Raw genomic sequence first — 288,358 nt, 5'->3', positions numbered from 1 at the left:
CAGAAGAGCACAGTCCTAGGAACACCTAAAATGCTGCGCAGGACCCTTAAACTCCCAGGCCTCTGGTAGAAGACCCAAGCTTGAGGAAGATACACCACCACCACCATCCCCCACAGGGGGGTGGTGAGAGGGGGATTTTTTTTTTTTTACATTTCATATGTTTTTAGTGAGTAATTTCAGTGTGTCTGGTTGCTGTGAGCTCTTCAGATGTCTCTGATTGTCACTGATTTCAGACAAACCTGTGAGGCTGCCAGTTAGTTTACTCAAACACCGATGTTATTTTGATTTTGCTGTGGTTGAGTTTGTTTGGTTGAGTTCAACAAAGTAGAAATCCAGCAGCCAAAGAAGCAAAAGGGAGGTTGTTGGCTCTAATCCTGAGAGAACAGATACATCATTCCTGATAAGATGTGTTTGGTGCTAAAGTGGTTTAATTGGGATTAGAACCTGACCAACCAACAAAGTATAATTATGTATGATGCAGCGAAATGGGTCAGAACGATTTTGTAGCTAAAATGGTACATTAACAGTTAAGTTTTCTTTGTTTATATATTTTGGGAGGACAGATTTGTTCTAGCTGGACAAAGAGTGAGTGAAGTGAACCGGAGTAATTCTACTTTAACAATAAAGTGTCACTGAGCAAGACATTTAACTTCTCAGTAGCTCGTTGACCATTAGATGCAGATATGACAGCATAAATGCTCAGCAACAAGGTAAACAAAGGCAGAAAATACAGTTTCTTGTTTCTGTGAGACACATTTAGGGAAACCGGAATCTGTTCAGACATTAGCAGACTGAACAAAGTACCATATATATATATATGTATTGTATACAGTATGAATCCTCATTGCAGCTTATGTTTTCTCATAGGTGTATGATAGGAAAAAAGCAAAACTGGCTGGTAATATTGGCTTCAGCTGGCAGAGAATTGGAAAAATCATTCTTAGTGACATAGAGCAGCATGGAAAAATACTGGAGGTCAGGCATCTTGTCCTCTGGCCAGCTCTCAATTCTGAGCTGCTGGTTGAATGCAGGAAAACAACATCCAACTAGGAGGAAAGGTTTGCTGCAAAGTCAGATGTATAAGATTAGATTACTGATCTGTTTTTTCCGATTTCTCTATTTATCACAGTAAAAATAAACATAAGAGCAAGTATACTATAAATAGTAAACTTAAGTAAAGACCCTAAACATAACCTCTTTAATCCCACTCTTTTGAGTTGAAAAGTGCAATATAAATTAAATTGTCTCGCTTTGCTTTTCAAACAATTATTTATTCCTGGTAAATCCCCAAATTTGACATTTAAAAGTTTGCTCAGAGTTCTATTAACATTGAATGGATGAATAAATGACAAATCCATTCTCCACTCGTGTGTTTTTGTTGCAGAGAACTGTACCAACTACAAGCTCCAGTTTAAGAGGGTTTTCTCTGTTCCTGGGGACGTAGCTATGCTGAGTAGCACCTTGGTGTCTCCAGATGTCTTCAACTTCACCTCAGTGCCTTATAACATCACCTGGTATGAGTCAAAGACTGGCAGAGAGCTGAGCAACCAGCCTGGTCAAATCCTGGTGCGAGGGGAGACTCTGTGGTTGTTTAACGTGACACAGGATGACGACCGTGAATACATCACCATAGTGAGGTACGGTAGCATCAGATCAAATAGAAATAGCATTATAAGTTGGAACGTTAAATATAAATTGTGCCCTTATGTGTCACCTATTCTAAATAACATCTGGAGCCGGACATTGTAGCCGTTTTAGGATCTGAAAATGTCTTAGTTTGGTGACTCATAGTGGTAGTATCACAAAAGGCACTGTGGCAGGCAGCAGAGCATGTTGTCACTGCTATAATTAATTCAAGATTCAGGTGTGGAAAAAAAAAATCATAAGATTAAAAAAGATGTGAAGGAGTGATCACGCTATATCCTGAAGACAGATTAAAGTTTCTCTGTTTGTAATATAAAAAAAAAAGATTCAGGTGTGATAAATGGAAACTGGTGGTAAAATACAAACACTTGCTTAATAGCAGTGAGCCACAGAGTGATGGACTCACAGATATTAGATCTTTAGAGCTTGTGCCATGTGCAGTTTTCCTGAAGTCCTTAAATTTCTCTGCTGTTCTAAATACCATTATTGAGTGAAAGGTTTGACAAGGGTTTGTTGAAACCCTGAAAACCCTGAAAAGCTCCTGATTCAGCTGCCCATTGCTTGAATATGAACAGATTCTCTTCACTGTACAAAAAAAAAAAAAGCAAGAAAAAAAAGCAATTTTTCTCCTCTATGTTTGACAGGACTCCTACTCGGTGCTACAAGCAGACCATCAGGCTGGAGGTGAATCAGCCAGATGCTGGAAAGTGTGTGAGGCCGCACAAAGCTGATCAAACGCTTACGAATGGAGTGAATAGCAATCTGTTCTGCCCTCTGAAAGACGAAATCAAGAAACTGGACAGCTACAACATCACTTCCTCTATCAAGTGGTACAAAGTGAGTTACTGTATGAGAAAGTCTCATTGACTAGTGACATAATTTACACCAGATATTGAGTATTAGTGTCATGTCTTTACAGACATAATCTGGGAACAGCTGTCAGTTTGGCTTAAATATGGTTGGAATTGACACAAAATTGTAATTGTCCTGTACACCACGCAGCAGATCCAATCATGAAGGGTCTTCACTTAAGCTAAATGCTTAATTATGTGCAGTAAGTGTGAGATACAGTACTGGTGCAAATTAAAACTTATCACATATAGTCATTAAAAAAGGGAAAAAGTCATTAAATTAAATTACAGCTTCAAGTTACCTTAATTATTATAACTTTCAATTGTGCATCCTCCAGAAGACTGAAGGAAGTTTAAGCAGGGTCCTGTTTTCCTGTTCTTTGTTTGTTTGTAGAGTTGAACATGATCTGAATCAAGGGTTAAGGGTAGATGGTGTTGTACATTATACAGATTGTAAAGCCATTATGGGCTATGTAAATACAATGAACTTGCTCTCTGCAAGGAAATCCTGCTGTGGCCATGACATTGTTATGAATTTTACTTGCATCTACTGCCATTATTTTGATGTCATCTGTTCAGATGTGTATTATTTTCATAACATGATGTTCAGTAGTCAAATCTGGCCTTGAGGCCAGCTGTATATAAACTGAGATGTGGTACATGTATGTGAACATGCTAAAAATTCTGGTGAAAGTGTCGTCTAGTGTCAGATATAAGCTGTTTCTGAAATCACTCCTTATTTACTATATAGTGCACTATAATCACCTGACATTTTATTTGAGTGTATAAGAGTGTAAATGTATCCACCATATTTTGCCCTTAAAAATGCCACAAAGCGAAGAAAAAAGCAGCATCCATGACATGGACTATTTTCTGCTAACAATTCCACAATGTAATACGCCGCATTTTATAGAGGCGAATATTGACGTTATGCTACTCTACAGTTGTCAGTGAATCTGATGATGGAAAATGATGGTTGGTAAGTCCAAAATCTTGATTTGCTGCTCACTTTTGAGTAAACTATTGATTGTCAATAGTATAGGGAGATGTGAATAAGTGAACAAGGGAGTGATGTTTTGTCTGTGGAGCAACTCTACCAGTAAAAGTTTGAAGCACTCATTGGAGGTGTACTGTAGTACTGTAGTAAGTACTGTAATCTCTTCTTTTATGTTGCATGACTTCCTTTAGGCTTGCCTTACAGAGATGACGGTCTTTTCTTTGTCTGTTCAGCTTGGTGGTCGTCACTACTCATGATGAAAACCTAGTTCTTCTTTCAGCCAAATTAATTTGGGGATTATTAAAATAACAAATCTTGACAGTTGTCAATGGGAGGGAACATCTCAAGTCTCATCCTGAATTTATCAAACAGTCAGTCTACGGTTGGATTTGGCTCCTTTTCAGACAGAAAAACTCTGTTGCATAAAGGGATCTGGCAGGTTTTAATCTGCTCACCAAGTTACTAACAAGACTGTCTCTCATAGAAAGACTTTGTTAGTTATTGTTTTTTACAAATCGTCATAATATAAAACATGATTTACTTTTATATTTCCTTTTCTCTTCCAGGATTGTAACCTCATAGTAGATGGGGAGGACAATATTATCTACTTGGAAAAGACCAAACTGATGATTGAAGGGGTGATGCCCCACCACAAGGGCTTCTACACCTGCACTCTTACCTTCACGCTTGGGGGCGTCACAGGATCTGTGTCAGAGACCATTGACGCAAAGGTCAACGGTTAGTACTGAGATGAGTAATTGACTGATTGAGAGAGAGGGACTTCATGCTATTTGTCCGGAACATGATAAAATGATTACAACAGCATGTACTATATTTAATATGTGTTAATTTTTAAAATCACCAAATTCACAAGCAACCACTAGTGAGTAGTGCAAAGGTCATAGCAGCCTGACAAGAGAATACTTTAGAATGTAGCGCCACCAAATGGCAGTGGGGCTTACTGAGTTTTCACCAACCTAGCAACTCCTTGATATAGTTCCATGTACAGCACATTTGAATGATTAGACAACCTCAACCTCTGTTACCGTATGTATGAGCCACGCATGTATTTCATGTTGTCTTTCTTTTCAGAGGAGTATTGTTTGGTTCCAGAAGTGCGGGAACCAGCCAATAAAATCATCAAGGCAGAGATGGGTGAGCCTCTACCTGTAACATATTTTTGAGAAATGTTTTGCAATTTAACATGTGTATTGAGGAGATTGACATCAGCACTGTGTCAAAAATGCAGCCCCCTCATTCATTTCAGTTCTTTTGGGACCACTTTGATGGCACAACAGGGGTCCCAATGAAAAGGATTTCAGCGAAAAAATCATCTGCAAAAAAAAGTTTAACCTGGCTCAGTGTTTGCTGCAACACAATGCAATGTCATCTAACAATGCACTATGCACTGTACCAATTAAGTACAAGTGGCAAATTCAAGGTGGTACAATACTTTGCAATGTGAACTGTGGTATTCTACTCTTAACCTCGCTATCATCAAATCAGAGGATAAAATGATTATAGTTGTAAAGTTTTACATCAGAGTTGGAAAATCCTGTCTTGTATTATAAACCACTGTGAAGTCTTTTGACTCATGATAAGCTTTTACAATTATTGATGTATTATTCCAACCAGACTTGTACCTGTAAGATACTTTCACACACACACAGTGCCATTTTTGGTCTGAACTGGTCCGATGCCCTTAGCTGACATACATCATAGTCTGTTTAAGATATACGTCTGGAAAATATTTGGAAATTTTACATATTTATGTTTTTAAATATCTATATATTTGATAGATTAAGAGAAATTGTTTTATTTATTTATTTATTATGTTTTTTTGTGCATGTGTTTAGGGTCCAGTTTCGAGCGGAGGTGCTTGGTGTTTGTGCCGGGTAACAAGTGTCCCACGATTTTTATCTTTATCTTTTGGTTCGTCAGAGACGAATTAGTTTTCAGCACTGACCCCTCTGACCATTTCTACACATCAGAAACACGGTCAGCACACTTACTTTTCCTTTCATTTGTTTTGTTTTATCTACTGCTTTTTAGGTACAGTAAGGGAGAGATATATGGTGTTTGCGTGAGGGGGCAGGAAAACTCAGCTGACATATGGCCCAAACATATTGTCACAAAGTTGTTATTAGCAAAATTATATTCAGATTATACTAGCAAAAGATCTAAAATTATTGCTTGCACATCCAGCAGACAGAGCACAACATTATCATTCCATTGGAGTTTAAAATTAACGAAGTAAAAAGATCTGTAGATCTTGTGAAGTTTTTCATAATCAACTGAACTACATTTCATGTCAAAATTAATATATAATTATTGATTAATGCAGCTTTAATCCCATTCAAAATATATTGCGGACTGGAATCAATCAGAACTGGGTCAAGTAAGCATGTACAACTAAACCAAGACTAAAGAGTAGACAGAAATAGAATATTCAGTATAAAGAATAGAGACAGCTGCTCTATCCAGGCACAGACAGTGAAGCCCTACATTTTGTTGTATTAACTTTCTTTTTTCTCATCTCTCTGTCCTTAACAGTATGTGGAGTCAGGACAGTCCCATAAAAGGTGTGTGGTTGGAGCGGATGCTGATGTCTTCTAAGCTGACGGAGAAGGATTTCAACATCAACTATACCTGTCAAGCATACAGTGACCGGGAAAATCCTGTGGGATATTTTACTCTGTTACCAGCAGGTAAAAACAGAGTAAACCTCTCAAACTCCTGATTCCTCTTATTAATTTGTTCTTGTTATTTCTGAAGGCTGTCAGATATTTATAGTAGCCAGTTTACCGTAAAGGTTCTCTGTTCTAGGGCTCTAGCTTTCTGCACAGCCCTGTTTGGTTTTGACATTTTGAATTGTGTCTCAGCTGTGGATTTCACAATGGTTCTCTATGGGAAAATCTCCTTACAGACACATACTGTAGCAGCCACCTGAGAAATAAAGATATTGATGTTCCACTGGGAAATTTAGACATGGCTGAGATGTTACTTTATTTAAGACGACTTTTAATAATGATTAGGGCTGCGTCCAATAATTAATTATTTTAACTATATGTCAGTTATTTTCTTGATCAATTGATTAACCATTTGGTTTATTCAATGTCAGTTTGTTTTGTCCGGTGAAGCTGGAACCAGTGATTTTTTGCATTTTTGCTTAATAAAATACATAAATAATTAAACAATTATCGAAATTGTTACCAATACATTTTCTGGCAATCATACTTCACATCGTGTTTGTATGCATATATCCCCCCACCAAAAAATTAGATTTCTTTTTTTGCAATAATTTTTGAATACTGGTCAATTAATGTAAGGCCTAGTCCACATGGATATTTTTGAAAACAGGGTTTTTCCCTCCTTCATACTCTGGTCCACACAGGCACTTGTTTTTTTAAAAAAAAAATCTCTGTCCAAATTAAAATGCAGAAACACTGTCAAGAGCATGCCAAACCAACAGGTGGTGATATAACTCTAACCTGCAATGGTGCTTTCTGATGCCTCTGTTCCTCAATAGAGTAGCTGAACGTTTATGTGTAAACATATAAAAAGTCCTGTTAACAAGGTTAGAGCCAGCACTGTTTTGGCCACGTCCACCATTGCACGAAATGTCGCCTCGTATAAATAGAGGAGATAACGATAACGACATTCAAAGTCAAAATTTCTTTTTCCTGTCTAAATGTCAACACTGAAACAGAGTTCCTGAATGTCCTCACTCTGGAAGGAGAACAGGTCTGTTTTCAGTGACCTAAAATGCAGTTTGCATGCAGACGACAGGCCAAAACACATAGAAAAAGCTACGTTTTCAAAAATATCCATGTATGTGTGGACCTTCATTTCTGAAAGACAACCAGTAGAGGGTGCAGGTCAACACTTTTCATCCCCACTTAAAAGGCCTTTTTCACAGCTGACTTGTAATTGTAATAGTAGGAAAAGCAAAGGGGTTATGAGAAACATTAACAACGCACCTGAATGGCTACTAAATTGAATTCAGCCATCATTTATTTTATTATTTACACCTGTGCTTTTCTTACTGTAACAAAATTTCTTCCATCAAAAAGACTTAGGACACAAAAGACTAGGTGGCCACATTCAAAGCTGCAGGTCTTTTGATGCCTGCTGGATCGTGCACAATCATTACAAAAGAAACAGCTGATACTGAGTCCAATTCGATAACCATATTCAACTAAATGTTGATTAGATATGTATCTGACACAGTGAAATAACAGGTGGAGCCCACTAAATTTTACTTGAATTACTTGATCCAAATACTGGATGTTCTGCTACACAACTATTGAGCTGATTAGCTTTAATTATTACATGATATTAATGAAAGTTTAACTGGTAGGATAGGACTCCTGAAATTAGCGTGACGTGATCCGCTAGAGAGAAGACGTATCACTCTGTTGGAGTTGTGGGAACTACAGAATGCTTGATCAGAACTAGTTTGCACAACAAAGACGGAGTGAAAAGCTGACCATCATATAGGTGGGGGAGATGTGCTATTCTTTTAATACTGGGATAACTATGCACACTTTCAGACTTTCTCTCCCGGCAGGAATTCATAGTGTTGCACTGGATTGTTCACGTGAAAAGTAACAGAAATAATTGTGTAAACAATTTTAAAAAAAGGGCTTGAGAGAGAAGTTCCTAACCCTAACCCTTATTCTTTTCTCACTTCCGCATAACTGGCCAAAAATGTGGTGAAGTAGGTGAGAATGTCAAATTGTCGGTTTTAGAAAGGGTTGTTAACAGCACCCCTAATCTACAGAACAGTACAGTAATGAAACAGTAAAGAAAGGATTGACATTTGTAAATGTCTCTATTCTCAACACACATTCATGGTGGAGAAATCATATGTCCTGTATTTGTGATGTCCATCTCTACAGAGCCCGACCTCATACTTCCCATGGGATTGGTGTTTGGTGGTGTGACGGTTCTCTTTATCATCAGTGTCATCGTCTACTACCTTTTCAAGGTTGACATTGTGCTGTGGTTCAGGCGAGCATTTTCCATCTTCTATACGAATACAGGTAACATTACACTGCAGTTTTGTAATTAGTAATGTGCTCTTTTTTACATAAAGTATGCAATGTAATAATGCCAGCCCACACAAAAAATACTCAAACACTCCGAGATGGAAAAACCCACAGTGATGGTTTGACTTCTCATCACACACACATACAGTACCCCCACATACATCACAACTATCATACCAGAGCGCATGTGTCAATAGTGAGAGTGAACAAAGGAAACCACAGGGCCACCTCCACTGCTTCTGATCAAATGTCATCTTCTGAGTATGCAACAGAAGGACCTTGTAACAGCCATGACATTAGCTAGCTTTATGGCTAACTACAGAAATAATTTAGTAACAGTTAAACTGCAGCATGTGTTTTCCAGCAGCTGTCAGCACTAAAAATGCTAGGGCTGCTGGTCATTTACTCACTAGAACAGTCTTACTGACTGTTTCACAAATAAATGTGGCTTTACACCACTCAACTACTGTGCTGTATGAGAGGAGGTGACTGACCTCAGTGACTAGCTTAATGTAGAAAAAAACATGCTGACAGGACTGCTGTCAGACTTATTTGGGTCATACAAAAAAGAAGAAATGAGGGGGCATGGCTTAAAATCACTCAAGTAACATATTTCACATGTGAATGAGCACCTTATCATGAAGACATGTAACAGACCAACAAATGCTGATTATGTTCTTCTTACCACTGCTTACCGAGACATATCAGTATCTGAGGTTGAGAACCATTTTTTCTCACCTGAGCAAAAACACTAACCACTAAATATGCTTCTTTTTTCTGTGTCAGATTTGGATGGAAAGCTGTATGATGCCTACGTGGCATACCCACAGAACTGTCTGGATGGGTTCAACGAACAAGTGGAGACATTTGCCCTTCACACACTGCCTCAAGTGTTGGAAAAGGCCTGCGGTTACAAACTCTTCATAGCAGGCCGTGACTGTCTGCCTGGGCAGGGTAAGTCACCTACATGGCGGAGATAGCATTGTAGTATTGACTCAGATTTGGGGATGACAGATGTCCACTGTAGAAATGTGTTTTCAATGCAACTTTGCTCAGAAAAATCCTTCCTGGCTTTAAAGTTATAATGCCAAGTTGAAGCACCGTTTCTTAGGTTGTCACCACTAATATCATATTTTTAGTCACCCAATCATGCACCGTATAGTATTTGTCATGGCAGTGCTGATAAAAGGAGCCACATTTTGACTTATAGATACTTTGTAGGCAGCTATCTATGTTTCTTTGTTTAGTAACCCACCAATCAAACAATGGTTGGCCAATTGCTTTCATTTTCATTGGAAAACTGGTCTAAATCTGTGCTTCTCAACCTTTTTGGATTGTGGCCCCTCAAAACAATACAGTGTCTACCATTGAAAACACTGGTCTAAATCATAGTATTAGAGTTAGTTCACTAATATACCCTTTATGTACAGCAATGTTGGTACTCATCACATATCAAGCTCATGTTTATCTAATCAAACTCCACTACGTGTCTTAATCCTCTGTTTCCTCTCTGCAGCCATAGTTGACTCAGTGGATAACAACATACAAGCCAGCCGCCGCCTCCTCCTGCTCTACAATGCCTCTACTTTCACCGGCAAAAGCCCCACCAGCAGCGTTAGTAGCTATAATAAAAACATCTCCAAGAAAAGTGATGGTATCAATCATAACGAAAGCAGGACCAGTGACAATAGTAGCATGAGTTTTGATGGCAGTGATGAAGTCCACTCAGATATGAGGCAGCAGTTGGAGTGTGTGGCAGCAATGCACAGAGCGCTACTGGATGCATCTCTCAAGGTGAGAAAAAACACTTTCATGTGTATTCTTGACAGCAGATTAGAGGTAGAGCTGTCTTGGAGGAACAAACAATCTCAAAGATTCTCTCAGAGTAATGAATAATGTGAGAAGGGTTGCTCTTAATGACCAACCCACAGATAACTGCAACCAGCTCTGCAATCAGCTCTTTTAGCCCTTTTAGCTCATTGCTTAGGTTTTATGCGCATTTGCTGTATGGTTCATTCTCAGGGCTCTCATGAGCCCTATTTCCCACAGGAGGCAACTTTTTTTCAGAAACGAGCTCTGCTAAACCACTGGACACAACATACAAGGCACCAAATGCCAGAGAGGCAAAGTTATCAACTAGCTGGTGATAAAAGTGGACTATCTAGCAGCTAAAGAGATATTTCTCACAGGAGTTGGTAAAGACCAAACCAGAGCTAAAAGGAGAGTGAGTACTGGACTTGAATTCATGAGGTGAAGAGAAACAACTCCAAAATAATAGAAAATAATGCTTATGTTGCCCTGTGTCTTCCTGATATGTAAATAGGCAACAATTCACTCACAGGTTAGCAACAACTTAAGAGGGAGATAATATGTCACGGCTGTATGTCTGTCAGCTTGATGGAGTTCTGCAAATGAATGCAGGTTTAATGATTCACAAGGAAACATCAGACGTCAGAGTTTCCTCAGAACACTTACAGCATACAACTTGTTGTATACAACTATAATTGCTCCCATTTGCTTTTCAGGTGGTTCTAGTTGAGTTGGAAAAGGTCACCCCTGCTCAGCTGGCTCTCTTCCCAGAGTCAGTGCGTCACCTGAGGAAGAAGCAGGGGGCTGTGTGCTGGTGGAAGAACCAGAGGACGAGGCAAAGGTGGAAGACATGTATGAGGAGAGAAGATGAGGAGAAAGGCGGACAGGATGCAGAGTTATCGCCATCCCTCTCCCCTTCCTCTAGGTTTTGGAAGAAGATGAAGTATCATATGCCTGTGAGGGGCAAGAGGGTCGTGTACCCTGAGAAAACTGCCCTGCTGAACTTGTGATGGTGTTATTACATGTGTTTGTGAACTGCTGGACCAGAGGGAAGCTGGTTTCAGATGCAAATGTGTATAGAGGTGAATTCCCTATCACACAGAAAATACACACACACTGTTTTGTTAATATAAGTTGTGAGTCACGCTGTCAGAGTCAGGGTTACAGCATGGATGCATTTCTGCACATTTGTCCTTCGACTATCAATTCTTCTGTTTCAAGTAGCACATCTATGACAGCAAGTGGCTCATAACTGTACCATGCAGAGCATTCACTGAAGCACAAAGTAACTGATCTCAATAAGGAGCAAGATGTTTTGCTCAAATATGCCACAGCAGTACCTCACACCTGATGTACAGATCATCACAGTGCCTGGGATATACTGCTGTTAGCCTGCCTCTGTATGAACTGTCGACATTCCCTGGAAGGTGGAGGCTGCAGAACGTCATGGACGAAGGACTGATCAAACCAAATGATCATGTATGACTGTAAAATTAATTATGTATAACGAAAAGTGTAAATATATAGTTTAAAAAAAAATCTAGCACAATGACTCATAGCTAATGCAAACAACAAATCAATCAAATCCAGTAAACAACAAGAAAAAAGGGCTGGGGAGGTTAATCCACACAGTCCAAGTCAGCAAACTTTTAACAAGTGGAAACATGCACAGAAGTCTTATTTACACAAGACAGTCTTTCCTGTCTGTCAGGCTTCAGAAGAGTTGCTGAGAAGGGTGACCACATAGTGTTATACTTATCCAGAGAGTCATCAGTGTAAACAACTCTTTCAAGTTCAGAAATTTTCAATAGCGCAGTGAAAAGTGTAAATATGTAAAAGTCAAGCAGCAAAGTGTGAGCTTTATATCATGCTATCAAACCCCACACCTACATGCTTATAGGGTTTTATCCAGTGTTTCATATGCAAACGCCTCTGGATCAGGATTGACTCTCTACTGCCATGGGACACAAATTATCCACCACATACTGTATGTTGAGGATGTATGGTGAGGAAACTCTGGGTAACTAAAGCTTTGAAACAAGATTTATTGATGAATGTCTTTTATGGATGAGGGTCTTTGTATAAAAGATTAACAATTTTGTCAATAAATGGAACATTTCAAAAGGAAACAGATCTTCCATTTTGAAGTTGTTTGTCCTTCCTAACCTGCTCCTTTTTCATTACAAATACAGTGAAGCACCAGTGATTTTGCATGTTTTAGCCCGTAACCTACAAACTGTATATTGTTTACTTCTGTACACTGTGTAAATGAACTTTCAGAGACTTGTAATTTACTTGAGCTGGTAATTAATCACAGTTCACATTATTCTTATTTAAGTTACATAATTGTCATGTAGGAAAGCATTTGCAAACAGGGACTTATTTCATGTATGTTACAACACAAACAAGGGTGTGAGAATGAAAAGGAGGATACTGTAAATGTTTATTGCATTAAAACAGTTATTGTTTGGCACTTGTCTCTGAAATTTTGGTTGTTGGAGTGTATTTGAATGCACCTTCAGTTTACAAAGCACAACTTACTTTTCATGATGGTTTTAGCTTTTGAATACTCTTTATCTGGTCTTTCCAAGACACAAGTTAAATGTAACTTCAGATATGGAGAGAGAGGCAGTTTGATTAGATGGGGTAACTATTAAATAATCCATGATGCTCTTATTGGTTGGAGGGTTTCTTGGTACCAGTTCTCACATGTGAGGTCATCAGTAAAGATTTTCTGTTTGCAGGAAGGAAGCGCATATTAAAGAAGAAGTATCTTAAAAGTAAAAGAACACAAAATGTTGAAAAAAAAAATCTTTTTGGAATTTCTTAAATAAGTATGAACGAATAACTGACACACTCTTGAAGTAGTTCTGGCTTTCGGACAATATTGTCATGTGGAGTAGCAGGAATGGACCCAAATGCAGAGACTGAAATGCAAGACTGATGAAAACCTTTATTCTTGAGACTGGGCAGGCAAAACAGAAGCTGGCTGAGCATAGAGATGCAAACTCGATGGAACAGAACAGAACAATGATCCAACTAAGACTCAACTGAAAACCAGACCTTAGATACAAACTTAACTAGGAGCTGATAGGCTGGGAAGACACTGAGAGCAGGGCAGGGCTGACGAGACTGATATGGGGCAGGTGTGAAGGTGACAGCAGACTGGGGAAGAACACTGAGTCAAGGACAGGGCTAACGAGGACGAATGCAGGGCAGGTGTAGTAACAGAGTGACAGAAAACCAAAACCCAGAAAACACAATACTCTAAATCACAACCCAGCATAAATCAAACCATCACAGAATTACATAAACTTGAACACACACACTACAAGCTAACTACTAATGCAGTCCTCTAAACCCACCACTCAAACCGTAACAAGCAACATCATATGACCAGGATTTGACAACAGAAATGTAACACATGACACCCCGAAGAGCACAAAAACACAAAGAGTCCAAAAAACATACAAAGTCCAGGCAGGATGTGATAAACACACTATAGCTCTTACTTTCATATCTGAAGCAACTGAAGTCTGAAGGCCTAAATTTGAACTATTGAGCCGGCAATAAATCGTTGCAGTGCACCTACACTGCAAAGCAAGTGGTGCTTTTTTTCCGTTGAGTGGAAATTTTCATGCAGGCGTAAGTGGAACAGAATTGAGTGGTTTGAAAAGAGGAGGAGGGAAAACCCAGCAGTTCTTCAGAAGTTCAGTGCAGGTAATAAGCACTTGTCCTTAAGTCTTCCCACTCAGCCTGGTAAGTTCATCAAAATTACACATTACATATAATAACAGTTTTTAAATCCACTGGAATAAGTATATTGCTGCTATAATCCTTCTACCTACAGTGTGTCTGTATGTCTCAACGCTTCTTTGATATATTTCAAATGTTCAGCAGTTTTATTGTAGAGGGACTAAAAGTTTGTCTGTTATACAGAGATTTTCATCGGCTTCACTGTTCTTTGTGGGGTACCACTTTACATCAAGGCAAATTAAAGGATGTCTGAGGGCACTAAGCTAACAGAAAATTCATAGTATCTTGGCCAAAATTATTTCAGTACAATATTTTAACTCAGTAATTATATATGTATTGATTTGGGTTGCCAGTTTTAAGGCACACATTAAGGGAAGGATTCCCATAACTGAAGAGCACTCACAGGGGGAAAAAAACCCTTACTAGTATTAAAACAGTTTGTCACACCACAGAAAAATGTGTTATTAACCACCCAGCCACATTTGAATGATGAAAACAATTGCCAAGTATATAAAATTAGATTTCATAATCATGGAAAAATAAGCAGTATTCTCTGCTCTGAAACACTAAGGGTGAGTTGGCTGAAGGAGCTGAAACCACGTCCCCAACTGAACAGCCTCCGAGTTAATGCTCATACCAAACTCCCATATTAAAATACACAATTTAAAACAGGCCTTGTTTGTAGGTTTAATTCTAGTAACCCCTCTATGTCATTGAACCAGCATTTCAGGCCTGGCCAAAAAATCCTGAACATAGAAACAGTGGAAAACAGTTTAACGCTCTAACTCCACAATTCAGTATTACATAATTCACAGTCACATTTTCACATTTTCAGCAATTATTTTCTAACCCGTATAATGTGTTTAAAAAGAAATCTCTGATTTTCCTTTACATGGACTTTAATTTAAACAACAACAACTTCCTTTTCAACCCATTTCCAACACAAATAAACTTGTTAAATAAAATATATTTTGATTTGTTGCTGATTTATTGCAGCAGTGTATGTTTGATTTCAATATACTGACACTCTCTATTCTTGAACATTTTTGAAGTTTTTCCACTTGCTCTAAGAAATAAAGACATAAATGACTGAGATGGAAATTTATGCAGCGTTAAAACTTTGTCATGTCAGGTGTATTTTTTTTTATAAAGCCCAGAATCACACATTTGTCTCAGAGGGCTTTACAGTGCGCTCAACACTTTAACTGCTTCAGTTGAGAAAAATGTGACATAATAGAGCAACTGTGCTGCAACTCATTTAATCTCAGAAAGCAGCTTAAACTGAAAAATGTTACAGCTGTTTAAAGATTTATCTAGTCATTCATTTATTATAAGGTCACCATAGCAACACATTTCTACTAGTTGAAGTCTACAAGAGTCATATGTCAGTAAATGGCCCATTAAAATGTTTGTTGACACATGCTCATGTAATATTGTACCAAACATTTTCCCATTTTATGTATACTATAGAAACCTCATACTGTACATCACCATGTATATAAGCATTCAAACCCTCAACTCCTGTTGTGACAGTATCTTGATATGAGTGACGCAGTATTTTGCTTCCTGACAGGGCACCAGCCCCACTCCCCCTCAGCTTGGCAGGGAGGGCTCCTTCCACCAGAATCTCGGAGGTGATCTAATGATTCCTGTTGTAAAGCCATCGCACGCCGGTTTCTACACCTGCCAGTGCAGAGTGCTCATCAACAACCAGCAGTACAAAGTCAGCCGAGCCATCCTGCTCCGTGTGCAAGGCGGGTGATGTGTAATGTCACCACACTCAATATGTCTTATAAATTAACTATTTAAATCATATTCTATCACAGTTTGTTATTGAGAAACCTAATTATGACTACTCATATAAATAAGGGTGGGTCATTATTTGATAATATTGATTGATGAGGGACACTGCTGCACTGCTGATTGTCAGGTCTGCTCCCTTTAATGATAAAAATACAAATTTAACTGTATTTATATTTATATATTTAATGAAAGGTGAATATGAAAATAATCCATCAGTCATAAGACACCAAATAACAGTAATGATTTGGAGATGTCATTAGTTTGCGTTCTTACAATACCAGCATAAATTATAATCCAGCCCTGCCCTCTACTGGCCTAACAGGTGCATCACACAGCAGCAGCAGCAGCAGCAGCAGCAGCAGCAGCAGCAGCAGCAGCAGCAGCAGCAGCAGCAGCAGCAGCAGCAGCAGCAGCAGCAGCAGCAGCAGCAGCAGCAGCAGCAGCACTGTTCACAGTGAGTTGAACTCTCATTATAAATTTATTAAGACCATAACAATAACATGATGTCAGTGAATAGTGAATGTAATAAATATTATCTTTTGGGTTTACTTCTCTTTGCCAGCTAGTTATCATCTCATTATGTTAAAATAAAGCATTTCATTTCGTACCAAGATGGCAGCAATTTGAAAGCATTTTTTTTTTAACATTTCTACGAATCAAACTTCCATGCTGGAACAGTAAATTGATGCTCGTACCATCAGATTATTTATAATGTAAATTTTGAATCCAGATGTTCATATCTGTTAATTAAATGTGTTTTTCTTCGTGTCTCAGCTCCTACACTTAAGCCACCTGTGATTGTCTCACCACTGAACGGAACAATATTTGAAAGTCCGCATGGTAAGTGATGAGATGATGAATCTCAATGAATGGACTCTAAAACTTAAAATCAAAATGAACACAAACTAGATTGACAATATTGATTAAACAAAGTCTAATGTCCAAGTGCAATGTAATCTCATTTAGGTTCAGGACTGGAACTGTTTTGCATGGTGCTCACTGGATGTCAAACTGCAGATTCCACTGTGGTCACATGGTTGGTCAATGGCCAATCAGTGGAGTCATCGTACCTTGATGGACGGGCTCTGCAGGGGGCAAGGAGGCAATTGTTGTTGTGTTTGATGGATGCACTGAAACCTGAGGTCAAACCAAAAAACCTCAGTCTGGTTAAGTAATGAGAACTTAATCTAATCTTAAACTTAAATGTGTGAAGTAGTATGTTATCCTACAAAATGCACAATAACGCACTTTGTTGCCCTCCAGATGGCAAAAGTAGATGACTAATTGACTTAAGATTAGACTGAAAATTACTTTCAAATTGGAAAACAAATTGCCAAAGTGATTTTTCCAAGGATTTATTATTTTTCAAAAAATGGTTTCTGAGGTGTTGCTGCAGCTATTGCAAGACATATTTTTGTTTTACTTTATCAGTTATGGGTAAGCTGTACATTGCATTGTGGGACAATTATGTCTGTTAAGAGTACATTAGATTTTTTGTTCTTTAAAAAAGCATGCTTTATTTCCCATTCTTCCAGCTAAATATACTACAATAAATATTAAACAAAGATAATCAAAACACTGTTAAAACTGATTATTACATAAACATCTTGTGTAGTTTCACCCTTGATGTACATCTGATACAAGATAATACATTACCGCATCATCCACATCAGTAACAACATGTAAACAGGTGTCTGTCTCAATGTTTCCAGGCACACTAGGGTGTCTGAAGGGTGCCAGATTGAGTTAAGGCTGATTGTTGTAGCGATGACAGAAGAAGACATACAGACGGAGCTGAAATGTGTTGCTCAGAACGAAGGAGGGAGACGGGAAGTCATCACACAGCTTCAACTAGAGAGTGAGTTGTGTGTGCATGTACACACACACACACACACACACACACACACACACACACACACACACACACACATACATATATATATATATATATATATATATATATATATATATATATATATATATATATACACTTTTGTCACTGAACATATTGGAACCAAGGATGTAAATACTCCTTAAAACAGTATAGACACTCAGAAAAGCACAAAAATATTAACCAGTATGTTATATTTTTGGCCATCATTGGTGTCGGTTCTGATAACATTATACTCACTGAAAAAATTGCAGGGGAAGAAGCACACGTATTTCTTGTCCAATCTGACTTTGTTGAGCGATGTCACCATGTTCTTTGATCTCAGTAATTAACATAGTGAGAACAATGTTATCATAACTGATAGAACCAATGGCCAAACCCAAGAAAATAACATCAGTCTTGTAATACATTCATTTACCTCTGTCCATCTCTCCCCAGACTCCACGTTTACATGGGTGGTGGTAGCTACAGTGGCGGTGTCCTGCTTCCTGACTGTAGTTTCTGTCTTTCTCTATGTGCTCTTAAAACCTAAAAGGAAAAAGAAAACGGATTACTTCCTGGCTCTGCAAAACAGCACCTTCTAATTCTGCCAGTGTACACACTCATTCCACAAGGAAAAGACCCTCTTAAATGTATTTGCAGTTGCATCAATAGAGCGTTTTCCTGCAGCATTTGTCATGCAGTAGCATTAGCAGTGGTTGGTGTTCAACTCTTGCTACAGAGATTCAATGTAGAATTCAGTGTTTTTAAATCACTAGCTGCTCATGCTGTTACCCACTGTCCTCCATTTCCTTATCCATGAATGAGCATTACACAAGGAACTTTTGATTCATATTATTTGTACTAATGTGGTAATTACATTTGGTTTCTTTATACAGTTTCAATCATTGTAAGTTTCCTTTCATGAGATACAGATACTTTCAAGATACAGAAATATCCTACTTAAATCTAATATAGAATCACCAAACTGAGGCCGCTCACTGACACAGAAGTTGTAATATCTGGTCAAATTCAGTAAAGGCTTCAACAAAGGCTATACAAAACTTTCATGTCAAATCATTTCATTTCTTTGTTTTTGTTTGAGTGTTCCAAAATTCAAACACTCCATAAGAGAGTTATATATACAGTATGTATAGGTGCAATATATTTTTGTAGTTGAAAAGTGTTAAGACAATTTGATACATAACTGCTCTATTAAACGTATTTGACGATGTTGATGATCTGACTGCTCTGGCAATTCTAAAATCTAACAATACATCATTATATGTGGTTATTGCATATAAGACATTGTTCGGTAAACTAAGTAGAGCTAACAAATAATAGTTATAAGGGTAGAAAGTACAATCTTTTCCTCTGAAACACAGTGGAATAAATGTATATTGCCTTTAAAATGGAAATATTCAATAAAGTGCTGGAATATGTACTGTACCTAAGAGTGCCAGCTTCTTCAGTTACTGTATTTTGTTATTTCCTTGATTTATGTATTAGATTTCATCTTATCTAATACATTTTGGTATTATTGTTACTTTTAATGACATTTTGGCTTCATTTACAATATATTAATGTTTAGCTGTGATTATCATATGTTTTACATTTAATCTTCTATGAAATGATTAATAATTTTTATCTCTAGTTTCTTTTTCATACAGTAATTTCTGCATGAAGCACTGTGTGTTGTTACATTTGATTTGATGAAAAAATATTTTCAAAAAGGATAACGTTTCTTAAAACATGAACCCCCTTTTTGCAACGCTTTGAAAATAAGAAGCAATATGAATAAAACAAGGTAGGTGGATTTGCAGAATAGAGAATCTTTAAATACAATAAATCAGTGTGAAGAAGTTTATCCAGAGCATCAAGAAAGGTGATAGGAGGCAGACTCAATGACTTGTTTAATAACTAAAATAAAGGTGATTAATTCTGACCAGTGTAACCAAAACAACTGTCTCAAAAAATGAAATGAAAACAAACAAATCAAATTAATCTTAACAAGCTCAACTTAGGGAACTCAACTCAACAGTCGAAGGCAGGATCATGTGCACTTAGCTACACGGACATCCTCTTTTCTTTTTGCTCTTCCTCAAACCAACAACTCTCCCCTTAAATAGGCCCACCAATTTGTCTAGGCAGAACCATATTTCTCACAGGGGTGTTTCAGTCTCCCACACCTATAACAGGTAAACAATAATGTTACTTGTATCAGTTAACATTGTTTATACGAACACATCATCCACAGCATATAGTCTTCACCTTACGCCATACCATAAATCCCCCCTTACTTGGTCCAACCCATGACATCACTGGTGATGTCAGCGAGAGCTTGGGTGTCTCCCTCTTTTATCTCATGGGAAGCATGGTAGCTATGGTGAGTAATAAAGCAAGCTAATATATAACTCATATATAACTATGAAACTCAGGACTTAAATCAACAAACAATAAGTGAACTTAAATAATACTAGTCTGTCTTGATTAAACCAGAAAAGCAGATGTAGATATAACAAAACAATGCTAAATGCAAACAAAACCCGTGACATTATGTGAAAGCAATGTTACAAATAACAATGTTAAACTGGCTAAACAAACAAATGGCAAGTATGATATTTCTTGCGCTAAGATAAAACAGGCCTGTTTTTGGCTTTGTAGCAATTAATTTTTCAGAAATGAAAGGATGAGGGGCATGAGACTGGAATGTGTAATAACAATTTCTACTCCACAAACATAAGAACACTCCACTTTCTCAGGTGTGATTTCCAGAAAAGAAACGTCATCTTATATTTGGGCTACTATGGAACCAGTACAATATAAAATGAGGTCACTATAAACTCATTATTAGAACGAATCATTGCATAAGTACAAATACTGTATGTCCTCCGGCAAGCTCAATCCAATTATTACTCTGATCTGATTACTAACAATGGAAACAACCCTACATTTTCATTTAATACTATTGATAAGCTCACTAAAACAACCCCACCCACACTGTTTTCTGCTTCACAGCTGAGGTTTTTAACAGCTTTTTCGTTGAAAAGATTAAACTAATTAAGAAAGATATTACTGGTAAGGCTGTGTCCCTCTCCTCTGATCTCTCTTGCCCTCTTCATCTCTCTGTATAAAGCAAGGAATATCTGTCTGTCTGTATTTGTTTGTATGTATGTATGTATGCATGTATGTGTGTAAGTTTGTCCTTTGCATATCTTGAGAACTGTTCATCCAGTCTACTTCACACTTGGTGTGTGTATTGCTGGGGACACAAGGGAGTGCAGTGTTGAATTTGGTGCAATTTGGCAACACAACATGTTTTAACAAACTTGGAATAAACAAGAACAAGGGCTCTGCTACTGCATGTCATGGTCAGACCTGTACAACCCCCTGCCATGAGAGAGATGAGGGGACGACATCTCTCTTCATTTGATAACGTTAAAAGTTATACTTTGTATATGCTAATTACCAAACCATCAGCCACTTTTTACATTTTGATTCAGTTAATTTGAACACACTCTATCAAATCGCGTCAAACCAACTACATGTGGTCTGAATCCCATTCCTGGTAACCTCATAAAATGACTGCTCACTGCGGTAGGAAGCCCTCATCTCTACACCATCAATGAATGCATCAGTTCTGGCATCATTCCCACTGCTTTAAAAACAACCTTGATTACGCCCTTATTAAAAAGACCCACCTTGACCCACAAACTATAAACAATTGCAGACTGATTTCAAATCTCCCCTTTATGTCTTAACTGCTAGAAGAGTTTCAGTCTGGTTTCAGATTCAAACACTCTACCGAACAACCTATTAACTGCAACGGAATCTGATTTTACATCTGTCTTGCTGCTAAATTAAGTGCTGCCTTTGACACTGTGTACCACAACACCTTCTTAAAACGTCTTGAGAACTTTATTGGTCTCATGGGGCTGGCATTTCCTGGTTTCATTCATACCTGAAAAATAGAACACAAAGTGTTGCATACAATAATACTATATCTTTCTCCTTTAAGGTCAAATACGACATTCCACAGGGATCAGTTCTTAGTCCACATTTGCTGTATGTTTACTTGCTGCCCCTGAGTCGCAGTTTCAAAAAACACAACCTAATTTATTGCCGCTATGCTGATGACACACATCTATCCTTCTGTAACAGTCAAAAGCCCCTTTCACACATGCAGTCTATCCCTGAAATTTTCAGGAACATTTCCTGCATGGGGTCATGTGTGAATGGGAGCAGGGCCTAATATTCAGGGAAATCTGTACCGCCAATTTCCCACCTCAAGAACTAGTAACATTTCAGGGAAAATGCTGGTACAGCTGTGTTGTGAATGAAAGCAGTAACATTTCAGGGACAAGCACATAAAAGGTTACGTCCATCTGATGAAAGATGCTTTCACATGGAGCCAGCAAACCAATCACAAGACTTGATGTGTGGGTGACATACTGCGAGTTGGGCAGTGCTTGGTTTTGGCTCATTTGTTTTCAACACGGCGCTCGTGTCACAAACTTTCTCATATTACAGTTAAACAGTACACTAAAATATGTTTCTGGAGGCATTTGAGGCAAGAAATGGGCAATGCAGTAACATATTCTTCATTCATATTTGATCAGGACTACCTAGTTTGAAAGTTTGAGTGAGTGAGTTTCGTGAGGTTCGCCGTCTTCTTCTGTTGAGTTTTATGGCAGTTGGCATCCAAAAGTGTTGCATTACTGCCACCTGCTGGACTGTCCCCTGCTCATCTATTCCGGTGTTGCCATGGCATGTGTGAAAAGGTGCAAGACGGAAATGTTCCTGGATGCAGCTGCATGTGTGAATAGTGAAAATCACTAGCAGTTCCTAAAAGTATATCCCAGTAATTTACCAGTGACTATGTGTGAAAGAGGCTAATAATTCCTCCTGGCTTGTAAAACTAGAGAAATGCTTGTCAGAGGTCTGTCTCTGGAATGCACACAAGACTGAAATGTTGCTTCTTGGTCCAAGTAGACTCCAGGAATAGCAGTGGTGGAAGAAGTATTCAGATCAGATCCTTTACTCAAGTAAAAATACCAATACAGCAATGTAAAAATATTCCAAGTTAAAGTCTTGCATGAAAAAATCTACTTAAGTAAAAATACATAAGTAGTAGCAGCAAAATGTACTTAAAGTATTAAAGTAGAAGTACTTGCCTCATCTGATATATTATTATATACAGTATGACATCATTAGATTATTAATACTGATGCATCAATGTGTAAGCAGCATTTAACTTTTAATATGTTTATACTACTTTTGTACAGTTAGCTAGTTTAGTCCCGAGGTTCCCAACCTTCGGGTTGGGTCCCTCCAAAGGGTCACCAGATAAATCTGAGGGGTCGTGAGATGATTAATGGGAGAGGAAAGAAGAAAAAACAAAGTTCTGATACACAAATCTGTTTTCAGTTTTTGGAATTTTTGTCTAATCTTTGATTTTTGGTGAAATATTTGATCATTTGAACATTAATTGGAATTAAACCATGTGAGAAGTTTAAAGGGAAAAATCACTATGTGGTGCAGCTTATAGACATCTAAAACGTGACCACAACTACACACACTGCTCTTTTTAAGACATCAAAAGCCAAAAAAGTTGGAAATCTTTAACAATGTGTTGTATTTTAAAAAACTTGTTCTATCCATGGTATCAAATCTTCTTGTGAAAAGTAACTAAAGCTGTCATATAAACATTGTGGAGTAGAAAGTACAATATTTCCCTCTGAAATGTAGTGGAGTGGAAGTATAAAGTATCATTAAATGGAAATACTCAAGTAAAGTACGAATATCTCAAAATTGTACTGAAGTACAGTACTTGAGTAAATATACTGAGTTACTTTCCACCACTGAGGAATATTATTTGATCCCTGTTACCTTTGAGCCACACAGCAAGTACAAGAACTGCCTTCTATCACCTTTGTAACTTAGCCAAAATATGCCCCATTTTATCCAATTCAGATAATGAAATCCTTGTACATGCCTTTATAACCACCCGGAATTGACTACCGTAATGCACTTTTATCCGACTTACCTGTGACAGCAACAAAAGGTCTCCAATTGGTCTGCTAGAGTCCTCACAAGATCTAAGAAACTGGATCATAGAACACCTTTCCTGATGTTGTTGGCTACTAATTCAAACGAGAGCTGATGTCAAAAACCTCCTTTTTACTCCTTTTTACTCCTTTCAATGGTTTTGCTCCTTCGTGTATCTCCAGCCTTATTACTCTGTAAACTCCATCATGTCCTTTACATTCTCTTGATGCTGCTTACTTGACTGGTCCTTGATTTAACAAAAAATCTTTTGGTGGTTGAGCCTTTGCCCACCGAGCTCCCCTTCTTTAGAATAAACTACCACTGCACATTCAGGAGGCAAGCTGTGTTGAGACTTTCAAATCCAGGCTGAATACACATCTTTTCTCTGTATGCTATGGCCTCTCCTAATTTCACCAGCTGGGAAATCAAATCACTATTTTCCTCTTTGGCTCTGTTCCGGTTATATGATCTCTCTTTTTAAATTCCTTACCTCAATCCTGTATTATTATATATTATTACATTATTGCCTGTGTGCACATGTGTGTACCTTTACATGTGAAGTCATGTTTTGTTTTTTTGTTTTTTTAACTTATAAAATGTACAGAGACCTTTTGGTTGATATGCACTTTAAATAAACTGAAGTTGATTATTGGCTTAGTACAGATGTTGGGACTGGGCCAAACACATTCAGACTAAAGGGTAATTTGGAGTCTCAAATTTGAAGAGATATACCTGTTACCCATATATAACTTTTCTAGTTTAGCCCACAGTATATAAAAACAAGGTACGATAAAAAGCAGCACCACAAAGTGATTAGTAAATAAAATCATACACAGATAAAGAGGCACAATAAAGATCATTATAATTTATAAATTTAAACACATTTAGAAATAGCACAGGAATCATTTACATAAAAATGTTTCATGGTTAAAGAAGTTATAACTTACATTGGTATTCATTTTACAAGTCTATGGTAAAGGTGTACAAAGAATTTCTGACATTTTAAGAATATGATGGAGATTTTTTGCAGCTTATTTGCTGGTATTTTGATCTCAAGGTGCTTTACTGTGCAGCCACAAGAGGTCTCAACATGAGTGTTTTAAATGGAGCCTCCAGTGACACCATTATATAAACCAGAAGAATGGGCCATAGCTGTGCTCAGCAGATTGGAATGTATTAGTGCTGAAATGTGCCAAGATAGGATGAGACACAGAGCAGTTTGTATAAGCATGTTTCTCCCTGTGCCCTTTAAAAATGCTACAAAAGCTGTGTAGAAAAAATGTTTATGGTGTGAATCATCTGAACAGCAGGATTCATGTTGCTCTCCTCCCAGTTATTGCTCAACAGATTAGGACACATGCTGGCTCCATCCATGAAAAGATCCATGAAAAGGAAATTGCAACATGTGCTCAAGTCTCCACAGAAGAGGAAGCCAGAGCTGGGGGGGAAACCTTTGAGCTCAGATTTACATTTTTTTAAAGCAAGAAAGTGTTTTTACGAGATTTTCATGTGACCTGAGGGGGCTGTTGCCTATACGGAAGGAGTAGAATAACATTAGACGGGTGAGTTCTCTGTTTTGAACAATATTAACACAGAGCTGAGTTATAATACTACTCTGTATGATCAAATACCCTGACATCACTGTTACTGGCTGTGACACCCCTGCAGGCACACCTGCTCCACACATGTACTCTTCACAAGATCAATACTTAAGTGCTATGTCAACCAAGCTGATTTTGTTGGGACCAACACTGGTCACCAAACTCCAAAGCTATTTTGGCACACCTTTTTTTCTTTTTATTCACCCCAAACTCCACCTGACACATTTGTCAGGATTCCTGACAGGCAGATGAAGGGGGTTGTTCAAATACATAGGTGGAATACCATTTTATAGTACCTTAACAGTTTCAAACAATTTCTGAGCCACAACATTTTCTTCACTTAACTTTGTCAATATATTCTTAAGTGGAGCTGAAAAAGCTTGCTTATAGGACCCCCAAAGTCAGCATACAGAAATTTCTGCAAATTTTAAGGAAATCACAGTTGGATTTCTTTAAAAATGTAGGGAGTTCTGTATGTGAAAAACACAGTTACGTTTACATCCTTGAGTTGTAACAAAAGTGTTGAATTAGTTTCCTTCCTCGTTCAACATTTCTCAAGCCCATTTTTTGAATATTTTGAAACCTGCATCGTTTACATCCATGTTTGCTTGCAATGTCTTCTTCTTTCCTGTCTTTTCCAGGTGCATTGCTGTGTTTCTTAGTGAGTTACCTACATCAGTTGTCAATCAGTGGAAAAGAGTGAAATCTTTGTGTAAAGCACAAGATACAAACAAAACCAACACACGATCATTGCTCCATAGCACCACTAATGGTCAAAACCTCCACAGGTTTTGTTGAGGCTGTGCCTCAACAGCACCCCCAACCAACGGTCAAGCCTACTTATACATGATTAACCTATCCTCTCTTAGTTTTGGCTCCTATTTATCTCTCCCAGACCAGCCTAACTGTATGACATTCATTTCCCCTCCTATGTCCATCTTTAACATCCAAAATATATCTCTGCATTTTTTATAATCCTTTAATTGCTAATTGCTGTGACATGGTCTTTGCAAGTGAAATCTTTTTCATACTAGTCCTCCACAGATTGAGTTCAGTTTGAACACAGTTTCTCACACATGATGGTTCAGTATGGATCTTGATCTGTGATGGAAATTTCAATATCTTGAAGGTAATATATTTGCTTGTTAAAGGTGCTATATGTAAGAATTATGTAAGAATTTAGTTTAAAACATTAAAAAATTAACTAAAATTATCAAGAGAATGTGAATAAGTAATGAAATGAGACCTTCCCTGATTTTCTCAGTTGCCTATAACAGCCTGTAGACTGATTTCTATGTAGACTCAGGATGGTTTTGCTGGGAAAACCCAAGGGATGTGATGTTTATGCACGCTCCCTTGCCTCTCACTACAGCATCAACAGGGAGCAACACTAGCTAACGTTAGCTTAGAAATAGAGTCTGCTAACATCAATAAATGACTGGCAGCTGAGCTGGCTATAACATTACTGCAAAGCATGTGGTTTTAGCTGCTTGCGCTGAAGGAGTGTGAGCACGTGCTTGAGCAACAGGATGTGTCATTAATGCGAAGGAATTTCTGATTCTTACATATAGTACCTTTAATATAAAATGTAAATCAGTTAGGCACAATTAGTATGATTTTTAAAAAAATACTTATCTACTTATTACTTGGCCTACAACTTTTTAACTTGAATTAATTAGTAAACGAAGCATAATTTCTGTTACATAAAGAAACTCAGAATACCAGAGAGGTGAGTGTTAGTCTGTTGTACTGATGAATGCTATGTAAAGGAAAAGATGGTGCTGTGTGTGGAGGCCAAAGGCATTGGAAAATCATTTGTCGCTTCACTCTTATGAAAAAAAGTATTTGAAGTATCTGATGTTGATGTTCAGTGACATTTTGTATAACAGTTCCTCAAAGGCACAGAGTTTCAAACAAGGATTGAATAGGTATGGCTGTGGACCACGAAAACAAGCATTTTCACTGTGAAAAACACATTTGGATCAAATCGACTTGAAATTTTTTAAGCAGAAATGCTAAATATTCTTCTGGAGAATTTACTGTTTTCATTTGGTTCTCTATGATAGTGAACTGAACATATTTGGGTTTTGGAGTAAGTTAAGCCAATATGTCAGCTTGGGCTTTGGGAAATAGAATAATACAATTTTCTGACATTTTATAAACCAAACCATTGATTGAATAATTAAAAATAATTGGCAAATTCATCAATGATGAACAACTTTATTGTGAGACAGTTTTCCCCTTTCAATGCACCTTGGAAGTAGATGAAGTTGTGCCAGTAAACCCTAATCAAATCCATCAGTTAGCAAGGTAATCATTAGTCGATGTCCTATTTCTTACATAAAAATGATTAAATTCAAAACTTCTCAACTTTTAATGTTAGTCAGTATGAAAAAACACTTACTGTAAATCATCAACTATCCACACAGTCAAAAGACATAATTTAGCAAAACATTACAAGGTGTACACTGTATCTTAATGATGAAACAATGAAAATATCCTTTGTTATCATTGCTGCCCCAAAGTCATATGTAGACCACAAAGAAGTTTTGGGGGGGAAAAGAAGAAGAAAAACATCTTGTGGTTGATACCTTTTTGTCGTGCAAAACAGAAAAGAGAACAGAGCTCATTCCAGCAAGTCAAGATGTGTGTTCTAAATGCCATTTTGTGGCTGTGAATGTAATTCACGTTTTCTGCAGTGCATCCTGTTTGAGAAAGTGACATTTAATAAGGGATTATGGTCGATGGGAACTGACTCATAGTTGAATGGATGCCTGTGTCTCTTGGTGATTCCTCTATCAAGTGGGGAAACCCAGGTGTGGCTTTATACCTATGCAAGACCGTACTTTGCTTTTGCATTGGTTTTTGGAAGAATTGCCATTTGGTAAACATTTAAGTGATGGGAACCAAAGGCTGTCACTGGTAGATGTATACAACATATACATGCATAGATAATGCACCTTTATACTCGTTTAGTTTCTTTATTTCTTAAAATTATGAGAATTTTTAAAATAAGGATTTTTAATTCTTTCCCATTCAAAACTGAAAGCCCCATTTTCACATGCAGTAACTGACAGAACAATATACTCACAGCAGTTACGAACAGCATAGGACTGTAAATTTTCAGTCATATTCTATGAAAAGGCTTATTTTTCATGACATCATTACACGTTTCTATATCTATAGAAACATGTGGTAATATTTTGTATGAAACTGAAATTATAGCAACACCTCTGGTCATTTTTTGTCAAGTGTTTGGTCTAAACTTTGTGTTAAATTATCCTAGTGAAAGTACACTAAGTTATTTTGGCTGGGGTTTGGGAAATGTTTTCTGACGGTTTAACAGTAGGTTGACATGCACAGGAAGGTGAACAGAGAGTTGAGAGATGCAATCCAAACACACTCTTCCTTCTCTTTGTCTGTCTTTGTGATTACGTCCCATGGAGGTGGGACAGAGCTGTTGAGTAACTGGCTGTGCTGCATTGTAGAGACTTCATTCTGCATGCATGGGTCAGGGGTGAGGTTTCCTCTGTTAGCTCTGCTGTGTGGTGTAAACTCTCTCATCCTTCCTCCGTCTGTTCAGTGCCTCTGTGTCACTCTGAGGTGAGTCACGATATTCTGCTCAATTTTGCTCATCTGAGGACAGTCCCTACCCTTAGCAGTTAGTGACTGACGGCAAACACAAGTATCTTTTCAGATCAGCTACCTTCCTTGTTAGAAACTGAGGGATACTCAGGCTTTGAGGACCACACCGTTCTGGTTTGCGTTTACTGTATTAGAGAAGTGTGTTGTAATATTATAGGATCTACTATATCCAATAAAGATGATATCTTTTAAGATTTGTACTGTGTAGAAAGACAGATTGATGCTCCTTCTCTCCTAGTAAACGAATGGAAATGTACCTAAAATAAGTGGCATGGCGTCAATTAATAATAATAAAAACAAAAGAATCAGACAACAATCAACTACATCAAACATTTGGGGAAACCGTGCAGCTTTTCTTTCTGCGTGTGTTTTGACTGTCAGTGCTATGTAGATGTGTTCTCTACAATAGTGGTAGGGCATTTATGAATACATTTTTTCACATTCTGCATGTCAGAGCCAGGGACATGGAAGATAGGTGGTGAGGCACGTTATGCACCAGTAAATAGGTGACCACATTTTTCACCAAGACAGCACAGAATTTGAAACTAAGAGGTTAGCCACACTGTACATGTTAGGCTTTGATCCTTATGAGGTTTTTTGTTGACTAAATTCTTAACTGAGGTTGGGTTAGCTAGGCACGAGCATTAGAATTACTTGATTTTATTTACTGTTAACTGTGCATCTCCTGTTTACTTCTCCCACTTCACTTGCTGTGATGTAGTTTGTTGAATGCATATAATTTATCCAACAGGAAAATGTTTGTTTTTTTCACTTTCACAACTTTCACTACTGTTTCACAGACTTTTGAGTTGGAAATGCCTCACATTATACAATATGTTGTTCATGCATGCTGCTGCACCCACTTTTTCAGATCTAATTTAGTTGAGTTCATTTGTACATAAAAAACAGAGCTACAGTGGAAAATTGAAGTGCCTCATGGTAAAAAAGTTGTACTGATAAAGACATAAATGTCCATGTTGAAAAACTGACATAAAAATATTATAAATTAATATTATTTTTCATTTTCACCGAGATAAATCTTTTAACCAACATCAGTCCTAATCATAAGTACCAAATATCCATTAACCCTTTAAATGCCAGTTTGTTTACATAATGTCACTGTTATTTTATTATGAAAAAAAAACAAAAAAAAATGTATTATTTTCTGTATATACTGTATACTAAATGCAAGTCTAGGATATGTCGATGATTAGCAACAACACTGATACTTAAGATGTAGTGTACAAGGAAAAACAAACAAATAAAACCTCAAAAAAGGTTTGGGGCATTTTAATGCGACATGTGAGCTGCTGTTGAAGTGGAGAAAGAGAACAAGAACTGGTTGGTCTGACTCTGACAGGACGTGTCCTGTCTTGTTTTCATGTTTACCAGCAATGAGAAAGCAAATAACACAAATATGAATTTGGGTATGTATAAGACCACAGTGAATGTTCACAAACAGTGATGGATAGATCATCCACAAGCAGCCAAAACCTGTCCGTTAAGCCATTAGCAGAGTAGTTTTGTCGGTCGGCTCAGATTCAGTCGTCCCTCAGGCTGTTGACACTATAAGCGACAAAGCTACAAAACGGCCGTTCGTGGCCAGCTAGTGTTGGGCGTCAGTTTGTAGCTTCATGATACCGGCTTTCATTGAAAATGACTTGTAGCCTGTTACTTTGTTGCCAGTAGTCTGAACTCACTGTGTCTTTTGAGAACTGAGATGTTGCAGCATTTGTTTGAGCTGTTTTTTTGTGTCAAATCTTTTCATCGCTGCTCTGACGCTCACTTTTTTTGACCGCTTAGATCCTGCAAAACTCCCGAGTTGGAAAACGTGTTGTGTTACTATGACAACCTGCATCCATGAGTTTTCATTTCAGGTTTTTTCAGGTTGCATTTTAAACTCTTTTTTAATATAGTGATTTTCATATTTATTGCTTATTTATTCTGTTTTGATATGTTCAAAACTTACCATAAAGCTTAGTTAATGTAAATTTCAGTCATTGTTGTAAAAAAGTGGTGAAATATTATTAAAAACGCATTCATCCCGGGACACCCAATTTGCCCTAGTGGAAACAGGAAAATTGCATGTGTTTACCTCATAGGCCAAATATGAGTAAATGGTTCAATCTGGTGGAAAATAGTAAAAAATACAATTTTGAAGCCACTGCTCTAGATTGAAAGCCTGATATAATAGAATGCATGATTTTATGCTGCACTGGTTGTGGGATCAAATATGACTGTTTTAATGGGTTTAAATGGGTTTAAATGGGACATTTTTGTCCATAAAGATCTGAGTGTCTTTTTTTTGGCTACAGAGCTCATCATAGACTTATTATAGGAGACGACGCTGAACTTCCAAAATTCAAAAAAAAAAAGCACTAATTTTTCAAAATTTATGCCATATACATTAGCACAGCCAGAATGATTGAAAAATCGCAAAGTAAGAAGACAAAAATGTCCCTGTTGAGGAACAAGGTATCACTTCACACTCTGTGAAACTTCAAATTCAGTCATGTAAGTCATATTCTAACTCCCATTGTTTCCCCTTTATAGTGCAAAATGAATCATGTAGTTTAATTAACCTCCCACAGGCTAAATGTCTTCAGCATCTCCATCTATCTTTATTAACAATTACACTTTGCAGCACCCATGGAAGGATATTTCCATCATACTGTCTGGGGTTTCCTCCTTTCCTCCCTTAAGGGCTGAAATTCGTCTTTTATATTAGAATATTCTCATGTTGTTTTGTCCCTAAACCAGTCCTGCAGAGTGGTGTTTACTACTGTATTGCAGATTCTGGTGCCTGCTAATACTGTGTCTTTAATTTCAAAGATATTTTCTCAGACATGGTTAAAAATAAACTGGTTTAGAGGCGGGACATCAGAATCAGATGTAGTGTGTTTCTCTTAGGGCCAGCATGTTTCCTCTCAGCAAAGAAAATAATCCTAATCTAATGTTTAACAGAGTCAAGAGGTATTAACATAATAACTCTATGATGCAAAATATGCACACATAGATCAATATATACTTAAGTAGTTAGTATTAGTAGTACATAGTAGTAAGTCCTTGTTTGCATGTGATAAGCTATGTGCTATGTAATACATTATGAAGCGTTACTATAGTGTGACCGGTGAGCTCTCATACAAAGGCTTGTCTGTCATGTGAACAAGTTTTTGCTCGTGTTGCAGGTTGTATTGAGGATCTGAGTTTCAATTCTCCATCGTCATTTAGGATCACATCCTCTTCTCCTGCCAAAAAACTGATTTTTTTGCTTTGCTCAGCACTTCTCTGTCCTTCTATGATCATGAGAATGTAACACTGATGTGATCATGTCAGTGTTACAGTGCTTTTGAGAGAAAGAGCCTCAAGTTAGTTGAGTTCAAATCAAATTCAGGAGAGATAGAGTCTAATGGATCCAAAGGAGGAGACTGAATGAGAAGCACTGTACACATTTAAATAGGTTAAAATAATGCCTAGAAATGTTTAAAGGACGAACAGATCTGTAAATCTAATTCACCTGACTGGAGGAAATGAATAGACAATTCTGATAATCAGTCATTGGTCATTAATAATTTATCAAGTAGTACATAATATATACTTTTGTATTTGCTTATTCCAGCCCCTCCAATGTGAAGATTTGCTGCTTTTCACTTTTTCATACAATTTAGAGCTGAAGCAATAAATTCATTAGTTGGTCCAAAGAAAATTAATCTGAAACCTTTTTGATAATCAATTCAGTGTCACTTTTCAACCAAAAATGATAAACATGCTCTAATTTCAGCTTCTGAAATGTGAGGATTTGCTGATTTTCTTTGTGATGTATGATAGAAAAGAAAATATAGCACACTAAGCGAATGCAAACAGAAGTAAATGGACATGTTCCTTTCAGTCAGTTTGTTTTAGTGACATTGAACATTGCACAATTTGTTCAGTTAGTAGGGGCCATTTCCTTACAGTCTCATTTCTGCCATGTGAGCGTTTTCTACAACACTGCCTTGGATCTCAGTTTACGACATGTCACTTTGTCAAATGAATTCTCACAAAAAAGATCATACTGAAGATTATCTAATCTATCTAAAATCTGTAAGCAGTTATTGCTTTAAAAAAATCTCAGCAGCCTTGCTCCCTCCTGTCCATGCTCCCCCTGCCCCTCCCTGCACAGGATAAACACATTGGCAATGACTTTTATGTACTGTATGTACCTTTGCTGAGTAAAACCTGGTCTGTGTTACACATTTGAGGGATTTCTCAGTTGTACTCAACAGAGACACTCAGAAAAATACAACCTGCTTCTAGTCCACTGGATATTTTGGTAATCACAGGGTGTTACAGACATATTCTAAAATTAAACATTACCACTGTAAACACAGGTATCATGGAATTTGTCCTTGTTTACCACTTGTAGGGTTGGGTTCTGTTATGACCTAGCCAAATGAGAAAACAAGCTTGCTGTTGTTTGGTTCATGTACGCTGGTGTCTGTACTGTACTTTCCCATACACCTCTCTGTGATAGCAAGTGGACTGTCTTTTTGCCATACAGCAGAATGATGAGTGAAATAACTGTCATGTGAGTTTCAGTAGTTGGAATCTCATTGTAAACTTTATCATATCATATACATGTACATTTTTGAATCTTAGAAACTCAATACATCTGAATCGGGACCTCCAGTATTCTGGGCAGGAAATATGTCCTGTCAATCTGTGCAGTAGCTGAATTGCAAAGTTATCAACATATAATATACGGTTTGTTAGTCATCATTAGCTTTAACATTCAGTCAGAGGTGACTTACTGGTAGTTTGTCATTATAAGCAGTACACAATACAACTTGGATTAAATAACAGAGTTTTAGGGTTTTTTGTATAACATTAGGTACTTAAAATGTTGACACCTAAATAGATTTGATAAGGGATTCAGATCTGTGAATTTGATACTGCTATTAGACCCCACCCCTAACCCTTACTCTTTACTATTTCTATCCATTTGAGAGCTACTTCCTTGTAATAAAATTTGCACCACTTTGCATTAATAGTTTTGGTTCCTCTGAGGCTAGACTGTCTCATTCATAGAGGTGGCACATGATTGGCTTGGCCTTCAGTTTCTGTGTAGTTTTGGTGCAGCTTAGAAGTTGATAGAGGGGCGGCTGTGGCTCAGGAGGTAGAGCGGGTCGTCCACTAATCGGAAGATCGACGGTTCGATTTCTGGCTCCTCCAGTCCACATGCCCCTGTGTCCTTGGGCAAGACACTTAACCCCAAATTGCTCCTGATGTACTGGCTGTGCCATCAGTGTATGAATGTGTGTGAATGGTTAGCTTCCTCTGATGGGCAGGTTGGGACTGTGTATGGTAGCCCCTGTACCCATTCAGCGTATGAATGTATGTGAATGGGTGAATATGATTCGCAGTGTAAAAAGTGCTTTGAGTGGTCGGAAGACTAGAAAGGTGCTTTACAAGTACAGTCCATTTACCGTTTAGTCTTCTCTGTCATAACCTCATTTTTGCAATTAATCAATTTATCATTCGGTCTATAAAATGTCAGAAAATATTGAAAGATCACACAGTCAAAATTTCCTAAAACCCAATTTGACACCTTTAAATCTCCAAAACTCTCCAAAAAAAGATATTCAATTTAGACCAAAAGAGACCAAAAGAGACCAAAAGAGCAGCAAATTCTTACAGTAGAGAATCTGGAAGCAGAGAATGTTTGGCATCTTTGCTTGAAAAACTAATCGATCAATTGACTAATCGTCTGAGCTCAAAAACCAATGTCTCAAAAATAAATATGGTCATTTAAGGATGCTACAGTGCTACACAAATATATCTGCTGTGGATCCTCATATTCAAGTGTCAATGTCAGTGCTGGTAGCCTCAAGGTTGAGAAAGCAGATGTGGATATAAAAAGGCATGATAACAACACAAAATCTTGGCAGTAGCAGCCTTTTTCATTTAACAGTTTCCTGTCAGGAAGGCAGATTTCCATCAGCTGCTGTCTGCAGTTAAGCACAGAGAACCAGTTATACATCGGGATGAAGTAAAGATAAGAAGGTGTTGTAATATGACACATTAGATGTGACAGACAGCTAACAGATAGTGAATACATTGAAAGTATGGTGGCCTGTCATTCAGCCCTTGGTAAACAAAAGATTAAAAAAATACAACACTGTCTTAGTCACTGCTCATCCTGTTACACAGCAGAGCACTAACACCTCTAGACCTCTAGTAGTGAGGGAAAGCACTTGCAAGACGTTTTTCTCCTACATGTGATGCAATCAGTTCCGATCACTTCAGTCTCCAAAGTCTTACTCCCACATCTCTTCCCACGCTGTGGACATTTCTCCAGCTGGACATTTTCCTTTCAGTCAGTTTGTTTTAGTGACATTGAACATTGCACAATTTGTTCAGTTAGTAGGGACCATTTCCTAACAGTCTCATTTCTGCCATGTGAGCGTTTTCTACAACACTGCCTTGGATCTTGGTTTACGACATGTCACTTTGTCAAATGAATTCTCACAGAAAAGATCATACTGAAGATTATCTAATCTATCTAAAATCTGTAGAGCAGTTATTGCTTTAAAAAAATCTCAGCAGCCTTGCTCCCTCCTGTCCATGCTCCCCCCTATGCTCCTGAGGTTGATGGTTTTCTCTGTTTTATTCAATCTGACTTGAAATCTCTGGGTTTTGGCATGTTGGTCAACGAGAACAAGTAATTTGCAGACATCACTGACATAACATTTCATAGACTAAGCGACTAACTGATTGATCAAAAAATAATCGACAGAATGATCAACAGTGAAACAATTGTTAGATGCAGCTCAATACTGTATCTATGGCTATTGCACCCTCAGCTTCCTGTTGAGTGCATCTCACAAGGTTTCTCCCACTTTCCTTATGTACTAAAGATTTCTTAAGTATCAGGGAGCTTGGGCTCAGAATTTAACATATACAATGAAAATGCATAATTTGTTCTTGATAAAAAACATATTCATGCACACTAGATGCTGTGTTGTGGGAAAAAAATGTTGCATGTCTTACAAGACAGGAAGCTTTAGGGATCGTATGTCCTTTGATTGACTGCAAAGAAATTGCTGATCTGAAAGTTGTGAACAACAAAAGCTGACAGTGAGAGTCAAACCACAGCACATGCAGAACATCACATTTACTGCAGCCTACTCAACCAGTGCACAGTTTTGTTTCCATCTGTGGGTCTTCTTGTAGTGAGATGCTGCAGATTTGTGGTTAAAATAATTTCACTTTCCTCTTCCCACAGCAGTTCAACTCATTTTGTTGCTACTGTTTTTTCATAAAAGCTTCCTTTTGTCTTAGTATTGTCCTGACAACACACAAACTATCTGAGCCTTTTTACTTGCAAATTCAGTTGAATTCAATTCACTTTAATGACCACACAGCTGAGTTCTTGAAATTATTGTGAGATAAACATAATAAGATTCAATAAGGGATTCGAACGATTCAGATTCCATGAGTGGATTAAATCCTGGATTTGAATTTGATAAAATGCTATCGAACCTCATCCCTAATCATTCAAAATATAAAGTTGTGGGTTTAAAAAACATACTTGGCCACACAAAATTTTTGTTTGTAACAACGGATCCACCATAAGACCATGTAAAAGTGCAGCGGCAAAGCACCATTTTTTTTCATTTTACATACTATACCATACTATACTATACTATATATACTATCAACTGCTAGTGAAACACTAGCACTGCTGCTAAATGTACAGTAGAGGTCACCATGAGCTAGTTGTCATTGAGCTGATCTGTGAATGCATGAGGTGAAGGATGTGGTAGATTAGAATAGCTGCTATCTGTTGAAGACTCACCCATTTGATTGTGGTCTGACAACCAGCCCAAACATAAACAACAGCTTCATTCTCTTGAGGGTTTCTTACTTCTTGGTTTGTTATACTGTACATTATTGATGTCCCATTTTTCAACTTTGATTTTAGTAACAGTGTTTTTAAAAAAGGCCAACTTCAAGAGAATAAACTTACAGGTTTTCAGTGTTTCCTCCAGCTTATTTACTGAAAATATGTAAATCTTATCATGGAGTTACATCAAGGCTGACTGGTAGCTGATAATCAGTAAAAGACTTTTTGTCATCCTTTGTTTCTTATCACACACATTTCTAATTATCCCTGGGCCTATTTGAATCAGGTCTAACTGTTCATGGGTCCCTTTTGGATGTGTCTTTTTTAAATTTATGCACTTTGGGTTCAAGTAGGTTTCCACATGTTCATTTCAGATCTATTACTATTACTGGACAGCCAAATGGGTGAGGGACATGTTTGTTCTATGTGTCTTTAAGACATGAATAGTTTTATACTCATGTGTTTTGAGGCTGTAAGTTCCTTTGTAAATGGGATTCCTGGATTCAGATCTAATAGGGAAAACTTTAAGAGTTCTGTTTAACTGAGTCACACCAAAATACATCGGTGACTGTTTCCAGCTTTAGTCACATTCTTTAATTACAACCCACCCAGATGACTGGACATACAGTCAGATTAAGCTGGTATTCTGACTGTCTGATACTGGTGGGTTATAAACAACCAATAGTGACCAGATGGTGATGTCCACTGAACTCATCATGAAATTATAGTTTCTTCAGTTTCCTCGGCACAAATGAACAAAATGTGTTGCTTCCTATTAATCATTATATCAGCATTCATTCATCAACAGCAGTAATTGAAAAGCTTTCATGAAATGGATCTTGCTGTAGTGTTATCATTAAGCCATAGAGAACAAAAGAAAGATATTTATTACAATATAAAAAATTTTAAGCTTACTTTAATGCATCTAAACAGTTAAGGGGGGGAAGGGAGGGGGTTTCTACTTTTCTTTACTTACTGTATTCTTTAACAGACAGTTTCCAATTTAAATCTTTAATTAAAGAAATGTTCTTGTATGGCTGCTTGTGTTTAGACATCATTTAACATTTAAGATGTTTTTCTTCTTTTGTTGAATAAAAAGGGATTTAGGAAAAACTGACATAATTTCTACAATAGAAAAGGTTAAATGTTTGGTAAAACCACAGTGTTAATGTGATTGGTGTTTCCCGTCATACTGGAGCCACATCCAATTAAAAAAAAAGTGTGACTGGACTGAAGCCCAACAGTAACTTTACTTCAAAAATATATATTGATAGTATTTGTTCACTATAGTTCATATCATCACAAAAATCTATCAAATATGTAATCTATTGTAAGTACAGATTGTGGTTTTTAAAAACTGGGATTTTGCAAACTGCTTGCGTGACACAGACTGTGGTCTGGAGTACTGCAGCATCTATAGTAGTTGTATAAGTTGGAGACAATGAGGAAACCACTTTCCCTCAGGATTTGCAGTGCTCATTCACAGATTTACTGGCAAGGCTGAACAAGAAAACTGACTTGACGCTGAGCAGCGTTAACGAATGCTGGGCCTTGTTCCAGTATCAAAATATTATGCAGCATTTTGTCAGAGCATCTTTCACAAATGTATTACCAGAATGTTAGTCATCCATGACAGTGGGAGAGAGGTAGAGGGAGGCTGAGAGAGGGAGGGAAAAGCAGAGAGAGGTAAAATCAGACATACTTAACTTAAGAAACATTAAGACAGATAAAGTTTGGCTTAAAATATAAAGATTTTGGTGATTATTGTGTTTTAAAGCCTCTTGTGATCTGTCAGTGTCCGTGACAGAACTCCCAGTAAATTGTCAGCTGTTTGTCAGGACTTCAGGCTCTTGTATCTTTTTCTCCTGTAGCATTTTCACTCTGGCTTCTTGTATACATTCATTGCTAACTTTTATTTATATCTCTGTTTTTCAGCCATGGGCCTATGTTCTAAACTGGAAAGCCTCCTGTTTTTCCTTGAGCTTTACGGGATCTGTTCAGGATTTCTACAAGGTGAGCTTAGTCACACTGTTTTCTCAAAGAGCTACATGAATACTATAAGAGCTCTGAGACTGTTTAAAACAGATCTGTGCCACAATGTACAGGGAAATGAGATAGTGTTGCAGTGTTGCAATATCATTTTTACATTTTATCATATATTTATATATATATAAAGTATTACATTTCATATGTTTTTGCCAAGTTGTCAAGTCTAAGTTCAACAGCTGCCTCCAGTAGAATTCTGTTGCCCTCTTCTGGACACTGGTGTAATTAAAGTAACTTCAGTGTTTCTGGTTGCTGTGAGCTCTTCAGATGTCTCAGACTGATTTCAGACTGTTCTTGGACAAAAGAAAAACAGCAGCAACTGTGAGGCTGCCAGTTAGTTTACTCAAACACCAATGTTGTTATTTTGATTGTAATGTGGTTGAGTTTGTAGAAATCTAGCAGCCAAAGAGGCAAAAGGGAGGTTGCTGGCTCTAATCCTGAGAGAACAGATACATCATTCCTGATAAGATGTGTTTGGTGCTAAAGTGGTTTAATTGGGATTAGAACCTGACCAACCAACAAAGTATAATTATGTATGTTGCAGCAAAATGTGTCAGAAAGATTTTGTAGCTAAAATGGTACATTAACAGTTAAGTTTTCTTTGTTTATATATTTTGGGAGGACAGATTTGTTCTAGCTGGACAAAGAGTGAGTGAAGTGAACCGGAGTAATTCTACTTCAACAATGAAGTGTCACTGAGCAAGACATTTAACTTCTCAGTAGCTCGTTGACCATTAGATGCAGATATGACAGCATACATGCTCAGCAACAAGGTAAACAAAGGCAGAAAATACAGTTTCCTGTTTCTGTGAGACACATTTAGGGAAACTGGAATCTCTCAAAATATATAAACAAAGAAAACTTTACTGTTAATGTACCATTTTAGCTACAAAATCTTTCTGACCCACTTTGCTGCTTCACACATAGTTAAACTTTGTTGGTTGGTCAGGTTCTAATCCCAGTTAAACCACTTTAGCACCAAACACTCTGCATTTTATCAGGAATTATTTCTAAAGTAACTTTAGGTTAGGTAAAACACATTGAGTTGAAAAGTGCAATATAAATTAAATTGTCTTGCCTTGCTTTTCAAACAATTATTTATTCCTGGTAAATTCCCTAATTTGACATTGAAAAGTTTGCTCAGAGTTCTATTAACACTGAATGGATGAATAAATGACAAATCCATTCTCCACTCGTGTGTTTTTATTGCAGAGAACTGTACCAACTACAAGCTCCAGTTTGAGAGGGTTTTCTCTGTTCCCGGGGAGGTAGCTATGCTGAATAGCACCTTGGTGTCTCCAGATGTCTTCAACTTCACCTCAGTGCCTTATAACATCACCTGGTATGAGTCAAAGACTGGCAGAGAGCTGAGCAACCAGCCTGGTCAAATCCTGGTGCAAAGGGAGACTCTGTGGTTGCTTAACGTGACGCTGGACGACGACGGGGAATACATCACCATAGTGAGGTACGGTAGCATCAAATAAAATAGAAATAGCATTATAAGTTGGAACATTAAATATAAATTGTGCCCTTATGTGTCACCTATTCTAAATAACATCTGGAGCCGGACATTGTAGCTGTTTTAGGATCTGAAAATGTCTTAGTTTGGTGACTCATAGCGGTAGTATCACAAAAGGCACTGTGGCAGGCAGCAGACCATGTTGTCACTGCTATAATTAATTCAAGATTCAGGTGTGATAAAAGGAAACTGATGGTAAAATACAAACACTTGCTAAATAGCAGTGAGCCACAGAGCAATGGACTCACAGATATTAGATCTTTAGAGCTTGTGCCATGTGCAGTTTTCCTGAAGTCCTTAAATTTCTCTGCTGTTCTAAATACCATTATTGAGTGAAAGGTTTGACAAGGGTTTGTTGTCCTTAACCTGAGAAGCTCCTGATTCAGCTGCCCATTGCTTGAATATGAACAGATTCTCTTCACTGTACAAAAAAAAAGTAAGAAAAAAAGCAATTTTTCTCCTCTATGTTTGACAGGACTCCTACTCGGTGCTACAGGCAGACCACCAGGCTGGAGGTGAATCAGCCAGATGCTGGAGAGTGTGTGAGGCCGCACAAAGCTGGTCAAACGCTTATGGAGGGAATGGATGACAATCTGTCCTGCCCTCTGAAAGACTATATAAAGAAACTGGACAGCTACAACATCACTTCCTCTATCAAGTGGTACAAAGTGAGTTACTGTATGAGAAAGTCTCATTGACTAGTGACATAATTTACACCAGATATTGAGTATTAGTGTCATGTCTTTACAGACATAATCTGGGAACAGCTGTCAGTTTGGCTTAAATATGGTTGGAATTGACACAAAATTGTAATTGTCCTGTACACCACGCAGCAGATCCAATCATGAAGGGTCTTCACTTAGGCTAGATGCTTAATTATGTGCAGTAAGTGTGAGATACAGTACTGGTGCAAATTAAAAGTTATCACATATAGTGGGAAAAAGTCATTAAATTAAATTACAGCTTCAAGTTACCTTAATTATTATAACTTTCAATTGTGCATCCTCCAGAAGACTGAAGGAAGTTTAAGCAGGGTCCTGTTTTCCTGTTCTTTGTTTGTTTGTAGAGTTGAACATGATCTGAATCAAGGGTTAAGGGTAGATGGTGTTGTACATTATACAGATTGTAAAGCCATTATGGGCTATGTAAATACAATGAACTTGCTCTCTGCAAGAAAATCCTGCTGTGGCCATGGCATTGTTATGAATTTTACTTGCATCTACTGCCATTACTTCTATGTCATCTGTTCAGATGTGTATTATTTTCATAACATGATGTACAGTAGTCAAATCTGGCCTTGAGACCAGCTGTATATAAACTGAGATGTGGTACATGTATGTGAACATGCTAAAACTTCTGGTGAAAGTGTTGTCCAGTGTCAGATATAAGCTGTTTCTGAAATCACTCCTTATTTACTATATAGTGCACTATAATCACCTGACATTTTATTTGAGTGTATAAGAGTGTAAATGTATCCACCATATATTGCCCTCAAAAATACCACAAAGCAAAGAAAAAAGCAGCATCCATGACATGGACTACTTTCTGCTAACAATTCCACAATGTAATACGCCACATTTTATAGAGGCGAATATTGACGTTGTGCTACTCTACAGTTGTCAGTGAATCTGATGATGGAAAATGATGGTTAGTAAGTCCAAAATCTTGATTTGCTGCTCACTATTGAGTAAACTATTGATTGTCAATAGTATAGGGAGATGTGAATAAGTGAACAAGGGAGTGATGTTTTGTCTGTGGAGCAACTCTACCAGTAAAAGATTGAAGCACTCATTGGAGGTGTACTGTAGTACTGTAGTAAGTACTGTAATCTCTTCTTTTATGTTGCATGACTTCCTTTAGGCTTGCCTTACAGAGATGATGGTCTTTTCTTTGTCTGTTCAGCTTGGTGGTCATCACTACTCTCGATGAAAACCTAGTTCTTCTTTCTTCAGCCAAATTAATTTGCGGATGATTATTATAACAAATCTTGACAGTTGTTAATGGGAGGGAACATCTCAAGTCTCATCCTGAATTTATCAAACAGTCAGTCTACGGTTGGATTTGGCTTGTTTTCAGACAGAAAAACTCTGTTGCATAAAGGGATCTGGCAGGTTTTAATCTGCTCACCGAGTTACTAACAAGACTGTCTCTCATAGAAAGACTTTGTTAGTTGTTGTTTTTTACAAATCATCATAATATAAAGCCTGATTTACTTTTATATTTCCTTTTCTCTTCCAGGATTGTAACCTCATAGTAGATGGGGAGGACAATATTACCTACTGGAACAAGACCAAACTGATGATTAAAGGGGTGATGCCCCACCACAAGGGCTCCTACACCTGCATTCTTACCTTCACCCTTGGTGGCGTCACAAGATCTGTGTCAGAGACCATTGACGCTTGGGTCAAAGGTTAGAACTGAGATGAATAATTGACTGATTGAGAGAGAGGGACTTCATGCTATTTGTCCGGAACATGATAAAATGATTACAACAGCATGTACTATATTTAATATGTTTTAATTTTTAAAATCACCAAATTCACAAGCAACCACTAGTGAGTAGTGCAAAGGTCATAGCAGCCTGACAAGAGAATACTTTAGAATTTAGCGCCACCAAATGCCAGTGGGGCTTACTGAGTTTTCACCAACCTAGCAACTCCTTGATATGGTTCCATGTACAGCACATTTGAATGATTAGACAACCTCAACCTCTGTTACCATATGTATGAGCCACGCATGTATTTCATGTTGTCTTTCTTTTCAGAGGAGTATTGTTTGGTTCCGGAAGTGCGGGAACCAGCCAATAAAATCATCAAGGCAGAGATGGGTGAGCCTCTACCTGTAACATATTTTTTAGAAATGTTTTGCAATTTAACATGTGTATTGAGGAAATTGACATCAGCACTGTGTCAAAAATGCAGCCCCCTCATTCATTTCAGTTCTTTTGGGACCACTTTGATGGCACAACAGGGGTCCCAATGAAAAGGATTTCAGCAAAAAAATCATCTGCAAAAAAAAGTTTAACCTGGCTCAGTGTTTGCTGCAACACAATAAAATGTCATCTAACAATGCACTATGCACTGTACCAATTAAGTACAAGTGGCAAATTCAAGGTGGTACAATACTTTGCAATGTGAACTGTGGTATTCTACTCTTAACCTCGCTATCATCAAATCAGAGGATAAAATGATTGTAGTTGTACAGTTTTACATCAGAGTTGGAAAATCCTGTCTTGTATTATAAACCACTGTGAAATCTTTTGACTCATGATAAGCTTTTACAATTATTGATGTATTATTCCAACCAGACTTGTACCTGTAAGATACTTTCACACACACACAGTGCCATTTTTGGTCTGAACTGGTCTGAGGCCCTTAGCTGACATACATCATAGTCTGTTTAAGATATTTGGAAATGTTCCATTTTTATGTTTTTAAATATCTATATATTTGATAGATTAAGAGAAATTGTTTTATTTATTTATTATGTTTTTTTTTGTGCATGTGTTTAGGGTCCAGTTTCAAGCGGAGGTGCCTGGTGTTTGTGCCGGGTGGCGAGTGGCTCATGATTGATATCTTTTGGTTGGTCAGAAACAAAATCGTTTTCAGCACTGACCCCTCTGACCATTTCTACACATCAGAAACACGGTCAGCAAACTTACTTTTCCTTTCATTTGTTTTGTTTTATCTACTGCTTTTTAGGTACAATAAGTGAGAGATATATGGTGTTTGCATGAGGGGGCAGGAAAACTCAGCTGACATATGGCCCAAACATATTGTCACAAAGTTGTTTTTAGCAAAATTATATTCAGATTATACTAGCAAAAGATCTAAAATGATTGCTTGCACATCCAGCAGCACAACATTATCATTCCATTGGAGTTTAAAATTAACAAAGTAAAAAGATCTGTAGATCTTGTGAAGTTTTTCATAATCAACTGAACTACATTTCATGTAGTTCAGTGGATTACTGGGTCAAGTAAGCATGTACAACTAAACTAAGACTAAAGAGTAGACAGAAGTAGAATATTCAGTATAAAGAATAGAGACGGCTGCTCTATCCAGGCACAGACAGTGAAGCCCTACATTTTGTTGTATTAACTTTCTTTTTTCTCATCTCTCTGTCCTTAACAGTAGATGGAGTCAGGATAGTCCCAGAAAAGGTGTGTGGTTGGAGCGGATGCTGATGTTTTCTAAGCTGATGGAGAAGGATTTCAACATCAACTATACCTGTCGCGCATACAGTGACCGGGGAAATCCTGTGGGATATTTTACTCTGTTACCAGCAGGTAAAAACAGAGTAAACCTCTCAAACTCCTGATTCCTCTTATTAATTTGTTCTTGTTATTTCTGAAGGCTGTCAGATATTTCTAGTAGCCAGTTTACCGTAAAGGTCCTCTGTTCTAGGGCTCTAGCTTTCTGCACAGCCCTGTTTGGTTTTGACATTTTGAATTGTGTCTCAGCTGTGGATTTCACAATGGTTCTCTATGGGAAAATCTCCTTACAGACACATACTGTAGCAGCCACCTGAGAAATAAAGATATTGATGTTCCACTGGGAAATTTAGACATGGCTGAGATGTTACTTGATTTAAGACGACTTGTAATAATGATAAGGGCTGCGTCCAATTATTGATTATTTTAACTATATGTCAGTTATTTTCTTGATCAATTGATTAACCATTTGGTTTATTAAATGTCAGTTTATTTTGTCCAGTGAGGCTGGAACCAGTGATTTTTTGCATTTTTGCTTAATAAAATACATAAATAATTAAACAATTATCAAAATTGTTACCAATACATTTTCTGGCAATCATACTTCACATCGTGTTTGTATGCATATACCCCCCCCAAAAAAATTAGATTTCTTTTTTTGCAATAATTTTTGAATACTGGTCAATTAATATAAGGCCTAGTCCACAATGATATTTTTGAAAACAGGGTTTTTTCCTCCTTCATACTCAAAAAAAATCTGGTCCACACAGGCACTTGTTTTGTTTTTTGTTTTTTTTAAATCTCTGTCCAAATTAAAATGTAGAAACATTGTCAAGAGCATGCCAAACCAACAGGTGGTGATATAACTCTAACCTGCAATTGTGCTTTCTGATGCCTCTGTTCCTCAATAGTGTAGCTGTACATTTATGTGTAAACATATAAAAAGTCCCGTTAACAAGGTTAGAGCCAGCACTGTTTTGGCCATGTCCACCATTGCATGAAATGTCGCCTCATGTAAATAGAGGAGATAACGATGCACACTCTGACATTCCAAGTCAAAATTTCTGTTTTCCCTGTCTAAATTTTAACACTGAAACAGTTCCTGAATGTCCTCACTCTGGAAGGAGTTGTCCAACAGGTCTGTTTTCAGTGACCTAAAATGCAGTTTGCATGCGGACGACAGGCCAAAACACATAGAAAAAGCTACGTTTTCAAAAATATCCATGTATGTGTGGACTAGGCCTAAGATGGACCTTCATTTCTGAAAGACAACCAGTAGAGGGTGCAGGTCAACACTTTTCATCCCCACTTAAAAGGCCTTTTTCACAGCTGACTTGTAATTGTAATAGTAGGAAAAGCAAAGGGGTTATGAGAAACATTAACAACGCACCTGAATGGCTACTAAATTGAATTCAGCCATCATTTATTTTATTATTTACACCTGTGCTTTTCTTACTGTGACAAAATTTCTTCCGTCGAAAAGACTTAGGACACAAAAGACTAGGTGGCCACATTCAAAGCTGCAGGTCTTTTGATGCCTGCTGGATCGTGCACAATCATTACAAAAGAAACAGCTGATACTGAGTCCAATAATTGTGTAGACAAGTTTTAAAAGAGGGCTTGAGAGAGAAGTTCCTAACCCTAACCCTGGCTCTTTTCTCACTTCTGCATAACTGGCCAATCATGTGGTGAAGTAGGTGTGAATGTCAGATTGTCGGTTTTAGAAATTTACACAAATTGTTGTAAACAGCACCCCTAATCTGACATCAAAAAATGATGGGGGGAGGGGAGAGTTATTTTGGCCTTTCATCAAGTTACTGACAGAATTAACATTAATTAGTGACAGCCGATATGATCTGCCACCAGTGACGTTAACCGGTGAAAGCGACAGTCAATGCTGGCTAAAAATGAGAAGCTGCTACCTGAATGTTTTGTACACTACTTTTTGCTAATAAGAAAGAGAATTAGAGGCAGAGTACAGTGAATCTGTGTGTTTTGCCAAGCTCTGTGTCTATATAAGGAGCAAAATGCTCGCTTTGTAGACTGTTAGAGCAGCCCTGCAATACTGGCAATACCGAACAGTACAGTACAGTAATGAAACAGTAAAGAAAGGATTGACATTTGTAAATGTCTCTACTCTCAACACACATTCATGGTGGAGAAATCATATGTCCTGTATTTGTGATGTCCATCTCTACAGAGCCCGACCTCATACTTCCCATGGGATTGGTGTTTGGTGGTGTGACGGTTCTCTTTATCATCAGTGTCATCGTCTACTACCTTTTCAAGGTTGACATTGTGCTGTGGTTCAGATGAGCATTTCCCATATTCTATACCAATACAGGTAACATTACACTGCAGTTTTGTAATTAGTAATGTGCTCTTTTTTACATAAAGTATGCAATGTAATAATGCCAGCCCACACAAAAAATACTCAAACACTCCAATATAGAAAAACCCACAGTGATGGTTTGACTTCTCATCACACACACATACAGTACCCCCACATACATCACAACTATCATACCAGAGCGCATGTGTCAACAGTGAGCGCGAACAAAGGAAACCACAGGGCCACCTCCACTGCTTCTGATCAAATGTCATCTTCTGAGTATGCAACAGAAGGACCTTTTAACAGCCATGACATTAGCTAGCTTTGTGGCTAACTACAGAAATCATTTAGTAACAGTTAAAGTGCAGCATGTGTTTTCCAGCAGCTGTCAGCGCTAAAAATGCTAGGGCTGCTGTTCATTTACTCACTAGAACAGTCTTACTGACTGTTTCACAAATAAATGCGGCTTTACACCACTCAACTACTGTGCTGTATGAGAGGAGGTGACTGACCGCAGTGACTAGCTTACTGTAGAAACACAGGCTGACAGGACTGCTGTCAGACTTATTTGGGTCATACAAAAAAGAAGAAATGAGGGGGCATGGCTTTAGATCATTAAAGTAACATATTTCACATGTGAATGAGCACCTTATCATGAAGACATGTAACAGACCAACAAATGCTGATTATGTTCTTCTTACCACTGCTTACCGAGACATATCAGTATCAGAGGTTGAAAACCATTTTTTCTCACCTGAGCAAAAACACCAACCACTAAATAGCCTTTAGCATTACTTACAATGATGAAAGGTAAACCTAATGAGATTTGATAAGGGATTCAGAAGGATTCCGATTCAATAAATGGATTTGATACCAGATTTGAGTTTGATTTAATGCTATCGAACCCCACACCTACATGCTTATAGGGTTTTGTCCAGTGTTTCATATGCAAACGCCTCTGGATCAGGATTGACTCTCTACTGCCATGGGACGCAAATTATCCACCACATACTGGATGTTGAGGATGTATGGTGAGGAAACTCTGGGTAACTAAAGCTTTGAAACAAGATTTATTGATGAATGTCTTTTATGGATGAGGGTCTTTGTATAAAAGCTTGACAATTTTGTCAATAAATGGAACATTTCAAAAGGAAACAGATCTTCCATTTTGAAGTTGTTTGTCCTTCCTAACCTGCTCCTTTTTCATTACAAATACAGTGAAGCACCAGTGATTTTGCATGTTTTAGCTCATAACCTACAAACTGTGTATATTGTTTACTTCTGTACACTGTGTAAATGAGCTTTCAGAGACTTGTAATTTACTTGAGCTGGTAATTAATCACAGTTCACATTATTCTTATTTAAGTCACATAATTGTCATGTAGGAACACATTTGCAAACAGGGACTTATTTCATGTATGTTACAAAACAAACAAGGGCTTGAGAATGAAAAGGAGGATACTGTAAATGTTTATTGCATTAAAACAGTTATTGTTTGGCACTTGTCTCTGAAATTTTGGTTGTTGGAGTGTCTTTGAATGCACCTTCAGTTTACAAAGCACAACTTACTTTTCATGATGGTTTTAGCTTTTGAATACTCTTTATCTGGTCTTTCCAAGACACAACTTAAATGTAACTTCAGATATGGAGAGAGAGGCAGTTTGATTAGATGAGGTAACTATTAAATAATCCATGATGCTCTTATTGGTTGGAGGGTTTCTTGGTACCAGTTCTCACATGTGAGGTCATCAGTAAAAATTTTCTGTTTGCGGGAAGGAAGCGCATATTAAAGAAGAAGTATCTTAAAAGTAAAAGAACACAAAATGTTGAAAAAAAAATTCCTTTGGGAATTTCTTAAATAAGTATGAACGAAAAATTGACACACTCTTGAAGTAGTTCTGGCTTTCGGACAATATTGTCATGTGGAGTAGCAGGAATGGACCCAAATGCAGAGACTGAAATGCAAGACTGATGAAAACCTTTATTCTTGAGACTGGGCAGGCAAAACAGAAGCTGGCTGAGCATAGAGATACAAACTCGATGGAACAGAACAGAACAATGATCCAACTAAGACTCAACTGAAAACCAGACCTTAAATACAAACTTAACTAGGAGCTGATAGGCTGGGAAGACACTGAGAGCAGGGCAGGGCTGACAAGACTGATATAGGGCAGGTGTGAAGGTGACAGCAGACTGGGGAAGAACACTGAGTCAAGGACAGGGCTAACGAGGACGAATGCAGGGCAGGTGTAGTAACAGAGTGACAGAAAACCAAAACCCAGAAAACACAATACTCTGAATCACAACCCAGCATAAATCAAACCATCACAGAATTACATAAACTTGAATACACACACTACAAGCTAACTACTAATGCAGTCCTCTAAACCCACCACTCAAACCGTAACAAGCAAAATCATATGACCAGGATTTGACAACAGAAATGTAACACATGACACCCCGAAGAGCACAAAAACACAAAGAGTCCAAAAAACACACAAAGTCCAGGCAGGATGCGATAAATATACTATAGCTCTTACTTTCATATCTGAAGCAACTGAAGTCTGAAGGCCTAAATTTGAACTATTGAGCCGGCAATAAATCGTTGCAGTGCACCTACACTGCAAAGCATGTGGTGCTTTTTTTCTGTTGAGTGGAAATTTCATGCAGGCGTAAGTGGAACAGAATTGAGTGGTTTGAAAAGAGGAGGAGGGAAAACCCAGCAGTTCTTCAGAAGTTCAGTGCAGGTAATAAGCACTTGTCCTTAAGTCTTCCCACTCAGCCTGGTAAGTTCATCAAAATTACACATTACATATAATAACAGTTTTTAAATCCACTGGAATAAGTATATTGCTGCTATAATCCTTCTACCTACAGTGTGTCTGTATGTCTCAACGCTTCTTTGATATATTTCAAATGTTCAGCAGTTTTATTGTAGAGGGACTAAAAGTTTGTCTGTTATACAGAGATTTTCATCGGCTTCACTGTTCTTTGTGGGGTAACACTTTACATCAAGGCAAATTAAAGGATGTCTGAGGGCGCTAAGCTAACAGAAAATTCATAGTATCTTGGCCAAAATTATTTCAGTACAATATTTTAACTCAGTAATTATATATGTATTGATTTGGGTTTCCAGTTTTAAGGCACACATTAAGGGAAGGATTCCCGTAACTGAAGAGCACTCACAGGGGGAAAAAAACCCTTACTAGTATTAAAACAGTTTGTCACACCACAGAAAAATGTGTTATTAACCACCCAGCCACATTTGAATGATTAAAACAATTGCCAAGTATATAAAATTAGATTTCATAATCATGGAAAAATAAGCAGTATTCTCTGCTCTGAAACACTAAGGGTGAGTCTGCTGAAGGAGCTGAAACCACGTCCCCAACTGAACAGCCTCCGAGTTAATGCTCATACCAAACTCCCATATTAAAATACACAATTTAAAACAGGCCTTGTTTGTAGGTTTAATTCTAGTAACCAGCATTTCAGGCCTGGCCAAAAAATCCTGAACATAGAAACAGTGGAAAACAGTTTAACACTCTAACTCCACAATTCAGTATTACATAATTCACAGTCACATTTTCACATTTTCAGCAATTATTTTCTAACCCGTATAATGTGTTTAAAAAGAAATCCCTGATTTTCCTTTACATGGACTTTAATTTAGACAACAACAACTTCCTTTTCAACCCATTTCCAACACAAATAAACTTGTTAAATAAAATATATTTTGATTTGTTGCTGATTTATTGCAGCAGTGTATGTTTGATTTCAATATACTGACACTCTCTATTCTTGAACATTTTTGAAGTTTTTCCACTTGTTCTAAGAAATAAAGACACAAATGACTAAGATGGAAATTTATGCAGCGTTAAAACTTTGTCATGTCAGGTGTATTTTTTTTATAAAGCCCAGAATCACACATTTGTCTCAGAGGGCTTTACAGTGTGCTCAACACTTTAACTGCTTCAGTTGAGAAAAATGTGACATAATAGAGCAACTGTGCTGCAACTCATTTAATCTCAGAAAGCAGCTTAAACTGAAAAATGTTACAGCTGTTTAAAGTAAGATTTATCTATTCATTCATTTATTATAAGGTCACCATAGCAACACATTTCTACTAGTTGAAGTCTACAAGAGTCATATGTCAGTAAATGGCCCATTAAAATGTTTGTTGACACATGCTCATGTAATATTGTACCAAACATTTTCCCATTTTATGTATACTATAGAAACCTCATACTGTACATCACCATGTATATAAGCATTCAAACCCTCAATTCCTGTTGTGACAGTATCTTGATATGAGTGACGCAGTATTTTGCTTCCTGACAGGGCTCAGCCCCACTCCCCCTCAGCTTGGCAGGGAGGGCTCCTTCCACCAGAATCTCGGAGGTGATCTAATGATTCCTGTTGTAAAGCCATCGCACGCCGGTTTCTACACCTGCCAGTGCAGAGTGCTCATCAACAACCAGCAGTACAAAGTCAGCCGAGCCATCCTGCTCCGTGTGCAAGGTGGGTGATGTGTAATGTCACCACACTCAATATGTCTTTTAAATCAACTATTTAAATCATATTCTATCACAGTTTGTTATTGAGAAACCTAATTATGACTACTCATATAAATAAGGGTGGGTCATTATTTGATAATATTGATTGATGAGGGACACTGCTGCACTGCTGATTGTCAGGTCTGCTCCCTTTAATGATAAAAATACAAATATAACTGTATTTATATTTTATATATTTAATGAAAGGTGAATATGAAAATTATCCATCAGTCATAAGACACCAAATAACAGTAATGATTTGGAGATGTCATTAGTTTGTGTTCTTACAATACCAGCATAAATTATAATCCAGCCCTGCCCTCTACTGGCCTAACAGGTGCATCACACAGAGTTCGGTTAGGGACAGGGAACAGGAAGCTCAACCTCACACAAAACCCAAACACTCCATAAAAAGTATATGCAAATAATAACAATAATATAATAAGTCATCGTTACTATTGGTAAGATTATGTGTACATGCATGTTTCTGAATATACGTGTGAATTTCTGTCTGCCAGGTCCAGACCCAGCTCAAACTACAACTACCACTGTGCCTGACATCTCCATGACCTCTGAGCCAGGGTTGATCAGCAGCAGCAGCAGCAGCAGCAGCAGCAGCACTGTTCACAGTGAGTTGAACTCTCATTATAAATTTATTAAGACCATAACAATAACATGATGTCAGTGAATAGTGAATGTAATAAATATTATCTTTTGGGTTTACTTCTCTTTGCCAGCTAGTTATCATCTCATCATGCTAAAAATAAAGCATTTCATTTTGTACCAAGATGGCAGCAATTTGAAAACATTTTTTTTAACATTTCTACGAATCAAACTTCCATGCTGGAACAATAAATTGATGCTTGTACCATCAGATTATTTATAATGTAAATTTTGAATCTGTTATCTATCTGTTAATTAAATGTGTTTTTCTTCGTGTCTCAGCTCCTACACTTGAGCCACCTGTGATTGTCTCACCACTGAACGGAACAATATTTGAAAGTCCGCATGGTAAGTGATGAGATGATGAATCTCAATGAATGGACTCTAAAACTTAAAATCAAAATGAACACAAACTAGATTGACAATATTGATTAAACAAAGTCTAATGTCCAAGTGTAATGTATTCTCATTTAGGTTCAGGACTGGAACTGTTTTGCATGGTGCTCACTGGATGTCAAGCTGCAGATTCCACTGTGGTCACATGGTTGGCCAATGGCCAATCAGTGGAGTCATCGTACCTTGATGGACGGGCTCTGCAGGGGGCAAGGAGGTAATTGTTGTTGTGTTTGATGGATGCACTGAAACCTGAGGTCAAACCAAAAAACCTCAGTCTGGTTAGGATAATGAGAACTTAATCTAATCTTAAACTTAAATGTGTGAAGTAGTATGTTATCCTACAAAATGCACAATAACGCACTTTGTTGCCCTCCAGATGGCAAAAATAGATGACTAATTGACTTAAGATTAGACTGAAAATTACTTTCAAATTGGAAAACAAATTGCCAAAGTGATTTTTCCAAGGATTTATTATTTTTCAAAAAATGGTTTCTGAGGTGTCGCTGCAGCTATTGCAAGACATATTTTTGTTTTACTTTATCAGTTATGGGTAAGCTGTACATTGCATTGTGGGACAATTATGTCTGTTAAGAGTACATTAGATTTTTTGTTCTTTAAAAAAAGCATGCTTTATTTCCCATTCTTCCAGCTAAATATACTACAATAAATATTAAACAAAGATAATCAAAACACTGTTAAAACTGATTATTACATAAACATCTTGTGTAGTTTCACCCTTGATGTACATCTGATACAAGATAATACATTACCGCATCATCCACATCAGTAACAACATGTAAACAGGTGTCTGTCTCAATGTTTCCAGGCACACTAGGGTGTCTGAAGGGTGCCAGATTGAGTTAAGGCTGATTGTTGTAGCGATGACAGAAGAAGACATACAGACGGAGCTGAAATGTGTTACTCAGAACGAAGGAGGGAGACAGGAAGTCGTCACACAGCTTCAACTAGAGGGTGAGTTGTGTGTGCATGTACACACACACACACACACACACACACACACACACACACACACACACACACACACACACACATATATATATATTTTTGGCCATCATTGGTGTCAGTTATGATAACATTATACTCACTGAAAAAATTGCAGGGGAAGAAGCACACGTATTTCTTGTCCAATCTGACTTTGTTGAGCGATGTCACCATGTTCTTTGATCTCAGTAATTAACATAGTGAGAACAATGTTATCATAACTGATAGAACCAATGGCCAAACCCAAGAAAATAACATCAGTCTTGTAATACATTCATTTACCTCTGTCCATCTCTCCCCAGACTCCACGTTTACATGGGTGGTGGTAGCTACAGTGGCGGTGTCCTGCTTCCTGACTGTAGTTTCTGTCTTTCTCTATGTGCTCTTAAAACCTAAAAGGAAAAAGAAAATGGATTACTTCCTGGCTCTGCAAAACAGCACCTTCTAATTCTGCCAGTGTACACACTCATTCCACAAGGAAAAGACCCTCTTAAATGTATTTGCAGTTGCATCAATAGAGCGTTTTTCTGCAGCATTTGGTGTCATGCAGTAGCATTAGCAGTGGTTGGTGTTCAACTCTTGCTACAGAGATTCAATGTAGAATTCAGTGTTTTTAAATCAGTAGCTGCTCATGCTGTTACCCACTGTCCTCCATTTCCTTATCCATGAATGAGCATTACACAAGGAACTTTTGATTCATATTATTTGTACTAATGTGGTAATTACATTTGGTTTCTTTATACAGTTTCAATCATTGTAAGTTTCCTTTCATGAGATACAGATACTTTCAAGATACAGAAATATCCTACTTAAATCTAATATAGAATCACCAAACTGAGGCCGCTCACTGACACAGAAGTTGTAATATCTGGTCAAATTCAGTAAAGGCTTCAACAAAGGCTACATCTGCATATACTGTACATATATACAAAACTTTCATGTCAAATCATTTCATTTCTTTGTTTTTGTTTGAGTGTTCCAAAATTCAAACACTCCATAAGAGAGTTATATATACAGTATGTATAAGTGCAATATATTTTTGTAGTTGAAAAGTGTTAAGACAATTTGTTACATAACTGCTCTATCAAACGTATTTGACGATGTTGATGATCTGACTGCTCTGGCAATTCTAAAATCTAACAATACATCATTATATGTGGTTATTGCATATAAGAAATTGTTCGGTAAAGTAAGTAGAGCTAACAAATAATAGTTATTAGGGTAGAAAGTACAATCTTTTCCTCTGAAACACAGTGGAATAAATGTATATTGCCTTTAAAATGGAAATATTCAATAAATATGTACTGTACCTAAGAGTGCCAGCTTCTTCAGTTACTGTATTTTGTTATTTCCTTGATTTATGTATTAGATTTCATCTTATCTAATACATTTTGGTATTATTGTTACTTTTAATGACATTTTGGCTTCATTTACAATATATTAATGTTTAGCTGTGATTATCATATGTTTTACATTTAATCTTCTATGAAATGATTCATAATTTTTATCTCTAGTTTCTCTTTCATACAGTAATTTCTGCATGAAGCACTATGTGTTGTTACATTTGACTTGATGAAAAAATATTTTCAAAAAGGATAACGTTTCTTAAAACATGAACCCCCTTTTTGCAACGCTTTGAAAATAAGAAGCAATATGAATAAAACAAGGTAGGTGGATTTGCAGAATAGAGAATCTTTAAATACAATAAATCAGTGTGAAGAAGTTTATCCAGAGCATCAAGAAAGGTGATAGGAGGCAGACTCAATGACTTGTTTAATAACTAAAATAAAGGTGATTAATTCTGACCAGTGTAACCAAAACAACTGTTTCAAAAAATGAAATGAAAACAAACAAATCAAATTAATCTTAACTGGCTTAACTAAGGGAACTCAACTCAACAGTCGAAGGCAGGATCATGTGCACTTAGCTACACGGACATCCTCTTTTCTTTTTGCTCTTCCTCAAACCAACAACTCTCCCCTTAAATAGGCCCACCAATCTGTCTAGGCAGAACCATATTTCTCACAGGGGTGTTTCAGTCTCCCACACCTATAACAGGTAAACAATAATGTTACTTGTATCAGTTAACATTGTTTATACGAACACATCATCCACAGCATATAGTCTTCACCTTACGCCATACCATAAATCCCCCCTTACTTGGTCCAACCCATGACATCACTGGTGATGTCAGCGAGAGCTTGGGTGTCTCCCTCTTTTATCTCATGGGAAGCATGGTAGCTATGGTGAGTAATAAAGCAAGCTAATATATAACTCATATATAACTATGAAACTCAGGACTTAAATCAACAAACAATAAGTGAACTTAAATAATGCTAGTCTGTCTTGATTAAACCAGAAAAGCAGATGTAGATATAACAAAACAATGCTAAATGCAAACAAAACCCGTGACATTATGTGAAAGCAATGTTACAAATAACAATGTTAAACTGGCTAAACAAACAAATGGCAAGTATGATATTTCTTGCGCTAAGATAAAAGAGGCCTGTTTTCGGCTTTGTAGCAATTAATTTTTCAGAAATGAAAGGGTGAGGGGCATGAGACTGGAATGTGTAATAACAATTTCTACTCCACAAACATAAGAACACTCCACTTTCTCAGGTGTGATTTCCAGAAAAGAAACGTCATCTTATATTTGGGCTACTATGGAACCAGTACAATATAAAATGAGGTCACTATAAACTCATTATTAGAATGAATCATTGCATAAGTACAAATACTGTATGCCCTCCGGCAAGCTAAATCCAATTATTACTCTGATCTGATTACTAACAATGGAAACAACCCTACATTTTCATTTAATACTATTGATAAGCTCACTAAAACAACCCCACCCACACTGTTTTCTGCTTTACAGCTGAGGTTTTAACAGCTTTTTCGTTGAAAAGATTAAGCTAATCAGGAAAGATATTACTGGTAAGGCTGTGTCCCTCTCCTCTGATCTCTCTTGCCCTCTTCATCTCTCTGTATAAAGCAAGGAATATCTGTATGTCTGTATTTGTATGTATGTTTGCATGTATGTGTGTAAGTTTGTCCTTTGCATATCTTGAGAACTGTTCATCCAATCTACTTCACACTTGGTGTGTGTATTGCTGGGGACACAAGGGAGTGAAGTGTTGAATTTGGTGCAATTTGGCAACACAACATGTTTTAACAAACTTGGAATAAACAAGAACAAGGGCTCTGCTACTGCATGTCATGGTCAGATCTGTACAACCCCCTGCCATGAGAGAGATGAGGGGACGACATCTCTCTTCATTTGATAACGTTAAAAGTTATACTTTGTATATGCTAATTACCAAACCATCAGCCACTTTTTACATTTTGATTCAGTTAATTTGAACACACTCTATCAAATCGCGTCAAACCAACCACATGTGGTCTGAATCCCATTCCTGGTAACCTCATAAAATGACTGCTCACTGCGGTAGGAAGCCTTCTTCTCTACACCATCAATGAATGCATCAGTTCTGGCATCATTCCCACTGCTTTAAAAACAACCTTGATTATGCCCTTATTAAAAAGACCCACCTTGACCCACAAACTATAAACAATTGCAGACTGATTTCAAATCTCCCCTTTATGTCTTAACTGCTAGAAGAGTTGGTTGCTAGCCAACTCACTGCCCATCTATCCAGTAACAACCATCTTGACGAGTTTCAGTCTGGTTTCAGATTCAAACACTCTACCAAACAACCTATTAACTGCAACGGACTCTGATTTTACATCTGTCTTGCTGCTAAATTAAGTGCTGCCTTTGACACTGTGGACACAACACCTTCTTAAAACATCTTGAGAACCTTATTGGTCTCATGGGGCTGGCATTTCCTGTTTCCATTCATACCTGAAAAATAGAACACAAAGTGTTGCATACAATACTATATCTTTCTCCTTTAAGGTCAAATACGACATTCCACAGGGATCAGTTCTTAGTCCACATTTGCTGTATGTTTACTTGCTGCCCCTGAGTCGCATTTTCAAAAAACACAACCTAATTTATTGCTGCTATGCTGATGACACACATCTATCCTTCTGTAACAGTCAAAAGCCCCTTTCACACATGCAGTCTATCCCTGAAATTTTCAGGAACATTTCCTGCATGGGGTCATGTGTGAATGGGAGCAGGGCCTAATATTCAGGGAAATCTGCACCGCCAATTTCCCAACTCAAGACCTAGTAACATTTCAGGGAAAATGCTGGTACAGCTGTGTTGTGAATGAAAGCAGTAACATTTCAGGGACAAGCACATAAAAGGTTACGTCCATCTGATGAAAGACGCTTTCACATGGAGCCAGCAAACCAATCACAAGACTTGATGTGTGGGTGACGTACTGCGAGTTGGGCAGTGCTTGGTTTTGGCTCATTTGTTTTCAACACGGCGCTCGTGTCACAAACTTTCTCATATTACAGTTAAACAGTACACTAAAATATGTTTCTGGAAGCATTTGAGGCAAGAAATGGGCAATGCAGTAACATATTCTTCATTCATATTTGATCAGGACTGCCTAGTTTGAAAGTTTGATCTGAGTTTCGTGAGGTTCGCCGTCTTCTTCTGTTGAGTTTTATGGCAGTTGGCATCCAAAAGTGTTGCATTACTGCCACCTGCTGGACTGTCCCCTGCTCATCTATTCCGGTGTTGCAATGGCATGTGTGAAAAGGTGCAAGACGGAAATGTTCCTGGATGCAGCTGCATGTGTGAATAGTGAAAATCACTAGCAGTTCCTAAAAGTTTATCCCAGTAATTTACCAGTAACTATGTGTGAAAGAGGCTAATAATTCCTCCTGGCTTGTAAAACTAGAGAAATGCTTGTCAGAGGTCTGTCTCTGGAATGCACACAAGACTGAAATGTTGCTTCTTGGTCCAACTAGACTCGAGGAATAGCAGTGGTGGAAGAAGTATTCAGATCAGATCCTTTACTCAAGTAAAAATACCAATACAGCAATGTAAAAATATTCCAAGTAAAAGTCTTGCATGAAAAAATCTACTTAAGTAAAAATACATAAGTAGTAGCAGCAAAATGTACTTAAAGTATTAAAGTAGAAGTACGTGCCTCATCTGATATATTATTATATACAGTATGACATCATTAGATTATTAATACTGATGCATCAATGTGTAAGCAGCATTTCACTTTTAATATGTTTATACTACTTTTGTACAGTTAGCTAGTTTAGTCCCGAGGTTCCCAACCTTGGGGTTGGGTCCCTCCAAAGGGTCACCAGATAAATCTGAGGGGTCGTGAGATGATTAATGGGAGAGGAAAGAAGAAAAAACAAAGTTCTGATACACAAATCTGTTTTCAGTTTTTGGAATTTTTGTCTAATCTTTGATTTTTGGTGAAATATTTGATCATTTGAACATTTATTGAAATTAAACCATGTGAGAAGTTTAAAGGGAAAAATCACTATGTGGTGCAGCTTATAGACATCTAAAATGTGACCATGACTACACACACTGCTCTTTTTAGGACATCAAAAGCCAAAAAAGTTGGAAATCTTTAACAATGTGTTGTATTTTAAAAAACTTGTTCTATCCATGGTATCAAATCTTCTTGTGAAAAGTAACTAAAGCTGTCATATAAACATTGTGGAGTAGAAAGTAAAATATTTCCCTCTGAAATGTAGTGGAGTGGAAGTATAAAGTATCATTAAATGGAAATACTCAAGTAAAGTACGAATATCTCAAGTCCTCACAAGATCTAAGAAACTGGATCATAGAACACCTTTCCTGATGTTGTTGGCTACTAATTCAAACGAGAGCTGATGTCAAAAACCTCCTTTTTACTCCTTTTTACTCCTTTCAATGGTTTTGCTCCTTCGTGTATCTCCAGCCTTATTACTCTGTAAACTCCATCATGTCCTTTACATTCTCTTGATGCTGCTTACTTGACTGGTCCTTGATTTAACAAAAAATCTTTTGGTGGTTGAGCCTTTGCCCACTGAGCTCCCCTTCTTTAGAATAAACTACCACTGCACATTCAGGAGGCAAGCTGTGTTGAGACTTTCAAATCCAGGCTGAATACACATCTTTTCTCTGTATGCTATGGCCTCTCCTAATTTCACCAGCTGGGAAATCAAATCACTAACTGTTTTCCTCTTTGACTCTGTTCCGGTTGTATGATCTATCTTTTTAAATTCCTTACCTCAATCCTGTATTATTATATATTATTACATTATTACCTGTGTGCACATGTGTGTACCTTTACATGTGAAGTCATGTTTTGTTTTTTTGTTTTTTTTAACTTATAAAATGTACAGAGACTTTTTGGTTGATATGCACTTTAAATAAACTGAAGTTGATTATTGGCTTAGTACAGATGTTGGGACTGGGCCAAACACATTCAGACTAAAGGGTAATTTGGAGTCTCAAATTTGAAGAGATATAACTGTTACCCATATATAACTTTTCTAGTTTAGCCCACAGTATATAAAAACAAGGTATGATAAAAAGCAGCACCACAAAGTGATTAGTAAATAAAATCATACACAGATAAAGAGGCACAATAAAGATCATTATAATTTATAAATTTAAACACATTTAGAAATAGCACAGGAATCATTTACATAAAAATGTTTCATGGTTAAAGAAGTTATAACTTACATTGGTATTCATTTTACAAGTCTATGGTAAAGGTGTACAAAGAAATTCTGACATTTTAAGAATATGATGGAGATTTTTTGCAGCTTATTTGCTGGTATTTTGATCTCAAGGTGCTTTACTGTGCAGCCACAAGAGGTCTCAACATGGGTGTTTTAAATGGAGCCTCCAGTGACACCATTATATAAACCAGAAGAATGGGACATAGCTGTGCTCAGCAGATTGGAATGTATTAGTGCTGAAATGTGCCAAGACAGGATGAGACACAGAGCAGTTTGTATAAGCATGTTTCTCCCTGTGCCCTTTAAAAATGCTACAAAAGCTGTGTAGAAAAAATGTATATGGTGTGAATCATCTGAACAGCAGGATTCATTTTGCTCTCCTCCCAGTTATTGCTCAACAGATTAGGACACATGCTGGCTTTCAAAAGATCCATGAAAAGGAAATTGCAACATGTGCTCAAGTCTCCACAGAAGAGGAAGCCAGAGCTGGGGAGGAAACTTCTGAGCTCAGATTTACGTTTTTTTAAAGCAAGAAGATGTTTTTACGAGATTTTCATGTGACCTGAGGGGGCTGTTGCCTATACGGAAGGAGTAGAATAACATTAGACGGGTGAGTTCTCTGTTTTGAACAATATTAACACAGAGCTGAGTTATAATACTACTCTGTATGATCAAATACCCTGACATCACTGTTACTGGCTGTGACACCCCTGCAGGCACGCCTGCTCCACACATGTACTCTTCACAAGATCAATACTTAAGTGCTATGTCAACCAAGCTGAATTTTGTTGGGACCAACACTGGTCACCAAACTCCAAAGCTATTTTGGCACACCTTTTTTTCTTTTTATTCACCTCAAACTCCACCTGACACATTTGTCAGGATTCCTGACAGGCAGATGAAGGGGGTTGTTCAACTACATAGGTGGAATACCATTTTATAGTACCTTAACAGTTTCAAACAATTTCTGAGCCACAACATTTTCTTCACTTAACTTTGTCAATATATTCTTAAGTGGAGCTGAGAAAGCTTGCTTATAGGACCCCCAAAGTCAGCATACAGAAATTTCTGCAAATTTTAAGGAAATCACAGTTGGATTTCTTTAAAAATGTAGGGAGTTCTGTATGTGAAAAACACAGTTACGTTTACATCCTTGAGTTGTAACAAAAGTGTTGAATTAGTTTCCTTCCTCGTTCAACATTTCTCAAGCCCATTTTTTGAATATTTTGAAACCTGCATCGTTTACATCCAGGTTTGCTTGCAATGTCTTCTTCTTTCCTGTCTTTTCTTGGTGCATTGCTGTGTTTCTTAGTGAGTTACCTACATCAGTTGTCAATCAGTGGAAAAGAGTGAAATCTTTGTGTAAAGCACAAGATACAAACAAAACCAACACACGATCATTGCTCCATAGCACCACTAATGGCCAAAACCTCCACAGGTTTTGTTGAGGCTGTGCCTCAACAGCACCCCCAACCAACGGTCAAGCCTACTTATACATGATTAACCTATCCTCTCTTAGTTTTGGCTCCTATTTATCTCTCCCAGACCAGCCTAACTGTACGACATTCATTTCCCCTCCTATGTCCATCTTTAACATCCAAAATATATCTCTGCATTTTTTATAATCCTTTAATTGCTAATTGCTGTGACATGGTCTTTGCAAGTGAAATCTTTTTCATACTAGTCCTCCACAGATTGAGTTCAGTTTGAACACAGTTTCTCACACATGATGGTTCAGTATGGATCTTGATCTGTGATGGAAATTTCAATATCTTGAAGGTAATATATTTGCTTGTTAAAGGTGCTATATGTAAGAATTATGTAAGAATTTAGTTTAAAACATTAAAAAATTAACTAAAATTATCAAGAGAATGTGAATAAGTAATGAAATGAGACCTTCCCTGATTTTCTCAGTTGCCTATAACAGCCTGTAGACTGATTTCTATGTAGACTCAGGATGGTTTTGCTGGGAAAACCCAAGGGATGTGATGTTTATGCACGCTGCCTTGCCTCTCACTACAGCATCAACAGGGAGCAACACTAGCTAACGTTAGCTTAGAAATAGAGTCTGCTAACATCAATAAATGACTGGCAGCTGAGCTGGCTATAACATTACTGCAAAGCATGTGGTTTTAGCTGCTTGCGCTGAAGGAGTGTGAGCACGTGCTTGAGCAACAGGATGTGTCATTAATGCGAAGGAATTTCTGATTCTTACATATAGTACCTTTAATATAAAATGTAAATCAGTTAGGCACAATTAGTATGATTTTTAAAAAAATACTTATCTACTTATTACTTGGCCTACAACTTTTTAACTTGAATTAATTAGTAAACGAAGCATAATTTCTGTTACATATAGAAACTCAGAATACCAGAGAGGTGAGTGTTAGTCTGTTGTACTGATGAATGCTATGTAAAGGAAAAGATGGTGCTGTGTGTGGAGGCCAAAGGCATTGGAAAATCATTTGTCGCTTCACTCTTATGAAAAAAAGTATTTGAAGTATCTGATGTTGATGTTCAGTGACATTTTGTATAACAGTTCCTCAAAGGCACAGAATTTCAAACAAGGATTGAATAGGTATGGCTGTGGACCACGAAAACAAGCATTTTCACTGTGAAAAACACATTTGGATCAAATCGACTTGAATTTTTTAAGCAGAAATGCTAAATATTCTTCTGGAGAATTTACTGTTTTCATTTGGTTTTCTATGATAGTGAACTGAACATATTTGGGTTTTGGAGTAAGTTAAGCCAATATATCAGCTTGGGCTTTGGGAAATAGAATAATACAATTTTCTGACATTTTATAAACCAAACCATTGATTGAATACTTAAAAATAATTGGCAAATTCATCAATGACGAACAACTTTATTGTGAGACAGTTTTCCCCTTTCAATGCACCTTGGAAGTAGATGAAGTTGTGCCAGTAAACCCTAATCAAATCCATCAGTTGGCAAGGTAATCATTAGTCGATGCCCTATTTCTTACATAAAAATGATTAAATTCAAAACTTCTCAACTTTTAATGTTAGTCAGTATGAAAAAACACTTACTGTAAATCATCAACTATCCACACAGTTAAAAGACATAATTTAGCAAAACATTACAAGGTGTACACTGTATCTTAATGATGAAACAATGAAAATATCCTTTGTTATCATTGCTGCCCCAAAGTCATATGTAGACCACAAAGAAGTTTTGGGGGGGGAAAGAAGAAGAAAAACATCTTGTGGTTGATACCTTTTTGTCGTGCAAAACAGAAAAGAGAACAGAGCTCATTCCAGCAAGTCAAGATGTGTGTTCTAACTGCCATTTTGTGGCTGTGAATGTAGTTCACGTTTTCTGCAGTGCATCCCGTTATGAGAAAGTGACATTTAATAAGGGATTATGGTCGATGGGAACTGACTCATAGTTGAATGAATGCCTGTGTCTCTTGGTGATTCCTCTATCAAGTGGGGAAACCCAGGTGTGGCTTTATACCTATGCAAGACCGTACTTTGCTTTTGCATTGGTTTTTGGAAGAATTGCCATTTGGTAAACATTTAAGTGATGGGAACCAAAGCCTGTCACTGGTAGATGTATACAACATATACATGCATATATAATGCACCTTTATACTCGTTTAGTTTCTTTATTTCTTAAAATTATGAGAATTTTTAAAATAAGGAATTTTAATTCTTTACCATTCAAAACTGAAAGCCCCATTTTCACATGCAGTAACTGACAGAACAATATACTCACAGCAGTTACGAACAGCATAGGACTGTAAATTTTCAGTCATATTCTATGAAAAGGCTTATTTTTCATGACATCATTACACGTTTCTATATCTATAGAAACATGTGGTAATGTTTTGTATGAAACTGAAATTATAGCAACACCTCTGGTCATTTTTTGTCAAGTGTTTGGTCTAAACTTTGTGTTAAATTATCCTAGTGAAAGTACACAAATGTTTTCTGACGGTTTAACAGTAGGTTGACATGCACAGGAAGGTGAACAGAGAGTTGAGAGATGCAATCCAAACACACTCTTCCTTCTCTTTGTCTGTCTTTGTGATTACGTCCCATGGAGGTGGGACAGAGCTGTTGAGTAACTGGCTGTGCTGCATTGTAGAGACTTCATTCTGCATGCATGGGTCAGGGGTGAGGTTTCCTCTGTTAGCTCTGCTGTGTGGTGTAAACTCTCTCATCCTTCCTCCGTCTGTTCAGTGCCTCTGTGTCACTCTGAGGTGAGTCACGATATTCTGCTCAATTTTGCTTATCTGAGGACAGTCCCTACCCTTAGCAGTTAGTGACTGACGGCAAACACAAGTATCTTTTCAGATCAGCTACCTTCCTTGTTAGAAACTGAGGGATACTCAGGCTTTGAGGACCACACCGTTCTGGTTTGCGTTTACTGTATTAGAGAAGTGTGTTGTAATATTAGAGGATCTACTATATCCAATAAAGATGATATCTTTTAAGATTTGTACTGTGTAGAAAGACAGATTGATGCTCCTTCTCTCCTAGTAAACCAATGGAAATGTACCTAAAATAATGAGGCACGTTATGCACCAGTAAATAGGTGACCACATTTTTCACCAAGATAGCACAGAATTTGAAACTAAGAGGTTAGCCACACTGTACATGTTAGGCTTTGATCCTTATGAGGTTTTTTGTTGACTAAATTCTTAACTGAGGTTGGGTTAGCTAGGCACGAGCATTAGAATTACTTGATTTTATTTACTGTTAACTGTGCATCTCCTGTTTACTTCTCCTACTTCACTTGCTATGTTGTAGTTTGTTGAATGCATATAATTTATCCAACAGGAAAATGTTTGTTTTTTTCACTTTCACAACTTTCACTACTGTTTCACAGACTTTTGAGTTGGAAATGCCTCACATTATACAATATGTTGTTCATGCATGCTGCTGCTGCATGCTGTTATTTTTCATTTTCACTGAGTTAAATCTTTTAACCAACATCAGTCCTAATCATAAGTACCAAATATTCAGTAATCCTTTAAATGCCAGGTGGTTTACATAATGTCACTATTATTTTATTATGAAAAAAAAAACAAAAAAAATTTATTATTTTCTGTATATACTGTATACTAAATGCAAGTCTAGGATATGTCGATGATTAGCAACAACACTGATACTTAAGATGCAGTGTACAAGGAAAAACAAACAAATAAAACCTCAAAAAAGGTTTGGGGCATTTTAATGCGACATGTGAACTGCTGTTGAAGTGGAGAAAGAGAACAAGAACTGGTTGGTCTGACTCTGACAGGACGTGTCCTGTCTTGTTTTCATGTTTACCAGCAATGAGAAAGCAAATAACACAAATATGAATTTGGGAATGTATAAGACCACAGTGAATGTTCACAAACAGTGATGGATAGATCATCCACAAGCAGCCAAAACCTGTCCGTTAAGCCATTAGCAGAGTAGTTTTGTCGGTCGGCTCAGATTCAGTCGTCCCTCAGGCTGTTGACACTATAAGCGACAAAGCTACAAAACGGCCGTTCATGGCCAGCTAGTGTTGGGCGTCAGTTTGTAGCTTCATGATACCGGCTTCCATTGAAAATGACTTGTAGCCTGTTACTTTGTTGCCAGTAGTCTGAACAGTGTTTGTTGAGAACTGAGATGTTGCAGCATTTGTTGGAGCTGTTTTTTTGTGTCAAATCTTTTCATCGCTGCTCTGACGCTCACTTTTTTTGACCGCTTAGGTCCTGCAAAACTCCCGAGTTGGAAAACGTGTTGTGTTACTATGACAACCTGCATCCATGAGTTTTCATTTCAGGTTTTTTCAGGTTGCATTTTAACCTGTTTTTAATATAGTGATTTTCATATTTATTGTTTATTTATTCTGTTTTGATATGTTCAAAAACTTACCATAAAGCTTAGTTAATGTAAATTTCAGTCATTGTTATAAAAAAGTGGTGAAATATTATTAAAAACGCATTCATCCCGGGACACCCAATTTGCCCTAGTGGAAACAGGAAAATTGCATGTATTTACCTCATCGGGCAAATATGAGTAAATGGTTCAATCTGGTGGAAAATAGTAAAAAAATACAATTTTGAAGCCACTGCTCTAGATTGAAAGCCTGATATAATAGAATGCATGATTTTATGCTGCACTGGTTGTGGGATCAAAAATGACGTTTTTAATGGGTTTAAATGGGACATTTTTGTCCATAAAGATCTGAGTGTCTTTTTTGGCTACACAGCTCATCATAGACTTATTATAGGAGACGAGGCTGAACTTCCAAAATTCAAAAAGAAAAAGCACACCCTTGTCAAAATTTATGCCATATACATTAGCACAGCCAGAATGATTGAAAAATCGTAAAGTAAGAAGACAAAAATGTCCCTGTTGAGGAACAAGGGATCACTTCACACTCTGTGAAACTTCAAATTCAGTCATGTAAGTCATATTCTAACTCCCATTGTTTCCCCTTTATAGTGCAAAATGAATCATGTAGTTTAATTAACCTCCCACAGGCTAAATGTCTTCAGCATCTCCATCTATCTTTATTAACAATTACACTTTGCATTACCCATGGAAGGATATTTCCATCATACTGTCTGGGGTTTCCTCCTTTCCTCCCTTGAGGGCTGAAATTCGTCTTTTATATTAGAATATTCTCATGTTGTTTTGTCCCTAAACCAGTCCTGCAGAGTGGTGTTTACTACTGTATTGCAGATTTCTGGTGCCTGCTAATACTGTGTCTTTAATTTCAAAGATATTTTCTCAGACATGGTTAAAAATAAACTGGTTTAGAGGCGGGACATCAGAATCAGATGTAGTGTGTTTCTCTTAGGGCCAGCATGTTTCCTCTCAGCAAAGAAAATAATCCTAATCTAATGTTTAACAGAGTCAAGGGGTATTAACATAACAACTCTATGATGCAAAATATGCACACATAGATCAATATATACTTAAGTAGTTAGTATTAGTAGTACATAGTAGTAAGTCCTTGTTTGCACGTGATGAGCTATGTGCTATGTAATACATAATGAAGCGTTACTATAGTGTGACCGGTGAGCTCTCATACAAAGGCTTGTCTGTCATGTGAACAAGTTTTTGCTCGTGTTGCAGGTTGTATTGAGGATCTGAGTTTCAATTCTCCATGGTCATTTAGGATCACATCCTCTTCTCCTGCCAAAAAAATGATTTTTTTGCTTTGCTCAGCACTTCTCTGTCCTTCTATGATCATGAGAATGTAACACTGATGTGATCATGTCAGTGTTACAGTGCTTTTGAGAGAAAGAGCCTCAAGTTAGTTGAGTTCAAATCAAATTCAGGAGAGATAGAGTCTAATGGATCCAAAGGAGGAGACTGAATGAGAAGCACTGTACACATTTAAGTAGGTTAAAATAATGCCTAGAAATGTTTAAAGGACGAACAGATCTGTAAATCTAATTCACCTGACTGGAGGAAATGAATAGACAATTCTGATAATCAGTCATTGGTCATTAATAATTTATCAAGTAGTACATAATATGTACTTTTGTATTTGCTTATTCCAGCCCCTCCAATGTGAAGATTTGCTGCTTTTCACTTTTTCATACAATTTAGAGCTGAATTAATAAATTCATTAGTTGGTCCAAAGAAAATTAATCTGAAACCTTTTTGATAATTGATTCAGTGTCACTTTTCAACCAAAAATGATAAACATGCTCTAATTTCAGCTTCTGAAATGTGAGGATTTGCTGATTTTCTTTGTGATGCATGATAGAAAAGAAAATATCTTTGGGTTTTGGACTGTTTTTTGTAATTAGCTTTGGGCTCTTTTTGCATAATCTGAGGATGTCATCTTGGGCTCTTAGAACTTGTACTTGAAACAATTTTGACATATTGATCATATTGAGACAAAACAAATGATCAAATAAAAAATATTCAATTAATTTACGAGAAAAAAAATCACTTGTTGCAGCCCTAACTCAATTATTCACATAGATTTTAGGTTTTTACAAATTGCGTAGATAAAATTTCCTAAATGTTTTGTTGTGCTGGGGAGAAAATGAGACACAGAGGACCAGATGAAGTCTGGGCCATGTGTTCACTGTAATGTTTTCCTTCCAGCAGTTTAGAATCGGTCCACTGTTTAGTGACTCAGTGTGAACAGTTGAGAAGAACAGCAGGTGAAAGTACATTTTGCTGTAGCCATCTCACGTTTGTCATGTAAGTGAATCATGATGGAAATCTGAGTGTTTATGATGATTCATACCAGAATTGTATCTCGGTGGGCTGTGTGCAACGACTGTTCAAAACATGTATGACAGTACACACAATGACAGTAAAAGAGACAGTAAAATATACTTTATTCATATAATTAATTTTCGAGATTGCCAACATAACTAATTAACAAACATAACTCACAATAAAAACACAGACTCCATGTTGTTTATTAGATCATTATCTGCTCTGTACATTTTCATGTTGTCACAACCTTGGACCTTTGCTCACTCTATATTACTCTGTTTTGCAACCGCTGTCCCACAAACAGATGGACAAAGTTCAAGTGACTGAGCAGATTTGTAAGCCAGCACACTAAGCGAATGCAAACAGAAGTAAATGGACATGTTCCTTTCAGTCAGTTTGTTTTAGTGACATTGAACATTGCACAAATTTGTTCAGTTAGTAGGGGCCATTTCCTAACAGTCTCATTTCTGCCATGTGAGCGTTTTCTACAACACTGCCTTGGATCTCAGTTTACGACATGTCACTTTGTCAAATGAATTCTCACAGAAAAGATCATACTGAAGATTATCTAATCTATCTAAAATCTGTAGAGCAGTTATTGCTTTAAAAAAATCTCAGCAGCCTTGCTCCCTCCTGTCCATGCTCCCCCTGCCCCTCCCTGCACAGGACAAACACATTGGCAATGACTTTTATGTACTGTATGTACCTTTGCTGAGTAAAACCTGGTCTGTGTTACACATTTGAGGGATTTCTCAGTTGTACTCAACAGAGACACTCAGAAAAATACAACCTGCTTCTAGTCCACTGGATATTTTGGTAATCACAGGGTGTTACAGACATATTCTAAAATTAAACATTACCACTGTAAACACAGGTATCATGGAATTTGTCCTTGTTTACCACTTGTAGGGTTGGGTTCTGTTATGACCTAGCCAAATGAGAAAACAAGCTTGCTGTTGTTTGGTTCATGTACGCTGGTGTCTGTACTGTACTTTCCCATACACCTCTCTGTGATAGCAAGTGGACTGTCTTTTTGCCATACAGCAGAATGATGAGTGAAATAACTGTCATGTGAGTTTCAGTAGTTGGAATCTCATTGTAAACTTTATCATATCATATACATGTACATTTTTGAATCTTAGAAACTCAATACATCTGAATCGGGACCTCCAGTATTCTGGGCAGGAAATATGTCCTGTCAATCTGTGCAGTAGCTGAATTGCAAAGTTATCAACATATAATATACGGTTTGTTAGTCATCATTAGCTTTAACATTCAGTCAGAGGTGACTTACTGGTAGTTTGTCATTATAAGCAGTACACAATACAACTTGGATTAAATAACAGAGTTTTAGGGTTTTTTGTATAACATTAGGTACTTAAAATGTTGACACCTAAATAGATTTGATAAGGGATTCAGATCTGTGAATTTGATACTGCTATTAGACCCCACCCCTAACCCTTACTCTTTACTATTTCTATCCATTTGAGAGCTACTTCCTTGTAATAAAATTTGCACCACTTTGCATTAATAGTTTTGGTTCCTCTGAGGCTAGACTGTCTCATTCATAGAGGTGGCACATGATTGGCTTGGCCTTCAGTTTCTGTGTAGTTTTGGTGCAGCTTAGAAGTTGATAGAGGCTGCTAGTCCTAGGGGCGGCTGTGGCTCAGGAGGTAGAACGGGTCATCCACTAACCGGAAGATCGGCGGTTCGATTTCTGGCTCCTCCAGTCCACATGCCCCTGTGTCCTTGGGCAAGACACTTAACCCCAAATTGCTCCTGATGTACTGGCTGTGCCATCAGTGTATGAATGTGTGTGAATGGTTAGCTTCCTCTGATGGGCAGGTTGGGACCGTGTATGGTAGCCCCTGTACCCATTCAGCGCATGAATGTATGTGAATGGGTGAATGTGATTCGTAGTGTAAAAAGTGCTTTGAGTGGTCGGAAGACTAGAAAGGTGCTTTACAAGTACAGTCCATTTACCGTTTAGTCTTCTCTGTCATAACCTCATTTTTGCAATTAATCAATTTATCATTCGGTCTATAAAATGTCAGAAAATATTGAAAGATCACACAGTCAAAATTTCCTAAAACCCAATTTGACACCTTTAAATCTCCAAAACTCTCCAAAAAAAGATATTCAATTTAGACCAAAAGAGACCAAAAGAGACCAAAAGAGCAGCAAATTCTTACAGTAGAGAATCTGGAAGCAGAGAATGTTTGGCATCTTTGCTTGAAAAACTAATCGATCAACTGACTAATTGTCTGAGCTCAAAAACCAATGTCTCAAAAATAAATATGGTCATTTAAGGATGCTACAGTGCTACACAAATATATCTGCTGTGGATCCTCATATTCAAGTGTCAATGTCAGTGCTGGTAGCCTCAAGGTTAAGAAAGCAGATGTGGATATAAAAAGGCATGATAACAACACAAAATCTTGGCAGTAGCAGCCTTTTTCATTTAACAGTTTCCTGTCAGGAAGGCAGATTTCCATCAGCTGCTGTCTGCAGTTAAGCACAGAGAACCAGTTATACATCGGGATGAAGTAAAGATAAGAAGGTGTTGTAATATGACACATTAGATGTGACAGACAGCTAACAGATAGTGAATACATTGAAAGTATGGTGGCCTGTCATTCAACCCTTGGTAAACAAAAGATTAAAAAAATACAACACTGTCTTAGTCACTGCTCATCCTGTTACACAGCAGAGCACTAACACCTCCAGACTTCTAGTAGTGAGGGAAAGCACTTGCAAGACGTTTTTCTCCTACATGTGACGCAATCAGTTCAGTCTCCAAAGTCTTACTCCCACATCTCTTCCCACGCTCCTCTCTGCTTGGACTTGTCCCAGAGTTGAACTATGCTGTTAAACTGCTCCTCAAACTCTGGATCCTTCTTAACAACATCCAGACACTGTACTAAAAGATTGGTGTTCGTTTATCGATCTTAATGTATCTTGAAAAAACATTTTTTGATCAAAAGAGCACTTATCTAACAGCTTTTAAAGCTCCAACACACAACTTTTTGAACACATTTTTTAATAAGTTCAGATTCACTTTAATGCCGCTTTGTCATACACCCCTACAGATAAAAAAAATATCCACAACTGTTTCAAATGCTTTCTTTTTGTTCTTGTTATATTGCATTAATGCTGAATTGATTAGTCAATTAACAGAAAAATAATCTGCAAATATTTTGATCAATCAATTAATTGTGTTGTTTATCAATAAAATTGCTGGATATTTGCTGGTCCCACCCACTGTAATGACTGAGGTTGATGGTTTTCTGTTTTATTCAATCTGACTTGAAATCTCTGGGTTTTGGCATGTTGGTCAACGAGAACAAGTAATTTGCAGACATCACCGACATAACAGTTTATAGACTAAGCGACTAACTGATTGATCAAAAAATAATCGACAGAATGATCAACAGTGAAACATTTGTTAGATGCAGCTCAATACTGTATCTATGGCTATTGCACCCTCAGCTTCCTGTCGGGTGCATCTCACAAGGTTTCTCCCACTTTCCTTATGTACTAAAGATTTCTTAAGTATCAGGGAACTTGGGCTCAGAATTTAACATATACAATGAAAATACATAATTTGTTCTTGATAAAAAACATATTCATGCACACTAGATGCTGTGTTGTGGGAAAAAATTGTTGCATGTCTTACAAGACAGGAAGCTTTAGGGATCGTTTGTCCTTTGATTGACTGCAAAGAAATTGCTGATCTGAAAGTTGTGAACAACAAAAGCTGACAGTGAGAGTCAAACCACAGCACATGCAGAACATCACATTTACTGCAGCCTACTCAACCAGTGCACAGTTTTGTTTCCATCTGTGGGTCTTCTTGTAGTGAGATGCTGCAGATTTGTGGTTAAAATAATTTCACTTTCCTCTTCCCACAGCAGTTCAACTCATTTTGTTGCTACTGGTTTTTCATAAAAGCTTCCTTTTGTCTTAGTATTGTCCTGACAACACACAAACTATCTGAGCCTTTTTACTTGCAAATTCAGTTGAATTCAATTCACTTTAATGACCACACAGCTAAGTTCTTGAAATTGTTGTGAGATAAACATAAGATTCAATAAGGGATTCGATTCCATGAGTGGATTAAATCCTGGATTTGAATTTGATAAAATGCTATCGGACCTCATCCCTAATCATTCAAAATATAAAGTTGTGGGTTTAAAAAACATACTTGGCCACACAAAATGTGTTTGTAACAATGGATCCACCATAAGACCATGTAAAAGTGCAGTGGCAAAGCACCATTTTTATTCATTTTACATACTATACCATACTATACTATACTATATATACTATCAACTGCTAGTGAAACACTAGCACTGCTGCTAAATGTACAGTAGAGGTCACCATGAGCTAGTTGTCATTGAGCTGATCTGTGAATGCATGAGGTGAAGGATGTGGTAGATTAGAATAGCTGCTATCTGTTGAAGACTCACCCATTTGATTGTGGTCTGACAACCAGCCCAAACATAAACAACAGCTTCATTCTCTTGAGGGTTTCTTACTTCTTGGTTTATTATACTGTACGTTATTGATGTCCCATTTTTCAACTTTGATTTTAGTAACAGTGTTTTTAAAACAGGCCAACTTCAAGAGAATAAACTTACAGGTTTTCAGTGTTTCCTCCAGCTTATTTACTGAAAATATGTAAATCTTATCGTGGAGTTACATCAAGGCTGACTGGTAGCTGATAATCAGTAAAAGACTTTTTGTCATCCTTTGTTTCTTATCACACACATTTCTAATTATCCCTGGGCCTATTTGAATCAGGTCTAACTGTTCATGGGTCCCTTTTGGATGTGTCTTTTTTAAATTTATGCACTTTGGGTTCAAGTAGGTTTCCACATGTTCATTTCAGATCTATTACTATTACTGGACAGCCAAATGGGTGAGGGACATGTTTGTTCTATGTGTCTTTAAGACATGAATATTTTTATACTCATGTGTTTTGAGGCTGTAAGTTCCTTTGTAAATGGGATTCCTGGATTCAGATCTAATAGGGAAAACTTTAAGAGTTCTGTTTAACTGAGTCATACCAAAATACATCGGTGACTGTTTCCAGCTTTAGTCACATTCTTTAATTACAACCCACCCAGATGACTGGACATACAGTCAGATTAAGCTGGTATTCTGACTGTCTGATACTGGTGGGTTATAAACAACCAATAGTGACCAGATGGTGATGTCCACTGAACTCATCATGAAATTATACAGTTTCTTCAGTTTCTGTGGCACAAATGAACAAAATGTGTTGCTTCCTGTTAATTATTATATCATCATTCATTCATCAACAGCAGTAATTGAAAAGCTTTCATGAAATGGATCTTGCTGTAGTGTTATCATTAAGCCATAGAGAACAAAAGAAAGATATTTATTACAATATAAAAATGTTTAAGCTTACTTTAATGCATCTAAACAGTTAAGGGGGGGAAGGGAGGGGGTTTCTACTTTTCTTTACTTACTGTATTCTTTAACAGACAGTTTCCAATTTAAATCTTTAATTAAGGAAATGTTCTTGTATGGCTGCTTGTGTTTAGACATCATTTAACATTTAAAATGTTTTTCTTCTTTTGTTGAATAAAAAGGGATTTAGGAAAAACTGACATAATGTCTACAATAGAAAAGGTTAAATGTTTGGTAAAACCACAGTGTTAATGTGATTGGTGTTTCCCGTCATACTGGAGCCACATCCAATTAAAAAAAAAAGTGTGACTGGACTGAAGCCCAACAGTAACTTTACTTCAAAAATATATGTTGATAGTATTTGTTCACTATAGTTCGTATCATCACAAAAATCTATCAAATATGTAATCTATTGTAAGTACAGATTGTGGTTTTTAAAAACTGGGATTTTTGCAAACTGCTTGCGTGACACAGACTGTGGTCTGGAGTACTGCAGCATCTATAGTAGTTGTATAAGTTGGAGACAATGAGGAAACCACTTTCCCTCAGGATTTGCAGTGCTCATTCACAGATTTACTGGCAAGGCTGAACAAGAAAACTGACTTGACGCTGAGCAGCGTTAAGGAATGCTGGGCCTTGTTCCAGTATCAAAATATTACGCAGCATTTTGTCAGAGCTTCTTTCACAAATGTATTACCAGAATGTTGGTCATCCATAACAGTGGGAGAGAGGTAGAGGGAGGCTGAGAGAGCGAGGGAAAAGCAGAGAGAGGTAAAATCAGACATACTTAACTTAAGAAACATTAAGACAGATAAAGTTTGGCTTAAAATATAAAGATTTTGGTGATTATTGTGTTTTAAAGCCTCTTGTGATCTGTCAGTGTCACTGACAGAACTTCCAGTAAGTTGTCAGCTGTTTGTCAGGACTTCAGGCTCTTGTATCTTTTTCTCCTGTAGCATTTTCACTCTGGCTTCTTGTATACATTCATTGCTAACTTTTATTTATATCTCTGTTTTTCAGCCATGGGCCTATGTTCTAAACTGGAAAGCCTCCTGTTTTTCCTTGGGCTTTACGGGATCTGTTCAGGATTTCTACAAGGTGAGCTGAGTCACACTGTTTTCTCAAAGAGCTACATGAATACTATAAGAGCTCTGAGACTGTTTAAAACAGATCTGTGCCACAATGTACAGGGAAATGAGATAGTGTTGCAGTGTTGCAATATCATTTTTACATTTTATCATATATTTATATATATATAAAGTATTACATTTCATATGTTTTTGCCAAGTTGTCAAGTCTAAGTTCAACAGCTGCCTCCAGCCTGTACAGTAGAATTCTGTTGCCCTCTTCTGGACACTGGTGTAATTAGAGTAACTTCAGTGTTTCTGGTTGCTGTGAGCTCTTCAGATGTCTCACACTGATTTCAGACTGTTCTTGGACAAAAGAAAAACAGCAGCAACTGTGAGGCTGCCAGTTAGTTTACTCAAACACCAATGTTGTTATTTTGATTGTAATGTGGTTGAGTTTAAGTAATTCTACTTCAACAATGAAGTGTCACTGAGCAAGACATTTAACTTCTCAGTAGCTCGTTGACCATTAGATGCAGATATGACAGCATACATGCTCAGCAACAAGGTAAACAAAGGCAGAAAATACAGTTTCCTGTTTCTGCGAGACACATTTAGGGAATCCTGAATCTGTTCACACATTAGCAGACTGAACAAAGGTATCACTACTAAAAAGTACATGCCATATATATTATATACAGTATGAATCCTCATTGGAGCTTATGTTTTCTCATATGTGTATGACAGTAAAAAAGCAAAACTGGCTGGTAATATTGGCTTCAGCTGGCAAAATCAAAATCACTTCAGCTTGGAAAAATCCTTCTCAGTGACATAGAGCAGCATGGAAAAATACTGGAGGTCAGGCATTTTGTTCTCTGGCCAGCTCTCAATTCTGAGCTGCCGGTTGAATGCAGGAAAACAACATCCAACTAGGAGGAAGGGTTTGCTGCAAAATCAAATATATAGGATTAGATGACTGATCTGTTTTACCTATTTCTCTATTTATCAAAGTAAAAATAAATATAAGAGCAAATATACTGTAAATAAACATAGCACAAAAAGTAAGGAAATTTGTGTTTGGTAGATTATTTCTTTGTTGTAACAATGCTTCTTGGCAATAAATCTTATACCGTTGGAAAGCCTGTTTATTTCCATTTTAAATGGTGCCACATTTGTAAGGAACATGCATTTGTGGGATGAGCAGCAGAGCTGAGTATGTGGGTTGCACCCATGAAAAATATGCCAAATCTTCTCTGCCAATGCCAAACAGCTTATTCTGCCATTGACTCTTGTTTGGTGTTTGGTGGATTGGATGATTGAAGTTTGAGGAAACAGGACATATTGGCAATTCAACAATTTATTCATTTAACAAACAGGAGCCTCAGTAGCGTGTGGAAGAACCAGACACAGCCACAACAGCCTGGCACCTCCCCCTCATGGCATCCCATTCTTCAACCAGCATTTGTTGCAAGTCAGCCAACGTGGTTGTGTTGGTCACTCTGACACGAACAGCTCACCCAAGCTGATCCCACAAGTGTTCAATGGGGTTGAGGTCAGGACTCCTGGCAGGCCATTCCATCCTCTCCACTCCCAAATTCTGGAGGTAGTCTCTGATAAACCTCACTCTGTGGGGGCGAGCGTTGTCATCTTTGAGGACAGAGTTGGGTCCCAGACTGTGGAGATATGGGATTGCCACTGGTTGCAGAATCTCATCTCAATATCTCTCTGCATTGAGATTGCCTCCAATGATGACAAGCTTCGTTTTTCCAGTGAGGGAGATGCTGCCCCACACCATCACACTGCCTCCACCAAAAGATGTTACTCTATTAGTGCAGCAATCAGCATAGTGTTCTCTGCCTCCTCTCCACACTTTGACCCTATGATGGCAGAATCTGGACTCATCGCTGAACATAACGTTCCTCCACATGTTCAGGTTCCAGTGCATGTGTACCCAACACCAGCGCAAATGGGCCTGACGGTGAAGGGCATTCATGGCAGGCCTCTTGGCAGCCCTATGAGACCAGAGTTTGGCTGTGTGCAGTCTGTTCCGGAATTGTCTGGGCAGAGAGCCGTCGGCCATATGGTCCTGCAAACCTTGACTGCAAATCTGTAGAAAACAGCCTACAGTACCTAAGTGCTGACAGGGTGAGGAAACGGTCTTCTTGGGGTGTCGTCTTCTTAGGACGCCCAATTCACGGCCTGTCTCTGACATCCCCTGTTATATGGAACTTGGCCTTCACTTTGGAGATGGTACCAGGGCTCACTCCAAATAATGCTACAACTTGGTTTTGTGGAACACCAGCAAGTTGCCCTATCGCACGAGCCCTATCCAGAGTCAAGCATGGCATGCCGATTCTTGGATCAGACACCTACTGACCACTGTAGCAGGGCCCATGCTCACAGATGGGGGTACCAGAAGCTCAAAACAAGAGTCAATAGCAACAGCAAAGTAAGCTGTTTGGCATTGGCAGAGAAGATTTGGCATATTTTTCATGGGCGCAACCCACATACTCAGCTCTGCTGCTCATCCCACAAATGCATGTTCCTTACAAATGTGGCACCATTTAAAATGGAAATAAAGGGTTTCCACCTGTATAAGATTTTTTGCGAAGAAGCATTGTTACAACAAAGAAATAATCTACCAAACACAAATTTCCTTACTTTTTGTGCTATGTTTAGTAAGCTTAAGTAAAGACCCTAAACATAACCTCTTTAATCCCACTCTTTTACTTTAAGTTTCCTCTAAAGTAACTTCAGGTTAGGTAAAACACATTGAGTTGAAAAGTGCAATATAAATTAAATTGTCTTGCCTTGCTTTTCAAACAATTATTTATTCCTGGTAAATTCCCAAATTTGACTTTGAAAAGTTTGCTCAGAGTTCTATTAACACTGAATGGATGAATAAATGACAAATCCATTCTCCACTCGTGTGTTTTTGTTGCAGAGAACTGTACCAACTACAAGCTCCAGTTTGAGAGGGTTTTCTCTGTTCCCGGGGACGTAGCTATGCTGAATAGCACCTTGGTGTCTCCAGATGTCTTCAACTTCACCTCAGTGCCTTATAACATCACCTGGTATGAGTCAAAGACTGGCAGAGAGCTGAGCAACCAGCCTGGTCAAATCCTGGTGCAAAGGGAGACTCTGTGGTTGCTTAACGTGACGCTGGACGATGACGGGGAATACATCACCATAGTGAGGTACAGTAGCATCAAATAAAATAGAAATAGCATTATAAGTTGGAACGTTAAATATAAATTGTGCCCTTATGTGTCACCTATTCTAAATAACATCTGGAGCCGGACATTGTAGCTGTTTTAGGATCTGAAAATGTCTTAGTTTGGTGACTCATAGCGGTAGTATCACAAAAGGCACTGTGGCAGGCAGCAGACCATGTTGTCACTGCTATAATTAATTCAAGATTCAGGTGTGATAAAAGGAAACTGATGGTAAAATACAAACACTTGCTAAATAGCAGTGAGCCACAGAGCGATGGACTCACAGATATTAGATCTTTAGAGCTTGTGCCATGTGCAGTTTTCCTGAAGTCCTTAAATTTCTCTGCTGTTCTAAATACCATTATTGAGTGAAAGGTTTGACAAGGGTTTGTTGTCCTTAACCTGAGAAGCTCCTGATTCAGCTGCCCATTGCTTGAATATGAACAGATTCTCTTCACTGTACAAAAAAAAAGTAAGAAAAAAAGCAATTTTTCTCCTCTTTGTTTGACAGGACTCCTACTCGGTGCTACAGGCAGACCACCAGGCTGGAGGTGAATCAGCCAGATGCTGGAGAGTGTGTGAGGCCAAAAAAAGCTGGTCAAACGCTTATGGAGGGAGTGTATGACAATCTGCCCTGCCCTCTGAAAGACTATATAAAGAAACTGGACAGCTACAACATCACTTCCTCTATCAAGTGGTACAAAGTGAGTTACTGTATGAGAAAGTCTCATTGACTAGTGACATAATTTACACCAGATATTGAGTATTAGTGTCATGTCTTTACAGACATAATCTGGGAACAGCTGTCAGTTTGGCTTAAATATGGTTGGAATTGACACAAAATTGTAATTGTCCTGTACACCATGCAGCAGATCCAATCATGAAGGGTCTTCACTTAGGCTAGATGCTTAATTATGTGCAGTAAGTGTCAGATACAGTACTGGTGCAAATCAAAAGTTATCACATATAGTGGGAAAAAGTCATTAAATTAAATTACAGCTTCAAGTTACCTTAATTATTATAACTTTCAATTGTGCATCCTCCAGAAGACTGAAGGAAGTTTAAGCAGGGTCCTGTTTTCCTGTTCTTTGTTTGTTTGTAGAGTTGAACATGATCTGAATCAAGGGTTAAGGGTAGATGGTGTTGTACATTATACAGATTGTAAAGCCATTATGGGCTATGTAAATACAATGAACTTGCTCTCTGCAAGAAAATCCTGCTGTGGCCATGGCATTGTTATGAATTTTACTTGCATCTACTGCCATTATTTCTATGTCATCTGTTCAGATGTGTATTATTTTCATAACATGATGTACAGTAGTCAAATCTGGCCTTGAGACCAGCTGTATATAAACTGAGATGTGGTACATGTATGTGAACATGCTAAAAATTCTGGTGAAAGTGTCGTCTAGTGTCAGATATAAGCTGTTTCTGAAATCACTCCTTATTTACTATATAGTGCACTATAATCACCTGACATTTTATTTGAGTGTATAAGAGTGTAAATGTATCCACCATATATTTCCCTCAAAAATACCACAAAGCAAAGAAAAAAGCAGCATCCATGACATGGACTACTTTCTGCTAACAATTCCACAATGTAATACGCCACATTTTATAGAGGCGAATATTAACGTTGTGCTACTCTACAGTTATCAGTGAATCTGATGATGGAAAATGATGGTTAGTAAGTCCAAAATCTTGATTTGCTGCTCACTTTTGAGTAAACTATTGATTGTCAATAGTATAGGGAGATGTGAATAAGTGAACAAGGGAGTGATGTTTTGTCTGTGGAGCAACTCTACCAGTAAAAGATTGAAGCACTCATTGGATGTGTACTGTAGTACTGTAGTAAGTACTGTAATCTCTTCTTTTATGTTGCATGACTTCCTTTAGGCTTGCCTTACAGAGATGATGGTCTTTTCTTTGTCTGTTCAGCTTGGTGGTCGTCACTACTCATGATGAAAACCTAGTTCTTCTTTCAGCCAAATTAATTTGGGGATTATTAAAATAACAAATCTTGACAGTTGTCAATGGGAGGGAACATCTCAAGTCTCATCCTGAATTTATCAAACAGTCAGTCTACGGTTGGATTTGGCTCCTTTTCAGACAGAAAAACTCTGTTGCATAAAGGGATCTGGCAGGTTTTAATCTGCTCACCAGGTTACTAACAAGACTGTCTCTCATAGAAAGACTTTGTTAGTTATTGTTTTTTACAAATCGTCATAATATAAAACATGATTTACTTTTATATTTCCCTTTCTCTTCCAGGATTGTAACCTCATAGTAGATGGGGAGGACAATATTATCTACTTGGACAAGACCACACTGATGATTGAAGGGGTGATGCCCCACCACAACGGCTTCTACACCTGCACTCTTACCTTCACGCTTGGGGGCGTCACAGGATCTGTGTCAGAGACCATTGACGCTTGGGTCAAAGGTTAGAACTGAGATGAATAATTGAATGATTGAGAGAGGGGGACTTCATGCTATTTGTCCGGAACATGATAAAATGATTACAACAGCATGTACTATATTTAATATGTTTTAATTTTTAAAATCACCAAATTTACAAGCAACCACTAGTGAGTAGTGCAAAGTTCATAGCAGCCTGACAAGAGAATACTTTAGAATTTAGCGCCACCAAATGGCAGTGGGGCTTACTGAGTTTTCACCAACCTAGCAACTCCTTGATATGGTTCCATGTACAGCACATTTGAATGATTAGACAACCTCAACCTCTGTTACCGTATGTATGAGCCACGCATGTATTTCATGTTGTCTTTCTTTTCAGAGGAGTATTGTTTGGTTCCAGAAGTGCGGGAACCAGCCAATGAAATCATCAAGGCAGAGATGGGTGAGCCTCTACCTGTAACATATTTTTTAGAAATGTTTTGCAATTTAACATGTGTATTGAGGAGATTGACATCAGCACTGTGTCAAAAATGCAGCCCCCTCATTCATTTCAGTTCTTTTGGGACCACTTTGATGGCACAACAGGGGTCCCAATGAAAAGGATTTCAGCGAAAAAATCATCTGCAAAAAAAAGTTTAACCTGGCTCAGTGTTTGCTGCAACACAATGCAATGTCATCTAACAATGCACTATGCACTGTACCAATTAAGTACAAGTGGCAAATTCAAGGTGGTACAATACTTTGCAATGTGAACTGTGGTATTCTACTCTTAACCTCGCTATCATCAAATCAGAGGATAAAATGATTATAGTTGTAAAGTTTTACATCAGAGTTGGAAAATCCTGTCTTGTATTATAAACCACTGTGAAATCTTTTGACTCATGATAAGCTTTTACAATTATTGATGTATTATTCCAACCAGACTTGTACCTGTAAGATACTTTCACACACACACAGTGCCATTTTTGGTCTGGACTGGTCTGAGGCCCTTAGCTGACATACATCATAGTCTGTTTAAGATATACGTCTGGAAAATATTTGGAAATGTTACATTTTTATGTTTTTAAATATCTATATATTTGATAGATTAAGAGAAATTGTTTTATTTATTTATTATGTTTTTTTTTGTGCATGTGTTTAGGGTCCAGTTTCAAGCGGAGGTGCTTGGTGTTTGTGCCGGGTGGCGGGTGGCCCATGATTGATATCGTTTGGTTGGTCAGAAACAAAATCGTTTTCAGCACTAACTCCTCTGACCATTTCTACACATCAGAAACACGGTCAGCACACTTACTTTTCCTTTCATTTGTTTTGTTTTATCTACTGCTTTTTAGGTACAATAAGTGAGAGATATATGGTGTTTGCATGAGGGGGCAGGAAAAGTCAGCTGACATATGGCCCAAACATATTGTCACAAAGTTGTTTTTAGCAAAATTATATTCAGATTATACTAGCAAAAGATCTAAAATTATTGATTAATGCAGCTTTAATCCCATTCAAAATATCTTGCAGACTGGAATCAATCAGAACTGGGTCAAGTAAGCATGTACAACTAAACCAAGACTAAAGAGTAGACAGAAGTAGAATATTCAGTATAAAGAATAGAGACAGCTGCTCTATCCAGGCACAGACAGTGAAGCCCTACATTTTGTTGTATTAACTTTCTTTTTTCTCATCTCTCTGTCCTTAACAGTATGTGGAGTCAGGACAGTCCCATAAAAGGTGTGTGGTTGGAGCGGATGCTGATGTTTTCTAAGCTGACGGAGAAGGATTTCAACATCAACTATACCTGTCGCGCATACAGCGGGCGGGGAAATCCTGTGGGATATTTTACTCTGTTACCAGCAGGTAAAAACAGAGTAAACCTCTCAAACTCCTGATTCCTCTTATTAATTTGTTCTTGTTATTTCTGAAGGCTGTCAGATATTTCTAGTAGCCAGTTTACCGTAAACGTTCTCTGTTCTAGGGCTCTAGCTTTCTGCACAGCCCTGTTTGGTTTTGACATTTTGAATTGTGTCTCAGCTGTGGATTTCACAATGGTTCTCTATGGGAGAATCTCCTTACAGACACATACTGTAGCAGCCACCTGAGAAATAAAGATATTGATGTTCCACTGGGAAATTTAGACATGGCTGAGATGTTACTTGATTTAAGACGACTTTTAATAATGATTAGGGCTGCGTCCAATAATTGATTATTTTAACTATATGTCAGTTATTTTCTTGATCAATTGATTAACCATTTGGTTTATTAAATGTCAGTTTGATTTGTCCAGTGAGGCTGGAACCAGTGATTTTTTGCATTTTTGCTTAATAAAATACATAAATAATTAAACAATTATCAAAATTGTTACCAATACATTTGGTATCTGGCAATCATACTTCACATCGTGTTTGTATGCATATATCCCCCCACCAAAAAATTAGATTTCTTTTTTTGCAATAATTTTTGAATACTGGTCAATTAATATAAGGCCTAGTCCACATGGATATTTTTGAAAACAGGGTTTTTCCCTCCTTCATACTCAAAAAAAAAATCTGGTCCACACAGGCACTTGCTTTTTTTAAAAAAAATCTCTGTCCAAATTAAAATGCAGAAACACTGTCAAGAGCATGCCAAACCAACAGGTGGTGATATAACTCTAACCTGCAATGGTGCTTTCTGATGCCTCTGTTCCTCAATAGAGTAGCTGTACATTTATGTGTAAACATATAAAAAGTCCTGTTAGCAAGGTTAGAGCCAGCACTGTTTTGGCCACGTCCATCATTGCACAAAATGTCGCCTTATGTAAATAGAGGAGATAACGATGCACACTCTGACATTCCAAGTCAAAATTTCTGTTTTCCCTGTCTAAATGTCAACACTGAAACAGAGTTCCTGAATGTCCTCACTCTGGAAGGAGTTGTCCAACAGGTCTGTTTTCAGTGACCTAAAATGCAGTTTGCATGCGGACGACAGGCCAAAACACATAGAAAAAGCTACGTTTTCAAAAATATCCATGTGTGTGTGGACTAGGCCTAAGATGGACCTTCATTTCTGAAAGACAACCAGTAGAGGGTGCAGGTCAACACTTATCATCCCCACTTAAAAGGCCTTTTTCACAGCTGACTTGTAATTGTAATAGTAGGAAAAGCAAAGGGGTTATGAGAAACATTAACAATGCACCTGAATGGCTACTAAATTGAATTCAGCCATCATTTATTTTATTATTTACACCTGTGCTTTTCTTACTGTGACAAAATTTCTTCCGTCGAAAAGACTTAGGACACAAAAGACTAGGTGGCCACATTCAAAGCTGCAGGTCTTTTGATGCCTGCTGGATCGTGCGCAATCATTACAAAAGAAACAGCTGATACTGAGTCCAATAATTGTGTAGACAATTTTTAAAAGAGGGCTTGAGAGAGAAGTTCCTAACCCTAACCCTGGCTCTTTTCTCACTTCTGCATAACTGGCCAATCATGTGGTGAAGTAGGTGTGAATGTCAGGTTTTAGAAATTTACACAAATTGTTGTAAACAGCACCCCTAATCTGACATCAAAAAATGATGGGGGGAGGGGAGAGTTATTTTGGCCTTTCATCAAGTTACTGACAGAATTAACATTAATTAGTGACAGCTGATATGATCTGCCACCAGTGACGTTAACCGGTGAAAGCGACAGTCAATGCTGGCTAAAAATGAGAAGCTGCTACCTGAATGTTTTGTACACTACTTTTTGCTAATAAGAATGAATTAGAGGCAGAGTACAGTGAATCTGTGTGTTTTGCCAAGCTCTGTGTCTATATAAGGAGCAAAATGCTCGCTTTGTAGACTGTTAGAGCAGCCCTGCAATACTGGCAATACCGAACAGTACAGTACAGTAATGAAACAGTAAAGAAAGGATTGACATTTGTAAATGTCTCTACTCTCAACACACATTCATGGTGGAGAAATCATATGTCCTGTATTTGTGATGTCCATCTCTACAGAGCCCGACCTCATACTTCCCATGGGATTGGTGTTTGGTGGTGTGACGGTTCTCTTTATCATCAGTGTCATCGTCTACTACCTTTTCAAGGTTGACATTGTGCTGTGGTTCAGACGAGCATTTCCCATCTTCTATACCAATACAGGTAACATTACACTGCAGTTTTGTAATTAGTAACGTGCTCTTTTTTACATAAAGTATGCAATGTAATAATGCCAGCCCACGCAAAAAATATGCAAACACTCCAATATAGAAAACCCCACAGTGATGGTTTGACTTCTCATCACACACACATACAGTACCCCCACATACATCACAACTATCATACAAGAGTGCATGTGTCAAGAGTGAGAGCGAACAAAGGAAACCACAGGGCCACCTCCACTGCTTCTGATCAAATGTCATCTTCTGAGTATGCAACAGAAGGACCTTGTAACAGCCGTGACATTAGCTAGCTTTGTGGCTAACTACACAAATACTTTAGTAACAGTTAAACTGCAGCATGTGTTTTCCAGCAGCTGTCAGCACTAAAAATGCTAGGGCTGCTGTTCATTTACTCACTAGAACAGTCTTACTGACTGTTTCACAAATAAATGTGGCTTTACACCACTCAACTACTGTGCTGTATGAGAGGAGGTGACTGACCGCAGTGACTAGCTTACTGTAGAAACACAGGCTGACAGGACTGCTGTCAGACTTATTTGGGTCATGCAAAAAAGAAGAAATGAGGGGGAATGGCTTAAGATCACTCAAGTAACATATTTCACATGTGAATGAGCACCTTATCATGAAGACATGTAACAGACCAACAAATGCTGATTATGTTCTTCTTACCACTGCTTACCGAGACATATCAGTATCTGAGGTTGAAAACCATTTTTTCCTCACCTGAGCAAAAACACTAACCACTAAATATGCTTCTTTTTTCTGTGTCAGATTTGGATGGAAAGCTGTATGATGCCTACGTGGCATACCCACAGAACTGTCTGGATGGGTTCAACGAACAAGTGGAGACATTTGCCCTTCACACACTGCCTCAAGTGTTGGAAAAGGCCTGCGGTTACAAACTCTTCATAGCAGGCCGTGACTGTCTGCCTGGGCAGGGTAAGTCACCTACATGGCGGAGATAGCATTGTAGTATTGACTCAGATTTGGAGATGACAGGTGTCCACTGTAGAAATGTGTTTTCAATGCAACTTTGCTCAGAAAAATCCTTCCTGGCTTTAAAGTTATAATGCCAAGTTGAAGCACCGTTTCTTAGGTTGTCACTACTAATATCATATTTTTAGTCACCCAATCATGCACCGTATAGTATTTGTCATGGCAGTGCTGATAAAAGGAGCCACATTTTGACTTATAGATACTTTGTAGGCAGCTATCTACGTTTCTTTGTTTAGTAACCCACCAATCAAACAATGGTTGGCCAATTGCTTTCATTTTCATTGGAAAACTGGTCTAAATCTGTGCTTCTCAACCTTTTTGGATTGTGGCCCCTCAAAACAATACAGTGTCTACCATTGAAAACACTGGTCTAAATCATAGTATTAGAGTTAGTTCACTAATATACCCTTTATGTACAGCAATGTTGGTACTCATCACATATCAAGCTCATGTTTATCTAATCAAACTCCACTACGTGTCTTAATCCTCTGTTTCCTCTCTGCAGCCATAGTTGACTCAGTGGATAACAACATACAAGCCAGCCGCCGCATCCTCCTGCTCTACAACGCCTCTACTTTCACCGGCAAAAGTCACACCAGCAGCGTTAGTAGCTATAATAACAACAACATCTCCAAGAATAGTGATGGTATCAATAATAATGAAAGCAAGACCAGTGACAACAATAGCATGAGTTTTGATGGCAGTGATGGAGTCTACTCAGATATGAGGCAACAGTTGGAGTGTGTGGCAGCAATGCACAGAGCGCTACTGGATGCATCTCTCAAGGTGAGAAAAAACACTTTCATGTGTATTCTTGACAGCAGATTAGAGGTAGAGCTGTCTTGGAAGAACAAACAATCTCAAAGATTCTCTCAGAGTAATGAATAATGTGAGAAGGGTTGCTCTTAATGACCAACCCACAGATAACTACAACCAGCTCTGCAATCAGCTCTTTTAGCCCTTTTAGCTCATTGCTTAGGTTTTATGCGCATTTGCTGTATGGTTCAGTCTCAGGGCTCTCATGAGCCCTATTTCCCACAGAAGGCAACTTTTTTTCAGAAACGAGCTCTGCTAAACCACTGGACACAACATACAAGGCACCAAATGCCAGAGAGGCAAAGTTATCAACTAGCTGGTGATAATAGTGGACTATCTAGCAGCTAAAGAGATATTTCTCTCAGGAGTTGGTAAAGACCAAGCCAGAGCTAAAAGGAGAGTGAGTACTGGACTTGCATTCATGAGGTGAAGAGAAACAACTCCAAAATAATAGAAAATAATGCTTATGTTGCCCTGTGTCTTCCTGATATGTAAATAGGCAACAATTCACTCACAGGTTAGCAACAACTTAAGAGGGAGATAATATGTCACGGCTGTATGTCTGTCAGCTTGATGGAGTTCTGCAAATGAATGCAGGTTTAATGATTCACAAGGAAACATCAGACGTCAGAGTTTCCTCAGAACACTTACAGCATACAACTTGTTGTATACAACTATAATTGCTCCCATGTGCTTTTCAGGTGGTTCTAGTTGAGTTGGAAAAGGTCACCCCTGCTCAGCTGGCTCTCTTCCCAGAGTCAGTGCGTCACCTGAGGAAGAAGCAGGGGGCTTTGTGCTGGTGGAAGAACCAGAGGACGAGGCAAAGGTGGAAGACATGTATGAGGAGAGAAGATGAGGAGAAAGGCGGACAGGATGCAGAGTTATCGCCATCCCTCTCCCCTTCCTCTAGGTTTTGGAAGAAGATGAAGTATCATATGCCTGTGAGGGGCAAGAGGGTCGTGTACCCTGAGAAAACTGCCCTGCTGAACTTGTGATGGTGTTATTACATGTGTTTGTGAACTGCTGGACCAGAGGGAAGCTGGTTTCAGATGCAAATGTGTATAGAGGTGAATTCCCTGTCACACAGAAAATACACACACACTGTTTTGTTAATATAAGTTGTGAGTCACGCTGTCAGAGTCAGGGTTACAGCATGGATGCATTTCTGCACATTTGTCCTTCGACTATCAATTCTTCTGTTTCAAGTAGCACATCTATGACAGCAAGTGGCTCATAACTGTACCATGCAGAGCATTCACTGAAGCACAAAGTAACTGATCTCAATAAGGAACAAGATGTTTTATTCAAATATGCCACAGCAGTACCTCACACCTGATGTACAGATCATCACAGTGCCTGGGATATACTGCTGTTAGCCTGCCTCTGTATGAACTGTCGACATTCCCTGGGAGGTGGAGGCTGCAGAACGACATGGACGAAGGACTGATCAAACCAAATGATCATGTATGACTGTAAAATGTACATATGTATGATGAAAAGTGTAAATATATAGTTTTTTTAAAAAAAAATTCTAACACAATGACTCATAGCTAATACAGACAACAAATCAATCAAATCCAGTAAACAACAAGAAAAAAGGGCTGGGGAGGTTAATCCACACAGTTCAAGTCAGCAAACTTTTAACAAGTGGAAACTTGCACAGAAGTCTTATTTACACAAGACAGTCTTTCCTGTCTGTCAGGCTTCAGAAGAGTTGCTGAGAAGGGTGACCACATAGTGTTATACTTATCCAGAGAGTCATCAGTGTAAACAACTCTTTCAAGTTCAGAAATTTTCAATAGTGCAGTGAAAAGTGTAAATATGTAAAAGTCAAGCAGCAAAGTGTGAGCTTTATATCATTTGTACTATTGTTCATTTATTGTTAATGAACAACAGGTAAATAACTGTAAAGAGCAGCTGCCAAGGGAGGGAAATGTTTTTAACAACAGGTCATTCTACATCTTTTAGTTGTAGTAATTTCAGCCTTTAGCATTACTTACAATGTTGAAAGGTAGACCTAATGAGATTTGATAAGGAATTCAGAAGGATTCCGATTCAATAAATGGATTTGATACCAGATTTGAGTTTGATTTAATGCTATCAAACCCCACACCTACATGCTTATAGGGTTTTATCCAGTGTTTCATATGCAAACGCCTCTGGTTCAGGATTGACTCTCTACTGCCATGGGACACAAATTATCCACCACATACTGGATGTTGAGGATGTAGGGTGAGGAAACTCTGGGTAACTAAAGCTTTGAAACAAGATTTATTGATGAATGTCTTTTATGGATGAGGGTCTTTGTATAAAAGATTGACAATTTTGTCAATAAATGGAACATTTCAAAAGGAAACAGATCTTCCATTTTGAAGTTGTTTGTCCTTCCTAACCTGCTCCTTTTTCATTACATATACAGTGAAGCACCAGTGATTTTGCATGTTTTAGCCCATAACCTACAAACTGTGTATATTGTTTACTTCTGTACACTGTGTAAATGAGCTTTCAGAGACTTGTAAGTTACTTGAGCTGGTAATTAATCACAGTTCACATTATTCTTATTTAAGTTACATAATTGTCATGTAGGAACACATTTGCAAACAGGGACTTATTTCATGTATGTTACAAAACAAACAAGGGCGTGAGAATGAAAAGGAGGATACTGTAAATGTTTATTGCATTAAAACAGTTAGTTTGGCACTTGTCTCTGAAATTTTGGTTGTTGGAGTGTCTTTGAATGCACCTTTAGTTTACAAAGCACAACTTACTTTTCATGATGGTTTTAGCTTTTGAATACTCTTTATCTGGTCTTTCCAAGACACAAGTTAAATGTAACTTCAGATATGGAGAGAGAGGCAGTTTGATTAGATGAGGTAACTGTTAAATAATCCATGATGCTCTTATTGGTTGGAGGGTTTCTTGGTACCAGTTCTCACATGTGAGGTCATCAGTAAAGATTTTCTGTTTTTGAGAGGGAAGCGCATATTAAAGAAGAAGTATCTTAAAAGTAAAAGAACACAAAATGTTGACATAAAATTTATTTTGGAATTTCTTAAATAAGTATGAACGAATAACTGACACACTCTTGAAGTAGTTCTGGCTTTGGGACAATATACTATAGCTGTTACATTCATATCTGAAGCAACTGAGGTCTGATGGCCTACATTTGAATCAAAGCTCCACTGAACCGCTGCAGCACACAAACACTGCAAAGCAAGAGGTGTTTTTTTCTGTTGAGTGGAAATTTGACGCAGACGTTTGTGGAGCAGAATTGAGTGGTTTGAAAAGAGGAGGAGGGAAAACCCAGCTGCTCTTCAGAAGTTCAGCACAGGTAATAAGAACTTCTCCTTAAGTCTTCACACTCAGCCTGGTAAGTTCATCAAAATTACATATTACATATAATATACACAGTGTTCCTTAAACCTTTTGGTACTCCATACTGAATTTATAACCAACAGTTTTTAAATCCACTGGAATAAGTATATTGCTGCTATAATCCTTCTACCTACAGTGTGTCTGTATGTCTCAACGCCTCTTTGATATATTTCAAATGTTCAGCAGTTTTATTGTAGAGGGACTAAGAGTTTGTCTGTTATACAGAGATTTTCATCGGCTTCACTGTTCTTTGTGGGGTACCACTTTACATCAAGGCAAATTAAAGGATGTCTGAGGGCACTAAGCTAACAGAAAATTCATAGTATCTTGGCCAAAATTATTTCAGTACAATATTTTAACTCAGTAATTATATATGTATTGATTTGGGTTGCCAGTTTTAAGGCACACATTAAGGGAAGGATTCCCATAACTGAAGAGCACTCACAGGAGGAAAAAAAACTCTTACTAGTATTAAAACAGTCCAAGCAGTGACAAAATCAAAAGTTTATTCATTAAAAAATAGCCACCAAGTCTGTAATTATAAATGTTAATAAAAGCTTTGCAGCCCAGATAGTTTGCAGCAATGGGATTTTTTAGGTCAATGTGGGCTTATGAGGGTCACAAAATAGCAACCTGGTAAATATTTATATTTGTGCAAAAAGATCAGGGACTTTCTTTGGAATTTTATCTGATTTAATGATACATTACAATTGTTTATTTGTATAATTGTTTATTTTTATATTTGAGTAAGTATTTTTTTAATAGCACATCATATGTATTTTTATAAAAAGGGACAAATGTTGCAAATTAACTTAACTATAAATACTTTGATATGTTACATTAGTCAGTCCTTCTTCTTGACATCATGAGAAGTATTGATCTATTATTTAACCATTACCCATAATTACCGTTTTTGGTATGTGATTTGCAATTCATTGGTGCCAAAAAACAAAATAAAAAGAAAAAACAAAAAAAACCTAACTGTTTTGGATACTGGTGTTGATGCAAATTAATTCTTACATGCTAGTGATTTATTATAAAAGAAGCACAGCAACTCTATTGTAATTTTCTCCAAGATACAACATAAATATTTGAGTGAAATTCAGTCATATTAAAAGGATACCAACCACAAATTGAAAAGAATACTGAATACGAAAATAATGAATGACAAACTCAGCTGAATCAGTTTCATTATGAAAAAGGTGGATTGAGAGAGCTTCAGATAATGACAGACAGACAAAGAGCTTCTCTGAATTAACAGCAGTCAGTGGAACTTCCTGGGACTTTACTGGGAGTGTTTCTGCCCTGTCTTCCTTGTCACAGTTGTGTAAATCTTTCACTTCCCTTTATTGGAAGCTGAATCTTGTCAGGAAATGTGTCAAGAAACTCAGTGTGGCTGAGAGCATGAGCCATGTCTGAGAGATGACACAGAACTTAAATGAAATGTAACCTGTCCAGTTCCATAGACGAGAGACCATGGAAGTGGCAGGTTGGGTCTGTTCTCTGGCTGCACTGCTGTCTCTGATGTTCACGGTGACACACAGTGAGTATTGATCATCACAATACTTCTAAGTGCTGTACAGACTGAAAAAAAGATACTGCTGTTTGAAATTCTAAAACCAGACTGTGGCTGCTTTACAGGAAATCTATAACACAAAGCTGTTGTCAAATGCTGAATGCTGTTTTGATGATTTGCTGACGCTTAGCTTTGAACATTTTCACTTTCAGTATTCTTCCAGTCACAGAACTAACATGAAGAAAAGAGATATTAAGTTTTATGACAGGGACATACAGTATTTATACCACATTTGTTAAATATTAAACTGAAAGTTGCGATGCACTGCTTCTCATGTTTATAAGCTGTAGAACAGGCACTTGAGAAACGTGTTTGTTAAAGGACAGGTTCACAATTTTTCAGGAGCCAAATGAACAGTGAAACATTTTTTTCTTGCTGTAATCATTCCTCCTGATCATACTGACCATTAGATGATCCCTTCATAATACACTTACAATATAAGTGATGGGGGAAAAAATCCACAGTCCTCCTTCTGTGCAAAAATGTATTTAAAAGTTTATCTGAAGCTAATATGAAGCTTCAGTCGCTCAAATGAGTCAAATCAAGTAAATATCTTTCAAGGTTACAGTCTTTTTAGTGCCAAAATTCAGGGGGTGCAAACGCTCATATTCTGTTTTTATTTTGGATGCGGTTCTCAGTTGGCAAAATAACCAGATTTCCTCTGATTCTAATGAATCTCTTATTGAACCTTTTTATCACATAGTTCTGAATCAGGACCTTCAGTATTTGGAATACAATAACTGGTGAAGTACAGTAGGTTTGGCTGGTTGTTAACTGTATGTGTCAGCTATATTTAATTAACATTTCATATATTATGCTGCTCATCTTATTTTCAGGTTGTAGCTACAGGCTGTGAACATGAATTAGGCTGTCACTAAAGACTGTAGTGTTATTGTCTTCCCATCCAAGGAAAGGTTATTAGACATCTTGGAGTTGTAGTTATTTTAGCCTTTAGATACTTGCACATTTTGAAAAGTAAATCTAATACAATTCAATTAGGGCTTTGAAAGGATTCAGGTTCAATAATTGGATTGGATACCAGATTTGAATTTAGTAAAATGCTACCACACCCCATCCCTTTGATTGCCAACTTATGATGCCAGTTTTGAGACTACTTATTTCGTTGTATTTTTTATCTATTGGTCAGTGGGACAAAATATATTTATGACTTGTCTAAATAGAATAAAGCTAAACAAAACTCTTCTCTCTCCAGTGTACCTTCTGTATGTCGGTACCTTTGAAAATCTGACAGAGGAAGGCTGCAGTTTGATATAAATGCACTGCGTTCTTCCAAATGACAAAAGCTTCGGTTTGTTTACTGAGGGAAGTTAAAGATTCTAATAAATAATATATAAAAATATTAAATATCCACAAAAGATAAACTATAATCCTTGCTGTTGTGTTGTTACTTTATCATTGGCCTCTACAGGCTGTTATGTTTGCTTGCTCCACCTCCCGCTTGTTACACTTTGAAAAGTTGATATTAGATTTTCTTTATGAAATGTCCAACTAAGACCTTGCTGTCATCTGAGGGCTGCACTGTCACTGTTGTCCATGGCTCTTTCTGCATCTTATGCATTATCATGTATACGTATACGTGGAAAGTCTCTGACAGAGTGACAGCTAAGCAGTAGTAGACCACATGTGGGTTCATATCCTCTGATCACATTGCCTTCAGTCAATTAACACAATGACAATAGCATAATATGAACATATAGACAGTTGCCAATAATAGTGTGAAGCAGTTCTCATGCACTATGTCTATCTCATGACAGACATTTATTTTTGTGAGGGGCTTACTGTAAAACATGCTCACAAACCTATGAGCAGATGCAAAAGTTTGCAAAGTCAGTGGGTTTTTTCACTCTGCCTCCTCTACTGATTAAATAGGTCAAAGAAGGCAAATATTTTTTCTCACACTTTTGTGATTGAGTCTCCAGGAAGTCCCTTGTCTGAAAGACGTCAGAACTGAGTTAAAAAGGAAATTGTTCACTCAGTATGAAGTATCCTCCAGCTTTGTGCAGGAGAATGAAACTACAGAAATCAATGAAAGACAAGATTTTTTTACTCTTGACAAGAACTACTTAACTGCAGCTTGGTTTTCTTTCAGTGAGCACTCTAATTACTGCCCTCTACTTATAAGCACATTTTATAATTAGACATTTTCAAAAGTCTCATTGTTGAAGCATTCAAGGACGCACTATTTCCATGGCAAATGAGTCAGTTAAGCAAACATGTTGTCCTGAAAAGGATAGTGTGAACTTGATATTTTGCAATTGAGTTATTTTTTCACAGTTGACACCTCTGCATCGTACAACAATAATGTCACACTGACCAAATAGAGAGGTGACAGGCAGTTCAAATTGGGCTTACTGAAGGAATAATACATCAGTCATTTCAGAGGGAAATATTGTACTTTATACTCCACTACATTTATTTGACAGCTTTAGTTACTTTTCAGATGAAGATTTGACAAAACGGAGAATATAACAAGTTTTTAAAATCCAACACACTGTTAAAGATGAAACCAGTGGTTTCCAACCTTTTTGGCTTTTGACGTCTTACAAAAAGCAGTGTGTAGTCGGAGTCACATTTCACATGTCTATGAGTTGTAACAGCTCCACCAAATAGTGATTTTTCCCGTTAAACTTCTCACATGCTTTCATTTAATATTTCACCAAAAATCAAAGATTAGAAAAAAAGTCCAAAAACTGAAAACAGATTTGTGTATCAGAACTTTGTTTTTTCTTCTTTCCTCTCCCACTAATCATCTCACGACCCCTCAGATTTATCTGGTGACCCTTTGGAGGGGCCTGACCCCTAGGTTGGGAACCACTGGACTAAACTAGCTAACTGTATATAAAGTAGTTGAAACTAGCTCCACCTCCAGCAGCTACAACAGTAACATGCTGCTCTAACACTGATGCTTCACTATTAATAATATAATGATGTCATATATAATAATATATCAGTCAGAGGGACCAAACTACTACTTTTACTGCAATACTTGAACTACATCAAGCTAATAATACTTATGTATTTTTACTTAAGTAGGACTTTTACTTGTAATGGAGTATTTTTACATTGCTGTATTGGTACTTTTATTTAAGTGAAGGATATGAATACTTCTTCTTCCACTGCACCCGGTATTCTCTCATGTAGAAATGTCATGTCCGAATAGTGTCATATAAGCACTGCATGATCCCTCTTACATAATTTACTGTAACTTTGCCTATAATGGATTTACATCATATGTGACTGTCATTGGCAAACAGGGTGCATCCTCATTGCTTGAAGAACAACTGGACAGGACATACAGGAGTTGATATTCCAGGAAAATACACTATACTCTGACGAACCAAACTGTTCCTGTAATATCAAAATATCAAGATGTGTTTCTGTATAATATTATTTAAAGCCCCTATTAGTATAATTTTCATGTGATTATACTGTGTCTTTTACAGTAGTCCGATTGCATAAATTCCTGTTTTTAGAAATCATCTGACAATCCTTGGGAAATGTTTGTGTCAGCAGGCAGCTGCTTTCAGTGATTGTACAGTACATTGCCTGCCAAGCACCAAGCAGTTTAAAGACAAAGTTAAAAAAAAAAGTATTATTATTATTATTATTGTTGTTATTTAAAGATTTATCTTTAAAAAAATGTACAATAAAATAAAAGCACACACATACAGAGAAACACACAAACTGCTTCCCTAATGTCAAGAACTGGATATAAGACATCATCCGCAAATTACGAACACAATGGCTTGTGGCCTGACACATAGTGGAGACCTAATTATCATTTTATGTAAAAATCATGCTGTTTGCCAACAATCCACCTTAATATCAAATGCCAGATGGCAGCATCACACAGAGGTGAAGCTCCACTTATAAGCACCTGCATGTCAATACAAGTTTTAATCAGGAAAAATCAATAGACACACAGCAACTTGTACTCACACATACTGGCACCTGCAAGTCTTTCTCTTTATACACCCAAACTTCATGTAGTGAACAAAGAAAGTACTACAACAATATGTATTGGAAACAGAAAGGAAAGGAAAATGTCAGGGGATGACAAAGAAAAATGACACACAGAAATATCAAAAGGTACTGCATACCATATATCTGTTGTTAATAACATGTTGCATGGACCATATTCAAACAATGGTTATTTTCCTCTGACGTCACGCTCAGGGTGGAAAGCTGTCAAGTAAAGCCTGTGAGAGAATGGTGAGATGGTCACTTGAACTTCATATTTTATATATGTAAAACTGAAGTGATAAGTGTTACATGGACCCACAGTTGCAGTTTTACTTCTTTTTGATACCACAGTTGTAGTTTTACTTCTTTTTGGGACCATAGTCGTAGTTTTCACAGACAGCAGCTCCTCCATCCGGACTGCTGGTAGTGCAACGCCACGGACATACTTTTAGCTTAGCCTGTTAGCACCTGCTATCGGTGATGTTACTGAGAGAAATCATAGGAGAAATACCATAGACTGTATAAAAATATGGACGTAGTTACCATGACGTCACCTGTTGGTTTCTGAAGAGCAGTTTTGAAGCTCAAAGTGGGCGGCTCAGGCTGTCACCATGGCAGTGCCTGACTCCACCTAATTCCCGGCCAATCAAAAATGGGCAAAGAGGCGGGCCGAATGACTGAAACAAGCCACCTAGCGGCTGGCGGACCTGTCACTCAAAGCAGCCATGTCCTTCATTATGCATAACTTTACGGCTTAATAAAATTTAAACGGGCGAGTTATAAAAAATTCACCCTGGTACAGTTGTCATGAAAGGGGAAATTAGCTATAGAGACCTAAACCGGTTTTTGTACCAGGCTTTAACAGTTTTATTTCTGCTATAAAGTTGGGCATTTTAACATGGAGGTCTATGGGGATTGACTCGCTTTTGGAGCCAGCCTCAAGTGGCTATTCAAGGAACTGCAGTTTTGGGCACTTCCGCATAGGCATCATTTTACAGCCCCAGAGGTTGCCGCTTGAGAAATACGCAAAACAGCTCGTAAACCAATTAAAGCTATAATATGTAATTATTTCGCATTAAAATGTCTAAAACCAACTTGACCTATGTTATATATTTTGTTGAGTTGTGTACTTATATTATCCCAAATGTTTCCTACAATTTTCAAACCCAGAGAAATCTGTAATTTTAATAAAAGTAATGGACCGTTTCATTTGGTCGCCTGTCAATGGCGTCATACCCCTCTACCAAAGAGTATAGTGCACAAGATGCACACGTCGGCGCTGTATTTGTGCGCTACAATGGCGTCTACCAAAGAGTAACTTACACACCTACAAGATAATACATCGGCGTTGTGGTTGTTCCACAGAAACTAGAAACTGCTAGAAGTCGACTTTTATTCGGTTTTGAGCCACATTTTCGTGATACATTTTTGTCGTTTTTTTACTATATCTTTTAGCCAGAAGAAGGATTTTAGTAATTGGACGTCTGGATCTTAAGTTATCAGAGAAATAAACTGGGCAAACGTTAGCAGCAGCTCGGCCCCTCTAGGAAGCCCGGTGCTAGCCAAATATCGTCGGAGAAACATTGATTTTTAGGTGAAAATGCTTTAACTAGTATTTTAACGATTTCAATCTGCGTGTTCGCTTGATTTTCGAGAGGAGGAGAGCTCTGTGGGTAATTCGGCTCCCGGGAGAAACCTGCCGAACGTCTGGATCTGAAGTTATGAGAGAAATAGTCCGAACAAGTGTTAGCAGCAGCTCAGCTAACATCCTGTACCGGGCGTCCGGTGCTCGCCAACTATCGTCAGAGAAAGATTTTTTTTGTTTTAGGTTAAACTGCTTTATTCAGTGTTTTTACCTGTAATCGCCGGGTCCGTTTCTTTTGGAGAGGAGGATACCTCTGCGGGTAATTCGGCTTCCGGTAAAAAACATCCCGAACGATGAACACTGGAGTAATTCTATCCTGGTGAAACTGGTTGTTTCACGAAGACAACAACTCCCATGATCCATTGCTACTTCACACCGCCATCACACTCCGTCCTTTGTTATTGTTTTGATTGAGAGACCCCTAGCGGCTGAAATTACATATTGTGCGTTTAAATCTGCATCTATGGTAAGTCTCAAGCATGGATGTATTATAAGAGCTCTTATTATACATCCATGGTCTCAAGTCTCTTATTTTATGTCTCCTCGCTCCTCGCCTGAATCGGAAGTTGTTCCTGATGCGCCATTTTGACGTGTGTAAGTGTATCGTTCCCAAGTTTTATGTTTATTTATATATTAATCATATAGTTAAAAATCTGTTAATTGTCAGTCTGATCAACAAAAGAACCATAACCAACTTTCTTCATCTATTCTATTATTCTATTATTTCCTCTATTAAACTGTTTCTTGCTGACAGACTCTTCCTGACTTTAACTTTATCCATAATAACAGTTAAACACATTTATATTTTACATCATTTATCGTCATTTCCATTCTGTCACATGTGAGGCTGATAATTCCTGGGCGTCGATTTTGATATGAGTTAAATCATTTCCATTTGCCCTGAAACATTTAGCCAAATACATATTTTCCAGTGTTCAGAAGACACCCTGATCATATTCTGGGTTATTGAATGATCAGGGTTATCAAAAAATACAGATGGAAATGATCAATAAATAGTATAAACGCATTCTGCCAGTAGAAATGGTTTCTACAGCTGTTAAAGCCGACTGATAGCTGATCCAGCTGTGATCGGCTGTCACCGTCATCAGAAACGGACGTCGCTTCACATGACGCTTCAGAGGAGAGGACGTCTCATGTCTCTTAAAACAAATTTCCTCGTTTCCTCTCTCCTCGCGTGGTTTCCTTGCGTCTCTTCTTGCATCCACGGTGGGAAGGACTAAGACGCAAGGAAAAGATGCAAGTGAGGGAAACGTGGATGCAATTTAAGAGACCTGGGATGTACCCTCTTATTCTGCTCGGAGGAGCGAGGAGCGAGGAGGGATCTTTGAGGAGCGAGAAAACAGAGCAGACTTCCCGGAAGTGTTTTATCAGCCGACACGCCCCCATATTGGATATCAGTTATTTATAGGACGCAGCAGCTGATCAGACTGAGTTTCATGCCGAAGCGGAGACAGATTACAGGTTAAATTTAAGTGTATCACTCCCAAGTTTTATGCTTTAGGCTACTTGTTTTCTGATTCATCATATAGTTAAAACTCTGTTAATTGTCGGTCTGATCAACAAAATAACCATCAACAACTTTCTTCATTTATTAGAAAGATTTTTCTTTTCATCCTGTTATTTCCTCCATTAAACTGTTTCTTGCTGACAGACAGACTCTTCCTGACTTTATCAGGCTTTATCCATAATAACAGTTAAACACATTTATATTTTACTCCATTTATCGTTATTTCCATTCAGTCACATGTGAGGCTGAAAATTCCTGAGCGTCGGATTTGATATGAGTTACATAATTTCCATTTTCCCTGAAACATTTAGCCAAATACACATTTTCCAGTGTTCAGAGGACACCTTGATCATATTATGGGTTATTAAATAATGAATTCACTATCAGGATTATCAAAAAATACAGATGCAAATAATCAATAAATAGTATAAAAGCATTCTGCGAGTAGAAATGGTTCCTGTGCCTCTGAGCAGGACACAGTATAAATGTAGAATGCAGGTTTTTATTTAGGTGTTTGTTAAACAAGTAACAGGCTGCAGAGAGAAAACAGCTGCTCTAGCGGTGATAACTGTGAACCTTAATTAGTGTCAGCACAGTGCACATGTGTGCGGTGCAGACACAAACTCCATCAAGAGTCTCTACAGCTCTTAAAGCCGACTGACAGCTGATCCAGCTGTGATCATCCAGCTGTGACATTCTTATTATATCATATATATTATTACGTTGTGATTTGAATTAAAAGTAAATATATACGTTGCCATGAACACTTATGTTCATCTGTCAGAGATCATTAAATACAGCGGTAGGCTGTAACAAAACAAAGGACAGGTGATGCAGCTCTGCCGCATGTTAGTTTACGAGGATGTCTCGTTTTGTTAAATGCCTGTTGCCTCGACTCCTCTCACCTCGTGTCTCTTCCTCGCCTCCTCCGCTCGTATCTCAGGTGGGAGGGACTAAGACGCGAGGAAAGGAATCGAGGATGTACAAACTGAGAAATGAGAAGAGGGGAGAGTCAGACTGAAGATGGAAATGGAGTGTAACGAGTTGACAGTATCAACTCCAGAATTGCAGTCAACTGTGCAACTTTACTCCCACTGCCTGCATGTACATCCTCCAAAAATGTTGTCAAAATACGTCTTCACTCCTCCATTATTTTATTATTGTAGTTGTCTATTTCAAAATTTGCTTCTTTTTCAATTCTAAAGCCAGTTTGGTTTCCATCAACCTTGTTTTTAACTAATAGTCGTGCATCAATAGTTTATGTTAAGTAGCCCGCCTACTGAAATCCGTCTCATGCTCTGTTCAAGCAAGACAGTAAATACAAGTATCCAAGCTGGAAGATCCATATGGACAACAAGCTTTGATTACAAATATCTAAATTTCTGATGGTAATGATAATGCCCACTGTCAACAAAATCCAGTATTAACACAAATAAATTGATGTAGCTATATAAAGGAGCTAACTACTGTATATCATACTGTATGAGACTGTAACTAACCACTACAAAAATTAGCTATGATCAGCAATTTAAAAAAGCTAATTCAAGCTGTAGCTCCCTTTATCTTTTTTGTTGGTGTTTTTATATTTTTCACTGGTCTACTGGTTTATTCAAGCTGTGACATTGCAGCTTGGATAATGCTCAAAGTTTTAACCCTATCTGCCCGAGATGTAATGCAGCAGTGTCACTATGCGGAGGTGAGAGTAAAAGCATGAGGGCGTAGAGCACATACCATATAAAGAACACTAAGAAGGCTAAAGCATATAGAGTACACCTCTACAGAAAAGGATAAACATGATTTTTGTTATTTTTTGTAAACTACACATTGCCATCTGCCCCTCCCTACCATAGACCCATTTGTCTCTTTTAGGGGGGGACAGGGGATCTTTAGGGGGAGATAGCAGGCCAACAGTATATGCCACATAGAAGTGGTGTACATCATCTGAAAGCTGGGGACCTGAAGATTGATTGAGATGCAGCTCAGCACTGCTTCAAGTTTTTCTGGTCATAAATCTGTAATAAACATTGTGTTTTGGTTAGGTGCCTATTCAAATTATGCCAGTTTTTCCATTACCAAAATCTGGAATGTAATTTAGCCCCCTTCCTGACAAGCTAGCACGACATGGTTACGTGACATGGTACCATCAGATGCCTTAGGTCGTCTAGTTACATATAACATCAGAATCTTCCCTTTAGCTTTAAAACTGAGCCTGCTACAGCCTCTGAAAGACAGTAATGTTGGCCAAAGATGCTGGTGTCCTTGTGGAGTGTAAGAGGTTAAGCTCTTTGCATAAATCATCAGTGGCACTTTCTTTTGAATTATTGTTTCCAGGGTTGGCTAGGAAATGAGGTCTGTGGTGTAGGCTACATCATTTTACAGTTAAAAATGACTGAGTGTGGCATCAAACAGACATTTCACTCCACAGCCTTTTTTAATGTGTTGTTTCATGAGTGTTGGCATTAAGTCAATCAGTTTTGAGTTTGGCTGCAGTTTTCCTGCCTTTGATGTACTAGCTGTAATCTAATCTTTTAAATTCATGAATCTCCCCACATTTGTTCTGTACCTGATGATTCATTTTCAAACTTTTTTGTTAAAACGGATTATTCTCCCCAAAACTGGATATATATTTTGTTGCTGTATCTAGTTGCGCACTTAAACTTGAATTTGGACCATCTCTCTCGCATCATCATTGCTTGTGATCTGTATGGCAGTGGTGCGGCTCTGTGGTCAGAGCTAAACTGGGCAGCTTCGTTTTTTTAGAAGGTATTTTCTAAACCTTGCCTTGGCCTGAGAGCTGGTGATTACTGATATTAGTAAATGTCTACAATTTTTCTAAGTTTGATCTTTGTCAAAATAGACACAATCACAAAAAGTGATGCTGATTTGATGCTCATTTGTGCCAGAGCACACTTCTGGCTTTGTGTTTCTTACTCTTCTCCATCTACTTGAGAAATGTTATGTCTACTGTTCATACATGTGTACCGGTGTGTGAATGTGAAGTTTTCACCCCTGGCATTGCAGGATAAATGACTGGTATCCCTCTCTACTGTCACATCCAGGCCACAGGGAGAAGATAGATACATTCCGTGTGAGTGCTGGCCATCTCTTTCTGCTGAAGTGCCTCATTGGTGCTGCTCACACCAACGTGACCTGGAGTAGAGGGGGGAAGCACAACCAGAGCCTGCCTGCTGGAGTGGAAGTCAGGGACGGGTTACTGTGGTTTCTGCCTTTGCAGATGTCTCATAATGGAACCTACAACTGTGAGATAAGGTATAAAAACACCTGTATGACTTAGTAGGTTTGACTGCAAATGATCCTGACCCTTAAAGACTGCATGAGAGCACAAAGCTGCTGTGTGAAGTACTCTAACGTCTTAAAACCATTATTGAATTCACTTTGACACATCTATTTGGAAGAGCAGTCAGACAGGTGGTAATAGGGCTGATGGGAAATGTAGTGTTTAAAGCAAAATTTAAAAAACAACCAAAATTGACCAAACAAAAATAGAAATGAGATACAAGCCCAGTACCAATGCCCACCTTTACCGACACACAGACACAGCTCAAAGCTGCTGTGAAATCAATATGTGCTTGAGAGCTCTCATGTGGACTTTTTTTTTCTCAGTTTTTATTAAGCAATACAAAAATACAAAGAACAATTCACAGAACAAAAAAAGGGAACAAAAATGATACAGTAAAGAAATCAGAAAAATATGAGCATTTAAATTAAAAAATATATATGAAGAAGAAAAGGAGCAGGAGCAAGGCAAAGACAATAAGATAATCAAGATTATCAAGAGCAATAATAAAATATTGGGGGAAAAAAATCAACTGACAGTTTAGTCTAAATTTGCCAAAGTACAGTCAAGCCCCATACAGGTCATGTGTTACTGCAGCTCAGGCTGGCCTTTCCTGCCAATGTCTCAATGTTAATCTCCTCTGTAGGACGGAAGATAAATTATTGAGAATGGAGTTAGGGGTGTCAGTGTCGAGTGGAGAGTGTCCTGATCCAGCTGATACGAAACCCATCACCCAGGGAGTCAGCAGAGGTGTTTCTTGTCAACAGAACGAGATCATCAGACTGAATAAGACACAGAACATACGATGGCTGAAGGTATAAACACTTCCTGATATTTATGTGCTCTTTTTACTGCATTTATGTGTCTTATTGTGTGTCTAAAAGCATATGAATGGCAAAAGCAGAAATTATATAAGCCTCAGATTTTTTTATAGGCTATAACTTAATTCTGCTTGAAAACACATAACTATTTTGAGGTTTCTGCAATATTTCCAGTACATTCTGGCTTGATAAATGCAACACCGCCCCTTATTGTTAGGAACATGTGGACGTGTGCCAACATTGAAGGTTACAAAACATCTGCCCTATCTGTTGAGGATGTTTACATTGGTTGCCATAGTTTTGCTGTTGTTGTAGTTTTTCATCTGAGTCAGGAAGGAACCCACATTGAGTTGAAAAACCAAAGGGCACAGTCCCAAACCACTCTCTATTCATGCAGCATACTGTACATAGCAGCAGGAAACCCGCATCAGTTGATATTCACATTTTTACGGAAAGTCTGTCTGCATGACTCACAGTCCAAGTGTATTTGTAGGGCACAATTTCAAACAAAAGCAATAAAACACTTAAAAAGATAAATAAAAGAAAATAAAATCGAAACAAAAAGGAATATAAACTAATCATAAAAGAGAGATAATATGTGTATTCTTTTTTTTTATATTGTCAACAAATCCTATGAAAAGATGAAACCCAATGAGTTGATCCCACCAACACGTATTGTCTGTGCAGCCAAAGCCTGCTATATTATACCTCAACTGTTGTCCCAAAACTATTCAAAAAACATCAGTGAGTCACGCATGCACAGACTTGCTGCTGTAAATACGCACCGCAGTACCAAATGTGTATCAACCCACAGCTCAAAATAACCCTCACCAAATTCCTCTGTGTGAATAAGGGTTGCTATAAACAGTGCATTTACATGCACTTGAGTAACCAGGTTACAATCATCTTTCTCCAGAAAGCTGATTTCTTAACTGTAAACGAGAAACCTGGTTTCTGTAATCTGGAAAGAGGATTAGAGACAGCTGGTTTCCCCTGGTAAATTTCTCCTGGAGAATGCAGATTACTCTGCCATGTACACATGTAGCCAGGTTTCTAATCGACTTGCAGCTGGATGAGAAATCTGGTTTCTGATCTTCTGCACGTATGTGCAGATTTACAGAAACCAGGTTACTACAGTGCATGTAAACATGTTCTTCTATTATTCATATAACAGGGCTGCCAAGTTTTGACTTCGGCTTGGAATGAGATTTATGAACCAAAACCTTTTTCATAAGACTTTTTCTTTTTGCTAATTTGTGTTTTTTGGGTAGCGTTTTTGATATACACTCCAGATATTAAACATATTTTTCTTCAAAACATAGGATAAGAAAGATCTGTGCTCCTCACCATGGGCTCCTGGTTATGTTTTAAAATGGGGGTGCAAACTTGGAAAGACACATAAAGTTGTAATTTAAAACAAATTTTGTGCATTTCTACACCACCTTAACTCTTGGATTAAGTAAAAAAACAGACACCTGCACTAGTCTAGATTAGTTTGATCGAGGGTGCTATGAAAACCAAGAATGCATCAAGAACAGTATATAATTGGGTGGATCAGGACAGGAAATGATTATTAGAAGAATGGCTATTTCATATTTGAATTTGTATTTATAAAAATATTATGTAGCCTTAAGTGGTAGCAGGTTGCAGTCTACCAGGTCATCTTCAAGGTCAAACAAGAACAAACAATTTATATAAATGAAATAGTCTTACAACAAATCACAATATAATATGGATAATTAAACCTGGTTAAACAATGTTAAACCTTAGAGTTGCTATTCTCAGTACTCACAAAGCCATCTTCAAAGTCTAACAATTGCAACAAAGTACAAACAATTTGGATGAATGAAACTGCCTCATAACTAACCTACGAAACCTATTATTGGGATAAAGTTTCAGAGTGACAGAGACACAAGTGTGCCTGTAACCATAGTAACTCACTCTCACTCCTGCCTGCGTGCACACTGTGCGAGAGGAGAGGGAGAGACGCTGTGCTGCTGATGACTGAGATTACTCTGAGCAGCATGCATGGGAATAAAGTACAATACATATACGGTATAATAGATTTGTGCATATTTGTCACTTCCCCTCCAATGGTCTGACTAACTCGCTGCGGCACAGTGCTGCTGATGCACTGTGCTGCTCTGTCTTCTCTGTGTGTACGCTGTCAGTGTCCTCTTTTCACGGCAACGTTATCAGTTATGAATTTATTTTTCACTATGTGAGAAAATGGATGTGTGGCTTGAGAGCATGTGAAAAGTGTCAGTTGCATGAGTCTCATGGTCAGTGTGTCAGCCCTGCATATAACCTGGTTTCTGGTTACTTAGGTGCATGTAAACACAGTGATTGAAAGTTTTTGGGTGTGGTCAGAGATGTGCTTTGTTGCACCTGTAACCACACCCAGCACTAATATCAAGGGGTCCTGAAGTACACCTGGACATCACTGCAGACAGATGAGAAGTTAAACCTCTGTAGGTCAGCACAAACAAGATGTTCAGAGAGTATTCAATTACTCTTTAAGGATTTACATCTACAGTAGGAACAAATGATGCTTTGGCTCAATGCCACAGACAGGGATGGGAAGTCGGAAAGTATTGAGAGTTGGATTAATGCATCATTTTGGTCTTTTCATGGAATTTGTTGACAATAAGAAAAATATTGCATATTGCCAGCCTTAGTCTTAAAGTAAAGCAACTATACAACACAGTGTTCCATGTGACTTCCAACAACTGAAAACAATGCTTTTCACTGCCAAGTTTGAGTTCAAGTTTTCGTAATTGCTATTGACACAGATTAGCAGGACGCTCAGTAAGAGCACTGATTGATATTGTTTTATTATCAATTATAATTATATTAGCACAGTATGGCAGGAAAAGAGCATGAACTCTTGTAGTTATAGTTTGACATTTTGAGAATTAATACAATTCTTGCCAAAACTTAGATGAGAAGAAGAAATAGTCCTTTAACTTATCATGAGCGTATCCTGGTTTTACTTGAATTTTTAAACCAATTTAACATGAGTTGTCTAATGAAATTATTATGTCTAATTTTAAAAAATGTTTTGTTCTTCTTATTTTCTTCTTTTCCCTATTTTATATTATTCTGCTACTTTTTCTTACTTATTGTCATCAATAATTACAGTCTGTGCTTCTCTGTGTAGGACTGCCAGCCTGTGAAACGACAAGGGGAGCCCATCTCTGTGGAAGTGGACGGCACCATGAGGCTGCCTAGGGCCTCAGAGAGGGATTCTGGGAAATACACCTGCCTGGTAGATGTCGACTTGGACGGCAGGAGCTACACCTCCGCACGCAGCATCCAGTTGAATATTGACAACGGTATGTACTGTAGGTCACTTGAGCCTGAAGTGTCATTAGGTTTACTGCATGATTGAGAATTATTTGTTATTTCAGTATATTTTTTCATTTACTTCTACTTATAAAAGATAAAGACAAAACTACTTATGGTGGTAATTATTTATATTTTCTGAAATTATCTGAAATAAATGCATTGGATTACAAAATTTATTATTTTAGGATTATTTTATAAGATAAGTTGCAAGAGGTAAGAGCAGCGGGGAAAGTGAATGACCAACACTCACTCCCACTAATATTACTGCTAAGGGGCTTGTTATCAAGGCATTTGCTTCTCCAATGGCTCCGTTGTGGGAGTTAAGTCAAGCAACCTTGTAAAAAAAAAAAAATGTTTTTTTTTCTCTGTTTTATCTATGAGTCAGTGCATTCTCTCAGCTAATTTACCGACATTTAAGTTTCATCTTCAGTTTATCTGGCTTTTCCTGTTAGCACAGTTTCAGTATGTATCGTACTGTATTGTGTTGTATCTTTTCTACTACAATGATATTGTGTCTTCGTGCCAACAGATCCAAGAGTTTCGGCATACCCTGAGGTGGTGTACCCTCAGGAGACAGTGAACATGGTTGAAGTGGGCAAGTAATACACTGTTTTAAATCATAACCACTGCCATAGTGACACACACACACATATCATCTACTACAAATGTGACTGTTTTAAATGTTACTAATGTGCCACATTGCCTTGGGTACCTTAAATTTTACCACTGTTTGATAATTTGAAGTTGAGAAAATAGAATACTGATATATATTAATGTCTTTTTTTAACATAAATTTGACATGACAGTTGTTAAGTTTTACATCAAATCATATTTTAAAATGACAATCTTTTTCATTTGTGATCTATTGATTGATTTCTGATTTTGTTACTGTTGATATGAAGGTCAGTATTGCGTTAACTGATCAAAATAAAGTTAAAGATTTTTTCACCTGACAGTGACAATTTTATCAAAACACCAGGATGTGTACAGTGACAGCTAGTTTGTTTATAAATTTTACTGATGATCAGGTGCGAGAGTGGACCTGAAATGTGTGGCCTACATAGGCGTCACTAAGGAAGATGACGCCTCCGTATACTGGACTGTTGACGGGGACTTCACTGAGGACCATGAGGAGCTTGATGTGTCCCAGGAATAGTGAGTTTCTGCTTCTTGCCGTTCTGTTTCAGCCTCTATATGGACATGGAGGGGGTTTGGAACTGAATAAGATAAACACAGAAGCACTTCTTGGAAAAAGGATTTGAAGTCTGAAGTTGCCTCATTGCAATACAACACTGCAGTGCACTGCATCAGGCTGAGAGTCGATAAAGACATCTAGCATGTGATCTTTGAGTTAAAAAACCAAGACAACTTACAGAACCGCATAGAGCCTGAATAGTCTGTGCACAGATTGCAGGTTTATCATTCAAAAAACTGCCAAATGCTGTATTTTAAGTAATCTTTCTGCCTCATTGCTAAGTATTTCTAAAGCAGCTTTTAAACACAATTTTCATTTCTTGTTTGGTTACCTGATTAATTGACTGACTAATTGATGCACTGTTTGATTGATTTGTTGATTGATTGATTGATTGATTGATTGATTGATTGGTCCTGTCCATTTTAGTAATAAAGTCAGAGGCAGGGTGTACATTCTGTCCACTCTGTCCATCTCTAAAGTTCCTCGTAAGTTCCTGAATGTTCCCATTCGCTGCCATGTCAAGAGCCCAGTTGGAGAGAAAGATGGTGTGGTGTGGCTTCAAGAAGGTATTTTCCTCTCTTCTGTAACTTCTACACATTGTATAAGATGTCAGTGTTTGTAAATGTTCACTCCTAAAATCACTGAAATTAATTTCAAAACATTTTAGAAGGGCAAGCAAAGAAAAAGGCCATAAATGTGAATAAACATATAAATGACATGAGATGAAAATCACAAAAATGTTTCTGCAGTGTCACATCTATCTGTCTGTCTATCTACACTACAGTGTATAGCCAAAAGTATGTGGACACCATTGTCCACGTAGATTTGTGTATCTCTGGGTTTGTTTTTTATGGTTTGGGTAAAATCTTAATGCTAGAGCATACAATGATATTTTAGACCATAGTGTTCTTCAAACTTTGTGGCAACACTTTGGGGAAGGTCCTTTCCTGTTTCAACAATGTCCCCTTGCACAATGCCAGTTCTATAAAGGCATGGTTTTCCCAGTTTGGTGGGGAAGAACTTGAATGGCCTGTACAGAGCCCTGACTTCAACCCCAACAAACATGTGGGACCAACTGAAACGCTGACTGCCAGCCAGATGTTATCACCCAACATCAGTGCTGGAGCTCACTAATGCTCCTGTGGCTGGATAGGAGCCAGGTTGGAACATCTGAAACCAGAAGAGCAGAGGCTATTGAAGCAGCATATTAATGCCCATGGTCCTGAAATTACATCTACATAACGATCACTTGTGTCCACTCAAAGGGTGTACACATATTTTGAGCCATATAGTGTATCTTGACAACTTCACTATAGTTACACTTCAATGGCTCTGTAACCTTTAGTATTTTTTGTCTACTATAGGTACTTAATTCAATTTTTATGTACAGAGCTTTATCTTCTCTCTGATTATTTTTTTCACCTTTAAAGGTGTTCTGTGGAGTTTTCATGTAAACAAACATAAGTCATGTTTACATTGAGTGTTACTCATTGTGCATCATGAAAATGCATTGTGTATATCCTTGAGGTCTAACAAAAAGGTGTTAAATGCATATCCTTCATCATAAAACATTTGCAAAACATTTTTTTTTTAAAGAATTTTAAATCCTGCATTGTTTGCGTCCATGCTTACTGGCTTGCAGTCTTCTTCTTCATTGCCTTTGCTGGCACATGGCTGTGCCACACTACAGCCACCTGTAGATCTTTGTAAAAGTGGGAAACCATTGGCAGGAATGTGAATTGTGTCACGCGGAAGCCTGAGACAAACAAGACAGGGACCCACTCATAAAAAACCACCACAGGGTACCTTTAAGGACATGGGTGTTTTGGTGTCTTCAGAGACCGTTACCTATGTAACACATATTTATATGTAGTTAACTTGTTAACTTGTGGCGTGGTTCTTGCTAGTGAAGTACAAATTAAAATAATGTTGCTTGTAAACTTCTCAGAACATAGTATTAACAATACTAAAACTAATTTGTTTATGGAAATATTAATATCAGTGTTCCTATTTCTGCTTTTTTGAAAAACATTGTATTGCATATTTTGTATGAAATGCTGTATAAATAATGTTTCATAATTATTATATTATACTTTGTTACACATACTGTAGGCTACTTTAACTGCACTTACCAAACACAAAGTCAGCACAGTAATCACATATCCATGTCTTAATTTATTGTGTCACTGACACATAATGGGGCCAAAAAGGAAAACACATACTTGCTATTACCTGCTTCCAGCATACCATGGAAAAAGAAAAAGAAAAAGGCCACTCTTTTTGTGTGTCTAAAGATCTCTATAAACTTTAAAGAGAAAAACAAAGATTCTCCAATGGACTCACTGAAGAAAAGGAATGTAATAGACACAGTGAAATCCTAAACCTTATATGACGCACAAGATTCCTTTGTGTTTGAAATGTGATGTACAAATAAACTGCTGGTTGCGTAGAAAGATTTCCACAGGGTGGAATATTCCTGAAAGTCTTTCCACAATACTACCAGTTTTGTTTATGTGTTCTCAAACTACAGATTTAGAGGTTAAATTTGACTGCCTCCCTCTCTCTCCAGCTGACCACAGTGCCCTCTACACCAATGTGGCTGTTTGCCTTGCTGCCACCTTGACTCTTCTGGCCTTGGCTGCTGCCCTCCTCTTTTTTAAAGTAGATTTGGTGCTGGCTTCCAGGGAAGTGATGAGACATTTTTCCAAGTGTAAGTATTTCATCAGGAGGATATGTGCTTTTCTGTGGATCTCAGACTGGATACTACCAAGATTTCCCTCGTGCTTTATTGCTCAATTTCATCTCTTGTTTGACATAGTAAAATAATCAAACAAGGTGTAACCATTAAGAAATGAACACAGAATTAGTTAAATGGGAAATAAAACCAACAGGAATTTATACAAGCAGAATTAAGGTAGTTGAAGTGAATTCTACAGAATTGAAAGATGCGATGATGGTCGCCCTCATCTTGTCTTCTGTACAGCTCCAGATGGGAAGCTGTATGACGCCTTTGTGAGCTATCTCCATCCCGACACCTTGAGTTCAGCCGAGAGCTTTGCCCTGCAGATCCTGCCTGAGAAGCTGGAGAAACAACATGGCTACTCCCTGTACATCAGAGGACGGGATGACTGCCCTGGAGAAGGTCAGGAACAGACACCCGCTTCACATTTTAAGGTGTATTACAGTAGGAATTTTCTTGTAAACATGCAGAATTATGGTTACATCCAGCCTTTCTCACCAAAACATGTGATGTGTATCCTTGATGTCTAATAAATCATACACACATCCTTTCATTTGATATACATACATACATATATTTTACTTTAAGGTAAAAGCCATTTTCACTTACCATTAGATGTGGCGATCTGATGTGCAGGCCTAGCCTTCAGCTGTTCCTCTACTTCCTGCTGTATGGCTTCCATGTGCTACACATTTGCATGACACATAACATGAGATACAAACAAAATGGAGATCACAGCACCACTAGTGGTAAAAAAAAATATCCATAGGGCACTTTTTAAAGGATAGGTTCAAGTAAGTCGTAAGTCTGTCTTCAAACAACAGTCAGGTGTCCATATGAACAGTGAAAGAGGTTTTCCTCACTGTAATCATTATTCCTGTTCATACTGGCTATTAAAAGATCCCCTTCAAATGTGCTTTCAGTGTAACTGATGGGGGCCAAAATCCACAGTGTGTCCACACAGTCATTTTGTGCAAAAATGCATTTAAGTTGATGTGAAGCTTATATGAGGCTTTATCAGTCAGAGTTAGTCATATCAAGTGGATGTTTCCATTTCTGTTTAGCACTCATTTACTTTACTTTTTTTTCATATGGATGCAGCATTAAGCCATCTCTCATGCAAACTCTCACTCTGAAGAAGCCATCGTATTTTGCCAACTTCTTCTCTCTATTGTTTTTCTCACAATATTCTGTGGTACACAACAAGGGGCTATTACTTTTTCACATGGATGACGTAGGTGTTGGATAACTTTTTTGCTTCAGTAAATAAAATTACCATTGTTTACTCATGTTGCCTTTGTTTTAGTTTCAAATTTTTTGAAGATCTGAAACAATTTAGTATGAGGAGGAGGCAAATACTTTTTCATGGCACTGTTGTTTTTTTCCTTTATTTATTTCATTTTGTCAGGGGTTTATACAATTTCTGAGTTACTTAGTGATTCATTTAAGGACACTCTAGCATCCGATATCTAGTGGATGGGTGAAAAGTGAAAAATGTAGTGAGAATAAAAAAATAAGCGTGGACATTGGAAAAAAGATTATGTAAATAAGATTCAAAAGTAAATACATGAATAGCTGCAGGTAGTTTTCAGTTTTACAGTATGTGCTGAGATTTTGTGACATTTGCCTCTGAACCTTATGCTGAGTTTAATGGAAATCAGTTTGAGTCCCTCAAAGCTCTAAAATGACATTAAAAAGACCTTGTTCCTTGTCCTTGTTGCTCAGAATATTCCACAGACCACAAAAGATAACATTTCATCTTGTAATTTGGGTGAACTTACCTTTTAACACTGAGAAAATAAACAAAGTTGAAAAGCCCAGAAGAAGATGGATATATGCCTAAAAGCTTATGCTATGCTTTGGAAAATGTTCAACTGTAGTTTCACTACTAAGGACCACACCATCAACAAGATGTGTTTAAATGATTTATTAAAGAAAAAGTTTGATGAGCGATGTTCTTCCATTTGCTTGCTTGAATGCGGTGTGGGGAGGCTTCATAGGGCACCCGGGAAACGATGAACTCCCCCAGGACCCTACAAGGGGAGGAAGGAGAGGAGAAACAGGAAGAAAGAATAGGGTGGGGGGAGGGGTGCAGAATATGAGAGCAAAAGAGGAGGAGAGGGTTAGGTTGGTATTTATAGGAATGCCAGAAGTGGTGTGGTTGAGGTGTAGTCCTGCCCCTGTTTTACCTTGCAGTAATGATTTGTTTCCTGTGCTTAATCTCTTACAGCAATGCATGATCTCATTGCGTATACCGTGCAGAGATGCCGCAGACTTATAATCATCTTGTCAGCCGAGGCAAAATCTTCTACTGATGGCAAAACAGAGGAGGCATGTCCCATACATAATGACCAAAACCAGCTGTGCTATGAGCAGAAAGTTGGCCTTCATGACGCTTTGACTCAGAACGAACCACGAGTGATTCTCGTGGAAATAGGTAAGGACAGACTCAGACTCATGAGGATGCATTTCAATAAGTGAGCATATGATCGCACATCTGAGAAGTTAAGTCTAAACTTAGCAATCTAGGCTAATGTAGTCACCCCACTGGCACAAATGGATGGTGTTTTGCAGACATCTCAAGCTGAGGTCTTTATGGTTCCAAAATTTTCAAACATTCTTCATGAAGGACACAAATACAGAGAGAACACCAGCACTGACAGCAGCAGGATTTGCTATTGATGATTAGCAGTGGTCCAAAATAATGACAAACACGTGTTTTAAGAATCAATGTACTTTAACTTTTACTTTTGGATCCACTTGGTTATTAGACATACATCACAGACCCAATAGAACATGACCCTGACTCGACCTACTAAGAATGAATATAGTTTGGATATGGCTCCACTCGAGTCCAGGGGTCAGGTCTCACTTATTAGGATCTGAGTGGATCTGTGAAGACTCTAATATGATTTCCAGCTTTCATAATTTTTTTTAACAAGAAAGTTTGATCTCCTTCTGTTCATAGATACAGTAACTTATAGTCAGCACTATGTATCCCAGATGTGTCAGAGCAAATCCCCAAAAGGTTTGAAGAAACTTCTGGGAATCAGTCACTACTGACCAATCTGATAGCTTACAGCTGTGACATTTTTTATGTTTCACAAAACTAAGAGTCTCCAGTCATGCTAGTGACTCTATAAGGCTATAAAGTGATGATAATCTATTCTGAGGGGGACATGAATGCCTGTACCAAAATTCATCTATCCAATAGTTGCAGAGATATTTTAGTCTGGAGCAAAGTGAAGGACTGACCAGCTGACAGACCCACATTGCCATCCTTATAGAGCAATGTTACTAGCATACTTAAAAACATCAAATTTAAGTCTAAGGTCATAATTCTAGGTAGATTTTGACCACATAGAGCTGAGCCTGACATGGTGAGTCTGAGGAAAAATCTGTGTAGAGAATAAACCCTTTGATTTATATTACAATATTTAGCAATATTTGGGGCAAACTTTAACCTTTTTGCACCACTAGTAGTAAGGATTTAAAAATAGCAAAGCTCTGTGCATTTATCATCAGTCTAACACTTTTGCCTTCTGGTGTGTTACAAGCTACATGGGGCTGCAAGTGTGGGGATAAACTTGCTTGTTACACTAAAAGTCAAAGTTGAGCACTAACAACTGGAAGGCCAGAAGCTGTGAAACATGCCACTGGGAAACATGCTAAAATGTTTTTTACTAATGATTGTCAAGGTTTGATACAATACATGTGTTAATACACTCAGTATGTTTGTTGTAATATATGGTCACCATTCTGTTCTATTCTACCAGATGGTCTGGTGGATTACAGTCACCTACCAGAGTCTTTGCACTTTATTAAGAGGAAACAAGGAGCTCTGAAGTGGAAGACAACCTCTCTTGGAACCCACAAACTCAACTCAAACAGACACTTCTGGAAGAATCTGAGGTACCACATGCCTTCAGTGCCTGCAGGGACTCAACAGACTGTTGTATAAACCAAGTTAAAAACTGATTGATACTGATCGGACCCAGCATGGATGCTTGGTTGTCAGGAAACAAATGTGCTTGTTTCTTGGAAGCACCTCTATTCTCAACACATGGAAACGAGACCTCAACTTCTTTGGCCCTGACATTGAAGGACCACCTACTCAACTGACGTCCTCTATTTTTCGGCAGATTAGACACAGGACCCTCTGTCCAAGGCTGTTCAACTTGTTTGATAACAGTCAGGATAAACAACCTAACCAGTTTCCCTCTTCAAATCGACAGTTAGAATAGAAATTAAACCATTAATTTTTCGCTTGTCTGTCTAAAAAAATATTTCAGAAGCTAAACGTAGCTGGATAGTTTCCTCTGTCCTGTCAAATTGATAACGACAGTTTTTAGTTTTGCTGTGCTGCTCGACATAATGAGCTCAGGATTTATCAGGATGATGACTGCTTTACTCCAAACAGTTTCACTGTATGAATCTGGACTGTGTGTGTAACAGCTGACCAGCTGGATGTGTAGAAGAATACAGAACATTAATCAACATTAGCATAATCAATGAAGTTATGCTGTTGTATCTTATGCTTAAATGCACACGGTGTCTCTGAATGGAGAGATGCAGCTGCGGGGAGATCGCTGCATCTCTCTCTATCTCTCCTGACGCGGAATATTTATTTATATCCTAAATATTTATCCTGTTATCAAACAAGTTGAACACAGCTTTGGATGAATAACAAACGAATTCGGTCTTTGAAAACGGAAATGATTTCCGTATTTATTTGCATAAAGAGCGGGGAAGTGAGATCCGATCACATGTGGTCACTCAGGACACATGTGGAGATGCATGTTAATGCCAGGTGTAAACAGACACACTTAAAGATGTCCACTTGTGAACGGATCACCCGAGACGCATGTTAATACCAGGTGTAAACAGGGCCAGAGAGGTTCAGTAAAACAACAGAAGAAACTTCTTGAAAACTGCTCAACTCTGTTTTCAAGAGTTAGATAATCAAAACAAAATGTGAAGAGCACAGTTATCTGCACAGTCATGGAGCAGAGAACCTTGATGAATTTCAGCAAACTTTCAGCTGACTTTTTGTCCTTTAACTCCAACAGAAATAATGCATTCAGAGTGTGAGTATAACATTAAACCTACAACAACAGATGTCTGACCCCATTTCTGTTCTACTGTCTGCTTTATGTGCTCAATATCTGACAATGGTCATACATACAATATACATATGAGGCCTGGCTATGTTGCAGTTGGCACATCATCTCTAATGGAGGTAGGGGTTTCTAAAGACCTGATGTATAATTAGACATATGGTATTTGAAAGCTTAGACTTTATTTTGCTAAAGATTGCTCCAGATAGAGTCCTTATAAAAAACTGTTATTTATATTCCCTTTTGATGTATTGTGTTATGCTACACATGTGGACAACATTCTTGACTAGAGTGTAAGCTTATGCTCTCCTATTTAAGTGCTTGATTTTTTTTACTGTATGTTTTTATGAGCCTAATGAACTGCTGAGCGTAATGTGTTTCTCATGTGAGGGATGATTAAACACCCTTGATTGGGGTTGGGTATTGTTTTTATGATGTCAAATCAAATTGAAATTCAAATGTTAGTTATTTATTCTTAGTTTCTATTTAATACTGGTTCTGATTCCTTGAGTAGGAAAAGAAGCCAAAGCCATATCTATTTTCAGCAGAATACACTGCTATGAACATTTATTTCTCATAAATAATGAGAGGTATTGTGTAAGTCTTTTGCTCAAAAGCCAAAAGACATTTTAATCAAACTGTTGAGTACTTGAAGTTGATAACTAACCAGGGGATATGGAATAAAATATTACGATTGCCAGAAATATAGCAGATTAATTTCAAGGGATCAGTTGATGCAGTAACTGACTCATACTTATAGGAAAAGGAGGCATAGCTCTTGCAATATAAAATCCAGTTTCTCTCCTCAGCTCTCCTCAAATACAATGTTTTCTCAATGGACAGGTTTGAATCACTCATGGAGCAGGGTGACTGCAGTTGCTTGAAGATTTCAAGGTTTTTTTCTGCCTCTGCTTTGTGTTGCTTTAGCCTATTACTTCCATAAGTTCTGCCCCTTTGTTTAAAAGGAATAATTCAACATCTTGGGAAATATAGTCATTTTTGAGATGACAAGAATCAGACCAATGTCATGTCTGTACATTCTGAAAGGAATTGGGATGCAGTTAGGGGAACAGCTATGTCCAAATTTAAAAAACATTTCTTTTCAGCTTTTCAGCGTGAGACAGGCAGTGCCGGAGACAATCTCAGCCCGGTGCTGCAAACCTAGGCAGAGAAAGCAGGAATAATGAGAGGCAGCCGGCAGCATATGCAAGGCACAAGAGATGTGAGAATTGCTAGCAGACATGATGAAGGTAAATTCTTCTGCAACACTGGAAGGTGAATGAAGTTCATAGGATGATCACTTCTCAAGGTGGCTGAGTGAAAAAGGGAGACGAGCAGCGAGAGCACTGGGGCTTTATAGGGCTGAGGGTGCTGCATAGATGCCACCCCCCAATTAGGTGGCTAGTGTAAAGATTGTCTCTCAGGTACTGAGGCAGAGCCACACAGGGTAAACCAATAGACAAGCCCATTAGAGGGCAGAGCATGTGCGATGTAGAACTAGCATGGCTAAGACTGAGACTGAAATATCTCCTCCTAAGAGAGTGTGTTTGCTCCTTCACTTCATGAATAAAAAGCCCATAGAACTGGACCCCGATCCATAGCTCTATCTGGGCTATAACTGACCTCCTCTAAAGAAAAAGTGAAAGCTAGTCCATGCAACTCGGACTCAAAAGGCTGATTTTAGCAGCAGCAGCGTTAATGTTAGTGAAGGTGATGAACATGGACCTCATAAGTTAAACTGTAATTACAGTTATTCCCTGTTATACACAACAAATCATATGTTGGCATCACTTTTCCAGCAAATAGCATATATGATGGTTAGCATTAGCTATTGGGCAATAGTATTGGTAATATTTATATTAAATGAATATCATATCTCAAATTGAAAATCTGTTGCTTTATTATATTACATATAATATTGTATACTGTCATTGTAAAAACTGTATGTTACACGGTCTGAATATAATCATGTATGTAGACAGTTTAATAATCAATGCAAGTCATACACTGAGTTATCAGTTTATTTTCTATACCCATTTACATACATGGAAGTGATTCAGATGTACAGTGTCTGTTGTATTTACTTGTCTCCTTGTGTATGGCTCTTTGACCATACTTTTGTCTTTGTCAGACTACTTTGACTGTCTCAGAACAGACCAGCATCTCAAGTTCTGCACATCCACCTGACCCACAGCTGCACTCAGTCCATACACAGTGGGAGGACCCTGTATGACAGGATCATGACTATGGCTAGATGGTAGGGATGTGCATAAGGCACCAGTATTTGTATTTGTATCTATATTTGTTGAGGCAGCAAAATTATTTGTAATTGTATTTGTATTCGAATAAAAGTGGAAAGAGGCTTAAAAATCCTGTTTTTGTTTTTATTACGCTGTTAATTTTAGAAAATTAAAGTGTTACAATAACTGTTCATGAATTAACTCACCTTATTGCAGACAGACCTCTACCTATTTATACACCCATAACACAGAGACAGCACACCGTATAACGTGAAAGGAAGAACTTCAAAGGCAATTATTGCTTTGCACTTTTCATTTATTGCCAGTTTTTTACAACCTAACTTTGTGGAAAGGAGAGGGGGAACAACAGGTTATGGAAAGTCCCTTGGAAGTACTTTGCGTGTCAGTAGCTCAGCTTTATCTCTGGGGAACACTCCCAACTCCAGGAGTGCTAAGGAAATTAGGAAATGTACGTCATGTAGCAGGTGAATGTGGCTCCCCTCGTTGAGACCTGCTGATAGAAAAACTTGAAACAACAGTTTTTGGTGAATGGATATCATGTCCCCTCTCTCCATCATAAAGTCATACCAGCATTCAGCCAGTGGGTAGGCATAGAATCAACAAATAGTTACAACAATAATTACACACTTTTCCGCCTCTCTTAACACCCTCTCTTGCAATTTTGTTGATACATTCGTTGAATACAATATCATCATGTACTTCCACCATGAACCTGCATCTGCACCATTGCAAACCTTCGACAACACACACACACACTTTATGCTTTCATCACAAATAAATCCACCAAAGAGGAATTTTTAGTTTGGAATTCAGTTTTAAATAGTTTAAAATTAAATTATAACTGAGTTCCTACAAGACTTAGTTAGTCTCTTCTAGCACAAAAAAACACTGTCCTGATAAGAATTACCCTTACTGATAGATTCCCCGAATCTTGCACAAACATTTCCTGTTCAGTCTTTCAGAGAAACATTTTATTACACTTCCTCCTGCATGTTATATCAGTGGACTTCATGCATCCTGTAACAGTTCTTGTATCTTGTTTGTCCATCTCTCACTTTTTATAGTCAAAAATAGTATTTTTCAAATTTTTGTCAAACAGAAGTAATATCTTGTTTGTGGTCTACTTTTTAAAATTTTGACACAAATACTGTAAACATTCTTACTTACTGGACATTTCCTCACAAATGTTTCTACCTGTGGGCATTGACTCTAAAGAGAAACACACACCAGCAGCATATGATGCCTGTCAAAGCACCCACACCTGTAAACTGTTGGTTGGTCATTGTTGGTTGACATGTGTTAGTCTATTTATAAGTGTTGACACATGTCAGCTCTTCAGAAACGCAGCAATTATGGCACATTTACTTTCCGGATTAACACATCTTGTCTTCCGTACCTACACCACTTCTTGTTCTTCTTCTTTCTCTGTCATCATGTTGTGTTTAGTGTGTGTAGCAATTTACTTGCGTCAAAGGCAATTATGTTCTGCATTGCTTCTTATATGTACCTAGGGGTACACCAATCTCTGCCCCATCTTCACAAATCGAATCACAAGACCTTTGGCACTAAGCCTTCTCGTCTTTTCATTAAATTAACTTAATTGTTGGCAATTTGTATAGAAGTAGAGGTGAGGGAGTATTACCTTAGTAAACATCATATCAGATCCTGATCTTACGCAGCCAGTCAGCAAATCTGCACTGCAAATCTGCACAAAAACTGCAAGGTAATGTTACCGCTTTGCTCTTTCAGCTGGGCGCACAGCGTTAGCTTGGATGTGAAGTCCGGTAGCTAATAAATGATGAAGCTAACAGTCCAACAGCATCTTTCTTTTGTTCAGTTATTGCTTCTCTGCATTTAAGACCAGAGCTGAGAGCGTCTGTCCTCTGCTTCCATCATCTTGCACCCATTCATTTTGAAAGTGCAACAGCCAATGAGGAAACTCCAACACTCGGCCGGCCAACCAATGGTGTAAATTCATCACTCACTCAGGCACTCACTTGCTCACGGACAACTGCGGTTATAGGCCTGGTCCATGGCTGGTCCAGCCAAAAATATTTAGCAGCCTCCACTTTTCTGACAAAGGTTTCCACTGGATTGTGGAACCTGGCTGCAGGGATTTGCTCCCATTAAGCCACAAGAACATCAGTGAGATCCAACACTGATGTTGGGTGAAAAAGCTTGGCTTGGAGTTGGTGTTGCAGTTCATCCCAAAGATGTTTAATGGGTTCTGGGAACTGGGAAAACCATTTCTTTATGTTCTTGGTGTTTCTATGAGATGTAGGGCTATACTGTTCAAATAAAGTTATTGATTGCAAAACCATAGCCTAAAATTAGTGTGGCAAACTCTACGATTTCCCCTACACAGAGCCATCAAATAAAAATTCCACAATATAATATTAAACTCGAGTGGTTTTTATGTTATTTTATCCCTAGTGTTTATTTTTTTGACATTCATTTTATTTTATTCTATTTTTGAAACTTCATTGTTTTATTGTTGTAATTTTAAGTCCTGCAAAATTTTATTTATTGTTGTTTTAATCCTGCTATGTGAAGCACTTTGGGCTGCATGTTTGTTAGTATGATTTTATCTGACCCTATGTATTTTACTGATTTTGGATGTTGGACGTGTGACAGAAACATTCCCTAGTCTGCATGACACCTTGGGTAATATGGCATAGCCCTTCTGGGGGGCCTTTTAGATACAAATAATGGATCCATGGTCAAGTTTGGAACTGTTCCAGATGTGGGTATGTTGTGACACATAATATGTTGTGAGATAGCTGTCAATCACTTGATGGACGGCTCCCAACTGAGGTAGTGCCCCTGGAAAACATGTTATTCATATGATAAGATACAGATGTGTAACCCTATATAAGCTGTGCATCGACAGTGGTACATTGCCCAGACCATCTTTGTACATGGAATGGACCCGATGGCCATCGTCTAAAAAACGTCCACAAAACAAGAACTTCGTCAGCTCTTCCTTTGAACGATATCATCACACATCCTTCCTTTCATTTGGCGTCACGAACAGCTGGTGACGAGATATCAGGTAAGCAGATGTTTGTGATATTTTGAATTTCACTGCTTACCTGACTGCTCACTGCGAAGTACCTGGTTTTTGGATGATGTGGTGTGATGTTGTTCTATTGGCTATGTGGGACTGAATCAAATTATTAATTAATTGGTATGGTTATTGGAACCACTTCTCATAGTAATTGTTGATTGGTTTTGAGCAACTGTTGTCAGGGGCACTTAACATATAATTTATCATTGGGGTCGGACTGTGTGTGCCTTACGTGCGCGCCTTGGTGTTCTGACGAAGAGAGGTCAGACACATAGAAAAGAAAAAAAGGGAAATCTCTGGAGTGGACACACAGTATAAGTCACACTGTCAGAGCGCTTTTCAAAAGAGAGAGAAAGGCGGGTCTAGGCAGGGGTGCAGACGAGAGGCTATAGAGCGCTCCGTCCCGACAGAGACACTGTTAGAGCACTTTGAGAGAGAAAGTGGGTCTGGACGAGTGTCACAGGCAAGGGCTGTCTAGCGCCTTGTGCTGTTTGTAAATAAATGTTATTGTGTTGTTGATTATATAGCGGTTGAGTGTTTTCTGACATACAGTTGATCGTTATATCAGCCCACACAAAAAGAAAAAAAAAAAAAAAAAAGAGTGGAAGAGACATAAGAAAGTTCTTGTTTCAGAGACGCTGCATGATTTGGTGTATTATATACTAACAACATTTAATCATGGGGTCACAATCCAGTAAAATGAGTAAAGAGGAGATAGAGAACTTACCTTCCAAGCCCAAAGCACTGATACCAGCAACAGCACTAAAATATGTAAGTGAACTTGCATGGTGTAGTCAGTCAGTTATTTCGAGGAGGCACAGTTTCACAATGATTTTAATGTTCACTCCAAACCACGTTATTACCAGTATTTATCTGCTTTGGTTTATGGTAAGCTCCCATGCACATGTCAAGTTAACACATTTTTTGGAAAAGACTGATATCAGACTGATTTAAGTCTATAAACATAAAAAATAAAAAAAAACTACAGGTGACCGTGGGTCCACCCACCAGTATGAGGAGGTCTTGTTCTCATGCATGTCCTCACCTGCACTGGTGAGAAGGAGTTGGGAGAAATACCCGGACATGGATGTTAGCAGAGCACTGTAAAATGTTGTCTTCATTCTCCTCTTATGTTCAGGGAAGGTTTGACATACAGTAAACAGCCTTACTCAAACCATCTGACCTCTTTGTCTAAGATCAGTATATTTTGGTGGGTAATTTTACAGGAAAGGTCATTTTAGTGTATTGTGAACAAATATTTATTATATTTGTTCACAATACACTAAAATGACCATAAATTCACAGACTTTTCTGTTTCATTGAGGGTACATATTATATGTTTACACATTATTTCCTTGTTTTGAACATAGTAAAACCTGTATTTTAATAAAGAATCACTGTAGATATAATGGGAAATTCCATAACATAACTGTGTAATACCCTAAATTTACAGAGATTATGTTTAAATATAGCTATTGTTCATGTATTTTGACATACAATACTTACATTATCCAATAAAAAAATTTTAACATTACAATCCTCGAAAATTACTAAATAATACTGTAAATGTGCAGAAATTCCTTTTTGTTAAAGTACATATTCTATATTTATACACTGTGTCAAAGTTTGTTTTTTTTTTTAACTTGGAGAACCATAATCTTACAGGAAATCACTGTAGGTAGATAGGTCAATTTCATAAAGTAACTCCTAAATAGCCTAAATTTACAGTGAAATTTAGCTATTTTTGATGTACTATGTTTGTTTTTCCACTGTCCAGTGAACTTTTTTTTAATATAATAGTTCTCTAAAATGACAGATTAATACTGTAAATTGATTGTATTAATGTAAATTGATTTTATGTACTTACTGCATTTTAATATGTAATTTCTTAGTTACTATACATGAAAAAACAGTATTTTAATAGGAGATTACTGTAGATAGACTGGGTTGTTTCATAAATTAAGTAATAAATGCCCTAAATTTACAGTGGTTAACTTGAAAGGTAGTTGTTTTTAATATGTCAAAACATGAATAACAGCCGTTTTCCAGCAGTTCAATGCACATTTATCAACAATAACAATAATATGCTGTAATCTAATCAATTTTGACTGTAAAACTTGCTCTATATTTTTTGTAATTTTGTGTTATGGTCAATTACTGAAATTTGGCAGTATCCATCTGGAAACTTTGCTGCCAGACTTTTTACTTTTTTTTTTACAATGTATTCTATTCTCCAGAACAATTACAACTGACTAAGTGTTTTGTACGAATAGTGAAACGTCTTGAAGCAAAACCCCAGTGATTTTGATTCTACTTTCTCAACATATTAGGTTGTCAGTGCTATATTTGGCTTTTTCCATTGTGTGTGCAGTGATGATTATATTATTCTATTAATTAATTAATTATAATAATCTATGGGTCTGGGAGGCAGACCTCCTCTCTACATCTAAGAGTAGGCTTAAAACTTTCCTTTTTGATAAGGCTTATAGTCACACTGAGTGAATGAATGAATGAAAGTGCATCCTAACAGCGCAGCTTATTTTCTTTTTAGCCGTTCAGGTTCAGAACAACAGATATGCATAAAGCTTTGCTCTTTGTTCAAGACTTTTCTTTTGTAAGATTGCATTGCTTGGAGAACTCTGCCGTGAGCACCGCGGTTGTAGGTAACGCGGATTTTCAATCGAAAAAACAAGGAAGCCGGACGCCGCCATTCATATTCTCGTAGTACTGCGCGATCTTTTTTTTTTACTACCGTACCACGTCATCACTCCAGAAAAAGGTGAATGACACGGTTGGGTCAGGAGTGGGCGTGTCCGGGACAGTACTGTGTGTGTGTGATGGGGCATTCTGAGGTAGGTATGGCTAATCGCTACACACTTAAGTAAGCTTTACAGCACCTTTCATACAAACATGCAGCCCAAAGTGCTTCACATAGCAGGATTAAAACAACAATAAATAAAATTTTGCAGGATTTAAAATTACAACAATAAAACAATGACATTTCCAAAATAGAATAAAACAAAATGAATGTCAAAAAATAAACACTAGGGATAAAATTACATAAAAGATTAAAACTTAAAAATTAAAGCTAAACTTTATAACATTACTCCAAATTAAAAATTAAAAGCCAGATTAAAAAGATAGGTCTTTAATTTCCTTTCAAAAATACAGAGAGAGCTTGCCATTCTAATATCCAGAGGCTGTGCGTTCCACAGTTTAGGGGCATAGTGGTGGAGGACCTTACTGATCTGGCTGGAATATAAAATGAAAGAAAATCTCTGATGTAGGGAGGAGCGAGGTTATTTAAAGCTTTATAAACAAGTAAAAGAACTTTAAAATAAATTCTAAACGTTACAGGTAGCCAGTGCAGTGTCTTCAACAGTGGGGTGATATGATCCATTTTCTTTTTAGGTAATCCAGTAAAAAGGGAATTAAAATAGTCTAAATGGCTAGTAATAAAAGCATTAATGAGCATTTGGGCATCTCTCTGAGTTAAAAAGGTCTGACTTTGGCAATGTTTCTGAGATGAAAAAATTATATTTTAATGACCTTGTTAAAATGAGAATTAAAATTTAAATCAGTCTAAAATCACTCCCAAGTTTGTGTTTGTGTTTTAAACTGTTGACTAAGCATTGAGTGCAGTTTTTCTCTTGCTTATAGTCAGGGCCAGCCCAGGCTTGCCTTGTACCAGCCCTTAGTTATGCTGCTATAGGCCTCGACTGCCTAGACTTCCCATGATGCACTGAGCTTCTCTCTCCTCCCATCCCTCTCCCACTGTACACAGTCATGTACCATTAATGCATGTTACTAACTTGGCATCTTCCCCAGAGTTTTGTGCTTTCTTGTCTCACAGGAGACCTTTGGTTGGTGACCACACAGTGCCTCATCCATTGATTCAGTAGATTTATTCCCTGCCCGAGAAAACTGCGTCACTCCTTTCCAAACTGTTTTTATTAACATTTATGGTCATGACTTCCAAATAGTTAGTCATAAGTTTTCACATGAGTTTTCACATGTTTCACCAACAAGCCAGCAAACAAAATGGTGCACACCTCTTGTGCCAACCTGAATGGACAGGTGGTGTTAGTTATCTCATACCTTCATGCCACCTCATGCACTGCCTGTATCAAGCATGATTACAGCCTTTGTCACTATGGAACATGCACAGTCAAATAAAACATGACCAATACTTGGCACACTGAGTTTTCCGTGGTAATACAACACTCTACCTCCCCACCCCTACGTGCGTATGTATTTCCAGGGCTGTCTTTCAGCAGTTTCAAAGGCCAGCAGCTGCAGTGGAGAAGGAAAGCAGTGTCTTGCTTGCAATATACTCTCTGTGACATCCCAGGAAACATCCCAAAAGAAAGAGTACTGTAATAATGTAGATTGATGTTATACTGATTATCGGTATCCAGACTATTAAAGGTTTACCCGCAAAGACAATGCCTACATTTCCAAAAGAGAAGTCTTGAACAAAGAGCAAAGCTTTATGCATATCTGTTGTTCTGAACCTGAACGGCTAAACAGAAAATAAGCTGCGCTGTTAGGATGCACTTTCATTCATTCATTCACTCAGTGTGTTTCCTCATTGAAAAGTGCTCTCAATCATCTACTTAGTCCTCTCTTAGTCTCTCATCTACTTAGTCCCTCCAATGAGTCCTCTCATTGGGAAGCACTGACAGTCATCTCTCTGACTTTGCATATATCTATAACGGGGATTCATTTCTTTAAAGTCCTCCATTAATTCAGTCTGGGAAGTCTCCAATCTTTAGGAATCCCAGAAGCAGACAGGATTAGGGGAACATGCATGGCTTTGCCCAGTTTAAAGTATGCCCTGAGCTCAAGAACAGCCTCATGCTATGGGATATCTGCAACTTGACTATGATCTACTGATAAAGTTTTGATGTAAAGTTCAACCCCCTGTGCAGTTGATTCAACCTTGATACTTAACCAAATAGCCTCTGTGGCAACAACATACAAGCAGTCACGTCTTTGTGAATAAGAATAAGATTTTTTTTCTCTGTTTTGTTAAGAGAGAGAGAGAGAGAGAGAGAGAGAGAGAGAGAGAGAGAGAGAGAGAGAGAGAGAGAGAGAGAGAGAGAGAGAGAGAGAGAGAGAGAGAGAGAGAGAGAGAGAGAGAGAGAGAGAGAGAGAGAGAGAGAGAGAGAGAGAGAGAGAGAGAGAGAGAAGGGTGGGAGGTGCAATTTGATTTCCTTTTTTGTCTTGTGCTCATGTCAAGCTGATTCTGCTCACCAACACTGCTGAGCGATAGCAGAGAAGATATAAAATCACTGTAGAAGAACATCACAGACAGTCTAACCGGATCTGCTCCACCTCTCAACAAACTCTTTCATGAGGTAAGAAAGCTTTTTAATTTGAACCCTGTTGCTGCATGTTTATTTGAATGTGCATTATACTTTAAGTACATAATCTTGTCTAAACTGAAGAGTAGAAAAAAGAAACTTGACATAGATCTGAACGATAAAAGCAAGAAAAAGAATTACTTTTAGCCAGAGTAAATATTTAAATGTAATTACTGAGAGTTGAAAACTTTTTTGGATAGGCAAAAAGCAAGTTGGTATTTTCAAAATGCTGTCTCTTTTTTGAGGCTGCAGTGGAGCAAGTGGCTTCATCTGTAAGTGTACCTTTTATGTAAAATTATACCAGTGTTAATTGCATGATGTTATAATAACAGCCCTGTGAGGGAGAGGAAAACATACTCAAAGAGGGACTGTGTGTGATGGGTTTTGTTAAATGGTTTAGTGATCTGTTATTTCCACAGTGTCTGCACATGGCAGGTACAGAGTGATTAAAACTGTACTAATCAACATTTCTATATCAACAGTGGATCAAATGACTACTGTACATTTACTATGTACAATGTGAATGGGCTCACCTACAGATAAGTGTCTATCTCTGCAGCTCCACAGCTTTTTAGCCTCTTTAAGCTCATTGTTTTAGTTTTCTGGCCCACAAACTCTCAACAACTCTGTCTCTGTTGGGTGTGTAAATAGGCAGCTGCTTACTAACACATATGTCACTTAATCATCACCTGTTAAGCGATGAATGAGTGATGTAGTGAATGTTTTTCCAAATCTACAACTCAATTCAACTCGTAATGGTTTGACTAGTAGAGTGGGGTGCCAGTTAGGTCCACGCCTAACAATATTCTCCTTGAGAGTCAATATTTTTTTTAGTTAAGTCAACCGTCCACAGGACTCAAGTATAGAGCATACAAACACAATACTCACTTGAACCCTCCAAAACACCGTTCAATAAGCAAACCATATAGTTTGAACCAACAACAATAAACCACCACAACAGCAATCTCTCAATGCAAAAAAATAAGCGTATTAAGGATTCAAGTGCAACCAAAACAAAAATAAATGTTCCCCCTCAATAACCCCCAAAACGAAATATTCTTAAAAATAATATTCTTTCCAAATCAGAAAAACAGTTCAGTTCAGTTCGTTTCAAACAATAGTTCAATTCCGTTCAGTTCAATTGCAGCATGAAGACCCACAGTCAATTCAGTTCAATTTCAGCGTGAAAATCACAGTCAATTCAGTTCAATTTCAGCGTGAAAATCACAGTCAATTCAGTTGAGTTCAATCGCAGCATGAAAAAGAACAGAAAACCCACCCATAAGGAAAACAAAACTCTCTCACGAATTTACCGGAGTACCTTTTTGTCTCGTGAGTCCTGCTCAGTGAAGTCAAGGCCGTCCGTGCGTTTCCTTCCACATCAGACGATTATCCGCCGTAGCTCCACGAGGTGCATGACATCCAAGATTGCATTGTTTGGAGAATTCTGCCGTGAGCACCGCGGTTGCAGGTAACGCGGATTTTCAATGGAAAAAACAAGGAAGCCGGACGCCGCCATTCATACTCTCGTAGTACTGCGCAATCTTTTTTTTTTTTACTACCGTACCACGTCATCACTCCAGAAAAAGGTGAATGACACGGTTGGGTCAGGAGTGGGCGTGTCCGGGACAGCTGTGTGTGTGTGTGATGGGGCATTCTGAGGTAGGGATGGCTAATCGCTACAAATTTAACGAAGCTTTATTTATACAGCACCTTTCATACAAACATGCAGCCCAAAGTGCTTCACATAGCAGGATTAAAACAACAATAAATAAAATTTTGCAGGATTTAAAATTACAACAATAAAACAATGACGTTTCCAAAATAGAATAAAACAAAATGAATGTCAAAAAATAAACACTAGGGATAAAATTACATAAAAGATTAAAACTTAAAAATTAAAGCTAAACTTTATAACATTACTCCAAATTAAAAATTAAAAGCCAGATTAAAAAAATAGGTCTTTAATTTCCTTTCAAAAATACAGAGAGAGCTTGCCATTCTAATATCCAGAGGCTGTGCGTTCCACAGTTTAGGGGCATAGTGGTGGAGGACCTTACTGATCTGGCTGGAATATAAAATGAAAGAAAATCTCTGATGTAGGGAGGAGCGAGGTTATTTAAAGCTTTATAAACAAGTAAAAGAACTTTAAAATAAATTCTAAACGTTACAGGTAGCCAGTGCAGTGTCTTCAACAGTGGGGTGATATGATCCATTTTCTTTTTAGGTAATCCAGTAAAAAGGGAATTAAAATAGTCTAAATGGCTAGTAATAAAAGCATTAATGAGCATTTGAGCATCTCTCTGAGTTAAAAAGGTCTGACTTTGGCAATGTTTCTGAGATGAAAAAATTATATTTTAATGACCTTGTTAAAATGAGAATTAAAATTTAAATCAGAGTCTAAAATCACTCCCAAGTTTGTGTTTGTGTTTTAAACTGTTGACTAAGCATTGAGTGCAGTTTTTCTCTTGCCATTGTGGGTCATATTAAAAGAATTTCATTTTTTTCCTCATTTAATTTTAAAAAGTTTTTACCCATCCAAACATTAATGTCAGTTAGACTGGCAATGAGAGCATGCAATGCATTGGGGTCATCTGGTGATACAGCGATGTACAATTGCGTGTCATCAGCATAAAAATGGTAAATAACAGGTGATAGTTAATAATGTTTCCAAGTGGGAGCATATATAATGAAAATAAAATCGTCAATGTAACACTTCACAACAACAGTCTCTTGACAATTATTTGATGTAAAAAGGGTGGTGTTAAAAAAGACATAAGAATGATCAGAAACAGGGACTTTGGCAATGGATGATACAATACTCCTAGTAATAACTAAGTCCAGTGTATTTCCATGAATGTGGGTGGCACTCTGTACATGCCAAACAATATTGAGACAAGCAACAAGATCCAGGAAATCCAAAGCCCTTGAATTAGTGTAGTCATTGACATGATGATTAAAATCAATCAAAAATTAAAGTAAAATGTCTTTATCATGACTGGAAAGAACAATGGACATAAACTCATAAAACTCAGATAAGAAGCTGCTGTCATGTTTGGGGGCCAGATAGACAGTCACAGTGAGAACAGGTGTGGTTTGATAATCATTGCTAAGTATTCAAATGTTAGAAAAATGCCAAAAGAACATCAAATGCAGGTAAAACTGCTAGAGAAAATAGTGGCGATCCCTTCCCCTCTTTTATTTTGTCTACTGGAGAATAAAAAGGTGAAATTAGGAGAACCAGCTGTGATCAGAAATCATCAGAAACGGACGTCGCTTCACATGACGCTTCAGAGGAGAGGACGTCTCATGTCTCTTAAAACAAATTTCCTCGTTTCCTCTCTCCTCGCTTGGTTTCCTTGCGTCTCTCCTTGCATCCACGGTGGGAGGGACTAAGACGCAAGGAAAAGACGCAAGTGAGGGAAACGTGGATGTACTTTAAGAGACTTGATGCACCCTGAGTCGCTGCTGCAGACTGACGCTCAGCGGGAGAAATAACAATGATTTGGGATTTCATTTCACTCAAAAAAGGAGAACTTCAGCTGCCGGTAAGCGGGCTTTGCAGCGGTGTTATGTGCACGTTGTTTGGTGTATTTTGCAAGACAAAGTGACGCACGTTTGTTGTACAGCCTGTTCAGTTAGCCGCCAGCTAAACGCAGTGTGCTTTTCATTACGTTATATATGTTATGTGTTCATTGATTGGTCAGCTGATCTAACGGGACAGTAAACCGTCCGCTGTTGTAGTAATACAACAGATCAGCAAAACTACCTGTGGAGCAGGAATGAAAGCACCAACAGCAGCTGATCATATTTATTCATAAAATGAAAATTACTGAATCATGAATCAATCACAAAAAAACACTCTTGTGACTTTCTTTTCTTCATGCGCCAAAAGGCTTCTCATTTCTTCTGTGTTTCAGTGCGTCTCAGCTCCTTCTGGAGAATATGACGCTGCACAGCTGCGTCTCCTATAAAATCATCACGTCAGACTTTCACAAACTAAATAAGCAACACTTTTTTTTTGCTCTTTTATGTCGGTTCTGTTCGTTCAGTAATTAACAGGTTTAAATTGTCTATTTGTGTCTTATTCTGTGACAACCAGACGCTGCCATAGATCTATAATCAAATGATACAAATTGGAGCAGTTATCAGGTGTTTTCCTTCCAGCTATCAATATGTATAAAATATTAAGTAACAGTGTAAAGTATCAATTAATTGTATGAATGAATTTTAAGTTTAAACTCTAGAGTTTAAACTGTTACTTAATAATTTCTACATATTTAAAGCTGACTTCCAGGCTACATAATTGACAGTTGAGGTGCTGTGGGTCATGAGTCGTTGTGTCTCCTCAAAATGACGCTGGAGTGAGCGAGGACCATAGACTGTAGGGGGAGGACGTCCCGTCTGGTGAATGAAGTTCCTCCGTCCTCGTGAAGAGCGTAATGAAAAGCACTCTATGATGGCAACCTCCCCAGCAACCCCCTCAACAGCAACTGTTCTATGTTCCCCATCAGTTGGAACATGTGTGCCTTAGGTCAGAGGTGCCCAACCTTTTTTGCGCCACGGACCGGTTTAATGTCAGGCAATATTTTCACGGACCGGCCTTTTCTAAATGTAATTAAATCTGCAAGCAGCGTTGAACGGGCCCTCGCGCCTCTGCGCACGTCGGGCCGCGGCGCAATCGAAGGTCTTCTGTGACGGGCATGTAGATGTCTTCAGACCCGGGCTGTTTTCAGACAGTTCAAGAAGGAGATAGGCTAAACATCACTTCATTTGTCCACCATTTTGCCCACTGTTGGGGCTGCTTTACTGAAATTTCGTGGGGGGCGGTATTCAGCCAGTTTGCATCACTGGTGGAATATTTTCACGTACACGTGTTCAGGCCGGGAGTCTTATCAAACATGTAAAGTTTGGTGCAGACTGGAGCATTTACAATAAAGTTCTAGCAACTTCCTCTGTCATGGTGAAACATTAAATCTCAACAGTGTGAGGATGAGAATTTTCTGCAGGGTGAGACATGGCTGCCTTGCTCACACCTGTGTCATAAACATCATCCAAGTTTTGTGCCCATTCACTTGAATTTCAATTAGTAAATTGAAAACCCTTGATGAGTTTGTGTGTAAAACAAATTAATTTCCTAATTTTCATCAAGTCTATTTTTAGGAAAGTAAAGACTTTTAACTAGGGATGCATGACATTGGATTTTTGCTGATATCCAATATGCTGATATTTCCAACTCATTGTGGCCTATTGCCAATGCCGATACCAATATATGCACATATTTTTACCAGCTGTCTGAGGAGGCTATTATGCATGCAAGTACAGATTATACTATGATCAAGAAAGACAATACAGGAAGGAAGAACTTTAATGAACCTGCCAAGTGAGTGGAGCAGTAGAGTTTTCTTTGAGTTTATTAGACAGACAGGATAAATGTGTAGGATTTAATCTCTGGACCACACTCCAGAGCAGAAGGTGGCGGTAATGCACCTAATACGCTGGTTGCCAACTGCCGGCACAAACCAAAAAGAAGAAGTCTTTTACTCTCCTCTTTTTGGTTTATAACAGCGGTTGGCAACCAGCATATTAGGTGCATTACTGCCACCCTCCGCCTCGGATTGTAGACCAATGATTAAATCCTACACATTAACCCTGTCTGTCTAATAAACTACAAAACAAAACTGCTGCTCCACGCTCGTGGCGGGTCCATAAAAATTTTAATGCTGAGCTTCAGAACTCCAGTCTTCCTGAGTTCTTCCCTTATATAGGCTATAGTCTTTCTTGATCATCAGTACAATATATGATTGCATGTGTAATAGTCTCCTCAGCCAAGTGGGAAAAAATATGTGCAGCTGCAGTTACTTATTGTCTCTACACACCTGTACACATTTCAATCAAACTTTGACCAGGTCGTGTGGGTTAAAAGTCTACTTTTCTAAAAGTAGACTTGATGAAAATTAGGAAGTGAATTTCATTTACACACAAACTCATCAAAAGTTTTCAAATTATTAATTGAAATTACAGTGAAAGGGCCCAAAACTTTCATAATTTTGATGACAGGGGGGAGGGGTGAGCAAGACAGACATGTCTCACCCTGCAGAAAATTGTCATCCTATCATATACACTTTATTGTACATGCTCCAGTCTGCACCAAACTTCACATGTTTGTAAAGTCAGACCTGTCAGACCTGTCAGCCCAGGTCTGACAACATCTGCATGCCGTGACAGAAGCCCTTGGAATGCACCGCGCCCCAACGTGCGCAAGGGTGCGAAGGCCCGTTCAACGCTGCTTGCAGCTTTAATTTTGTTTTGGTTGCTGTCACTGCAGAAAACACAGATAGGATGTTGGAAATGGCAACAGGGTTTTCAGTGCTGTTGTGGTGTTCTTGGAAGTCGTAGGCTCTTCTTCTGTCTCCTCACTGGGCCTTTTCCCCTTCACAAAGAAGCTTTCCAAAGACGTTTGTTTTTTACTCATTTTGCTAGCTTGTGGGTTTAATTTTAGCGGTAATGTATCACGTGACCCATCCTTTTTCCATAATTTTTTCTCCTTACTATACAATTCAGCAAACATCATAATAGCTGGAGATTTCAACATTGTTATCAATCCTACAACCGACAGCTCTAGCACACCTGGTAACACAAGAAGCTGGCACTCAACTGAAGTAATTAAACAATACATGAAGGAACTTGGACTTGGTGATAGTTGGAGCATAAAAAATCCATCATCTAGACAATATTCATATTTTTCTTCTCTCTATCAATCTTTCTCCAGAATTGACTTTTTTCTTGTAAGCAATTCAGTCACCCAGCACATCTAAGAAAACACAATCCATCCAATCATAATCTCCAGTTTGCTTATCAATAAAAACTCAAACACAAATCAAGTCTCCCACAAGATGGCGCTTCAATACATCACTCTTGGAGGATTCAGATTTCATCACATTAATCCAGAGAGAGTGGGCATCCTTCCTGGAGATGAATGACTCTCCAGAGATCTCAGTCATCAGACTAAGAGTAGTAGTAGTCATCAGAGTAATAATAATTTCATATTTATCACATAAGAAACGACAATAACAGGAACAAGAAACTAGCTTAGAAACAAAAATCAAACACCTAACGCATCAACTAATCAGCAGTCCCTGTGAACAAAAACAAAATGAATTAGCTCAACTTAAAACCCAATTGGAAAGTATATACAAGAAAACACAATTCATTATTCAACGGCTCAAATATGAAGACTTTCAGTACAGTAATAAATCAAGTAAATATTTGGCTAATCTATTACGACACAAAAAAGAAAAAGCAATAATCCCATCTATACTCAACTCTACAAGTACAGTCACACATAATCCGCAAGAAATCAGTAATATATTTCATAAATTTTATAGCAACCTTTACTCCTCAAATTACAAATCCAGTCAAACAGAAATAGACACATTTTTAAGTAATCTGGACCTACCAACAATACCATCAGATTTAGCCCACTTTTTAGATTCACCACTCAGCCTCGAAGAACTACATAAAACTCTGCTCAAAATGCCAAACAATAGATCACCTGGACCAAACAGATTTCCTGCAGAATTCTATAAACATTTCTGGAACATATTATCACCACTATTCTTCAGAGTAACTACAGAAATGAAAACTACCTCCATTATACCCACCCACATGAACACTGCCGTAATGATGTTACTGTTAAAACCAAATAAGGACCCAACCCACCCCTCCAGTTAACGCCCCCTCTCACTAATTAATACAGATCTCAAAATTATTACAAAAACATTGGCAACCAGAATAGAAAAAGTCGTTCCACTTATAATCCATCCCGACCAGACAGGCTTCATCAAAAATAGACACGCTTCAGACAATATCCGTAGACTTTTTAATTTGTTCAATACATCACAGCAAAAACACAACAAAACCATAATTGTATCACTAGACGCAGAAAAAGTTTTATTAATTTTATTAATAAAGCTTATTTATTTTCCACCCTCCACAGGTTTGGCTTCGGAGAGTCATTCATCCACTGGATTAAAACACTATACACATCACCTAGGGCCACAGTTATCACAAACGGGATCACTTCACCAAGCTTCACACTCCACCAGGGAACCGGGCAAGGATGTCCACTCTCTCCATCTCTCTCTGCAGCCCAAGATCCCTCTCTCCCACTCCACCTCGGTAATATCAAATACTTAGGCATTAATATTTCCTCCAGGCTGTCAGAGTTGTTTAACCTCAACTAACCTCAACGCACGACCAAGTTACAACTTACTCTTATTGGACGCATTGCAACAGTTAAAATGAAAACCCTTCTACAAATTAATTACCTATACCATTACCCCCACTAACAACTGGTTTCAAACATTAAACTCTTTAACAACTCAATTCTACTGGAAAAATAAAAAACCAAGAATCTCACTTTCAACATTACAGAGCACAAAATCACAGGGCGGCCTAGAAGCACCAAACTTCCTTCATTACGTCTTGTCAAATCAGCTACAATATTTACTCAAATGGATCCATAAAGATAATTACAGTATACCATGATTACAGATAGAACAAAATCAATGTAAAACCACTTCACTCACAGACCTCCCATTCCTACCACAATCAATCAAGAAACAGGACTACTACAAGAACATCATAATCTCCTCAACTCTAACAGCCTGGTGGAAAGCCCACAAAATCACCAAATCATCACTAGCACCATGTAGGTTCACCCTGATTTGGCACAATCCGGACTTCCAGCTGTATAACACTTTCGTTCACTTTCCATCATGGCAACAAAAAGGAATCACTCACGTCCACCACTTATGTGAAAACAACTAGTTCATATCATTTAATACACTTATCCAGAGGTATGGGGTTGGGAGAGACCAATTCTTCCAATACCAACAACTAAAATCCATTATTAAATCTAAAATCAACATATCCAATAACATATTACAGTCTTCCCAATTAAGCGAAGAAATCTTTAAAATCTCCAGAAGAATAATTTGAAAAATTTATAAACTTCTTTCATTGTCAGAAACCTCCATAACACTCCCAACCTCAAAATGCTCTATCTCCCAACTCTGATTTCTGGATACAAATCAATAAAAACATCTTCTCCATGACTACCAATACAAATTTACAACTAATACAATATAAAACCATCCACAGAATACACATCACTCAAGGGAAAATGTTTAAAATGGGATTGATTAATACAGACATCTGTTCACCTTGGGTCACACAGATGATTATTTTCCCAGTTCTTTCATTTTGGATAACAGTCACAGAAAAACTCTTGTGTATCTTTGGCTGCAGAATCTTAGCATCCCTATGGCCCTGCTTGCTGGGAGACTTGACACACATCACAATCCAAACTAAACACAAAAACCTACTATATTTCTCTAACTATCTCCAATCCAAACATTCCTGCCATATTACTCACTGGACCAATTTACTCTCCCATAACGTGTGACACACATGACCACATATCAGATCACATTTCCAACCCATAACAGATTTTTTTAATTCACTTTTCCTTTCCTTTTTTTTTTTTTTTTTTGCCTCTTCCCTCCCCGCTCCCTCTCATTTCAGTTACACAAATATATCACTAATATATATCATAATAGGCTAATTATTGTTGTTTAGAAACTAAATATCTTTATCATTATTGGTATTATTATTATTGTTATCACTATTATTGTTATCCCAGATATTATGAATGATACTATTGTTATTATTGTTGCTGTTGTTGTTATTATAATTATCATAATCATTATTATTATTACTGTTATTATTATTATTATTTTTATTGTTATTGTTATTGTTATTATGACTGCCGTTGTTGTGGTCCTTGAGGGTGGTGGTGGTAGCAGTAGAGGGAGTCGCAAGTCCGGGTAATGCTAATTTGCAGGGCGGTGGGGGGTGGAGCCAAGCGGTGCGGGGCGTGGGAGTGCCCACCTCTCCCAACTCCTTGCCCTCTGGTGGTATGGCCACGGTCCTTGGCGAGGGCAACGGGAGGTAGCTGGCTGGGGTACCTCCACTCCTACCCCTTGTATAGTAAAAATAAAAAATATTAATGGCCACTTCCCATTGGACAGACTCTCTCCAAAAGGGTCCGAGAGTGGTCCAGCGACAAAGTGGACTAGGTTTGGGCCATCTCCATAACAGACAAACAAACCAACAAACAAACAAAAAAAGACAGAGAGGGGGAGAAGAGGAAAGAAGGAAAACAAACAAACACTATAGGAGGAATACCCCTTAGCTGGTCTCAGATGGTCTGGTCCCTGGGCTGTGGCTGTGTTGCTTGGGGGGGCTGGCTGTCGTGTGGGAGGGTGATGGTGTCCTCCCCTCCTTGGGCTCTGTGTGTTTGGCTCCACCCCCCATAGCCATATTAATTTATTTTAATTAATATAAAATCACTGCTGCGGCCACAGTATACTATCAAACAAAACTATTATCATTATTACTATATATTATTGTATTGTTATTATTATCATTATCATAATAATTATTAGCGCTCTCATTTTCTCCCCCCCCCCTCGCTCTCTCACTCTCCTTTTCTCACTTTCATTCACTCCCCCCCCTTCCCTTTTCCTTATCACCATAATCAATCAATATTGCTTAGTTGTTCTCTACGTGTATTATCTTTTTCATATTAATATGATGTTGTCATTGCTGTTGTTGTCATTATTTTTGTTTGTTTGTTTGTCTATTTGCTTGATTTGTCTTTTATTTATTTATTTTTTCCTTTCCACTCGTGTCTCGTTAACAGTATCACCAATAAAACAAATGAAATAAAAAAATAAATAAATAAAAAGCTAAGATCACATTTTCAGAAATAAAATCATTAATATAAAATATCTTGCTAGAGAGGGATCTAATATTCAAAAGTGCTAGCTTTATAGGCTTCGGTTTGGGCCTCACTGGGACCAACTGTGTCAGCCCAATTTTCACTTGGTTGTGTATGTTTCTTCCATGGTTAGGGATAGGTGTGAGATTAATGTGCAAGGCTGAGCTGTTGTGAAGAGCACCCTGGTATTTATTTGTGTTATTGTGACAGCTAACTATAACAGGGACTATTCACAGCTGTTGAAGTGTGGTAGGAACAGGCGGGTATTTTGATGTATTGACATTGTGAAATGACTGAACCACGACCAGTTCCTACATGACATGGATGTCAGTCTTTTGATGGTTTACAGGACTTCAGTAGGCTAATAGTTGTCAACTTCTCTGTTGGGATGGAGTCCATCCCATGCAAAGAGGTCAGGTCACTTCCAGAAAACAGGAAGGTTATCCACAAAAGGAATTCCCATTACACGGCACAGTCCTTTAAGACAGATATGCAACTGGCACAAGTCATGGCAGCTGTGCTGTGCCTTGACATCACCGCGGCTTTAAGTACCAGCTGCACACAGAAATGCCCGCCTGTCCTTTGTAACTGTGCTGGGGGGAAAGCTCTGTTCCCTCTGTGAGCCAGTTTACTAAAGGAGGTAACCCCATGCACGTGTGATTTTTCTCCACCGACTGGAAGTTTCTTCCCTCGCTGGATCAAACAAGACCGTGTTCGCCCGTATACAATCACCGGATCCGACAGAGACCGCTGCTGCTGCAACCCAGCGCTCTTACAGCCTGCAGAAGGAAGAAAAGGATTTCTTCACAAAGACGCGGTTAACTTCTCTTCCCTTCTCTTCTTCAGCTAAGTCGACTCCGCTGTTTTCTCTGCCACACCGCTGAGGAAGCAAGCTGAACTGAAAGACGAACTGAAACACACATCCTACTCGCTTTCTGAAGCGACCAAGAGGTCTGTCTGGGCAGAGATAGATTACATTGAGTGTTATTTTCAGCTTCAGTGCTGTTGTTTGTTTTGTGAATTGACAGACCACCGAGTTCCTTTGTGCTGCTACACTCCGAGGAGTATTTCAAGTTTGTTGCCTGTTTAGTTGTGTTCACCACAGTAGACTGTATTGTGTTTGTCCCCCTCGAGACTACTCTGCTTGTGGCACCGTGAGTGAGAAAGTAAGTTGCTTTGTCGATCAGAAATCAACGAGTGTTACAGACTGCCATCGTATGCGCGCTGTCTGTGGACAACTGCTTCAGACATACACGTTCCTGCTTGTATGTGTTTTCACTGTACATAGCTGTATGTTTGCTCAGGTACAATTAGATTTTAGGATAGTGGTTTATTGATCAAAGTATCTGCTAACTTTGTTAACTCTGCTATTGCTTAATTAACACTTATATCTTTAAAGAGAAGTCTTTTGTCCTTATTGTGTATATTGTGAAAAGTGGCTGATTGACAGAGTCAGAGCTCAAACTCAAACCTTCTTTGTTCACCTGTGAATATTGATATCCCTCTAATATTAGCCTTCTAAGTGAACTCTTTTATGAGACTACCTTATTGGTTGGTTATTGGTCCCGGTGTCCGGGTGGCGCCCCGTTATTATTAATTCAAATTAATAATTGTATTAATTTTGTAATTAATAATTTGATAATTATAATAACCAGCTGTGCTCCTCACAGATGCAACAGTTGGTGTCCCCATGTGAGGCCTTCTAACAGTTGGTGCCTTGTATTATTAATTCATATTAATCATTTTTGATTTCATAATTTATAATTATCTCTGATAATTATTAATTATTACTAATAACCCTGCCAGATCCAACAGTGGAAATAGGTGTAAAAATCCTGTTTTTGTTTTATTATGCTTTTAATTTTAGAAAATTAAAGTGTTACAATAAGTATTCATGCATAAACTACCTTACGAAGCAGGTCCCCACACCAGGTCCCAAATTAGAGTCTCCCAGATCACAGGCGACTGCGCTGATACTGGGCTAAAACTTTATTCACCACCTAATTGCAGACAGACCTCTACCTATTTATACACCCATAACACAGAGACAGCACACTGTGTAACAAGTAGGGAAGAACTTCAAAGGTGATTACACTTTTCATTTATTGCCTATTTTTTACAACCTAACTGTAGAAAGGAGAAGGGGAACAACAGGTTATGGAGAGTCCCTTGAGGGCACTTCGCCTGTGTCAGTAGCTCAGCTTTATCTCTGGGGAACACCCCCAACTCCAGGAGTTATGTCCAAATTATGAAATATGTGTCATGTAGCAGGTGGATGTGACTCCCTTAGTTGAGACCTGCTGATAGAACTTAACAGTGGAGCAGAGGAGAGAGACTGAGATAGCAATGTAACCAACCTGCGTGCTGGTATTTGACGGTTTTTTTTTCTTCTCGAAAACAAATAATTTTTAAAATATTTGTATGAAACAAATATTTGTAAAAAAACAAAACAAAACAAAAAAAAACACTATTTGTGCTTTGTGCCGAATAACATATGTGTATTCAGGCACACCCCTAATGGAGCACTGAATTAATGTGGAGTGCCTGAGCTCCGGGATAGCAAAACATTTCTGTGTTAGGATAGTGGATGTGCAGGACCATGGATGAGCCTACAATTCATACCCAATGAAGCAATGCTGGACCCTTTTTTATTAAAAAAAGACCATTTGTTTTATTGAAGATAGTAAAAAATGTACTCATTTAATACTTAAATTATGACTCTTCGAAGGTGTATTACAAAGCTGTCTTTATGAGAAATTGTTTTTTTTAATGAATAGAGTAGAGTTTAACTGTGTGTTGAGGAACTTGCTGTGTTGAAAATAAGATAAGATAACTCTGCCCTGTGCAGATACTGTATGCTCGTGAAACTGCTGCTGCAATTGCTGCTAATTTCTTCCTAGTAGAACATATTCATTTGACAGATGTTACTCAAGCATTCACACCACCATGATATCTGTAGCTACCGCGCTCTTTTTTAAAATTACTTTGATCAGTTGTCATGCTTTTGCATAAATCAAAATACTTTCATGCTGAGAGATGCTCTGTCTTTCACTACATATGAAATGTTGAGACAGATTAATACACTGTTGTCAGGATTTTGAAAACTGTTACTCCTCTATGACCCCACAGCTGATGACATGTGTTTATCCTGCACACAGGCTCTTATATGCTCTGTTTTTTTTAATCCTATCCCACCTCCTATCACACATACCATGTAATCAACACCCTTGTGGGCTGTTCTCTCATCAGTCCCGTAGGGCTGCAGCTGGTGACCTGTGCCACTGACCTGACCTTATCCTGCACACAGACTGATAAGGATCCACCCAGCTTCTCCCAGATTGGTGCATAGCATAGACTGTAAAATATGGATGTAGCCACCGTCATGTCACCAACTGGTCTCTGAAGAGTGGTTTTGAAGCTCAAAGTGGGCGGCTCTGGCTGTCACCATGGCAGTGCCTGACTCCGCCTAACTCCCGGCTAATCAAAAATGGGCAGATAGGTGGAGCTGAGTCAGGCAGAAGCCTGGTTGCTGAAACACCTAGCAGCTAGCAACCTGTCACTCAAAGCGGCCATGTCCTTAATTATGCGTAACTTTATTTAAGTGGGTGGGTTATAAAAAATTCAACCCCTGTACAGTTGTCATGAAAGGGGAAATTAGCTATAGAGACCAAAATCGTTTTTTGTACCAGGCTTTAACATGTTTATTTCTGCTGTAAAATTGGGCATTTTAACATTGGGGTCTATGGAGAATAACTCGCTTTTGGAGCCAGCTTTTAGTGGCCATTCAAGGAACTGCAGTTTTTGGCACTTCTGCATTGGTTTCATTTTTTAGCCCCAGAGGTTGCAGCGTGGTGCATAGGAGAGCCGGACTTATGATGACCTGATGCTCTCTGATTGCTTCATGGTGGGGCCGGAAGGTCAAAAGTTGGGTTCAGAAGCTCAACCTGTCAAGTTTGATGAGAAGTCAACCCTCCTTCTCTGTAATAAGTAAATAAATAAAATAAATAAATAAATTACATAGAAAAAATACATTAAACATTGAACATTGTACGTTAATCATTCAACAGAATCTTAAAAATGTTCTAGAGATAAAAATGGATCTAGTTTAAGGGAGTCCTGAAGCTTATTCCACCTATGAGGAGCATAGTCGGTGAATGCAGTTTTTCCCAGTTCTGTACTCATATATGGGATATCCATGGTAATTCATCCTTATGAAGGAGTATGGTATTCCATGTTTCTATGTGTTAATAGTGATGATAAATAAAGTGGCTTTCAGTTTTTCCTTTTTAATAAATTTGCAAACATTTCTAAAACCCTGTTTTTGTGTTGTCAGTATGGGGTATTGAGTGTAGATTTATGAGGTATTTAAATGATTTTAGCATAAAGCTGCAACATAACAAAATATGAAAAAACTGAAGGGGTCTGAATACTTTCTGAATGCACTGTAAGTATAGTACCAGTGGAAACCACTTATAGTGATTACAGTGATCAACTGCTTATATGAATCAAAATTTAATCTTTTACAATACTCGGATAATGATACAGTTGGTTAACTAAGAATGCAAATGCAGACTAGAAATTGTCTGTTCTTGTCTTTTTCTAGGTGCATATTCTAACTATGATATTAAGCCTCAAGTGCAGTCAATTATGTCACTGGCATCCATATCACAAGTATACAAAAACAAAGTATACAAATAGAACTACCACGTTATCAGGGAAATCTCACATCCTCACAGTCCTCTAACATGTGATTTCCCTTCTAACATGATTGAGCCCTCTAACATCCGCTGTGTGCTTCTAATAAAGAATTTCCTCATAGAATGATTACGAAACTGTTGTGATCATATCATTCTGCAGAAGTGGGTTCCTTCTGCTAGGGAGTTTCAGGAAGTAACCTTAAGACTGAAGGTTCTTGCAAGACTGACACATGTTATTTAACAGTATAATTTAACATTGAATGTATTCTGTTTCTCTCAGCAAATGGATTCTTCCCAACTTCTCTTCTTCATCCTAATGGTGATATCTGCATCTGAATATTCAGGTAGTGTACACGTATTGGATATAATGGATCTGTTTATGCAGCTGTAACCATGTAAGAAGTCGACTCTGTTGAATCAACCCAGCATATACAGTACACTCAAAGTACTGAAGCTGCACTTATGGTGGAAAGTGTCTTAAATGATACAGTAGCTACCGCAGTAGACTACATTAACTGAGGGTAGTTGCATGCATATACTGTACGCATAAATGGAAGAGTGATTGTATTTAGAGGATGCAGGGTCTGAATATGAACTATGACTTCATGTATCTGTATTAGGGTTTTATGAAGTAAATTGTACTTATATTGCATAGTAACAGGATTATTAATAATCTTACAGCAAACAGTAAGGACTTAAAGAACACATCTCACAATAAGACCAAAACCTTCAATGGATGTATAAACAATTAACAAATATTGTCTGTGTATCTTATTCCTCTGTCCCATAGAGCTTCATTGTTGTCAAAAACTATTAAAAACACATCAGTGAGTCAGACCATTACACTGGGTGATATGTTCCTTCATTACCATGAACACACAAACTGTAGTTTATTTAGACTCAATCCACACACACTGTCCTGCTGCTGGAAATACTCATTAGAACACTAAATGTGTATTAACCTCCAGCTGAAAATTTCCTCAGATGGGGCAGGGAAGTCATAAAGTAGCCTATTCAGAGATGGATGAACACATTGTGGCTTTAAGTCTTTTTATGGAATATGTTGACTTTTTTTTATATTTTATTCTATAATATCCTTATCTTTATCCTTCTATACATACTTAATACAATAGTACTAAATGTTTTTCCTGCCTGTTTCATGTCTGCCAGGTCACCCTTTTAGGTAACACTTTATTTTAACTCCCCCTGTTCAGGGGGTTACAGTAGAACATAGTTATATATAATTACATAATTCCTGTCATTTTTAACACATTTATAAATAATTGTTGGGGATTTGTGCTTGTGTATAAACACTTAATAACCCCCTATTATAAGTAGCATGTAAACCATTATTAAATATCTTTTTATCATCACCCTCTTTTAAATGAGGTTTGGAATGTCAATGGGATCTTACCTGGTCAAATAATGCTTATAATAATATGATAACGATAATAATCTGTGCTGCAGAAGTGCTCCCTCATCTACTGTATTTTGACTCTATCCTATGATCTATGAACAGATGCAGGGGTGAATTAAAAATATATTTTTACCACCATCATCATCACCATAAATTTCACCGCCTTCTTTTAAGTATTGCAGATACAAAGTTTCAAACAAAGATTGTAATAGTATGGTCCTCTTCAATATCTGGCTGTGCAAGTAACACATCTAGGAAGTAATAATATTATGCTTTTCACTTTCATCATCATCTCTCATTTTCAGCTAGAGCAGAGCCCGCATGTAAGGACCGGAGCTTGAAATCATTTAACCTCCTTGAAGGTGAATCATTTCATTATGACCCTTTGAGGCCGCAAGGGAGGAACCTCTCTGATGAAGCATTCATGTGGTACAAAAATAGCTCCCAGATGGAGTACATCTCCTCTGATGAGAAAAAGAGGATACATCGCCACAGTGCTGCGCTCTTTTTCTTAAACCTCTCCACTGAGGACTCTGGTGTTTACATTGGCCGGTAATAATACTTGTTTCTATCAAACATTGTGGAAACTTAAGAGATTAATTTTATTTATTTTCTTTCATTAAAGTGAGATCATTCTTTTCACAGAGATACTTTGTTGATATGGCCCCTGATGTGAATGACAGAGACATGTTGCTTCTCTTCTAGGTATAAAACTCCAACAGGAGATTGTCACAAATATCCTTTGAAAGTTGACGTCTTCAATGCAAGCTATAGGATGAATGAAAAATTACTCTATGGAGAAATTGATAACTCTGACCAGAACAAAATGGTCAGATGTCCAGATCCTCTCAGGAAAGTGTGTAAAACTATGAATGGAACATTCACCTGGTACAAGGTATGGGCACTTTAACTCACTTGAACACACTTTAACTCATTTTAATGCACTAAAACTCACTTTCACACCAGCATCCTCTCCATAATCAACAGCACCCTGGCAACTGGTACTGTTCCAAACTCCTTCAAGCACAAAGTGGTCAAGCCCCTCTTGTTAAAACGCAACCCACTACCCTGTCTAGTAACTATAAACTAATCTCTAAACTCCCATTCTTATCGAAAGTTCTTGAAAAGTTTATGCTATATCAATTTCTGCTGTATTTACACCAAAATAACATCTTGGAAAATTCCAGTCTGGTTTTAGGACCCACCATAACACAGAACCTACCTTGCTGAAAGTATCTAATGACCTGCTCCTTTCCGTTGACTCCAGCTACTGTACCACCCTGAATCTACTCATTTTAATTTTAATTTTAATTGTAACATTTTAATCAACCATCTCCAGTATAGGGTTGGTGTTATTCGCCCTGCCTACCTCTCAGCAATAGAAACTCTTCTGTCAACATAGGCGATTTTTCCTCTCCCCCAGCCAGTCTCTCCTGCGGTATCCCACAAGGATCCATCCTAGGTCTCATTCCGTTTTCTATTTACATGCTTCCCCTCGGTCAAATCATCCAAAAGTACAACATTTCTTTCCACTGCTATGCAGATGACACACAATTGTATCTCCCCCTGAAACCAAACGACCAGTGCAACCTTTTCAGTCTTATGAATTGCCTTGAGGACATCAACTGTTGGATGGCAAGAAACTTCCTGCAGCTAAATGAGAGCAAGACTGAAGTTGTCCTATTTGGCCCCTCTGACTCCACCAAATCATCAATCCCCATGTTAAAAACATCAGGGTGATATTTGACCACCTTAAAACTCGACAAGCAGGTCAATGCAGTAGTAAAAGCTAGCTTATTTCAGCTCCGCACTATTGCTAAAATCAAATCTTTCCTCTCATTCCAAGACTTTCAAAAAGTCAACCATGCCTTTCCTCCTGTTTAGACTACTGCAATCCCTATACACAGGGATTAGTCAGTGGTCCCTATCCCACCTGTTATTGGTCCAGAACGCCGCAGCCGGCTCCTGACAGGTGCCTGGAAGAGGGCCCATATTAGCCCTATTCTGGCCTCTCTCCACTGGCTTCCAGTGCAGTCCAGGATCGATTTCAAGGTTCTAAAGCCCTAAATGGGCAGGCCCCCTCCTATATTTGTGACATTTTAACCCCTTATTCCACCTCCAGGACTCCAAGGTCATCTAACCTGGGGCTCCTGGCTGTCCTGTGAACAAATCTTAAGCTCAGGGGGGACTGCGCCTTTGCTCTTGCAGCCCCTAGACTGTTGAACACCATCCCCCTCTCTATCAGATCTGCACCCTTCATTGATCCCTTCAATTCCAGGCTCAAAACTTTTATTCTTTAGCATTTGGATCCTCTTGAAATGGATTCTTACTCTATGCCTCAACTATGTTGTTGATTTGTGCTATATGTTATGTGGTTGTTTTGTTTTTAGTCTTTCATTCTGTTTTTATTGCCTGATTTTGTTCTGTACAGGGCTTTGGTCAACTTGCATTGTTTTTAAATGTGCTATATAAATAAATGTAACTTGACTTGAATGTGACTGCTGTGAACAGCCATGAATAGTTATGATGCATTTCAAGATCAAAATAATCAAACTTTATATTTTGGTAAACTGATAAATGATATCTGTTAAAAAGAATTATATCTAATCAATGGGAACCCAGTATTTGTAACAGTTCAGGAAAGTTCTGGTTACAGTCCTGGTGTTGTGTGCAACAGTAGTAATATAGTATATTTTTGGCCTTCACTAACAAAGGTACCAATGTACAGTAAGACAAGGGAGTCTGTTGGTAACTGTTGTAGCACCTTAGAGCGTGTTATTAAGTGGTCAACAGGTCAGCTGAACGTGCAAAAGTATAGTTTGTCTGTCTGCTGTCAATAACAGGTAAATGTACAGTATAATCAATATAAGAAATATGTTTTCCAATACGAAATGAATATCCAGTTAGGTTACCAAACAGATCTTTGTTGGTTTTCTAGCTGTAAGAATTTTACAGTTATTCCCAGGAAATTTATGTGGAAATAATATCTCCACTCAACTGTGCTGTTGTTTTTTTTCTGTGGAACTCCTACATCATTTCTCTCTTCTCTCCTACAAAACCTGAGTGTACCAATTGTAGTACTGTAGTAGCAGATTACGTAGCCCTTTCTAGGAACTTCTGAGGAAATAAAAGTTGCATATCAATTTGTTGTAAATTAAAGTATCACTGAACATTTGCATATTATCTTTCTCCTCCTCATGACTGTGGCCCCTGCTGCACCGGCTTCAGGACTTCAGTATTCTTGAAGGTGAACATGAAGCTGACCTGTGGCGGTTTAATGCCAGCAAAGATCATGAGGGCATCTACACTTGCATTTGTACCTGGAAACACAATCACATGGTGTACAACTCCTCAGGCTCCAGGAAGTTAATAGTTATGGGTGAGAGAGCACTTTTTATAAGCCTTTAGTTGGAGTAATAGGAGTCAAAAGGAGTACAAGAGATTAGCTGTTAGTCAACTTACCTGTTAAATGATGACAGAGGCAAAAATCATCTGATTCTTGATGGATCATTCAAAATACCACAACCTCATGTAAGAGGTAAGCATTTAGTAATTATATCCAGAATAAGAAGACTTACATTTACAAAACAAGGCAATGTGGTTCTTTTTGTAATGGCACCTCTAGTAATGAAACCTCATAAATACAGATATGTGGCAGATCTGACATATTTTTTGGAAATTATATCAAGAAACAACACATTCATCCAGTTATTAGTTAATAGCTGAGTTACATATAGCTCAACACAGTCTTCAACAAAATAACAGGGAAAGTAGTATCTGATTGTTCTAAATAGGACCTTTTCTATGTGTATTCCTCAGAACCTTTGACATTTCCACTTAGCCACACATTTAGCTTTAGTGATGTTGAATTTTCTCATTTTCCAAAATAGGCTAAATTGTTGATAGAGAACCCAGTGTTAACAAAGACATGGTTAGCAGGAATATCTGCAACTGTCTACCTTCTCAGATTAGTGCACTTTAGCGCCATTGTAGGTCTAAAAATGTTAGTGGTGATCAAAGCTTCATGACTAACCTGGAAATTAAAGAGACTTTTTTGTCCGTGATATTTTTAAAAAATATGTTCAAAACAAATTTTCCAACATATCATAGGTGGTACATTTATGCATAGTGACTAACCCCTGTCTATATGTTTCAAGTATTGATTCTACTACACTGAGCTATAGTCAATGTAGTTTGCTAAGAATGATTCTGACTTACCACCACCAAAAATTAGATTTACCAGTAATTAAATTGCTGAACTTTAATATTGTCCATCTGACTTATTGTATTATACATTTAAATGTACTGTACACACTCACACTACAGTTGCAAACACAATTTACGGTACAGTCACATCGGATGTTTTTATATTTCACTAAGTGAAAGTCTATGAATGTGGCACAGCAGCAGTGATTTCATTATTTATAATCATTAATAATTCCACCAAAATGACAGGATCAGTCTTCTTCTTTCATGTTGTCAAAATAAAATACTGTATTTAATGGAAATCTAATGCTAAAAGCTACTGATACAAATACGGTATTCATGATTTGCCCTTTTACACACTGAACACCTCCAATATTTAGACTGACAATAAAGTGATTTTTTGCATGGCTTTATTAGCACAAATTTCACTGTGACTGTGTTGTTGCACTCTGTCAAGATTAGCAACAAGTAAACCCTAGTGTTGGAACAGCACTCTACATGAAACAGTCATTGCATTTCACAAGTAACAGCTGGTAAAATGTTATAACTATGAATATTTAAAATAGAAAGTAATTTGAAATATTTTGTACACTGTGTGAGGACAACCTTGGGTTAGAGAAAAAAGAGTTGACACTATTTTTGTGTGTACCCGGTGAAGATTATTGATTCGAGTTATAACACTGGAATGAGATCATTTGCAAGTGTCCTATACAAAAGAACAGAAAGGAGTTTTATTTTGTGTTTTATGTTTGCTTGCCCACAGAGCCTCTTGTTTACAATCAAACACCCTTAATCGTGTTAAACAAGGAGCAGATTGCTGATGAAGGTAAGATAAATGCTTCATCTAATAACACCAAAGTGCTGTCATAACACTGCAAATACAACAATCCCTATATCGACTTAATCCCTTACAGTACCTGTACATTTTGTGCGGTTAAATCATGTATTATTGATGGTATATTAATGTTGCTATTCAGTATATTCTTGTTGGGTGAGATAGCTGTGAACTTGTTTTGATCAATGTAGGCCTAATGTTAGAACTGTATTTTCATTGATTCAAATAAATATTATCAGTACTGGTGTAATACCAGTAAGGCTCTGTTAAAAGTTAACAAACTTAATAATCAGAAAGTTAGAAAGGTACTTTCCTGGAGCCATAGTCAGAACAAGCAGAGTCCATCTCAAGGACAATTCAGGGGTTATGACATCCTCAAGGGAACATGAATGTGTGTTCCACATTACATCCAATCCTTTCAAATGATATTGAGACATTTCACTCAAAACCTTACATGTAAACCTCTTTGTGGTGTCAGATAAAAAGTCAGGGGATCACCAAAGTTAGTAGGAACCATCTTTTGGAATAAAGTAATTTGTATTCCTCCTCAGGGGACCATGAATATCTGTACAAAATTGCAAAAAACTGCTAAATTACTTTAGACAAAAATGTCTGATTTACCTCATGTAGGAGTCTGGTCACTGTAAAACATTTTCCTTACGTGTACATTCACTTCTTGAAGATGCATACAAATGAATAAACTAATTTAAAAAACATCCACAGCGAGCCCTTCACAGATGTAGCTACTCTTCTCAAGCAAGGCACTGCCAATTTTAACCATAGGTTCAAAAGCTCAGCGAGAGAAACTGACCACAAAATTAAATTCCTTAGAACTTACCAGAGACAACAAGCAAGAAACCTTGGTGTGGTCTCTGTCTCAAAATTAAACTTTAAGCTCAGTGTGGGGTTTGTCATGACATCTACTTTTTAGAACCTCAAACACATTGCTTAAGTGTGACCACTTCTCTCTCTGTGTCACAGTGACACAGAGAGACTATTGCACGCTTTTATATTGAGCAGGCTGAACTACTATAAATCTCTCCTATCTGGTTTACCCAAAAAAGTTATAAATCAGCTATAGCTGATTCAGAACTCTGCGGCCCGAGTGCTGACCATGAGCAGAAGAATAGAACACATCAGACCTATTTTAAAGTCCTTACATTGGTCACTTGTCAGTTTCCGTATTGATTTTTAAATTGTTGTACTTGTTTTTAAAGCACTTCGTGGTCTTGCACCAGCCTATATGTCTCACATGCTTACTGTGTATGAACTAGTATGGCCCCTCAGGTCCTCTGGCAAGTCTCTTTTAATTGATCCAAAGTGCAGGACTAAAACCTTTGGTGAGGCAGCTTTTAGCCTTTATGCTCCAAGCAGCTGGAACAGTCTGCCTGAGTATCTGACAGCAAAAAAAATCTGCCTCTTCAGCCTGGCTTTTGTTTAAGAATGATTTCTATACATTTTAATTTTATTTTATTCACTTATTTTATTGTATTCATGTTGTGAAAATTTTATTTATTTGATCTCTTATTTGATTATTTTTCTTAAACCTGTCGTGTGGAACTTTTACATATAAATGAATGTTCTGTTACATTCAAGCCCTTGCCAAACAAGTTCACACAAAGCTGATAAAGCCTATCACCGCCAGATAAATCTCTCTGTGTTTCACAGTGAGTTTTTAGATCTCATGTCGAGGGCAACATTCCAGTGCAGGAATGTTTGGCCAGCATGACGTTGTTTGGTTAATCGTGGGGCTCTTCTAGACTTTCCAAATGTTATCGGACTGAATGGATCAAATTCTGATAGTGAAACCAGTCATTTCTTGGGGGTTCTGTGAAGCTTAGAACAATTTATCCACTGTTATAGCCCCAACAGTAGGTTACAGCCAGTGTGTACAGACCCTCGGCATACTGGGACACATCCCAGTGGGCTGTCAAAAAATACATTTTTGGGCCAGTGGACCGACCTTTTTACCAGCCCTCTCTGTGTGCCTGCCATTCGGGGTGAGCATGATAACTGCATGCCTGTGTTAGGCCGTATTCAGACCAAATCAGGCTGCAGGGTTGAGCAGAGGTGTGTGGGCATGTTTGTGCTCTAGAATATAACCTCAGTGAAACAATCAGAAAATAACAATTTATTGATCTGATTCATTGGCTTCCTCATTACCAGCACTTCCTCTCTTCATTCATTCTCTAGTTTGCTCAACCACAGCTGCTGTCTCTCTCGCTCGCTGGTGCTCTCAGCTCTCTCTCTCTTTATCTTGTCTTTTTTTTTAAATGATTTGGAAAGCCAACAGAAAAGTCTAACTTTACTTCAATTGTCATCAAACAAAGAGAAAAGTTCTCCCCTCATCCTTATAACGTCTTTGTACTCAGGCAATCACAGCCGAGCGCCCCCCTTTACTCTCACTGCCAGAAGGAGGAGACAGTCCTGCACCCCAGCTTTGAGATTATTATATATTTTTGCCCATCTTATTGATTTTATTTGTCTTTGTTTTGTTTTGTTTTGTCTTTTTAATCTAGTTTAATTTTTTTTAATTTCAAATTTTATTTTATTACATTTTTATCATTTTTATCTCGTTTTGTCTTTTTAATCTATTTTATCTAGTTTTTTAATCTAGTTTTTATCTCCCTTTATTTTATTATTATTAATATTGTTATAGCTTTTAAATCCATTTTATTTTATTACATTCTCATCATTTGCCACTTGCCACTGCCATGTCTACAAAGCCACTCAAATAAATGAGCAGAGATTGCTGTGTCTGAATGATTTTTACCTCCATGTGACTGCGTGTCAGATATCTCCAGTAAAATCTGTCTTGTTCTTGTTTCTGTGCCAGGCTCTGAGACCAAGCTGAACTGCTCAGTTATCTGTGGCTTTAATGTGCGAAAAAACTGTAAGGCTAGCTGGAATGTTAACGGAATCCCTTTCAACAAGGCAGATGGGTACAATCAAGCCATCAACACGTAAGCATAATCAAAAGCAGCACAGTATTCAAAACTCAAATACAGTATATACCAGTGTGTATATGTGTGAAATGCAAAAGGCGGTAGAAATTGTGTCACTATAAAGCTTAAACAAATGTCATGAAAGTCTTAACTAAAGGTGTAAATTCATTCCAATGCTAAAAGCTACTGATTTGGTCAGTGACAATGCTGATTCAGTAAAGTCAGTTCAGTTGGAAGATTCGGTGTTAAAGATTTGTTTGTACAGGTGCTGAACACCTCTAATCTGTACCGAAATTCATGGCAACCCATCCAATAGTTGTTGAGACATTTCGGTCTAAACTTAAAGATCCCCTCCACACATTTATTAAGACATACAAACATACTCTGTTTGGAACAATAATGTGTGTCTGATATGGTTTTTCCAGAAAAAAAGTATAATTACCACATTAAAATCCTTATTATGGCATCTACTCCTTCTCCCTCCAAAATTCCACAATCTATGAATATGCAAATAAAATTCATCTCAAAAGTTTAACTGCTGCACACATGATGTCTCTTACTTCACTGTAAAGTTAATTCCCAGTGTTTGTGCACTGGAGGCTTCAAGTTTCCAAATCACATTTGTGTAAGTTGCATACTGGACCTCGACTGGCTTCCAACCTGGTTGTGATGTCACAAATCATGCTCGTAGGCCTGCCTCTTAAAATCAGATATTCAGTGAGCTCAGAGAAACGTTCCACTTTCAGAACTTTCCCTGTTACTGTGGCCAACTGAATATTTTCAAATTTCACTTCCTATTTCATACATTTTCATGTCTTGCTTCACTGATCCAGTTTATCATTTCATTATCTGTAATCAAAGATAATGATGACATCGATCTTTTTTTGTTAATGAACTAAACTCTGTGTCCTTGTTAAGAGTTGACGAAGAGCCTTCAAAGAAAACCATCTCCACTGCAATCCTGACCATTGAAAGAGTGTCTGCTAAAGATTTCCAGGATGAGTTTAAATGCATTGGCGATGGCTATTATGAGGAGGTGTCTGCCATTTTAACTCTTAAGCAAAGAGGTTAGTGACAGAACACTCATGGGTAAGACTATATCAGGCTTTGGCTACATGGCTAATACCTAGTGGGATCAATCCATTGTTGGTTTTAGTCTTTTTATCAAATTTCTTAACAATAAGAAAAAAGTACACTATCTCCAGCCTAATCCTGAAGTGATACCATACACACATACATTTTCATTATTTGTCTTCCAGAGACAATAATTCCACTGGTCATTGGAGGGATGTGTGCATTCTTCTTGTGTGTGTTCGTGGCCATCATGGTCAAGTGCTTCGCCATCGACCTTGCTCTCCTCTTCAGACCCTACCTCCCACTAAGCCGTCACAATAAAGGTAAAGAAGAAAATGTTTTTTTAAATTTTTTTTTTTTTTTTTTTTGAGGATTTAAAGGTCAAAGGATAGCATTGCAGTTATTTTAAGTCCATACCGAATAAATGGAAAAAAAAAGGTTTATGTTTTCTACCTATTTCACCGTTTGAACTTCCCCAAAAACCACCACCAGCTGTTTTTACATGTCTGTTTGTATACAGATTAGACAAACAAGCTATGTACTTTGGACAGAGCTCAGCTAGCTGTTTCACCCTGCTTCCAATCTTTATGCCATGCTAAGACAATTGCCTCAGGGCTCCAACGCCATACTTCACACAGTCTTAACACAGCACATGTGTGGCTCTTGGTAAGAAAGCAAATAAGTGAATTTCCCAAAATGCTGAACTACTCCTTTGATGGTGCTCTGTGGAAATTTGTTGTAGAGGGAAACGTTCCGTGCTTCACGAAAACTTGGCTGTGTGCATGGGTGCCTCGTTATGTTTTAAAATGGGGGAGCAAACTTAGAGAGTGTGTGTATTTCATATTTGACATTATATTTATAAAAACATTTTGTAGCCTTAAATGGTAGTAGGTTGCAGGCTACCAGGCCATGTTCAAGGCCAAACAAGGACAATCAGCTCATAAATGAAATAGTCTCACAACACATCACCATATGATTTGTATAATTAAACCTGGTTAAACAATGTTAAAGCTGAGGGTTGCTGGTCTCAGTACTCACAAAGCATCTTCAAAGTCTAACAATTGCAACAAAGCACAAATAATATGGACTCACAACAACTATCTAATTCCAATCCCGCCTGTTTATTATACACACAGGTTCTAGTGGGAGCTATTAGCACCACTTGCTGATGTAGTTGTAATGTTATACAGGAATAAATAATCATAACTTCAAAATCAGGTAATTTTAACTTACATTATCTCATATCAATGACTATTTTGATGCACAACTCAGAAGGTGACTTTTGCTCCTCAAGACTTGAAAGGGCCATTTTAGTTGAAACCTTATTGTGAAACCCCCCTTAGAGTAAACTTGTACCTTTCATTTAGCCTGTATGAGAAAATGGGAGAAAAATCATAATAATGAAAACACAACGCAGAGCAGCTGGATGAAAGGAGAGATCATTACATGGAGTGACGCATCCTGATATTTAAAAATAATTTCATCCAAAGTCTGACTGAAACTTAAACTAAAGGAAAGTATTCTGTAGAAGTCTAAATAAGTCACTTTCAACCGCTGGACATTTGACTGTTTGTTAATTCAGGCACTTTAACGCTGTGAGGAAAAGCTCCGCTCTGTCTGTCTGTCTCTCACTGCACAGTCTGCTCCAATCGATCAGAACCAACTCAAAGGGTCCAAAAATGTGTTATTTTTTTATTACTTCTTTTTGTCAGTTGCTAAAAATAGTAAAATGATCATTGATATAAGCTACTTAAATATAATCACCTGATAGCACTGACTGTGTTATTTCAGTTTTAGAAAGACAAAATGTGGGGTAGCAAAACCATAACTTTGCACCCCCTAATTGAATAATGGGGATGCATTTACTCCACTTGCTCCACTTGTTCAGGCGCCTATGGCTGTGTAGATTGATACCAGACTCTGTGCTGTTGCTGGCAGGCTTCCAGCTGTTCAGAGCAGATCGCAATACAGAGCTCTCTGGCAAAATGAACGGTGGACGTATTTGTTTTTATACTAACAGTGGCTGGTGTAAAGATGTGACAGTGACTCTGCAGCACTGTTCTTCTGTTCTGGACACTTTTTCATCAACTGTAAACCCTTCTACTCACCCCATGAGTTTGTCCAGAGAAGAGAACAATTTAGATCACTGTTGCACTACAATCAGCAGTTCCTATCACACCATCCCCTGCGCTGCATTGGGCCACTTTGTCCACACCATAGTCCACCTGATTCCTGCATTCAGGCAGAAATTAAAACTCTATAAACCTATTGTGAGCACATCCAAAAAGTGGACCAGTGAAGCTACGGAGGATCTCCAAACATATGTGGACTGTACTGACTGGGTTGTTTTCAGGACTGCTACCAACAGTCTGGGTGAATAGCTACATAGAGGCTGTGACGTCATACATCAGTTTCCATGAGGACAGCTGTGTACTGTCACGCATCAGGGTTAGTTAAAGTAAGACAAACCCTGGTTTACAGCTAAAGTCAGACAGCCAAGGTTGGAAAAGGAAGAAGTGTTTAGGAGTGGGGACAAGAACCGGTTTAAAGAGGCTAAATACAAGTTTAGCAAGGCGGTGAGACATGCTAAACGTCTGTTCTCTGAGAAGCTTCAACAGCAGTTCTCAGAAAACTATTTGGCTATCTGAAAGGGCCTCAGACAGATCAACGGCTACAAACCGAAAGCCGTCCACTTCACTAATAACTTGCACCTGGAAAATGACCTTAATGACTTTTACTGTCGATTTGAAAGACAATCGGACAAACCCCCATGACTCCATCAGCCAGCTACAGACCACCAGCTCCTCCTCCCCCACCCCAGCAGGGGCCCGGGCCTCTCCATCACTGCCCACCTCAGAGGTCTCCTCCTTTCCTACCACAATGACAACTCTCTCCACCCTGGAGATGGTTGTTAACAGGCGGTTCAAGAGACAGAACGCCCTCAAAGCAGCTGGACCAGACTTTGTCCCTCCCTCCACCCTGAAGCACTGTAGCGATCAGCTGTCTCCAGCGTTCACAGACATTTTTAACACCTCACTAGAGACATGCCATTTACCAGCCTGCTTCAAGACCTCCACCATCCTCCCTGTCCCCAAAAAACCACAGAGCTCAACAACTACAGACCCATCACCCTGACCTCTGTGGTAATGAAGTCTTCACAGACCCACTCTTGGATCCCTGCAGTTCACCAACAGAGCCAACAACCCAGGACCTCACGTGGGAGCAGAATATCAGCAGCCTCACCAAGAAGGCTCAGCAGAGGAATTACTTCCTGTGGCAGCTGAAGAAGTTCAACCTGCCAAAGTCAGTGATGGTGGACTTCTACACCATCATCATTGAGTCCATCCTCACCTCTATCACCATCTGGTACGCTGCTGCAAGGGCCAGGGACAAGGACAGACTGCAGAGTATCATCCGCTGTGCCGAAAAGGTGATCAGCGGCATTCTGCCATCCCTCCAGGACCTGCATGTCTCCAGGACCCTGAGGTAAGCAGGAAAGATCATGCCCAACCCCTCCCACCCTGGACATAATCTTTTTGAAAAACTCCCCTGCCGCAAGAGGTTGAGGTCTGTCAAGACCAAAACCTCACGCCACAAGAACAGTTTTTTCCATCTGCAGCTGGCCTCATCAACAAGGCCTAGGACCCCCACTGACATGGACTCTATCCCACCCATGGATATTACATGTTATATCATGTTATATTACATGTTGATCTTTGATCTAACATGGTGCGTTACATTAACACAACCTGTATTACTTATTACTATTGATTGCGCACTGCATTTAAGCAATATTACATGAGAGGGTGTGCTTTACCATCATTGTTTGCACGACAGTGATGCGGTCAGGAACGAGGCGCCAGTCGTCTACCCAGAAATGACTGTTGTTGTTAGTGCAACATCACGGTCTGTAGTTCTAATTAATGGCGGAGTAATATTTTTAGTGATGAGGCTTTTTTCATTTGAGCACGGCTTAGTGTGCTGTCATGCTGATTTGAGTATGTTCTAAATGTCTAGTTGACCAATCAAATTGCTTGGTCGGAACTACGTGTTGTATAAATACTGTTTATTCCTGGTCAATATTTTGTACATATCATCTCTTTCTCTTCTATTTAAAACTTAAACCTGTAACAGCTCTTCTCACTTAGAATATATTTTACATATTTTTTACTGTAAAGCCTTTCTTTTTTTATTATTTAGGATTACTTAATTTTGTGTATATTTTGACTGTTATGTACCACAACAACACCCAGGCAAATTCCTGTATGTGCAAACCTACTTGGCAATAAACCTGATTCTGATTCTGATTTTTTTTAAAAAGACAAGTAATGTTTTTATCCTTGAGGCCTAAGAAACATGTTGAGCAAATTTTCTTCCACATAAAACTTTACAAAGTGAATTTTTGTAATATTTTAAAAATGTGCATTGTCTTATACTTTACTGCCATTGCTGGTGCATTGCAGCATTTCATTGTGCATGACCACAATGAAACTGTTGATCAATAGCATGTAACTGACACCAGAAATGTAAATAGTGATTGTGGGCGTGCATGTGTGTCCTTGTGTGCATGCATGATAGACAGAAAAACAGGGACCTCCATAGCACTACTAGTGGTCAGAAACTCCAGAGGGCACCTTTAATATGTCTGTTTCAAACCTGCCTCCTGACAGAAAGTTGAACTAATCAATCAGTAGATATGCAGGGCTGCACAACATATTTTTTGCGAAGTGTAAGTTTCTGTGACCTACAATTATGTATAGTGCTCTTGTGGATCTGCAGGGATATTTATCTTCACAGGAGCATAGTTTCATATATGTTCTTTTTTTCTTTTCTTTTTTTGAATGTTACTCATTGGGTTTCTTAACCGAAATTCTTTCTCACAAATCAGTGAACATATTACTGATCTTCTGGCTGTAGTTTTGCAACCCCACTTCAATCACATTGCTTTGATTTAAGCTTCGAAACACCCAGATGAGAGAGTTTGAATTAAGTCCAAACAAAACAAATAACAGTTTCACTGTAATTCTCTATTTTTCCAGGAACTTTACGCTCACATTTAGGTTTCAAAATGTTCATGCGCCCTATAATTCGAAAGGACTATTTTCAGCACTGTAATTGTATGATGACAATTCACATTCACCAACAGCAGATTGCAGGGTGTGATGACAAGGTTGCAGTGGGTCATAATGATCACAAGGGAAAAAAACCCCTATATTTCAAAAGTTAACTGAACTGAAGTTTGTACACAACCATGTATTTCACAGATGCAAAGTCGTTCGATGCCTACGTGGTCTACCAGATGCAGAGTGGAGACAATGTCACTGAGGACACACTCTGCAAGTTTGTCACAAAGATTTTGCCCTCTGTGCTCGAGGAAAAGTGCGGCTATCGACTTTTCATCCATGGGAGGGATGACATACCTGGGGAAGGTGAGTTAATATTATTTGGATACACGGGCTCCAATATATGACTTCTTCAAAACACAATCTGAAGTGACACTGTGATTAATTTCATCCGCAAGGTCTGCATTACTAATCCTGGGAAAAATACTTTTTGGCTGTGTCCACCAAGACTCTTGTTCAAATATTTTGAATAAGACTAAGACTAAGTCATAAGAATTAATGATATCATATAAATATACTGTACATCATATGATATCATATGACATCGTCATTGTGTTTTGTTTTGTTTTTTTGGTTTAGATTGTGATTTCAATTAAAAAAAACCAGAAAAACCAGAAAAACAATCTTTGAAACCTCTCGGAAAGTGTCCTTTACAACACTGGAGCATTTTTGTGATGGAACAAGCCTTAGCAACCATTTTCAGAAACAATACAAACTAGCTCTCTGTCTGACCCCACAGACCATCTGGAGCTGGTGGAGGACCGTATGAAGCAGAGCAGGAGACTGATGGTTATCCTCACCCCTGGTTCAGGATCAGGGATGGGGGTCACAGACAAACGCCCCACCTCGCCCCAAAACCCAGTAGTAGGAGGGTTTGACTGGCAGGTAAAAGTCTTACAAATGCAGATTAAAAAATTAAAACAGTTTGTTAAAACAGTTTAGGCAAGATGGATGGTTTGATTCCCAGCTCTTCCTGTCAAAGTGCCGAAGTGTCCTTGAGCAAAACACTGAACCCCAAGTTGCTCCAGTTGCATGAAAGCTCCGCTGCTATTGGTGTGTGAGTGTGTGTGTGTGTGTGAATGAGAGGCAAACATTGTAAAGCGCTTTGTCCGTTACGGTAAAAAGGCGCTATATAAGTGCTCCACTTATGATCCATTTACCATTTAAAATGACTTGGCGATAAATAGGGATATTTATTTATAACACTACAGCTACAAGAACTAAACACTACAACTACAACATTTTACAAACAAGACACAAGAGGGAAAGGAGAAACTGGTACATAAGGCCATGACTAGTGAATGATTCAAATGAATGATGCCGACTTATCTATTGTATAGTTAGTATGAGAGACCTGAAAAACAGATGAGATGACTGTTACCTGAGAAGCAGCGAGTCAAATCAATGATACAACAGCTTAGTTCTGAATTGCCAGTTGGGGGTTACAAATTATGAAAGCACCAGGGTTTAAGCAAGTTGATGAAGGTTTTGTAGAAATTGTTGTGTATGGTCTGGAGAGTGAGAAGTTTGGGAATATCACTGATGTCTTGTTGGCCAGCATTCCTGGGGGGTTGAAGAAAGAGCTGGTGCTGTTGTTTGAGGGTTTGTACTGTCTGCATTCAAAACATGAGGGGAATTTCCCCTACATACATACACTGAATATTGTTACTTTGAGATCTGTGAGAGCAGAATGTTGCATCATTAAATGTATTATGAGCTGTTAGTATACACATTTTGTCTGATTTCTGCCTTAAGTTGTGTCTATAAAAATAAAATTTAGATTATCATTACATGATTATCTGTAGATTAATTTGCATAAAAAGTAATGACTGCACCAGAAAATTATGATTTGTTATCTTAAGATTCTGAGATTATCAAGTTGTAATCATGTAATCATAATTAAGTCATATTTTAAGAAAACTGGGCTAAAAGAAAAAATGATGAGGTGTCATTGATATTACAGGCTTCAATACTAGCTTTGCTGCTACTACTATTGCCAAATAATTCTTTGATACTGCTTGATATTTCTTTGATATTAAGCATTCAATGAGTAATAAATTGCTATTGATCATTTTCCAGCTGGGGCTTCACCATGCGCTGTTCCAGAGGGAAATGAATGTGATTCTGATCCAGCTGGGGGACACAGGGCCACAGGGATACACACACCTTCCCCCTGGCTTGCAGCACCTGATTCGCAGTAGCGCCCCCCTTAGGTGGCCAGAGGGTTCGAGGGGTGCTGCTGCATGGAACTCGCGCTTTTGGAAGAGAGTGCGATACCTGATGCCTGCCAAGCCAGCCTCAAAATCTCCAAAGTCTGCTATTATCTGAAACCCTTATGGACTGACACCAGTCCCATAACACCCTTTACACAGATGTGTGAAGAAAATCACAGGTGTCAATTGTATGTATACAGAATGTCAGTATAACGCAGATAAGATCCAGAGAGATATGAGAGTTTAGTTTCAAAATTATGTTTATTTATCCATAAAATAATTAACATTTCAGTGCTCACACCCAACCTACATACCCACAAGATAATGTAAAATAAAAACACATAGAAAGTGTAAAATAAACATAACATAAAAAAACATACAACATAATGTACTCAACAGAAGGTATAACCATAAAAATGTTAAAATTCACTGATGTTTGAGTAATCTCTTCAGGAAGAAAGAGATAAAACACAGTTTAGTGTATATCTGTATGTAGCAGATATGAAAGACGTCCTCAGTATTTTGAAATGAACAGTGAATTACTTGAGCTTTTTTATGCACTATAAACAGTGTTTACACCTATGACATGATCCATGTAGTCACTCAGTGTGAACCAGATCACTCCCAAATACTTATGATGATCCACAAGTTTGACCACAGAACCCTGTGCATATCATCACATGACCAGCCTCAGGTTTATCTTTGTGAAAATTTTGCAGATTCTGATTTTCTTTCTTTATAAGAATTACACAAGATTTTGGGGGATTTTTGGACTTAAAGGTATAACAAATTGTGAGCTTTGTGTCATCTTCACTCACACTTAAGAACTTCCACACCAACAACATGTTGTGTGTGTGTGTGGCTACACTGTCTTTGCCGCAGCTGCCACTGTATGTGTGATGTGTATTATAGTATGGCTATGATTGAAAAATTTGACCGGCAAAAAATCTTACATATATGAGACAAATCTGCCAGTCACCGATAGCTGATCAGCTGAAACCCAGCCGTTTTAGATCAGTGGACAATTCATCAGTGCATCTCTAATTCATATAGCTAATATCTTATGCCAAATTAGAAGGGCCTGTTACAAAAAAAACTAACAAAAACAAACAAACAAAAAAAACGTATACTTCTTTATCATTTAACAAGTCTGAGTCCTCATCTCCAACGTCAGAGTCCGAATGCAGTCAATACTTGAGTCATCAGTGCTCAAGTCCAAGTCGAGTCACAAGTCCTGAAAATCAGTTCTGGACTCGAGTACTACAACACTGCACTGCAGTGTACATTATTAAAAGAAACAATTATCCAGTCTTTTTCTTGAGGAGGACATTGGGTATTGCCTGTCAACTGAATGTGTCTGCTGCAATAGATAGGCGAGGTGTAGAATACCTGTACTATAGTCATCAGTCAGACCTGCATGCATTCTTTCCAGCTGCTCTCCTTTGTAATGCACAATGAAATGAAATACTGTATCAGGGCCATAGCTGCCATTGAAGACATTGATGTCATGGTGTCTGCATTTCTGGAAAATTACGCTTTTTAACAACTTTTTTAGAAAGATTAATATAAAAAAATATAAGTAAAAGTGTATATATATATATATATAAGGAATATGAACAATTTTAGTGAGAGGTGTACACTGGGAGACTTTGCACTGGTGACTTTAACATTTGTAAAATCCTGGCTACAGCAACATGGAAAAGAAATACTGTTAATCAGCTGATGACAAGCTGTTGGAGAGCCATATTTTAAGATGATGATTATTTTCTGTTGTGGTTTTATTTTCCACCAGGTTCTGAATCTGTTGGTGGCTTTTGGATCATAACAAAGGCTACAGCTAAGAAAGTATGTACAGCTGTGATAAAGATTCAAGACTGTCAGTAGCTCAGACTACAGTCTTTAATGTAATCCTGCTTTTCCTCCGGTAGATTATATAGATAATTCTGCAAAATTTTGCATTTTCTGATGGTTTCATGACCACTGTTCAAGGTGCTGATCCTGGGACCTCCAGTGATATGGGAGCTGTCCAGGGTTTTCACAGGCAGGACTCTCACTGCTATCAGTGAGATGATACAGCCTTTATTTTAGGAAGCGCATCTGTTCTTGTTTGTTTATTGTGTTGTTTCCCTGCACCACTGATATTTTCATTTAATCTCGTCAACTTTGTGCTGATATCAGAGTTCTGCTGTCACTAGCTTGTACTGATGTGAAGTTGACTCCTGAATGTAGACGTCATTTATATTCTGTGACCATTTGTGTGGTTTTATTTTCAAATGAATGTGTCAGAGGTGCAGATTCTTTGAAATCTAGCATCTATGTATAGTCTGATTATGTAATTAATAGTGTGTATATATGCTCTATTGAGGGTTGTTCTGTAAAATTTGAAGATAACTGCTGGCTCTTCCGGTTTTTGAAGATCATACACAATAAGCTACTACAAGGAGTAATAAAAGTCCCCAAATATATAAGAATATAAATCAATATAAAATAAACCAATGTAACCAATTTTTTTTTTTTTTTTTAATTTTGGGGTCATTCTTTTTTCTAGAAGACTAGCTATATTTGTTATTTATTTAAAATTTGACAATAAAATCAATTTCTGTGACAAACATCTGCTTATGAATAAAAAAACATACCACAGCACTATTGAAGTTGCTCATGATTTTTTTTGCTCTCTTCATATTATCAAGGTAAAGTCATTTTTCAAAAAAAATATAGATTAATATCAGCCAGATCTGTATTGTATTGTATTGTATTTGTTGCAGAAGGTAGTGACATTTATGAGTTTGACGTTGATAAAAAAAAAAAGTAGAAAAGTGTCTTCTTTAGTACTAGAAATTAGCACTTGTAACTTGCATCCATCAATTTTGCCACAACAGAATAAGGATTTTGCAATGCTTGTTGGGGGAATCAGTAATATTATAGACATATTTATAGGAAGCATTCTTTGTTCCAGCCCACATCATTCAGCAATTAATGAACTTCTGTAGAATTTACATTTTGGGGATATTCTTAGCCTATAAACGCCTGTTTAATGTATCTGTTGTTAGAGATTTGATCTAGTAGGGGGAGACAAATTTTCTAATTTAATTTCTGACATCTATTCAGTCTCTATTTAAAAGGTAACACTGAAAAAACTACAAATTGTTCATACACTATTTTCTTACTTTTAAATCAAATTGCAGTTGCAGTAGACAAGCATTTCCCTACTGTGCCATTTATACAATACAGGCATTCCACCACTGATAACATCTGCATTATATTACTATAATGCCCTATGTGGTAGAAAGTTGTGCACAAAGCACCTCTGGTCAAAAGCGCTTGCTGAAAGTATTCACAATGATGAATAAATAAATCCAGATCTCGTGGTATTTTTCCAGAATAGTGCTACCTACATGGAATAAAGCCCCAGACTGACTTCTGAGTACCCAGACATCTTTTAAGTATTACTGCAAAGTCTACAGTATGTCCTCCTTACTATGAAAAAGAATACATTTATTCAGTTTATGAGATTTTATCCTCCAAATAAATTTCAGGAAAGATTGGTTTACTTGTTTTAGTATGACAATGCTGCACTGATTAACCTGGAAAAGTCCTCAGTTTAAGATTAAAAAAAAAAAACTTCAAAATCTACAGGCCTACAGAATTTTATTATAGCCTACTGTGTACATTATACCTCACTACATCATTTAACCTATAACAAAACTGAAAAAAGTAAATGCCAAAAGTCTGCTTGAGGTCCCTTGTGGACTTGATGAATCGTGGATTTGGACAGTCGCAGCACGCAGACTGACGTCCGGACGAGAGACAGTTTGCACTGTGGACAGATGCAGGTTGTGGTCGCTAGGTGGAGGCAGTCAGGCAGGTAACAGATGGAAATGTTCACTGCCCTGCTTTACCTTATTTACTCACACACACGCACGCACGCACGCACACACACACACGTGCAGCAAAGACGTGATCGTGAGCTTTTTGAAACGAAATGAAAGTACTGCTTTACTGTCCGTTTTGTTCGGTTGGTTTCTTGGTGTGTTATGGAGGAATAATTCAGGACCGGATGGATGCCATGTGCTAGTAAATGATGACCTGACATTCCTCTCTCTCTTTATTTCATACCTGAAAACCTAAATGAATGCCACAAAATAACGCATGTCAGAGGGAAACTTAAACAATTAGCTCTTTAGTTAGTTAGTTCTTCTTACAGGAGTATTATATAGGATGTAAAAAGCATGATAAAGTAGACTGTAATCAAACTTACTAGTTTAATACTTAAAATCTTGTAGAAATATCTGCCTCAGCAAATATGAGCTCCGTGCAAAAGCATGTCTGAGTGTTGTAGACACTGTATTAATTTAGTGAAACAATACCAGATCAATATATCATACCTTACAATAAATTCATCATCTATAACTTTGACCACTTTTCCTGTTTGACCAGAAATACTTTTACAACAGGTCAGACATCTGTAGGAGGAAGAGTCAAATAAATATGTCTTCCTTTTGGTTCCTGATTTTTTTCTCAAAGGAGAACACAGGACATGTTATTTACAGAGCAGATATGCTGTAGTAGACCAGAAAAGCTATTTAACTCGTTGGATTTTAAAGATAGCCAATAATATTACGTAACTATAGTGATTCTGTAGTGAGTCGTAGAAAAAATACAATGTAAAATAAAAACAACACAGAAAGTATAAAATAACCATTAATATAAATGCATACAATATAATGTATTCAACAGAAGCTATAACCATAGGAATGTTAAATTCATTGATGAAAACACAGTTTGGTGTATGTGTGTACGAAGCAGATATGAAAGACATCCTCAACATTCTGAAGTTAACAGTGAGTTACTTGAGCTTCTTCTTTTAGAAACCTGAGCAAGTGTTACACCAGGTTCAGACTACACAAAATTTTTGTGTGATAAGATACCATTATGTCAAGGCAATAATAGAGTCATAAATTCTTGCCGTGACTTGGCCAAGAGACATGACATACTTGGTACCTGACCAATTAAAGCTTGCCGTTTTTCACAACCTGTATGATGTCATTGGAAGGAGGTGCAAGGGACTGACTTCCAGGAACAAGAATGTACAGTACAAAAACAACAGTGTTTGAAGCAGTGTTTATGTGTGTTTGTGTGTATAATCTAGCTGTCTGGTTGCTATAGTGCCACAAGCCTTCCTCTGTTTCACAGTTCTGCCTAGCAGCATGAGCAGCATCAACAAGTTGTTTAGGCAATTTAATCCTGCAATAGGCTCCCTGGATTTGGCTAAACCTGTTGGTTTAGCAAAACTCCTCGCAACCACATATCCAACACCACCTCAACCAACCAGTTTACCTATGCACATAGTGGTATTGCTAAATCAAGCCTCACCACATGAAACGTACTGCATTTACATCTTTCAAACAGAACAAATATCTCTCTCCAAAAATGTCAGCACAACTGCAAACACTACTACCAATACAACAGACCACACTAGATGCATTGCAGGCTGCATATACAATCTAGAACATATTAATGTAATCATAACAAGCAGTAAAAATTAAACACTGACTGACCCTCAGAGGTGTCAATGCCTGGTTTTCTTGGCAGCAAAATTCCCGATCAACTCCTTAAAGTCCAGTTCTCAAAGAATGCCACTCTCAGTGAACATTAGCATCAGATGGCTTAGTCTCTCCTGATGCATGGTTGAGCACAATCTAGTCTTGACCAAGCCAAACTTGGAGAATAATCGCTCCCCACTGGCACTTGTCATTGGCATTGTCAGGAGTACATGTAGGGCGATGTCAACATTATGGAACACAAACTGTAAATTCCATCTTCGTATTAGATTGAGCAGTTGAAGGGCAGATATACTGTATTTGTTTTCTGGTTGCATTTAAACTCCCCGAACTTAACGGCTTACTCAGCAATTCTTTCCTCCAAGTCCACTGAATATTTCCTCTGCTGCCTCAGTGCCAGTATGTGGATCTCACTGGCAAAAGTAGAGGTCAATGTGTTCAAAAAAGTGAACCACTTCTGAACATCTTGATATGAGCACTATCATCTGTCAAGCTCCCCCAATAGTCTGTCAATGATGGTGTGAACAGCGATGCAGATGCATGTTGCTTGTAGTGCAGTGCTTGCTCGCTGAAATCTTGATAAAATTAGTTACACACAAATGCTGTTTTAAGCCTGCACGTTTTCTTGTGTAGAGCCTGTGCTTCATTTCTTGTAGTCACGTTTTGGTTATCACCCTCCATTATTTTCTGCAATGAATGCTGGATAGTAGCATAGTTCAGAGAGAGTGCTTTTGAGACCTCAGAATGAGCTGACCATCTTGTGTCAATCTCTTTAATACAAGCCTACAGACCTTTGTAGGTGCCAAACATGTTAATAGCATTATCATAACGTTGTCCATGGCAGTTGCCCATATCAACTCACCAGGGTCAGTGTCGCATGGATCGGTATCCTCACTGTCATCTTTGGTGGTCTCTCCAGCTTGTGTGGTGGCAGAAGCTGCCTTTAGGTGTTGTGAATAGCAAGGTATCCTGTTGTTGAAGCACTTGTTTCAGTTGTTTCAAGTCAATGTTTATTTGCTCTACTTCACAATCGGCATTTTGTCATAAGAAGGTCATCTTTTTAGGTAACGCCACTCTCTTGAGGCACTTAGCTAACATTAGCGCTAGCTGCCTCAGAATTTTCAAGTATCTGAGTCACATGACTCTCACCTACTACATGGTCATTTTGAGCCTTTTTGAAAAATACCAAACTTTGGTATTTTTTAAAGTAACTCCTGGTCTCGCTTTTCTTCTACTTTTTGAGCCTTTTGCTTCTGAGCATCACTCTCATGTCTCCTAAACTCTGCCATGTTTTTTTATGATTTTCTTCAATCAAGAGTTTGCCGGAGCAGCTCATACATTGCCACACTGTGACACCAAACTGACCAATCAATCAGTACACATTATCTATGACATTAGCACCCACAAAAAGTAATTAAATAATTAAATGTAAGCTTATACCAAATTACTGTAATTAATGTTAGCTGTTGCTGATCAGATCAAAGACAAATCTATCTGTATGCAAGCAATAATTTATCTTCATGCAACAATCCCTTTCCATAGAAGTTCAATTTGCTCTTTGTCCTTTTTGCTTATATGCAAAGTGGATGCCTTGGTTGTATTCTATTTTGATGTATTATTTGCATTTACTACAATGTCAGAGTGTAATCACACATTGTATGGTACTGTTCAATGGTAAATGGTATATGGACTGCACTTACATAGGGCCTTTCTAGTCTTCCGAACACTCAAAGTGCTTTTACACTACAAGCCAGATTCACCCATTCACACACACACTCACCCTCCGAATACGGAAAGCTACCACACAGGGTGCTGGTGCAGCCATCGAGAGCAGTTTGGGGTTCAGTATCTTGGCCAAGGACACTTTGACATGCAGACGAACCGCCAATCTTCCGATTAGTGGACGACCCGCGCTGACTCCTGAGCCACAGCCAATCTGTCCAGGCCTCTTTCAGTGCTTTGATTGTTAAGCTGAGGTGATCTGTTTTGTCACCACAGCTAGACGTTTTGTTATAAATCATTGCCTCAGCAACATTTCAGCGCTGATCAGTGTGTCTCTTCACTGTATATTGAAACCTCAGATATTGGAATATTTGGAGCATTTGGTTATTAAATGAAGATTTGCAAGCTGTCCTTTTAAGTAAAATGTCCATTTCTACTGACTTCTTCTGGTTAGATATAAAATATTGAGTTGTGTTTAAAGAGGGGAATTGTTTTGTAGCACATTTTATTTGCTGAGTGCAGGAGAGAAGATACAAAAGCATTGTTTCACTGTTTCCACAGTATATTTGGTGTCTATACTGTAAGTCCATGTGACAATGGTAATGACAAGTCATTTGAGCGTACTCATTTCCTACTTGGCTTTGACATGCTACAGAAAACAAAAAAACCCCATCATGAGTCCAGGGCTAGACAACCCATCAACCATACACTGATCTAGAATAACAGAGTAACCTTTGAGTCCCTACAACTGGCTGTTTATGCACAGCTTGTCCACAATCAATAAGGTCTGTGCATATAGTCGCTGGTGCTAAGCAAAGTGTCTCTTAGCTGCTTGTTCTACTTTTCAATAGTAGTCACCTTATTCTCCACATTTTGAATTAAGCATTTTAGCACCACATTCCCAGACATCAAATCATCAATTTGCATCTGACTTTATTCTGGGCTTGCTCTGAACTTGCCCAATTCCTCTCTCATGACATCCAATATCTTAAACTTTCCAAGCCTTTTATCAATGGATTGCAGTAGAGCAATTTCTATCTCCATTGTTGGTTCACTCCCATCACTGTCAGAACATGCTCTTTTGCCTGGGGAGGGTCAGGTATCCTCATTGATATCCTTTAGAATCTTCTTGTGTCTTTGTTCCTAAAATTTGTTTCTTTCTGAAACATGTTCCCATTTGCTTTTTGATAGCTCATCTCCATAAATCTCTCCAGCTTTTCAATACACCCACTGGAATCCATATTATGTGATCAGGCCCAGTTTTGGGCCTGCCAACAAATTGCAGTGGAAGCAGCAGAAGGGTTTCCAGCGGGAGCAGGCCGGGGCAGAGGGAATCCACTAAAAATCACAACTCTTAGCAGTTTGGTAGTACGACTTATCAAAAACACTCAAACAGTATATTTGTTTCTTATAAAAATCTTTGAGATATATTAAATATACATTTAAAACAACTTGCAGGGCTAGGAGCTCAAGTGCATGGGAGCCAAAAAGTTCCCATGCACCAAAGTAAAAAGTTGAACTGGGGAATAACTGCTGATTCATTGCCAGGGGGATCATTTACAGCTGATGCTGTTTTAACCCTAAGCATTAGGAATAAGCATTCCATCCCTGACAAAGTCTGATGTGGTGTATTTTTACAAAGCAAAACAAAAAAAATTAAAGAAATTAAGTAATTGAGACTCACTTCCAAATCTGAAAGTAATATGCCAAGAAAATCTAATTTAACTTGAACTTTAAACCAACGTGAAACAATGTGTTCAGATGAAGAATTGTGGAGACTTCCAGTTAGAGCACTTGCTAATTTCTAAAATGAATCATTTCTTCTAGTTTATTAAGTATGATGCACTGATACAGATTAAACAGCTCCACCTCGACCAGCAGCAACATCAACATGTTTCTAACATATAAAAACATTTTAAAAACGATCTACTAAAACACTGCTTTCACTTTGAGGAATTGCGACATATGAGTATTTCCCACACTTTTTCCTCTACAGTTATAGGATAAGCAGGGCTGAGTTATGCTGCTCTAAGGGTGTGCAAAAAAATCGATTCACATAAGAATCGCGATTCTATCTCTGCCGATTCAGAATCGATTCAGAAATTCCAAGAATCGATTCACATTTTTCAGTCTTGCCTCGGCGCTTTTTTTCCATTTTTTCCTGACATGAATTAGCTCGCTAAATCCCATAGATGGCGCAATGACGCCGCCCTGGACCCAAATCCGGAGGCAAGAAGGAAGTGAAGTGTGTGTCATGGAGAGGCTGCGAGCAATGGAGTACCTGACAGAAAAACAAATACAACCTGGTCCATTAGCTAAAGGCGATCATTTGGACAAATCCTGGATTTTTTTAGGCCGAAGGGAAGAAGGGGCTTGACAAAACTAATGCCATTATCAGGCGCTGCAACTCACTTCCGCAGGTTTGTGCCATTGTGGGCTTAATTTATTTGTAACCACTGTGAAACAGTAAGACAATAACGTTTTATTGATCTGATTCACCAGCTTCCTCACTAACGTTACCAGCGCTCCCTCTCTTCATTCACTCTCTAGCTCGCTCGACCACTGCTTCTCTCTCTCGTCTTTTTGAAATGAGTCGGAAAGCCGTCAGCAAAGCCTAACTTTACTTTTAACGTTATCAAAGGAAGAGAAATGTCTTCCTAGTAATGTTTTTTGTCATATGGCAGGTTGTACAGCGTTACAGGTTGCGTTTCTCCAAAAGTTGATTCTAGCTCAACTTTCTCGCTGCGGCCCCTGCAGCCCTCCACCCCCGCAGTTTAACACACAACAGGTGTGCTGCCAGCTGGTTATCTGAGGACGGGAATGAGAAATTAATTATCTCTCAATGAAGAACGTGGTCTCCTTGAAGCTTATGACAGACTGCCAAAAACGATGCAGCAGCGTAACAAGCGTTTAAACAGCTGTTCTGCATTTTGAAACAGTCAATAAAATTCAGTAAATAGCGAAGCTGCCCGTTTCATTACTTTATATTCATGTAGTAAATATACAATTATCAATTAGATGGTAATCTGCATGAGAAATTAAGAAAAAGAAACAAAATTAGTTAGCCTATAGTGATCAATTTTCTTGTATGCGCTTTGCAGCTAAATGTAGCAGACAGCTATTGTTTGTTTGATTTTGTGAATTGAAGGAGGAATTTAAATTATTTGAGGTTTTACACTTAGCAGTTTATCTTTGCAATCATTTTTATTTTTGTATTAAGTATTCATTTTACCCTTTGTCTCAGGGCCGCTATTAACTAAGTGGACTAAAGGAACATAAATCTTACTCAGGTTGACATTGAGTAGTGTTGGGACTACATGTGGACCACAGTTTACCACATGTTTCAAGACTCCAAGAAACCTAAGCCCTGGGGGTTCGCACCCAAAGTGTGAAGCTCCACCCATGGATCCAGGTTATCAAAACTAGAGATTCCCCTCTTATCTCTCTCTTTTTCTCCATGAGGTGCAGCAGGAGCAGCTCCTTGCTCTCTTTCACACCTCCAGCAGCTGCTGGAGCAGCTCTCTGCTCTCTTGTGTGGCCTGCTCACAGCAGACACACACTTTCTTCTTTACGGCAGAAGACGCGAGAGCCTGCCTAAGACTCAGAAACTAAGTTTCCTTGTGCCAGCAGCTAACACACAAGTCTGCTGGCCAGTTTAACAAGTACAGGAGCCGCGAAATGGAGTTAGCTTGCCGCTAACTCTACACCAAGGAGTGACCTGGGCCCTCTGCACGACTGGAGTGCTGTCTGCCCAGCAACGCCTGCATCTTTCAGCTTCAGAGCCAAAGCCTTCTCAGCCTGACTCACCCACGGATTCACCGGCCACAGAGCAGGACACCACAAAGCATCTCTTACTTCATGGACTGGTAACAACTGGGCATAGCCTAGCAACACAGTGAAGCATAGTACGGCTAAGCAAGAATGTTTAACTCAAACAATGTACTGTACGTGTATTGATTTGGTTAAGGTTATACATTGAACTGTTGTTGTGATGTCCTTGTTGCCTATAGTCAGGTTACTGCATAGCCACACCGCTAGGTTAATGTTAGCATGCTTAACACGTGTTACATCCAGTAACTAGGCCTTGCATGCAACTAACCTCGTTTTAACCTGGCACCTTTAGCATACACCAATTGGCCTTGAATAGAGAACCACACAGTTAAGAGGTTAAAACCTAGTTTGGCAAACTTTGGTTCAGGCAGCACATGTGGTTCAAGACACCACATGGTCTGGCCTTTTATCCCTGTAGTTCCCTTTATCAGCCAAAGTGTCGGCATGCCATGTGCTCAGTCACCAGGTGACTGCAGCCATCTTGCTATTGTCTTCCCTACACACACACACACACACACACACACACACACACACTCACACATTCACACTTGTATATAGATACACTTAGCTAGATTAGTATTGTGTGTTGCTTTTACCCTTTTGTTAAATAAATGCTTTTGGATATACCTGTTGTCTGTTTTAATGTTGCACAAGAATGAGTTTTGCCAACCTCTGCTCTGTAAAGAACTCCAAATCCTTCAACCTTTACTAGCTATTGATATGGTGATTTTGTTTATAGTTATTAAATTAATTATTAATTAATTAATCCCAAATTCATAGATTAGTACACTTTGAGACTGAATTGGCTATCTTTTTCCCTGAGTCCAGGGTGGTGCCCCGTTATTATTAATTCTTATTAATAATTTTATTGATTTTAATAATTAACAATTATCTTTGATAATCATTAATTATTGCTGATAGCCAAACTTGTAGCCACGGCCCAACAGTAGTAAATGTTTACATTTGATTCAGTGTGATCTTTTTTATTTGAGACCTATAAAAGTGTCTGCTGCAGTCAAATGGAAAGAGTAACTCAAAACATCAATCTAGAATCAAATCTATGAATGTATTGAATTGAGAACTGATATAGAATCGCAAATCGAATCGATTTTGAATCGCGAATCATTTTGAATCGCAAATTGATTGTGAATGGAATCGTGACCCCAAGAAAACGAAGCGAATCGTGAGATTTCCTGAATCCTGCACCCCTATTGATTGAACAGTCTATCATCCCAAACAAGATGACAACTAAAAGATGGTTTCTGACAGTACATTGTCGGCACACTTGTGGAGGCAACCTCCTTCAGTTTTTTGTTTTTTTTTTCAGTTGTTGTTCTGTTAACCAATTTTTTACCTATTTTTGGTGAATGGATATCATGTCTCCTTTCTCATAAGGTCTCATAAGGTCATACCAGCATTCAGCCAGTGGGTAGGCACAGAATCAACAAATAGTTACAACAATAATTACACACTTTTTCGCCTCTCTTAACACCCTCTCTTGCAATTTTGTTGATACATTCGTTGAATACAATATCATCATGTACTTCCACCATGAACCTGCATCTGCACCATTGCAAACCTTCGACAACACACACACTTTATGCTTTCATCACAAATAAATCCACCCAAGAGGAATTTTTAGTTTGGAATTCAGTTTTTAAATAGTTTAAAATGAAATTATAACTGAGTTCCTACAAGACTTCTTAAGTTAGACTCTTCTAGCACAAAAAAACACTGTCCTGATAAGAATTACCCTTACTGATAGATTCCCCGAATCTTGCACAAACATTTCCTGTTTTTCTCTTTCAGAGAAACATTTTATCATATCTCTCTCATGCATATTATCTCAGTCGACCTCATGCATCCTGTAACAGTTCTTGTATCTTGTTTGTCCATCTCTCACTTTTTATAGTCTAAAATAGTGAAAAAAATCACAACAGTATTTTTCAAATTATTGTCAAACAGAAGTAATGTCTTGTTTGTGGTCTACTTTTTAAAATGTTGACACAAATACTGTAAACATTCTTACTTACTGGACATTTCCTCACAAATGTTTCTACCTGTGGGCATTGACTCTAAAGAGAAACACACACCAGCAGCATATGATGCCTGTCAAAGCACCCACACCTGTAAACTGTTGGTTGGTCATTGTTGGTTGACATGTGTTAGTCTATTTATAAGTGTTGACACATGTCAGCTCTTCAGAAACGCAGCAATTTTAGCACATTTACTTTCCAGATTAACACCTCTTCTCTTCCGTACCTACACCACTTCTTGTTCTTCTTCTTTCTCTGTCATCATGTTGTGTTCAGTGTGTGTAGCAATTTACTTGCGTCAAAGGCAATTATGTTCTGCATTGCTTCTTATATGTACCTAGGTGTACACCAATCTCTGCCCCATCTTCACAAATCGAATCACAAGACATTTGGCACTAAGCCCTCTTGTCTTCTCATTAAATTAACTTTATTGTTGGCATTTTGTATAAAAGTAGAGGTGAGGGAGTTTTACCGTAGTAAACATCATATCAGATCCTGATCTCCTACAGCCAGTCAGCAAATCTGTCAAGGAAAAGGGTTAGGGTTAGGGTTTTGGCTGTCATCAAAATATGGAAAAGCAAAACCCAGTGACATGTCAGTGATGGGCAAACTATTAACAAGACTAGGTCAAACCTTGGATATGGCTGGACTGTGTATGTTCACTGTGTGAATTGTGGCCAGTTTGTTATAGGGATAGTCAGTGGTAGTGTCTATAATGTGAATTCCTGGATATTAAATGTTCATCTGCAATTTTCTGTAGTGATTCCAGTGATATTTGTTGTTAAACAAATATAACTATAACAGACAATGAAGTAGCAAAGCACATAACATGGTTAAGCTATGTTTGAGTCAAAAAAGAGTCGATTATCATGGAGGCTGCAGTGGAAATTGTAAATGAAAAGTTTTAACATTAGCATTTTGGGTGCAAATTTAGGAGGCTTATCTCTGCCCAGTTCCTGCAGTTAGTCAAATCAAGCGCACCTGCAGAGCAGCCACGTATGACCTACTGAGCAATAATCTGGAAATTCGGGAAGAATTTAGAGAGAATTAATACTTTAGTTATTATTTAACTACTAGGCACCTGTTATGTTATTACAGGGTACAGTATGACCATAAAAAAAATCTGGATGTTTCAGGGAAGATGGAGTGATGACTTCTGCAGCATTTAATAAATCTGACATGATTTTATTTCAAAATGACCTTATTACCAACAAACAGGCAAAAAACATTGCTCCTTTTTCATTTTGGGGTACTGAAAATAATTATGGGGTACATCTGTGCGTTTATTTCGGAACAAAGGTCCAGGGGACAGTGTGTTGTCATGGATGCTGTCGGCCTCTGAAGACTGTCTCAGCTGTCATTCACCTCACCAGCAAATTTCATCACTTGACGCTCGTTTATGGCATCATGGCTCTGCCCATCATCGGTGGACACAATTCATCCACCAAAGATGTCACTCACTTGTGTGTAAACACATGTTGACAATTGTGAAGTCATTAAAATGTTGAAAATCTTCTCCCTGGCATTACGGCTCTTCAATGTACAAGCTTATCCTTTTTTCAGCTCTGTGCACGGTCTCCTGTCAACCCAGGAAAAAATATATAGCTAAAGCTAATATAAATACGGCTAAAGATAAAACATGAGGTATGAATCAGAACACATATATATGGTTCATATACTCTTCTGATTACAAACTGTGTAATTAATGTAGTTTGTTCTTCCATGTTTTAAGGCAAGTAAAATTGAAACAAACTGTTCTCACATTGTCCTCTGTAGTTACAGAGTAAGTTATGTTGGTTGTTCTCCTCTTGTTACATGTAGTTACAGGGTAACTGCAGGGTGTGTGGGCTGTAATCTTAAGTACTACTAGTTCCCCTCTTGTTACATTTAGTTACAGGGTAATAACAGGGTGTGCGGGCTGTATTTCAAAGCACTTCTAGTTCCTTGGATGTGAAGTCCGGTAGCCAACAAATGATTATGAAGTTGACAGTCCAACAGCATCTTTTATTTATCAGTTATTGCTTCTCTGCATTTAAGACCAGAGCTGAGAGCGTCAGAGCTCGGAGCAGGAAACACAGTCACTCTGCGTCACGCTTCTGTCCTCCGCTTCCATCATCTTGCACCCATTCATTTTGAAAGAGCAACAGCCAATGAGGAAACTCCAATACTCCGCCGGCCGACCGGCTAACTAATACTGTAAATGTGCAGAAATTCCTAAGTACATATTCTATATTTATACATTGTGTCAAAGTTTTTTTTTTTTAACTTGGAGAACCATAATCTTACAGGAAATCACTGTAGGTAAATAGGACAATTTCATAAAGTAACTCCTAAATAGCCTAAATTTACAGTGAAATTTAGCTATTTTTGATGTATTATGATTGTTTTTAATATAATAGTTCTCTAAAATGACAGATTAATACTGTAAATTGATTGTATTAATGTAAATTGATTTTATGTACTTACTGCATTTTAATACATAATTTCTTAGTTACTATACATGAAAAAACAGTATTTTAATAGGAAATTACTGTAGATAGACTGAGTTGTTTCATAAATTAAGTAATAAATGCCCTAAATTTACAGTGGTTAACCTGAAAGGTAGTTGTTTTTAATATGTCAAAATACATGAAAAACAGCCGTTTTCCAGCAGTTCAATGCACATTTATCAACAATAATATGCTGTAATCTAATCAATTTTGACTGTAAAACTTGCTCTATATTTTTTTGTAATTTTGTGTTATGGTCAATTACTGAAATTTGGCAGTATCCATCTGGAAACTTTGCTGACAGATGTTTTACTGTTTTTTTTTTTCTTCCAGTGTACTCTATTCTCCAGAACAATTACAACTGACTAAGTGTTTTGTACGACTAGTGAAATGTCTTGAAGTAAAACCCCAGTGATTTTGATTCCCATGATGCACTGAGCTTTTCTCTCCTCCCATCCCTCTCCCACTGTACACATTCATGTACCATAAATGCATGTTACTAACTTGGCACAGAGTTTTGTGCTTTCTCGTCTCACAGGTGACCTTCAGTTGGTGACCACACAGTGCCTCATCCATTGATTTTGTAGATTTATTCCTTGCCCAAGAAAACTGCGTCACTCCTTTCCAAACTGTTCTCTGTCATTTATGGTCATGAATTCCAAACTCAGATGACATGACATATAAGTTTTCACATGAGTTTTCACATGTTTCACCAACAAGCCAACAAACAACATGGTGCACACCCCTTATGCCAACGTGAATGGACAGGTAGTGTTAGTTATCTCATACCTTCATGCCACTTCATGCACTGCCTATATTAAGCATGATTACAGCCTTTGTCACTATGGAACATGCACAGCCAAATAAAACATGACCAAAACTTGGCACACTGAGTTCATGTCCTCTGTATGTTCTGTTTTGTTTGGTCAGCCTCCATTTCTGACAAGATGCAAGCTATTTAATGTGACAGTGAATGCTTTCTAGTTGATTCAAGTTTAATCTAGAATCTTACATACTATTGAGAATTTATCACGGCAAAAAGAGAAAAACAAAGAAAACTAGAAAATGCAATTTCTGTAGAAATTGCGTGTGATTGCTGAAAGCGAATTTAGATTGCATAACTGGAAGCTGAACACTATTGAAAAATCTAGCAAGATTAAAATCAGCAATGGGTATATTTGAACCTACACCCTCATGTTTGTAAGACAGACATGCTATGTATTGAGCTACCATGTCACACAGCAATACCATGCCAGATTTTGGTATTTAGTCTGTCAATTGCATGAAATTGACAAAAAAAAGCTGTTCGGCTCAGCACAGCTCATTAAGCAGATTGACATCACCTGGACTCCTTCATCTCTACTGAGTTCTGCCCTAAGCAGGGCTTGAACTCACAACCTTTGGATCTAAAAGGAGTTGAGAAGTGACATGAGTGTAAACCACTGGACTCCTTAGACAGGATCTATAGACAAATATTTTATCAAAATTTCATATTGTGTTTTGTTAAGATGTCATATTCACCTCAAAGCCATCCATAAGCAAATTCACACATGGACTTTAATCCACACTTCATTCCAAAAAAATCATAATCATGGGAGAGCTTTACATTTTTAAGTGGCAGCCTGATTATATTTAGAACCTGAAGATCAAAACCATTAAAATAAAATGTGCTTAAGCCAGAGGTGCTGCCAACCACTATTTCTGTCATGATAGTTACTATTCCAGAAATTTACAGTAATTGAGAAGCCACTTGACAAATGTCCGTGGTAATACAACACTCTCCCCACATTTCTCTTCTCAATTTGAGCCAACACATGTTTTGTCACACACACACTCACAAGCAGCCATGTCATGTTCATGTGAATAGTGTAGTTCACTCCTTTGAATGGGAGGAGATTTCTAAGAATTTAGATAAGATTTTTTTCTCTGTTTTTCAAGAGTGTGTGTGTGTGTGTGTGTGTGTGAGAGAGAGAGAGAGAGAGAGAGAGGGAGAAGGGTGGGAGGTGCAATGTGATTTCCTTTTTTGTCTTGCGCTTATGTCAAGCTGATTCTGCTCACCAAGTCTGCTGAGCGATAGCAGAGAAGATATAAAACCACTGTAGAAGAACATCACAGACAGTCTAACCGGATCTGCCTCACTTCTCAACAAACTCTTTCATGAGGTAAGAAAGCTTTTTAATTTGAACCCTGTTGCTGCATGTTTATTTGAATATGCATTATACTTTAAGTACATAATCTTGTCTAAACTTAAGAAAAAAGAAACTTGACATAGATCTGAACGATAAAAGCAAGCCAGAGTAAATATTTAAATGTAATTACTGAGAGTTGAAAACTTTTTTGGATAGGCAAAAAGCAAGTTGGTATTTTCAAAATGCTGTCTCTTTTTTGAGGCTGCAGTGGAGCAAGTGGCTTCATCTGTAAGTGTACCTTTTATGTAAAATTATACCAGTGTTAATTGCATGATGTTATAATAACAGCCCTGTGAGGGAGAGGAAAACATACTCAAAGAGGGACTGTGTGTGATGGGTTTTATTAAATGGTTTAGTGATCTGTTATTTCCACAGTGTCTGCACATGGCAGGTACAGAGTGATTAAAACTGTACTAATCAACATTTCTATATCAACAGTGGATCAAATGACTACTGTACATTTACTATGTACAATGTGAATGGGCTCACTAACAGACAAGTGTCTATCTCTGCAGCTCCACAGCTTTTTAGCCTCTTTAAGCTCATTGTTTTAGTTTTCTGGCCCACAAACTCTCAACAACTCTGTCTCTGTTGGGTGTGTAAATAGGCAGCTGCTTACTAACACATATGTCACTTAATCATCACCTGTTAATGTGTGATAAAATAAAATAATAATAATAAAAACCAAAGACTAAACTTAAAAATTAAAGCTAAATTTTATAACATTACTCCAAATTAAAAGTTAAAAGCCAGATTAAAAAGATAGGTCTTTAATTTCCTTTCAAAAATACAGAGAGAGCTTGCCATTCTAATATCCAGAGGCTGTGCGTTCCACAGTTTAGGGGCATAGTGGTGGAGGACCTTACTGATCTGGCTGGAATATAAAATGAAAGAAAATCTCTGATGTAGGGAGGAGCGAGGTTATTTAAAGCTTTATAAACAAGTAAAAGAACTTTAAATTCTTAAATTCTATCTTCTAACTTAAATTCTAAACGTTACAGGTAGCCAGTGCAGTGTCTTCAACAGTGGGGTGATATGATCCATTTTCTTTTTATGTAATCCAGTAAAAAGGGAATTAAAATAGTCTAAATGGCTAGTAATAAAAGCATTAATGAGCATTTGAGCATCTCTCTGAGTTAAAAAGGTCTGACTTTGGCAATGTTTCTGAGATGAAAAAATTATATTTTAATGACCTTGTTAAAATGAGAATTAAAATATAAATCAGAGTCTAAAATCACTCCCAAGTTTGTGTTTGTGTTTTAAACTGTTGACTAAGCATTGAGTGCAGTTTTTCTCTTGCCATTGTGGGTCCTATTAAAAGAATTTCATTTTTTTCCTCATTTAATTTTAAAAAGTTTTTACCCATCCAAACATTAATGTCAGTTAGACTGGCAATGAGAGCATGCAATGAATTGGGGTCATTTGGTGATACAGCGATGTACAATTGCGTGTCATCAGCATAAAAATGGTAAATAACAGGTGATAGTTAATAATGTTTCCAAGTGGGAGCATATATAATGAAAATAAAATCGTCAATGTAACACTTCACAACAACAGTCTCTTGACAATTATTTGATGTAAAAAGGGTGGTGTTAAAAAAGACATAAGAATGATCAGAAACAGGGACTTTGGCAATGGATGATACAATACTCCTAGTAATAACTAAGTCCAGTGTATTTCCATGAATGTGGGTGGCACTCTGTACATGCCAAACAATATTGAGACAAGCAACAAGATCCAGGAAATCCAAAGCCCTTGAATTAGTGTAGTCATTGACATGATGATTAAAATCAATCAAAAATTAAAGTAAAATGTCTTTATCATGACTGGAAAGAACAATGGACATAAACTCATAAAACTCAGATAAGAAGCTGCTGTCATGTTTGGGGGTCGGATAGTTAGTCACAGTGAGAACAGGTTGGTGTGGTTTGATAATCATTGCTAAGTATTCAAATGAAAAATGCCAAAAGAACATCAAGTGCAGGTAAAACTGCTAGAGAAAATAGAGGCGATCCCTTCCCCTCTTTTATTTTGTCTACTGGAAAATAAAAAGGTGAAATTAGGAGAAGACTTTAACAAAGTAGCTGAAGCAGCTGAAGTAAGCCAGGCTTCAGTTAAAAATAGAAAGCTAAGACCATGTTCAGAAATAAAATCATTAATATAAGTGCTAGCTTTATAGGCTTCGGTTTTGGCCTCACTGGGCCCAATTTTCACTCGGTTGTGTATGTTTCTTCCATGATTAGGGATATGTGTTAGATTAATGTGCAAGGCTGAGCTGTTGTGAAGAGCACCCGGGTATTTATTTGTGTTATTGTGACAGCTAATTATAACAGGAACTATTCACAGCTGTTGAAGTGTGGTAGATACAGACAGGTATTTTTATCTGTTGACATTGTGAAACGACTGAACTACGACCAGTTCCTACATGACATGGATGTCAGTCTTTTGATGGTTTACAGGACTTCAGTGTGAGTTCTATATTGTAGGCTAATAGTTGTTAACTTATCTATTGGGATGGAGTCCATCCCATGCAAAGAAGTCAGGTCACTTCCAGAAAACAGGGAGATTATCCACAAAAGGAATTCCCATTACACGGCACAGTCCTTTAACCCTGTAAAGCCCAAATATAGAAAAAAATGAGCAAATTTTTTTTTCACCTTTCAGATGTTGTTGTAGGAGGCCTCTGATGCAGGAATTAAAGGGTTTTTGATTTTTTTATGTTTTAGTAAGTTTTTAGGGAAATGTTGTAATATTACAACGTTGGGCCCAGGTGGGAGCAGAATTTCTGTATTCTCCCTCACATTCTCTGAACAAATATACAAAACAACTAAGGGTTAATTTGCAGGGCAGAATAAAATTGTATTTACAAAACTGAATTTCATCTCCATCCCAGTGTTCAGCTATGTTCATTTGCAGTGATGGTCTTAAAGACATTTCTTTTCTTCTGAAAAGTAAAGATGAACATCACACTTGCTGCATAGCGTGTTGGTTTATCCTTTATTGCAGTGTCTATGGCGTCCTCTCTTCGTCTTCACTGGAAAATGTGCGATTGTTCAGCAAGCGATACCTTGTCACAGGGAATAGTGTGTTCGTTTGATTGGGGCTCGATGATATTCACTGGCTGGGAAGTCAGTGGGTTGTTGGGTTTTTTCGTCCACTTCACTGGCATCTTCATCTGCCCCTTCGTCACTTGCATCAGTGTTGTCTGATTCCATTTCAAAATCACTCTCTCCATTTTGGATGGCAACAATCACATCCTGCACACTGTATAGAAGACCTGTCTTTGCTGGTTGCATTCAGAAATGGAAAAAGTAAAAACAAATAATAATAAATATATGCATTAATTATACATATAAGTATTATATTGTATGAGATAACCTGAGGGAATAGATAGGGTGGTGGACTAAGTGTTCAGGACTGAGAGCCAAGTATTTTCCAGGCTAAATAATATCAGTGCAAATTAACTGACTTGCTGACTAGCCTATTATGTTCTCTACTTATCATACCTAAAGGAGTACTCCCATCCCCCCAGAACATTTACATCCCCACATCAGGACCATTGACACCTGTCCCTGAACAATGCAACAACCATCCCCCAAAACATTCAGAACAGTCAGAACCTGTTGCTAACTAATGTAACAGGCAACTAATTGGGCAAATGAACAAAAAGCCCAGGATCAGGTAAATGTATTTTTTTTAACTTATAAGATACAGACACAGTTTCTGCAACAGATAGAGCTTCAAATACTGCAACCAGAAACAGTTTATTCATTTGTTCAATTCTTGTCTAAATTTAAAATTTTGACAGAGAAAACAAATTTAGAACTTAGTTATAGTGAATCATCAAAGAAATGATATTTCTATTAGTATTTTTTCCATATGTGAACATGTGAGAAGTGCAGTGTCCCCATGTCATGTGTGAAGTGTGCATGCTATTTTGAATACCACTCTAACCCAGCGTTGTAGAATTACAACATAGACATATCAAGCTCAATCATATATCATATCAAAAATCAAGTTTGATGAATGTATTCCACAATAATTAAGTATCTACATGTTCTAGACATTGTAATTATCACAAAAAATATTCAAAGCATGTTACTTACTTCTTTCTTGGCAAATCTGGTCCAATAAAAGAAGAATATGAGCTTGCCAGAAAGTTTGCAGGTAGTGTGAGTTCATGGCCAGATGGCCGGACCTATAAACACATTTACTATCCAATGGCATTGCAAGGATAAACAATAGGACCCATTGACTATGTAAATGTGGTCTTTAAAAAAACATTTACAGATGTTTTTTAGGAGAGCTAAAAGTGATTGTAATATTGCAACAGTGGGCTTTACAGGGTTAAGACAGATATGCAACTGGCACAAGTCATGGCAGCACAGCCTTGACATCACTGCAGCTTTAAGTACCAGCGGCACACAGAAATGCCCGCCTGTCCTTTGTAACTGTGCTGGGGGGTAAGCTCTCCCTCGCTGGATGAAACAAGACCGTGTTCGCCCGTATACAATCACCGGATCCGACAGAGACCGCTGCTACTGCAACCCAGCGCTCTTACAGCCTGCAGAAGGAAGAAAAGGATTTCTTCACAAAGACGCGGTTAACTTCTCTTCCCTTCTCTTCTTCACCTAAGTCGACTCCGCTGTTTTCTCTGCCACACCGCTGAGGAAGCAAGCTGAACTGAAAGGCGAACTGAAACACACATCCTACTCGCTTTCTGAAGCGACCAAGAGGTCTGTCTGGGCAGAGATAGATTACATTGTGTGTTATTTTCAGCTTCAGTGCTGTTGTTTGTTTTGTGAATTGACAGACCACCGAGTTCCTTTGTGCTGCTACACTCTGAGGAGTATTTCAAGTTTGTTGCCTGTTTAGTTGTGTTCACCACAGTAGACTGTATTGTGTTTGTCCCCCTCGGGACTGCTCTGCTTGTGGCACCGTGAGTGAGAAAGTAAGTTGCTTTGTCGATCAGAAATCAACGAGTTTTACAGACTGCCATCGTATGCGCGCTGTCTGTGGACAACTGCTTCAGACATACACGTTCCTGCTTGTATGTGTTTTCACTGTACATAGCTGTATGTTTGCTCAGGTACAATTAGATTTTAGGATAGTGGTTTATTGATCAAAGTATCTGCTAACTTTGTTAACTCTGCTATTGCTTAATTAACACTTATATCTTTAAAGAGAAGTCTTTTGTCCTTATTGTGTATATTGTGAAAAGTGGCTGATTGACAGAGTCAGAGCTCAAACTCAAACCTTCTTTGTTCACCTGTGAATATTGATATCCCTCTAATATTAGCCTTCTAAGTGAACTCTTTTATGAGACTACCTTATTGGTTGGTTATTGGTCCCGGTGTCCGGGTGGCGCCCCGTTATTATTAATTCAAATTAATAATTGTATTAATTTTTTAATTAATAATTTGATAATTTTCATAACCAGCTGTGCTCCTCACAGATCCAACAGTTGGTGTCCCCATGTGAGGCATCCTAACAGTTGGTGCCTTGTATTATTAATTCATATTAATCATTTTTGATTTCATAATTTATAATTATCTCTGATAATTATTAATTATTACTAATAACCAAGCACAACCCTGCCAAATCCAACAGTGGAAATAGGTGTAAAAATCCTGTTTTTGTTTTATTATGCTTTTAATTTTAGAAAATTAAAGTGTTACAATAAGTATTCATGCATAAACTACCTTACGAAGCAGGTCCCCACACCAGGTCCCAAACTAGAGTCTCCCAGATCACAGGCGACTGCGCTGATACTGGGCTAAAACTTTATTCACCACCTAATTGCAGACAGACCTCTACCTATTTATACACCCATAACACAGAGACAGCACACTGTGTAGCAAGTAGGGAAGAACTTCAAAGGTGATTATTGCTTTGCACTTTTCATTTATTGCCTATTTTTTACAACCTAACTGTAGAAAGGAGAAGGGGAACAACAGGTTATGGAGAGTCCCTTGAGGGCACTTCGCCTGTGTCAGTAGCTCAGCTTTATCTCTGGGGAACACCCCCAACTCCAGGAGTTATGTCCAAATTATGAAATATGTGTCATGTAGCAGGTGGATGGGACTCCCTTAGTTGAGACCTGCTGATAGAACTTAACAGTGGAGCAGAGGAGAGAGACTGAGATAGCAATGTAACCAACCTGCGTGCTGGTATTTGACATGTTTTTTTTTCTTCTCGAAAACAAATAATTTTTAAAATATTTGTATGAAACAAATATTTGTCAAAAAACAAAACACTATTTGTGCTTTGCCGAATAACATATGTGTATTCAGGCACACCCCTAATGGAGCACTGAATTAATGTGGAGTGCCTGAGCTCCGGGATAGCAAAACATTTCTGTGTTAGGATAGTGGATGTGCAGGACCATGGATGAGCCTACAATTCATACCCAATGAAGCAATGCTGGACCCTTTTTTTATTAAAAAAAGACCATTTGTTTTATTGAAGATAGTAAAAAATGTACTCATTTAATACTTAAATTATGACTCTTCGAAGGTGTATTACAAAGCTGTCTTTATGAGAAATTGTTTTTTTTAATGAATAGAGTAGAGTTTAACTGTGTGTTGGGGAACTTGCTGTGTTGAAAATAAGATAAGATAACTCTGCCCTGTGCAGATACTGTATGCTTGTGAAACTGCTGCTGCAATTGCTGCTAATTTCTTCCTAGTAGAACATATTCATTTGACAGATGTTACTCAAGCATTCACACCACCATGATATCTGTAGCTACCGCGCTCTTTTTTAAAATTACTTTGATCAGTTGTCATGCTTTTGCATAAATCAAAATACTTTCATGCTGAGAGATGCTCTGTCTTTCACTACATATGAAATGTTGAGACAGATTAATACACTGTTGTCAGGATTTTGAAAACTGTTACTCCTCTATGACCCCACAGCTGATGACATGTGTTTATCCTGCACACAGGCTCTTATAAGCTCTGTTTTTTTTAATCCTATCCCACCTCCTATCACACATACCATGTAATCAACACCCTTGTGGGCTGTTCTCTCATCAGTCCCGTAGGGCTGCAGCTGGTGACCTGTGCCACTGACCTGACCTTATCCTGCACACAGACTGATAAGGATCCACCCACCTTCTCCCTGATTGGTGCATAGCATAGACTGTAAAATATGGATGTAGCCACCGTCATGTCACCAACTGGTCTCTGAAGAGTGGTTTTGAAGCTCAAAGTGGGTGGCTTGGGCTGTCACCATGGCAGTGCCTGACTCCGCCTAACTCCCAGCTAATCAAAAATGGGCAGATAGGTGGAGCTGAGTCAGGCAGAAGCCTGGTTGCTGAAACACCTAGCAGCTAGCAACCTGTCACTCAAAGCGGCCATGTCCTTAATTATGCATAACTTTATTTAAGTGGGTGGGTTATAAAAAATTCAACCCCTGTACAGTTGTCATGAAAGGGGAAATTAGCTATAGAGACCAAAACCATTTGTCGGGTTCAGAAGCTCAACCTGTCAAGTTTGATGAGAAGTCAATCATCCTTCTCTATAATAAGTAAATAAGTAAAATAAATAAATAAATTACATAGAAAAAATACATTAAACATTGAAGATTGTACGTTAATCATTCAACAGAATCTTAAAAATGTTCTAGAGATAAAAATGGATCTAGTTTAAGGGAGTCCTGAAGCTTATTCCACCTATGAGGAGCATAGTCGGTGAATGCAGTTTTCCCAGTTCTGTATTCATATATGGGATATCCAAGGTAATTCATCCTTGTGAACGAGTATGATATTCCATATTTCTATGTGTTAATAGTGATGATAAATAAAGTTCCGTTTGAATGAATTTGCAAACATTTCTAAAACCCTGTTTTTGTGTTGTCAGTATGGGGTATTGAGTGTAGATTTATGAGGTATTTAATTGATTTTAGCATAAGGCTGCAACATAACAAAACATGAAAAAACTGAAGGGGTCTGAATACTTTCTGAATGCACTGTAAGTATAGTACCAGTGGAAACCACTTATACTGATTACAGTGATCAACTGCTTATATGAATCAAAATTTAATCTTTTACAATACTCGGATAATGATACAGTTTGTTAACTAAGAATGCAAATGCAGACTAGAAATCGTCTGTTCTTGTCTGATTTCCCTTCTAACATGATTGAGCCCTCTAACATCCGCTGTGTGCTTCTAATAAAGAATTTCCTCATAGAATGATTACGAAACTGTTGTGATCATATCATTCTGCAGAAGTGGGTTCCTTCTGCTAGGGAGTTTCAGGAAGTAACCTTAAGACTGAAGGTTCTTGCAAGACTGACACATGTTATTTAACAGTATAATTTAACATTGAATGTATTCTGTTTCTCTCAGCAAATGGATTCTTCCCAACTTCTCTTCTTCATCCTAATGGTGATATCTGCATCTGAATATTCAGGTAGTGTACACGTATTGGATATAATGGATCTGTTTATGCAGCTGTAACCATGTAAGAAGTCGACTCCGTTGAATCAACCCAGCATATACAGTACACTCAAAGTACTGAAGCTGCACTTATGGTGGAAAGTGTCTTAAATGATACAGTAGCTACCGCAGTAGACTACATTAACTGAGGGTAGTTGCATGCATATACTGTACGCATAAATGGAAGAGTGATTGTATTTAGAGGATGCAGGGTCTGAATATGAACTATGACTTCATGTATCTGTATTAGGGTTTTATGAAGTAAATTGTACTTATATTGCATAGTAACAGGATTATTAATAATCTTACAGCAAACAGTAAGGACTTAAAGAACACATCTCACAATAAGACCAAAACCTTCAATGGATGTATAAACAATTAACAAACATTGTCTGTGTATCTTATTCCTCTGTCCCATAGAGCTTCATTGTTGTCAAAAACTATTAAAAACACATCAGTGAGTCAGACCATTACACTGGGTGATATGTTCCTTCATTACCATGAACACACAAACTGTAGTTTATTTAGACTCAATCCACACACACTGTCCTGCTGCTGGAAATACTCATTAGAACACTAAATGTGTATTAACCTCCAGCTGAAAATTTCCTCAGATGGGGCAGGGAAGTCATAAAGTAGCCTATTCAGAGATGGATGAACACATTGTGGCTTTAAGTCTTTTTATGGAATATGTTGACTTTTTTTTCTTATATTTTATTCTATAATATCCTTATCTTTATCCTTCTATACATACTTAATACAATAGTACTAAATGTTTTTCCTGCCTGTTTCATGTCTGCCAGGTCACCCTTTTAGGTAACACTTTATTTTAACTCCCCCTGTTCAGGGGGTTACAGTAGAACATAGTTATATATAATTACATAATTCCTGTCATTTTTAACACATTTATAAATAATTGTAAAGGATTTGTGCTTGTGTATAAACACTTAATAACCCCCTATTATAAGTAGCATGTAAACCATTATTAAATGTCTTTTTATCATCACCCTCTTTTAAATGAGGTTTGGAATGTCAATGGGATCTTACCTGGTCAAATAATGCTTATAATAATATGATAACGATAATAATCTGTGCTGCAGAAGTGCTCCCTCATCTACTGTATTTTGACTCTATCCTATGATCTATGAACAGATGCAGGGGTGAATTAAAAATATATTTTTACCACCTCAATCATCACCATAAATTTCACCGCCTTCTTTTAAGTATTGCAGATACAAAGTTTCAAACAAAGATTGTAATAGTATGGTCCTCTTCAATATCTGGCTGTGCAAGTAACACATCTAGGAAGTAATAATATTATGCTTTTCACTTTCATCATCATCTCTCATTTTCAGCTAGAGCAGAGCCCGCATGTAAGGACCGGAGCTTGAAATCATTTAACCTTCTTGAAGGTGAATCATTTCATTATGACCCTTTGAAGCCGCAAGGGAGGAACCTCTCTGATGAAGCATTCATGTGGTACAAAAATAGCTCCCAGATGGAGTACATCTCCTCTGATGAGAAAAAGAGGATACATCGCCACAGTGCTGCGCTCTTTTTCTTAAACCTCTCCATTGAGGACTCTGGTGTTTACATTGGCCGGTAATAATACTTGTTTCTATCAAACATTGTGGAAACTTAAGAGATTAATTTTATTTATTTTCTTTCATTAAAGTGAGATCATTCTTTTCACAGAGATACTTTGTTGATATGGCCCCTGATGTGAATGATAGAGACATGTTGTTTCTCTTCTAGGTATAAAACTCCAACAGGAGATTGTCACAAATATCCTTTGAAAGTTGACGTCTTCTATAGGATGAATGAAAAATTACTCTATGGAGGAATTGAGAACTCTGACCAGAACAAAATGGTCAGATGTCCAGATCCTCCCAGGAAAGTGTGTAAAACTATGAATGGAACATTCACCTGGTACAAGGTATGGGCACTTAAACTCACTTGAACACACTTTAACTCAGTTTAATGCACTAAAACTCACTTTCACACCAGCATCCTCTCCATAGTCAACAGCTCCCTGGCAACTGGTACTGTTCCAAACTCCTTCAAGCACAAAGTGGTCAAGCCCCTCTTGTTAAAACGCAACCCACTACCCTGTCTAGTAACTATAAACTAATCTCTAAACTCCCATTCTTATCGAAAGTTCTTGAAAAGTTTATGCTATATCAATTTCTGCTGTATTTACACCAAAATAACATCTTGGAAAATTCCAGTCTGGTTTTAGGACCCACCATAACACAGAACCTACCTTGCTGAAAGTATCTAATGACCTGCTCCTTTCCGTTGACTCCGGCTACTGTACCCCCCGGAATCTACTCATTTTAATTTTAATTTTAACATTTTAATCAACCATCTCCAGTATAGGGTTGGTGTTATTCGCCCTGCCTACCTCTCAGCAATAGAAACTCTTCTGTCAACATAGGCGATTTTTCCTCTCCCCCAGCCAGTCTCTCCTGCAGTATCCCACAAGGATCCATCCTAGGTCTCATTCTGTTTTCTATTTACATGCTTCCCCTCGGTCAAATCATCCAAAAGTACAACATTTCCTTCCACTGCTATGCAGATGACACACAATTGTATCTCCCCCTGAAACCAAACGACCAGTGCATGGAAGAGAGACCATATTAGCCCTATTCTGGTCTCTCTCCACTGGCTTCCAGTGCAGTTCAGGATCAATTTCAAGGCTCTACTATTTGTTTTTAAAGCCCTAAATGGGCAGGCCCCCTCCTATATTTGTGACCTTTTAACCCCTTATTCCATTTCCAGGACTCCAAGGTCATCTAACCTGGGTCTCCTGGCTGTCCTGCGAAAAAATCTTAAGCTCAGGGGGGACTGCGCCTTTGCCCTTGCAGCCCCTAGACTGTAGAACACCATCCCCCTTTCTATCAGATCTGTGCCCTCCATTGATTCCTTCAATTCCAGGCTCAAAACTTTTATTCTTTAGCATTTGGATCCTCTTGAAATGGATTCTTACTCTATGCCTCAACTATGTTGTTGATTTGTGCTATATGTTATGTGGTTGTTTTGTTTTTAGTCTTTCATTCTGTTTTTATTGCCTGATTTTGTTCTGTACAGGGCTTTGGTCAACTTGCATTGTTTTTAAATGTGCCATATAAATAAATGTAACTTGACTTGAGTGTGACTGCTGTGAACAGCCATGAATAGTTATGATGCATTTCAAGATCAAAGTAATCAAACTTTATATTTTGGTAAACTGATAACTGATATCTGTTAAAAAGAATTATATCTAATCAATGGGAACCCAGTATTTGTAACAGTTCAGGAAAGTTCTGGTAACAGTCCTGGTGTTGTGTGCAACAGTAGTAATATAGTATATTTTTGGCCTTCACTAACAAAGGTACTAATGTACAGTAAGACAAGGGAGTCTGTTGGTAACTGTTGTAGCACCGTAGAGCGTGTTATTAAGTGGTCAACAGGTCAGCTGAACGCGCAAAAGTATAGTTTATATGTCTGCTGTCAATTACAGGTAAACGTACAGTATAATAAATATAAGAAATATGTTTTCCAATACGAAATGAATATCCAGTTAGGTTACCAAACAGATCTTTGTTGGTTTTCTAGCTGTAAGAATTTTACAGTTATTTCCAGGAAATTTATGTGGAAATAATATCTCCACTCAACTGTGCTGTTGTTTTTTTTCTGTGGAACTCCTACATCATTTCTTTCTTCTCTCCTACAAACCCTGAGTGTACCAATTGTAGTACTGTAGTAGCAGATTACGTAGCCCTTTCTAGGAACTTCTGTATAAATAAAAGTTGCATATCAATTTGTTGTGAATTAAAGTATCACTGAACATTTGCATATTATCTTTCTCCTCCTCATGACTGTGGCCCCTGCTGCACCGGCTTCAGGACTTCAGTATTCTTGAAGGTCAACATGAAGCTGAGCTGTGGCGGTTTAATGCCAGCAAAGATCATGAGGGCATCTACACTTGCATTTGTACCTGGAAACACAATCACATGGTGTACAACTCCTCAGGCTCCAGGAAGTTAATAGTTATGGGTGAGAGAGCACTTTTTATAAGCCTTTAGTTGGAGTAATAGGAGTCAAAAGGAGTACAAGAGATTAGCTGTTAGTCAAGTTACCTGTTAAATGATGACAGAGGCAAAAATCATCTGATTCCTGATAGATCATTCAAAATACCACAACCTCATGTAAGAAGTAAGTATTTAGTAATTATATCCAGAATAAGAAGACTTATATTTGCAAAACAAGGCAATGTGGTTCTTTTTGTAATGGCAACTTTAGTAATGAAACCTCATAAATACAGATATGTGGCAGATCTGAAATATTTTTTGGAAATTATATCAAGAAACAACACATTCATCCAGTTATTAGTTACATATAGCTCTACACAGTCTTCAACAAAATAACAGGGAAAGTAGTATCTGATTGTTCTAAATAGGACCTTTTCTATGTGTATTCCTCTGAACTTTTGACATTTCCACTTAGCCACACATTTAGCTTTAGTGATGTTGAATTTTCTCATTTTCCAAAATAGGCTAAATTGTTGATAGAGAACCCAGTGTAAACAAAGACATGGTTAGCAGGAATATCTGCAACTGTCTACCTTCTCAGATTAGTGCACTTTAGCGCCATTGTAGGTCTAAAAATGTTAGTGGTGATCAAAGCTTCATGACTAACCTGGAAATTAAAGAGACTTTTTTTGTCCGTGATATTTTTAAAAAATATGTTCAAAACAAAATTTCCAACATATCATAGGTGGTACATTTATGCATAGTGACTAACCCCTGTCTATATGTTTCAAGTATTGATTCTACTACACTGAGCTATAGTCAATGTAGTTTGCTAAGAATGATTCTGACTTACCACCACCAAAAATTAGATTTACCAGTAATTAAATTGCTGAACTTTAATATTGTCCATCTGACTTATTGTATTATACATTTAAATGTACTGTACACACTCACACTACAGTTGCAAACACAATTTACGGTACAGTCACATCGGATGTTTTTATATTTCACTAAGTGAAAGTCTATGAATGTGGCACAGCAGCAGTGATTTCATTATTTATAATCATTAATAATTCCACCACAATGACAGGATCAGTCTTCTTCTTTCATGTTGTCAAAATAAAATACTGTATTTAATGGAAATCTAATGCTAAAAGCTACTGATACAGATACGGTATTCATGATTTGCCCTTTTACACACTGAACACCTCCAATATTTAGACTGACAATAAAGTGATTTTTTGCATGGCTTTATTAGCACAAATTTCACTGTGACTGTGTTGTTGCACTCTGTCAAGATTAGCAACAAGTAAACCCTAGTGTTGGAACAGCACTCTACATGAAACAGTCATTGCATTTCACAAGTAACAGCTGGTAAAATGTTATAACTATGAATATTTAAAATAGAAAGTAATTTGAAATATTTTGTACACTGTGTGAGGACAACCTTGGGTTAGAGAAAAAAGAGGTGACACTATTTTTGTGTGTACCCGGTGAAGATTATTGATTCGAGTTATAACACTGGAATGAGATCATTTGCAAGTGTCCTATACAAAAGAACAGAAAGGAGTTTTATTTTGTGTTTTATGTTTGCTTGCCCACAGAGCCTCTTGTTTACAATCAAACACCCTTAATCGTGTTAAACAAGGAGCAGTATGCTGATGAAGGTAAGATAAATGCTTCACCTAATAACACCAAAGTGCTGTCATAACACTGCAAATACAACAATCCCTATATCGACTTAATCCCTTACAGTACCTGTACATTTATTTGTGCGGTTAAATCATGTATTATTGATGGTATATTAATGTTGCTATTCGGTATATTCTTGTTGGGTGAGATAGCTGTGAACTTGTTTTGATCAATGTAGGCCTAATGTTAGAACTGTATTTTCATTGATCCAAATAAATATTATCAGTACTGGTGTAATACCAGTAAGGCTCTGTTAAAAGTTAACAAACTTAATAATCAGAAAGTTAGAAAGGTACTTTCCTGGAGCCATAGTCAGAACAAGCAGAGTCCATCTCAAGGACAATTCAGGGGTTATGACATCCTCAAGGGAACATGAATGTGTGTTCCACATTACATTCAATCCTTTCAAATGATATTGAGACATTTCACTCAAAACCTTACATGTAAACCTCTTCGTGGTGTCAGATAAAAAGTCAGGGGATCACCAAAGTTAGTAGGAACCATCTTTTGGAATAAAGTAATTTGTATTCCTCCTCAGGGGACCATGAATATCTGTACAAAATTGCAAAAAACCGCTAAATTACTTTAGACAAAAATGTCTGATTTACCTCATGTAGGAGTCTGGTCACTGTAAAACATTTTCCTTACGTGTACATTCACTTCTTGAAGATGCATACAAAGGAATAAACTAATTTAAAAAACATCCACAGCGAGCCCTTCACAGATGTAGCTACTCTTCTCAAGCAAGGCACTGCCAATTTTAGCCATAGGTTCAAAAGCTCAGCGAGAGAAACTGACCACAAAATTAAATTCCTTAGAACTTACCAGAGACAACAAGCAAGAAACCTTGGTGTGGTCTCTGTCTCAAAATTAAACTTTAAGCTCAGTGTGGGGTTTGTCATGACATCTACTTTTTAGAACCTCAAACACATTGCTTAAGTGTGACCACTTCTCTCTCTGTGTCACAGTGACACAGAGAGACTATTGCACGCTTTTATATTGAGCAGGCTGAACTACTATAAATCTCTCCTATCTGGTTTACCCAAAAAAGTTATAAATCAGCTATAGCTGATTCAGAACTCTGCGGCCCGAGTGCTGACCACGAGCAGAAGAATAGAACACATCAGACCTATTTTAAAGTCCTTACATTGGTCACTTGTCAGTTTCCGCATTGATTTTTAAATTGTTGTACTTGTTTTTAAAGCACTTCATGGTCTTGCACCAGCCTATATGTCTCACATGCTTACTGTGTATGAACTAGTATGGCCCCTCAGGTCCTCTGGCAAGTCTCTTTTAATTGATCCAAAGTGCAGGACTAAAACCTTTGGTGAGGCAGCTTTTAGCCTTTATGCTCCAAGCAGCTGGAACAGTCTGCCTGAGTATCTGACAGCAAAAAAAATCTGCCTCTTCAGCCTGGCTTTTGTTTAAGAATGATTTCTATACATTTTAATTTTATTTTATTCACTTATTTTATTGTATTCATGTTGTGAAAATTTTATTTATTTGATCTCTTATTTGATTATTTTTCTTAAACCTGTCGTGTGGAACTTTTACATATAAATGAATGTTCTGTTACATTCAAGCCCTTGCCAAACAAGTTCACACAAAGCTGATAAAGCCTATCACCGCCAGATAAATCTCTCTGTGTTTCACAGTGAGTTTTTAGATCTCATGTCGAGGGCAACATTCCAGTGCAGGAATGTTTGGCCAGCATGACGTTGTTTGGTTAATCGTGGGGCTCTTCTAGACTTTCCAAATGTTATCGGACTGAATGGATCAAATTCTGATAGTGAAACCAGTCATTTCTTGGGGGTTCTGTGAAGCTTAGAACAATTTATCCACTGTTATAGCCCCAACAGTAGGTTACAGCCAGTGTGTACAGACCCTCGGCATACTGGGACACATCCCAGTGGGCTGTCAAAAAATACATTTTTGGGCCAGTGGACCGACCTTTTTACCAGCCCTCTCTGTGTGCCTGCCATTCGGGGTGCGCATGATAACTGCATGCCTGTGTCAGGCCGTATTCAGACCAAATCAGGCTGCAGGGTTGAGCAGAGGTGTGTGGGCATGTTTGTGTTCTAGAATATAACCTCAGTGAAACAATCAGGAAATAACAATTTATTGATCTGATTCATTGGCTTCCTCATTACCAGCACTTCTTCATTCATTCTCTAGTTTGCTCAACCACAGCTGCTGTCTCTCTCGCTCTCTGGTGCTCTCAGCTCTCTCTCTCTTTATCTTGTCTATTTTTTTAAATGATTTGGAAAGCCAACAGAAAAGTCTAACTTTACTTCAATTGTCATCAAACAAAGAGAAAAGTTCTCCCCTCATCCTTATAACGTCTTTGTACTCAGGCAATCACAGCCGAGCGCCCCCCTTTACTCTCACTGCCAGAAGGAGGAGACAGTCCTGCACCCCAGCTTTGAGATTATTATATATTTTTGCCCATCTTATTGATTTTATTTGTCTTTGTTTTGTTTTGTTTTGTCTTTTTAATCTAGTTTAATTTTTTTTAATTTCAAATTTTATTTTATTACATTTTTATCATTTTTATCTCGTTTTGTCTTTTTAATCTATTTTATCTAGTTTTTTAATCTAGTTTTTATCTCCCTTTATTTTATTATTATTAATATTGTTATAGCTTTTAAATCCATTTTATTTTATTACATTCTCATCATTTGCCACTTGCCACTGCCATGTCTACAAAGCCACTCAAATAAATGAGCAGAGGTTGCTGTGTCTGAATGATTTTTACCTCCATGTGACTGCGTGTCAGATATCTCCAGTAAAATCTGTCTTGTTCTTGTTTCTGTGCCAGGCTCTGAGACCAAGCTGAACTGCTCAGTTATCTGTGGCTTTAATGTGCGAGAAAACTGTAAGGCTAGCTGGAATGTTAACGGAATCCCTTTCAACAAGGCAGATGGGTACAATCAAACCATCAACACGTAAGCATAATCAAAAGCAGCACAGTATTCAAAACTCAAAAGTTAATTCCCAGTGTTTGTGCACTGGAGGCTTCAAGTTTCCAAATCACATTTGTGTAAGTTGCATACTGGACCTCGACTGGCTTCCAACCTGGTTGTGATGTCACAAATCATGCTCGTAGGCCTGCCTCTTAAAATCAGATATTCAGTGAGCTCAGAGAAACGTTCCACTTTCAGAACTTTCCCTTACTGTGGCCAACTGAATATTTTCAAATTTCACTCCCTATTTCATACATTTTCATGTCTTGCTTCACTGATCCAGTTTATCATTTCATTATCTGTAATCAAAGATAATGATGACATCGATCTCTTTTTGTTAATGAACTAAACTCTGTGTCCTTGTTAAGAGTTGACGAAGAGCGTTCAAAGAAAACCATCTCCACTGCAATCCTGACCATTGAAAGAGTGTCTGCTAAAGATTTCCAGGATGAGTTTAAATGCATTGGCGATGGCTATTATGAGGAGGTGTCTGACATTTTAACTCTTAAGCAAAGAGGTTAGTGACAGAACACTCATGGGTAAGACTATATCAGGCTTTGGCTACATGGCTAATACCTAGTGGGATCAATCCATTGTTGGTTTTAGTCTTTTTATCAAATTTCGTAACAATAAGAAAAAAGTACACTATCTCCAGCCTAATCCTGAAGTGATACCATACACACATACATTTTCATTATTTGTCTTCCAGAGACAATAATTCCACTGGTCATTGGAGGGATGTGTGCATTCTTCTTGTGTGTGTTCGTGGCCATCATGGTCAAGTGCTTCGCCATCGACCTTGCTCTCCTCTTCAGACCCTACCTCCCACTAAGCCATCACAATAAAGGTAAAGAAGAAAATGTTTTTTTAAAATGTTATTGGTTTTTTTTTGAGGATTTAAAGGTCAAAGGATAGCATTGCAGTTATTTTAAGTCCATACCGAATAAATGGAAAAAAAAGGTTTATGTTTTCTACCTATTTCACCGTTTGAACTTCCCCAAAAACCACCACCGGCTGTTTTTACATGTCTGTTTGTATACAGATTAGACAAACAAGCTATGTACTTTGGACAGAGCTCGGCTAGCTGTTTCACCCTGCTTCCAATCTTTATGCCATGCTAAGACAATTGCCTCAGGGCTCCAACGCCATACTTCACACAGTCTTAACACAGCACATGTGTGGCTCTTGGTAAGAAAGCAAATAAGTGAATTTCCCAAAATGCTGAACTACTCCTTTGATGGTGCTCTGTGGAAATTTGTTGTAGAGGGAAACGTTCCGTGCTTCACGAAAACTTGGCTGTGTGCATGGGTGCCTCGTTATGTTTTAAAATGGGGGAGCAAACTTAGAGAGTGTGTGTATTTCATATTTGACATTATATTTATAAAAACATTTTGTAGCCTTAAATGGTAGTAGGTTGCAGGCTACCAGGCCATGTTCAAGGCCAAACAAGGACAATCAGCTCATAAATGAAATAGTCTCACGACACATCACCATATGATTTGTATAATTAAACCTGGTTAAACAATGTTAAAGCTGAGGGTTGCTGTTCTCAGTACTCACAAAGCATCTTCAAAGTCTAACAATTGCAACAAAGCATAAATAATATGGACTCACAACAACTATCTAATTCCAATCCCGCCTGTTTATTATACACACAGGTTCTAGTGGGAGCTATTAGCACCACTTGCTGATGTAGTTGTAATGTTATACAGGAATAAATAATCATAACTTCAAAATCAGGTAATTTTAACTTACATTATCTCATATCAAGGACTATTTTGATGCACAACTCAGAAGGTGACTTTTGCTCCTCAAGACTTGAAAGGGCCATTTTAGTTGAAACCTAATTGTGAAACCCCCCTTAGAGTAAACTTGTACCTTTCATTTAGCCTGTATGAGAAAATGGGAGAAAAATCATAATAATGAAAACACAACGCAGAGCAGCTGGATGAAAGGAGAGATCATTACATGGAGTGACGCATCCTGATATTTAAAAATAATTTCATCCAAAGTCTGACTGAAACTTAAACTAAAGGAAAGTATTCTGTAGAAGTCTAAATAAGTCACTTTCAACCGCTGGACATTTGACTGTTTGTTAATTCAGGCACTTTAACGCTGTGAGGAAAAGCTCCGCTCTGTCTGTCTGTCTCTCACTGCACAGTCTGCTCCGATCGATCAGAACCAACTCAAAGGGTCCAAAAATGTGTTATTTTTTTATTACTTCTTTTTGTCAGTTGCTAAAAATAGTAAAATGATCATTGATATAAGCTACTTAAATATAATCACCTGATAGCACTGACTGTGTTATAAGTTCAGTTTTAGAAAGACAAAATGTGGGGTAGCAAAACCATAACTTTGCACCCCCTAATTGAATAATGGGGATGCATTTACTCCACTTGCTCCACTTGTTCAGGCGCCTATGGCTGTGTAGATTGATACCAGACTCTGTGCTGTTGCTGGCAGGTTTCCAGCTGTTCAGAGCAGATCGCAATACAGAGCTCTCTGGCAAAATGAACGGTGGACGTATTTGTTTTTATACTAACAGTGGCTGGTGTAAAGATGTGACAGTGACTCTGCAGCACTGTTCTGTTCTGGACACTTTTTCATCAACTGTAAACCCTTCTACTCACCCCATGAGTTTGTCCAGAGAAGAGAACAATTTAGATCACTGTTGCACTACAATCAGCAGTTCCTATCACACCATCCCCTGCACTGCATTGGGCCACTTTGTCCACACCATAGTCCACCTGATTCCTGCATTCAGGCAGAAATTAAAACTCTATAAACCTATTGTGAGCACATCCAAGAAGTGGACCAGTGAAGCTACGGAGGATCTCCAAACGTATGTGGACTGTACTGACTGGGTTGTTTTCAGGACTGCTACCAACAGTCTGGGTGAATAGCTACATAGAGGCTGTGATGTCATACATCAGTTTCCATGAGGACAGCTGTGTACTGTCACGCATCAGGGTTAGTTAAAGTAAGACAAACCCTGGTTTACAGCTAAAAAGCCAAGGTTGGAAAAGGAAGAAGTGTTTAGGAGTGGGGACAAGAACCGGTTTAAAGAGGCTAAATACAAGTTTAGCAAGGCGGTGAGACATGCTAAATGTCTGTTCTCTGAGAAGCTTCAACAGCAGTTCTCAGAAAACTATTTGGCCTCTGTCTGAAAGGGCCTCAGACAGATCAACGGCTACAAACCGAAAGCCGTCCACTTCACTAATAACTTGCGCCTGGAAAATGACCTTAATGACTTTTACTGTCGATTTGAAAGACAATTGGACAAACCCCCATGACTCCATCAGCCAGCTACAGACCACCAGCTCCTCCTCCCCCACCCCAGCAGGGGCCCGGGCCTCTCCATCACTGCCCACCTCAGAGGTCTCCTCCTTTCCTACCACAATGACAACTCTCTCCACCCTGGAGATGGTTGTTAACAGGCGGTTCAAGAGACAGAACGCCCTCAAAGCAGCTGGACCAGACTTTGTCCCTCCCTCCACCCTGAAGCACTGTAGCGATCAGCTGTCTCCAGCGTTCACAGACATTTTTAACACCTCACTAGAGACATGCCATTTACCAGCCTGCTTCAAGACCTCCACCATCCTCCCTGTCCCCAAAAAACCACAGAGCTCAACAACTACAGACCCATCACCCTGACATCTGTGGTAATGAAGTCTTCACAGACCCACTCTTGGATCCCTGCAGTTCACCAACAGAGCCAACAGGTCTGTGGACAATGCAGTAAACTTGGCCCTCCACTTCATCCTCCAGTACCTGGAGTCTGAGTGAACCTACGCCAGGATCCTGTTTGTGGATTTCAGCTCTGCCTTTAACACCATCATCCCGGCTCTGTTGCAGGACAAGCTCTCCCAGCTGTACGTGCCCGACTCCACCTGCAGGTGGATCACTGACTTCTTGTCTGACAGGAAGCAGCACGTGAAGCTGGGGTAACACGTGGGAGCAGAATATCAGCAGCCTCACCAAGAAGGCTCAGCAGAGGAATTACTTCCTGTGGCAGCTGAAGAAGTTCAACCTGCCAAAGTCAGTGATGGTGGACTTCTACACCATCATCATTGAGTCCATCCTCACCTCTATCACCATCTGGTACGCTGCTGCAAGGGCCAGGGACAAGGACAGACTGCAGAGTATCATCCGCTGTGCCGAAAAGGTGATCAGCGGCATTCTGCCATCCCTCCAGGACCTGCATGTCTCCAGGACCCTGAGGTAAGCAGGAAAGATCATGCCCAACCCCTCCCACCCTGGACATAATCTTTTTGAAAAACTCCCCTGCCGCAAGAGGTTGAGGTCTGTCAAGACCAAAACCTCACGCCACAAGAACAGTTTTTTCCATCTGCAGCTGGCCTCATCAACAAGGCCTAGGACCCCCACTGACATGGACTCTATCCCACCCATGGATATTACATGTTATATCAATGTAAAACCCCATAATCTTATATTTGCACATCTGTGATCTTTGATCTAACATGATGCGTTACATTAACACAACCTGTATTACTTATTACTATTGATTGCGCACTGCATTTAAGCAATATTACATGAGAGGGTGTGCTTTACCATCATTGTTTGCACGACAGTGATGCAGTCAGGAACGAGGCGCCAGTCGTCTACCCAGAAATGACTGTTGTTGTTAGTGCAACATCACGGTCTGTAGTTCTAATTAATGGCGGAGTAATATTTTTAGTGATGAGGCTTTTTTCATTTGAGCACGGCTTAGTGTGCTGTCATGCTGATTTGAGTATGTTCTAAATGTCTAGTTGACCAATCAAATTGCTTGGTCGGAACTACGTGTTGTATAAATACTGTTTATTCCTGGTCAATATTTTGTACATATCATCTCTTTCTCTTCTATTTAAAACTTAAACCTGTAACAGCTCTTCTCACTTAGAATATATTTTACATATTTTTTACTGTAAAGCCTTTCTTTTTTTATTATTTAGGATTACTTAATTTTGTGTATATTTTGACTGTTATGTACCACAACAACACCCAGGCAAATTCCTGTATGTGCAAACCTACTTGGCAATAAACCTGATTCTGATTCTGATTTTTTTTAAAAAGACAAGTAATGTTTTTATCCTTGAGGCCTAAGAAACATGTTGAGCAAATTTTCTTCCACATAAAACTTTACAAAGTGAATTTTTGTAATATTTTAAAATGTGCATTGTCTTATACTTTACTGCCATTGCTGGTGCATTGCAGCATTTCATTGTGCATGACCACAATGAAACTGTTGATCAATAGCATGTAACTGACACCAGAAATGTAAATAATGATTGTGGGCGTGCATGTGTGTCCTTGTGTGCATGCATGATAGACAGAAAAACAGGGACCTCCATAGCGCTACTAGTGGTCAGAAACTCCAGAGGGCACCTTTAATATGTCTGTTTCAAACCTGCCTCCTGACAGAAAGTTGAACTAATCAATCAGTAGATATGCAGGGCTGCACAACATATTTTTTGCAAAGTGTAAGTTTCTGTGACCTACAATTATGTATAGTGCTCTTGTGGATCTGCAGGGATATTTATCTTCACAGGAGCATAGTTTCATATATGTTCTTTTTTTCTTTTCTTTTTTTGAATGTTACTCATTGGGTTTCTTAACCGAAATTCTTTCTCACAAATCAGTGAACATATTACTGATCTTCTGGCTGTAGTTTTGCAACCCCACTTCAATCACATTGCTTTGATTTAAGCTTCGAAACACCCAGATGAGAGAGTTTGAATTAAGTCCAAACAAAACAAATAACAGTTTCACTGTAATTCTCTATTTTTCCAGGAACTCTACGCTCACATTTAGGTTTCAAAATGTTCATGCGCCCTATAATTCGAAAGGACTATTTTCAGCACTGTAATTGTATGATGACAATTCATATTCACCAACAGCAGATTGCAGGGTGTGATGACAAGGTTGCAGTGGGTCATAATGATCACAAGGGAAAAAAACCCCTATATTTCAAAAGTTAACTGAACTGAAGTTTGTACACAACCATGTATTTCACAGATGCAAAGTCGTTCGATGCCTACGTGGTCTACCAGATGCAGAGTGGAGACAATGTCACTGAGGACACACTCTGCAAGTTTGTCACAAAGATTTTGCCCTCTGTGCTCGAGGAAAAGTGCGGCTATCGACTTTTCATCCATGGGAGGGATGACATACCTGGGGAAGGTGAGTTAATATTATTTGGATACACGGGCTCCAATATATGACTTCTTCAAAACACAATCTGAAGTGACACTGTGATTAATTTCATCCGCAAGGTCTGCATTACTAATCCTGGGAAAAATACTTTTTGGCTGTGTCCACCAAGAGTCTTGTTCAAATATTTTGAATAAGACTAAGACTAAGTCATAAGAATTAATGATATCATATAAATATACTGTACATCATATGATATCATATGACATCGTCATTGTGTTTTGTTTTGTTTTTTTGGTTTGGATTGTGATTTCAATTAAAAAAAACCAGAAAAACCAGAAAAACAATCTTTGAAACCTCTCGGAAAGTGTCCTTTACAACACTGGAGCATTTTTGTGATGGAACAAGCCTTAGCAACCATTTTCAGAAACAATACAAACTAGCTCTCTGTCTGACCCCACAGACCATCTGGAGCTGGTGGAGGACCGTATGAAGCAGAGCAGGAGACTGATGGTTATCCTCACCCCTGGTTCAGGATCAGGGATGGGGGTCACAGACAAACGCCCCACCTCGCCCCAAAACCCAGTAGTAGGAGGGTTTGACTGGCAGGTAAAAGTCTTACAAATGCAGATTAAAAAATTAAAACAGTTTGTTAAAACAGTTTAGGCAAGATGGATGGTTTGATTCCCAGCTCTTCCTGTCAAAGTGCCGAAGTGTCCTTGAGCAAAACACTGAACCCCAAGTTGCTCCAGTTGCATGAAAGCTCCGCTGCTATTGGTGTGTGAGTGTGTGTGTGTGTGTGAATGAGAGGCAAACATTGTAAAGCGCTTTGTCCGTTACGGTAAAAAGGCGCTATATAAGTGCTCCACTTATGATCCATTTACCATTTAAAATGACTTGGCGATAAATAGGGATATTTATTTATAACACTACAGCTACAAGAACTAAACACTACAACTACAACATTTTACAAACAAGACACAAGAGGGAAAGGAGAAACTGGTACATAAGGCCATGACTAGTGAATGATTCAAATGAATGATGCCGACTTATCTATTGTATAGTTAGTATGAGAGACCTGAAAAACAGATGAGATGACTGTTACCTGAGAAGCAGCGAGTCAAATCAATGATACAACAGCTTAGTTCTGAATTGCCAGTTGGGGGTTACAAATTATGAAAGCACCAGGGTTTAAACAAGTTGATGAAGGTTTTGTAGAAATTGTTGTGTATGGTCTGGAGAGTGAGAAGTTTGGGAATCTCACTGATGTCTTGTTGGCCAGCATTCCTGGGGGGTTGAAGAAAGAGCTGGTGCTGTTGTTTGAGGGTTTGTACTGTCTGCATTCAAAACATGAGGGGAATTTCCCCTACATACATACACTGAATATTGTTACTTTGAGATCTGTGAGAGCAGAATGTTGCATCATTAAATGTATTATGAGCTGTTAGTATACACATTTTGTCTGATTTCTGCCTTAAGTTGTGTCTATAAAAATAAAATTTAGATTATCATTACATGATTATCTGTAGATTAATTTGCATAAAAAGTAATGACTGCACCAGAAAATTATGATTTGTTATCTTAAGATTCTGAGATTATCAAGTTGTAATCATGTAATCATAATTAAGTCATATTTTAAGAAAACTGGGCTAAAAGAAAAAATGATGAGGTGTCATTGATATTACAGGCTTCAATACTAGCTTTGCTGCTACTACTATTGCCAAATAATTCTTTGATACTGCTTGATATTTCTTTGATATTAAGCATTCAATGAGTAATAAATTGCTATTGATCATTTTCCAGCTGGGGCTTCACCATGCGCTGTTCCAGAGGGAAATGAATGTGATTCTGATCCAGCTGGGGGACACGGGGCCACAGGGATACACACACCTTCCCCCTGGCTTGCAGCACCTGATTCGCAGTAGCGCCCCCCTTAGGTGGCCAGAGGGTTCGAGGGGTGCTGCTGCATGGAACTCGCGCTTTTGGAAGAGAGTGCGATACCTGATGCCTGCCAAGCCAGCCTCAAAATCTCCACAGTCTGCTATTATCTGAAACCCTTATGGACTGACACCAGTCCCATAACACCCTTTACACAGATGTGTGAAGAAAATCACAGGTGTCAATTGTATGTATACAGAATGTCAGTATAACGCAGATAAGATCCAGAGAGATATGAGAGTTTAGTTTCAAAATTATGTTTATTTATCCATAAAATAATTAACATTTCAGTGTTCACACCCAACCTACATACCCACAAGATAATGTAAAATAAAAACACATAGAAAGTGTAAAATAAACATAACATAAAAAAACATACAACATAATGTACTCAACAGAAGGTATAACCATAAAAATGTTAAAATTCACTGATGTTTGAGTAATCTCTTCAGGAAGAAAGAGATAAAACACAGTTTAGTGTATATCTGTATGTAGCAGATATGAAAGACGTCCTCAGTATTTTGAAATGAACAGTGAATTACTTTAGCTTTTTTATGCACTATAAACAGTGTTTACACCTATGACATGATCCATGTAGTCACTCAGTGTGAACCAGATCACTCCCAAATACTTATGATGATCCACAAGTTTGACCACAGAACCCTGTGCATATCATCAAATGACCAGCCTCAGGTTTATCTTTGTGAAAATTTTGCAGATTCTGATTTTCTTTCTTTATAAGAATTACACAAGATTTTGGGGGATTTTTGGACTTAAAGGTATAACAAATTGTGAGCTTTGTGTCATCTTCACTCACACTTAAGAACTTCCACACCAACAACATGTTGTGTGTGTGTGTGGCTACACTGTCTGTGCCGCAGCTGCCACTGTATGTGTGATGTGTATTATAGTATGGCTATGATTGAAAAATTTGACCGGCAAAAAATCTTACATATATGAGACAAATCTGCCAGTCACCGATAGCTGATCAGCTGAAACCCAGCCGTTTTAGATCAGTGGACAATTCATCAGTGCATCTCTAATTCATATAGCTAATATCTTATGCCAAATTAGAAGGGCCTGTTACAAAAAAAACTAACAAAAACAAACAAACAAAAAAAACGTATACTTCTTTATCATTTAACAAGTCTGAGTCCTCATCTCCAACGTCAGAGTCCGAATGCAGTCAATACTTGAGTCATCAGTGCTCAAGTCCAAGTCGAGTCACAAGTCCTGAAAATCAGTTCTGGACTCGAGTACTACAACACTGCACTGCAGTGTACATTATTAAAAGAAACAATTATCCAGTCTTTTTCTTGAGGAGGACATTGGGTATTGCCTGTCAACTGAATGTGTCTGCTGCAATAGATAGGCGAGGTGTAGAATACCTGTAATATAGTCATCAGTCAGACCTGCATGCATTCTTTCCAGCTGCTCTCCTTTGTAATGCACAATGAAATGAAATACTGTATCAGGGCCATAGCTGCCATTGAAGACATTGATGTCATGGTGTCTGCATTTCTGGAAAATTACGCTTTTTAACAACTTTTTTAGAAAGATTAATATAAAAAAATATAAGTAAAAGTGTATATATATATATATATAAGGAATATGAACAATTTTAGTGAGAGGTGTACACTGGGAGACTTTGCACTGGTGACTTTAACATTTGTAAAATCCTGGCTACAGCAACATGGAAAAGAAATACTGTTAATCAGCTGATGACAAGCTGTTGGAGAGCCATATTTTAAGATGATGATTATTTTCTGTTGTGGTTTTATTTTCCACCAGGTTCTGAATCTGTTGGTGGCTTTTGGATCATAACAAGGCTACAGCTAAGAAAGTATGTACAGCTGTGATAAAGATTCAAGACTGTCAGTAGCTCAGACTACAGTCTTTAATGTAATCCTGCTTTTCCTCCGGTAGATTATATAGATAATTCTGCAAAATTTTGCATTTTCTGATGGTTTCATGACCACTGTTCAAGGTGCTGATCCTGGGACCTCCAGTGATATGGGAGCTGTCCAGGGTTTTCACAGGCAGGACTCTCACTGCTATCAGTGAGATGATACAGCCTTTATTTTAGGAAGCGCATCTGTTCTTGTTTGTTTATTTTGTTGTTTCCCTGCACCACTGATATTTTCATTTAATCTCGTCAACTTTGTGCTGATATCAGAGTTCTGCTGTCACTAGCTTGTACTGATGTGAAGTTGACTCCTGAATGTAGACGTCATTTATATTCTGTGACCATTTGTGTGGTTTTATTTTCAAATGAATGTGTCAGAGGTGCAGATTCTTTGAAATCTAGCATCTATGTATAGTCTGATTATGTAATTAATAGTGTGTATATATGCTCTATTGAGGGTTGTTCTGTAAAATTTGAAGATAACTGCTGGCTCTTCCGGTTTTTGAAGATCATACACAATAAGCTACTACAAGGAGTAATAAAAGTCCCCAAATATATAAGAATATAAATCAATATAAAATAAACCAATGTAACCAATTTTTTTTTTTTTTTTTTTTTAATTTTGGGGTCATTCTTTTTTCTAGAAGACTAGCTATATTTGTTATTTATTTAAAATTTGACAATAAAATCAATTTCTGTCACAAACATCTGCTTATGAATAAAAAAACATACCGCAGCACTATTGAAGTTGCTCATGATTTTTTTTGCTCTCTTCATATTATCAAGGTAAAGTCATTTTTCAAAAAAAATATAGATTAATGTCAGCCAGATCTGTATTGTATTGTATTGTATTTGTTGCAGACGGTAGTGACATTTATGAGTTTGACATTGATTAAAAAAAAGTAGAAAAGCGTCTTCTTTAGTACTAGAAATTAGCACTTGTAACTCGCATCCATCAATTTTGCCACAACAGAATAAGGATTTTGCAATGCTTGTTGGGGGAATCAGTAATATTATAGACATATTTATAGGCAAGGAAGCATTCTTTGTTCCAGCCCACATCATTCAGCAATTAATGAACTTCTGTAGAATTTACATTTTGGGGATATTCTTAGCCTATAAACGCCCGTTTAATGTATCTGTTGTTAGAGATTTGATCCAGTAGGGGGAGACACATTTTCTAATTTAATTTGTGACATCTATTCACAGTCTCTATTTAAAAGGTAACACTGAAAAAAACTACAAATTGTTCATACACTATTTTCTTACTTTTAAATCAAATTGCAGTTGCAGTAGACAAGCATTTCCCTACTGTGCCATTTATACAATACAGGCATTCCACCACTGATAACATCTGCATTATATTACTATAATGCCCTATGTGGTAGAAAGTTGTGCACAAAGCACCTCTGGTCAAAAGCGCTTGCTGAAAGTATTCACAATGATGAATAAATAAATCCAGATCTCGTGGTATTTTTCCAGAATAGTGCTACCTACATGGAATAAAGACCCAGACTGACTTCTGAGTACCCAGACATCTTTTAAGTATTACTGCAAAGTCTACAGTATGTCCTCCTTACTATGAAAAAGAATACATTTATTCAGTTTATGAGCTTTTATCCTCCAAATAAATTTCAGGAAAGATTGGTTTACTTGTTTTAGTAATATTATTTGATAATGAATTCATTTAAATGTCATGACAATGCTGCACTGATTAACCTGGAAAAGTCCTCAGTTTAAGATTAAAAAAAAAAAACTTCAAAATCTACAGGCCTACAGAATTTTATTATAGCCTACTGTGTACATTATACCTCACTACATCATTTAACCTATAACAAAACTGAAAAAAGCAAATGCCAAAAGCTTGAGGTCCCTTGTGGACTTGATGAATCGTGGATTTGGACAGTCGCAGCACGCAGACTGACGTCCGGACGAGAGACAGTTTGCACTGTGGACAGATGCAGGTTGTGGCCGCTAGGTGGAGGCAGTCAGGCAGGTAACAGATGGAAATGTTCACTGCCCTGCTTTACCTTATTTACTCACACACACACACGCACGCACGCACACACACACAAACACACACACACACACACACACACACACACACACACACGTGCAGCAAAGACGTGATCGTGAGCTTTTTGAAACGAAATGAAAGTACTGCTTTACTGTCCGTTTTGTTCGGTTGGTTTCTTGGTGTGTTATGGAGGAATAATTCAGGACCGGATGGATGCCATGTGCTAGTAAGTGATGACCTGACATTCCTCTCTCTCTTTATTTCATACTTGAAAACCTAAATGAATGCCACAAAATAACGCATGTCAGAGGGAAACTTAAACAATTAGCTCTTTAGTTAGTTAGTTCTTCTTACAGGAGTATTATATAGGATGTAAAAAGCAAGATAAAGTAGACTGTAATCAAACTTACTAGTTTAATACCTAAAATCTTGTAGAAATATCTGCCTCAGCAAATATGAGCTCCGTGCAAAAGCATGTCTGAGTGTTGTAGACACTGTATTAATTTAGTGAAACAATACCAGATCAATATATCATACCTTACAATAAATTCATCATCTATAACTTTGACCACTTTTCCTGTTTGACCAGACATACTTTTACAACAGGTCAGACATCTGTAGGAGGAAGAGTCAAATAAATATGTCTTCCTTTTGGTTCCTGATTTTTTTCTCAAAGGAGAACACAGGACATGTTATTTACAGAGCAGATATGCTGTAGTAGACCAGAAAAGCTATTTAACTCGTTGGATTTTAAAGATAGCCAATAATATTACGTAACTATAGTGATTCTATAGTGAGTCGTAGAAAAAATACAATGTAGAATAAAAACAACACAGAAAGTATAAAATAACCATTAATATAAATGCATACAATATAATGTATTCAACAGAAGCTATAACCATAGGAATGTTAAATTCATTGATGAAAACACAGTTTGGTGTATGTGTGCACGAAGCAGATATGAAAGACATCCTCAACATTCTGAAGTTAACAGTGAGTTACTTGAGCTTCTAAACATCTTTTAGAAACCTGAGCAAGTGTTACGCCAGGTTCAGACTACACAAAATTTTTGTGTGATAAGATACCATTATGTCAAGGCAATAATAGAGTCATAAATTCTTGCTGTGACTTGGCCAAGAGACATGACATACTTGGTACCTGACCAATTAAAGCTTGCTGTTTTTCACAACCTGTATGATGTCATTGGAAGGAGGTGCAAGGGACTGACTTCCAGGAACAAGAATGTACAGTACAAAAACAACAGTGTTTGAAGCAGTGTTTATGGTGTGTGTTTGTGTGTATAATCTAGCTGTCTGGTTGCTATAGCGCCACAAGCCTTCCTGTTTCACAGTTCTGCCTAGCAGCATGAGCAGCACCAACAAGTTGTTTAGGCAATTTAATCCTGCAATAGGCTCCCTGGATTTGGCTAAGCCTTTTGGTTTAACAAAACTCCTCGCAACCACATATCCAACACCACCTCAACCAACCAGTTTACCTATGCACATAGTGGTATTGCTAAATCAAGCCTCACCACATGAAACGTACTGCATTTACATCTTTCAAACAGAACAAATATCTCTCCAAAAATGTCAGCACAACTGCAAACACTACTACCAATACAACAGACCACACTAGATGCATTGCAGCTGCATATACAATCTAGAACATATTAATATAATCATAACAAGCAGTAAAAATTAAACACTGACTGACCCTCAGAGGTGTCAATGCCTGGTTTTCTTGGCAGCAAAATTCCTGATCAACTCCTTAAAGTCCAGATCTCAAAGAATGCCACTCTCAGTGAACATTAGCATCAGATGGCTTAGTCTCTCCTGATGCATGGTTGAGCGCAATCTAATCTTGACCAAGCCAAACTTGGACAATAATCGCTCCCCACTGGCACTTGTCATTGGCATTGTCAGGAGTACATGTAGGGCGATGTCAACATTAGGGAACACAAACTGTAAATTCCGTCTTCGTATTAGATTGAGCAGTTGAAGGGCAGATATACTGTATTTGTTTTCTGGTTGAGTTTAAACTCCCTGAACTTCACGGCTTATTCAGCAATTCTTTCCTCCAAGTCCACTGAATATTTCCTCTGCTGCCTCAGTGCCAGTATGTGGATCTCACTGGCAAAAGTAGAGGTCAATGTGTTCAAAAAAGTGAACCACTTCTGAACATCTTGATATGAGCGCTATCATCTGTCAAGCTCCCCCAATAGTCTGTCAATGATGGTGTGAACAGCGATGCAGATGCATGTTGCTTGTAGTGCAGTGCTCGCTCTCTGAAATCTTGATAAAATTAGTTACACACAAATGCTGTTTTAAGCCTGCACGTTTTCTTGTGTAGAGCCTGTGCTTCATTTCTTGTAGTCACGTTTTGGTTATCACCCTCCATTATTTTCTGCAATGAATGCTGGATAGTAGCATAGTTCAGAGAGAGTGCTTTTGTGACCTCAGAATGAGCTGACCATCTTGTGTCAATCTCTTTAATACGAGCCTGCAGACCTTTGTAGGTGCCAAACATGTTAATAGCATTATCATAACGTTGTCCATGGCAGTTGCCCATATCAATGCCCAACTCCTGCAAAACACTGAAAACTGAATTAAACAGGGCCTCATCTGTGTGGCTGGTAATGAGCAAGAATCTTTAACACAGCCCTCTGGAGATACATAACAGTGGATGAAAGTAAGTTAGTTCACATGTGTTATATCTGGTGTAGAGTCCACGCTGATTGAAAATTACTTGGCTGTTTTAACTCGGCTCACAACTTCACCAAGCACTTTCTCTTCCATTATCTGCACAAACTCCTCACACACAGTTCCAGAGAGATACAAAGGAATTTGTTGATGTGAGATTTTAAGAATGCATGGATTGATTGATCAGCTCCAAAATGCCCAAATAATTCCCATTATCGGACTGTCCTAGGGTCTGACTGTGACCACGAGAAGGAAGACCATGATCAGTCAAAAATGTCACAACAGCAACTACCCACTGCAGAACCTGAGACCAATACTTGCATTCATCGTCAAATCTCTTTTTGAGCTCTGAGTTGATGATTCCGCGTTCAGCACTCCAGTTGATGCATGACAACATGGCCTTTCTGTGGAGGACATAGTGGCATCTAACGGTGAGGTTGCAGATTGCAACCAGCTGAATACCCCTCCCCTCGACCCTTTCAAGCATGTATATTTTATTATTATTATTATTATTTTCAGGTGATAATACACCAATTAAAACATACTTATGAATATTTTATTCTATTTCTGCCAATAGATCCCCCTAAAACTTACACACTGGTCCTTTAAAAACTGTTTTGCTGTTGGTTAATTTGCAACCGAAATATGTTTTGGAAAAAAAGTTGTTGTTGATGTTTGTATTGGTGCTCAGAGGCAGACAGGTCAGCATTTCTGTTTTGACAAGTCACCTCAACCCAGTAAGCATGAACAGTGCCATCAATGAAATCTCCCCAATTCACCAGGGTCAGTTTCGCATGGATCAGTATCCTCACCGTCATCTTCGGTGGTCTCTCCAGCTTGTGTGGTGGCAGAAGCTGCCTTTAGGTGTTGTGAATAGCAAGGTATCCTGTTGTTGAAGCACTTGTTTCAGTTGTTTCAAGTCAATGTCCGGCCCTGGTAGTGCTAGTATTTGCTCTTCTTCACAATTGGCAAGGAGGTCATCTTTTTAGGTAACGCCACTCTCTTGAGGCACTTAGCTAACATTAGCACTAGCCGCCTCAGAATTTTCAAGTATCTGAGTCACATGACTCTCACCTACTACATGGTCATTTTAAGCCTTTTTGAAAAATACCAAACTTTGGTATTTTTTTAAAGTAACTCCTGGTCTCGCTTTTCTTCTACTTTTTGAGCCTTTTGCTTCTGAGCATCACTCTCATGTCTCCTAAACTCTGCCATGTTTTTTTATGATTTTCTTCAATCAAGAGTTTGCCGGAGCAGCTCATACATTGCCACACTGTGACACCAAACTGACCAATCAATCAGTACACATTATCTATGACATTAGCACCCACAAAAAGTAATTAAATAATTAAATGTAAGCTTATACCAAATTACTGTAATTAATGTTAGCTGTTGCTGATCAGATCAAAGACAGATCTGTCTGTATGCAAGCAATAATTTATCTTCATGCAACAATCCCTTTCCATAGAAGTTCAATTTGCTCTTTGTCCTTTTTGCTTATATGCAAAGTGGATGCCTTGGTTGTATTCTCTTTTGATGTATTATTTGCATTTACTACAATGTCAGAGTGTAATCACACTGTTCAATGGTAAATGGTAAATGGACTGCACTTACATAGGGCCTTTCTAGTCTTCCGAACACTCAAAGTGCTTTTACACTACAAGCCAGATTCACCCATTCACACACACACACTCACCCACCGAATGCGGAAAGCTACCACACAGGGTGCTGGTGCAGCCATCGAGAGCAATTCGGGGTTCAGTACCTTGGCGAAGGACACTTTGACATGCAGACTGGAGGAGCCGGAATCGAACCGCCAATCTTACGATTAGTGGACGACCCGCTCTGACTCCTGAGCCACAGCCAATCAATCCAGGCCTCTTTCAGTGCTTTGATAGTTAAGCTGAGGTGATCTGTTTTGTCACCACAGCTAGACGTTTTGTTATAAATCATTGCCTCAGCAACATTTCAGCACTGATCAGTGTGTCTCGTCACTGTATATTGAAACCTCAGATATTGGAATATTTGGAGCATTTGGTCATTAAATGAAGATTTGCAAGCTGTCCTTTTAAGTAAAATGTCCATTTCTACTGACTTCTTCTGGTTAGATATAAAATATTGAGTTGTGTTTAAAGAGGGGAATTGTTTTGTAGCACATTTTATTTGCTGAGCGTAGGAGAGAAGATACAAAAGCATTGTTTCACTGTTTCCACAGTATATTTGGTGTCTATACTGTAAGTCCATGTGAGCTGCGAATTTATATGTACATGACACAAGTAATAAACACTGTTGTATTCTTATGAAGCTGAATAGTGTACATTTGAAACAGTATGGCTTTAAGAAAAATTTCAGGCTCTCCCTATTTAGCTGTATTTAAAAACAACTCAATTATGATGCTAAACTAAAGTCAAACGCGAATTACCTAAATAGATAAGAATATACCCCTACTATGATGCTGATGTGCATCATAAAGGTGCCGGCAGTACACAGAAAATGACATACCCGTACATACATACAAACATTTCTAAACACTGTCAAATTTATAATCATGAAATTCTACCAATCAAATGATTTGATTTTTGATTTTCTTTTTTTTTTATTAGGATCTCTTTTAGCCCAACTGGGCTATTCTTCCAAGAGTCTTAAAACATAAAAACATCACTTTAGATACAAAGAGAAACAAACAATATTTGTACAAGTAAAACTCTTAAAACCCACAATTAGCCCCATACATTGTGCAGCACACAACATAACATTAAAACATTAAAACAACTGAGTAAAACAATTGATTTCCTGTATACAGCAAGGAACCCACCTTACATACAGTGAACTATATCATCATTAACTACATATTTCTGTTGTCTCACATACATTAACTTAATTTTTTTTTTTAAACTGGTAGCCATTACCCTAGAGGGGTCAGGTAGTTTATTCCACCTTTGACAAGCCTGATAAGAGAATAATCTTTTACCAAGCTCTAATTTTGGCTTTGGCAAGACATAATTTGTACCTGTAGTTCTCATATTGACCAAATATCTCTCTCACCAAATGGAGTTGGTCATAAATAGCTCTTGCTGTCTTCTTATGATGTACGTTATTACATAAACTCAAAAGGTTTCTGCTAAATCATTCTGAAATTTACATTGGTTGAATTTTTTAAAACTTCTCTTGACAATACAGCAATACACAGTAGTTTCTGGAGAACTTGGGTGTTTTTAATTATCGTCAAAATATTGTGATCTGTCCAACCTACAGGAATAGAACATCCTTCAGAACACTGCATTTGGTGGGAAATCTTGTTGCACTTGCAACCGTTTAGATTAAGTTACAGGTCTCACCAAACCTTGACAATTTTATTCTATTTGTATTCTTTGTATCACTCCAATTAATATTAAAGTCACCCAATAGGAGTACCTCCATGTTTTCTTCTGCTGCTTTATCTATTCTGCTACACAGATCTTCCAGGTAGGACATGTTTGATTTGGAACGTCTGTAAACACATCCAGTAAGCATTGGTTATTGATATGGCAACTGTATTTGTACCTATATTACCTCAACTTGACCAACACAAGGTCATCTCTCCTTTGAAGGCAAATATGATTTTGAAAATATAAGCCACTCCTCCTCCATACATGTTCCTATCTCTACTCATCATATTGAATCCTTCTAGGTGAATCTCTCCATCATTAATTGTGTCATCTAAATGCTTTTCAGTTATGGCTAAAATATGCACATTATTATTCATCATCAAATCAGAAACTTCATGAATCTTAGTAGGCAAGCTGTAAACATTAACATGTGCTAAATATATCCTTTTCTTGGCAGTGTCAAGTCATTTGAGCGTACCCGTTTCCTACTTGGCTTTGACATGCCACAGAAAACAAAAAAAACCCCATCATGAGTCCAGGGCTAGACAACCCATCAACCATACACTGATCTAGAATAACAGAGTAACCTTTGAGTCCCTACAACTGGCTGTTTATGTACAGCTTGTCAACAATCAGTGAGGTCTGTGCATTTAGTCTCCGGTGCTCCTTCATAATTAGATATAGAATTTTCCTTCTCACATTTATCTCAGGAGGAAATTGATCGTTCATTCCAAAGGATGTATTCCTGAGTTGTCTGCCCTTGTTTTCAACAAGTTCTTTTTCTTTTAAATGTTCAAATCGAGCGACAGTGGCTCTCAGCCTACCTTCAGAAACTTTTCCCATTCTGTGAATGCAAGAGAAAGTGATACTCTTAGTTCTTTCTGGTGTCATTTTTAACTGATCAGTCATAAATTGCAGCACAGCAGATTCACAGTCAGTATAAGTATCCTCTGGGATTCTGGAGAACACAATATTGTCTTTCATCGAGCAGCAAAGTTTCTATTAGCTCCTTGTTCTACTTTTCAATACTAGTCACCTTATTCTCCACAGTTAGAATTAAGCATTTTAGCACCACATTCCCAGACATCAAATCATCAATTTGCATCTGACTTTATTCTGGGCTTGCTCTGAACTTGCCCAATTCCTCTCTCATGACATCCAGTATCTTAAACTTTGCAAGTCTTTTATCAATGGATTGCAGTAGAGCAATTTCTACCTCCATTGTTGGTTCACTCCCATCACTGTCAGAACATGCTCTTTTGCCTGGGGAGGGTCAGGAATCCTCATTGATATCCTTTAGAATCTTCTTGTGTCTTTGTTCCTAAAATTTGTTTCTTTCTGAAACATGTTCCAATTTGCTTTTTGATAGCTCATCTCCATAAATCTCTCCAGCTTTTCAATACACCCACTGGAATCCATATTATGTGATCAGGCCCAGTTTAATCAGGTCCTGTAGTTTTGGGCCTGCCAACAAATTGCAGTGGAAGCAGCAGAAGGGCTTCCAGCAGGAGCAGGCCGGGGCAGAGGGAATCCACTAAAAATCACAACTCTTAGCAGTTTGGTAGTACGACTTATCAAAAACACTCAAACAGTATATTTGTTTCTTATAAAAATCTTTGAGAGATATTAAATATACATTTAAAACAACTTGCAGGGCTAGGAGCTCAAGTGCATGGGAGCCAAAAAGTTCCCATGCACCAAAGTAAAAAGTTGAACTGGGGAATAACTGCTGATTCATCGCCAGGGGGATCATTTACAGCTGATGCTGTTTTAACCCTAAGCATTAGGAATAAGCATTCCATCCCTGACAAAGTCTGATGTGGTGTATTTTTACAAAGCAAAACAAAAAAATAAAAGTAATTAAGTAATTGAGACTCACTTCCAAATCTGAAAGTAATATGCCAAGAAAATCTAATTTAACTTGAACTTTGAGCCAACGTGAAACAATGTGTTCAGATGAAGAATTGTGGAGACTTCCAGTTAGAGCACTTGCTAATTTCTAAAATGAATCATTTCTTCTAGTTTATTAAGTATGATGCACTGATACAGATTAAACAGCTCCACCTCGACCAGCAGCAACATCAACATGTTTCTAACATATAAAAACATTTTAAAAACGATCTACTAAAACACTGCTTTCACTTTGAGGAATTGCGACATATGAGTATTTCCCACACTTTTTCCTCTACAGTTATAGGATAAGCAGGGCTGAGTTGTGCTGCTCTGTGTGTGTTCGCAAATAGTGTCTTTTAATTGTCAAAATGCTTTAAAATATTAATGGGATGCACTGTGTGTGTTCAGACGTCTCCTAGAAATGTCAAGTATATTCTACTAATTTACAACAGAAAATACATATTGCAAGAAATGTGATGCCGTCTTAACTACTTCAATCGACGTCTCAGCAAAATGTTGACTGACAATGTATTTAATTTGTGACACAATATCCACTCAGCAAAAAATCATATTTGTCACTGCTTGGTTCAATATTGAACATGTCTGCAATGATTTGAAGCATGACACAGTACATGTTTAGTGTACTAACATTTAATAGGAACCACAATCATTCACTGACCTTAACCAAAGTGCTTTTGTTGCCTAAACTTAACCACATGTGTTACCCATGACATGAACCCCAAAGCTGTGGTGTCAAAATCCACTGGAATTTAGCCTGACCATCTCTCAAAACCTTACAGAAATTGGTGCTATATAGTAGTATATAAATATAATACCTAGGAGAAAGGGTATTCAGATGTTAGTCTGTGTTGTGCATTTACATCCATGCATTCTCTGCATATGTCCCCATGTGACCTTTTCCCCCTTTGCCTGCTGCAGCGAGCCCTAGACATGACTGTGAACAGCCGAGTGGGACATGTGTGTGTCTGTGTGCATGTGTCAGCAGAAGCAGGATAGTGGCACACTCCCATTGAAAAGGAAGGGGGATGGCAGGGCGGGGGTTTGCTGGATGACGTTTGGCCTGGCAGCTGGGAGCTGCTCCGCACTTTTGTTCCTCTCTGACCCTGATGACCCGGCACTCGCCCCGGTGTCACACACTCTCTCTCACACACCTGCATGCAGTCAGACACACGACCGCACATGACACACACACACACACACACACACACACACACACACAAGCATGCACCAGCATATATGTAAATGTGGATATTTGCACACCACAGACACATGCACACAGACTGTGTTCAATAGGCCAGGTCCTGTGGGGACGATCTATCATGACTTAATCAGGGAGCTGTGAATTTATGCATGTGTGTGTGAGAGAGAGAGACAGAGAGAGAAAGAATGTGTGTGTCTGACTGTATGAAAGACATCTCATTATGTTGAGCTGTGAAATTCCATGAGTTTTCCATTATTTTCATGATCACACCAAAGCACCTCCATGACTAAACAATGCTTTCCCTTCCTAGTTTGTCATCATCTGAAAATTCCCTAATTTTCCTTGACTTCTTCTGAGAACTGATTAAATATCCTCACGTTCTCTTTCTGGAATAAACCAACAAACTAATGACAAGAATTTACTCTTTCCCCTAAATAATTAGTAGACTAGTCGTTTAAGTCATTTTAAGGTTGCCACGGAGGTTTTATTGGCCTGAGTTATGTAGTAAATCTCAGTGTGGCCACTGAATTACTCTATCTCCATTACACCGTACACAAGCCTGCACAAACAGCAGGTGGTGTGTGCGTGTGTGTGTGTGTGCACACACATGTTTTCATGCTGCCTCCTTGCCTCTTTAAGTGACCCAGAGGGCACTAGGCCTAAGGCCAACCTTTTGTGGCTTCAAAGTCCTTGGTGACCCTGTCCCATCCCCCTCTACCCACACACACACCATGTGGCTTGGTTTTTTTGGCTCCCCTCTCCATAGGTAGGAGCTTGTATGGAGGCTGTTAGTATGGCATTATGCCTGTTAAGTGTGTGTGTGTGTGGATGATACCAGCTGGACTAGCTCTTCCTCTCCTTGAATCCACCTCTCAGGCCTTGTTAAGGGGCTGGAGTAATCCCTGCAGCCTGAATCAGTGTTTACCCAGTGGGCTAAAGGAAGAGCTGCTGCAGCCGCTGCTCCTGCTGTTTCTTCTCATTCATACATTTGTCTGTTCAGATTATCTTTACACCTACTTTTTCTTCTGTCCTGTTTTCCTCTTCTTAATTCATCTCTCAGATATCTTACGTCAGTCGGTGTAAAAGGCTTGCACTGGACCTTTACTGTCATTAGCAATATAAGAACTACTCTGAAAGGGAGTGTTGTGAAATGTGGTAGGTTCCATTTAATTGGCTTTATATGATATAAATCAGCTACTGCTGCAAAATCTGTGAAACAGTATTATGGTAACAGGCAAACAGGAGGGAGTTTAGCAGTTTAGAGGAGATACTGGGTTTATTTTATCAGGTGTTTTTGTCACAATATCTCGACAGTATTGTCAGTTATAGTGACTTTCCAACATAAGTCAAATTGTTGTCATGGCTATAATCTATTTCCTATTCATATGAGCATATTACATTAATGAATTTTAATTGCTGAACTTAAAAATTGCTTATCAAATGTTTTATTTAAATAAATATTTAACCAAAACACACAATACATCATACAATATAAAATAATTTTAAGTTGTATTTTTTAATATGTGCAGCATATTTTTCATGGCCAAACATTTGCATAAAAATTACATCTAGACTTTATCATTTAATAAAAGATTGTAGGATAGGGTGTGATCACTTCATCTTGGAAGCAAATGATCTTTTCTGTTGATTTTTGCATTTTGCATTGTGACATAAAGACATTGTAGGACTTGTATCACATGATCTTAACTAATTTTAGAGCCAATAACTTCAGGTCCATATGCCTACTTCTTTCAAACCAAATCAAAGTTCAGTGGGAAATGACCTGATGGAAAGGAGAAATCCCCTTCAGAATACATTATTTTAATCAAGAAATGAAGCAAAGTGGAATTATATTGTGGATTGCGTTGGTACTGTATATGTACAGTACATGGACAGTTTATTTCTCAAAAATATATGGATCCATTTTGGAAAATATTTCAATACACAGATGTTTCTGTCAGTTAAAAGTCTTAAAGTGACTTAACTGTAATAGCAGGTTTTTCTTTCATGGCTGTGATCATTCTGTCAGATAAGTTGGTACTTCCATATGTTTCTTCTTTTGTTTGAGGTATAACTGCCACACAGGTCAAACAAAACTACTCAGATTTATCTTGTGTAAACAGCAGCTACACTGTGCATCATTTTGCAGTGCTGTGTTTGAGAGGCTTGGTAAGGTGCAGGCAGGCGGCGGGGAGCAGGACACCTGTTCATCCTGCGACTCGAAGCAGATGGTCCACAGTGCTCCTGCTCCCCGAGGGGAAAACCTGTCAGCTGAGCCCCAATTAAGGAGTCACTGCAAGTCAGAGGGGAGTGGGGGTGGGGGTGGATGATAGAGACTAGAGAGGATAAAATCAGCCTGATAGTGAAATGACTATAATGTGATAAATTAACTGTTTGTCTGATAGGATTCTTGAATTCTTATACCGATACTGATTGGTTTGTCAATATCTCAAGCCTTTTTTTTTTTTTTTTGCACTGACAGTTTTCTCCCCTTACTAGAATGATCCAGGCTAGATTTATGAGACGAGATAAAATGTTGATACACGTTTGCTATGACGCAAATCCTAAACTATACAATAAGTGGCCTAAAGCTAATCTCTTGTAAGCAGTTCTAGGTTGTAATTAGTTCAGTTTTTATGGTATTTGTTGGATTCATTCTTTTATCTTTTCTTGTAAATTGTAATTGCTTGTAATATGCTCAGTTGTATGATAAATGAGATTGGCATAATAAGGTAATATCTGTGTTTACCTAAATGCTAAAATAAAAAGCTGTAGTATTTGAACCCAGTAATACCTTATCAAAATTAACTTTAAAAACCATCTAAAGTGTAACTGAGCTCAGTAATGTAACTGACTGCTAAATCATGTAATAAATTATTATGCAATTATTATGTGCATTATTAAATAACATTTGATAGCAGTTATTACAGGATTTATTCATAAAATGCACCATTAATAAAACTGACACTACTAAAACATTAAAAAAAATTATATTAACATTTAATTTTAATAACATTTTAAAAAAAAAGCTTTTACAGATCAAATACAATATGATAATAAAAGATGCAAGTTTTATAGCATTTTATCTTATTTTTTAGAGAGGTTTTAATATGCTTTGAACAAAGGAAGGAGCGACAAAGTGATAAACAAAAAGAAATGGAAATGGAAACAGAGAGACTTCAGAGTGTTGGACTTTCTTGCTCTAAAAAGAGATTGGCATGTAAAAAAGCATACAGCACACCAGACACTGTATGCCTCATCTCACCCAAATGTGGAAATACTGCATTGTAATACATCTAAAACATGTTCACTGGTGACTGGCTCACATTGAGGTTAGAAGAAAAACCACTGACAAAATTTCCAAGTGCATGTGATTTATTCTATGTGGGGTTATGGTTATGGGCAAAAGTGTTGTCTACTTCTCGTATGTCTAAATTTACTCTCTGTGTAGCAGCAGACAAAAACAGAACAAATTTTCCAAGCATGTGTTTTATATATGCTCAGTGGCAGGTGTAAGTATTTTTTATGTATCTCAGGGTTTCCCTACTGTTGGCTAGCAGTGATGTGCTGATAAACTTAATCATTTTTATTCACTGGAGAGTTGGAGTGACCCATGGCAAAGTTTTCACAGGCAAAGATGCTTGATATCAGCACAAAAATCAGCTATTCAGCTATTCATATATCAGTCTAAATTACTGATGTTGGTTGTAATTTTTCACAACTCAAACCATTTGCACCTAATTAAATGTCACTCTGAAGTTAGAGAGTAGATTACGGTAAAGTAAGTATCCAATTGCAGGAGTCTTTAGTGAACTATCCCAGAAGAGGCCTTGCCTCCTGAGGTGGCTGCACCTAAAAATACATTTTGTACCAGAGAGGTCGATTTGCATACTACACAATACAAATGACATTTCCTGTGTAAGCAACCCGGATTACATTAATGTTGTGGCTTTAAACTGAAATGGGAACTACATCCAACAGGTTTGGACAAGAAAAACTGAACTGTACAATTAGTCACACATAAACTGCAAAGACAGTAGCCTATATACACTCTATAAAACAGGCAAATACACAAACACACACATACACACAAAAGTATTTGAAAATGCAATCGTCTTCAATAAAATAAGCCAAATTAATATATTTTCATTATCAATGTGATTTTGTGACAAGTGATTTTAGGGACACTACACTTAGTTGATTTGATAGTTTGAATTCATCGCGATTCAGGCAATGTTTACTGAGCGTGCGAAGGCCTGTCCGACATTTTTCTATTGTGTTTGCTAGGCTGGCGACAAGCCATGAGTGCAGGTTGCCAAAGCTGACAGATGAGTTGCTGTTATTAAAGTGATAAGTCCTGTTCCTTTGAGTAATGAAACAGAGACACGTTTAAACACATTTTACATGATGTTTTTTTGCTACTGGGTATCACTGAACTGCCCCTCCCCCCACCCCTTCACACGCACACACGCACACACGCACACACATTTTACAATGAGCAGAACAATGATCTCCTGTGAGAGCTGGTTTTATTGAGACGAAGCAGACGAGTTAAGGTTTTAATGAATGTAGTAAATAGTGATAAAAGGTTTCGCCAGGATACTCCAATTTGCTGTAGGTCAAAGTATAAAAACACTGTTGTTCCCTGGGAGGCAGTCAGATAGGAAAATGAAACCAAAGGAGTAAATGCTGGAAGGGAGGTAGAAATATACTGGATCTCATGACTAATAGGAACTAAATGCTCAGTGTTTCCTCTACCATTGCCTTGGAGGGGCAGTTCACCCATCCTGAAAGAAATAAAATCTGTTTATTTATGTTACTTACCTAATTTATGTGCACTCATTTCATTTCAGCTCAGTGTGAGAGTCTCTACTGTGTTTTGCTTTCATTTATGGTTGTGCTAGTTTTTGTTCTCTCCTCTGCTCTCTGTGTTTCATATCAGATGTTAGGAAACAAATTTGTCATTGCATTGCCTTCCAAAGGTTGGATAATATTATCCTCAGTGGAGGGTATTGCGATTTACCGGTGAGTTTTACCCAGAGCCCTAATTTTACCTACACTAGCTACAATAGGCTACAGCCACAGCTTGGCCAACTGATTTGTTTGTGAATGTCAGGCAGGAAGCAGGTGTGTAGTCAGGAGACTGCAGGTGATGGACTGGGGCAGGAAGCACACTTCACCATGTTCCCTAAATGTGGATTTTCTGGCTCCAGTGACTGCTGATGGCTTCAAAAGGTCACCTCAGAAACCTGTAGATGATATGTGAAGGTGCTTCATCCACGGTCTGTGATTTCTGTATGACACTTCCCAGAGATCACCTTTCATTCAAACTGTGGTGAGACTGTGACATCGTCTTGCCTAGATTGTCAGTCAAAATTTGAACTTGTGTAGGTGGGGCCATTTTTCGGTGTCTATTACTGCACATGATAACTCGCTAACTGCTCAGGTCTTCTTCAGTTTTTTTCTAATTTTTCTAACACGCAACATCCCTGTGAAACAGAAATAAGCTGACCAGGCATTCAATGCTGGCTGGCTTTACTTTAAGTTGTACAAAAGTGTTCAGGTTCAATACTTAGCTCTAGGTTGAATCACTTTGTTGTCAAAATAATCAGTGATGGACAGTTGCAAAGTTGCTGGCTGCATGCCTCTGTGGATGGTAATGTTGGTCTGTCAGTCGGTCCACTTAGGTTCAGAATGAACTATGCCAAAAATATTGGATGGATATTTGTACAGACAGTCATGGTCCTCTGGGGATGAATCCTGATGACTTTGGTGATCCCATGACCTTTCCTTTAGCGCCACCAAGAGGTTTACAGTTTTGTTTAGTGAAATGTCTGGGTAACTATTGGATAGGTTATTCCTGCGAAATTTGCTATAAATACCCATGGTGCCCAGAAGATGAAAAATAATGGTTTTAAGGATCCCCTTATTTTTGATTTAGTGTCATCATCAGGTCAAAATTTTAACTTGTCAAATATTACGTTTTATGACAAGATACCAGTAAAACTAATTATATTCTCACCAGCTTCATCTATACATTGTGTTTAGTGATAATTAGCAAATGTTAGCATATTAACAGACTAAACTAAGACAGTGAACCTGCAAAACACCAGTATAATATGTTATTAATTAATTTAGCTTTATTTGTGATTTTGTACTTAAATTGTATGCACAGTAGGTCAAGTGTTCCGTTCTTTTGATAGGTTGTTTTGGCCTGTATTCATACCTTTTCTGTAATCTTTTCTACTGAAGGGTGAATAAGGTTTTGTTCCACTGGGAGTTTTGAGGAAAATAATAAACCTCCTCCTTTCTGGAGGTGAAATGGCCTGGTAACTCGAACTGTTTAAGTCCAGCCTAACAGGCAGCCGGTCTTTGTTTCTGACCTCCTCTAAGCTTAAAAGTAATACCCCTCCTCACAATCGGAAGTCTTTCAAAAGACGCTGCCGTTTTGTCAGGACCGTGTCCAAACAATGGAGCCCAACGCTTGCTTTTTTTTCTCTTCTTTTCTCACTTTTCCTACTTTTTCCTTTTCCATCCCTTGCTAGTTTGAGGCTTTTCCTGTTCACAGCTTCCTACCCCACCTGCCAACTTTCTGTCTGAGACATGAGTGTACATTTGGGTATGGATGGTAATGTAGGGACATGTCTTTACCAATCTATCAAGGTGTTGCTGGATTGTCCCTAAAAATGTTTTTACCAATCTCAAACAATCTAGCCACCTAAACTCCACGTAATGTTAACAGTAAGATCTCTGCAGAGTTGCCAGGTTTCTGTGTTTTCTGCAAAAAAAAGTGCACTATTATGATATGGGATATAGGATATGGGGGATACTAGACCTGATGACTTGGCAACCCTCAACTTGAAGCTGCACACATTGTTAACTAGCAGCAACAGCAATCGATGAGGTGGAGAATCTGAAGCGGTTCGTATTTATAGTTTAAACATTCCAAACGTTACAGAATTGAAAATGACTTCACTGGACAAAACTAAGATCATTTGATATTACAATTAATTTTAAGTATTAGGTGTTAGTTAATTTGTGACTGTTGCTCAGACATGCTGTTTAATTAAACAACTTTATTACTGTTGGAGAAAATATCTCCCAAAAGCAAATTAAGACATCTGGTCCTTTTTAAGGAAGAACCAGAGCATCAGTAACAGTTGAGTTTAGTTAATATAAATGTTCTGTAATCAATCCAAACATTAAAGGGGACATAGTGTAGAAAGGGAGATTTCCATTTCTTTTTTTGATTATAACGGATGTCTAGGTGCTATATAAATACTGTGAAAGTATCTCAGTTCATAGAGAAATGTACACCTCCCGTATTTAGAAACTGTGCCTTTAAACAAGCTGTTTGGACCGTAAGGTTGTGATGTCACAACTAAATGCTCAGTGTTTCCTCTACCATTGCCTTGGAGGGGCAGTTCACCCATCCTGAAAGAAATAAAATCTGTTTATTTATGTTACTTACCTAATTTATGTGCACTCATTTCATTTCAGCTCAGTGTGAGAGTCTCTACTGTGTTTTGCTTTCATTTATGGTTGTGCTAGTTTTTGTTCTCTCCTCTGCTCTCTGTGTTTCATATCAGATGTTAGGAAACAAATTTGTCATTGCATTGCCTTCCAAAGGTTGGATAATATTATCCTCAGTGGAGGGTATTGCGATTTACCGGTGAGTTTTACCCAGAGCCCTAATTTTACCTACACTAGCTACAATAGGCTACAACCACAGCTTGGCCAACTGATTTGTTTGTGAATGTCAGGCATCATGTTATTATGAAAATCCTGTCAGCAGCAGCCTGAGCAGCACAGAGACACAGTATATCAGTGAAAGATCTAGCCATAAGTTCAGGAGTTGACTGAAAAATAATACAAAAAGAAGTTGAGATGATTTAAAGATAGGTTTGAGCATCACTGTGACTCTGTCATGAGAGTCTTGAGTTGTGTCGCCCAAATCCACAAATTGAAAGAAGGACAGAATCTCAGATGATGTTTGAAAACCTTCCAGGGTTTCCGAGTTACAGAGCAGCATGTTACCTACAGGTTTCTATATATTTATTTTATGTAACATTTATTGTGACAATCTATGATATGTTATTTTTAAATATCAATTTTTGTCTCAGATTTATAGTTAAGTAGTCTATCAATAAAATAAAATGTAAAAATCTGAAAGAAAAATTATAATACAAGTCCAGTTTCAGGCAAGTCAGCAAATGTATATTCAGTAAAGTAAAAATTTTGCAGAGTCAGGCTCTTTATGTGTGTATGTGTGTGCGCACATGTGCCATGAAAGAGAAAAGAATGATAGAGAGCAAGTACACATACACAGTTATTTTGGCCGTCAGACAAAAAATGTCCCTGCCTACCTATGTGCACACACACTCCTAACACCCACTTTTGGAGCACACACTACTTTCAAAATAATTCATCTCATTGTCTGAGTCAAGCCAATCCCCCAACCCATGAAACAAAGAAGTCGGAGGCGGCAGCCGTCCCCAGTGGGCCAGGTGTTCCACAGGGCTCAATTCTGGGCTCTGTGTTTTTTTCACTTGCTCTTTCTCCTCATGTATCTGTATTTGTGTGTGTGTGTGTGTGTGTGTGTGTGTGTGTGTGTGTGTGTGTGTGTGTGTGTGTGTGTGTGTGTGTTTGTGTGTGTAATGGCCCTGAGCATGGTGCGTCTGTGTGCAGCTGCCCGCCGAGGGCCCTCCTTTGTATTGTATCCCCCTCCTCGCCATTGTCAACTCAGGCCTTCATGGCTCAAGCCGGCGGATGGGCTGGTGTGTATGTGTGTGTGTGTGTGTGTGTGTGTGTGTGTGTGTGTGTGTGTGTGTGTGTGTGTGTGTGTGTGGGTCTGTGTGTCTGTGAGGTTTTGGGTAGGGGGGTAGAGGGGGTGGAGTTATCCTTGCTTATCTTAGTGTCCCTTTTTAATGGGTGGAGAGGTGGGTGATTGGTGTCTGTACAGAAGAGGCTTTGCTGAAGACAGGAAAGTGAGACGTGTGTGTGTTGTGAGATTACTGTGTTCTTATTGGTCAGTAGGCAGACTCAGTGTGAGGAGGGGATGGTAGTTGCCTTACACTCCATCTGTTGTCAGTCACACAGCTGAACCTACAGCTTCAGGACACTGCACTCTGCTTCTCAACCAAAAAGGAAAACTTGAAGGCTGATCACTTGTGATTGCTGCTAAACTCAACCAGGAACTTCATTTTGCTCAGCCCTCCCTTGGATTGGCAGCTTTACTTTCTCCAATTCTCTAGTGGATACTGAGATTTGACTCTTTTTTTTTTTTTGCTTTAAAAAGGAATTTCATCATATGTCCAGGCTTACTTTGTCAGCACCAACATTGGGAAATTCCCCCTAAAGTTTTTCTGACTGGAATAACTATAGGTAGCATTTCAGGAGAGAACTTGTAGGAGTTGTTGCCTTTTCTCTGTGTTGCCACCCTGTCGTTTCCTTTGGGGTTGTGTGGTAAGTGATTTTGTTTTCATTTCTTGATCTTTCACCTTGGTTTAGCCTAAATTTAGCACGTTAAAGAAAATTCAAATCACTGTTATCATGCTTTGTCATGGGTTGCAGTGTTTTGATCTTGATTGTAAAACTTTTCTTTTTATCATGATGTCTACCTGACTATATTCCCCAAAAAGGTACAGTAATCAGTTTAACAGCAACAACAGCCTATATGTGCAGATGTGACCAAAATGTTCAGTTAGAGAAAAACTTCAAGTTCCAGTATTGTTGTGATGATTGTGTTATTTTGTCTTCAGCTCAAAACTGTTTCACATGTTGAAGGTTGCAAATGCCATATGTAACAGAACACTCAGATTGTTTACTTTATAGACAGACAATGCCTAATATTTCCAAAGGTGTGATTTTAAAAAATATATTGTTCACTTTGGAAGGTTTTATTGTAGCTATATGGTATAAAGTGTGTTCATGAGTGAAATTGAGAGAGATAGAAAGGTTTTTATGGTTTTCATTGAGGGCTTCTGGGGGGATTCCTTGGGGCTCTCCCACAACACAAAGAATAGAGAAATTTTACTTCAATTTAATTCAGCCAAACCCATCCTAATCAGAGAATACTGAGAGTGAAACCAAAGATGATCAATGATTCCACTCTCACCGCTTTAATCCCCCCCACGTATGATAGCCTGTGACATGCCTGAACCTGATGTAGGCGAGAGGGTTTAGTCAGCAACTGGGAGGCAGAAGCAGACGTAACCAACTGAGAGCCTGCACAAGTCAGAGGTGAAAGTGAGTGTTACCCACAACTCTACCAAAAAAGGTCACATGACAGACAGTGGTGATATGTATCACCGAGGATGAATCTGGACACCACCAGTTGCAGGAGAGCAGGAGGTGGGGGGTGGATGAGGAGGATGCTTTCAGGGAGGTCCCCTGTGGCTTCAGCAGGCATCTGTTGCCCCCACTGCCCATATATACTCCCCACCCCCACCCCTTCCACACACCCTTTGTCCCCCTCCCAGCCGGTTGCCGGTGTGGCACACCGGCTCTCTGCCGGGCTCAGCCAGCAAATGGCAGCCATCCGGTGGCCCTGAGGGACTGGTCAGGGTCTGGCCTCAGGGGAGCTCCTCCCTCCATACATTCCCAAGGGGGCTAACCCTGGATCATGACACATACAGAGATACACATAGTGCCAATGAAGTGCAGGCAGGCAGGCTGGGTCACTGAGGTGGAGGCTGCAGCATCTGCTCACTATGGAGGCACTCATCCCCCTCTTCCTCCCAAAGTCACACACACCTACAGAAATGGCAGATGAGTTATTCTGACATATAATTGTGTTGTTATAGAATTTGTGATTTTCACTAAAAAGGTTCCCAGCTGAGTAACATTTCTGCATGTCTCAAAGAACTGAGAGAATATTTATTATCCTTCTACATTATATTGGTACAGGTATATGATTTTTGTTAAAACATTAAACACTAACAAACTTGCCTTGACCTGACTTACCATAGCTAAACACAACTCAAGCTCTGCCATTTGTATCTCATGTCTTGAAAATCATATTTTCCAACCTCACAAATCTGAATTCAAATTCCCGTGTCTCCTATATCTTTCTTTTTTCTTCATGTTTTCATTACTTGCCATTGCCACTTAATGGGTGGAAACTATCATCAGCTGTCTGTTAATTAACCAGCAGGTAGATCTGACACATTAATGGGTTACATTCCAGATGTCTATTCAGATAAAAAAAAGTTGAATGTATGTCACTGAGGATCACTGCCAAAAAAAAAAAAAAAGAATTCCAAACATGTCATGTTCCAACGAAACTCATATACTATATTTATTTGTAAGAATTCATTGATATAGAAAATGTTTATAAGTCACTTACAATAGAAAATCCATAAGGAGCTTCAATATTGTTGTGGTTGTGCATATAACACTATAAGCCAATAATTGCAGGCCTGATATGTCTATCTATGGCATTTTATATAGAAATGTCAATCCGAAAGTCCATACATTGCGTGTCACAGAATCTACCCAAACTTCATAAAAATGCCTAAAAAGTACTTTAACTCTTCCTGTATATTACCTCATACACAGTACTCTGAATGACAGCTCTTATTATTTTACCAGTCCAGGTCTAAACTGGAGAAACTGATTTGTTTTCTGTATTTGTATCAAGTTTATTCTGGGTAGACCATGTCATAATGATTAATCTAAACATCAATGTCAATATAGTACATTACACTGAAAGTTATCTATAATCTTTCACAGAGCATTCAGTAGTAGGACATGGTTATAAAACATTTCACAATGAATATTTTATCAGAGCAACAACACTTTGTAGTAGTACTTTGTAGTTTTTTTTCATTTATTGTAGTTATTGTTCATTTTGCACTGTGGATTAGTATACAAGCATATAATCATAGAATTATTCACTAAGAAAAAAACTATGAGGAAAAAATATAAACTGTATTTCTTATTTCATTAATCAAACTCTTAGTGTTAATTGTTTAGAATTAGATGCAAATGTTATTTCTAATAAAATATTTGGCTTTGTGTATGAAAATTTGAATTTTCAATGAGTGTAATTCTAAATTTAGAAAAATAATGGTTGCTTGAAATTTATAACACATCTGATCAATAACATAGGCCAGCATAATGTCATAGTACATCTTGTAGAGTGGGTTTTACTGTAAAATAGTTAATGTTTTTCCAAAATAAGATATACTTTCACTAACTGAAAGCTTGGCTCTGTCATTAAATACTTGCAGATGTTCAGAGCTGCTTTCTTTCCATATGTCATTTAGGGGGAAAAAAAGCTTTTTTACATGTGAATATCTTTTTTACCTTGTTTATATTGAATATTTTTCTAAAACTCAAACTCACAGCAGTAAAAGCCTTACAAACTGGGAAACACAGAGGTTACACACATACAGCACTTGACTGCCTCTGACTAGGTGATTTACACTCGCTGTGTCACTGTCATATTTCTGCTGACTCTTCAAAGATTCCGTCTGGCAACTTGTGACCGAGACTGCCGCATTACCAAACGTCATGTGCGTGCGTGCATGTGTGTGTGTGTGTGTGTGTGTGTGTGTGTGTGTGTGTGTGTGTGTGTGTGTGTGAGTGATTGTGGGGGTGAACGGGTTTGAAAAGCTCCAGCCTCCGTCTGTGCATGCTGCTCAGGCCGAGAGAACAATACTCCCATCACAGGAGGACAGATTGGGTGGCAGCTGCATTGTTGAAGGACGGCAAGCCAGACACACTTCTTCCCCCCACCCCCTTGATACACACACACACAAAAACACACTCTCGCTCTTTCCATTTGTGGGTCTTTTGTTGTTGGTGGACTAAATTATTCCAGCTCTCTTGTGGTATTCAGGGTGACAAACAGTGGCGCGGCAGCTTAGACGTCGGGGGTCGGGACATTAAGAGGCCCCTGCTTTCCGGTGCTTTAGCCCAAGATCCAAGAGACTCCTCAATTACAACTGTCGCTAAAATATAACCACACATATGCATGCATACAATGTCTGAAATGAACTATTTTGAATCATTTGGCAGAGGCTTGTAGATGAAAAAAAGTGTCTGCAGAGAATAATTTGTAAGCATTTAAATGAAATACATATTGAATTTTACTGGTTTTTAAAGCCATTTCATGCTCAGATAGCTACTATGTTACAGTAGTCTTCATTTAAAGCAAGAAAAGAGTAATACAGGTTTCCTCTAACAAATGAAAAGTTGAAGTCATAAGCAATAAAATGCACCCTTGCTCATTTCAGTACACTCGGGAGTTTTGCTGCTATAGCCTTGTTCGGTCTGGTAAGATCAGTATCTTTCAGTATATTTCACTTCACTCACTTTAAAACTCTTCAGTAGGAGAAATGTGTGCTTCCTGCTTTTGTCCCATTCTTTTTGCTATCATTATTTGCCTAATGATGATGTCTTTAAAGGAACTGTATCAAGAGAATCTTGGAAAATCTTGAGAAAATGTGTGAAAATATGGTGCACCTTGTGCCTTGTGTTATGACCACAGTGGCAGCGGTTCAGCAAAAGTTATACAGCCTTGCTTTTTTCCTTTTTTCACACTTTTTTCACAATTTTGGTTTCTGTTTTCTGTCTCTCTGTCTTCATCTGTGTCCGCCGCCACAGATTAACATTAAATTCAAGCTAATGTCAGGATGGTTTACTATCAGCAGCAAAACTAATTTTGAGATGCTTCCGCTTTGCCCATAGTAGCAGGATAGACAATCAGAAGTGTGTTTGTTTGATAGTGTCCTTATAATGCATTGATTAAAGAGAGAAGGTACAGTGGCCTGCAGGAAACAAGTTCACACAACAAAGCTGTAAAAAACTAAGGCACTGAAACATAATTTTCTCACAAAAGCTTGGAGCAGAGTGATGCTTTGGAAGTACCCCGCATGGGTATTTCCACAGATAAACAGCAAACACATTGTCAATGTTTGTGGTGTGAACTGCAACCTAAGCAGGTCAACAGTCGCTCTGTCCACATCATACCAGTAATCACAGGTGCTGTTTTGAATTATCTTACAACTGATCTTTGAGAGTCAATTCCTTTGTGCACAGCTCTGCATGAACAATGTGTTTCTGTGTAAAGCAAAAAGACAAGTAGAGGCAACTGGAAGAATGACCTTCCCCATTGTTCACATATTTGTTAATCTGTGGCACAATGAACAAAAGCCCTGATGTTGTACTGAGGGAACATTATTTGCATCAAACAAACAGGACTGAACTAGATCTAAGGATAAAGAACATTAAATCAAAGGAAGCCGTTGTATAGTTATTATGGTGTGTTTTAATGTATATGTGTCCTTGATACAGTAGAGATGTGGGAGCAAAGTAAAACATCCGGGGTCAGTAAGTAATTTCTCATCACAACAGATCCCTGGACTCCCACGAGGCCAGCAGGCCTCAGAGAAGAAAGAGACACTTTAAGGACCATTAGGGGTTCTTTGAAATTGTTATGATGAGGGAACTGAGAATCCTTCATGAAGGGCTCATAAACACTGTTGTCACACGAGAGGTTCATCAGTGAATGCTTTAGTGATATTTATTAGGTGCTTTTTATTTTGAGAATTTGAATTTGTAATATTAAGCTCTGTACTTTGAAATTAAATGCAAACTGCATTGAGTTTTTAAGGGACCATACCAGCCTGTTACAGCAAGTCATGTATACTTTATATTGCTGTGGACCATCTTATAATGGTCAGATGGATGCATTTTCCTGCACTTGTAACACTCAGTGTCTACAGGTGGCACAAAATCAAAATTGCTGCAGTTCAGACACTCGCACACCTAGTCCATTTCTTGCGGTAAAATGGAGATTTAATTTATAATTAATACTTTATTTTCCTTTATGACAGCAGAAGACCAAATATAGCAGAAACTTTTTCTGACAATTTCCAGAAAAGAACATAATCTTATTTTTATTCAAATATAGTATTTTCTTGCCTGTAGAATGTGCACGTGTGCGTGTCTACATCTGCTGGTGAAAGCCCACTGCTGTTCCTTTTATTGCCTATAGGTGGCACGAGATGGACCGAAACATCAGCTAGTGCTGAAGCTCTGTAGATGTATGGTACTGGCTGATTCTGGTTTCAGGTGGTTTCAGGTGGTTTCAGGTGCTTTGCATCAGCAGCACTTTATGTCCTTGTCTTTTTATTAAAGGGGACCTATTATGCTTTTCCTTATTTTCAGTCATATATATAATGTTACAATGTCAGATGTTCATATTAAACATGGCCAAAGTGACAAATAATAAGGTAAACATATATAGAAGTAATCCTTGTGACAAATTTCTTTATATGGTCATCTGCACAGCACACCAGTTCACTGCTCCACTCTGCTAACATTATGGCGTTTTTCCATTGTTTTGGGGGTAGTCACACCAGGCCACGACTTGAGTCGAGCTGGCACGCTGTGAGTGTTTTTCCATTATACAGCACGGCAAAGTAAAATAAGTTGTTTACCTATTGGAGGTGTGCTGGTCGTCTGCAGTTCTTCATCAAACATCATCATCACTGTGGCTGTTTCTGCTTGTACTATTCCTCCCTGCATTATTTCTAACTGATCCACTGAACAAAGAGCTCCAAATATCTCCATACCTTGTTGTGCTGAGCACAGCTCTGCTAATTCGGTGAGGAATACGTTCCATTTCCTGTAAATTCTTCACAATAAAAGTCTTTGTTATTTAGTCATTTAAAAGCTTTTAATTTGAAGCAGTAAAGCAGGAAATGTTGGGTTTGCATCGGCAGTAACTTAACACAACTCTGATACGTGCTGCTCCTCAGCAGGCTTCCTGAAAACTGGTCAATCAGAACGGAGTGGGGGTCTTAAAGAGGCAGGAGCTAAAACTGCCTGTTAGAGACAGAGGCTGAACTGAGGGGCTGCATAAAGGGCCAGTATAAGATACATTTTTGAACTGTGAATCATGCAAAGCGACTCTAGTGGAGTCCAAAAATAAAAAAAATAGAGCTGGAAATGAACATAATAGGTCCCGTTTAAAGTTACATGGTCATTTTCTCGAATGTCAGCTTCTCACCCAGTGTGGCTGCTCCAGCCCCCCATGACTCTCCAAAGGATAAGCTGCTATATGTAATGGCTACATTATCACTGTATAGTAAGAGTTGTTTTACCTACATCTTTAAAACACAATTACAATTATAATAACTTGTTGTTTTTAAAGGGTAACTACAGCTAGAAACACTGCTTGGACCCTGCATTCCAGCACTTCTTCCACACAAAACTCACTCATCACCCAACCCTGCATTGAAGTATTACTCTTAGGGGCAGTGAATGTTGGAAGGTGTGATTCTTGGCAAGGCTTTCCAGTTATTATGTACAGGAAAGGCATGGCATTACTTGGATATGGTTGTTTGCTCAGGTGTCTGGTATTTTGCCTCTGGTCTAATTGATGTTTGATAACTGAGCTTATTGCTGCTAAAATGCAAATCAGTAGAAGTGGAGCAACAAGTAAGAGGAGTTACATTTTTCAACTTGCCCTTTTACAGTAGCTCTTAAAAGCCTGTTGTATTCTGTTAAACTTCATAAAGCATTCATTCCTGTTTAAGTTTAGTTCTTGCATCCTACTCTCCTCTGCTGCTACTTCCTATCCAACTGCCATTTCATATTGTCTGATACAAGATTAAAACATACATTTTCATTATAATATGAACCAAAGTTTGACATTCACTCTGCCTCCGCAAGGCTTAAGCTTTTTTGAGTACTCTGTCAAGCCATGGTGTGAAAATAAGGAGTCATCAATAACTCAGGAAGAGGCTGATACCTGCTCTTGCTCAGTACTCTTGCAACATGTCACATATGCAATATATGGTTGCAATTTAAATGCATTGACCTTATACTGTGTGCAATGTCTTGTCAGCTGAACTTAGTTAATTACAATAACCTTATATGTATGCAATGTCTTTTCCAGCATTTTTGTAGATCCTTTCATTGGTAAACAGTATTACATAAATAGTTTGTGGCACTGTTGTATTAGATATTCATAATTTTCACGTAATTCAAAATGGTAATAGGGATCAAAATGAACAATAAATAGGTAGGCGGAAAGTGTTAACTAGTGTAAAACCCAGCATGACCATTAGTGCACAGCAATCTTATAATGCATACATATATACCTACGTATCCATAGCCTTTGACTGCTGTTGCTCCTGTATTTGCCATACTCCCAATTTAAACTTGGCATCTAATAACAAACTATTATCATGGGTTGCATTTAAAGGACCAGTGTGTAAGATTTAGTGCCATCTAATGGCGAAGTTGCAAATTGCAACCAACTGAATACCTCTCACCCTCCCCTACCAGTGTTTGGTTTGTCCATTCTGGGCTACTGTAGAAACATGGCAATGCAGCCAAGCGGCATCCTCCAGGGCTGAAAAATGAAGCCAATGCAGAAGTGCTAAAAACTGCAGTTCCTCAAATGAACACTTGAGGCTGACTTGAAAAGCAAGTCAATCCCCATAGTTCCCCATGTTAAAATGTGCAACATTACAGCAGAAATAAACATGTTTACAGCCTGGTACAAGAAATAGTTTTGGTCTCTATAGCCAATTTCCCCATTCATGACAACTGTATGGGGAATTTTTTTATAACTCACTTGTTTAAATTTTTATTAAGGCTTAAAGTTATGCATTATTAAGGGTGTGGCCGCTTGGAGTGACTGGTGGGTGCCGTGACAAGCACGTCGCTAACATGACAACACCATTGGTTAGGTAACATAACCTTGGCATATAGTATAGGCGTAAAGGTATAGGTGTAGCCATAGCCAACGCTATTTCAGTGTGTTTTCTGTTCATGAAAGTTTGGAGTCGGATGTTCAGTTTTTTCCGGTAAGTACATTTTGTTTTAATGGTTTTAAGCCTGCTTTTTGCTTACGAAAATTAGCATTGGTATTATCACAGTTTATCGTAGACTGTAAATGCAATGTGCTAACAAAGCTAGCAGCTAGTGTTAGGGACGGCTCCACCCTCTCGTCCAAATATGGTCACTTCTGGCTCCAAAAATCCAAGATGGCAGTGGTCAAAAGTGGGAAAGTGACACTCTGACATCACTTTGATGGGGAAGTAGAGGTAACTTTGCAAACGGAGCTTTAATAGCGGGTTGAAGCCCTGGCTTTTGACTTGAAGGCAGCATTTCAAGTTTTGGAACAGAAAATCACAAAAGGCATGTTATGTCTTCTTTAAGTCTTGACAAGAAATTACGGGGGGAAGATGCAACAAAGGTCCCTGGATAGATGTTGTGGTTCATGGTCAGTGTCTTGACCATGTAGCTACGGGGTCTCCCCAGATTATTTCTAAAGAATGTGGCAAAAACTGTACAGATTGTATTTACACCTGGCTGAGTTGCAATCACAATACAATACATTCTGCATAAATTTACACCTTGCATAAATATGCATTTTTCCTCATTCAGGTAATATATTCAGATACATACCGTCTGTTAAAACCAGGTGTAAGTGGGGTTATAAAGTCGTACAAGGTGTTTTTAAGATACAGTATAAAGCAAACCATTGATTGAATGTGTCCGTTCATTAATCAATAGACCTTCTAGACCTAATTCATTCCTACATATAGTATCAAAACAATCTGTATTTTGTTTGTTTCATTCAGTCCTCAGGAATTTAACCAGTTGCTTCTTGTGTCTCCCTCAAGCTTCCCTCCCAGGACCAGTGAGTGAACTGTTAACTATCAGTAGTAACGGTGGGGTCGGTCAGGTGCCTGGGAGGTCACGGAGGGCGAGGAGCTGGATGTATGAGACGGCTTGATGGGCCTGAGGGACCATCTGGAGGATGGGACAGGCCACATCCTCAGCCTGGGGCTGGATCTGGACTACCTCCACGTGGAAGGTGCTGAGCGGCAGGCAGGTCTGAGCACTGCGACGGGTGCTGGGAATGTAGTGGCCTTACAGGTCGGAGCTGGTACCTTGAGTAACAGCAGTAACAGTATTGGTAGCAGCAGCACTAGTTGTAGTACTCATTCAAGCTATAGTAGCAGTAGTAGTTGCAGTAACTTCTCTGAGGAGAGTGCCGTCTCTGACAGTGAAGATGAACGCCTCCAGAATGTCTCTGCTTCTCAAAACCCTCACGAAGATCAGCCTTCATTCTGTCAGCCATTCAGGCTGGACCTGGCACCAAACCGATCCCCTGGAGACTCCCCACTGCCAGAAACATCCCCTCCCTCTGACCCTGTCACAGACTGCCGCACCAAGGTAGAATTTGCTCTTAAGCTAGGCTACTCTGAGGAGCTGGTGCTGCTGGTGCTGAAGAAACTGGGCCCAGACGCACTCATTAACGACATCCTTGGAGAACTGGTCAAATTGGGAACCAAGACAGAGATGGAGCAGCAAAGAGGAGGAGGTGGAGGAGGCTCGACTGTCTCCCGGTCTCCCTCTTCCTCTTTGTCTTCCTCTTTGGCCTGCTCCTCCTCCTTCTCCTCCTCCACATCCTCCCTGGACTCCTGCCGGCTGCTGTGCCCATCTCAGCTACTGGAGGACAAAGAAAACCTTCGGCCTGTTGTGGTGGACGGGAGCAACGTAGCCATGAGGTCAGGAAGAGAAGTTTTTGGAAACAACAGGCTTATGCATTCCCGCCTTCACTGTACACATATATGTAGCCACATTTTACATGATGGCTGCACTGATGCTTCACCCCACAAATTGAATACTATGTGGATTGAGGGAACAGTGACTAATCACTGTTCTACCATGACCAATAAATGAAAATGAAAATGTAATTCCCCAATAGCATTATAATTTTCCACATATGTATGTGTCATTTGAGTAAAAATGAAACTGAGAATGCAATAATCCAATTTGTATTTTCATTTTCACAATTTATTTGACATTTCATTTTCAAAGACTTAACCTGCTGTACAGTGGGCAATATTCAAATGCATTAAGCGAAACAGCACCCCCAGTCTATTGCATTTACATTTACATGTCACCACGCTCTTTTGGTGTCAAAATGAAAATGAAAATGCAATCTCTCAGTCCTCTCAAGGCAGGTCTTCCGTTCTCTTATTGCATTTGAATATTGTCCACTGTACTGCAGGTTAATTCTTTGAAAATGAAACATTAAATGCCGTTTTCATTTCATTTTCAAATTGTTAGAATTTTTTATTTTAATTGTGACTTAAATATCGCTTACATAAATTAAAAATCAGGTTATATAGTTTATATTGCATTTCAAATTTGAATTAACATTTGAATATTGTCCACTGTACAGCAGGGTACAACTTTGAAAATTAAATGTCAAACAGCTTTTCCAGTTTCATTTTAATATGGTCATAGAACGTCGTATGTGAAATGAAAATGCAAATTGGATAATTGCATTTTAACTTTTACTCTAATAACATACATATGTGGACAATTATAATGCCTTTGTGGAATCATATCTTCAGTTTCAAGTTTACATTATCATTTTAAAATAGTCCTTATAGGCTTCCATACATTCTCAATTCAGACCCATTAAGTTCATAGTTTAGTTCACAATGGTTTTTGGTTTAGAGGGAAACTCTAATTTGGTTTAAAAATCTCCCATGTCATGAGTACTTTTTTGGAATGGTCAAATTAAACAATGAGCGTTATCTGGGAACTGTTAGCAGCTAAGCTACACGAGCATAGTTAGCAACCATATAACGTCGCTGGCTATATGCTGGCTAAACATGCAAACATGTTTGTCTCTCTTGTCTCTATTAGTTCTGTGTTTCAGTTTGTTTTTGAAGACTTTATGGTATTTATTCACTGCACTGAAACTCCCTTGGTTCATTAGCCTTTTCATTAAGTCTTTATTCAAAGTCTCTCCATTGGTAGGTACCCATATACACAATGAAGATAGTTAAGGTGACACACACTGGCATCAAATGTAACTCTGTATGTGTGATTATTAAAGAGTTTCAGTATAAACTAATATAATGCAATGAAACTAAACCATGTGTGTTTTTCATGAGCATTTTAGGAAGTCAGTATTTGCCAAAAATTTTTGTGTTGATCAACTTTTGCTGATTTGGACTGTGGTTTGAAAAAAGGAAGTCTGAAGTCTAATAACGAATGGTCTGCAACTTGGCTGAAAACCACTTGGAGACATAATAACTTTTTGCGCAATAGTCTTAGTTTATATAAAGAATAGAAAGTTTAACGCCTTTGAAAAGTAACATTTTTGGAAATGATTAACAAGTTCTCAGGAGCTTTTAACATTATGAGTTTGAATCGAGGAGACTGTACTATGCAGAAATTTAAGCATTTAAGTGTAACACTGATCTTGAATAACTGGTCTTTCGTCTGGGTTTTCCATTCCAGTTATGAGTATGTTAACAAGATGGTCAAGTCACATCAATCACATGCAACATCAACAGATCAAGAGAGTAGAATTTAAAATGAAATAAGATGAAAGCTTTGATCAGTGTGAGGAAAAGTTTATTGCAGAGGCAAAAAAGTCATATTTAGCCAGCTAAAAACACAGTATAAACACAACTGGAACAGAATAACGTGAAATACAAATATGACAAAATAATACATGCACTAATTATGAAATGATAGCCTTATAGGCTATCATTTGTGTGTGAAGTGTGTGAATTATTATATAACAACATGTTATATAAATGATGTCCTATTAGACCTATGAGAATTGCATCTCCAACCTTTCTCTTTGCTCTTGCAGTCATGGAAATAAAGAGGTGTTCTCCTGTCAAGGCATCCAGCTGGCTGTTGATTGGTTCTTGGAGCGAGGTCACCGTGACATCACAGTTTTTGTCCCTGCCTGGAGAAAGGAGCAGTCACGACCTGATGCTCTCATCACAGGTAACAGCAGCTGCAGCTTTCAGTGACTATTTAAAATCACCATGAAATTACATTGTGAACAAGCAAAAAGATGAGCCTAAATAATGTCCTCTGCTTTGGGAGGCATTTCTCTTGTAGTTTATTTATGTTTAAGTGTGTTCCCTCTTATTTTTCCAGACCAGGAGATCCTACGACGACTGGAAAAAGAGAAGATCCTGGTCTTCACTCCATCTCGCCGTGTGCAAGGACGCCGTGTGGTTTGCTATGACGACCGCTTCATTGTCAAACTGGCATATGAGTCAGACGGCATCATCGTCTCCAACGACAACTACCGTGATCTGGCCAATGAGAAGCCAGAGTGGAAGAAATTCATCGACGAGCGTCTGCTGATGTACTCCTTTGTAAACGACAAGTAAGAAACTCACACCAAAAAAGTAATGCTACTGGAGAGAAGAAAAGAGAAAATTAATACTGCAATCTCCTTTAGAAATCCCATTATAGAAAATGGATATATCCTTTAGTTTTATTTTCCCTGCCATATTTCACTAGAAGGAAATACAAAAACCATTGATGAAGAAAATGTGTTGAGTCTGAGTCCATTTATAATGAATAGAAAGATGCATTATAGCAGACCAACATCTGACACTTTGCTGCATTGCATTAGCCAGTAAAATAAAAACAGATCCAGCTTCTGTCCAAGCCTTTTTAAATTTTAACTGTAACATCGAGCAGCATGTATTCCAAATACTGAAGAGCAGTTGTAAAAGATGTTGAAATCAAGCCAGTGTCCCTCTGATATTTGCACAGTGCATTTTTGCAGGGAAATTAACTGAGGACTTCCTGTGTACTTATCAGACATTTTCATTTCCTCATTGCTGTTCTTTTGATCTTTATTATCTCTCTTCAGTTTTGCTTCACTGATCAGATCACCTCTGATCAAAACACACTTGAAAAGATTCTACCTTTGTTTGCGCCTTAGTCTTACTTGCATCTATGGTCACAGGAGTGTTTTTGGCCAGCAAATACCTGCCTAACCTTTGTTCTCTGTAGAGGGCCTATTGGTTTGTTACTTGTTATGCTGGTCATCTGTAAGTTTAAGCAGCTTCTGCTCTTGCTGTGTTGCTCTGTCAGCTAACGTCTAGTGTAAATGTTAAGGTATCGTTCTTATACCTTCAACAAACTCTAGATGTTAAGCAGAATCATTGTTTTTACAGCATACATAAATTCAGAGTAAATGCAAGAGGGTACAAGGATATGTTGTGATACAAAAGTAGAAGATAAGCATCTTTAGATTTCTTTACCGCAAAACATCCTGCTCCAGCCTCAATGGGTCAGAAGTTGCTGAAATGCTGTCAGTTATTGAATCGTCAATGAAGCAGAATTAAAAAGAGAATTTCAAGTGGTTATTACTAGTGCCATGGTTATTTTAAGAACCCTAATGTGGGGTTAATAAACATTTTAATCTATTTACTGTTTATTTAGGTTCATGCCACCAGATGACCCACTTGGACGCCACGGACCCAGTCTGGAGAACTTCTTGAGGAAGAGGCCTGTTATTCCTGAACACAGGAAGCAGCCATGTCCTTATGGTAAGAAATATGCACGTATATGGCTTCTGTTCTTGTCAGTGGAGCTCTTCAAGTCTGAACTGTAATATTCTGAAAAAGCAAATCTGGTACATTTGCACGGGTAGGTTTCTGTTACATAATACACCAACATGTTTCAGCAGGTCACATACTGGAAATGATATAGTATGTATTTAGTTAGGTGTGCTGCTGCTTAAATCTAGTTTTACTTTTTACATTTATATTGTATCACATATATTTATATTATATATATTTGTGCTGCAAATTGTATTTCTTATCATCTGATTTTCACCAGATTTTTTTCATTTTCAAATAAAAAACATTGAGCCAAGTATGTTATGCAACAATCTTATTTGTTATATGTTATGCAACAATCTAGAGAGGATGACTTTGTTCTAGTGCAGTGGATTTAAAACAATATTTTAAAAAAAGGACAAATACTGTCTACAATCCAAGATTCATTCCAGCACATTAATAGGAAATGCCTTTCTTTTTTCTTTCATCAGGGAAAAAGTGCACATATGGCCACAAGTGCAAGTTTTACCACCCTGAAAGGGGCAGCCAGCCCCAGCGTGCTGTGGCTGATGAGCTCCGCGCCAGTGCCAAAATTTCATCAGTAGCTTCCAGAGGCCTGCTGGAAGATGCCCTGATGGTGAAGAGCCAAAGTTCTGGCCAACCAGAAGGAATAGCTGAGGTCGAGCCCAGTCGGGGCACTCCAAAGAAACAGCCAAACCCCAGCCCTCGGAGCTCCTTCTCTGACCTCCTGGAGGACAGGCTTCGGGTCCAGTCCAAAGTGGAAGCACGTAGGGGAAGCAACAGCAGCAGCAGCAGTAGCTGTAGCAGCAGCTTCCTAGGGCATCCGGCTCCAGGGGGGCCTCCTTCATCAGGAGGCCTGGACCGATGGGAGCACCCTGGAGGAAGTGGTGGAGGCAGCTCAAGGGTTTCTGGAGCCTCAGGATCAAACCAGACTGAAACTTACCACAGATGTGAGTCTCCAGAGCTGGGCTACAGCTCATTGGTAAAGGCCTACTCCAGCCTCAGTCTGGTAGTGCCACAGAGTCCTGAGTGCTTCTTCCCAGCAGATCTGCGAGCTAGATCTCTGCCGTCAGACTGCAGCAGTGAAGGCAGTGTCAGCTCTGACTCTTTCTCCCCTGATCCCGTCTTAGATGACGGCCCTAAGTGCCACCATCACCACCACCACCATCATCGTCACCCCCACCATCACTGCTCTGGCCAGTATACCCAACCTGTGAGCCGTGTTCCCCCTGGACTGGGTCAGCATGCTCCTCATGGATATCCCCATCCTGAAGTACATCGGAGACAACATGGTTTTGGCTTGGATGACCCTCCATCTTCTCTTGCTTCTCATGCGTCTCCACGTCCCTTCAAGCCCCCATCAGCCTACATCCCACCCCATCCTCAGCATCCATCAATGAGCAGTTTCACAGGGGAATTTCAGGCTCCTCCTCTACATCCACCCCAAACATCCCCTGCTCACTCCCACTCTCAGAGTTCCCTCCTGGGCCACAATTTGATGGGTTCCCTTTGGCAGGAAGGTGGGCTGCAGGACTCGCGAGTGTATGAAGGGTCCCCACTTCATTCCAGAAGGAACTACTCTGGGCTAAACCAACAACCACAGCATCAGGTAAATTGGGACCCGCACTACCAGCAGTCCTCCAAACCTTGTTATGATCTGTTTGCCCTCCAGAGCCTCCCTGAAGTCCATGAGAAGCCCTGGCACTCTCCTTGGGGCAGGCAAGTTCATTCATCACCCCAACACCTTGCTGCCTCAAGTCTTCCACCACCTCCGCAGTTATCCCATTCACCCGTCACCACCCACAAAAGCCACCCATCCTCAGCGCCCCAGCACCAGGAGCCCCCTACCTTGGGTCGATACCAGGACCTGAGGGAGAGGGTGTTTGTTAGCTTGTGCGGCATCTTCCCTCCAGATTTGGTGAGAATGGTGATGACCAGGAACCCTCATGTGATGGATGCTCAGAAGCTTGCAGCTGCCATTTTGATGGAGAAATCGCAGCATGGTTCTTGAATACAGCCAGAAGGTGAAGTTACAGCTTTATCTTTACTGGTCTCACTTGTGCAGGGTTGTCCCTTACAATCATCTAATGTCAGGTTGGACATACACAGACAAAAGCACAAGGTATAAAGCTCCTTAGACTGTTATAGACTGCTTATTTTCACTGCAGGGATGTTGTCTCATTAATTTTATTGGTATTTTTTTATAAAGGGAAATCCCAAAATTGCCATATTTTTCTATAAATATGCTATTTCAGCACTTAAGATCAGGAAAGTTTTGGGTTTTAATGTGCATGTTTGAGCTATTTTGAGTTGTGAGGCAAGACACCTGGGTGTTTAAGGAGGCTTTTAATGTGTCAGGGGTGACAGTGTTGTGCATTTTAAATTAATTTATTTGTTACATTTTAAGTTATTTACATAGTTTTAAAATTATTCTGTTCTGGCACTTTTTTTGTTATTTTTGTTTTCTCTTCAGCTTTTTTTTTAATTTCTTGGCAATCATATCAGGGTATGAGGACAGCTCAAATTCATACTTTCCATCTGAGTGAAATATAGCTCAGCTTTCCAGTCGCTGACATGGCAATGTGGGGTACGTAACAGAATATAGTAACTGTAAAATTTCACTGCCACATTACAGATATATTCCTACTGTATTTGGTGCTCAAATTAGCAAATGAGAGTTTCTTTCTGTACTAACAGGTGGTAGATCAGATGATGTGGTGAGATTTTATGGATTTCCCCTGCAGGGAAGTGAAACTCAGACAGCACCCATGAAAGAAGATAGCAAAAACTCCACTTGAAAACCCCAAGCTGTGCTTCGCTTTTGCATTACAGTTCATTTCCTCTGCTAGGATAGCCCTGTCAGCTGACTTCATGGTTTATCCGCTTTCAGTATTGATTTTGTTCTCTTTTCCTTTCTTTCTTTAAACCATATCAAAATATTAAATCATATCCAGGTTGCTCTTGAGATCATGGTCATCAGAAATGTGCAAGTGGAATGAAAATTATTGGTATTATTTTAATTTTATTTAAAACTAAATGTTAATTTATTAACTTTGTGAATGTCCTTGGTGCATGAGACACAGGGTCTCCTTTGTCAGTGGTGTCACCACTAGAGAGGGTTTAGCTGACAGGGTAAAAGTTTTGTACCCTTCTTTTAAATACACAGAGATCCACAGCTTTGCAGTACAAGTTGGAAAACAAACTGGTAAGAGATGGGAAAAGCCTTTTCAAGATGAATATCTTCCAACGGAGTATGTTGCCATGATAACAGTGGGAACATCAACAGATAGTAGTTTTTAGTACTACAAACTTTTCTCAGAGGCACTAATAATCTCATTGGCTAATTTAAAACTCAGTGGTGGCACAGAAGTAAATTCATAAAAAATATAAAATAAATGTAAATAATGTTCTTTGACTATCCTGGACTTGAACTAATTTACCTCACTTGAACAGCAGTAGGCTTATATGACTAGTTTAATTTTGGCAAATCTAGATTAAAGTTTTTTCAGGTATGAAAGAGTAACCATGTTCTATATACTTACTGCCCATCAATGCAATAAGTGTTAAGAGCTGATTCATTAATTCAATATTTAATCCATAAAACAGCAAAACATAGTAAAAAATTCCCATCACAATTTCCCAGAGCCCAGAGTCATGATTTCAAATTGCTTGGTTTGTCTGACCTACAGTCCAAAACCGAAAGGTATTCATTTACAATGATATAAAAAAGAGAAAAGCAGCAAATTCTCACATTTGAGAAGAAGAAAACACTTGGAATTTTTGACAAATGGTTGATAAATGACCTAAGTGATTAATTAATTAATTAATTTGATGTTTTTGTTGTTGTTTTTGATTTTAATTTATACAGTGCTGATTATCAAAATTCTTGGTGATATATATAGAAAAATCAGTAACAAAACTGTATTTACTCAGCAATCAGGTGGAAAGGGTTACCTTAATGGAACATAATAGTATACAGAACATGGTTAGTTTGTGTTTGTAGCAGGAGGCTTCAGAATAACACTTTCCTCCTCTCTCACCTCTTGTCTTTACATCAGTCTTCAAAGTACAATTCAGTTACTGAGCCAGAAAGACTGTGGTTCATTAGCTCCACCCACTGAGTTATAAAAGAAATTATAAGTAATTTCATATATGTCATATGTGTTTGTCTTTATTATCTGTTTTCTCTTCAAAAGTATTTTTAAGTTATCATCTCTCAATGTAAAGCACTTCCAGCTGCATTTCCTGAATGAAATATGTAATAATATTCTTATTCTTCCACCAATGGAATTATTTTAATGTCTGAGAACTGTTTGTGAAGCTGAAACTCTTGCCTGGTTAGCATCACTTCTAGTAGCCAGATGACACCTCTCTTTGTTGATACAAATTGTATCCTTTTTAAACAATATCATTGTTTTATATGAGAATATTGAAACAAAAATATTTGGAGTTGAATATTTTGAGTATTTGTGACAAACTTTGTCACCTTTGTTACTTAACTTGTATTTATATGAGGGGCCTTTTCATTTCCTTTTTTTCCAAGTGCAGGGAAGAGAAAGTCTCTAATGCATTTTTTGGAAACAATTGTTATTGTTTATATTGTCAGTGAACTGAAAGCATGGTACTTTGTAGCTCAAAATTATGAGGTTGAGTTGACCCAGCTATGGTAAAAAGCCCAGATGACACTGAAAAATACCATGGTATTAAATATAAAGGTGTGGTTACATGTTATGTGTTCTCATTCCTCTTGAGACATTTTGAGACTTGTCAGCTTCATTCTCAGAGCAGTATTTCTGAATACTTCTGGAGCCAAAATAGACTATGAGAGCAGTAATGAGAAGAGGCATTATTACTCTGAGCCTGTCTCAAAGCAAAACTGCTGACGCTGAAAAAACTGACACTCTTCTGGCAAATTGTGTTAATAACAATAATTAGACTGCTTAGTGAGTCAGTCATAATGAGATGCTCTCACCCTGCTGGTCTGGCACTGTGTGCTAGTGTTTTCTAGAGGTTTGAGGCACTCAACAGTTTAATTGAACACACCTCTAAATGTGTTTTGTGAACATTCCTGTGGACATTAAAAAACATATTCAGTGAATGATGGCAAAAACTATTTTTCTATTATCATTAACTTGTTTATTTTTCTAATTGTATGTGATTCATCCGCAAGAAGAGATTGTAGTCAGTGTCAGCGTTGCTGCATAAGGGGATGTACACATTGCTAACTGTGCAAATGTATGTTGTATTTGGATTTCTTCACAAATGTTACTTGACAAAGTGCTTTCAGACTGAAAATGAAGCCACTTTCCACTTTGCTTTAGTCATGTGAGTTTGAGTGTTTTTGTCGTCCATGTTTCACTATAAAAGGATAATTAGGCTACTGGCTGCACATACATTAGCTGTAGCTGTTCGTTAGCTAGCAACGTACACATCAACGTGTGTGCTGTGTAAAAGTTGCATTTAGACTGACTGAGCTCAGTGTGAAAAATACAACCCTCTCATTGAATTGAATGATTCAAGTTCTCAGTTTATCTCCCGTTATGTTGTCTCCGTATGTTTCCGTTAGTGAAGTTGCAGCTTAAGAAAATCACAAGTTTTTCATCGAAGTTAAAACATGTCAAACTTGCGTGAAGATGTCTTTGCCCCAAGTTAGAGGATAGGTTCAATTTTCAAGGTGTCCACATGAACACTGAAAGAGCTTTTCCTCACTGTAATCATTCCTCCTGTTCATACTCGCTATTGAAAGATCCCCTTCAAATGTGCTTTCAATGTAACTGATGGGGGCCAAAATCCACAGTGTGTCCACACAATCATTTTGTACAAAAATGCATTTAAAAGTTGATCTGAAGCTAAAAAGGCTTCAGCAGTCTGAGTTAGTCATATCAAGTGGATATCTGCCACATTTACAGTGTTTTTAGTGTTTTTAATTCCCTCTTTGTGTTTCCTCTGACAGTGTTTCCCTGTTGAACTGCGGTGGAAGTAGAGTAACAAAAAGAAGGACTTTGGCACTAAAAAGACTGTAACACTGAAAGATATCTACTTAATTCGACTCATTTTAAACTTTTAAATACATTTTTGCACAGAGGGAGGCTCCATCACTTACATTGTAGGTGTATTATGAAGGGATCTTCTAATGGTCAGTATGAACAGGAGGAATGATTGCAGTGAGAAAAACCTATTTCAATGCTCATTTGGGCTCCTGACTGTTGTTTTAAGAAAGACTTGAAACATTGTTAACCCATCGTGTAAGGTATACGGTAATTAACTTCCATTCTACTAACATTTACCGTTTCCTATTCAGTTCTATTGAAGCCTCACAATGAACAAATTCAAGCATACGTTTCCTGTTTCAGTGTAGCTTCAAACTGGAATTCAGTCCTCATTTATTTTATTTTTTACACCTGTGCTTTTCCTACTGTGACAAGATGAAAAGTTTTCCATGAAAAAGGCCTATAGGCAACTTATGACTCAGCAACGTACATGATCTCAGCCAAGAAGCACTTCACTTTTGTATGTTCATGTACTTGTCATCTTGGAAGCGAGTTTATATAAAAAAGGAATCCTGGAAACCGCACTTTGTCACAGCTAACATAAACACCTCTACACCACTTTTTCTCTCTCAGTCTTTTTGCCAAATCACTGTAGAGCTTTTGGGTGAATTTCACCTTCATTTACATTAAGTATGCTATACACCTTTTGGTAAGGTTCAGTCCCACTCTGCCAGCTATCCCACGATGACTTGAAGAGCTTGAGTCCCATAGAGACTGAATAGGGGTGAAATTCTCATTTTGCAACCTAAAATTTGCTTCATGTTCAGTCTGAACACACCTTCTGAGAATTTATGTGTATGGGTTCTGTCTAGACAGATGAAATGCTTATTTTGTAACTTGTTGCTCATTTCACGAAAAATGTCCATAAAACCAGCTATTTTGATGCAGTGAAGAAATGTAAAATATCAACAGTGTCACAGTTTATTCCCACGTTTAATTCTAATGTGCTTTAATACAGCTTCATTTCTGCTACAGAAAGCATTGGCATTGAAAAAAAAACCCTCTTCAGGGACCAAAGCCAACTAAAAGGATTTGTATTGCTTTCCAGTGTCTCTCCTGCTCAGGTCAATGGTGGTTAAATTAAACCAAAATAAGGGGAAGATATTGTGTTAAGTGTTTGACCATTGCTGTTTCACGATGTGACCTGTGGCAGATGAGTTTCATTCCAAAAGACGAACCAGGGCCAGGTGCCAAAAACCCAAAGCTGTCAGTATACAGCTGTGCTGATTGAAAAGGTATATTGATTAAGCTCAGTCAAATTGTGTTTCAAAATACCTACTTTACTTTTCACTGCAATACCAACAGAACGTATTGCTTTAAGCTAATACTGGACTTGAAAGAGTTCTATATATGTGCGCAAATCTTCCGTCAATTTAAGAAAAAAAAAAAAAGAAAGAAAAAAACCTGAGTACAGGTCGATTCCATCCTGAGTTGTCTATTTGATAGGCGATGATCAAATTAAGTGTTGTGATATCTGCTTTTCGCCGTTAGAGTTTTACCTGTCATTAAAAGTGTCTTGGCTGTTTTTTGAATGGGTTACATGTCATTGTGGAGTGGGTCCCTTCAGACCTTTGTGCTATTGAGCCGTGAAACTCAACTGAGCTTTAGGCAATGAAACCCAAGAAAAGCACAAAAAACAAACCTTTGATACCAACAGAATTTGGGGAACTGTGGCCAAATGAGACATGTTGACTGTTGATGTTTGATGTAAAAGTGAGCAATAAAAGCCCTTCTCTTTTCATGTTGTCTGGTCTGTCTTTCCTTCCTTTCAGGTCCGGTTCCTTATTGGCTCTTCAATGTTACTTTGCATATAAGTTTAGAAGAACTGTTTTTGGTGTTGATTGCATTTAATAAATCATATACTGTTAGTTCTTAATACTAAACACCAATTCTCTCTGTAGAAATTTGCAAAATCAGATGATGGTTCTGTGGGTAAATACCTTTCAACAAAACATTTTTTTTGACAGAACAAATAATTTTAATATTTTTAGTAACACAAATAAATGTGCCAATGCAGAGTAATATTGACTGTCAATAAGAATATGTGAATGAGTTTGCTCTTGCTGTTATTTGAAAGATCTGTCTGCTGTATCTGCTAGCAGGGACGAGTGTCTGTGTGAGCTGAGAAAGTCAATGATGTTATCTAATCATTCATTAACATTTTCTCATGTTATTGAAAAAATGCTTCATTATGCTGTTACACTGCTGTGCCTGACCAATTTGCAGACAAGTCAACAACAGAGAAGTGTAAAAAGACAAACCGGATTCTCAAGCAGCAAATTCAGGGTTTCATTGAGTTTTATACATTTTTAGTTTTTTATACTGACTCTGTGCGTCAGGTTTGAACAGGTATGTCTAACACAACATCCTCTATCAATAAATCCAGCTGTACCATCAACGACCTCAGTCAGGACCTTAAGATCATACTGTAGCTGCATAGTTGGAAATATAAATTCATTCTTTATTGTGAGGCAAAATATATATTTCAACAAATGTCTCAATGGATGGAGAATGCCAGCACAGTAAGAATGTAAAATCAGCAAATTTAGTTTGCATAACTGTTTGCTCACATCTGTCAGAGTGAGCATTTGCAAACACAGCCATTTAGGAAGCTAGCTGATGCAACATTAACAGATCAATGACAGTAATTGCAGAACTGAACAGGCTAACGTTCCCAACACTAAATGACAAAAGGTAATAATACTAGATGGGAAGGAAATGAGACGAATAAGGCGTTTTTAAAAACAAATTATTTAAATTGTTCAACTGATGACAAGAGAAGTAAAAGTAAGGTACAGATATTAAAGCTTTACGGACAAGCGTGCCGGCGACATCAACAAGCTACAAATGGCCATTTTATTCTGTTGAGTAAAAGCACAATATCAACCAATTCTGTCCAGTCTCTCATCGCTCCTGCTGTTGTTTAATTATCATTCATGCAAGCCTTAACATTGTCCGTATTGTACAAGGGAGAGGTCCATGTTTGACAGGACATGTTGTGTACTATTTTTCCGACGGATAAAAACATGTGTGCTTTGTTGGGGTGGGGGCGGAGCTCTAAAAAGCAGGTAGCAGTGTGATTGGCCAACCGCTGCTAGGCAGAGCTTTGGCGAGGCTGAAGCTACAAAGCCCATTGGCCAGTCTTTCTCCTTGGTAGAAAAAAAAGCAGGAGTTCCTGGGGTGGCAGCAGGTTTTGGGCTTTACGAGGAAAGTGAGGCGTTGACATGGCAACGAGACTGACTGTCCCCCTTCATCGTTGTGGTCCACCCTTCAACCCCACTCACATGGACTCGAACTCATCAATACGCTGCTTGGTGTTGCCCTGGCGGATCTGGCGCAGGGTTTTGTACTTGTCTCTGCCTGCCTTGACATTTTCAGCGTGCAGCATGTCGTTCTGTGTTTTCTTGCTGTCATCTCTCGCCTCGGCCAACTCCGAACTAAGAGCCTGGTGAAGACAGACACAGAGATGAAGAAAATGATAAAGAATTGCACCACAGTATGATTTGATTAAGGCACCACTAGGGACCAGATGGGACCTGTCAGGCCAAGCTTTTTGAAACATCACATTTGAAATAAAAATGTAAATAATTGTGCTACATTAGACAAATCATTGTATTTGCGTCTAATAGCCTCTAATAACATCTCTATTAGGCCAGGCTTTAAATGTAAGAGCACAGGGTAGTCATACTGAAACATTTTCACTATGTGGCAACAGTGTTGTCTGAGAAAATGTACAGTTCCTGTATATGTTTGGATTTCTTGTTAGTTTTATATTTTGATTTTCACTCGATTCAGCCAATATATCAAAAATTGAAGCACATCATAATGCATCATGCCTTTCATTTTTGTCAAAATTGGACCAGTGATATCTCATGGATGGATGGAGTGAACTGATCATGCTATGGAAAGTTGTTTTGAGGAGGTCACTTGTCCTCCGAGCTGAAAATAATTAGAAAAAATCCACTCAGAGAGAAATGCATGGCATTTTCATATGTTTTAAGCTATAGTCAGGAAGAGTGAAAACAAAGCTCTGCACTTTCACATCAGAGCCATCATTGCATGTTTAATTTCTGTTGATTAAGTGTAGGAAACTAAAGATAAATTACGTCAGATAAATCAGATTCAGCTTGATTTCAAGTTTCCAGGTGCTTTACAGCAAATTTCAGGACATGTGTGTACATGTGTACTGTAAATATAAAATGATCTAGTGGGAACTGAGGAACCAAGGACATTATAAGTAATATCACAAGCAGTTTTATTACAGTTAGTTACAATAAGATCAGGAGCTAAATGTTTTTCTCCTATGTTGAGCATGCACTATACTATATTTATATATTATATATATACACTATATATTGAGTTAATACTCAATAAGATAAATAATAATGTTACAAGTTGCTTCACTGCAGCCAGACACTGTGTGGTGCAGCAGTCCTCCCCTTACTAACTGAAAATGATATGTTGTCTCAGTTTTTGCTAAATATTGAAAATTATTTGTGAATCTACTGTATGATTCATGATCTCCACCTAATTATACTTTAGAAAGGCAGGATTCCACCTTGAAAATGATTTCTTGTAGGAGTTTGTTTTTCTCATGGGGCCATCTGTGTTTAATGCCTGACTGCAAACCACATGTCCTTAAATAAAATAATAAAGTTTCTTTTATTATCCTTCCACTCTTGCACTGCTTCTCTACCTGTAGCTGTTTCTTGACACGTTCGTTCTTCTGTGCCTCGGTAATGCGTTCCTCTTCACTGCGGTGGCTGGTGACGCCGTCGCTGAGCAGCTCGGCGCTCGCCTCGGCATTGGTCTCGTCATGCTCATCGTGTTCTGGTGCCGGAGGAGACGTCATGGCCATCTTCAGCTCCTCCCTGGTTTTCTCCAGGTCCTCCTGTGCTGCCAGAGCCTGGAAAGAACAAACAATAATAATTATAGAGAGACACAGACCAACACGTTTACACATGTTATTCAATAAGATATGGACAGATGTGCACACACTTACATAAAGACATACGCACTCACACCACTGCTACCAACTGATTTTGTATGCATATGACTTTGTATTTTTTTCAGATTTTGATTCTTCACTTCTTCATGCTTTGATTCTTTTTCAGGGAACAAAAATCTGTGTGTCTTTATACTGGAAATGTATGCAATTTGTCTTCTAAACCTGCCTCCTGTGTACAGATACTATGTTCTTTGTATTTATTCCCTGCAACACGTAGAATCCATCTATAATATTCCAAACTATAGAATGAAACTTGCTGAAAAGACCTACAAGATACAGTATGTGCAAATGAAACTACTGACTGTGACAACAATGGGAAGATTTGTTTTCTATTTGTTTTGAAAATATCCTTTCCAATTATTTTTGGAGACAAGTTTCCACTCGGGTTGTGATTCTTGTGTATCTTGTGTTACTTTTTATTTGTGATGACTCCCTTTAAATTCACCAACCAGCACTTTGTGTGGCACTTCTAAGTGTATGACAATTACATTTAAAGCTTTTAAATACAAAAAAGTCTCATAAAAAAGCAGCATGTCCCCAAGCTTAACTTGTTTTGCCTGAAACTCTTCAACCTATTACATTTAATATTTACTTAATATTATACATTATGTACTTAATTTACTTAATATTGTATATTAAGTAGTAATATTGTAATTCTGCTTCTCTGTATTGCAGTTCCACTCTGTGCATACATCACCAAATTCCTGTCTATCTGTCATTTTCTTGTTTCCTATTAAAAATGTTTGTGGAGTTTTTCTTTACTGAATCGAGTGTCTGCAAACAGATTTCAAACAGAGACAAATTTGTGATTTCAGGCTACATAAATAAAATTCTCTTGACTTAAACCCATGAATGACTAGCTGATATGCACCAAGAGTGAAGCACCACTTACTATACACAGAGGCCTAAGAATGGAAGTTAATGTAGTTCATATTAGGGGCAGTAGATTTGAGCGGTTCCCATCTAATACTGTGACTGTATGTATGAATACAGGCCTGATAAACCTAATGCTGAGATTTATACATGCATGTATTTTTATGCCTTGCTTACACAGTGACAGGGTCAGGTGGTTTGTGAAAAATTATAATCATGTCAACATAAGAATTATATATTCATTGGCTAAGTACACCTCTTGGAAGATATGTGATAATTTATGGAATATGGTCCCTATAATCTTTGGAGTATATATGAAAACTGGTGTGGGTTAGGCTTCTTTGCATAGTAAGTGGTGCTTGTGACGTTGCTAATCTTTGATTGTTAGAAGCACTGCAGCTTGTCTACACTACCATTCTGAAATGTGTTAAGCTGTGTTTTTGGTAAAAAACTGGAGTATGTTTGCTGCTTTTTTCTTTCCACCAGTTTATTCTGAATATGGAAGCTTTTTGCAAGGCACCTCTACTCTGGAAAAAGCTGTTTGGTCCTCTGTCATATCACTTTAAATGAACTGTTAAACAAAGTGCCAGCATCATCATTTAACTTAACTTAGTAGCAGCTGTGCACTGGCAAATGTTTCGCGGTCTCCGGGCTGCTGTTAATGTATGTAACAACATGGCTGCAACTACTGGTATGATGTCATGTGAGTACGATTTATTAACTGCCTTGATGTAGAGCCAAATGCCCCGACTGATGAAACATTTCCAGATCAGCATGTGCTGCAAGAGCAAATCAAACAATGATGGTTTTGTATGCGAGTTCTCACACTTGGGAACACACACAGATCTCTCTTTGATATCCACACTACAAACCACAGACATCATCACACACACATCCAACACACTGACTCTACATACACTAGTCTATTAAACATACCATATTAATTGGTTTTTTTTTCTTCCACGTGAAAATTTTATTTCCAGATTTTTTCTCAAAAATAAAAGCAGAGATAATGAGCCCAAACATACAACAACAAATAAACACATCACACATACACACACACATACACAGGCGTGATGTTACCTTGTGTTGCCACTCTGTTGCATCCTCTTCTTTTTTCCTCTTGGCTTCTTCAAGCAGAGCGATTTTGGCAGTGAACTCTGCTAACTCAGCAGCCTGTCAACAGTAACAAGACATGCTGGTCAAAAGTTACCAAATTTGAATTCAATGTGATGTCTAACAAACATCCAAAAACCCAAAGATATTCAATTTACAATAATATGACAAAAACAGACCACTTAATTGATTTTAAGTATATTTTAAAGGTGTAAAAACAAGAATAACTGAGGTTAAAAAAGAGAAATAATACAGAATAAAGAGAAGAATAAATAGATACATGAAATAATTGAAAGAACTGATTGATGTCTTAATCTTGGGATTAAATATGGTCACTTATTGGTGATTAAAAGCTTAGCACAATGATTGCTTCAACACAAATAGCCTTCCTACAAACTGATGCATTGCCTTTCTGGATAAAAGCATTAGTTGCATTAATGCAAGTTGTCTGTATACATGTGATAAATCCTGCTCCACTGGTTCAATGTGTATGTGTGCGTGTGTGAGGAAGTTATTATTTACAGACGGATGAAAATATATAAAGAAAAAACCTGAATAAATGATGTGCGGAGAAACGTAATGAATGACAGTTTGATTAAATATCTGGGAGCAGCTGCTTTTTGTGTGATTTGCATGTGAGCACAGGTACCAGTTGTTCCTGGGTCTTCATCTGGTCGGCAGCCTGTTGAGCCAGCGCTGCCTTGGCCTCCTCTGCTGCCTGCCTCTCCTTCTCCAGCCTCTCCGCCTCCTCCTTCGCCCGCCTCCTCTCCTGCTCCAACTCCAGCGCCTTGCGAGTCTGCTCCTCCAGCTCTGCACGCAAACACACACACAGACACGTAAATATACGGATTTCAGAAGCGTAAGCTCATTAACCTGTGAGACCCTTACAGAATGCAATAGGAAAAACATCATGTAAATGCTGCACATTCTCTTAATTATCCTAATGAAGTTATATCAGAGTTTCACACATGAATGATCTCATTTAACTGCTTGTCCGTTCATTTACATTCAGATGTAACTGTGTTTTTCTTGTACTTCAGAATGGGTGTGGACTTTTAACTAGCATATGAACAAACTCCTGATAGAAGACAAGTGTAATTATGGGTAAACTGACTTCCAAACCACGTAGCTGCAGAACAACTTAGACGTAACACTCAAATGTTTAATTCACTAAATCAAATTTAGTTCTTGTTCAAGTTACAGTGAGAGGAACCATAGATCTGGAGGAGCGGGGCTACATACTCAATCAGTATGTACTGCACACTGCCGACTAAATGAAAGACTAAATGAAAGATTGAAAGGTATTATTTGGATAGACTGATCACATATTGGGGATCAGTGGTTACTTTCTTGCCTAAAAAGATATAAAAACTCTAATAAAATGTGTTCTATGCAGTTGGAACATACTAAATACTCAATTTGACATCATAGTATGAATAGTACATTAGTATGCGATTCTGGACACAGCCCTTGACTCTTCTATCAAGAAGTAAAAGAAAAATGAAAAAATTAAAGCAGCAGATTCTGAGATATCCTGACTTTGTCTCTTGTTTGGATCATGCTCACTTCTTTCAAACCCCACATCTCCAGTTCATAATGCAGACTTTCTGCTAGACTTTCTGAGTCTCAAACCCAAACTTAGATAACCTGGATGACATAATCAGGATTATTTTTTCAAACTCCCTTCAGAGCCACAGAAGACATTGTACAACTGTTTTCACAGACTGAATACCAATAAACTAAACTTCACATGTGAAATTAAGTTAAGTCCCATGGAGTGACACTCAGGTGTGATCATTTTGATATTTGAATCAAATTCATTGTTAATTGTGTGCAGGTTAAAACCAACTTTATTGTGCGTTCAGGCAGTTCTAACAGATTTAGAACTTGACTTGACAGTTTTGTCTGCTCTGATGTGAATATTCTGTCTTATTTGAAACACCCTGCTGGTGGAGTTGAGGCTTGAAAAATTTTCATATTTTTCTTTTTTATGTAATCACAGTAAAAAGCGTTCTGCTGCCTGAGGCTGCTTCTCCCTGTCTGTGTTGGAGCCTTCACTTTATGCAAATTCACAACAGGAGATAAGATGTTTGGCTTCACACAAACAAGCAGGCATATTTGGGACTGTGTGTTATTCATGGCTGACATTTAACAGACATGAGTCTTGCAGTGTCCGTGACCAGCTGCACTCAGTGAAAATCAAACACAGAAGTGTTTAGACAAGATTAACACATCACCTTTGCAACTGCTGTAACATGCAAATCAGGGTTTAAATGTCATTTGTGGTTACTTTATGTTGCAAACTTTAGACTTTTGGCTGGGCTACATGGCATTCCCAATTATTTTTTGAAAAAAAAAGAAGATAAAGAAGAAAGAGACTCGTAAACATGTACTGTACATATGAACACATTTGAAACGTTTGGATAATAGTGCCAATATGCAATATGATACTTGACATTTGATTACTGATGCCAAAACTTTTTTTGATACCTCACTTTGTCAAATGTTAAATGTTGTCTAAACACAGGCAGCCATACAAGAAAATAAAATACAATGAAATAGAAAAAAAGGCAAAATTATTGTCTAAACTAAAAACTAACTGATCAAAAATCAGTAAACAAGCCCATGAATCTGATACCAACTTTCAATACAAGGTCATTTTTGATATGTGATTGTAGGGACACATTTTGGTTTGTACCAAAAAGTACGGAGGTTCCATTTCCAACTTTAACAAAGACAAATATCAATTGTATTCATGTGGTTTTGATTCAGTTTTATTTTGATCGATGAAGGAGAGAAACTAGAAATACGCCTCGTGGTTGTATGTCTCTGCCAACCAGTCAAGTTGGAGTTTACATCCATGTTCTGACTCATATAATATTTGTAGTGAAGACTCTGAAGGACTGCAATAAAAGGTATTAAGTGTATTTTTTGGTGAAATGGAAGTTATCACTAGATTGACATATATGATTCCAGTGAATAATGTCCAGTGAGAAACATGTTGTCTTCACTTAGAGACTATTTCTACAGACGACTGATAGAGAACTTTGTCACATGGCACAACTATAATCACTGAAGCTCATTATCAGCAAAACCAATGAGCTTACGGTGGACTACAAAAAGAACAGGATGCCCCCCTGTACTGGTTGTCATCCAGGGAGAGGAAGTGGAAGACTAGGGCTGTGCAATGTGACCGAAATCTCATATCCCGATATAGCTCCTTTCATATGCCAATAACAATACATATCACAATATAGCACATTTTCAGTAAATTCAATGAATAAATAGTTTCTGGTCTGTGTCCCACCCAACCCTTTTGAATATAAAATGTCATCATTTCATCATTATTCTATTAGACATTTGTGTGACACCTTGTCATAATTAGCGTATGAATTCTTGAGTTATGGCCTGAACCGTGTTTTGTGAGGTCATAACTGAGCTCCGAGGTTAAGACCAAAGTCAAACCAGAGTTATTCTTTAACCTTCCAATGGCTTTTTGAAAAAGTGAGGACTTCATAAAAAAGTCATGACTCTCATGGTCTAAAGCTCAAATTTGGCTCTAACAAGAAGTAAGCTCACACACACACACACACACACACACACACACACACACACACACACACACACAAAACTTCATTTTTCTGGTTGGGAAGATTTAAGGACTGAGAACTTCATCCTTTTTAAGTTGAAATCAAAGTATCAGAATTATGAGCGTGCGACTTTTAATTATCGTTTTTATGGGGAAGGTTAAAGTCTAAGAACGATTTTCTCAACTTCAGACTTCATCATCTGACTTTGAAGGGTGAGTTTGTTTCGAGAGTCAGAGCGTACACATGTAGCGTTGGTGGCGTACCTTTCTGAGCTCTCTGTGTCTGCTCTTCAATCTGCCTCAGCCTCTCGATCAGTTCGTCCTTCTCTCGCTCTATCCGCTCCTTCTCCTTCTCTGCGTGCTCCCGTTTCTTCTTCTCATTCTCCAGCTGTGCTCTGTCAAGATGACAATGACCGTCACACACACACACACACACACACACAAACACAAACACACACACAGTGACTTCTCACTTCATTTGAAGTTATACGCTGTGAAAATAGTCAACGTGAAATTTCATGGAATGTCTGTATTGAGTCAAGACTTTTTCCTGATGCTGTGTCAGCTGTTTTGTTTTTATACACATCTTCCCCTATTAAGCGTATACATACCAACGCAGCTATACAAACATAAAAAAGCAGAAATGAATACAGCACACTGATGACTTTGAAAAACAAACATCAGATCCTCGTCTCACACACTGATCCATAGAGATGGAAACTTTGTCTGCTGCTTACTGTGTTCAGAGCTGTTTGTTATTGGTCAACTGATTACTTTGGCATGTGCATATGTGTCATTGGGCAGTATAATATAGTGTTTAGGAAAAGGGCTACAACTAATGAGTATTACTATTATTGATTAATCTGTAGATTATTTTCTTGATCAATCGATTAGTTGTTTGGTCCATAAAATGTCAGAAAATGGTGAAAAATGTTTTTAACTGTTTCCCAAAGTCCAAAATGACGTCCTCTAATGTCATGTTTTGTCCACAACAGTCCACAACCCAAAGATATTTAGTTTATTATCACAGAGGACTAAAGAAACCAGAAAATACTTACATGTGTTAAGCTGGAATCAAAGAATTTGGACATTTTCTTCATAAAAATGACTCAAAACAATCGATTATCAAAACAGTTGGTGATTAATTTAATTTAATTTAATTTAATTTAATTTAATTTAAAACATTTCACTTATCATTACCATCTGAGGTTGTGTTTCATGCCAATCATAGCAATGTGCTTCCTAATGTAACCACAGCAGCTCTGCAGACTGTATAAGGAACATGAGCTGTGTTTCCATGCAACACTGCCCCCTGTTGCTCACTAAGCTTTATTGATGAATTTCCACTTGAAACATCAGCTCATATTTGCTCAGTCAAAGCATCGTGCATGTTTAGGATGAATAAACATGGAGGGAACTGACCTCTAACCCAACCTGCAGTCATTCATTTCAACTAAGCAGGGACATGAAGTGATTTAATTAATGACATAAATGCCAAAAAAGGTTTATGCAGTATGACAATGTTACAACTTACACATTATGATAAAGACTACTTGAATATGTGTGCGTGTGTTTGTTTTCATATCCACGCATTTGCACATGTGTGCCAGTGTGTACAGTGTGTGGTGTGTTGTGAAATCTATTAGGAATACACTATGGAATACTAGGAAAAACAGGAGAACCATAATTTCTAGCAGGAAAAAACAGAAGATATCGCTTCAAGTCCTGAGGAAGAAAAAGCAGGTACTGTACCTCTCCATCTGTTTGTGGTGCTTCTCCTCTCTGGCCTGAGCCTTCATCTGCTGCACCTCGATGGTGTCGGGCTTCCTCCTTCTCATGTACAGCTCATGGTTCCCCATACATAACGCCAGGATGCGCTTATTGATCCGCAACCGCGGGGCGTAAAACACAAAGTCCTATGTGGGAGACACAGAGGACATGACAGTGTAAGTGCCCAAAAATATATTTGAAAAATCCACAAGCACCCTTTATTCCAACACTTACTGGAGCTTTCTTGTCGATGGGCTTGATGACAAACTTCTTGTCGTTGAAGGAAATGTTTCTGATCTCACTCCAGGGGAAGCCGATTTTTGGTGACAACCTGAGGAAGCAGGGACCAGATTATATGAGGGATTAATAGATAGATGAATGATTCACCTCTGAACTCTTTGTCTGAAAACTTTCACATGCGCATGCTTTGGTAGTTCCAAATACACAACAATGATTTTCAAATGTTGGGTTTGAGTGTTTTCATGTTTTACTTTTCATTCATCAATTTGTTGTTTGTGGTTAACTCTGGACAATGAAGATGATTTTTTGGGTTGTTCATCAGCTGTGCTGTTCAACACCACAAGATGGCACTGTTGTCAAATTAATGCAATCCAAGGCTATCCAGGGAGCTTTCACATATATTCAGCAGCTACAGCAGTAGCCACGTTACAAAATAGTACTTTATTTTGTATTTTATTGGATATTACACCTTAAAAACACATAACTGCATTGCAATATAAAAAATCATGAAAGTGATTCCAGATCTTCTGAACAGATCTGCGAGGATGTTCAAATGTCCCTGAACAAGTGCTGCTTTGACAAAACCACCAGTCTGATGAGTGTGACATATTAAATTTTTAACACACACATTTATCTGCTCATATAGTATATACTTCCTGGTTTCTTCCTCTGTGGTATATTCTGTATTACACTTTGTATTTAATGTTACAAATGCATTTTGTAGAGATATATTTTCAAACACAGCAGAGATCTTATTTATTCAGATTTTCTTTTTGTTTAAGAGCTTAAGTGCATAATGTGGACTCAATAAGACATATTACTATTTCATAAAATTTTATACATAAGATTTATTCTTCCAAATATGGTTGTCTGTTGTAATCAAGCTGTGACTTATTTGCAGTGATGGATCAGCTGTGACTTCAACTATGCGAGTAGGCGTTATTGTCATTAAGAGCATCTTCTCTTGTGGTTTCATTTTCTTCTTCTTTGTTTTCTGTTTTCAGTTTTGATGGGTTGATAATCACATCAACTAGACCGCTGCTTCCCAGACTTGTTTTCTTAAAATGAACCAATGTCTCCTCTGACTCCTTCTTACATGTTGCATAAGTCACTGAGATTAGAGCAGTTCCCCCAAAGAGTGATTACATGTTAATAAATAATTAAAGGCCTGAGTTGATAAAACTATTCAGTATTTTACAAGGACATGAAAAGACTAAAGCAGTAGCAGAATGTTAACAGAAAGTACATTTACTCAATTACTGTACTTCAGCACAAGTAACATGTACTTGTACTTTATACTTCCTCTACATGCAAAATATATCATCAATTTATAAAGTATGATGCATAGTATTGAGGTATGAAATGATAATAAATTAACGTAAGTAACCTACAAAACTCTCTAAGTATGTAGCCATGTATATCTGTGTGTGTGTGTGTTGGTTACTTGTCTTCGTGTTCGTAGATGTTGAGCCCGAGGGCGTCGACCCCCAGCCACAGTTCTGTGCCTTTCTTGTTTTTAATTTCAAAGTAGTTGACGCCGTACATCTCCAGGTCCTGAGCGATCTTTAGATACTCCATCATTGCGTCCTCCCTGCGCGCACACACACACAAACACACACACACACACACACACACACAATGGTAAACAGACAGATTGACACGTGCATTTAGGAGTCACTGTCTTCAAAATCTTAATCCTCAAACTCCTATTATACAGCAATTTACCCCCCCCCCTCTCTCCATCTCTTGCGCTCTCTCTCTCTCTTTCTCTCTCACACACACACAAACACACTCACACACTCACTCACCTGAGCATGCTTCTGTGTTCCTCGTGCCAGGTCTGTATTCTGTCCTCCCACTGTTCCTTTGTCAGCTTGTGTTGCTCCAGAACTCTAAAGGACACACACACACACAAACAATATTTGTAATATCAGAGGGTAGCTGTGGCTGAGGAGGTTGAGCAGGTCGTCCACTGATCGCAGGGTCAGCTAAGGTAGAAAAGCATGATGTAAGTTCAGTCTATTAACCATTTTCATGAAATTGATACTATTCTCATGCTGTTGTTTTACATTCAGTGTCATATTTTAACTGATCCTAAAATGCGCTTCGCATAAAGTCTGAACATAGTAACTTAGGGGCTATAGAATCCATCTCCATCACTAGTATAGTATAGTGTGTGTGTGTGTACCTCTGTGGCAGCAGCCGGTCGGAGGCAAGGTAGCCAGGCTTGTGAAGGTCTTTGTTGTAGTCGCCATACTTTGCCTGGACAGCGTAGGAGGCCAACAGCACAGCCGTCTCTGGAGGACAGTAGTTCTCATCATTCAGAATAGCTTCCTTCACCTGCAGGTAGGACACACACACACACACACACACGCACACACACACACACACACATGCACACACACACACACACTCAGCTGGGTATCATCTGAGTTGGTATTGTATTGCCAATACAATACCTGAGTTTCAGTACCAATACCAAGGATGTACAGTTTAAAAAAAAGTTTTCAAACATTAAATGCTAAACTAAATATTGCAAGTTTTTGTTTTTAAACCAGTAACTATCTGATCAATAATGATCAATAATGATCAATAATGATCAATAATGCCAATTTGACAGTTGGCAAATTCTCTTAAGACCAAAAATGTCAGACACACACTAACACTATAGCTTTAAATGACAGCTCAATTTTCTGAACATGTCCAACTTATGTCACTATCATTTTGGCTGACTTTACCACTAAAACGTGTTGGCAGGCACTGTGATCTATGAGCTGTCCAGTACCTGCAGGAAGAAGAGTTTCTGGGTGATCTCCTGGATGAGTTCCTCAGAAACGTCCTCTGGAAAGAACTTTGCTCTGAACTTGAACTGCAGAGGGTTCTCCTTCTTTACATCCTGCTGTGTCACCTGGAGAGAACCAACACCCACACATGACTTTATTAAGATATAATTCGAGTAAACTAGATGTGTTGGATGGGGCAGAAAGTGTTTGAGCGGTTGTGTTCAGAGTCTCTTGCCTTCTTGTTGAGCTTCAGCCACGTGATGTAGCCTTTACTGTCTGTGTACTGCAGGCCGAAGAACCAGACCTCCCTCAGACCCACTGTCTTCACCACCTGAAACCAGACAAATGCTTTTTGTTTGCACCACCTTACAGGATTTTATAATCACTTCAAAGAGGTACATTTTTATTCTATTCTCTTGTAGTTTTTATTTTATTCTCACTTGTAGTTGAGATTTGAGGAGGTGTAAATGATGTCATAAAACATGTAATGATTTTTAGCTTCTGTGGAACATGAACTGTATTTTATGCAAAAAAAAAATCCTATTAAAGGACCGGTTCACAAATTTTCAAGTGTGTCTTAAAACAGGTGTCCTTAAGTCAGCTGTCCATATAAACACAGAAAGAGGTTTTCCTCGCTGTGTGTCCACACAGTCATTTAGTGCAAAAATGCTTTTAAAAGTTGATGTGAAGCTTATATGAGGCTTCGGCAGTCTGAGTTAGTCATATCAAGTGGATATCTGACACATTTACAGCTTGAGATAGAGGCTGTGCATCATCTCAACCATGGAGTCATTTATTGACTTTAACTATATCAAGTGATCACCACTAATTTTGCTGTGAAATACTGTTTGTGTCACAACTTCAGGGTCAGATTGTTATGACACATTGGTTTTACACACAGACAAAAGCTGAATATTAAGTACAAGGAAAAATACACAAGTAATCATGCTAAAAGGATGTTGAAACCAGAAGAAAGTAAGTGGACACCTGAGCATTACACCCTGAACATCTGATTCCAAAACCATGAGCATTAATCTGCTGCTACACTCTTCTGGGAAGACTTCCCGACAGATTTTGAAAGCTGGCTGCAAGGATTTACTCCCATTCATCCACAAGAGCATCACTGAGGTCAGCCACCGGCTTTGTGTACAGAGGCATTGTCATATTGAAACAGGAAAGGGCCTTCCCCAAACTGCTGCCAAAAAGTTGGAGGCACACTATTGTCTAAAATATCATTGTACGTTGTGGCTGATCTGCTCCCCAAGGTGACTCTCTGCCTGCTTTGATTCTTTACCCTTCACCTTCCGTACCGTCTTTAAAGACATGCTCACATGCTTTGTCATTCACAAACCGCTGTCCCATTTACAAAGACAGAGAGTGACAGAGAGAGAGAGAGAGAGAGAGAGAGAGAGAGAGAGAGAGAGAGCCTGAGGGGATGTGGACGCTTACTCAGACTAATGTGATTTACACAGTCAATACGATGGCACTCACTACCATATAATTAACTCTCTCTCACACATTCACACTAGACACACACACATAAAAAAAAAAAACTACTTGCGTAATCGAAAATAATCACACTCGTAAAACAAATTCGAGAAACACCTTTAAAAAAAAACACGTTGTTGCAATGTTAACTGTGCAATCAGTTACATTTGCAAACACACCCCCCCCCACACACACACACACACAACAGGGCCTCCAGTGGGGATGGGAATGCGGTATGCAGAGAGCTCAGCATGCAGATTTAAAAATGAAGGCTCAGAATGTGGATAAATGATTTTGGAGCTTCGGGATGAGAGAGAAGAGGAATAATAAGTGTTAGAGAGAAGAGGAATAGGACTCCTTACTTTCATATCAAATGAAAACACTTTGGTTTGTACAGACTGCTGTAAAAGTGTGTTTGCTTTGTGCTCCATCAAAGCGTTCATGTTCAGATGCAGGCTTACATGTCGGTGTTTGGCTCAATTTGATTAAAAAGCTTTCCTAAGCCCCTAACCCCTTTTATCATTGTGTGTGTTTGAGTGAGCTTATGGGTGTTTATATTTAGCTCTGCGGCCTCTATATCAATGGACCCCTCTCTTCATTCATCTGAATCTGCACCGTTTAAAAATGAAACGGCTTTCAGGACTAACTGTTTCTTGCATGACGCATTATCAGAGAGAGCTCACTATTCACTGCTGGACATGTGACTTCCTGTTTGAGCATATGAAGCCGGTTGCTTTTTGATATCTATACTGAGCATCACATTCGGTATCAGTCACGTGTTCACAGTTCACTGAATATGTCATGACAAGCTTACTCAATGCAGACAGAAAACTGAAACCTTCTTTATCCCGAATGTGAAGGACACAACCGGTGGATGTTGAAAAACTTCACGTACGCGATAACGCTCTTTACTTTCATGCTGGCAGTCATTCTGAAACAGTGCCGTTTTCAAAAAGGGGATATGTACAGTATGATATCTACACCTATTTTTAGTTGATGATGGAAACTTTACAGCAACACCCACCACTGAGGTCTATGGTTCTTCTGCAGCTGTCAGCTCACTCATTTTCCACCTTCTGTCTCTTCTCCATTCTCCACAGGAGTCAGTGGGCCTCATTCTCCTGCTTACAAAAACCTTGTCTCTTTTACTATCTTCTTTTTTATCAATTAACTGATTAAAATAATTCAATTTGCACTGTTATAAAACAGAGCAAAGTATGATATTTCACATTTGAGGAGCTGTAACCTATGAATGTATTTTTTTTTTGCTTGATGAATGATTTAAAACCAGTAACCAACTTTCTGTCAATCAACTAATGGATTAATCAACTGATTGTTTCAATAACCCTAAACCCTTCAACCTGCATCACAGCCAAACTTATTGCACATTTTCCCAACGTTCTGTTCACTCTTGCTCAACAGGAAAATCTACAGCTGGATTCAATGACAGACACGATATAACAGAAAGATTAATTAATGATGCACATTAGGGCTGAAACTAATGATTATCTATTGTCGATTGATCGCTTAAGTCTATAAACAAATCTGAAAATTTGTGAAGAATCATTATTTCCCAGAGTTCCCTGAGTCCAAGGTGACATCTTCAAATTGCTTTTTTTGTCAAATCAACAGTCTGAAACCCAAATCTAGACAGTTTAAACAATATTTATCAGAGAAAAGCAGTCATTCTGTTCTGGAGAAGCTGAAATCAGAGAATATTTGGAAGTTTGTGACTGAAAAAACTTGATCGACTAATCAAATGACTCATCATTGCAACTCAAGTGAAAATAGCCATTGGTTGCACCCCTAAACTAGACACTGAAACCTTATTATTACAGAATACATTATTCTGCACAATACAGTGCAAACTAGATTAAGAAATCAGTTTTTATTTACATTAAAATGTCTCACCTCATTTTTAGAGACTCTAAACATACACAGTGAAAGACCTCTCGTTAAATACATTCACCCGTTTCATGCACACACACACACACACACACACACACACACACACACACACACACACACATACTGTCGGGCAGCATCGTACATTCGTACATCGACATTTGATAGCTTGTTGCTATGACGATGCACGGGCACAGCAAGCTAAAACATTCAGATCTGATGAGTCAGTCTGTGTTTCATGGATAGAAAAAGGAAAGGAGATTCGGTTTCTGTATGAGAGGGAGAGAGGGAAGAAGAAACTGTATGAGAGAACTCAAGAGAAAGAGAAAGTAAAAGTGAGAAGGTGAGTGAGTGTAATACTGTGTGTGTGTGTGTGTGTGTGTGTGTGTGTGTGTGTGTGTGTGTGCCAGGACTGTTAATACAGCCAAGATATAGCTCTCTAATATTATAATATATCAGATTGAATAATTGTATCCAGTCAGCTATAGAATCAGGTTCTACTGTATGGAAGTTAATTAGGAACAAAACTGCTGAGAGAGCACAAAACAAGTTAAAAAGGACTAGTTCACCCAAATAACAAAAAGACACATTTTCTCACTTATATCTGATGATACCTGGGTGAGGTTTTGAGATATTATATTCAGTTCTAAGTGAGGAATTTCTGTGTTGCCTAATTTCCATCTCTGATCCCTGTTTCTCTTGTCCTGTCAATTAAGCAGCTTCGAATTGAACTGAAATTAGTAGAGAGAGTTGGAGCTGAAACAGAAAAGAGCCTCCATTCACCTTGCAGACCTGACAGCAGGAAGAGGTCAGCACATGGCATTAGTGTAGGATAACGTGTGTGTGTGTGTGTGTATGTGTGTGTGTTGATGGGAAAGCAGTAGATGACTCAGCATTAGAGGATCCAACCATGGCTTCTTTCCAGTGCCTCACACACAGACACACACACACACACACACGGCTGTATGCTCATTCGGATAATCATCATCAGTTTCCTACCCTATCAATGTTCAACATGAATCAATAACACAGTTTAACACAGTTCGATCTCAGTCAGGGGTTGTTGAAAGAATTCTTCCACCGTGTTTGATCCGGTCGATAAAGTCTGTTTAATGTAGCCGATGATTTATCAATTTTTTATCAATTTATTCTCAGACTCACATAGTTTATATTGCTCCACTTCAGGCATCATGGAGGCACAACTAAGAAATGTAGAAGCTGGAATTTCTCATTTTTGGATGTCTCAGTTTGACACAATTTTCCATTTCATGTAGCCCTGAGGGGACTCTCTACTCTTGCGTAGCCTCATGTCATGATCTAATCTGATATGACAGAGGTATTGTTATATTCACTTTTCTCGTGTAGCCTTGGGAGCTTTTCCATGATTTGATCTCATACTAAAAAGCAGAACGCAGACAAAAGAGCAACAACAACCGCAGAAAACATTTACAGCCTGAAATGAAACAACACTGAAAGCTGCCCTTTCACTTCCCTGACAGTACACACACACACACACACACACACACACACACACAATCCATCCAACACTTACGTACATCCACTGTCTCTCGGTTTAGACAAAGAGAGCTCTGTCTGTCTTTTCTGTACAACCCAAACCCAGCCACGCAGCCGCTGGCACACACACACACACACACACTCATGTCCAGAAATGCTTTTCATTTGTAATCGACAACAAACGATGTGATTCTTTGGACCAGTCACGGAGTTCACTTAGAAAAACCAAACATGAAGATGAATTCTGACTCTCTGCTCCCGTCTAGCGGTGGTGGTTTTTTGCACCCTTCCACCTGCTGTACAAGTTATGGTCCTCACATTGTATGAATGTACTGTATGTGTGTGTGTGTGTGTGTGTGTCTCTTACCTGGTCAAAGAGCTGTTTGCCTGTCGTGTTGGGCTGGATGGCAAACTCCAGCTCAGCGTCCATGGTGGTGACGCGTACATTGATCTGCAAAACACAAAGAAATAATTTGCTTTAAAGCTAAGAGAGCTGAGATTATAGTTCCTACTGTGGCTCACATTGGGGCTCGTGGATTTTTATTGTTTTACACACATTTTTACTGTAAAACGGATTCTGCTACACTCTGTAAATTCAACCATTTGTGACACATCCTGATATTATATCAAGTTTCCTGCAGAATTTAACACATTTTTTGACTTACTATCACAGAAAATGCAAGACTGGGTGGAAAGCAGTGAGAACACTGACAGTATAGAAGATCATAATCTAAAACAGATTTTCAACATCCTCTATTTGCTCTCATAGAGCTTTTATGGTTTGTAATCTCTCTTGGAACAGGAAATGAGGGCCAGTATGTATGAAGCAAGTGTAAAACTGAATTCTCAGTTGCTTTAATAATAGAATCAAGAATAAATGTCATAAATGTATGAATGTCACAACGTGTTAAGACTCGGTTGCAGTGCCTGTGATCCTAAACCTTAACTAAAATTCTGTTCTGAAAGACAAACCAACCATGTACTCTGATCTCTGCATCACTATTTTACTGTTTGTAATCGAGGACATGAAATTCATTTTACTGCTGTGCTCGCTGTGAGGGCGTCAGCTGAATATTGAAAATGTAAGAGCGGATCTGTGAGGTTTGGTATGCAGCATGCAAAGATGATATAGCACACATACTGGCACACACATGTATATGATGATCCACACGTTATGAACCTGGTGAACTTAGACATATATTAAAAGGAGCATGACACAGTGTTAGACAGTATTCACTGATCACTGAGTTTGAATGGTGGAGACTGGATGAAATTTGTACCAAAGAGGTTCAGAATGCTGGAAATTTTGAGAGTTTACACCACAGAACATGGTAAAGAAAATAACTATTTTAAAAAAAGTGTAGTAGTAGTGAATGCAAGAGAAAAGGTGTAGTAGAGTGTGGGAATTCTTAGTAACAGATGAAACTAAATGTGTCAAATTAAAGTGAATAATAAATAAAAGAGTAAATGTGCAGAGGAGATGGGTGGAGTGGCAAACAAAGAAGACGTGGATGTGCTTAAAGGATGACTCCACCTGCGTTCCTTTCCGGGTTTTTCAGATGGAAGCGCCCACTCAGCCGTTAGCAAAAAGCAGTGACGTGGGTTAGCGCTGATTCCCCCTCACACACACACACACTCATACCCTGACAGTGTCTTCCTAACATACTCGCTCACTGTACAAGCACGAAAAATTGTCCAGATATACTATGATGTTGCATCGCTGAGTGTATGAGATGTTTATAAATGCACTGGATGGAGCGGAGTGGAGGGACAGACAGCTGCTGAGTGCTGGGAGCTCTGGAGGTCCAGCTGGAGCTTCGGGACAAATAACACCCGCTAGTCACACCGGACTCTGCTCTGATCCAGAGCTGTTTACTGGCAGGAGAAGAGCTCAGTTTATTTTTTAAACTTAGAGTGCTCAGTCCATCTCTGTGGCTACTGGCTAGGTGGGCTAGAGGGTTTATACAACATCATCATGCACTTACATCAGGTCATGTGGGAAAAAGTTTTTAGAAGGGCTTGGGAAAATAGCATTTTGACGCTAAAATATGTGCATTTTGACCAAAACTTGAATTTTTGGATTTGAATATATATGGAACACTAATGTGAAGCTACAGAATGATATAAAAACCCCAAAAACTCAAAAAACAACGTCCCTGCCCTTCAAGATAACTGTGAAAGTCCAAAACAAATTTTGAAGGAAAGTGGGAAAGGGGTAACGCTTATGACCTACTGTGACTCTCTACTGGTGGGACAGTCTGTGCCAAGTGTGTGTGTGTGTGTCCTCTTATCAGCCTTCTATAAATACTCTTCGCACATAGCGAACACACACAAACACACACCCTCTGTATTACAGCCTGTGTCCATGTAAGGCGCAGGCTGTTTACGCTGCTCATCCTTCTGCCAAGAAGCTACAGAGAGGAGTTTGTTTTCACTTTGCTCTAATGAGAGAACATCATTAGGAGAACTCTCAGCCTTTCCAGCTGCCTAACCTTAAATACTAATTAACTGTAATTAATTCCCCAGAACTTCCCACACATATATTTTAACTGTAACGTGACAATAAACTGTCTACTGCATGTGAGATGAGAGAGAAGAGAGACGGCCGTGCAGAGATGTGAAGACCTCCTTAGAGACCAGAAACTAAGGAACAGGAACTATGAGGAGAGTGACTTCTGCTTTAAGAAGTGTTTCTACTGGCTCTTCAGGGTCTACAGGCCCTTTGTACTGCAGCTTTGAACTGACTGAGTGAAACTTTGCACCAGAGCAACCACAACAACCAATTTGTGGATTATGAGCTCTAACTTATTTTGGTCAAGAGAAATCTTCTTTAAAGTTTTGTTTTCATCATTTTTCTCTCTTGCATAATCATATAATCATATAATCCATATATCTTTGATAATGTGAATGTTGTTCTATATCATTAAGGTAGAGGTAATGAATAAACCCTTCTTAGACTTTTTTTCCATGCACGTTTTCCAGGATATTTTTATGTTTTTTGATTCCTTGTGCAAATAAACTGAACTCAAATATAGGCACATCATTTTGAATTATTCATAATGATAATAAAATGAATGTTTTCTTGCCACTGGGAAGGCAGCAGTGAGGTGCTGCAAGCAAACTGGTGTAGAAAGGGATTCTGGGAGATATGCAGCCTGCCGTGACTGACGGAGCATCTGGAAACGTCGTTCAGGAGAGCTGCCACATCAACACCTGAGCAATTTTGAAGTGAAACTTGAATATTCATGTAAGTTATCAGCACAAGGCTTTGTATTGAAATGTGTGTGTGTGTGTGTGTGTGTGTGTGTGTGTGTGTGTGTGTGCATACTATGTAACTCATGAAATCATGAGACCGTCAAGCTTCAGACCAGCAGCAGAGTAGAAAGCAGACCAGTATTTTCATCCCTTTGGGGCTCTGTTCAGAATACTGAACACACACACAGACAAATGTGTGATTACATACTTAGGTGCCATGTGTGTGTGTGTGTGTGTCTGTGTGTGTGGTTCCATCACTTCCCAATGCAAGTCTAATACATTACACTGTGATGTGGTGCGCTGCAGTAAGCAGACCCAGCTGCAGTGAAATCAACTGACTCTGTCCTCAAGTAACCCTGACAGAGAGCAAGAGAGCCACACAGAGGATGGCAGGAGGTAACAATAGTACTGTAACAACTGGTAACCTGCCGTAGGGAGAAAACTGCTGCATCAGTCTGGTGTGTGTATGTGTGTGTGTGTGTGTGTTTGAGAGGGAGACAAAGACAGACAGACAGATAACGCCTGAGGTGAACACAGTGCATCAATCATAAGAAATCATCAGTCAGACAACACATGACACTCAGCCAGCTCAGCTGACCTGAAACATATATACAATGCAATGACTACACACATGCACACACAAACAAATGCAGACAAAAGGCAAAGCACTCTACCCACAATCCTGCCCTCTCTACACACACACACACACACACACACACACATATACCATACAACACATTTGAACCAGATCTTGCAGATGAATCCTTTAAAGTTGGTTAATACACTGTTGTGATCTGTTTCTGGCATTTCTGTACCACAATTTCTTGAACAAGCTGCATCCTACCACCAACAATCCACCAAAATTACAATCCTAAAGACAAACTATGGGTCATACATACACGTATCTACACACCCATCCTGTGGAAGCACTCTTCACACAGACTGGTTTTGTCTTGCAGAGCACAATACTGTCATCTGATAGAGACAGACAGAGTAAACTAAAACACTGAGAAGACTGTCCTTTGTTCATTATGTTCACATGTACATAATTTAACCGTCACCTGATTATCATGCTTGAGTTATTGAAACTAGTGCAGTGCTGTTCAAAATCTGCCTGTTCAGAACGGGCCAGTTGCTTGACCTCCAGCCGCTACTTCAATGTACAGAAAAATGAATACGGTTGATGTGAGGTGTGAATGAGTATATACACCAACAACATGATATAAACTAACATTCTATTATACACAGGTGTTATAAATAATAAGTACTCTTATAGTAAATAAATGTTCTTTGGGCTCTTAAACCATTTATTTTCTGTTCCTTCAGTTCAGATTTGAGTGAGTATGTTTGCTCCAAAGATTTGTACTTTGTCTTCACAATTGCTACAGTCTCAGAGCATGTGAGACAAACTGGTTTTGAACTGCCCATGGGAAGTATTTCCTTCATTTTACACACATATACAGTCATTGTGTATTGGGCTGTGAGTGCTTCAAAAACACTGGTAACCTACATTCAGCCATGTACCTGAACGCCTCCTGTGTAGTCACTCACTGCTGATCTGCTAAATATGCTGCTAACACTACGCTTTCCATCTATAGATGGGGTAAGACTGTCTATTCTTGATTAAAAGCTCTGTTTTCACTGTCTACTTTCTCTTTTTAGAGCACTTTTCTCTGACTCCTGTCACGCCTTGGTCTCTGTGACATGATGGAGTCAGTCGCAGAGCTCTGAGCCCAATGTAATAATGTGTATGTGTGTGTGTGTGTGTGTGTGTTCTTGTGCTTCTACTTAAATCAGATGTTTTCAGAGGGAATGCATTAGCACACATGATTTGATTTTATGTTAGAGAGGTATATGTGGAGAAGTGTGTATCTGCATCATGCATTCATCTAAGTCAGACGCATCACAAACAGCAACCTTGCATAGTATTGTGTCTGTGTGTGTGTGTGTGTGTGTGTAGAAGTGTATGTTCTGCATTTGAACACCACGTCAGTGTTTGTACAGTAGATGTATGGGAAGGCAACCATATGGTAGTGTGTGTGTATGTGTGTGTGTGTGTGTGTGTGTGTGTGTGTGTGTGTGTGTGTGTGTGTGTGTGTGTGTGTGTGTGTGTGTGTATGTCTGCGCCACAGTGAAACAGACATCTGTGTACGGGAACGCAGCCATATGTTGGCCTTACATGTAAATACAATAGTACTCACACACCACATGGCGTCTTTCTGCGTGCACATCATAGTATGTCATGTGTCTCCGTATTCTGACTGTTACGGTTGCCACAGCAACACCCTTCTGACTGATTTTAAAGCAATTGCCTTAAAAGCCTTGTGGACATCCTAATGAGGGATTTAAACACCTGACAGGGTGACCTACAGCGGATTGACCCCTCTTGAGGTTAGATACAAGTTAAACACTTCAACAGAGAGACAACAGCACAACATGAGAACAATAATGTTGTTAAATTAGTAATTACTGTTAAATTAGTAAGGGCTGCAAGTTATGTTTTATTACATTACTGATTAATCTGTGGATTGTTTTTTTGATTAATAAACAATAAAATGTCAGACAAGAGTCCAAGGTGCCATCTTCAAATTGCTAGTTTTGTCCAACCAAAAGACCTACAGCTAAAGATGTTTGAGAAGTTGAAACCACTGAATATTTGAATTTTTTGCTTAGAAAATGACTTATATGATTAATCAATTATCAACTGTTGTAGAATGATTTTCTGTCTATCGACTAATTGATCAGCAAATTTAACATTTCAACTTTACAATTAATCTGACATGTATTTTTGTGATTAACTGAAAAAATACCCTGTAAAATTGCAGCGGTCCTCAAAAACTGCCCTGTAACAACATCTATTTGCCAACATCTGCAAACACACAGAGCTTTAAATTCTAACCATGATCCAATTAAGCCTGAGTTACAAATGAATGTCTATAAAATGACGTACAAGACATCTCATATTTTCCAGTTAGAGTGATAAATATTACATCTTGGATTTTAACTCTCTACGTTATAAAAAAAAAAGCTTAAAAAGCTTAAAAGCTGTGTTCAAAAGTGTTGGCCTGAGTAAAAAAAACAATAGTCGAGAAACGAACACAAGCAAACACCACGCTATTCTGTGTGTGTGTGTGTGTATGTGTTTGTGTGTGCTTGAGTGTGACTGCTGGACACAGATACAGAATGAGAGCAACATGTCTTCCAGCTGATAGCAGCTGAACGTTAAGAGATAAAGCAGGCGGTCTCAGCCCGTCCACTGACCACAATCCTCTCTGTTACTCTACTGCTACTGCTGCTTGTTGGTCATATGTCAGAGACATATTAAATATCTTTTTATGTTGCACAGAGAACCTATCTTGATCTCTTGCTTTTTTCATATATGGAAGAGAAAAAATACTTGTTACTATTATTTGTGATAGTAGTAACACTGTAGGAAATCATTTAACCATAATGCCTCTGCCTCTATTTATGCTCCTAGTACGACTTTTATCAGTGTGTCTACCACTCCGACAAAAACAAAAACTGCTACTAATACTGCCAGGTTAAAAAACACAACATGGGCCAGTAGCAGAAATATATTATACTTTTTCACAGCAGTGGCTTATGGACGCTGGCAGGTAAACTGCATTTATGACAAAAGAGGAAAGATGGCCCACACATGGCCCAGTGACTCCTTACTGCTGACTTCAGCCTGCTTACTATGAAGAGCCTCTGCAAGCTGAGAATTTATTTAATTGAATTCTGAATTTAATTCATTTAGGTAATTGGAACTTGTAAGGCAATGGAAACACAAACAAACAAATAAAACCCTAATGTCTGGCATGTGTAAAGCAACAACATGAACAACAAAAAAAAAAGATTTACTCCAATAGAGAGGGGATGACTTTCGTTAAAGATCCCCTCCAGACAGATATTAAGACAAAATGACTCTGCTGGGAACAATAATCTGTGTCTGACATGGTTTTTCCACAAAAAAAAGTATAATTACCACTTTAAAAACTTTAAAATGACATCTACTCCTTTGCCCTCATTAAATATTCCATAATCTATGAATATGTAAATATATTTCACTTCATAACTTTACCTGCCGGACACAAGATGTCTTCTGTAAAGTCCGCTTTAAAGACACTGCAAAGTTCATTCTCAGTGTTTGTGCACTGGAGGCTTCAAGTTTCCATATCACACTTTTGTAAGTTGAATACTGGACCAGGATTGGTTCCAAACTAGTTGTGATGTCACAGATCCTGCTCATAGACCGACCAGTTAAAATCTACTTTCAATGAGCACAGATAAACTTTCCTCCCTCAGCAGACGAGCGTGAAAACGGTCTTCTAGTGTCAGACTCTGCACACACGTCATTCTGCACAGTGAAGCTAAAACATTCAATTGTAGGAACAAAACATGCTGCTTTTTTTTAAATTTTACACCTTGTTATAGGTTGCTATAACAAGTTATTGCTAAGAAGATTAATAATATTTCAAGACTCTGAAATGTAGAAAGAACCAGAAACATACAGCTTGAATCTCACATGGAGCTTCCATAATCAATAGAGAGTAGAAATCATGTCGCAGAATATTATTGTAAAATACAAGGGTTATAATTACAGTGTTATGTTGAAATAGCTGTGTAACTTGGGACTTTTGTGAAGCAATTCTGAAACAAATCTTTGCTCATGAGGCTCTGGGGAAAACAAAGTGTGCGTGTCTGTTTCAGTTTAGTTGGCTGTGTTTACCAGCCTCCTCCATTACTTCCATGTTATTCATAACAAGTAGTGACAGCTAAATAGTAGGCTAGTGTGTGCAGGCAGAGGCTACCCACGCAATGCAGCCCACCTGTTGACTGTGTTTGTGTGTGTGTGTGTGTGTGTGTGAGAGGGAGAAAGACTCAGGCAACCATAATTAAAAGCTGTATGTGGTTAAGCTGGTTAACAGAGGCTTTAAAGGCAATCAGGGCCATGTTACCTTCTTCACCTCTGCTTTTCTGTTTTACATCGCCTCCATTCTTTCCACTCACCCACTTAACATTTCCTCTCTGACACTTTTTCACCTTCACCCTTTTCTGAGTCCTCCACTGCTCTTTCACTCTCCATCGCTCCTCTTTTCCACTCTGATTTTTCCTCTTTAAAAGCCCTTTTTCCTTCTCTGCTTCAATTCTTTCCTCTCCAAAACCACTAGTCCACCCTTCTTTTCTGTTCTGTTGTCTTTAGGTCCTGACGTATATTTATCAGTCATGATTTATGTTTATTCAAAACTGGATCATACAACTTGTTTCAGGACATATGAGAGAACATCAATCCAGCGCTGTGTCAGACCACCTGGTTGGTCCTCGAACTGATGCTTTTCAAAGCATAAATTATAAGTATTACACAGCTATCTGAGTTATGGGCTGATTTGGACTGGAGTAAGAGGAGTTAGCTGCAAGCGAGAATGAAGGGTGATAAGCAGTGCAAAAGTTAATATTTTAAACATATGCAGCAAAGGAAACAGAACCCATGTCCTATCAGATGCCTCTTTTTCTCAAAGTATATGTCTTGAAATGCAATCATCATTAGCAGTGGCGCCTCGACTAATGATTGTTTCCATTACTGATTAAATTGTCTCTGTTTTTCATTTATCACTTAATTGTAAGTCTGTGAAATGGTGAAATTGCCCATTATATCCTAAAATTTAAGAAGCTGGAACCAGAGAATGTTTGTATGTTTTTGTTTAATCAATAACTTTAACCAATAACTGACTCGATTCAATCAATGAAAATAGCTGAAGATTAACTTTCTGTCAAAGTAGTAATTGTTTGTCATTCTGTATGTTCAGTGACTGTATTTATTTAAGTGTGTACCCTACATGGCTGGAAGTATGTAGACGCTTCAACATTACTTCCATACTAGATGTGATAGCAGAACATTTCATTCCAAAACCACGAGCATTAAATTGCTGCTGTAACAGCTTCCTCTCTTTTCCTCAAGATTTTAAATGGCTGCAGGAATTTGCTTCCATTCAGCCACAAGAGCATCAGTAAGGTCCAACACTGATGTTGGGTGATAAGGTCTGAATCACAGTTGGCCTTCCAGTTTCATGTTGCATGGGGTTGAGGTCAAGGTTCAAGTTCAGGCCATTCAAGTTCTTCCAGATCAAACTCTTTTTTTATGGACCTCATTTTGTCCCTCGGAGGGACATTGTTACATTTCTTAAGTCTAAAATATCATTGTGTGCTTGAAAAGTTCTTGATGGGCTGAAGAAAACAAAACCATGAAAAACGGCCTCAGACCGAAAGCACAGTGTGTCCACACACTTGTGGCCATATAGTGTACTTCTGTAAATCATACTGAGTGCAGCCTGAGCAGTTAATGTTAATGTTTTATCCTATTGCAATAAAGGCAATACATTTTAAATACATTCCAATAAAGCAGTGACTTGAATTTAGTTGAGGTTAGAAGAGGGGGTGTGGGTGGGAGTGGTGAACTTCACACCCTCCCTCTAATTAGATTTAGTGACTTGGATAATTCCCATTATATAAATGAAAATGGCCCTCTGAAATATTTAAAGCCTCAAGCTCAGGCTTGCAGCTCCCGCTTACTAGCCCTCAGCCCCCAGGGACACCATCACCAGGAGGGGCAACATGTGCAAAACGCAGCGATAAATCAATAATGCACGATGTCCCACCACATCTCACACCCGGGATTAACAGGCTTGATGCACGCTTATACACACAAACTGGCTGAACAACATGCTTTCCACTCAAGCAAGCACATATATTGATAAAATAAATAAGTACAAGCACACATTCATTCCTTTATACTTGCAGACACTCAGAAATTCAAATAGTGTTCAATTATGTGAAACGTGCAGACACACATCTGCACTCACACACACACACACACACTCAACACTGGGGAAACACTGACCTAAACATATTGGAAATCAATGTGTCTTTTTAAATATTCTCCAGCAACATTCAACACTCCATGGTGTGTATAGCTGGATGAGTAGATTGATTTTTTCCAGTGTTGTCTACGTGTTTGCTTGTCTGTTCATTTTCTCATTTCTCCTTTTTTTGTCCTTCTGCCTTTCAAAAGCATGATTTAATTGTAAAATGCTGAGTTCTGTTGGACTATTTGTCAAGGACACACAGTAAAAACTTTCAAAATCCTTTATTATATTTTCAGCAATTGTGAAAGCCTCTAGTATTTCTTCACTTTTTGTCTGTGGCCAACCTTACTTTTTACCCCAAGAAGGATAAAACAAACATGGGAGGTTATCTGCATATCATATCCATCCAGTTCATAATAACACGATTCACAGGCGTCACAGTCAACCCTCATGACCTCAATGAAAACCTAATATTAAGAAATGCTTGTTACATCATATTTGTCATGGTCTAAACCACATAATGAAGGCTTTTTAAAATCTAACTTCCAACCTTGATTGAACACCAAAAGATCAGGAGAAAAAATGGAAAAATGGAAATGTATTTCTACATGTACAGTATTTCTATTTCTGTTCAGAATCCCTGTTTATGCCTGTAATCATGAAGAGCCATTCAGCAAGATAATTGATTGTTATTAGGATCAAAGATGTTGTTTAGTGTCTGATCCTGACATCTGACCTTCCTGTGGAGAACAAGATTTCCTACAGCTGTTGAGTAAAGCGATGTAAATATACAGTAATATAGGCTTAGCTAACTGTCCAGTTAGCTGTAACTGTTCGCTGTCTTGAGGGCATATTATACATTATGTTATGAATACTGTTCATTATATGTCCCTACATCACACAAAGCATGATGGGAACCCTGACGGGAAAATATCAAATTTCACTGACAAACTCTATGAACTCTCTGAGTGTCCCACCAACATGGTTCTTATATTGCTTTCCTCTATCCATTCATGTACTGATATTTATGTTGGATATGTAGCGATAATGCAATAAGCCTGAAAACAAAGGGAAACCGAGAAAAACAATCAAGGGTTCAAATAGTTAACACAGAGCCTCGACAGAAAATTCCCTTTATACTTGATATACAGCTTAAAAGCCTCACGGTCTAATTTCACTACTTTACAAGATAGAGTACTTCCAGGTTGAAGAGACACTGTGTCTTTCAAACTGAGCATGTGTAAAATCATGTTAACCTATTCACAAGCTTTGATAATTGTAAGAGGTGTTATGCATTGTAATAAATGAATATTGTGATAAGACCTTTGACTTTGCATCAGAGAGAGTAATTCTAATGAGAAACCCGTCCACTGATGATCCGACAAAATCAAAGCACTTGGATTTATCTAAAGAAAAGAGTCAGCTTTCTTGTAACCCTATCAAAGCTACAAGTAAGGTTCAATATCAAATACCATTTTTGGTCATAAAAATAGAATATCAAATATCAACGTTTTTACAATATATTTAATGTACAGCCCAATGAAATGTAAGGTAAAGGTAGGAGTATTTCATGGCATTTCCTTTTTTTACATTTGATGAAATCACCTTCTGTTTGTCTGGCAACGTTCCCTCTCTTGTTAGCCTCTTGACACAGAGCCCCTTTTCACCCTGCTTTGAACAACATGAAAGAGGTGAACACTGAGGGACACCCATGTTGGGTTAGTTACCATTAAAACACAGCCTCAGGGAGGATTACGATCCAGACCAAATTCACTTTTTAATGGCCTGCCTGAGGCTAACTAGCTTATAGCCTGTCTCACTTTTTAGGGAAACAGACTGTTTCTAAGTGGCTCGACAAAACAGAAAATCTTTGTAGCTCTTTAGGAAAGGTTCACTTGCCTCACCTGCTGAATTGTTTGTGTGTTTTTTATCTCTTGTTTTGCTCTTTTGCAACGAACAAACTACAAGCTAATGCAGCTAAGCTAGCTTACTTGTTCTGTGTTTATCAAGCGTGCCTGCAGGGGCCACTCAGCTTTAGTTTCTTAATACAAGTGTTTTCAAGACAAAAAACAGGCACAGCATGAACAAATAAAGCAGTGAAAGGGCTGATGTGTTTACTATCCAAGTGCTGGGCTTAAGGTCAAAGTATAAAGCCTAATGTAACCGGAGTGGGAGTTCCCCTCCAGGGCGGCTTTGGTGTCGTTTTTCTGGTCTGGATATGAACAAAGTGCCTGTCACTCATTCCTCTCCCAAATCCTCTCATATCTCTTTGTGTGCTTTTTTTTCCTCCCTACAGTGTGTTTCAATAATCTGTGCTTTCTCCTTCTTTTCCAACTTTCTCTCTTGCTCTCATTCTTAAAGGTTTGTCTTCCATCTGTCCATCCACATGGCTCGCTACACTGTTTGTCCAATGGTTCCTTTAGTGACTTTGAAATGTTTCTCAATACAGCTAAATCACTTTACAAAAGGAAATTCCTAAGTGAGCTTATAGTGAGCTCATATTTTATGTCAGACAAGCATTTTTGTGATGCTGTGTTAATTTTGTCATCAAAAACTATGACGATAAATATTTGTTGACAACCTCTTTTATCACAAAAAAAACTAGACTAAAACTAAAAGATTTACTGAGGAGTCAATGTGTTGTATTACTGCAGAGCACTGTGTGTGTGTGAACAAGTAAACACTGCCTTTTCCACTAACCTTGCCACAGATGAGAACAACACCTGTAACCATGGTAACTGTACTTAATATGCTTAGAAAACATAACATTAAAACAAGCATGACAGAAATTAGACTAAAAATGTCACTCACAAAAACTAAAGTCTATTTAGTGTTTGTTGACTTAAAGTAACAAAAATCAAATGACACATTTCATCAAAAGACTTCAGACAGAACGTGAAGGGATCTTTTCTCCTCATGTTACTTGCACAAGTTTGACCAATGGATCATTTGTGTTTATTTGCCCAAAACTGCCAAAATACATTAATGTACATTAGCTGTAAGCTAACTAGCAAAATGGTCTGACGGGGTGTGTCTGTGTGTTTCTGTTCAGTTCAGCCTCTGACTGAACTCAGAACTCACCAGGAACTCTGGTTCTTTCTGTTATTTCCCTCCCAGTCTCTCTCCTTTCCCCTCTTGTCTCTGTACGTTCATTAAGTACATTGACAGTGCAAATTTTTCACTCAAGTTGTAATATTTTCAATTTGCGCCTACTTGTGTCTTTGCATTGACTTTGTATGTAATCACACCGTGTCAAAAATTTGCTTCATGTTGTGTCTGAACGCAGCATTATCTAAAACTATCTAAAACTAAATCAAAGTTGCCAAAATTAACACTAAATAATGTCAGGTAAGAAGACCGTAACACTACTTTTGGTGATTTTCATGTTTTAACTCCTGTTGAAGTGCATTATCCTTTATAGTTGAGCCCATCTGATGTATATCTGATACCGATATTTATAACATAAATATACATTTTTTCATGAGGATCCCTAAAATTTGGTTATTAAAGAATTGTAAACAAGATACGTTCTCAACATTTCACAACACTGATGTATAACACAATCTCAAAATGCACTAGACTGAAGTCTTTCTTTGTTTCATTTTCCTTTCTCCATTTCTATTGTCCTCTGTCTCTCTCTTCACCTTCTATCCAGTCTTTACTTTTTCCATCACATGTCCCTCGCCTCTTTCCAGGAATTGGGCCTGGCCTAATTCCCAATTACTGAGATTGATGGACCAGGGGCTCGCTACAATCACTTGCTGGCTGTACATTCCCTCTGCTGGCAGCCAGCCTGTGTGGATTGTAAACTGCCTGCAACTACAAGCTTCCTCTCCTTTCTGTAGTTTTCACTGAGCTCTTCTAATCCATTTTAGTTGATGGAAGTATGAGAATTTGGTACAGCTTCACAGTAAAGTGTTGAGCTGCTTACATAACAAAACTGAAGTCGTTCAAATGTTGCTTTTATTGACTTTTCCTATCTACTGCAGCAGATATTAATCAAAATAATGCTTGCATCTGTAAATGTCAAAAGCTCTCCTCCACACTGCCTTTTAGTTTTACAGTGTTGAGTATTGAGGTTATTTAGAACTGGATGTTCTTCATACTAACATTGGTTGTAATACGTTAAGTCTGGATGCTACTATTTTACATCATTCCTAAATGGAGGAAAGTGCCTTAAATAGTGCAATGGAAATTGATATTTTCATTCTAGTCATTGTTTTTCAACTATTTCAGACCATATTCAACCATTATCATCTGTACAAATATAATAAAGAGAATTGAACATTTCAAAACATCAATATTGACTGATTAATAAAGAAAAACAATACCATGGTTCCATACTAAGTCTCATAACTGCTTTGATTTCAAAGTGCTCTTAAAAATGATCTCTTAAAAGATAATAAAGGTATAATAAAAGGTAAAAATGCTCCACAACCATCGGACTATAATGCTGTTCAGCCTGTATGTGTTTGTGTCAGAGCAACATGAAAGCTCCCAGTGTCCCTCAGTCCAAAAATAGAGCAGAGAAAGCCTTCTTTGTATTTGCTCTTTTCAATAGAAAGGACATTTTCACAAAGTGACCGCCTGTTTTCCCAAAACTCTGTGCACTCCTGTAACACATTACTTTTGACTGGAGAAGCTGACGACAGACTCTGGGTTCACTTAGCAGGTATGTGCAGCATCAGAACGAAAGCTTTCGTGCGGCACAATAGCTCATTTCTAAATATTTCTTACCTATTTCTTATCAGTGCCTGAAACTCATCCTGCACTTACAGTCAACCTCTCTTCTAAGCCAGAAACTTTAACCTCCTGAGTACTATTAAAAAAGAGGCCAAAACAGAGTGCATTGTTTGAGTGGAGCTTAACGGTTTCTGAACGTTTAACAGAACCGGCATAAGGAAGTGTGTCACAAAACCGGTGGTTGTGTGTGAACAGTCCTGAGAAAAACATGATGACTGAAGCAGTTTTAGCTTGTTTGAAGCTTCGAGACTTTGGCTGCTCCTGGTCAGTTTCTTACCACTAGTAACATTTTTGTGTGTATGTGGCTAGTGGACCTGACTAACAACAACTTTATCCAAACACACACACACACGGTTAGCAAGTTCAGGGTAATTTATCTAAATACGACATGTCCAATAGAAGCACTGCAACCTCTGCACTGTGTTTTAATCTTAAGTTTCCTCTGTGCTAGGGCTACCAGCATAAACCATGTCTGTGAGCTATTTCAGTTTCGCTCCCTCTTTGCTTCCAGACAAGGAGATTTCATTTTCTTACACCTGGTACAGATGCCTGCCGTTCATTTGACTCGACCATTACACAATTTGAAATATGAGCTGGTTGTAGAAGATGAATATTATCCACTGATCCATGAAACTGGAAGAAAGAAAAGTCAAGACTTCCTGTGCAACCGCTCTAATGTGAACAGACGTCATGGGCACTGACAGCAAGCTGCTACCCAGAGCAATGAGAGGAAATGAAGACACCAAGGAGCCAAGACACCAACTATGATAAATGCACCAGTCAACAATACTGATGTCATTAAATGGGATGTATTAACTCAAAGATGCAACAGACTGCAGCTTTAAGATAATATGATCAAAATGCACATCTAGAAAAGCAAAACCAACAAACTTCAAGGAGCCACAGATGCCGCAGAGACCTGGTATGAGCAAAGTAAGTTCACCATCAACAGGATCTCTGTAACAGATCTAGAAAATTCAAAAACATACAGTAACTATGAATTTATGGCAACGGTCCTGGAATTCTGCAATCTGATACTGAGGAATGCAACAGATAAGTGGGAAAACCTTGTGGGATTAAAAAATAACAGTACAGGCTGCAAATCTTCACATGAAGGGCACACAGGGGTGGTACTGGAGCTGTAAATCAGACATTTATCTGTGGCATGTTAGGTACTCACCGGTTTGGGCATCTTTCCCCTCTCTCCACCTTTCCCCTGCTGCTGAGAAAACAGAAAGAAGTCGTCCTCCGTCTTCCTGCCTCTCTCCGGGGCACCAGCGCCTGAGACACAGCGATGACAAAAACAAAGGCACCAATGTCAACAAACAAATAACACAAACATAAGTGTCCTCAAGTGTCCCCCAAGCAGACTCTTAATTGGTCTAATTGTTTAAAAAGCGAACATACAGCCTGGATGAGGCATGTTCTTGGTAATTATCCTCCTCCACATAAAAGGGAAAGGGTTTAACAAACAGTAAACACTGCATCTGCTTACATTCTGTTTTCAACAAAGGAGACTATGAGTAATGATTATTCTTATTAACAAACAATGTCTTCATTATTTTTTTCAATTCATCGTTTAATCATTTAAAATATCAGAGAATAGAGAAAGATGCTCATCACAATTTCCAGAGCCTAAGGTGTTATCTTCATATTGCTCGTTTTGTCCGACCAACAATCTACAACCCTTTAGATATTCAATTTACTATGATATAAAACAAAAAAAGTGGAAAATGATCATATATGAAAAGCTTGAACCAGCAAATCTTTGGCATCTTTGCTTGATAATTTATTACTCAAACCATTATTATCAAAATTACTTTCTCAGACTTCTGAACTGCTGTCCACATTCAGATCGGTCTGGTGTGCTCATTGACAGCTGTTTCCCTGGTTGGAAAAACAACTGAGCCAATCACACCTTTGTAGGTGGGACAAAGAATCTGGATGTCATCTTCCTGTGCCAGAACCAGAAAAACAAACGTGAACAGAAAAATGGCAACAGGTGTGGATGAGATCGACGCAGCTGTACAGGTGTCAACACTTCAACTGACAACAAGCGCTGCCACAGACCAATTTTATGTCGACTGAAAATGGTGCTGATTGGTAAGCGCGGGATAAGATCACCGTCACACAGCACATAGCTAACATGAACACAATGTCAGACTGAATAATGAAGTGAAAAATGTCAATTCAGTTTGATTATCAGACTGAATCCCTTCATCATTTAAGCAGTAGTTGAGTTATACCAATGCCAAGCTACATGTATGTTACACACAGCTTCACTGAGAAGAACTAATTCAGTCAGCCCGGCGGTCAACTCAGCTGAATCCAAGAGAAAGTTGCTCTCTTCCCACAAGTGAAAGTGTTATTAAGAGTCAGCACCAGCTCATGTAACAGCTGCCACTGAGCTTCATTACTTTGGCTACAGCAGAAAATGCTCCTGAGTCCAGGAGGAAGTCCAGGACTTACAGCAGGACAAAACACAATATGCTGAGTGGAAGCTCGGGAGAGACAAATGAGAAACAGATCAAGTAGGAAACACGAGAGAGGAGGAAGAACAGGCGGGCGGTCACACAGAGAATTTAGCAGGAAAAAGAAGAGTCCAGAAATAGTGTAACAGTAATTGCAGAGAAAGAAAAAGAGACAGATAAGGAAAGAGAGAAAAAAAATATCTTCCACTACTCTCTTCTTTCTTGAGAATCTATGTACATGATCTCTCTAAGCTGACCTTTGACCTGCAGTGATGGTTATTCACAGGGTTGATTCACAGTAACACTGCTTGTCAGCTGAATGACTAGAATGTAAAATAGAGAGAGAGCAGTTGGTGGGTGTCCCATAGGTGCCAGATCTTTGTGATGTGACAGGCCAGAAATAGACCTTTCTCCAATGTCAGCAATGAGAATGAAACCAGGCTCGGTCTGATGACAGGAAACTAAGGTGACACTGGAAGATTTTAACTTACGCAGTAAATCAGGTATTAGAAAGGTTTGCCCGGCACAATATAACCATAATACAGGGGTTGTGGATGAACAGACCACATGTATAAAAAAGTCTCTTCAGTATAGTTTTATTTACAAAATGTTGAAGCAATCATTATGTGGTGTGGCCAAGACCATTTGTACACTGACATGCAGAAATCTTGTGGCGGGTTCGAGGTCATGAAAAATAAGGGTTAGACCGAAAAAACATAGAGTTGGTATTTTCAACACTTCATTGTTTTCAAAGTGATGTGTCTCAACACTGCATAATATAGTGATTTGCTTGGTATTATTTAAAGAACTCACCATTTTCGATGGGCATGACTCTGATAAGTGTAATTATAATATAATAATGGTGTTTTGTACAAGGTAACCAATAGTAGTTCATTTTAAAGAGCCCTGGACGTATATGAATGATGTAAAAATGATGATTTTGGGTCTATAAAGAATGCAAGACGACATTTAGGCTACTTTACTGTACTTTACTGTAATAGAGTATATACAGTGTTTCACCTTGGTTGACTGCTTTCAGGTGGCAGTGGGATTTATGAATGGAGCCCTGCTGGACACGCCTTTAGATTCTATGATTGGTGGAAAACACTATTTTACTTCACATGTTAAATGGCAGCCTGCTTGGCTGTGCTGTGACCCAGGAGAGTTTAAACATGTAACCAAGACAAATATTCACAAAGACGTGTTTTTAATGACTGGGTATCAGCGCCGACCCCTAGTCATCTCACCCCCAGCCCGGCTCTGTTTTGAGGGCTGGGTACCAGGTTAGCTGGCGCTCAGTGCGCGAGACGCTGCACACGGTGGCCAGGATACTCTGGAGCTGCCGGACCAGACCAAGGTTGCCCTGGAGCATTCAATACAAACGCATTGAAGTGTAAAACAAGAACAACCTAGCCTCATGAAAAAAAAAGAAAAAAATTGAACATAGCGTGGTTGTGGCAGTTACTTGCCATCCACGTATTTTGCGACAAATATTCATTAATTTCTGGGACATTCATTGAAATTTTTAGGCTGGTAACAGAACGACAGAGAACGCAAAAACAGAAACAGCATTCAATGATATGAAACATGACAAGACTCAGTAGAAAACGACAGAATATAACATGAGATTGTAACTTAGCTGAAGTTGAAAGGGGGATTTACATGATTATTAGGAAGTGGTCTAATCATGGGGAAGGATAGTGAATGAGAAAACTGAATGAATTAACGGGTTAGCAAATGCACAAGAAAATAAAAATTTTGGACCTCTGCTCTAATTAGTTGATGAACTTGTATCTATTGTGACATGTGACATCAAATTTGTCAATTACAAACTATTGCTAACTACCAGAGTGGCGTTGCTCATAAATGTCGATGTAGGTCACAGATTTCTTAATGCCTCTTTAACTGTCCTGAATGTTTCCATTTCTATTAGATTCCTATTCCAAGCTAAGAAAAGGGATTTACATATTTGAAATTCATTAGATATTCTTGAGGCAAACTGCAAATTTTATAATCACATCAGAGAGCAATATGAATATACTCTGAAAAAGGGTCTAACTCAGCACTAATTCTCTCTTTCACATCGGTCTTTGAGAAATTCACTTTGATGTGCCACATATCTGTGGGGCATGTCCTGCAAATCAATGCACAGTTCAGTCAGAGCTTCCATCATCCCATCAAGTCCCTTTTGGGGCCAAATCCTGAAGGTATATGAGGCCTGGAAGATGTCTTTGTTCACAGCGAGCAGCAGCGGTCAGACCAACCTCGCTCTCGAGGTACAAAAGCAGCTCAATTAATCCAAGATTATCATTTAATTGTCCTCTACCACCATTTACACTGGACATAGTTTAAATGAAAAGTGTTATGTTTTCATAATTATTCTAAAATAGGAAGCAAAAATGAATGTTTCCACTGCTTCACCATATATTATGATATAATAACAGTGTTTAAGGCTGCTTTTAAACTGAAATCTTAACATCTAATTCATTCTATATTGAATTCAAAAATAAATTAAGCTCATTAAACGATTTCCACATTTTTAAATGTCTACTAATGTTAGTCTGAACAGTGCTGAGCACACATTTCACTCTCACCAGTACTAATTATGGTTGTGACATTGGCTCTAGTAGCTGTAATGTTCTTATTACAGACAGCAGCAGCAGTTAGGACTTCATGATGGATCGAAAGAAGATCATGATCTTGATTCAGGCCTCCATGCTATGCTGTCCTCTCATTTTTATATGTGACAACCATTCTATCATGTTTGTGTTAGCTGGGAGATCCAGTGCATCCAAACAAATGTTCCTAATTTCTCTCTACGCTGCATCAACAAATGAACAAGTTTGTGTGTCGTATGCTCTGCAAGGAAAACTTCAGATGAAAATTCCACTCGCTCAAGCACTCAAACATCCACATCTGGAGCAATAAAACCATGACAGAGGCTAAGACTCACTCGCTTTAACATTGGATCAAACATTATCAGAGCAGTCTCCCTTCATAACTGGACAAAGCCTCAGTGTTTTATGGCACAGGTTACTTCTAGCTACAGGTGAGTTGTGTATTAGTTACATTTTTATCATTTTTCAAAGACACACAGAGAAACATTTTTCAAAAGTGCTCTAACCTCTAGTAGTGACACTATCAGTTTTTCAGTTCAAGCAGAGGAGGGAATTGTTCCAAGTAAATGTGATTATTGTGACTTTATCCCGTTTTTCATGTTGGATACAGAGCAATTTCATCCAGTTATTTATTTTAGCAGGTGAACGGGTTGAATGTGCATAATTTATTATCCATAGCCGCAACAAATGGGTCAAGACACTGAACCTTTATCAGTGTAAGTCCCTTGGCTAAATGCCTAAAAAAGAAAGTAGACTTATTATAACTGCACGATATGCAACCTGTGGTGAATTCATCAGCTCCCTGTGCAGTTTTTCTCCATTTCTGTTATGTACTTTTGTCATGCTACAGTCTTTCTATTTCACCTTATCAATGCCAAGACACAGCGGGAGAGTAAGAAGTATGATAGTGCACTGATGGGAAAGAAAGGAGAGGCAGTCAGCAAGGGACACACAAGTATTCAAAGCTTGCCTTGACCCATATACCTGCAGCCAGGAGATAGGTGAAGACACTGAATACTAATATAACTAACAGACTTACTGCTTTCCTTACAAAAACAGGAGTGTAGAAAGTTGAAGATGGTGGCTCTTGCTTTAGAAGAAGAGAGTGTGTGGGGGAATTTATTCATCCATACTTCAAATTTTAGAATTGCCAGAGCAAGATTAACATATTCTCCACAAAATGTTTTTTCCAACGTTAGACCTAAGCTTTTCCTTTCTTGCAATCTCCTTTGCTTTTTTTCTGTGTTGGTTTTTCAGGTTTAACAGCCACCAGAACGATAACACCTGCTTTGTTCTCCTTTCAGCAAGGTGAAAGTGATTACCATCTACAAAATTTAATAGATTTAAATGCTCCAGGCTTTACGGAAACGCACGACCCCTTACACACACACACACACACACACATACCTAAGGGTGACCTATAGTGTGTGCTGTAGTTGAAAGCATCCGGAGCTTTCCAACAGAGCACAGGTCTGTTCTGTTCAGCAGCCCGGCCGCTACCTCGTAAACCTGTGTGCATAAGCCTGCAGAGTGTGTGTGTGTGTGTGAGAGAGAGAGAGGGAGCGAGAGAGAGAGAGAGAGAGTGGGTCTCTTCATTCAGTGAAACCAGAGGGTCGCTCCCAAGCGGATAAGACTTCCAGGTCACCATTCATGCAGAAAGAAACTCTGCTCTGGGCACATTACACTCTTTCATCTTCTTCTCTTGTTTTGTTTAAATCAATGTCCACACACACTCAACACTTGCATTTTACAGACTGTGCCAAAGCTTTCTCTGTCACACACACACTTTTTTTTTATGGGGAAGTCCTGCGTCCCTGTTTTACAGATTCCTGCTCCTCTTCCACCTTCCTCTCCCCTTCAAAAACTCTTGGAGTAAGGTTAGTTATAGTTATATATCACATTTGATTGATTCTGATTCTGATTCTGATTCTTCTCTTCAATTCTGGCTCTGGTAGAGATTTATGGTAGGTTATTAATCTAACAAATTATGTTACAATCACAAACCACCGTAATTTTACAAAGGTTTAGACCGTCAAAAACAAAAACAACGAAAGGTATTTTGTGACTGGTTAAAATAAAGAAAAATATAAATATTTTCTATCTTGCCTGCATGTTGAATGTGCATGTTGAATATGTGCTGTTTTACGTTTGTTTCCACAGGAGCTGGACATGCAAGCATTAGCTGTTGCATTATGACCACATGTGATAACAACTGGGGACATCATGAATGAAATTATTTATAATCGGTGATTAGTGAAATGGAAAATGTTTCTTAACAATTTTCTTTTCTCATAAATTTGGAACTGGTCTGGATTCAGAACGAATGCTCGACACCAGAATTGTAATTGGTGATTGACTGTTTAACCTCCAGCTGCTTTCTGCGGGAATTGAGATTCTGGCAGCTGGTTCACTTCTGTCACCTTCAATTTTGACTTATTTTGCTTCACTTTGTCCTGTTTTGTTGAGGGATGTTTTTAAAGGTCAGCTGTAGGTTTTTAAAGGTGCTATACGTAATAACTGGCCACCTGTCAAATTTATACTCCACACTCCAAACCAACTGGGGGCGGAATATCACCAGAATGTTGAGATGTCTGTTATGTTACGCTACGTTAGCTAGCAAACTAAATAACTAGGACTTCAACTAGAAGTATGATAGTTATATCAATTAAGTGCTAACATTGTGCTAACGTTTGCTTGAATAAATCTAACCCTTTGGATAGCACTCCTTCTTCATCCTCTCATGCTGGACTGAGGGCAGACTGGACGCTACAGTGACTCACTATTGCCTCCTGAGGTACAAAGTGGTATTACAAGACAGGGCTAGCTGGTTAGCATGCTAACTTCAGTAGATATCTCTGCAACACAATACATAGACATGCCAAAACTGTTATTTCTTCACATTCTGTTGATAATTTTAATTAATTTCTGAATGTTTTTTTACATATGGTGCCTATAATAATAATATAATTTCCTTTTCTTGTAATGTAATACTTAACCTTCATTGATTTTTGCCTGTATCATTTCAGAAGCATCCAATCAGCAAGTGAAAGTATAACGGCTGCTACACATTGTTTTGGTGAGAGGGCTGAGGTTTAGATATGTGGCTGTGTGTGAGGTTTTTGTACTTTTCGTCTATCCTTGCAGACATCTACACAAAGCTATTCAAAGATAAGAAAAATATGTCAAATAGCCAACAACAAAGCAGTCCATGTTAACACGTTATGTGTGTCATTACATGTGTGTTTGCAGAGGCTACAACATTTCCTGCTGTAAGTGTAAGAGCTAT

The 288,358-nt window shown here is 38.3% G+C and overlaps 10 protein-coding genes and 2 long non-coding RNA genes across 21 annotated transcripts in view; 10 read left to right on the top strand and 2 right to left on the bottom strand.

Moving 5' to 3' along the window:
* Window positions 1–12,485, top strand: part of LOC137193149 (interleukin-1 receptor type 1-like) — a 30,040-nt gene extending 17,555 nt beyond the window's left edge. For all 3 annotated transcript variants that reach the window (XM_067604379.1, XM_067604380.1, XM_067604381.1), the window contains exons 3-12: window positions 1,385–1,637; window positions 2,289–2,481; window positions 4,059–4,230; window positions 4,585–4,647; window positions 5,349–5,490; window positions 6,046–6,200; window positions 8,394–8,537; window positions 9,330–9,497; window positions 10,060–10,337; window positions 11,069–12,485. In XM_067604379.1, the coding sequence (XP_067460480.1) occupies window positions 1,385–1,637; window positions 2,289–2,481; window positions 4,059–4,230; window positions 4,585–4,647; window positions 5,349–5,490; window positions 6,046–6,200; window positions 8,394–8,537; window positions 9,330–9,497; window positions 10,060–10,337; window positions 11,069–11,362 (1,862 nt within the window). In that variant the 3' untranslated portion in view covers window positions 11,363–12,485. The remainder of the gene's footprint in view (window positions 1–1,384; window positions 1,638–2,288; window positions 2,482–4,058; window positions 4,231–4,584; window positions 4,648–5,348; window positions 5,491–6,045; window positions 6,201–8,393; window positions 8,538–9,329; window positions 9,498–10,059; window positions 10,338–11,068) is intronic.
* A 1,004-nt stretch (window positions 12,486–13,489) lies between these two features.
* On the top strand, window positions 13,490–19,230 carry LOC137192062 (interleukin-1 receptor type 2-like). The gene is made up of 7 exons (XM_067602600.1): window positions 13,490–13,498; window positions 15,682–15,862; window positions 16,234–16,365; window positions 16,686–16,751; window positions 16,878–17,082; window positions 17,624–17,769; window positions 18,241–19,230. The coding sequence occupies exons 1-7, from the start codon at window positions 13,490–13,492 to the stop codon at window positions 18,384–18,386; spliced, it is 885 nt and encodes a 294-aa protein (XP_067458701.1). The 3' UTR covers window positions 18,387–19,230.
* A 9,642-nt stretch (window positions 19,231–28,872) lies between these two features.
* LOC137193152 (interleukin-1 receptor type 1-like) lies at window positions 28,873–48,584 on the top strand. Of its 2 annotated transcripts, XM_067604389.1 has the most exons (10): window positions 28,873–29,033; window positions 38,896–38,973; window positions 40,219–40,471; window positions 41,001–41,193; window positions 42,764–42,935; window positions 43,290–43,352; window positions 44,037–44,172; window positions 44,659–44,813; window positions 46,939–47,082; window positions 47,997–48,584. In XM_067604389.1, the coding sequence occupies exons 2-9, from the start codon at window positions 38,898–38,900 to the stop codon at window positions 47,052–47,054; spliced, it is 1,164 nt and encodes a 387-aa protein (XP_067460490.1). In that variant the 5' UTR covers window positions 28,873–29,033; window positions 38,896–38,897; the 3' UTR covers window positions 47,055–47,082; window positions 47,997–48,584. The 2 variants fall into 2 exon arrangements, with proteins under 2 accessions (XP_067460490.1, XP_067460489.1); XM_067604388.1 differs by having other exon boundaries at window positions 46,939–48,584.
* LOC137192061 (interleukin-1 receptor type 2-like) lies at window positions 48,056–55,019 on the top strand. The gene is made up of 8 exons (XM_067602599.1): window positions 48,056–48,116; window positions 49,725–49,856; window positions 51,412–51,591; window positions 52,145–52,255; window positions 52,572–52,637; window positions 52,764–52,899; window positions 53,512–53,657; window positions 53,990–55,019. Exons 1-8 carry the CDS (start codon window positions 48,056–48,058, stop codon window positions 54,133–54,135), a joined length of 978 nt encoding a protein of 325 aa, XP_067458700.1. The 3' UTR covers window positions 54,136–55,019.
* Window positions 55,020–60,592: 5,573 nt separating this feature from the next.
* LOC137193150 (interleukin-1 receptor type 1-like) lies at window positions 60,593–89,288 on the top strand. Of its 4 annotated transcripts, none has more exons than XM_067604384.1 (12): window positions 60,593–60,918; window positions 74,957–75,034; window positions 77,948–78,200; window positions 78,730–78,922; window positions 80,490–80,661; window positions 81,016–81,078; window positions 81,778–81,913; window positions 82,327–82,481; window positions 84,600–84,743; window positions 85,535–85,702; window positions 86,265–86,545; window positions 87,277–89,288. In XM_067604384.1, the coding sequence occupies exons 2-12, from the start codon at window positions 74,959–74,961 to the stop codon at window positions 87,568–87,570; spliced, it is 1,935 nt and encodes a 644-aa protein (XP_067460485.1). In that variant the 5' UTR covers window positions 60,593–60,918; window positions 74,957–74,958; the 3' UTR covers window positions 87,571–89,288. The 4 variants fall into 4 exon arrangements, with proteins under 4 accessions (XP_067460485.1, XP_067460484.1, XP_067460486.1 ...); XM_067604383.1 differs by lacking the exon at window positions 60,593–60,918 and adding an exon at window positions 64,375–64,536; XM_067604385.1 differs by lacking the exon at window positions 60,593–60,918 and adding an exon at window positions 74,647–74,707.
* A 596-nt stretch (window positions 89,289–89,884) lies between these two features.
* On the top strand, window positions 89,885–117,598 carry LOC137193146 (interleukin-1 receptor type 1-like). Its single transcript, XM_067604378.1, has 12 exons — window positions 89,885–89,945; window positions 91,409–91,493; window positions 101,743–101,953; window positions 102,628–102,796; window positions 105,963–106,137; window positions 106,680–106,745; window positions 107,179–107,305; window positions 107,772–107,911; window positions 109,915–110,055; window positions 110,329–110,487; window positions 112,316–112,522; window positions 113,862–117,598. Exons 2-12 carry the CDS (start codon window positions 91,427–91,429, stop codon window positions 114,044–114,046), a joined length of 1,647 nt encoding a protein of 548 aa, XP_067460479.1. The 5' UTR covers window positions 89,885–89,945; window positions 91,409–91,426; the 3' UTR covers window positions 114,047–117,598.
* Window positions 111,998–127,880, bottom strand: LOC137193148 (uncharacterized). The gene is made up of 2 exons (XR_010930689.1): window positions 127,218–127,880; window positions 111,998–112,118 (listed from the first exon to the last, which is right to left on the bottom strand). It is a non-coding gene; the product is annotated as an uncharacterized lncRNA (long non-coding RNA).
* Window positions 125,749–161,895, top strand: LOC137193145 (interleukin-1 receptor type 1-like). 3 transcript variants are annotated; one of them, XM_067604376.1, is made up of 12 exons: window positions 125,749–125,890; window positions 141,720–141,783; window positions 143,162–143,408; window positions 143,562–143,751; window positions 146,085–146,235; window positions 147,826–147,888; window positions 150,734–150,860; window positions 151,761–151,909; window positions 152,102–152,239; window positions 157,181–157,345; window positions 157,779–157,924; window positions 159,119–161,895. In XM_067604376.1, the coding sequence occupies exons 2-12, from the start codon at window positions 141,723–141,725 to the stop codon at window positions 159,365–159,367; spliced, it is 1,686 nt and encodes a 561-aa protein (XP_067460477.1). In that variant the 5' UTR covers window positions 125,749–125,890; window positions 141,720–141,722; the 3' UTR covers window positions 159,368–161,895. The 3 variants fall into 3 exon arrangements, with proteins under 3 accessions (XP_067460477.1, XP_067460476.1, XP_067460478.1); XM_067604375.1 differs by lacking the exon at window positions 125,749–125,890 and adding an exon at window positions 129,144–129,444; XM_067604377.1 differs by lacking the exon at window positions 125,749–125,890 and adding an exon at window positions 136,794–137,693.
* A 6,426-nt stretch (window positions 161,896–168,321) lies between these two features.
* Window positions 168,322–173,917, top strand: LOC137193144 (uncharacterized). The gene is made up of 2 exons (XR_010930688.1): window positions 168,322–168,955; window positions 173,702–173,917. It is a non-coding gene; the product is annotated as an uncharacterized lncRNA (long non-coding RNA).
* A 2,982-nt stretch (window positions 173,918–176,899) lies between these two features.
* Window positions 176,900–204,949, top strand: LOC137193143 (interleukin-1 receptor type 1-like). 2 transcript variants are annotated; one of them, XM_067604373.1, is made up of 12 exons: window positions 176,900–177,053; window positions 185,433–185,496; window positions 186,878–187,124; window positions 187,278–187,458; window positions 189,410–189,560; window positions 191,140–191,202; window positions 194,046–194,172; window positions 194,559–194,707; window positions 194,900–195,037; window positions 200,209–200,373; window positions 200,807–200,952; window positions 202,147–204,948. In XM_067604373.1, exons 2-12 carry the CDS (start codon window positions 185,436–185,438, stop codon window positions 202,393–202,395), a joined length of 1,677 nt encoding a protein of 558 aa, XP_067460474.1. In that variant the 5' UTR covers window positions 176,900–177,053; window positions 185,433–185,435; the 3' UTR covers window positions 202,396–204,948. The 2 variants fall into 2 exon arrangements, with proteins under 2 accessions (XP_067460474.1, XP_067460475.1); XM_067604374.1 differs by lacking the exon at window positions 176,900–177,053 and adding an exon at window positions 180,922–181,816 and having other exon boundaries at window positions 202,147–204,949.
* Window positions 204,950–205,712: 763 nt separating this feature from the next.
* On the top strand, window positions 205,713–243,095 carry LOC137193141 (probable ribonuclease ZC3H12C). The gene is made up of 6 exons (XM_067604370.1): window positions 205,713–206,430; window positions 234,037–234,927; window positions 237,042–237,181; window positions 237,338–237,572; window positions 238,643–238,749; window positions 239,253–243,095. The coding sequence occupies exons 2-6, from the start codon at window positions 234,149–234,151 to the stop codon at window positions 240,791–240,793; spliced, it is 2,802 nt and encodes a 933-aa protein (XP_067460471.1). The 5' UTR covers window positions 205,713–206,430; window positions 234,037–234,148; the 3' UTR covers window positions 240,794–243,095.
* Window positions 243,096–247,097: 4,002 nt separating this feature from the next.
* LOC137193142 (radixin-like) lies at window positions 247,098–272,530 on the bottom strand. Its single transcript, XM_067604372.1, has 14 exons — window positions 272,459–272,530; window positions 265,487–265,570; window positions 260,447–260,542; window positions 260,214–260,336; window positions 259,617–259,768; window positions 259,237–259,320; window positions 258,873–259,019; window positions 257,423–257,519; window positions 257,171–257,334; window positions 255,683–255,813; window positions 252,479–252,639; window positions 251,797–251,889; window positions 249,529–249,738; window positions 247,098–248,277 (listed from the first exon to the last, which is right to left on the bottom strand). Exons 1-14 carry the CDS (start codon window positions 272,513–272,515, stop codon window positions 248,113–248,115), a joined length of 1,764 nt encoding a protein of 587 aa, XP_067460473.1. The 5' UTR covers window positions 272,516–272,530; the 3' UTR covers window positions 247,098–248,112.
* Window positions 272,531–288,358: the final 15,828 nt, after the last annotated feature.

Source organism: Thunnus thynnus, chromosome 11 (genome assembly GCF_963924715.1).
Source record: "Thunnus thynnus chromosome 11, fThuThy2.1, whole genome shotgun sequence".
Lineage (NCBI taxonomy): Eukaryota > Metazoa > Chordata > Actinopteri > Scombriformes > Scombridae > Thunnus > Thunnus thynnus.
Note: the sequence above shows the minus strand (reverse complement) of the source record. Positions and strands in the feature narration are given on the sequence as shown.

Excerpts from the sequence above, each read along its gene's own strand:
- LOC137192062 (XM_067602600.1), top strand. Across the intron at positions 15,863-16,233 it reads CATCCTGCTCCGTGTGCAAG|GTGCATCACACAGCAGCAGC; the intron begins GCGGGTGATGTG and ends CTGGCCTAACAG. Across the intron at positions 17,770-18,240 it reads CACACAGCTTCAACTAGAGA|ACTCCACGTTTACATGGGTG; the intron begins GTGAGTTGTGTG and ends ATCTCTCCCCAG.
- LOC137193152 (XM_067604389.1), top strand. The coding sequence starts at position 38,898 with ATGGGCCTATGTTCTAAACTGGAAAGCCTCCTGTTTTTCCTTGAGCTT. Across the intron at positions 41,194-42,763 it reads CCTCTATCAAGTGGTACAAA|GATTGTAACCTCATAGTAGA; the intron begins GTGAGTTACTGT and ends TTTCTCTTCCAG. Across the intron at positions 44,173-44,658 it reads TTCTACACATCAGAAACACG|TAGATGGAGTCAGGATAGTC; the intron begins GTCAGCAAACTT and ends TGTCCTTAACAG.
- LOC137192061 (XM_067602599.1), top strand. The coding sequence starts at position 48,056 with ATGGGACGCAAATTATCCACCACATACTGGATGTTGAGGATGTATGGT. Across the intron at positions 52,638-52,763 it reads AATATTTGAAAGTCCGCATG|GTTCAGGACTGGAACTGTTT; the intron begins GTAAGTGATGAG and ends ATTCTCATTTAG. Across the intron at positions 52,900-53,511 it reads GCTCTGCAGGGGGCAAGGAG|GCACACTAGGGTGTCTGAAG; the intron begins GTAATTGTTGTT and ends CAATGTTTCCAG.
- LOC137193150 (XM_067604384.1), top strand. The coding sequence starts at position 74,959 with ATGGGCCTATGTTCTAAACTGGAAAGCCTCCTGTTTTTCCTTGGGCTT. Across the intron at positions 81,079-81,777 it reads AATCATCAAGGCAGAGATGG|GGTCCAGTTTCAAGCGGAGG; the intron begins GTGAGCCTCTAC and ends GCATGTGTTTAG. Across the intron at positions 81,914-82,326 it reads TTCTACACATCAGAAACACG|TATGTGGAGTCAGGACAGTC; the intron begins GTCAGCACACTT and ends TGTCCTTAACAG.
- LOC137193146 (XM_067604378.1), top strand. The coding sequence starts at position 91,427 with ATGGAAGTGGCAGGTTGGGTCTGTTCTCTGGCTGCACTGCTGTCTCTG. Across the intron at positions 101,954-102,627 it reads ACCTACAACTGTGAGATAAG|GACGGAAGATAAATTATTGA; the intron begins GTATAAAAACAC and ends TCTCCTCTGTAG. Across the intron at positions 107,912-109,914 it reads TGTGGTGTGGCTTCAAGAAG|CTGACCACAGTGCCCTCTAC; the intron begins GTATTTTCCTCT and ends CTCTCTCTCCAG.
- LOC137193145 (XM_067604375.1), top strand. The coding sequence starts at position 129,397 with ATGATTTGGGATTTCATTTCACTCAAAAAAGGAGAACTTCAGCTGCCG. Across the intron at positions 146,236-147,825 it reads CAGGAAGTTAATAGTTATGG|AGCCTCTTGTTTACAATCAA; the intron begins GTGAGAGAGCAC and ends GCTTGCCCACAG. Across the intron at positions 147,889-150,733 it reads GGAGCAGATTGCTGATGAAG|GCTCTGAGACCAAGCTGAAC; the intron begins GTAAGATAAATG and ends TTTCTGTGCCAG.
- LOC137193143 (XM_067604374.1), top strand. The coding sequence starts at position 185,436 with ATGGATTCTTCCCAACTTCTCTTCTTCATCCTAATGGTGATATCTGCA. Across the intron at positions 194,708-194,899 it reads TTTAACTCTTAAGCAAAGAG|AGACAATAATTCCACTGGTC; the intron begins GTTAGTGACAGA and ends TTTGTCTTCCAG. Across the intron at positions 200,953-202,146 it reads TAGGAGGGTTTGACTGGCAG|CTGGGGCTTCACCATGCGCT; the intron begins GTAAAAGTCTTA and ends ATCATTTTCCAG.
- LOC137193141 (XM_067604370.1), top strand. The coding sequence starts at position 234,149 with ATGGGCCTGAGGGACCATCTGGAGGATGGGACAGGCCACATCCTCAGC. Across the intron at positions 234,928-237,041 it reads GGGAGCAACGTAGCCATGAG|TCATGGAAATAAAGAGGTGT; the intron begins GTCAGGAAGAGA and ends TTGCTCTTGCAG. Across the intron at positions 237,182-237,337 it reads ACCTGATGCTCTCATCACAG|ACCAGGAGATCCTACGACGA; the intron begins GTAACAGCAGCT and ends TTATTTTTCCAG.
- LOC137193142 (XM_067604372.1), bottom strand. The coding sequence starts at position 272,515 with ATGAACTTTGCAGTGTCTTTAAAGCGGACTTTACAGAAGACATCTTGT. Across the intron at positions 265,571-272,458 it reads AGACATCTTGTGTCCGGCAG|ATCAATGTACGCGTCACCAC; the intron begins GTAAAGTTATGA and ends TGTGTTTTGCAG. Across the intron at positions 260,543-265,486 it reads GCAAACAGCTCTTTGACCAG|GTGGTGAAGACAGTGGGTCT; the intron begins GTAAGAGACACA and ends GTCTGGTTTCAG.